Genomic DNA, 246,911 nt, shown 5'->3' with positions numbered 1-246,911 from the left:
CTCGGATGCAATAGGGAGCGGGAACGACACGTTCTTCCTTCCCCAGATCCTCGTCTGGGCACCGCAGGGGCTCGTGCGGAGCAGGGCACTCTGCTGCCATGGGTCAGCTGCTGACCTTGGAAGTTTTCTGACTTCTCTCTATGAATTAACTTGCATACGTATGTATTAAGGTGGCTTTCAGAAGGCAAAAGACTTAAAAAGAGTTAAGAGGGATTCTGTAAAGTTCAGGTTGGCTCCAAAAAGTTACAGCTCCACGTGTGAGAAAGGAAAACTTCCTTTCGTTTTTCCTTAGGGTCTGAGCGTTTTATGTAGGTGAGTGACACATTTTCTCTGATGTTGGACTCCAAAAGCCCTGGGCTTCCTTTTATTTAATATTAGAGCTACGTGTAAAAAAAAAATCATGAAGGCTGCAGTATTTCTGTAAGGTCCACAAAAATGACCATCGCGTTTGTCTCTGTGCCTAAGTCCTATTGTGAGGACATACACTGACGAGATACACAGACGAGGCAGCAAATGCCAAGTCTCTCCCAGGCTAGCGTTCCAGCGCCCTTCGGGCCGCCCGCGTCAGCTGTCGGGGTGCAAGCTCGTTGCTCACCTCTGTGTCCATTTCTGTGGTGGTGGCCATGTCTAAGAGAGCAGATGGTTCACGCCGGGTACAGAACTCGGTCTTAGTGCCATAAATGAAAAAAAAAAAAGAAAATGTAAGGTTAAGGCTGGGAGGGAAACCGACTTCGGTGCATGGAGACCGTGTTCAGGTTTCTGGCATCCCGCTTGGGGGGGCGGCTGGGGACCCACTGCTGGAAGGGGAGCCTTCGGAGTCGGGGAAGGTCGGGCAGAAGTTCTCAGCTGCTTAACCTTGGCTCTCTTGCCCTAGACTTGTTTCCTAGGGTAAATACGTACTTCCAGTGATTTTAGTACACAGAACAGTAAAAGCCCTGAGAAGATGGCTTCATCCTTTATCATCCTCCCCGTCAGTGCGTCCCCTGAGAGCCGTCTGGGCGTCACCTGGGCTTTCGCCCTGGCCTGGTCATTTTCGCGTGTTCCTGTATTTAAAGCACTAGACGTGTCGTAAGGTAAGTGGTCCGCCGGCCTCTGTGTCTGTCATCCTCTGGCGCCACGGACGCCGAGGTCCCAGGTTTCGGCCGCCCACAGCGGGAAGTGGTAAAGAGCCCGGATGTCCTCGCGTCACGAGTGTGTGGGGTAACGGTCACCCTGACTCGGGGAGCCCAAGGTATTTGTCATTGTTTTTCCCATTTTTTTTTTTTTTACCTTAAATCTTCCTCAAAGACAAAGTTCTCCAATGAAGACCCTATGGTTTAGACACGCAGATACCTGGCATCCCACAGGTCTCCGCTCACAGCTGCTTTCCCTGGAAACAGCCGTGTTCCAAGCGCCCCATCTTGAGGGTGGTTTGCCGCCAAGCCGGAGGGGTGGGGTGCGCGTGTGCTCGGTGCCCGGCTCCGGTTCGGCATCGGGAGCTCCCCGCCAAGGGCAGGGGGCCGTGGGGCGGCGCTCCAGAGCGGGGAGGGCACACCGAGCCTCGGCCGGCTTCCCGTCCTGTCGCCGGATGCCACGGCCCAGCCTCCGCGGGGCTCCGGGGAGCAGGGGGTTGGGAGAGGAGCTGGTTGATGAATGCAGTGTTAAAGGCGAGGCGGGGAAGACGGTGAAGGCTGGAGAAAGTGGCGGGTGTCGGTCGGCAGTGGCGTCGTGGGCACAGCTGACTGCGAGTTCTCAGGTCCAGAAAGATCCTTGAGAGATTTTTCGGTTGCAACACGTGGAAAGAACCAGGTGTCACATGATCTTTGTCTGTTTGAAGGACCATATTGTTTGGTTGTCTCTCCAATTGTGGAAATTGTTACTTTGGGGATTTTTAGGGTTTTTATTGCTGAAATTTTTGCTCCCAGTGTATTTACTCACTAATCACTGTGATTGCCCTGAGTTCTTTAGCTGAAACCGCAATAAAAGGGGAAGATTCAGAACTAAGGGGAAAATACAGAGGCGCCCTTGGGTGGTGGCGATTCTTCCCCCGGAGGGCCCAGGGGCTGGAGTGTTGCCACCCAGGTGGGAGGTGACTGTGCCGTGGCTGTGGGAGACCTGCCAGAGGGGACAGCTCGCGCTAGTCGGAAGTGCTGAGCGGGTTCACGTAGACCCAGGGGGACGAACTGGCGAGTCACGTGACCACGGCCGCATAGAGATGCTGCGCGGAGGTGCCCGGAGGTGCCCGGAGGTGCGCTGGTGGGGCGGCGAGGCCGGGCTCCTCGGCTCCCTTGGAAGCCAGAACGACTTCCGGGGTGTCGGAGTGGTACTTCAGTGTGGTACAGTAAGCGACAGTGACCCCAAACACAGAAAGTCCGCTTTCACGCACGTCGCAGACCAGCCCGGTCAGCGGAAGGTGACGTGCAGAGCGAGGACATCCTGAGAGGGCTGGCGACCTCAGGCAGTTCTCGCGCAGCCGTCGCTCGTAAGCAAGATCTAGAAGAACGACAGTGGTTTCGGTGAACTCTAGGTGATCCTTCCAAACTGTCGAGTCATTCCTCATTCCTCGGCAGTTAAAGACAGGCGTGCCCGACCCGGCTGTGTGCATCAGACTCGCCCGGAGAAAGTGTAATCACAGGTGTGGCACCGATCACACGCCCAGAGCTTCTGGGTCAGGGTAGTGAGCGGGGTGTGGGCATCTGTGTTCACGAAGAGGATTCACAGGCGGGTCTGACCCGGAGCCGGGCGCGACTCAGAAGGAGGGGGCGGGGGGGGGGGTGGCGTGTGGCTACTCAGAGGAAGCAGTGCGATGAGCATTTTAAAATGCGGTTTTATTATTGAAGCTGTGTGTGTGTGTGTGTGTGTGTGTGTGTGTGTGTAACTTAAAATCTACAACTCATACTGCACTATAAATTACAAGACAATATTCCCGGAAGGGCGGAAAGTACCAGGCGTAAGATGTAGAACAATTTGCTGGGCCGATGGGACCTCCTGTCATTAGCCCTCAGCTGTCCCGTGAGGGCGGCGTGTGTTACGATGGCTCGGGGTGTCGGTGAGACTAGCGGAGGGGTCCCCGGGGGCCCTGGCCGCCTGGTCCGAGCGCACGGACGTGGGGGAAGGGCCCGCCGTGCGGCGCCCGCGGTTTGCAGCTCTAGACGGGTTCGGATCTCTGCCCTCACCCCGGGCAAGTGGCCGCGTCTCCGAGCTCACTTTCCTTGCTGAAGGGGAGGAACCGCAGTGCCCGCTGTGGGGTTTTGACTTCCGATGAAGTCATGCACCTGAGGGTCTTAGCACGACATAGGAAGTGCTCAGTAAGTGGAATTTGTAAACAGACACCCAGCGGGAGTCCACAGCACGAATCAATCTGCCTTTTCCTACGTGCGTATGATGAGCACTGTGGGGAAACTGGGGGAGTGCCTTCTCACGAGCGATTAGACTGGCTTGTTTCCCAGTTCACCTTCATTTCTGGAGTCCGACCGGATGTTAAACATCCCTTTACTCCTTGATTTTGTTGCTGTACAGTACCTTCATCTGTTTTAGAATTTTGAGGTGCTGTGTTTTGTAGTTTACTTTGCTTCAATATAATTAATATATGTTTAAATGTTTTATAAAGGATGGGTTTTCAGTAGAATTTTTCTCCACGGCTTCCTGGAGGCTGTTAGGAGGAATAACGATGAAAAGGGTGTCTTTTCTGACACGCGCCGTCATTAGAGGTGGTCATCCTGTGTCCAGTGGCGCCTCTCCCCACCGCGAGGCTGATCTGTTGGCGTTTCTTTTTTTTCACCTTAAGAGATTTGACTTCACATCAGGGAAGAAAGAGGTAAGTGAAAACCAGTTCCTAAGTTCATGAACTTGGGAATATTTGGGAAGCTTTCAGAACTCAATAGTTACAACTCACATTTTCAAAGCAGTTAAGGGGCGAGCTGCTGGCTTTTGTTTCTGTTTTTACTTCGTTGATATGTCGCTACGAGCTGCGCATCCATCAGCCGGGGGTCCCTCAGTGTGATCCCCATTCTCTTCAGTCCTTCCTTACAGCAAACGGAAGGACAGAAGTTTTGTGGGACCGAAAATCTGATTGAGTGCACATGGCTGATGATGCCTTGCTCTGGTACTGCGGTGGCCCGGGGCTTTGGCTGGATAAGAGGACAGCGGTGGCTCGGATGGGGTTTTAAGTGTCCCCCTGAGGAGGTAGAATGCGCCACGCTCCTAAAATTCCAACGACATAGACAAGCTTCTACTTGTCAGCCACCCCGGGCTGCCTGCCTTCTGTGCGGAGCCTCTTCCCAGCCCCTGGCCTCCCTGCCCTGTTCGCACGTATCGGCTCTCTGGACGTGCCTTCGGCAGGTCGGCCTGGCCAGTGGGAGCCCCAGCGCTGGCTGTACACCCCAGGGTCAGAGTGGGGGTTAGCGGAGGCTCCCAGGGCCCTGGCTTAACGACTAACAGCACCTGCAGACGTGAGCGACGCTTTGCTGCTCACACCGCGTTCACCGAATTCCCGCCACCCTCTGACTCAGGCACGGCTCCCCCGGGCTGGCTCCCCAGGCAGGAATGTCGGCACCGGGGTGGGGGGCGGTGGTTGACCTCCTTCCTGCAGACACCTTCCTAAAGGTATCTGCCCTTCAAGCATGTCTCGGGGGTGGGGCAGACAGATGGCAGGTAACCCCAAGTGAGCATTCGAGAGTCGGGGTGTGAACAAGGATGCTGTTCTGGTCCAAAGCTTAGGGAGATTTCCCCGAGGAATTGAGGTTCATACTGATATTTGATGGGCAGAGGGGAGTTACGCAGGCGGTGGGGGGATGATCTAGAATCTAGGAGAAGGAAACGGGGTGTGCAGGTCCCGGTGTGATGGGCAGTGGAAGGGCCTTGTCCGTGTCAGTCTGTGGGTGGGGCGAGGCTGAGGGCGGGGAGGTGGCATCCTCGGGGCGGCTGTGGAGCGTGAGGCCGGGGAGAGGCGCTGGAGTCGGGCTTCCTTCGGCGTTTGGGCTCGAGCACGTTGGTGGGGGGCAGGGCCGTTAGCCAGGCTTGGGAACTCTTGGGGGAGAGCAGTTTTGCCAGAGAATCGTGTGTTCGGTGTTAGGACGTGGAGTGTGAAGAGCTGGTAAGACATCTAAGCACAGATGCTGTGTAGGGGATTTGATATAAATGAATGGATTGATGGTGGGGAAATGGGGTGGTAGGCTTTTGGTCCTCATGTAGGCAAACGATGGTGAGTGAGATGATGTTTTAGATCTGTCAAGGGGATAGAGGTCATTTTGTCCCTCGCCCGCCACTCACCAGCATCAGCTGGGGAGCCTGTTAGAAACGCAGGCTCTCAGGCCCGGCTGGACCTGCTCAGAGTCTGCATTTGAACAGGGCCCTCGGGTAACTCACACGGACAGACAGACAGTTCAGTCCGGGAGTCGCTGGCCTACACCTCACTTTGCATTTGAAGAAACCTGAGTTTAAGCAGCCTGTTCAGGATGACGCAGCTGCCCAGTGACAGTCCCGGTTGCTGGCCCAGACCGCTTCCCAGTGCCCCATGCTGACCTTGACCGTTGAGGTCCCGCACCGCCGTCTGCGGCTGGGTGATTTCTCCGGCCGCTGCGCCCCAAGAAGCAGAGTCGTGGGGGAGACGAATTTGACATCCGTTCGTGGGGACTGTCCGCCTGTGGGCGAGGCGAGCGTTGAGGACCGTGCTGTCCTCATGAACCACAGCGGTGCCCAGAAGGGTTTTATTTGGCAAGGCTTGCGTGAATTTTGAAGTGTCGAACAGGCTCATCTCTGATCTTCTTTTCATTTAAGTAACTCAGTAGCTTCCAGGAGGCTCTGAAGAATCAGGACGGAGATTCCGCCGATTTGTCTCCCTGCTCCTCCTCCTCCGCCCCCTTCCCGTCTCCCTGGGTCATTTTTGCCCCTTTACTTTCCGGGGTCCAGCATTCCTGTCCCAACTTCAGCTTCTCCCCACTGATGCCGTGACCGAGGTTCGGGTGACCCTTCACAGTGCCCGCTTCTCCCCCGTCGTGTCTCCCACCTTCCCCCAGCTCCAGCACCCGGTACAGACGCTTCATCCCGATGAACCGTAACTCAGGCGCCCGGGCGTTGCCTCTGGGTTGAGAGCTAGCGGGGGCTCTCTAGGACTGCGAGCAAAGGCGGAAAGGGGGGTGAAAGGCCAGAAACAAAGGAGACCGCCCCAGCGACCATCCGGGAAGCCTTGCTTCGTCTCCCCGAAGCATCCTCATTGCTGTTCCCCTGTGTGCGGCTGGCGGCCAGCCCTCCGCACAAATGGCGGGCCCTGGAAAGCACGGATGACCTTGGCCTCTGCTTCCCGTCCACTGGCTCTGCCACAGAGTCGGTGCTGACCAGTTACATGGCCCCGCCTGCTTTCGCATGGCCCACCCAGCTAAGCATGCTTTTTTTTGTTTTACATTTGAAATGTTTGAAAAAACATCAAACAAATAACATTTCATGCCATGAAAGTCATGAAATTAAAATTTCAGTAGCATGTACTGGGAACAAAGAATTGGAAATCGCTATTATATAGTGTTAGGCTGTGAATTTCATGAAGATTCTGAAATACTTAGAGACAAATTGAAGAAAATATATGAAGACTTTCCGTTGAAATGAAAATACCTTCATGAGAGACGTAAAGAAGACTTAAATACATGGAGAGGTATGAAGAAAAGAGAATTAACACTGTCCTTTAAGGAACGTGTGCGTTAATAAGTGGGGAGGTATCCATGTGTATGGATTAAAATATTTACATCTCTTCTTAATTGGTCAGTGTATTCAACACAATCCCAATCAAAATTCCAGCAGTTTTATCTGTAGAATTTGACAAGGCGATTATAAAATGTTTATAGCAATGTCCTGGAATATCCAAAACAATTTTCAAAAAGAAGAATAAAGTTGGAGAAATTATACTACTTAATTTCAGGACTTACTGTAAATATATAGTAATTGCGACTGCGTGTATGGACAGAGGTAGGCTACTGGGTCGTTGGAATCAGAGTCAGAGCCCAGAAACAGGTCCACACTCATGGTCACTCAATTCTCAACAACGGTGCCACAGTAACTCAGTGAGGGAATGGAGTCGCTCCAACGAGTGATACCGAGACAACTGGATTTCCCATAGAACAAACGAACGAACCTCAGTCCTTGTCTCACACCAGGTCAGGACGTGACCTTGAAGTAGATCCTTTGACCCGAACGTAAGGGCCAAGACTCTCAAATATATAGAAGAAAACATAGAAGAAAAGACTTACAGAAAAAGAACCTTTACAACTCAATAATAAGACGCACAACCCAATTAAAAAAGGGGCAAGATATTTAAACATACGCTTCACAGAGCAAGCAGTAGTAGTAGCTGATAATCTCATGAGGAAGTGTTGCTGTGCGCATAACGAGACACTCTCGTGCCCGGGAGACTGGCAGGAATGAAAGATCGCAGCACCAAATGACGCCGAGGCTCAGAGCCATCCCGGCTCTCCTGCGTCGTCGTCGGAGCGGACAAGCCTCGACCGCTGCGGAAAACGTTTGGCAGTTTCTTCCCAAGTCAGGGTCCACCTTCCTGTGACCATGCCTCTCCCACACTTTCACCAAGAGAAATGAAAACATGTCCACGAACACAGCGTGCGAGGGTCTTCGTGACAGCTTTATTCCCGTTAGCTAAAATCCGAAAACCACCCGTTGCCGTCCACAAGGGAGCGGGCGCGGGAACTGTGACGAATTCACAGGGCGGGACACGACTCGGCTACAGAGAAGAAATTCCCGACGGAGGCGCCACGTGCGTCTTCAGGGCAGCGTGTGGAGGGACAGGCCGGACGCCGAGGAGCTCGCGCTGTTTGTTCCGCGTGTGACGTTCTAGACCTCACAAACCAGCGTGCGCTCAGGCAGAAACCTCAGCGGTGGTTTTCTCTGGGGCGAAAAGATAAACAGGAAGGACACAGGCTAACCTTCCTTGGTGATGGAAACGTCCTGTGTCCCACGGGGGCGTGACTCACACAGGTGCGCCCAGGTGTCCCGACTCCCGGAACGCTGTAAGACAGACCTGTTCATCCCACTTTGTTTATTTTGCCTAAAATAAAAGGCAAAGGAAAGATCTAACGCATTAAAAAAAAGAAAAAAAGACGGATTAAGTCTCAACCCTTTAATCCCGGGCGAGGCCACATTCCGGACGGAAGGGGCACCAGAAATGCTTCTCAAAAAGCGACACCGCTGAGTCACACGGGACTGGGCGGAAGCACGTTAATCTGAAAGAAGACGGGGCCGTGGGTGGTTCCTGAGCCGCCCCGAGCAGGGGGGAGGCTGTGGGGGCCACAGTTGTCCCCTCTGCGGACTTGGACACGTGAGGAGACGGGGTCGGGGGGGCGTCCTCACATTGTCCCCGCGTGTCACAGAATCCCCTGTCAAACGTAAGGCGGACCTACCCGAACCCACCCTTTTCTACTGCACACGCTTTTCCTTGAGGTAGGGGCGGGCGTACCGCTCCGGTGGAGGGTGCCATCGGTGCCCTCTCTCCCAGGTGGCCGTGCCAGGCTGGGTGCCGTGGCGGGTCCTGGCCAAGGAGCCTCCCCAGAGGGAACCGGAGCCCCCAGACAGGGACGCGGCTGGGAGCTGGCGCTGCTGCTTGGCGCCCGTCCACCCCGGTCCCCCGGTCTCAGATACGACTGGTGCGTATCCTGGCCCCGCCGTCCCTGCCCCTCTGGTAGCAGCTTTGAGTCGCGTCCCTCGGGGCTCGGCCTGCAGACGTGGCCGCCTCCCCCGGAAGCAGGCCCCTCTCACGGGTGGGCGCCCGCGGGGTGCCGCGGCCCGAGCTCAGACGTAGTCCGGGTCACACTCACACAGGGCACACCGATGGCGCTCACGGCGTGACTGCCTCGCAGGATGGACCTGAGCAAAGAAACCACAGCCCCGAAGACAGCAACGCATACACCCAAGGGGGAGCCCTGGGCCGTCCCCGTCGGGGAGGAAACGGACGTGAATGGGAAACCCGTGCCTTCGGGCCGCGAGGGCCCCTGCACCCCGCGGGAGGGGGCCGAGGAAGCCGGGCCCCCGCCCCCGTGCTGGGGGTCCCCACGGTCTCCTGTGCGGTGTGTCCTGGCTTTCCTGAGAGACAGGACAAGAGCAAGTGGCAGGGCCCCCATTCACCCGTCAGGATGCTGGGGCTCCTGTGAAAGCAGCACGTCGAGTCGCATAGGTAGGAGCTGGAGGGAGGACCAGAAAGGAGAGGCTTCCAGAGGCTTCCAGGGGCTTCCAGAGGCTTCCAGGGGCTTCCAGCGGCTTCTAGTGCAGTTAGCGCAAGAACAGGAGATTCGGGGTGGGGCGGGGGGAAGCCTGAGCTGCGTTCCTGGATGTACTATTGTTATTACCTATTTTAAATATCACCTGGCTACACACATTAGGTCATTCACCTTCTAACAATCCAGGGAGGTACGGAGGGCACTCCACTTCACAGACGAAGGTCCCAGGGCGAGCGAGCGGCTGCCCTCGGTCACAGCCCCAGAGCGGGAGGGCCGAGGCGTGTGCCCCGCAGCCCCCGTGTCCTCCCTGAGCTTGGGGGGTGCCGTCGTGACGAGGCCATTGATCTTTCAGAAGCATCCCGAGCTGCTCCGGGGTGAAAACCTTCCAGGGTTCGCCACAGGCCAACGAGGCAAGAGATTTACGGCGCGGCCCGATTAACAGGCCAGGCCGTTGAGAGTTCTCTCCAGGCTCCGAGCATAATTTAAAGGCACCAGGTGGCAGAAGAGCCCATAACTCATGTCCCGAGGGGCCCTCGGAGCCGGAGACATGTTGGCTCATGAGGACATCTCCGCTCCCCGTGCCAAACGGACTGGACCGGCGTGTGTGTGGGCGTTTCTGTCAAGGAACAAGGATCCTGGATGAGTATACATGGCCGGAAAGAGTGAGGAGAAGACTTGCAGGTGGTAAATTTCTGGCCGGTGTTTCCTCTGTTGTTTGCTAACGGGCTTGGGATTTATCTAACCTCCTTCTCTCTCTCCGTGCCTCTCCGCCCACCTTGTGAAGCCATCCAGTCACCGGAGACACCTTCCCCATCACACAGAATAGAAGCGCTGCAGGGAAAGCGGCCTCTAGGATGGGGGAAGGTGCTCAGGAGGCGGAGCCGAGGGGCGTCCCCGCGTGGGAGAAGGTGGCGTTCCAGGCGGGGCCCTGTCACTGCCAGCTGTGGGACTCCACCGATGGCTCTTTCCAGGCCTCATTTTCCTCCTTGTAAAGAAAGAGTTTGGATTCCTCGTCCTCTTGGGTTTGAAAGTTCTGTGAATTTCTTGCATTCGTGACAACCACAATATTATTGTTATCCAGCATCTGGAAGTAACGCTCCCTCTGCCAAACCCACAGAGCATCTTATCTCTGTGCTAGGGAATGACAGTGATCACTTTTTATCTCAACTTTCAGGCATTTATGAACATCGCTTGCTTTCTTTCTTTTTTTTTCATCCCCAAATGGACTCCAGCATTTTTGGCAGGGAGCATTTCTCATCCTTGTATCCCCCACGGCCCCAGCACCTGGCACACGGCTGTCACCCAGTCCCACTCTAGTGTGAACGCAAGATGAGTGAGTGAGTGAGTGAGTGATGTCCTCTGTTCACGTGTCCTTAGGTAAGATGACTCGATTTAGAGTTCTGTGGGGGTTTTTTTCTTTTTGCTAAATGTACGTTCTTTCTGTTTGAAATAATTTAATAAATGTGTTTCAAAATGCAGGGTTTAAAATAAATTTCATTCTCCCCAGATGCTATTATTTTAGAAGAATCTTATTAAAAGGGGACTGCAGGGTCTCTTCCGTACGAGACTTTACAACGAAGCGACATGGTTTTTAAGTTCTCTGGAAGATGCTGCCCCACGAATTTCATCGCAGCTGCTCCCGCCCCCTTGCCCCACACTGACCACGGGCATTACCGCTGGGCGGTGCCCACGTCGTGCGGCGGGTTGTCGTGCGGCGGGTTGACGGGGCGGGCTGGCCGGCTTTGGCCAGTGGGACGAGCGTTGGCTAACGCATGCGAGCAGAGGCTTGAAAGGTGCCTGCGTGGTTTGCCTGGAGTCTCGTGCTCCTGCTGTTTATCACGAAGAGAACGAGGGGACGAGACCGGAACCCAGCGCGCGGCCTCCGTCAGCCAGAGCTCCGTGACCAGAGCCGCCGGAAAGGCACGGAGCGTCGGGGCCGCGCGCCAGGCGGGGATAGCGGACCGGCACTCCCGAATTCTCACGTACGTTTGCTCCCCCCAACGGGTCTTCGTCACGTATGTCTTCGTGCTCTACTCGGACACCTGCTTTTTTCCTGTAAATTTATTAATTTTTTCTTTCAATTACCGTCGACGTAGAAAACTGTTAGTTTCAGGTGCATGACGTGGTGACGAGACATTTGTATACTGACGACGGGCTCGCCCCGCTCAGCCGAGTGCCTGCCCGCCACTACACGTCGTTACTGCAATGTCACCGACTCCCCTCTATGCCGTACGCCACATCCCGGTGACTGCTCTTAGGACCGGCGATCCGTGCCTCTCAGCCCCTTCTCCTTTCCCACCTGCCCTTCCACCCCCCTACTCCCTGGCACCTGTCAGTTTGTTCTTTGCATCCATGAGTTTGTTTCCGGTTTGTTGTTGATGATGTTTTTTTCCAGTTCCACATGTAAGTGAAACCATGTAGTATTTGTCTTTCTCTGGCTTAGTTCGCCTAGTGTAACACCCTCTAGGTCCATCCACGTTGTCTCAAATGGCAAGATTTCACACGGCCGAGTAACATTCCATCGTGTATATGAGCCCCATCTTCCTTATCCGCTCTTCTATGGGGGGACACTTAGGTTGCTTTCATGTCTTGGCTATTGCAAGTAATGCTGCAGTGAACATAGGGGCGCATGGATCTTTTCAAATTACCGTTTTGGATTTCTTCGGAATTTCTGGGGCGTAGGGTAGTTCTGTTTTCGATTTTTTAGGAAACCTCCATACTGTTCTTGGGCACCTGTTTTTTTGTAGCCACAGGTCTGGCAAGTAGGTGGCTTCCGGAGACACAAATTAAGAACTGAGTCGGGTGTCTCTGATTCTCTCTGGTTGTGTCTGTACAAAATCTTTGTTCTCGATGTTTTAAAATAATAGGGAGCATACCCCTGGGAACTTCACAGGCTTTGCTAACACATCTTTAAAAATTAACATATATCATGCATCGCATTTTATGGAATCAGAAGTTCCAGATTGCTCTACCTTATTAAATCAACGGGCGAAACAAACACTCGATGTAAGATGTAAAAAACGAAAACAATCTGACTTAAAATAAGGGCATTATTATTTTTCACATGAGATGCAGTTCACATAAGATGAAATCCACCGCTGTGAAGAGGACAGTAGTCTCAATCTAGCAAGCGATTTCTTTCATGTTAAGTGTTTTGGTAGCCCCGATTCTGGGTCGGGGGGAAGGGGAAGGCATAAAAAGCCAAGGGCAGCTAGACACCGGGGAGAGGAGAGACGTCCGGAAAACAAAAGCAGCTCCCGCAGGGACCGTGCGGGCCGCCTTCTGCTCGGGGCCGGGTGCACCTGTTGGGGACTCCGTTCTGCGTGTTGGGGACTCCGTTCTGCGTGTTGGGGACTCCGTTCTGCGTGTTGGGGACTCCGTTCTGCGTGTTGGGGACTCCGTTCTGCGTGTTGGGGACTCCGTTCTGCGTGTTGGGGTGCTCGTGCTCCCCAGCATCCATAAGTTAAAGCAGGAATCAGTTTCTAATTGCATATCATCTTGGAACTAGTGGAGGAGAAATGGAAGTAATGAGCGATGAGAGGTCATGTGTTCATTTCTGCTCTTTGAATCTTAAGGTGGGAGGTGAGACGTCGAAAGTCGTGGACTTTGACCCACGTCTGAAACGTCTTACCTCTTTGCTCAGGCCTGGGGCACTTTCTTAACTTGTGAGACTTGAGTCTATTTGGGGTGGTTTGTAACCCGCCCCCCACCCCACACACATCCCAGAGCACCCTTCTGCCTCGTGCCCCAGACCCGCTTCCTGCCCACACACGTAATCAGGAATCTATGGCAGTGGTCTGAGGACTTGGGGTCTCTGAGACACTCCGGAGGGCCTTCAAGGTCAAAACTGTCTTCTGTGATAATTGTGCACGATCAGCATTAGTTCGCACTCGTGAGTGTAGCGTGGGGTTTTCCGGAGGCTCTGTGAGGTGTGATATCTTGACAGATTGAACACAGAGGCAGACACAAGATGCCGGCGGCTTCTGTCAGCCAGAAGAGGAGGACTCGAGAGATTTAAAAGATTTTAAGATAACCCCACTCTCGCAATTGTTTCTTTTGGAAAATAACATTTTTTTTTCATAAAAATATGTTATTTCAATGAACATGCAATGCATTTAATATCTTTTCAATGTTTCCGTTTTAATGTGGAAAATATTGACAGCTGTCGCCCACAGAAACAAAAGCTTTCCGGAGTCCTCGAAGGGGTGCCCAGACCAAAAAGCTCAGACCGGCCGCCCTGGGCTCAGTCCGTGCGTACACACGTTCCCGCCGCATGCCCGCACTCGGGCCCGCAGACACGGGGAGAGAGGATGCGCAAGGGGCTCCGAGTGGCTCTGGCCTCTCTCGGGGCGCGGGTCCCAGCGGATCTGTGCCGTGGCGTGAGGCCCTTGCAGGGCCGGGCCTTGCAGACTCGGCCCCAGACTCTCTTCCCAGGTCCTTCCAGGCCAGCAGCCCCAGAGCACCCTGAGCCCCACTGGGGCTGGCGTTTGCACAGAGACTGAACAGACATACAGAGGGACAACGGAGAGACCACGTATGTAAAAATAGAAGTGTGACGCACACGCCCTGCAGCCGCTGACCCCAGACAGCCATGACTTGGTCTGGCCGCCGGCTTCCCTGATTTTTGCCCCTACTTCCACCTTGGACCAACCACAGAAGGTTCAATCTGCATTCGCAGCCGGTGTCAGCGGGCGCCTGAGCTGCTTGCAGGACCCCCGGCCAGGGCCCCCCGAGCCTCCCCACCCCCGCTCGCCTGGCAGTCTCTGCCAGAGGCGTGTTGGGCCATCTGTCGAAGGCCCAACCCTTAGGGCCTCTGAATGTGACCTTACTTGGAAACCGAGTCACTACAGCGTCCCGAGTTAACACGGGGCCACACTCGAGTTGGGGGACCCCCAATCCGACGGGACACGTGCTTGTGAAGGGGAACGTGGGACCCAGACCTGCACACGGGGAGCGCGAACGTGAGGGCGGGGATCCGGATGCGTTCGCGAGGCGAGGAGCGTCAGGGGCCGCCGGCCCGGCGCCCGCGCGGAGGGACAGCCCGGGCACTGCGGGCACTCGGCACCTGCAGAGGGGCAGGCTCTGCCCGCAGCACGGGCTCGGGCTTCCGGCCTCCGGAACCGCCGGAGGCCGCCTCCGAGCCTCGCATTCCGTGGTGCTTTGGTGCCATGGCCCGAACCAGCAGATGTGACCGGTGACAGTGGCCGACGCCCTGGCCGTAGCGAGCTCTGAACGCAGAGGAGCCGTTCATTGCTGGTGCTCGCGGGGTGCTCCCATCTGTCTCCAGCGCGCCCCAGCCCTGCTTGTGGGGAGGTCGGGCCTCCGGCCGGCGTTGGCGGGACCCAGGCTTGCTGAGGGGCAGGCGGCCAGGCTTCGGTCAGGAGCGCAGACAGTGCCTCTCCTCAGGCTGCTGGTGTTCGTCCTTGACACACAGCCCGTGAGATGGCGCAACCCAGACTGCTCGGCTCTGGGCTGAGCCTCCGGTCGGCCTCACTGCTCCTCGGCCGTCGCTCTGTGGTCTGATACGCAGGGAGGGGCCTGGGCCCGGCTCAGGGAGGTGGTGGGCAGACGGGGCCGGCCGTCCCCCCACCCATGCTCACAAAGTGGCAGTGGCCCTGGGAGCCTGGCTGCTGCTCATTCCTGTTGCGTGTAGTGTTTGGGGCCCCGTCAGAGGTCTGCTTGGCCTTCCATCCAGCTCCGGGGGTCAGAGGGGGACGGGGAACGGCCTTGCCGCACTCGGCGGGCGGGGGGACTGGAAACAGCCATCGTGAGATCTGCACAGGCCGCGCGGGTAACAGTGACGGTGTTTTACTGCTGAAGTAGCGTGAGAAATGTTGGGGGGCCGGAGAGAGGAAGGCAGACGAGTGTAAAAATAGAAAGCCGTAATTAGCCGAGGATGGATTTGTTCTAGAAGGCGTCAGTCACTACGGCAACCACACATCCAGGTTTTCAAGGACAGTCTCGGTTCCGAGGGATCCCATTCTCTGCGGCAAAGGTGGCCGTCGAACACCTTACGTGCACGTTAACGTTATGGAGTTACACGGCTTTGCACGCAGATTAACACGAATCCCAACAAAGGCTTTGGCATGTCACGATTCTCTCTCTCTCTCTCTCTTTTTAACGAGGATGCGGTTGTGTGGCCGCGGCCTTTTCCAAGAGGTTGAGGACGTGTCACGAAGACGAGCGTTCAGGAGGCGTGTGTCGGAAGCGGGGCCGCTGAGAGCGTGGAAGGCTTAGCCCTGAACGTCGCAGTCGGCGAGCCGGGCGTGTTCACTCGTTGGACCGCGGCGCGGGGGCCCAGTTTGCGCTGCGTTCGGCGTGTCGTGTGTCTCGGACGTGCGTGGGAGCTGCCACGCGTGTGCCCCGTTTCGGCATGGATGTCGTCCCTGCACGCGAAGCGAGGGCTGTGTGAGGAACGCATCCCTGACGCGTCCCTGCGGGGCCCAGCACGGGTGGGGGCGCCCCGCGGGCAGGGAGGCGCGCCTGGGGCTGAGAAGCCCTGTTTCCCGCCCCGGTGTTTGCAGGAGGCGATGGTCGTCTGGGCCGGTACGTGGACGTGGGTGCAGGCCGGCGGGAGTCCCGGCGGTGGGGACGCTGCGGCGGGGGTGGGGGCACCCCCTCACCGCCAGCCCCAGAAACCCGCGTTCTTGTTATTTGTATCTTCAATAAGGATTCCCCTTGGTTTTCTGCACTGTTAGTTTTATTGACATTCTTTTGCAAATATCAGCTCATTCTGGTTATACTCAGGGGATAGGAGGAAAGAGACTTGGATCGAGGATTGGAATTTTGATGGGTGTAATAGAAATCAGAGAGGGGAAAAAAAAAAAAAACTCCAAGGGAAAGCTGAATTTTGGAGGGAAGAATCTGGAAACGCTGGAGGTGAGTTGAAAAACACACCCCTTTCCCCAGCAGCGCCCCTGGCCCTCTGCTCTGCTTACCCTCGGGGGGAGTCTTTGCGTTGGGTCTGGGGGGAAGCCAGTCTGTGTTCTCGGGTCTGGGGGTGAAGCCGGTCTGGGTTCTTCGCAGCTGTCTGCGCGCTGCCCCAGGAGGTGGCGTCTGGAAACACCTGCCTCGGGCGCTCCCAGGGCAGCAGTTTCTCCGCACACACGTTCTTGGTGTTCGGCCCGCGTGCGAGGCCCCGGGGCTCGTCAGGTGCAGAATCCCAGCTTCGTCTTCGGACCGACTGCCTGAACCTGCCTGTCTGGGTCTCGGGCCGACACGCACCGAGCCGACTTTGAAGCACACGGCAGTGTAGGGGCCGATGCTGCACAGCCTCAGAGAGCGGAGCTGAGCCCGGCACGTCTCAGCCCCGCAGCCTGCAGCAGGGGGGGGGGGGTGCATCAGCCATCGCCCAGGTCAGATGTCTGCATTCCTTCCCCCTGAGTGGCGTGGGCATGTGTGTGCCTTTATAAGGCTGACGCCCGGCCAAAAGATAACCACAGGTGGCCGTGCCCCCAGCGGGGCCCCGAAGACGTGCCCTGTTTCCAAAGATAGCGGCGCCGGGCCCGTGACTGTCCGTCCGTCTGTCTGCGTGGAGGCGGCACAGCCTTATACGGGGAGCGGGCGCCCCGGGGAGAAGGTGCGGGAGAACGGCGTGTCCCGCGAGCTCGGGGACGTGCCTTGTCCTCAGGGCCCCGAGAGGCCGCGGCCACGTGTGTGGTCTGCCTCGGAGGTGGCCCAGGCCAGCGTGGCGAGCAGCGGATGCCCGCCGTGGCCAGCAGGGCCGGGCGGCCGAGCTGTCCCCTCTGCCCCCGGGGGCGAACATCTGGAGCGGTCGCCCGCGGCGGCAGTGGGGCGGCTGTCGGCATTGTCCGCGGATGCACAGGGAAACCCGCGGAACCGCGCCTGGTTCTGGCGAAAATCTAGCAGCGGCGCCCAGACGGGTCGGTCGAGGGAAGTCACGCCATCTCAGGCGTTCCCCGGTTCCCCCACCTAAAACGGCCCCCCCCCCCGCTTCGCCGTCCCCCAGAGCGCGCGTCACCCTCTGGCAGAAATGCCCGTGTCCATCGCCGGTCCCCCTGTGGAGCGCGAGCCCGAGGCAGGGCTCCCAGGGCCCACACGGTCCCCGACGGTAGACCAGGTGTCTCAGAGGAAGAGCCTCGGCTGCTCCCTGCCCCGGCCGAGTGGGGCGTGCCCGCCGGGGCAGGAAGTCCCCAAGTCCATGCTGTGCCTAAGCCGGCGTGACAACCGAGTGCCCGCTCACCTCATGGGGTGCCGCCGGCATGCACGTCTGCGGTGTGGATCGTGCACCTCGGCCCCTCGTCCTCGGGGTGAACCCCATCCGCGCGGTCTCGCGGTGCGCCCAGCACCCCGGTTCTCACTCTCCTCTCAAGGCTTTCGCCCTCTCGTCCCTCCCGGTCATCAAAAGTCCTCCAGTCACTCAAAGCCAGCCCAGCCCAGCCGTCCCGGACACACAGCACCCTCCGCCGTGACACCCACCGCTGCGTCCTGCGGGACCCGCGCCGCCCAGGGCCGCTCTGTCAGGTTCTGAGTCCTGTGAAAGGAAGGCCAGTGAGCGCAGCCACCGGGCATCCTTCGGGTTCCCTCCTGACACCGTGTGTGTGTGCGTGTGTGTGTGTGTGTGTGTGTGTGGCACACAGTAGGTGTGCACGGACCGTCTGCCGATGGTTCGATTGTTCAGGCGCCATCTCTGTGGGTACCACAGTCGGTTTTCTCACACATTCCCCTCGTTAGGTTACCAGTACGCGAGGGGCCTCGTGCTGAATTCTCGCCTTTTTATCTAAAGCGCCAGACGCGCACAGCTGAAGGACGACACAGGACTCAAAGGCCCAGAACCGCGAGGACTCGGCTCTCCCCGCTCTCCTGCGCCCGCAGCCGCGCTTCCCAGAAGGCCCTTGCAGCCAGCCGTTCCCGCTGTGCTAATTTCCTAGGGTTCTTTTAAAAATGATCACAAACGTGGTGGCTTCAAACAACACAGGTTTTTTATTTCACAGCGCCGCGGGTCTGAAACCCAGACCGGGTCTCGCTGGGCTGTCACGGGGACGTTGGCAGGGCTGGTTCCTCCTGGGGGCTCTGGCGGAGGGTGTTTCCCGGCCATTTCCAGCTTCTCCAGGCGCCTGCCTCCCTCGGCTCCCGACCCTTCCTGTCTCCGCGGCCGGCGGTGACGTCCCTGACCTCTGTGTCCGCGGTCTCGTCTCCCTCTCTGACCCTCCCGCCTCCCTCTTCCGTCTTTGAAGGACCCTTATGATGACCCCGGGGATGCGGGGATGATCCGGGCTCATCTCCCATCTCAAGGGCCTTCGCTTCATCACACCTGCAAAGTCCCCTTGTCCTGTGAGGTGGCAGAGTCCCAGGTTCCAGGGACTAGGACCTGGACGTCTTTGGGGACCGTGATTCTGCTGCGCACACCCGCACGCGAGTTCGTGCGCCATCTTTTCCACATCGCCTCGGTCGCGACGTCGATTCTCTACGTGTCGTGGATCTTCTCGTACGAGAGGCGAGGATCTCAGCCTCATGCGGCCGCCTCTCCTCACACCCGAGCGCCGTTCGCGCCGTGCCGCTGCGCCCTGCAGAGCCAGCGCGGGCGCCGCCCTTTCGTGTCCTCTCGAGAGCATCTTCCGCCCTGGACCTCCGGGCGCTGCGCTCCCCGGCCTGACCCATAGGGCCAGGCTGTCTTCCATCACCTTGCGGCATGATGGTTGGGTTCAGGGATGAGCACGGGGTGGCAGAGAGAGGGAGACAGAGGTGTGAGTGGAGACAGGGACACTGGGGCCACCGAGTGGCACCCCGACAGCCTTTACGACCCGGCCGGGGGCGTCGGCAGCGTCAGATTCTGCTCGCAAAGGGCCTCTGAGTTCAAGGGGAGGGAGCAGTGGACGCCGCCCCTTGCGGGGGGTGCGGCAACGTCCGGGAAGAACACGTGGCTGGAAGAACCGCCGTGCCTGGCTTTGGAAAACACTCATCTACCGTGCAGGCGTGACGCAGTTTTCGTCCTCGAATGAGAAACCTGTTCTCTTACCTTTCACCCCCCTCCGCGCGCCCTCCTCTGCGAACCCCGGCGCGGCTCGTGGTCTCAGGCGCACGAGGCCATCGCAGGCCCGGGGACCTTTCTCTCGTGTTGGCCCCACCCCCATTACGTTCCCATTGTGCGACCTTGTAATTTTTCTTTGCTTACTGTTAGAAAAATCGCTCTTGAAATAAATAATCTTTTTCCTTCAAAGGCACTTCCAGAATCAGTCGCACTTCCTGGAAGTCCTTTAATGATCTCTTTTAGCCATCCGAGAAAGCGTAAGGAGTTTTCACAGACTCTTGTTTAACGAGAGGCTGACGTGTGGACGATGGCCGTACGAACCGCGACCGCCCGCTGTCACCCTCCCTGGCTTGTTGCTCTCGGTTTAGAAACTGGTCTTTTGAAAATAATCTTAGGTAACCTAATTACGATATGACGTATAACATCTGGACCAGTTGGCTCAAATCAACATGAAATGAAAACCTCAGCTTATTTGGGTAAAAAGGAAGCAATAAGTTACGTGTAGGTTTCCAAGTACTTGCCGTGTTAAAAGCATCGTGTGAGAGCCAGCAGGGGCCGCCTGCCCGCCAGGGTGCACGTGGCTCTGCTGCCATCACGAAGGACGCGTCGAGCCCTGCGGGGCAGCGGCGGCCGGGCCGCCTGTGGAACCTCGCTGGCTCCCCTTGGCTTGATCCCGATCGCGGACGAGAGCACGTTGGCTGCCTGGGGCCCCGCGGCCTGCTCCGGCCGTGTGACCCCCTGCCATGGAGGGGGTCACGTGCCATGGAGGGTGTCCACGTGCGCTTTCCTCTCTAGGCCACCCTGCATGAGAGCCGATGAATGGGGGTGTGACAGCCTCTCCTGCTCCCTGGCTGCGTGACGACCCTCTGGGTGTTGGCCAGCTCAGGCTGTCACGTGAGCTGCCACCGGCGGGGGACTCAACAACAGAACTCTGTTTTCTCACAGTCCTGGGGGCCGGAGGTCCGAGATGCAGGTGTCGGCCGGGTTGGTGTCCTCCAAGGCCTCCCTCCGTGGCGGGCGGCCGGTCATCTTCTCCAAACGCTCCCCTGGTCTTTCCTCCGTGTGTGTCTGTGTCTTAATCTCTCCTGATGAAGACACAGTCACATTGCATTGGGGCCACCCTACTGACCTTGTTTGACTTTAATGAGCTCTTCACAGTCCCCATCTCCAAATAGGGTCAGTTCTGAGGTGTTGGGGGTCAAGACTGCATATGAGTTCTGTGGGGACAGTGTGGCCCATAGCACTCTGCCTCAGAGGCCCAATCTCTAACCTGCGAGTTTTAATGACAACCGTCCTAGAAGAAGTTATGCGAGAGTGTTTGTAGACTGTCAAGTGATGTGCACACAGTGTTGTCACTCTTTGCCCTGATGACTTGTGACTGCTTCGATCTGGCAGAAATACCAATCAGAGTCTGTCCCCTAGAACAGTGGTCCCCAACCTTTGTGGCACCAGGGACCGGTGCTCCTATGAGAATCTAATGCCTGATGGTCTGAGGTGGAGCTGAGGCGGTGGTGCTGGCGCTGGGGGGCAGCTGCAGATACAGATGAAGCTTCGCTCACTCACCCGCTGCTCCCTTCCTGCTCTGCGGGCCGGTTTCCTCCAGGCTGCGGATGGGCGCCGGTTCACAGCCCAGGGGTTGGGGACCCCTGCCCTAGACGGTGGGAAGAGCCAATAAGAGGTGGTGGGGTTGGGGCAGCCTGATGCAGTGGCTCGCTCCCTCTGCATCAGGGATTTCCCTTCCCGGCCACCCCAGCTGCGGATGCCGATACTTGCTCAGTGGAGGTTTGGTGGGTACCCACCGTGCCATGCCTCTGGGGACAAGGTTTTGAGGAGGAGGGAAGGGGAGGGATGACCCATACCAAGATGAAGAAGAGAGTTCTGAGTGTCTTGGTTCTCCATGTGGTTAGAAGTGACGGCATCATTATTGGGGGACCGACGGGGTTACTGGCTATCGGGAGAGGGTGATTTGCAACGTCTTCACTGAATCACATCCGGTTGGTTCTGATCAGATAGCTAAGTACTGCTACTCCCTGAACGTTTGCTGGCAGTGGGGGGGGGGGGCAGGGGGCAATAAACTTGGATTTAATTTCCTTTGGGCCATATGCTTTATTTTGAAGATAACATTTCTCAAAATTTATGGAGGTGCTCCTGCTCTCTAAATATACCCTTCATTTCTAGAAGGGTGAGGGAGGGGGGTGTCAAATCTCTTTCTCAGATGATAAATGACCAGCACCCCTTCTGCAATGCCCACACTCCCAACCTGGGGTTTTTCTCCAAAATCAGCAGGAGTGTGAGCAGATGAAGAGATATGAATCAAGAGATGTTCAAACATAAGTTTTCCCATATTAATAATGATGTTTAACTCTTAGGTCCCATTAGGGTTCTTGACCTCGTCTGTAGAGCCATATATGGTTGATTTATCGACTTGTTTTCCTTTTTCCTTTAATGTAATAGCTCTTTCTCATTATTTTCTGAATATGGCGTTGCTCTCCTTGTGGAATGGGAAACAGAAGTGGTTCCGAAGATCGTGGGAGAGGCTGATTTTGAAATCTTACTCCCTGACAACATGGTTGCTCAGAGAGCCCTGGGATTCCTGGATGTGGCCGTGAGCTTTCAGTGAGTTCACATGGTCTCGGAACCCCACAAAGGGCAGGAATGCATGCTTCTATGACTCAGGGAGGATTAGGTGAGTTAGACAGACCAAGTCTTGCAATCTCCTGAGTGATCTGCACTGAGTGCAGAGATCCTCTTAGAGTCACTCCAGAGCCCCTCCCCCTGGCTGTGGCCTCTTCCCTCTCCCCAAGGACCAGCAATTTACCTCCTCTCCTATCAGAAATTTCATCTATTAATGCATCTAGAGACGATGATTCTTAATCTCAGAGAATCACTAATGGTGGAATTTCAGGCATTTCCATGGGTTGTTTTAAATGGGGGTGGGGTGGGGTGCCCTGACTCACTGTAGGTGGCTGAAGTATACTGGTTTGGCTCTCCCAAGGTGTCATGTTGGGCCTGAGTTATATGTTCTCCTGGACGTGGATGAACAGATGTTGGGACAGTTCTAACATCCCCTTAGAAGTTCCCTCAGAGAGTATCTCTGGGAGCCCCTTTTTCACTGCTGTGGGGCTCCCTGGTTAAGAAGTGGCCCCTTCTTAGCCAGAGCATTCTTATCACAGCTGGAGCAAGGCAAGGGGCGGTGTGTGTGTGTGTGTGTGTGTGTGCATGTGTGTGTGTGTGAGGCTCTGAGCCTGAGTCCGGGGGCGGCAGCACCATGGCCAGAGGCATGCGAGGGTTCCTCGTGGGTACTGGTGAGAGCAGGTTGGGTCCAGCAGCTGGCACTTCGGGGAGGGGACCAGGAGCACGGGTGCCTTTCCCCTCAGACCTCAAGTGCCGGCCAATGGCTGGTCCCTCAGAAGCAGCGCATGGGGGGTTCTGGTTGGAGATGCCATCTGGCTGAGATGCAAAACCTGCCATTGTGCCACCTTGGGCAAGTTCCTCAAACCCTGTCTGTGCCTCAGTTTCTGCATCTCTAAGCCAGCACTGCAAGGTGCTTACAGGGTAGGTCAGACAATCTGGGGAGAAGCTGGAGCCTTCTGGGAAACACAAAAGCTTCTCTGGTGAGGTCGACCCCGGATTTGCAGCTGGGGCATTCTCTCCTGCAAGATTTTTCAGTGGTCGGAGTGGTGAGTGATGCAAGCGATGTTGAAAACCAGGAAATCAAGGGATCCAGAGACCTCACTGATGCCCGTTAACCTAACCAGGGAAGAACACGTAGGGGTCCGGGGGTCCCCTGAGCCGCCTGGATGGAACAAGGGCAGCGCGCAGGCCCCGGAGCCGGCTGTCCCGGAGGGGAGGGGCCGGCCGGCCGCAGGACCCTCTGACGTCCTTGACCTTGCTCCAGCGGTGCCTCGTGCGCTCTGCGTCGGAGACACGCACTTCGCAGCGCCTCCTCCAGGACGCGGCTCCCTGCAGGGTCGGACCAAGAAGGGGACACGCCGCCTGAGCTGCTCCCCCGAAACCTTCGCGAGGAGGAGCCCCAGCCTTTCGCCGCGTTGGGCGGAGCTGCGGAGCGGAGGACGGACAAGCAGGGCCGCGGGCGGTGGTCACGTGACCGGCGCCCGCGCCTCCGATTGGCTGGGTGCTCCCGGGCCACGCCCCGAGGGCCGGGCCTCGCTCCCAGGCTGCGACGCGGCTGGCCCGGGGGACGCGTCCTCAGGCGCCCTTGGGTGCGGTCACTTTGGGCGTCTTGCCATCCAGGCCGCGGTCGCGGTAGGTGCTTTGTGGGTGTCAGGAGGCTGGATACTTTACTTGCACTGAGCCTAATGTCCTGCGGGACTCTGTCCGTTGTTCCCCGTCAACGTGCAGAGCAACTTTAAGGAATAGGACTTCGCAGAGAATGCTCCAGAGCCCCGGAGGCGCCAGGCCAGGAGGGGTCGCATCCTCGCGGAGTCCCCTGTCGTGGGGCCTGAGGCAGGCTCTTGCCGCCCTGAGGGCACCCTTCCAGGAAAATCCCCGCAGAGGGCGCCTTCCTCTGCCCGCAGTGCCCAAGCTCAGCCGGTCCCACGGTGCTTTTCACTCTCGTTCAGGACGCCCCTCCCCCGCCTCCCCCCCCCCGCCACCCCCGGGTTCCCCAAGGCGGATCTGCAGTGAGTCCTCTGCAGTGATTCACAGTGGCAGACATGGTTTCTCGTCTTCCTGGCAGAAGGCGGAAGGCTGCTGCTGGCCGCATTCCTGTTCTGTGACTCGTGAGTGAATTCACGGCTGAGCCGGCTCAGGGTTCCCGCCCGTGACTCCCCTCCCCCACGGCCTCCTCCGGCTCCCCGCGGCGCCGAGCCCACGTGAGCGCCGGAGACCTGCGGAAAGCGGGGAACCTTCCCCGGGGGCTCACAGTGGACAATCACAGCGCAGCGTGCCACAGCTTCCGCCACCAAGTGGCTCCCGGCGGGCATTGTTCGGTAGAATGCAATGACCTCGGGTGTTGGGTGTTTTCTCCATTTCACCCAGGAGGACGCTGGGCCTGACGTGGTTGTGAATTACCCAGTGTCGCACCGCTGTTAAGTGTCAGAGTGGGGATTCCAATCGGGATCATCTGACTCCAGGATTCAGGATCTTTCCGTCTGGCCTTTCCACTCACCCCCAGTTAGCACAGGGTGATGCTAGGAGCCGAAGCTATTGCTTTTGTCTCCAGGACTGTGTTTATGGTTCCATTCGAACTGGTCTTTTAAGCAAAGCAAACTTGACAGATGTGGAGGAGAGGGAAAATGTTTCAGGCGAAGGGCATAGCATGTGCCAAGGCACTCGGCGCAAAAGAAACAGGCTTAGTCCATGGGGCTTCGAACCCCACATGTCACGTTCCAGTGTCCTCGTGCTTTACTCCTACACTCTCAGCCACTACGTGGCATCGCCTGGCTGTCCTGTGTACCTGAGCCCAGAATCGCCCAGGCTTCCCCTTCCTTGGCACATCTGGCCTACCCGGAGTGGATCCCTGTGGGAACGCAGGCCCTGAAGACCAGGTCGCCACCGAAGCTCCTTCTCACAGCCATTGGTTCGCCCCGCTCTAGTGACTTCCTTTTCCATTGCCTCGTGACACTTTTCCTGGCTCTGCTCTGTTCTCACCTGCTTGTGTACCAGGAGCAACGTTTAGACCTCCCGAGACTGCCTGTCGGGTCTTCCTCCCCTGCAGCCAGTTTCTAAGGTATTTTCTGTTACTGGTTTTAGATGGTTGAAGTCCTTTGGGGTCCCCTTCACTTTCTCATCAATACTGATGTTTCCTCAAAACCAACAGGGGTTCCCAACCACTTCGGGACCCTTTTCTTCACTGGCTTTTTACCGATGCAATATAAATTTAGGACTTCTGGTTGTAATCTAAGGATAAAATGGTGGATACTTCATTCCATAGAACTCCAGGTCCCCAGCGTGAGAGACAAGCAGAAGGGGATGGAGACTGGACTACATTTCCCAGCCGGCTGCTGGTGGGGGGGCGGGTCCCTGGACCAGGGGGCAGGGTGTAGGCAGCCCTGCTGTGGGGCAGAGGTGGAAAGGTGAGGGCTAGAAGAGAGCTCCATGGAGGAAAAGAGAAAGAGAGACAGACAGACAGACAGACAGACAGACAGAGACAGAGAGAGAGGGAGAGAAACGTAGAGTCTTTGAAATGTAAAGTACTGTGTTGCATCTTCAGAAATTCCTATGGAATAGTCTACATTCTTCTTCAAGACTTTTGGGGTCGATTTATGTTTTATTTTTTTATATTTTATTTTATCCTATTCATATTATGTTTTATTTCTTTTTGCTTCAACCCTCAGAGGAAGACTTCCAGGCACTGTAGCTATATTCTAGCTACTCAGATTTATCAGAATACAGCTGTTACCGGTGGATGGAAATCAATCTCAGAATGTTCGAGTAAAGTCGGTTTTCTTCCCAAAGTGAAGTTCAGTTGAGGAGCCCTGGAAGGAAACTGAGCAGTGAGTCTGTCCTCTAGACATGGTCCAGGCCCCACCTGCATCAGAAACATGGTCCCTGGGCCCCAGGAGGACCTACTGACTTGGACTCTTTAGAGACAGAAATCTGCGGTTTTCGCGAGGTCCCAGCAGCGGCAGGAGCACTGTGACACTGGGGAACCGCTTCTCTAGGCCACTGCTTTCACGGTGTGGTTTAGGACGGAGAAGGCGGAGGGAAGGCTGTGACGATCATGTTCAAGGTCAGGAGCTTCTGGCTGGCCGGTAAAGGTCCACCTTTGTCAAGGAAGCTGCAGGCCCGGGATGTGAATACCCACCACGACCCGCTTTGAGTCAGGACTTTTTGTGTTCGGGCCATGCTGTGTGGTGACTTCTGGTCTCTGAGTTTGTAGGGCCCACCAGGCTGGTCTTCCCTGAGCTTGTCAGCTTTAGTACGCGGTCCCTTTACTGTCCGCAGCACGAAGAGTGACTGGATTTCCCTCAGGAACACTGGCCACGTGGGCAGAGTGTCCAGTGTCCTCCAGTTTCCTCAGTTGCCCCCACTGGTCCTGTCCACCTCGCTTCACACCTCGGCACGTGGCAGGCGCCTCTGCCTTTCCGTTGTCAGGAACAGCTGATGGTAATACAGCGTGTCCCATTCACAGACAAATATTTTATCTTTGAGATTAACAGATCATTAAAAGAAACTTGTATCCCTCTAAGCTGGACACCACATCACTGTCACACACAGAAACCTAAAAGTCGAGGGAGAGAAGTTCAGAATGGGGACCTTCGCACTGTAGAGCCAGACCTTGCTGTCACGCGTCCTAGTGTCTGGGCAGGGTGGCTTCTCCTCCTCACTGCTGTCCTCGCCTTGTCTCCATGCCTGCCCCAGGGGTGGAGGTGTGGCTGGCAACCGGCAGAGGTTTCTGCCCCCTGAGGCGGTGGTTCTCAAGGTGCAGGGGAGGGGGACTCTTTATTTGGCAATGTCCGGAGGCGTTTTTGGTTGTAATATTGGCATGGGGTGTGTTACTGGCATCGAGAGGGTAGAGGCCAGGGATGCCGCTCAACACCCTACAACACACAAGACAGCCCACGACAGCGGATTCCCAGGCCCCAGACGTCAGGGAGCCATGGGTGGAAACTCTCCCCTGAGGCAGCGAATCAAGCACTGTGGGTAATCAGAGTCCCTAAGTTCATGCAGTTTCACATGTGGTACCTTACCTCCTTTTGTCCTCTTGGTGGCATGGACCCTCATTTACAGTCTATCAGCACCGAGCTGAAATGCTCTGCCTGGAATAGCATGGCCTGAAAGAGGCCAAGTCAGGCCCAACCCAAGTCTTCAACCCCCTGCCGCAGGCTGTCATGGGGGCCTGGGCCTGCCCCCTGGGACGGGGGTGCTGGAGAAGCCTGCCCTGCATTCACTGGAGCTAAGCAGGCCCTTCACCCTTGGCCTGGGGCGCAGACTCGACCTGCAGCAGGGGAGTTGGGCCCCACACCGGGGCCAGGGTTCGCGCCCTCACAGGTAGATGCTAAGCTGAATCCTGCCACGATGCAGCTTCGGGCACCCTTTCAAGCACAGCGTCTCCTGCTCTCCCAGAAGGACAGACGGCTGGCATTTCACGGCACGTACGCATGAGGTCGTGGGACCGCTCGCACCTGCGTGCTGGTAGTTGGCTGCGTGAGAGGCAGGCCTCGTCTGAGACTTGCTTCCATCGCACTCGGGAAGGGAGGTTTGCCGGCATGTGCGAGGGGGGCCCACCCACAGGTAGACGCGGGTGCTGCAAAACCAGCCCCCAAGGGTCTCGCGAGACCCGCACGGCCTGTCTGGCTTGAGATCAGCCACAGCTCGCGGTGTCTGGTCTCCGACGAGTCTGATGTGGCTTTTTAGGAAGTAACCACGCTGTCGGTGTCCCCGCCGGGGGCTCGCCCCGGAGAACCTTTGAAACAGTGTGCGGAAGGCCGAGGCCGCGGGGTTCCAGTCGCGGGGCAGAGAACGGGAAAGGAGGCAAGGCTCGCGCAGAAGAGGGAGTCCCCCAGTGAAGTCGTGAGGCAGACAAACGGAGGCCGTCCCCGAGTTTACTTCCTGGGTGTCATACCTTTGGGTTTGGTGAGAGGACGCAGAAGATGTTATCGGACCGTTTTCTTCATTGGATGTCAAAAAACCGTGGTTGCGTGATCCTCTTTTATCTCTGTCAGTAGGCGGAGTGCAGGCAGCAGCCCAGAGGAGCTCCGGGGTGGGAAGGGCATGAACGAGGCCTTTGGCCCTGGCGGTCGGTGTAGGTAGGTCGTGTAGGCCGTGGGGCAGGCCGATAGAGTTCATTCATTCAAAAAATGTGGAGCATCCGTCGGGGTGCCAGGACTGGGCCGGGAGCTGGCGGGGTGACGGCGATCGAAGCAGCAAAGTCTCTGCTTTTCTGGAAGCTACCTCCAGCGGAGGGGGAAGAGCAGAACCAGACAGACCAGGAGGTACACAGAATACCAGCCAGACGCCCCGCGGAGGCGAACGGCCGCGCGGGCAGACTCGCAGTGCTGTGGGCGGGCGGGGAGGAGGGAGGGCAGAAGGCCTCAGGGTGGAGGCCACTGAGCAGAGGCCCGGAAGAGGAGAGCGAGTGGGCCGTGCCGATGGGTGCTGGTCACTGTTTCGTTGCAGTTACTGTACTTTTCAGCTCCAGAATTTATATCTATATATTCTTTAGAATAATCTGTGCCTCTTTATTGATACTCTCTATTTGATACGGCATAGTTCTCACACCTTCCTTCAGACGTGGCCTCTGAATTGGTTCGCCGAGCATGTGCATCACGGCCTAGAGGGTGTGGCTTGCTGGGCAGGGCGGTCTGTCCTGCTTCTCCCCGTGGGCCACATTTCCTGTCCCTTTACACGTCTGGCGGCGTTCTCTGTTGAAGACTGGAACCTCTGTTCTTCATCATGCGTAGCCACTGGGATTTCTAGGGAACTTCCAGACAGATCAAATCATGACTGTGTCTGGGGGATGGGGTTTGGGGGAGCCCTGCGCCCCTCCTTCCCCAGTGGGAAGAGGACAGTAGGCCCAGGGCGAGTTAAATGACTGCAGAGCTCACAGTTCTTACTGAGATTCAGTCACTCACCTCGAATTAATCTCTTCAAGTTGTTGCAAAGCTGTGGGCTAGCTTCCAGAGTTTTGAAGAATTTGATTTTGACAATATTCTGTCATTCGCGGCCAGACCTAATTTCAGCATTTGCTTTGCTCGAAACGTTTAGTTTGCTTTTGTCCAGATGCAACACTGCTCTTTTTTCAGAGCCCATCTTTAACCCCACTCACCCTTCAAAGCCATTGCCTCTGCGGTCACTTGCCTGGCCAGGACACTGGCCTTTGTCCCAAGTCTTTGTCACTTCCGGGCATTTTACTTTCTGCTTTTGGCTGAGGCATGAGGACAGGAAGTGACTGGTTTCTGATGATATAATCATCATCTCACCATGGCTAACTGATTAGGAATTCGACTGGACTCTACATCTCGACCTCCGGGGCAGTTTTCTTTATACTTTTTAAAATTGAGCGCATATTATGAGCTAATCCTCTATTGGGGGGTGTGTGTGTATGTGTCTGGAAATTCCAGAGAATCCAGCGGGAGGGAGAAAGGGGTGGCGTGGGGAAGGAGGGAAGGCAGAGAAGTCGTCTGTCACTCACCTGTCCCGGCTTCCCCAGAAGGGGCAGCGGGCGGCTGGCCGGTGGGCTGTCCCCAGGCAGGCACTGTGGACATGTGGCTTCTCGGAACCGACCTTCGGCGGGGGCGGGGAGAATGTATCCACTGGGCCCCCTGTTCCGTCTCCCATGGCGCGGTTCACGTCACAGAGCATCAACTTCCCACACTTCCGGGTCCTGCCACCGTTCAGGCGGCCCCGGGTGCTGGCACCTCTTCTGGGTGCTGTCACCCCTTCCCTGGTCGGCGGGACTTATTTCTCTTAGGGAACATGTGATTCTTCGATCTTTCCATGGGTGTTTTCTGGTGGGTGGTGGACCAGCTGTTCCCTTCTGCTCCGGAAGTGGCCTCGGTGGGTGAAATGGTCCCCAGGATGCTTCTCGCTCAGGGATGCTGTCCCTTCTGTGAACACGGCCGACAGCCTCCGTCCTGGGCGGGGAAGAGTCAAGGATGGTGCGGCTCGCACTGAGAGAGGTCCGGCGGAGGGGAGGGGCGAGAGCAGCCAGGTTTCACCTGTGGCTGGGTCCTCGCATGGTCGGCAGTCGTGTCCCGGCCCCTCCTGCTTGTCCGAGGGACCCCCGCTGGCCGCTTTCCTTGGAGCAGAACGGGCCCCCAGTGACGGACATCCGCTTGTCCACGAAGGAGCGTGTTCCCACGGCCTCTCTTTCTCCCTTGGCTCATCCGTGGTAGCGCCTGCTTCTCTGTGCCTCTGGCTCCTTCTCCCTCCTTCAGCGCAGTCCCAGAGAGAACCCTGGCGATCATTTAGAACGGGGGTTCTCAGTTACCCAGATGTCCGGCTAGGCACAGCGCCCTGGCTTTCGGATGCAGTGGTCTGTGGCGGGGCCCGAGGACTCACGTTTCCAACGGGCTCTGTGCTTTGGGAAGCGCTGATGTGGACCCCATCCTCGGGGGCCTGGCGGCTGTACTGCAGGTGCGCGAGGCACTTGTGCAGCGCCTGGGAGTGAAGACTCGGGAGCCAGGCCGCCCGGGCGCGAATCCTGGCCACCGGCACGGTGCCTCAGTTTCCCCACCTGTGAAGCGGGCCAATGACAGGGTTGTGAGGGTTCAGTAAGTTGACACGTATAAGCATTCGGAGCGGCACCCGCCTCACTCTTGGGTCTGTATAAACACAGCCCGTGGAAGTCCTCGTCTGCTCGTGGAGAGCGGGCAGCCGAGGGCGTGAGAATCGGGGCCAAGTGGGCAAGCCGCACGTTTCTAGAAGCCTCCGACGCTTGCCCTCTCTGGCCCGTTGCCTGCGCACTCTCCCAGCCCCCTCCGTTTGGTCTTTTGATCATGGCTGCTTGAAATCAGCCCCTGAGGAAGGATGTTACTCAGCCTGCAAGGACGGTCAGGACATTCGCAGAAGCTGCCAAAGTGCAGCTCACCCCGCGCTTGGCTGGGAGAAGGGGTGCGAGCACTCGCTCCGGCAGCAGGAGGAATGGGTAGGGGCGAGCTAGGGTGGGGCTGGGGTGTGGTTGGGTGGGGTCGGAGTGGGGTCGGGGTGGGTAGGGGTGGGTAGGGGTGGTTTTGGGTTGGGTAGGATGGGGTTGGGGTGAGTTGGGGTGGGGTCGGGGTGGATTGGGGTGGAGTAGGATTGGTTTTGGGTTGGGTAGGTTGAGGTTGGGGTGGGTTGGTTGGGGTCGGGTGGGGGTGGGGTGGTTTTGGGTTGGGTAGGGTGGGGTTGGGGTGGGCTGGAGTTGGAGGTGGGGAGGGGGGCTGGTGTGGGGCGTGTTAGTGGGCTGGGGCCGGGGTGGACCCTCCCAGTTCTCGCACCTTCATCCGCATTCCTCCAGGCCCGCTTCCTTGCCTCCCTCCGAGGCTTGTGCAAGGGTCAGCGCTGAACGCGGTGATCGAACACCGAGCGCGGTGTCGGCGCCGAGGGCCCGCGCCTTCGCTCCTCGCTGCCGGGAGCGTTGGCGCGCTGAGATCGGGCGCCGTGCCTCCGCGTGGCCGCCGCAGGGCTCCTCTGCGCTCGCTGTCTAGCGGGGCCAGAACGGGGTCTCCCTCCCTCCTCAGGCGGTCTTCCGATGTGCGGGCCCGGCTGTCCAAACGGGGGTTTTTGCTGCTGCATCATAAAATTATTCATGGTAAATGGTCGCCGTGGTACCTCATGTTAGGGCGGCCACCGAGGTTTTGCGAGGGGGTGGGCGGCCCCCACATGCCCCTCCGATCTCTTTGTACACAGGACAACTCACATTTTCTCTGTCGTTTCATGTGACGTCTGGTAGTTTCAGCTCCTGCCCTCACATTGGTATTTGCAGATCTTCCTGGTCCTCGGGGACGTGGTTTCACCCGAAGTCCTGCCCTCTGCAATTACTGAACAGCGAAGCCAGATTGACAAACTGGAGAAAACGAAATATCCGCCCCCCTCTTCGAGTCACTCTTTTAGAGGAAAAAAGATCAGTCATAAAAACGAAACCAGCAAACAAAAAAATAGGAGACATTGGTGATTTATTTAAAGCATCTTGGAGGGTATGTCCTTGCCTCCCCCCCCCATCCCGACTGCCATCACTGGGACATGACTGATGCCTACGGGGACCCGGGAAGACGCTAGGTTTTGTGAGGCCCAAAGTTCGTATTATTTGGGGAGAGACATTTTAATAAATACTATGAAATTATGAATATGGACTTAGGTATGAGGTGAACATTTAGGAGAGGAAAAAATCACTACCAGTTATAAATTTTTTAATAACATACATGTTGAGAAATTCAGAAAAGTAGCATAATATATTATTAACTGCCTGAACTACCTCTTTCCCCTCTATGTTTTCTGGCTGCATATTCTTCGTTCTCATTATATGACAATGTTTAAATATATTTGAACAGAGAGGACAGAGTGATAATTCGGTCATTAGCACCTGTGATCAACATTTATTTATTATTGCCAGTGTAGAGAGATTAATTAATTAATTGGTTTTAGCCTCACCGCTCATTATTAATAATGCCATGTAAGGTTTTAGGATTGTTAAAATTGGGACAATCACTACTGAGTTTCTTTCACACATGAGCTTTAAGATTTAAAGGCGTTTCAAGTTTCTTTTGTGAGTGACTGTTCTTAAATATTCTTTGAACTCCCATTAACCAGGTGGTTGTCAGTGTTCTCATATTGGCATGTTAGGGGTTCTCTCTATATATTTTTTTTTATCAGTGTCAGTATTAAGAGTCACATAAATAAGAATTTAAAATATTATTTTAATGTGTTCCTCTGATTCACTTCTCATTAATAATGGATATCAAATCATTCCAAAATCTATTTATTATTTCTATTAGAAATTTATTTCTTTGTCTTAATGATTTATTACTTTTTGTAGATTCTAAACTTTTTGTTATTAAAATTCTCTTTTCAGTATTGGAATAATTTCTGTTGTTCATTTCTCATCTTTATAGCTTTTAAAATATTCTATTAATTTTTATGCATATTTTCTCTCAGTGCTTTGACATATTTCAAAGTGTCAAGAAAAGGAACTTTTTCACATATCCATTTAAGGGGTCTATATTTCCTCACTTGTATTATTGAAACATTCCAAAATATCTTTTCAAATTGCAGTTAAACTGGCATATTCAAACATTGACTTCGAATAATTTGTTTGCATTCCTATTGTGTTTGAGTTTCTCTCTTGAACCTTTAAAAACATATATGAGTTCTTATAATATTGTTATATCCAAATTTTAGGCTTGGATAGACTTATGGTGGCATCTCTCTATAATTGGGCTCTTCCAAAGAAAAATCCAGTTGCTACGTATGCTTAAAACACTCCATCGATGAAGCTGAAAAGAAAACATGTAACTATGGCAAACCATGGTGGATGTTAACAGCTTGAGGTGTTGTGCAGGCGCTGTTTACTCCCGTGAGATTAAAGAAATGAGATGCGCAAGGCAAATGCATTGTGATACCGGTGTGACTGTGACCGAGCCAGGGAGCCAGGCGAGTTAGGACAATGGGTGGGAGGAGTATTCCTGCACCTCGTTTCCCTAGGCCAGCATGACCGGCACATGTAAGTGATCGTGAACCACCCATGTTTGTCCTATTCGACCCAAACCGAAACTGAACTGAACCTCCCCTTAGCCAGATCCGCGAAGCTGCCGCGGCCACTCCAGTTCTTCCAGTGAAGGCAAGAGGGACAGGGGGACAGCTGAGGTGGGCAGAGCTGGGGAACCTAATTCTTAGATCCACGTGCTCATGTCCTCCATCGGTTCTGGGGAAAAATTCCAGTCTCTATCGCTCCAAATGTTTATATTTATTCTGGCTCATTCTCCTTCTCCTTTTCTCCCGGACTCCAGTTACAGGTATGTTAGACTGTTTGATATCGTCTTACATTTCTCTCACTTCCCACTATTTTTTTTTTGTTGTTGTTCTGTTAAGACCACTTACTGGAATTCTACGGTATTGTATTTTTTTGATTCTATAATTCCCATTGATTCTTTTTCAGGGTTTTCATTTCTCTGCTGAAATTCTTTTACATTTTCATCCATTTTATCCATATTTCCCTCTAAAAATATTAATGCATATTTTAGTACATTTAAAGTCTTTGGTTGCTGATGCATTTTCTGGGTCATCTGTGGGCCTGTTTCTAGTGACTGTTTTTTCCTCTTAATTATGGTTCCTATTTTCTGGCCTAGTCCCATGTCTTGTAGGCTTTTTCTAAATCAAATGCTGCAGTTGATGTATAACAGAACAGGAGAGATTGAAAGAAATAGTGATCCCCCCCCCCCGCCCCGGGAAGTGCTTGCCCTTTTGTGAGTCAGGTATCTTAGAGCAGGACTTGATCTCTTCAATCCGATCACTAGTTGAGCTGAATTGGGCCTCTAGTTAATTTGGTTCACCTCTGGTTTCCCAAAATTACCAGTGAGGGTATGTCCAGATGTGAGCAGTGCAGTATGTTTTGTCAAAATATCAGATGATGTGATTTGGTAGAATAAACCAGTCTATCACAGACGGAAGGAAGCACCAAATTATTACCATAACGCAACTGCGGAAGTGATTACGGGAGTTCCCGTGGCTGCCGCAGTCACCTGAACCGCAAACCGTGAACGTCTTAGTCTTTCTCTTCCTCCCACCCACCCATCTATCCATTCATCCGCCCACTTCCTACCCAACTATTCACCCATCCACTCATTCATCTACCCGCCCATCTGTCTATCCATCCACCCACCCAGCCACCTACTGATGCCCTTCCTTCCTCCTTCCTTCCTTCCTTCCTTCCTTCCTTCCTTCCTTCCTTCCTTCCTTCCTTCCTTCCTTCTATCCATCCACTCATCCATCCATCCATCCATCCATCCATCCATCCATCCATCCATCCTATAAGCATTGAGCTCTAAATAGATGCCAAGCATCATGGAAGGTGCTGAGGAGAAGGGCGAGTGAGACCGTCTTTGGCTGGATGGAGTTTGTTGTCAGCTGGGGAGGACAGACGGCAGCTGTTCATGGCCACGCGGTGTTAGTTTGTGAGATCTGAGGACCTAGGTTCGGAAGCCTGCTAGGGTCAGGGGGAGTTAGGGAAGGATGTCCGACTCCTGGGATGGCTTCAGATTTACATTTTAGGAAGACTGAATAATGTTTGCCAGGTCTAGGTGGCCGGGAGGGCGTGCCCTGTTGAAGGAATGTAGACATTTGATAAGGAGGGCTGGTGGGGCAGAGTGTTGGCCTGGAGAGGGAACCGGGCCCGGAACCTGCAATCCTATGGGCTCAGCTGAGGGCTTTGGACATAATTTGCACAGCGGTGATTATTAATTTGCACTCCAGGGTCAGGGCCCCAGGACACTTGGGTTTGAGGGACAGGGCTCTGAGCCTCCACCCCAGAGCCACAGGGCAACTCCACTTATGTCCGATTTAAATACTGGGAGTCTGCTTGAGTTCCTTCAGAGAACAGTTTCTGCAGCTTGGTTTGACGTCCACCAGAGGAGATGACAGGGAGAGAGAGACACAAAGAGAGGGAGAGAGATGAGAAGAGAAGATATGTAGAGAGAGATGGAGAGACAGACAGAGAGACTGATTAAGAGGCAGCTGGAGAGAGAAGGAGAGAGGGAGAGAGAGAGAGGGAGAGAGAGAGAGAGAGAGAGAGAGAGATGGAAGGAGACCACTTCAAACACATGATACTCTCCTTGAGTTACGGTGGGAGGTCTGACATCCTCAGGGGTCCCGTGGCAGGATGTGGCACTTTGAAAACAATTCAAGTTCCCACCTGTAGAAAAGGCTGACTGCTCTGGACACATGCACACACACAAAAACTAAGACCATGTCAAATTTATCTCTTTTTTTAATTGTTCCAGTCCAAAAAAAAAAAAAAAAAAAAGAAAGAAAGAAAGAAGAAGAGGAACACCTCAATATGTAAACAATTTCCCTAATACAGCGAGTTCTTAAAGATATATTTTCCATTCTAAAAAAATTTGGCATCGTCGTGATTTCTCAATACATAGTTTGTGCTTTCGCGGTCAGCATGCTTTCTGCTCACTGTCCGTGCACAGACGTACTCGGAGGCAGGTGAAGGGAATTACAGAAGGACCGAGAGGCGGGTTGGGAGCCAAACCAGCGCTGAGCCCTCGCTGGCTCGTCCTTTGCAAAAGGCGTGGTGGGGAGCTGAGCGACACTGACTTTGGGGGTGAATCTTAGTCACTGATGAAGAAAAGGCAGAAGCCTTGGTAGGATTTTCTGAAATACATTATTTTCTTATTTCCTTTCTGCTCCTCTCTAAAGGATCATCGCTTTTGCTCCAATGACTCTGTGTTTTGTGCATCGCACTGGTTAGTAGCTCTACGCCGCTCCTGAAACAACGCTTTCACGACTGCTCTCGAAATCCCACCAACGACCGATTCTGTTTTTCACCGATTCACTGAATCACTTCAACATGTTTGACAGTTCTGTCAAGGAGATCTTGCTTTTTTCCCTACTGAAAATCAGTCTTTTTTTAAAAAAAAATTCACTCCTAATGATCTAAGAGCATTTTAAGCCCTGGGGTGGGTTGTTGGGTGGCGTTAATAAACGCTGCCACGCTACCCTTTCCTTGGTCTGTGTTCCTGAGCCTGAGATCGCAAGTCTTCTACAATTTAGCACCAGTTTTCAAAATGCACATGTTATCAAATGTTACGAGAAGCCATCCCACCCCACTGAGGCTGCCGTTGGCGCCACCCCCCGGTCTTGCTCTGTGCATGTCTGTCTGTCTGTCTTTGGACGCTCTCCTGTGCTGACCCCTCAAACGGAAAGGGAGGCCCTCCTCCTCGGATCCTCATCTTCCAAATCCCACCCAGTCTCCGGGAACGTCAGGACAAACGCCCTTTCCTTCTCCAGGAGACCCTTCCTGCCGCTTCCATGGAAACTGATCTGCTTTCTTTAAATATCAGAACCCTTGCTGGACCCTCTTGATGAGGGCGTCTCACTTCTGGAGCGGGAGCGAGTTAACCCCCTCTTTATGTCCCAGTTCCTTCATTCGTAAAGTGGGAGTCAGTAGTTGCTCACCGGGCTTTTGTGTGGTTCCGTGCCCTCGGCACAGTGTTGTCACGGGGTCAGAGCCAGTAGCCACAGCTGGCAAGGTTGTTGAGGGCGGAGGAGGCTGTCACTGCTTCTTAGAGTCCTCGGAGCGACCTGCCGAGGACGTTGCCGCCTGCATGTAAGTGTCTGTGGCCCATACTCGGTTAAGGAGCTGGAGCTTGAGAACAGTGACACGTGTGGCATCAGCCAGCTTCCAGAACACTTCGGGTGGCGTTCTGTCCTTGTCTAGTTTTAGTTGGCTGCTCGGGTCCCTGAGAAAGGAAATACAAGTGTGTGCCTGCTCCCAGCACTGGTGAACTTCATGCACCTTGAAAACGAAACATTGAACTTCTCTGTAGGGCACGAGCATTGTATCAAAAACTCAAGTTCTTGAATATCTGGGAACGGTGCTGCAGATCGGGTATGTCTGTGCCTCGTCTCTTTTTAGGAGACTCGTGTTCTCTAGGAATTGATGCCGGAACCAGAACACTGACATACACCCCAAAGACACCCCAGCTCGATAGTCCGGTCCTGAGAGGGGCTGGGCTTCGTTTTGTGTAAGAAGCTCCAGACAGTTGTGTACATTGGTCAGAATGGAACTTCCCAGCCCGCGGAAACCTGAATATCTACAAACGTGCAACCCTCAAACTAAGTTAAGACTTATCTTCAGTTTCATAGACTCAGGATTAAAAAGACAAAGTTCAGGCACTCCTGTGGACATTCGAACTGGCGAAATTTTTTAGAGTAATTTTCTTTCTATTTTAGGAAAGGGCGCACAGAACAGCCTTGTATTTTATTGGGCCATAATGACTATTTTGGGCCTTGGTATTGTGCTATTTTATTAGGAAAGGCAAATGCAATGACGAATCTTTCACTTAATAGTAGAAAAGAGCGATATGAAGCAGTTGAATTAAACCGTTATTATGGTTTATGTTTTTGGCCTCCCTAGTTATGTTCTGCTTGGTTTAGAATTACGTTTTTTTTTCCTTTTTTTTTTTGCCTGGGGTTCTAGATGCACGCTTCAGGGAAGGTAGAGCTGGATTCAGGTGAGAAGCGAGTTGCCAGTGGTCAGTGGGAGCCGACCGGACTGTTTGTGGATGAGCTGGCGACAGGCAGCCATGCACTTGTTTTCTGTCAAAGGTGTCAGCTTTTCTCGGGGCTTTTTCTACTACAGAGGACACTATAGTGCGCGTCTGGTAGCATCTTATTTGTCCGCAAGGCATCTAACTCACGACTTGTCTATTCGCTGCGGGGTTGACGGCGGCAGAAGAGAAGAGAGGAAGAGGTGGCTGGCGAGGGGTGCTGGAGACCAGCGTATGGATGGCAGTGAAATGTCGGTGAAACCGTGAAAAACGGCTAAGACTGAAAGGTGAGTCATCTGGGCCATTGAGTGTAGGGGTGGTGTAGGCTGGAACCAATAGCGGTACAGACCGGAACCGGTATTCGAATCATAGAAGCAGAGACTGTGGGATTCAAATCCTTGCTGGAAAAAAATGAGGAAACTAACACCTGATGTATTTTTCTCAAACTCATGTGGAACATTCACCAAGATAGACAACGTTCTGGGCCATAAAACACACCTTAACAAACTTCAAAGAACAGAAATTATACAATGTTCGCTGTCAGACCACAATGAGATTAAACTAGAAAGACAGACGAAAAATCCTCCAGACTTGGAGATTCGATATCGTGCTTCCAAATAAGATATAGGTCAAAGAAGAAATCACAAGAGAATTGAAAATATATTTTGAACTAAATTAAAATGAAAACGCAACCTATCAAAATCCGTGGGATGCGGTGAAAACAGCATTTAAATAGAACGAGAAGAAAACTGTCACTGTTTACAGGTGATATGATTGTCTATGTAGAAAATCTGAAAGAATCAACACAAAAGTCCTAGAATAAGCCATTATAGCAAGGTTGCAGAATATAGGTTAATAAACAAAAAATCACTCTCCTATATACCAGCAATAAAAAAGTGGAATGTGAAATTAAAAACACAATGCCATTTATATTAGCACTCCCCAGAATGAAATACATAGATATAAATCTAAAAAAAATATGTACAAGATTTATATGAAAAAAAACCTACAATACTCTGATGAAAGAGAACAAATATAACTAAATAAATGGAGAGATAGTCCATGTTCATGGATAAGAAGACTCCATATTGTCAAGATGTCAGTTCTTAACAAATTGATGTATAGATTCAACGCAATTCCATTCCAAATCCCAGCAAGTTGTTTTCTGAATATCGACAAACCAGTTCTAAAGTTTACATGGAGAGGCAGCGAGACCCAGGATAGCCCACTCAGTACTGAAGGAGGACAAAGCTGGAGGCCTGGCACTACCCAACCTCACGACTTACTGTAGAGCTGCAGTGATCAACACAGTGTGGCACTGTTGAAAGAACAGGCAAACGGATCAATGAAGCAGGACAGGGAGCCCAGAAGTAGATTCATATACATACGGCCAACTGATCTTTGACAAGGGAGCAAAGGTAATATGATGGAGCAAAGATAGCTCTTAAATAAATGGTGCTGGAAAAACTATATTAACATACAAAAAGTAGAGGCACAGACCTTACACATTCACAAAAATTAACTCAAAATGGATCATAGATTTAGATGTAAAATGCAGAACTATAAAACTAGAAGATAACATTTGAGAAAACCTAGATGACCTTGGGTAAGGTGATGACTTTTTAAATACAACACCAAAGGTATGCTCCATGAAGAATTGGTAAGCTGATAGTCACTAAAATTAAGAATTTCTGCTCTTCAAAAGAGACTGTCAACAGAATGAGAAGATAAACCACAAACTGGGTGAAAATATTTGCAAAAGACACATCTGATAAAGGACTGTTATCCAACATATACAAAGAACTCTTAAAACTCAACAATAAGAAACAAACTGACTCGAAAATGGGTAGAACCCTGAACAGAATCCTCACTGAAGAAATTATGAGGATGGAAAACGAGCATATGAAAAGATGCTCCACATCATGTCGTCATGGAAATGCCAATTAAAACAGCAATGAGGTACCACTTCACACCCATGAGAGTGGCCAAAGTCCAAAACACTGGCGGCACCCAGTGCTGGCGAGGATGCGGAGCGATGGGAGCTCCCGGTCACTGCCGGTGGGAACGCAACACGGTGCACACTCCGAAAGGCCGTTCGGCAGTTTCCGACAAAACCAAACGTACGTTTTATCCAACAATCGTGCTCCTTGGTATTTACCCAAATGAACTGAAAATTTCGTCTACACAAAACCTGCGCGTGAATGTTTATAGCAGCTTTGTTCATAATCGCCCAAACTTGGAAGCAACCAAGGTGTCCTTCAGGAGGTGAATGGATAAAGAAACCGTGGTCCATTCAGACAATGGAATATGATTCAGCACTGAAAAGAGATGAGGTGTCGAGCCAAGAAAAGACATGGAGGAAGCTTAAATATATATTACCGAGTGGAAGAAGCTAATCCGAGAAGGCTTTCTGCTGCCTGATTCTAACTGAAAGACGATGCGTAAAAGGCAGGACTAACTACAGAGACGTTAAAATCAGCGGTTGCCGAAGGTTGGGGGGAGGGGCAGAGGAATGTGCAGGGCACATTCGTCGTCGTATTCTGTCATGGTGGATACACGCCATCACACACTGGTGAAAACTCAGAGTACGCAGCAGCAAGAGCGGACCCTAGTGCGAGCTGTGGGCTTTGGGTGATGGTGGCGAGGTCGGTGTAGCTTCATCGATGGCCAGAGACGGACCACGCCGGTGGGGATGCTGATGGCAGGGGCGGCTCTGCACGAGAGGGGACGGGGGTGCGTGGGAACCCTGTGCTTCCTGCGCGGTGTTGCTGTGAGCCTAAAACTGCTCCCACAATAAAGTTTACGAGTGAGAAACCTAAGAAAACTGTTTCAGAGCAGTCCAGTGTCTTATCCAAGATCACACAGGTCCTCTGGGGATGGATGGAACCGGGACCAGAAAGATGGTCTTCTCAGACTGAATCCAGGTTTCCTACAAAACAAGGAAAGAAGAAGGCCACTTTATGACCCATCGCCTGTGGGGTCGGGGAGGCTCAGGATACATTTTACTTATTTTTTTTTTGGAATAATATTTTTTTTATTTTTCCATATACTTGACAGACACTAGTATATTAGTTTCAGGTGTGCATGTGGCCCCTTTTAGAAAGTATTCCACAGTGATGGTGGAGAAGTGCTTCTTATTCTTAAGGCTTTGGTTTTCTGAAAACTCACTCACGTGGACCAGCTCCTACCTGATTGGGAAGGATAAGTGTGTGTGTATTTGCATGCGCATGTATGTGCATGTGCGTGTGTGCGTGTGTGTGTGTGGAAGGGGTTGTTGCTCTTGCTAGTAATTGCGTTAGTTACAAAGAGCTGGGAATACTGCATCTGCATCGCATAACGTTTGGAGGCGTCTTCTTTCTTTCAGAAAAGGCGAGAAAGAGACTATCTGACAATACAAATAGGAACCACGTGACGGCAGGCCCCGGGTTTCATTGATGCCCGCTGTAACGGAATTAGAAGGTAAGAGGGGCGCAAGCGTTCAGGGGCGTCCTTGCTGATTCCCTGACGTCCCCTGCGGACACGGCCAGCTGGCTGGGTGAGCCGCAGCCTGTGGGGTCTCCGCTGGCCTGACCCGCACAGTGGGGTGGGTCACGACTCAGAGGTCCGAACACGAGCACCCCGTCGCTGAAAGCGGGCATCATCTTGAGCTCCACCACGTCCAGAATCGCCCCGAGTTCCGTGCCCGGGGCCGTAGCCGCAGAGCGCATTGCCGCCTGGTCCTGCCGCCTGGTCCGCGGGCCAGACCGAACCTCACTCTGACAGTTCCGTGCTGAGTTCCGCTTCCCCTTTCACGCCAACGTAAAGGAGTCTGTTCTCAGGTTCAAAGCCACACGAAAAATGGCGAGTTCACAGAGAAACTGTGTTCTGGAGGCTTTGCATCCTGCGAGCAAACACGAATGCCTCTGATTCGAAATCGCTGTTTAAAAAAGAATTTCTAGGTAGAATTTTAAATCGTTTTTGTTTGTACTTAGGCGTACTATGGAAACACTATTTAACTGTTTGCTTTAGACCAATCTTAATCTTTTACGCAGAGTTTACTTAACGATGAATCAAATGGCAGCTCGTCGGACATGCGGTCCATCAGGTGTGGGAATTTAGCTTTGGGATCTTTCTAATGAAAGGTAAATATGATTTGAGCGTGGTATGCGGATGATGGCTTAAAAAACAGCTTTTCAGAAGAGCACTTGGCCACCGAAGTACATGCTATCCTAGGAAGGAAGGGTAGGAACGCCCTACACCTGGCATGCCGAACAGCACCTGTTTGCCTGGGCGCTGCCTCCTGCCTCCGCCGCCTCGGTCTTTCCCAAGGCTGTCTGCAGGTGGAGCAGTGCTCAGCAACTTTAGCCCCTGGGGCCTCGGCCAGTTCTCCGTGGAGACTCCACGGAGAGGTCCAGGCTGAGAGGCTGCAGGTTGCCATGGGTAACCAAGCACACATGGGTGGTAGGTGTCTCTCCCAGAGCACAATCTGCAGATGGCGGGGGAGGAGAGACCGCTTTGCCAACGCAGGCAGGTATTCAGGTCTTCACTTCGGGATCCTGTGCTGGTGTGAGCGTTCCCTGTCCCTGTGTGGCCCTCGCTTTAGATGAAGACAGCAGTTCAGGGCCATCTGTGGCGAGCTGGCTAGCCTAATCGCACGCTGCAATGGACAGGAAGATTCCTCTGGAGAATCCGGCTGCCCTTTTGGCACAAGACCTCGCCTGCCCTCTGCCGAGTTACGGGCCGATGTCATAATGCCCAGCCATCACTTGTGGGCTCTCCAGGTGTCTAGGGGGCAGGAATAAACGATTTTACGTTTTCGATCTCAGGTAGTCAGGCTATGAACTTATTACACGCCCGATTAAAACTATGGCGGACACCTAGGTGGTAAGGGAGAGGACCCGCTCTAGGACTAGGTTCTTGCCTGCTGCTCGAGGCGACGGACACTCAGAAGGATGAGCCGGCAACGATAACTTTTGGCGGTGCGCCGAGGGAGGAAATTTAGGAGGAGGAGCGGGGCGGAGTGCCGGCGACGCGGAAGCCCTTGGCAGCTGGGGACGGCGTGAGGCGCGTCTCCCAGTGCCGCGATCCGGAGATCCTTGCGAATCGAGAGAAGACTGTCGGCATCGCTGCCCTCATTCAGGGGCTCCCCCAGAGCGAAGGGAGGGGGCGCGAGCATTTCTCGACCAGGGCGGCATTCGTATTGGTCTCAGGGTGGGTTTGAGCAGATCCAGCCCCGTGACTCATAAAGAGGGAATGGGGTCTGACCGTCTAGGGAGGCGGCCTGGACTGCGGGACGAGCCGGCCCAGTTCAGGCGCACAGCATCACGATACCGAAAGTGAAAATTCATGGAGGGCGAAGAATGAGAAATGCAGAGGGAACAAAGCACTGAAATAATGGCCAGGGGAACGGGGAACTGCTTTGGACTGCCTGCCTTACACCTACTGCGTGTGTGCGTTAGTCGTTCCGATTGTCGCTGACGTAGGAGAGGGGCTCCCCTGTGCACAGGGGACTCACGGGTCTGCTTCAGTTCTTCCAGGGGGCCTTGTCGTCCCTGACCCAGGCAGGTGCTCTGTGGGCTCGAGATAAGCTCTGGGTCCATATGTGGTTCCTCTGGGACCTTAAGTGCTGGCCCAAGACAACCTTGAAAGACACAGGGTTCCCGGAAGACACTTCTGGGGGGTCATTGTCTAGATGGGGAGGAGCCAGTCCTGGACGGAGAGGCTCACCCAGAAGGGTTGGCATGGCCGCGGCTTCCAGACCACCGAAGGCTGAGCCGAGGGTCGGCATTGCTCATCAGTGCCGAGTGTTGACGCGGTGCCGGTACCGGCTGCGGCTGGATCCGAGGACACTGCTCCCTCTTCTCTAAGACGCTGGCCGAGGACCCAGAGGTTCTCATCACGGCCGACGGGGTCCCAGCTCTCGCCGCTCCAGGCCTGCCTGTCGTGGGTCGCAGTCGACCCAGCCCCGATCTTTTCCACCGGACTTTCAGCCTGGACTGAGGTTTCGGCTGTCAGTTAGGTCTGACCTCAGGCTCCTGGGATAGCTTGCTCCTTTGGATGGATGTTTTCTGATTTCTACCAGGGTTTTAGAAATGACGATAAGTTACATGTTTGTTTCACTAGTGCCTGTGGGTAGCAGGTATTTACATTGCCTGAGAAAAGCAGCCCTTCATCTGCTTATAAAGCTTGGCTGGTTGGTATCACAGTGTTCCCGATCGGCGTTAACACACAGTGAGCACAGAGCCTTCTTCTTGAAATGGTCCCCAGCGCTGTGTCAGAAGGGGTGTCTCGTCCTCTGAAACTGAGATCTGCTGGCCTGCGTGGTCACAATTCTCTGCTGACCACGGACACATTAGGATTCACACCCGTGGGGAGAGGAGTGTAAAAGTAAGTTTGTAAATACCATTTTTTAGCAGTGGCAAGCCTGCGTCACTTAGTCACATGGACCACCTCCAGGAACTATTCTGGTGCGTCTTAAATATTTTGCTTCTTTCCCCAGGACTCCCCTACTTGAATAAGGTGGATGTGTGAAGCTTCCTTTTTCCAAGGCAATGAGGCCAAGGAAATCTCTGACTCCTCTTATATTTATTTAAGTTTTGTGGTGTTGAACTTTGGGATTTTCTCCCCCTTCCCACTCAGTCATCATGCCGCCCCATGCTGTCGTGAGGTGGCAAGCTCTTTTGTGATCTCTATTGCAGGTATCATTACCCGCTCAGTTTCAGACACAGGACCAAATCCATCTCAGTTTCCATCAGTTATGTGTTGGCAACACCACCTCACCATGATCTGTCACGAAATGTTTTCTTTTGTACGTAATTTCTAGGAAAGCCCTCATAAGAAAACGACGTTATTTTTCAATTGAACTAAGGAGATAAAAAACCTAGCTTGGCTGGCCGACGTCCGGCTTGGCAGTGCTTTCTTAGAACACGAGTGAGTTCAGCTCGGCGGCACCCAAGAACGCTGTTCAGTATCGACCTATCTCAGAACCCCGCTGCCTGGATTTCCCCCGCCCGTTATCTCCATAACTGCCGATCTCTATCCTCTGATTCGGAACGCAGCAAACGGCCCAAGAACCCTTCACGACGCTCTCTCGTTTCTCCTCGAGCTCTTTTCAGAGAACCCGCTGGTTTTCCAGGTGTCAACTCCTTGCACTGGTGCACTGGTGCGACAGAGACGGCTCGGGGCTCCGGGGCCCCGGAGCTCCCAGGCAGTGGCGGGAGGAGGCGTGTGCAGGAGCGGGGGCCGGGTGGACCTGCAGCGACCCCTGCAAGCCCAGTTCGCCCCACTGGACAGAGTGTTGCAGCCCCACTATGTGCACATTTAAGTGCCAGTGGGGCCAGCGAAGCCCTGCTCAGTCTCTGCACTGGGAGTTTCCTTTTTTTTTTTTTTTTACTGTTCATTAATGGCTACTTTCATCACAGAACTTTTGAGTCGGCCGCTGAATTCTGGCTGGCTATTAATTTTATTCACCACTCCAGAGGGATAGTTATAAAAAGGAGGGAGTCTTTCTTTGAGACCTGACTATATGGCTGGGCTCTCGAAGTCCCTCTTCCCAAAATCTGGGTTATTTTCCCTTGAACAGACCAATGAGTGGCTGCAATAGATTTATGCTGGAAACGAACGTCATTATTCTAAGTTGTCCAGGAATCTCTTAAGACTACAGTATAATACTTAATAATTTATAGTACTTAATGGTACTAATAGCATTTAATAGCGCAGTGCAGGCTCAGCAAACTTTTCCTGTCAAGGGCCAGAGAGTAAATATCCGAGTCTCCCGGCCACGCGGTCTCGCTTTAATTTCTCAGCTCTGCCGGTGTGATGTGAAAGCGGCCATCAGCGATGCATAGTGAATAGGTGTTCCTGTGCTCCGATACTTTATTTATGGACCCCGAAATTGGAATCTCATATAATTTCCACTTCACAAAATATTCTTCTTTTTTGTTTCTTCCCCCCGCACCCCCCGCCCCGCCAACCGTTTAAAAATGTAAAATCATTCCTAGCTAGCAGAGGTCCACAAAACAGACGGGTAGGCCAGATTCTGTGAGCGGATTTGGTTTGCCAACACTTTTTTGTAGTAAAAATTGCCCATGGCTTAAGCCCGGGCACCTGGATTTGAGAGCAGTGTCCATAGCTTGCTGGCCTTAGAATCGTGGGGAAATAGCCCGCATTTGCCCAAACCCTATACTTTTCCGTCTATAAAATGTAAATTGTAATACTCGAGCTCTCATTGGTGGATTGGATTTAGATGAAATGATTTGTGCAAGTTCTCCGAGTGCCCCCAACAGCACACAGTAGGGCAGCATCATTGCTGTCATTGCACGTACTTTGTCCAGGTCTCTTAGTAACCTGATGGAGTTTGGACCTCGAGATGACACTCTGCCTTAGAAACTCCCTAAGACTCTAAGGGCACAAGTGTTAGGAGCAGGTGTGTTTCATTCCGTTTTAAATTAAAAGATAACATTTTCTTAAACACCACTTGACCATAAAGCCTAGAAACATGATAATATTGAATTAACTATAATATATTGTAATGCAGCTTCAATGAATTACCTATCATGTATATGTTGCCTATGTTTTTTGACTTTATGGCCATCCATTGAGAGCAAATGGTAGAAGATGATCACTGGTTACATTTCATTTTCAGCTTCCTTTTTGACTCTTCTGAATCACATAGAGCATCACATCACCCAAGGTGAGGAGAGAAAGATCGAAAACTACTCACACTGTTGACGAACTGTCCGGGAAGCGACTATGAATATTTTAGTTTTTAAAAATCTCGAATCGCTCAGCTAATCAAATGATTTCACCGTCTTTCTTTTGGTGAGTTCAAGTAGTTTTCAGACAACATTTTTATAGCCTCCTGCTCTGTCCATCAGCTGCCACCTTTATAAACAGTTTCTGAACATCCCCAAGACACCTGCTTAAATCCAAATAAAAAGGCAAAGGAGAAGAAGCAAGAAACTCGAAAGGTAGGAAAATGTGGGGATGGAAAGCAAACAGTGTTGCTTTGGAGACTTCAAAATTTCGGCTTTTAAATTAAGTCACAAATAATTTTTTAATTAGACTATAATGAAAAATAGACATTTTAGAGCCCTAGTTTGGTTCAGCCTGGAAGAGAAACTTGTGCTTAAGAAATCGACTGACATTTTTAGAGACAGCGGCCGGGTTTCTGTTAGGGAGCATAAGATACTGAACTCCATCGACAGGTCTGGAACGGAAGGAGGGACGAGGGAAAGAGAAAAAAAGGGACCGACGGAGGGCGGGAGCGGGGCAGAGAGGCTTTCTCCTGACGGACACGGGCGGCTGTTACTTGGGCCAACCAGGCTGCAATGCTCTGTTTCTAAGGACTGGAAGAACGATGACCTGCCGACGTGCTAATTGCCCAGGAGACAGCCGAAAACGTGAACGGTCATGTTGGTTACGGAGAATGGGCTGTGAGCGGGCCGGTTCTCTTCCAGCTGGAAAGCATGGTGGTGTAGGTAGGGGTGAGAGTCTGAGGGCCTCGGCAGCCCGTGGGGTCGCACCGCCCGCTGAATCCGCTCTTCTCTCCAGGGCGGGGTCAGCTGCAGCAGCTGTCACCCGTTAGTCCGAAGCGCTTATCCGCCGACGGGCCCCGTACGCATCTTTGAGACTCAGGCGCGCGAGCCAAACAGACCAAAACGTCAAGTTGAGAGTGAGTCTCATTCGTCACGGGTCCGCTGCAGTGAAAGAGGCATATTTATTATCATAGCACTCGCTCTGCTAATAAGGGGACTGAGTGATTGGGGTCCGGATATGGAGTATGGGGGCTGGAAATCAGGGTGGGGGGAGCGTCCGTGTTGAACTGTCTTCATGAAAAACACCATTCCATGCTTGCAGCTTAGAGAATTCAGTCTTAATTAGCTTCTTCCAGTTCCCAATTTTAACGGCGGACACAAAATACACTGTTAAACTGTGTTATCGATAACCGTAGAAAAATAGACGTGTCTGATAGGGACATTCTAGTAAAAGCTTCTTCGGAGCATCCTCGCGTAAAGAGTCAGAGGCTCGCATTACAAAAACGAGATTTGGTTCATGTTCTGTCTCCGGCTACATCGACACCAAAAACAGTGAGGAACAGGGAAAGGCCTCGCGGCCGGCGCCCTGTCACAGGTACAGAACTGATGAGCGTGTGTGTGTGTGTGTGTGTGTGTGTGCGCACGTGTGAGACCAGAGGGTTGTCAAGGCTCTTTGTTCTGTTGTGCTCGAAGGCCCGAGCTGCTTTTCCAACCAGGCAACAGGGTGCATGTTGCCCTTTAAGCCTCAGTCTGGGGTTTAAAAAAGGCCCAAGGCGTCTGCGTCTTCGAGAGCTGAGTTAGCAGCCTCTTCGCAGCCCCTGCTCCGCCTTGCCCGTGCTGCCACGCCATGCCCTGCAATGTGGTCGCTAGCTCTGTTCGTGAGGCCACAGCATGTCCCCGGAGCCTGGCGGGAAGTGCCCGGGGCTCCCCCTTTCCTCAGGTGCGACCTCCTCCTGAGAAAGTGTGGTGTGAATAAGTGATTCAGCAGATATTCGGTGCAAAAAGTTGGCAGACAGGAAAGGGCTGCAGCCAACAGCTTTGTTTTCCATCAAGTCAGTGCCAAGAAGCCATCGTCCCGATGCGAAGTCTCGGAGGCAGGAGAAGAGAGACCCCATGTTAGAGTGGGGGGGCCACTTTCCTTCTCTCTGGAACATGCTTTTTGGCAGACAAAGTCGTCCAAGTGCAGCGCAGGCCCGTGCGATCCAGTCGGCCCAGTCCGGGAACGCTGGGGCAACTGGGAGGGGCGGCTGGTGTGAGCTCCTCCCCCTCCTGGTGCAAAGCCTCAAAGTCAGCACAGCTGTAGGAGCCGCCAATGAACTGGAATCCAGCCCACGGATGTTTATGATGGGCGACTGCGTGAGGGGACAAACAGTTTACAATTGCACAACTAAGGTGAAAAGTCCGTTACAGTGCAAAATCTCCACCTGCCCTTGAGGGTCTAAGATTCTCTTCCTCTTCCTTTTTTTCATTTGAATTTTTTTCTGAGATTTAGATTTTCAGAATCCTTTCCTCCTTTCTTCCCTCTCCCTGCCTTCTTTCCTTCCTTCTCTCTCTCTCTTCCTATCTTTATCTTTGCAGATTACAACAAAATAAAGCTGCAGAGTTTTTTGTTTGTTTTCTTTTGATCGAGAGACAGACACTTTGGATTTGATTTCTAACTTGTGGCACACTCTCGGGGGATCTCTTAGCTGTCACCAAGATGGTTCATCTAATCTTTGAACCTCGAACTCTGGCCATTTTGTAATAATAAAAGAATAAGGATAAGAGTAAATGATGATGCAAGAATTGCCGATGGATAAGCCCCAGGGACAGGAAGAGCAGCGGAGGAAGTCGGAGTGCGCGAGGGCAGCGGTCACGGCGTGCGCGCCCACTGCGCGTCACGACTTTCGTGGCCGTAGAGCCAAACCGTCTTCTGCGAACTTCCCACGTCTCACTTTTTAATGGTCTGCAGTTTCTCCCGATTACAGAGTGGAACGGCTGGAGAATCGACGGTGGTTTTGGTGGTCTCCCAAACTATGGTACCACGGAGGGTGAGGATTCGTGTGGAAGGCGTGACCACGTCACCGGCGACGTGCTGGAGGACGTCTTCCTCCCGGGATTCCCCCCCGGGCTAGCCGGGGAGGCTCTCGTTCTCTCAACAGAGAGACCTCGGTTTTGTAAACATTTCACAGGACGTCAGCATATTGGTGGTGGGCTTTACCATCTCCTGGACCTCCCAACTTCCCCGGGACCTATGGCTTATTAGATTCGGTAGAAGGATCAGCGAGGAATCGGTGAGGTCCCCGAACGGGGCACAGAGCAAAGGCCGTGCACGGAAGGGCCAGCGGTCGACAGGGCCGAAGGAATTCGGAAAACGAAGCCATCAGAACAGAAATGCCTACTGGACTTGCAAATCTTTTTTCTTTTTCTTTTTTTTTTAAATCTTATTTCTAAAGTTATAGATCTAAACCTAGATTAATTATACATGTATGTACATTATTTAGAAGCTGTGTTCTACAGTGCTTTGTACATGCCGGGTTCTATTACTGACTGCAAAAATAAATAAATAAATAAATAACTACATAAGGCAGTGTACGCCTCGTGCCCCGTCTTTACCTCACCTGGTCCTACGGCTGCGCTGCCCGCGCGGGGCGAGCACCTGGCTCTGGACTCGAAATGTGTTGGGATCTACAAAATGGACGGCCGGACTCCACGTCTCGCATCCCAGGTCAAACCTCTGGCCCCCTCGGAGTGATCTGCTCTTGTCCGACCCACGCGGGGAGTAGCTCAGAGCCCTAGGAGCTGGGTGTGTGGGGAGGAGACCGGGATCGGGCCACCGGCGAGGGCGTATTGCCCCCTTAACCACAACCGCGTCCGCCTCACCAATCTGAGTAACTGAGGGAGGGCGGGTAGATATTTTACACCTTGAAGATTCGTTTTCGGGTAATGCCAAAATTAAATAGAAAGGAAGAACGAAGTAAGAAAGAGAGAGGGAGACGAATGCGAGCGGGAGAGGCCGCGTGGGGCGGGGAGGGACGGCCCGGCCGGGGGACTAGACTTTCGACTCGTTCTCTAGGTTTGCCACATCACCATTCCTTTCCGTCTGCTCCTCCGGGTTCTTCTCGTCCTCCGCGGTCTCCAGTTCTGCGTGTTGGTTGAGTTTGCTAGACACCGACCAGCTCAGGGGCAGCTCCGCCCTGCCCGCCAGCTCGGCCAGCTCTTTGGCGCTCAGAGCCGGAGTGCTGGTCTCGTAGGTCTCGTGGAAGCTGTTGTAGTCGACCTCGTAGAACCCGTCCTCCAGGGTGAGCACGGGGGTGAAGCGGTACCCCCACAGGATCTCACTGGTGATGTAGGAGCTTCGGGCCTGGCACGTCATGCCTGCGGAGAGAAAAACGGGGCTTAGGTGAGTGTGGGGCTCACGTGGCCGCGGGGCTGGGCGGGGCGCCCGGGCTGTGACCTGGGTGGGGCAGGGCGCCCGGGCTGGGACCTGGGTGCTTCACGTCATAGGCACTGGGCCTGTGCTGGGGAGTCCAGGCCCCGGGTGGAGTGCGGGGGGTGAGGGCGACATGAGCATTCTGGCCATGCACAAACACACGGGGAAGTGTGTGTGTGTGCGCACACACGCAGGTGCACACTCAGGTGGCTCGTGTCATCCACGTTTGGCTGTGGGGGAGCCCTGAGGTCACACGTCTGACCTCCCGCCGGTTTGCCCAAGTCCCGCTGGGGCCTGCGTGATGCGGCCACAGGCGGAACGGAGAGTTTGGCTTCTGGAACTGCACCCGAAATGCCCTCAGGCTGGAGGCCGCGGGTCACTGTCACCCGCCCAGGGCCGTGCCATGCGGCCGAAAGGGATGCCGACCTGAGCTGTCGCCTTCCCCAGCCCACCCGGGATAGTTGTTCAGACTGTGCCGGTAAGGTAAGACTTCAAAGCCACCGCCCCCCTCCTTAAATGTAAGACCCTTTTGTAATTTACACGAACACCCCACACGGGCCCTTGACAGCCTGGGAAACACAGGTAGCTTTCTTTTAAATGCGAAATGACAGAATGAGAAAAACTCCACCCACCTCCTTGGAAAAGAGAGCTAGGTAACAGAGTCGGCATAAAACACCAGAATGAGAATGAGAATGCCGTTGGTGCATTTGTTTCCTGAGGTTAACGGTTCTGTTGGGACCCCTCGGAGGACGTGAGGGCTTCTCTCTCTCTTCCCTCGGGTCACTTCTCCTTCAGCCGGGTGGGTCCAGTGCCCCCAGTGCCCTCAGGGACCCATGAAAAATGTTAACTTCTTTTAAAATCAGAAGAAAACAATAAACTTTTGGGTAGAACAAAATGCTCATGCATTCATCCTTATACTAATTCAGTTATAAAATATAATTTAAAAGTTTTCTTAATGGAACAGGCAGCCCACGAAGGTACCAGCACCTAGGACTCGGGAACGTCCTCCCGCGCCCCTGTGTTCATCAGGAAAGCGGCCAGGCGGGCGGGACGTCCCTCACTGGGGACAGCCAACTCAACGTATCAGGCGACTGCTGTGTTGAGTTTGGGGGACAGAATTATTTTCCTCTCTGGACAACTGAGCTTCACTCTTTCAGCATCTTCTCCTAACTGCGTTGCCCACAGGTGCACCTTTAAAATGCCTCCTCGTGGAACAGGGGGTCTCGAGCTCACGCCACGGCTCCCAGGACCACAGACGTCCTGGACCTCGGTCAGCCTGACAAAATGATGACGACCAGCCTCCTCCCCGTCGCCCGCCAGTTCCCCGGGTTGGTGATGTCTAGAGTCGCATCACACGGGATTCATTACTTTAGGTCTTGAAATTCTTTCTAAAGAACTGGAAATATTGAAGTCAGGTCATCTAGGAAAGGGAGTTCCTAAATCACTGCTCCTCTTTTCCCTCCCCTCGATGTACCTGTCATAGGAGCAGGGGTGGGGTGGGGTGCTGACCATGACCTGGAAACGTTTAGGTTCGGGGAGGAGGACGTGATGCCTCTTCCCCTCTGGCCTCCATCTCTGGTTTCCACTCACTTTTCGATATGATTCCACAGACTCGAAATTCATCATAATTACATACTCCTCGATGGAAAGTTATTAAGGAATGTAGAACGAGAAATTGATGGCGACGGAGAGAGGAATTTTTCTTTTGGAAGTCGCGCAAGCCCTCCGCAACAATGCCGCGATGACGTCGCTGTGAAGAACACTCTGGTGTGGGAGGGACGGCCGTTCCGGAGAAAGACGGCATTTATCCACCGTGTCTCAGGGATGGCCGTCCTGGGGCGCAGGACTTGCATCGCGAAAACCGGAGCAGGATGCAGAAGGTGGGTCACCTGAGTTTCTGCAGAAGGCGAGAGGGGGCGAGGCCCACCGCAGAGGGCAGGAGCAGACTCCTGCAGGAGGGTGGAGGGTGGGGGGCGGGCAGAGGGGGGAGGGTGCGTGAGCTTGTTTGGGGGGGGGGGTGGAGGGGCGCCCATCCAGTGTGTTCCATTTCCTTTATGAAGGCAGAGAGAATAAGGTCATTTGCTGAGGGAGGACGAGGGAGATAGTTCGAAATGCATCCCGTGGAGCCGGGGCCAGCAAGGCGTCTGGAGAAACGGAGCGGAGCTGCTGGGCCGTGTCTCCGGGATCGCCTGGGCAGCTGGCGAAGGGCAGGGTGGGGACCGCTGGGGGCAGTGCCCGCTCGCCCCAGTCTGTCCAGCTGGCTAGTGGCAGATCTTGGGGGCTCATCTGGACTCTCAGAATTCCCAGGCTGATCTTCTTCTTTCCACTCTGCTCCCCCGTCCCCCGCCCCCAAACATTAAAAACCTGTTTAGAAATGTTGGCTCCCACTTTTCAAAAACACAGACTCCCGTTTGTGTTCCCCAAATGAGTAATTCATTTGCAGTGTCTCCATTATCAGGACAGCGAGTTGGGAATGCCCTGGACTCGTTTGCAAACTAGAGATGCGTTCTTTACCAAGTTCCCCGGCCGCAAACGCTCCACCGCTTTGTGAGGGCTGACCTCGGTGAGAATGCAGGGCGCGCGGTTCCCAGAGCCCCTGCGGGAGCTCAGGGCAGAGATCCAGGCAGCGCCTGGGTTTTGTTTCATTCCAGCTCTCCTGGAAGTTGTAGCACCATCCGGGTCGCACTGTTCAACAAGCAGAGTCTGTCACTGTGAGGTCGCATTCCTGACGGCGAACTTGGCACCAGCGGAGTCCTGGACGTGAACCAAAAAGGTTGACCAAGACGGGCAGAGAAGCCTCAGAGAGTGAGCCCAGCTCTCGGGATGCCCTTACCGGCAACGAAACCGTTGTTCTAAGTGGGGCGGGGGACAGCGGCCACCCCCTCACACATGGGGCAGGTCCTTTGCGACCCCCAGCGCTGGTGATGCTCTATGCACTTTTGAGGATGAACGGGTAGGTCTGAGATGTGGCTGAGAAGATGGGACTGGAAAAGGGGAAACGAAGTCACCCAGAGGGGCAGGACAGCCCGAGCTAGTCAACCCGGTGCCCGGACACACGCGCTCGGCACATGGGGACTGTCACGGGTCTGGTGGAAGGGAGGGGAGGCCCGAGGGACAGGAAGAGGGAGGGGGAACGGAGGCCCAGTGTGCTGCGGAAACCGAGGTGAGGGGGGCTGGGGCAGGCCACGACCTCCGGCCTCCAGCAGCTGCTGTGGCCCCTGGGCATGTCATTTATCCCGGGGGGGGGGGCGGTTGGCACGGCGTGACCTGCAGAGCCTCGCCATCAGGTAGCCTCCCCCAAGCACGCCCGCCTGGGCGCACACCCGCAGCCTCTTCTTTCACGACGGGTCCCCTTGCCCTTGACATTTCACCAGCATCGATGCCCCAGAAGGCAAGAGCCGCTGAGGCTGCGGACAAAGGGGCCGTGAGGAGGGTCAGCGCCACGAGATCCTTGTGACCGGGGAGCCACGCGCCCCCGGCGGCCTTCCGGGCACCCGCTGTCTTCATCCCCTGCCTGGAGCGGGAAGCGCCAGAACATTCCGGACTGGGAGCCGGCATCGGGACCGCCCGCCGGTGCCCTCTCCGCTCGTGCGCGGCCTCGGGGACGCACAGGGCCGTGAGCAGACGGCATGCCGGGCTCAGGCCCCTTCGCCTCGCTTCATCCCGCTAACCTGGGCGCGCCCTGTCTTTCCCTGCTGTCCTCAGGCTGGTCCTTTCGCATGATTTTAAGGACGGAATGGTGAAAATGTCCACATCTAGCAGATCATTATTATCTTTTTTTTTTTTTTTTTTTTGCCAAGAAGCGACATACCTAAGAAGTAAGTTATTATTTTAGAGTTTTGTCGACATTTTAGCAGGCTCATAGGGTAACGTTTTTATTATCTTTTGCTAAAATGTTATTAAATACCCTATTTAACTTCTCCCCATTCAATATCTCCTTGGCAAAGGTCTATTGAAATTGATAATATTTCTATTTTTCAAAAAAAAAAAGGAAATAACATGCTAAAAGAGATGCTTTCAACTAGAATAACTGATTTAATTAATAGCTATTTGAAATGTCTTGACAAAGCCCCCTTTTGTATAATTCCTTGAAATTGAGCATGTGATTAGCTATATTGACTAGAGGCAAATTTTTTGGTTAGTTGGTTCTTGACGATTTGTTTTCAACAAAACTGCAGTAGGACCTAAATCATTTATTGGCTTATAGATTGTTTAAAATAATATTTGATAATTAATCAACGTGTGATTTTTAAAACTACTCCAAAGAAGATCAAGGAACTGAGTGACATGCTCTATCAATACTTATTCTCTTTTGTATATTTATAAGAACAATTTTCATTATTTACGGCTAAACTGATAAGATTTAGAATAGAAATAGTGCTGAACCCTGTCTCAGGCTACCAGTATTTAATATTAACCTATGGCTACCTGTAAAAACTAAAACTCTACTTGTGACCTTAAGAGATGTATTTCTCATAAAAATTTGCTGTTTTTACTTAATAATTACCAAAATTTGATCATTCGTGTTCTATTTATGTCATAATTATAACTATTTAGAAAAAAAACGATTTAGTCCTTACAGCCTTATGGTCATAGGAATATGTTTAAAATGTAAGTTTACATATACATTCCTGTTGCAAAGAAATCTGGTAGTGTGATCAAAAAAAGGTTTTGACACATAACAATGTAATGCATTAGGATAAAATTCTGTGAGGGAGATGAAATCAAAATATAAGTTCAAGAAAAAAAGGGACACTAAAAATTCAGAATTTCAAGGTAAAGCTTGTTTTGTGTTTTTTAAATGGGTGATGATGAGTACTGAATTTCAAGGTATTTATATTCCATGGGATATATTTAAATGAATTATGTGATCATTAAAGACTTAATGTAAATGTTTACAATGTCAAAAAGCCATTTGCAGTTAAACTCATGATAATTTTAGATGTCAAATTAAAAAGATGAGAAGCCTAATAGTTTGACAAACATTTCAAGGAGTATGTGAGCAAAAAAGCTGGAAGACCACTGTCCTGAAGCTCTCGACAAACTAGGCAAAAGACGAGGAGGGTCATACCAAGTTCTGGAAATACCCAGCTACAGCCTGTTTGTAAGAGGCATTCCTAAAGCAGGAGGACATGGAAGTTCTGAAGAAGCATAATAGGAAGAGATCTATCGGGTCCTGGTCACCCAAAGGACACCTGTGTAGCTGTATCGATCTGGGACAAAGTGGATTAAGGTGAGAGGTATTGCAGGCGATGAAAGGGTCACCACGTCAGGAGAAAAGGTTCGCCCTGTCGGAAGGCATAAACGTGCTGGTGGTTTCGTGCATGCGGGCACCCGCCTGTGCGTGCGAGCACCCACCCGCGGTCAGGAGGGGTGTCACGATGGCCGCGCCCTGCTCCTCCTTCAGGGAACGGCTCCTGAGCTCATCCGTCCTCCCTCCCGGGGCCACGGCCCTCACTTCCCAGGCACAGGATCCGTCTTCCAGCCTCAGAAGTGAGGGTGCTCATCAGCACGCGTCCTGGTCCGGTGGCGGGGATCCCCTGTTCCTGCGGGGGTGGGGGGCTGGGTTCCCCTCGCTGACCACCCACCCGTCAGGGGCTGGGTGCTGTGCTGGGCTTTGAGGGGTGGATAGGAGTTCACCAGGCGGATCGGTGGCGGCTAGAAGGGGCAGAGACCCCGCTGCGCCTTGGGGACACCGTGAGGCGGCCTGGAAGAGCGGGGTTGACCGGCCCGCATCCTCTGGGCGGCGTCAGCCCCGTGGTCTCGCTTCAGCGATTACGGCTTATCCGCCCACGCGAAGGCCACCACCTCCCCTCTAGCCAGTGGCCCTGGGGACAGTGAGAACAGGCTGTTCTGGAGTGTGGGGTCAGGGGAGGCACTGCGAGTCGCTGCCTCTCCCCCACCTTCAACCCAGCCTGCCCGACACCGCCTGTCACCTGAGTTATTGCAGCGGACCCTCTGCCGCCTGTGACCCACACGTGGGGTGGCCAGCTCCCCCAGGCTTGCCGTGACACTCCCAGACTGAGCACCGAATGCCAGGAGAAACCCCTCGTTCCCACACAAACCTGGACATTGGTCATCCCCGCCCACGCGACAGCCAGATGACCTTAAAATGCACGTCGTGTGGTGGCCCACCTTGTCCCACCTCCCGCCCCCGTCGAGGCCCCCTCCTCTCAGAGCAAAAGCCGCAGTCCTCGCAGTGGCTCAGGTGGGCCTGCACGCGCTCCTGTCCCCGCCCCGGGGACCCCTGCTCCAGGGACCCCTTCTCCGGGTCTCCCTCGGGCTGAGCCCTGGTGCCGTGAACTGTCCCGTCTGCGCTGTTGTCCTGCCTGGCGATGGCACGTGCTCCACGCGTGAACCAAGGGTCAGCGCAAACCCCGGCCCTTTCCCTCGGTTGTCTGGACTTTCAGAGACGATGGCGACACCCCGGAGAGATCAACGCCACACAGAACAAACCTCGGAAGGGACTGCATCAAGGTCGGGGCGTTTCTCAGCGAGCGACCGCCCCGGCTTCTTCGGAAACCGTGAGGCCGGGCCGGCTGTGCGGCCGCTGCACCACGCGGTGGCGCTCGCGCGCGCGTCTGTCGGGGACCGCGACCCGCCGCGCGCGCTGCCGGCGCTGGGGACCGGGCAGCGGCTGTCACGGCCGCGCGCCACCGCGCACGCGCGCAGCGAAGGCGCCACCGCCGGGCCACCCCGAGCGGCCTCGCGGGCCCCGGCATCCTGGGGCGGCGCTGCGCCCGCGCTTCCCTGGGACCCCAGCTCTGGGACGGGCGGCTGCGGTGGCCACGTTAGCGCCAGGGGTGCACCGTAGCCCGTGGGAGATGGGGGTGGGGGGCCTGCCTGGCCGGCCTCTGGGTGCCGCCCCCGTCGCCGGGGCCCTTCACGCCCCCCGCCAGCAGTTTCAAACCCGCACGCAGACGCCCCGGATGCGGGAAGAAGAATTTCGCCGTCCGCCTCCCTGACTAGTCTGTGGCTGCACCGTCCCGTTTCCCAGCTTTCTGTGGCTCAGTCATGCGTAGCGCGGGTGCCTGGTCACCCGTCCGTGGGAGGCGGTGTGCCCGCTGCCGCGCATCGGTCAGGGTTTCCCTGTGGAGCGAGGCCCTCCCCCCTCGTGGGGTCCGGGGCCAGCGGCAGCAGCAGACCCGGGAGCTGGCTGGAGCCACGCAGACCCCTGAAATCGGGGCCTGCGTTGCACACCACGCCCAGGCGATGCGTGGGCGCCTGAAAACTTGGCAAGCTGTGGCAGACGTCGCATGGGAGGGCCTCTGCCACCTCGGGGCGGTGAGCAGGGCGGTGAGCAGGGCCGTGGGGTCCACGGCCTGGGGAACTGACCGCTGGGCCTGGCGGGGAGGGAGCAATGGGGCCTTCCTCCAGGAGAGGGGCCTGCGACCTCAGGGAGCACCTGGCCAGGTAGGCGGGGTCGGTGGGGGCTCAGTCCCTGAAGCCAGGCCCTGCCCATCACTCACCTTCGCGCCCCAAAACCAGCCCGGACGGAGCCCCCGGGGCATCACTGTGGATGGAAGCGCGACCGCGGACAGATGAACCCCTGTGGGTGGGCCGCAGAGCGGGGTGCTGGGGGCTGTGGATGGGTGTTCCTGGGGCTGGGCCAGGGCTGGCCTGGCCTGGGGGCGTCAAGTGAATGAGGAAAACAAGGAGAGCCTCCCCAGAACAGAGGGGCTCAGCCAAGCAGCTTTGCCCATGTGGGGACATCGGCCATGTCTGGGGACACCCGATCGTCACGACAGGGGCAGGGGTGCTACGGGCATCTAGAGAGCAGAGGCCAGGGGTGCTGGAAAACACATGCAATGCGCAGGGGTCCCCCCACACAGGAGCCCTGGCCTCCGCGGTCCTGGGTGGAAGACCAGGGAGGAGCAGAGGGCTCCACCCGAATCGTTGGGGATGTCTGGTCTCCCCGCGGCTCCGCACCCCTCATGGCCCTGCCATCCTCCGTGCTGGGGCCTGAGACATTAGCCGTCGTGACCACAGCTCTGGTCAGCTGACTCTAGGGACAGTGCTCCCAGCCAGGCCGATGCCGTGCATGGGCGTCTGACTGTCCAGTGTCAGGAATCCCTGCTTGGTTTGACTCCCTGTCCTCAGGTGCCAGGGTGCCACCAGTGCCCACTGCCTCGCTGGCCAGGGTGCCCCCAGTGTCCACTGGGCAGTTGCCTGGGACCGCAGGCCCCACCCCTCCCGCTGAGATGCGGCAGCCCAGGGAGGGGCGGGGAGGGCCGGTACACATGGCTCCAGTGACAATGGCTTTCCCATGGCAACCGCTCTGTGCTCGGAGGCCAGCTCCTGCCCACCCTGGCCCTGCAGCCTCCCGTGACCCACCCAGAGGGCGAGTCGGCCAGGAGAGTGTGTCTGCAGTGCTCCACGGGGACAATGATACGGAGCAGCCTCAAACAGCCCAGCTTCGCTCGAGAGGACCGAATCCTCGGGTTTGCAAAATACCGCTGCCCTGGCCTCCCTCCTCACGTCCCTTCCTTTTCCCCTCCTCCCCTTTTGTTGTTGTTGGCACTAAAAATCTATGCTTTGTCTTTCACATGGTTTTATCTCGACCAGGCTGTTCTCCATGACATTTTTTCCTTAGTCAGTTTCTCCAGAATTTATTTTCATTTGCCTATTGTAAGCTCCATGAGATCGGAAACTGTCTCTCCATCCGCCCATCCATCCATCCACTTATCTGTCTACCCACCCACTCGCCCACCTAGCCATCAATCTATTTACCTATTCACCCATCCCTTAATTCATCTAGCCATCCAACAATCCATCCATTTATTTATCTGTTCAAACATCTACTCATCAGCAAGGATTTGGGGTGCCTGCTTTCAGCCCAGCCCGTAGGCCTTACTCTCACAGAGATATTCTTCTAGCGGAGGCTAGAAATTCACAATGCAGAGCATTAAATGCAATTTGAATGGTATGTACAAAGTCCTATGCGATGGGACCACAGGGAAGCTGCTGGTTAACTTGGGGTGTAGACAGGAAGATCGCAAAGAGAAGGGGGCTTATCACCGCCGCCCCTGTTGAAGACCAGGGGGGCGGTGAATGGTGTGGTCAGCGCTGTGTTTTGGATAAATGCCTCTGAGAGCGGGAAGAGAAGGCTGAGCACTCTGTCCTCTCCACGGCGAAGTGGGGTGCTCCCCTCCATGTTTTATGACTCTCTAGGAGGTTTAGAAACCCTTGTTTTGAGATCATGGGCTTGTCGCACAGTTCCCGGTGACACTCGGAACGTCTCCTCACTGGCGACGGTGCCCAGCCGTGGCCCTGCTAACTGAGCCAGCGACGTGAGCAGCCACGATGGGGAATTTGTAGGGGCACCGGTGGGCAGGGCAGATGGCATGCTCGGTGGCACCGTCTGCGCCAGCTTCCCAAACAGTCGGCGGCTGTCAGGGGCACGGCCACGTCCGTCCTTGTGTTGGGCTGTTTCCCGTTCGCTTCCACGGCCCTCCCCCTCCCGGTATGCTTCACTGACAGCCCCGCCCCCTGCCGCCCCAAACGCCAGATTTCTGAGACCGCCAACATTCAAGGTGCTCACTGCCTGAGCCGCAGAACAGCTGGCCGGCCCGCTCGGGGACGCACGTGGCTGCCACCGGAACCGCACTGCGATGGTTAATTGTATGTGTTGACCTCGGGGTGCCATGTGGGTGCCCAGATGTTCAGTTAAACATTATCCTGGGCGTGCCTGTGAGGGTGCTTCTGGATGAGGTTACTGTCTGGCCTGGCGGGCTGAGTACACACAGCAGGTCGCCCTGCCCGTGCGGCCGGAAGAGAACGGAAAGGCGTAAGAGAGAATTTGCTCGCCTGCCTCACTGTCCTTGACGTGGGGTTTTCTGCCTTGGGATTGAACTGACTGGACCTTAACACCAGCTCTCCTGGGTCTCTACGTGCCAACGGCAGACCTGGGGCTTCTTGGCCCCATAACTGTATGAGCCGATCCTTAGACTAAATCTCCAACTCCCTCTCCATCCGCCGCCTCTGTGGGTCTCTGCCTCTCTCTCTGCCTCTCTCATCTCTCTGCTTAATTCTCTTTCTCTTAGGAGCACATGTGGCTTAGAACCCTGCGGCCACCGTCTTCACGACCCTTCGTGAAGCGTCTTCTGTGGGACCTCACTGCTCACCGGAGGGTCCATTCTCCTGGGAAGCCACGCTCACTGCCACCAGCGGATCCGTGTGTCTGCGGAGGGTACTCTCAAGGGCACGGGGCCGACAATCATGCTGGGTGCGGAGGAAGCTACGACCCTTGGAGCTGACCACGCGATCGCTAACTAATCCAGAGCCACCTGTGACTTAGATATCGAGGAGTGAATAGCTCAGGTCCCCACGGGCCCCGTCAGAAAAAACAATGCCACGGGCCAAATTTCCTCTTGTCTCTAGAGGTTGAGGGTTCTTAATCCTTACTTTTCCAGGCTTTCTTCATTTGTTGCCAGAAACTTGAAAGTCTCATATTAGAGGAGGGAACCCCCAAAGGTGTCGGCGGTCTAATGAAGGATGATCTAGATGTCGCCGGATGGCTGCTCGAGAGCTCGCCAAGCTTCTCTGCTTGGGCCCATCTCCTCCTCTTCCGTGGGTCATTCTTGTGTTGGTTTCGGTCTGACCGGAGAATGACAGGCGCCCACTGCCGGCTTCAGCACAGGATCCCGCGTGTCCGGAGCCACGCAGAGCCCCGCGACTTGCTGAGGCGCTCCCGACGGGTGTGCGCACGCTCCGGTCGGCTCCGCCGTGGTCCGCGCCCGGCGGCCCCGCGGCCCCACGTCCTCAGCGGCGTGCGCACGGAGCTGGCGTGGTCCCCGCCTTGTTCTCCCACCTCGCTGTTCGTGAAACTTTCTCTCTGTGAATGTGGACGCGGCCAGTGACTCACGCTAGTGACGTCAGTCGGTGAGAACGAGGGGAGAAGAGAAAGAGGACGTGACCGAGACGGAGTGTTCTGGAAGGTCAAGGCTCTGGGCGGCCACCACGGCCTGCTGAGGACACCGGCCATGGAGCTCCCGCAGCATCGGAGGCCAAGGCGTGCGCCGGGCTCGGCTGGCCGCTGGGGGGACGGCCAGCCGCTGCTCGCTCTTCACCGGGTCCAAGCCCCGGGCACTGGCCTTGGTGGCCACGGCTCTGCCCACCGCTCGCTCATCTCACGAGTGTTGTTTGCTTTGATGGTCTCTGAGCGGCGGGTTGGAGAGACCGCGTATTTGTCTCCTGTGGCCGCCACAAACGGGGTGGCTCCTAGCAACATAAAGCGATTCCGTCGCCCATCTGGGAGTCGGAGTCTGAACGAAGGTGTCGCAGGGCCCCGCTCCCCACCACAGCCCCAGGGGAGGAGCCCTTCTGCCTCTTCCAGCTCCCGGTGGCTCCAGATGCTCCTTGGCTCCCCTTCGCGCCTTCTCCTCCTCCATCTCTCATAAGGACACTTGTCACAGGGGCCATCTGGGTCATCCAGGATGATCTCATCTCGAAACTCTTAATGACCTCTACGAAGATCCTTTTCTCAATAAGGTCACACTCAGAGGTACTGGATGTGAAGGTATCTTTTGGGGGCCACCAGTTAACCCCCTACAGGTGGCTTAGTGTCCAAGCAGTGAACAGAATGGTCCACTGAAGAGTGCGCCATGTCCAGTCCGTGCAGCCTGCGGGGAAGGCGGTGTGAGCCTGTCGTCTCCGCGAGCTCTGGAGTGATGGGGGCCAAGGGCCGGGCTGCTTCTGGGAGCTGCGGGAAGGGTGCTCAGGCCACCCCTCCACCTCCCCAGCACCGTGGCTTCCCCGCCCTTGCTTCCCAAGTCTCCCCTGTCCACCGAGGGAAGCTATTCCTGGAAAAGCACGTCCTCCGAGTCACGTCGCCCTCCTGATTTACATCATAATTTCTTCAGCTGTGCAGACCCAGGCGGCGGCGATCGGCTACAAAATATCCCCCCAAAATTCCTACGTTTTGCACAAAGGGAGCCTGAAAGAAACATCGTCTCTGCAGAGGACGATGGGGCGGGGAGATGATGGGGGTGGGGGGTGGGGAGCCGACCAGGGTGCGGGGGTGGCGGGGGTGGCGGGGACCGCAGACGCGGGGAGATGATGGGGGTGGGGGGGTGGGGAGCCGACCAGGGTGCGGGGGTGGCGGGGGTGGGGGGGACCGCAGACGCGGGGAGCCGACCGGGGTGGTGGGGGGACCGCAGACGCGGGGAGCCGACCGGGGTGGTGGGGGGACCGCAAACGTGGGGTCCCCACAACGGAACCAGCTGTGGGCGCCCATGATGCCGTGGTCCAGGAGCACCCCCTCTCAGAGGGATGCTCGAGATCCTCGCTTTCTAAAACACAGCGTTTGAAGAGAGCGGCCGTGAGTAGACCCTCCTCCGGGTTCCCCGAAACGACCGCCTTTCCCTCGCTGCCGCCCGCCTTCTCTCCGCGGGTCCATTGCACGTTAGCAGGTGCAGGCGGCGCTTCCGGGGAGGAGCCTCGGCGCACCGTCTCCGTAAGGGCGGGAAGATCCAGTTGCCGGACTCGGGTGTTTTCCAGAAAAGGACGATAAAGCGCCAAGCCTTGGGACCGCCGGAGGCGAGGCGGGCCGCGCTCTGGCGCTGGGCCGAGAGGGGCCGGGGCGGGGAGGCTGGTGGCCCGGCCCTGGGGACAGGCCTGCAGCGCGACCCCCCGCGGCGGCTGGAGGCTGGAGGCTGGAGGCCCGCGCGCCCCTCGCCCATGGCCTGGGCCGCAGGGTGACCGCGACCGCAGGGCCACAGGAAGACGAGCAGCCGCGCGCCCTCCCCCGCAGCAAACAAACGGCCCTTCGGTCGTGGGTGGCCCGGGGCCGCCCGCACCAGGCTCCGCAGACGGGGCGCCTTCAACGGTGGAAAAGCACCGTCCCAGTCTGGAGGCCGGAGGTTGGAGATCAAGGTGGTGGCGGTCGGCTTCTCTCCTGGCTTCTGGCTGGAGGTTCTCTGGCGACTTCGAGTTCCCTGGCTGGTGCGGCGAGCCCCCGACCTCTGCCCCGAGCCTGCTTCCGTGTCCAGATGTCCCCTTTGTACAAAGGCAGCAGTCACGTAGGACTAAGGGCCCACCCCGCTCCAGCTCGACCTCGTCGTAACTAGTGACATCTGCAGGGACCCTATTCTCAAATCAGGCCACGTTCTTAGGTACCAGGGGTCAGGGCTTCACCATATGAACTTTGGGGGCCACAATTCAACAATCACAACTGTGAGAAGTCTTGTTGGCAAAGGCGGCTTGGGGGAGCTTAGGCTGATAACGGTTACGGCGGCCTGAAGATCAGGAGCATTTACTGACTCTTGTGGATAGTATTAGAATAATCGGCTCGTGGCTCAGAGCTCGTCGCTCAGTGCTCGTCACTCAGAGCACAGAGCTGGCTGGCACCCTGGCTGAGTCCAGCTGCACCAAAGGTCTCAGTCAGAGAGTTGAGCTGTTGAAAGGACTATAAGACAGGACGATTCTGCAGGCAAGAGATGAAAAAAACTAAATCGACAAAGCCACGAGACTAAGGACAGACTGTGAAAGATATCTGTAAAGCACACGATGGATGGAGGACTAATTTCCTTTATGTAAGACATAGTTTTCCAATGAGGAAAAGCTAAAAACCCATTAGGAAAGTGGGCAAAGGGCAGAAAAAGAAACAGGGATAAAAGTTTTAAAAGATGCGCAACTCCACTCTGACAGATGGAAGTGATGCCTGCTTTTCACTTAACCCCGCCGGCAAAGCTCAGCGAGTTATTTATCCCCGGTGCGGGTGGCCGTATGTGCGCACAGGCACAGTCCCCTCTGGGCGCGGGGGCACTGTGAACCGACATGACCCCAGGTAGGACGCTTTTGCTGTGTCTTTAAAAGCAAAATATGCACATACTCCTTTATCGCATTAGTCGCACGTCTAAGAATCTGCCCTAAGGAAACCAAAGAGGTTCCTCGCAGTGCTGTTCGTATTGGAAGAACGGCAGGAAGCCATCCGAATGCTCGTCGGCAGGGCGCTGGTCGTGTAAGCGAGCGTGCGGCCGTGCCATAGAATGTTATTTTGCCGTTTAATGTGCTGCTAAAGATTTGCAGTGTCCGTTGCGTCTAGCGAAAGCATTGACCGTGGGCGAATGTGTGCTCCCATGTGCGTGACAAAGACAAATGAGTCTTAACGCGTGTGGACGTGAGCTTGAAGAATCTCGGGCACTTCTGGGAGGCGCGCGAGTGAGCGGTGGTTACGTCCTGGGGGGAGACTGGAGAGCAGAGGGTGGAGGGGGTGTGTTTTCATGACACGCTCTTTTATACCATCTGAATTTCTTCACGTTAGCGAGCGTTGCTTTCAATGTGAAAACATCGAAATCGAAATTAAAGACATAAGGAGCGAGACATTGGTTCTTCTCTGGCCATCGAGAGGTTATGCTTGGGGCTGCTCCGAGGTGCTTTCCCTTAATACACAGTCGAGGTCAGTGGCAGGCAAAATGTAGTGGGTTTCGGCGGAAGCAAATACAGGGAGGTTCGTCACCCAAGTCGAACGGGCTGCGTAGGAGGGAGGTCGGGTGGCCGCCATCAGGGAAGGAAAGAACCACTACGATTTCAGGGATCTGCCCTGGATCTGGTGCTTCTCATCCGTGACCTGCCCGCGGGCCCACTCCCGTTAGATGCTAACCGGGACACACGCGTGGACGCGGACCTATGCCTGTGACACGGACCTCAAGCTCCTGCGCACCGCGGAGCCAGGACCCTGACTCGATGGGCTGGGGAGGGGAGAAGCGCGGAGATGAGTGACGGGGCGGGCGGGGTGGCCTGGGCGCAGCCAGTGCGCACGCCATTCCTGGAGGCTGCAAGCTCCGGCTCCTAAGAAACACTGCGCCAAATACAGGTCCCTTCTGAGGAAAGTCAGGGCGCTGTGACTCACGTGTGTGTCACAGCTGGCCACCGCAGGAGGTCTGACCTCCAGTCCGTTCAGTCCTCTGCCTGCATGGACCCCTGGCCTGTGGGAGCCGGAAATCATGGCGGCCAGTAGAGCTGGTGCCTGCACCCAAGGGTCCCCGGAGGGCAGGGTGCCGGGAGCTTCCCAGGGCACAGGGAGGCCCCTTGGGGCTGAGGGCGCCAGTCACGCACACCAGTTAAAACGATGGCCCGGGGCCCTCAGTGTGCTTCAGTGCTGGCTTTGATTAAGGCAGCTTGACAGGAGTGTCCTATCTTGGGACACCCTGGGCTGGGAGAACTGGCTGCCGGAAGCCAGGAAGGCTAGTTGGGCCCCAGGCAAGATCTCAGCAACGGGGGATTATATGCCACGGGGTGAATTTTCCAGATGACCAGGGTCCCCCGCCCCCCATTGAAATTGCAATATAAATAAACCACCACTTCTCGGTTGCGGCCAGGATCTTTCTAAACTGGCGAACGCTCGCCTGTCATTGCAAGCAGACCACGCTGAGTATGACCGAGATGTGTTTTTCTTGTCTCCCTGCCTCCTTGCCGAATCCGCAAATACTATTCTGTCCTTGATGCAGACCTGACCCTAGGAGATCAAAGGGTGGGTAAGATCATTAACTTTCCTCAGTAACGGTTCCAGACAGCTATGCGTGTCCCGCCCTGCCCCCGCCCCCCTTACGTTATAGCTCTGGGCCTTTCCCGCTCACTGCCTCGCAGAGAGCAGAGACTTTAATGAGCCAGCATTAAGCAAACCCGCCTCCTCCCTTCATCTGCCGCTCCTGCCCTTCTCTGGCCTGAGAATCCAGTCAACCGGCTGCCTTAGGATTTCTCATTAGAAAAGAAAGAAAAGGCTTCTCTTATCTTCGAATGAATCTTAGTTCCTGGGCTGAAATGTGTGACGTTTAATGAATGGACATGTCTCTTTGGGGGTCGCACGCCTCCCCTCCTTTCTGGGTTCTTAGTCATATTCTGGAATCTAGATGGATCGAGTTGCCGGGTAAACAAGTGCCCGATGATTAAAAAGTTTCTTTGTTCTGCTTATAGCATTTTCAGTGACTCTGGAGGATCTAAAATGTTTTCGTTCATTGAGTCCCACCACACAAGGTGAAAGGCGTCCCTCCCGTCTGACCTGTTTCAGGTATAAAACACCTGGAAGGAAGAGAGACTTCTCCAATCTTAAGTTTAGCTGATTTTTTTGGTAAGCTTTGGTAGATAGGCATTTTCGTCCCTCGTAAAGCTAAATTGAGAGCCAAAGCTTACCAACATATCTGAAATCTATGTATGGGATTCCCAGCTCATCTGGTTGAGAGTCAGCCTAAGACGGAACCGCCAGCTAATAAGGAGGATGAGTGCTTTTCCTAACTTGACATTTTAGAAGTTTAAAGCACCTGTCCCTTTACCGGTGAGGAGAACCTCGAAGCACTACAGATACACCAGCATTTTAGAAGCAACCCCTTTCCCAGCCCCTCGACTGTCTGCTGCGTTTCGGATTCTTTGCTAGGCTCATTTATGTTGCATCATTTCATTTAATAATCATCAAAACCAAGCTGGACAGGTTCCGCACCCCTCCTCCTCAGTTAAAGGAACTGGGGCCCGGGTGAGCCAGACGTCTCGGTCAAGGACACGGCTAGTGAGCAGTGGGGGTCAAGGTGTGCGAGCATCTTCTGACTGCAAGTCCAGGCTTTCCCTGGTGGACCGCACACTCCTTTCTCAGCCTAATGGGTGTTGTGGCATCACCCGTGGCTGGTGACGAAGGCTCTCTTTGACCCAGTTTTAGTAATTCTGCTCCAAACCCTCCTCCCAACTAGTTCTTGACCTTCTCCTTTTGTCTTTACACCCCAATTTTATCACGAGTCCTGCTAAGTCAGTTTAACCAGAACCCCCGACTCTCTCAACACCGGATCGCCATCCGTATCCGATTGGGTCCCTCGTCCGCTACCATCCCCAGGTGATGTCTGGTCACCGCAGCCCACCTGCAGCAGGGAGGGTTAGCCGGCATCCCCCGATCCTTGATGCTTCCTCTCAGTATTTTTTTATTTGCCGACTCCCTTCCCCACTTGGCTGTCAGTCCTGCCTGTCCAGGCTGTATTTGTACAGGAGCCCAGCTCTACACGGAGGTCTCTTTCCTCCTATTGCAATGGTTTACATACACCTTTACTGGTTTACCTACTGTCGGGCCCTGCTTTCTCTTTAACGCCGGCAAGGCTTGTTCTACGGTATCGAATTCTAACAGCCGAGGAGGGAGGGACGAGGGATGTGGCTGTCAGGTTGTGACACCTGAGATTATACTTTGATGAGACCTGCCTGTGCAGACACGTGGCTGGAAACCAGGCTTGGATGCTGAGTAAGTATTTTCTCTTAGTCAGACTGGCTTAAAAAAGGTAAAGGTATCTAATAGTCACCGTGACATTACGGGTGTCAGCGTTGGCTAAAATATCAGATCCAAAGGGAGCATCATAGAGGTCAAATGGAGAAATTTCTACGAATACACTGAACTAACATACTTCAATTGTAATGACGATATCCTTACATACGTGTATTATAAATACACATGGACGTGTATATTTGCATCGCATGTATATTACATCCCTATATGTATGTACATGTGCAATATATAATGCACGTGTCTGTATATAGATTCTTGAAAGTTCAATGAAATTGCAGGAGGGAGTGAGGAGTCCCATTTGCGGAAATTTCGGGATCTATAGCTTTTAAAAATGATCCCTTTCTGGTGGACAGAGTCCTGGTAATGAAGAAACGGTGCTCACCGCCCTGAGTGACAGGCGGTCTTGATGGATTTTCAGAATCACGGGTGTTAAAAGGTCTGCAGGCTCATCGAGGAGAAGGACCGCAAGGGAGATCGGTGGGCAAAGCGCGTCCTCCGTTTCTCCACGCTTTCCCTTCAGACGGGGTTTGCTTTGTCTTTCTCTTTCCTTTTCGGGGTGCCAGTGTTCTCATGCTGTTTTTTGTTTTGTTTTGTTTTGTTTTCATATCTTCTCAAGAGGCCGTTGACAGCCAGCTTGGATTTCTCAGCATGCGACTTACATCCGTGTATCCAACCACGGTCCCGAGTTCTTGGTACACCGTAGGCACTTAATAGATGTGCCTCGCCCTCTCCCTCTCTTCCTCCCTCTCAAAAGTTAACGATCTATTCGTGATACAGAGAAAACAGTTGCCACCGAGAGTCAGAACTCATGACGCGTCAGCCCCGACTGCTCGAACCTCGTGTCTGACGGTGGAAGACGAGGCACAGCCTCTTACGCGTCGGAGGCTGGGCGGGGGCTGGGCCGGAGGACGGCGCTGTGTGGGCCGAGGCCCCTCTCCCCACCCCGTTCACTTCCGTCCCAGAGGCAGCTCCAACCCCTGTCGCCTCAAATCTGGATGCGTGCTTGGCTTGTGACTGAAAAGTAACCTGATGGTCTCACGTGGCCAAGACACCAGCTTAGGCTCCACCGATGGCCCATGCTCTATATTCTTAGAAAACTTAATTTTGGATCGACACCTTGGGAAGAGGAAAGACACCCACCGCAGCCAAGAGACTGTCCTTACGAATGGTTTATAAGGACAGTCTCTAGAAGGGACACCGTATTTCTTCTCAACATAGTGTTACTCAGCTAGAATGACCTTAATCAAGATGTTGTAAGTCACTTTAAAAATCCTCATAGGTGAAAAAATTACCCATGACTGTAATTTTTATGTCATCGTTATTAACTGTTTATCTATGTTCAGAAGTTCGTTCTTTTCCATTTAAGTTTTTTGATAGTCGAGGCTTTCTCCTCGCGACATGAAACCTCGAACCCTGTTTAAATTTGTAAAAGTTCCAGGACCCTCTGCCAGAGGACTTTTAACAAAGTGTCTTTCTGCGTTGCGATAACGAGGCGCCCTGTGGGGTGAGTGTCTGACCTCAGCAGCTGCCCACAGTGGACGCGCATCTTTGCCTTTGTGACCGGCATCGGTGGGACGAGAGGCCCTCGCTGCGGGACTCTCAGGAAACCTCAAGGCTTTTGAATTTGCCAGAGGCCTCAGAGTATTTTCCTGAATTCTGAGGACAGCGCCGTGGTTACCCAGAATGGCATCTGGCCCAGTTAACGGCCCGTGGCTGCGGTGCGCAAACATGAGTTTTTAAAAAATCCCAGAATCCCTTCCTTTTCCAAAGCAAAATGGATCACAGGCATGCACGGATCAGAGCAACGTGTTCACGGGCAAAGCCTCAGGTGGCTTTTCAGCTCCAAGCCAGGCACACTTCCACCTTTGAGGAAGGAGGATGGAGACGGAGAATTGTGTAATGGTTGGAAGCGAGGCTTACTGGCCCGTGACGCCACTGCGGGGCGGCCGGGAGGGCGCGAATCACGCTCTCTAATGTTACCTTTCCGGCTCTTTGTCTCCAACCTGGGTGACGAGTTGGGTCACCAAACTGGGCTCCAATCGCTTGCTTTGCTCAGCCTACGTGGAGCCCGGTGGGTCTTCTCGGAAGCTGGAAGGAGGCGACAGCTATCGGATGGGGCGCCTGCTGAGCCCGACTTCTGAAGAGTCCGGGAGGATGTCCTGATCCACGCCCGAGCCACAATATCGCCTCTGGCTGGAGCCACCTTGACGAACAGCCTCGGCCCACCGCGCTTTGCTTTTTTGGCACGAAGTTGAAACCTCAGTGGGGTGTCCTGAGGCTTGGCTGGAGGCCGCTTGGCAGAGGCGAGGTCTGTGTTGGTACGAGCACACCTGTGCTCACCTGGGAGGCACCACTGTTAGAACCCAAGGACCTCGCAGGACCCGGTAAACTAACGGTGGCCGTGACGTGAACGCACTCGCTGAATGAGTTTTGGTACCACCTCCCTCTGGGGATCAAACACCTCTTTTGGGATGTTTCGCTGTATGGTTAAGACAAGATTCCTCTAACCTCAGTTGATTCCGCATTTATTTCAAGCTGTTTTTGATGGGGCTGAATTCTAGCATGCTTCGATCGTCCGCTCGGCACCCCGGCAAGGGAGTCCGACGTGCGTCCGCCTCTGGAGGTTAAAAGGTGACCAGTGGCACCTGCCTCCATTTAAGTTCTGCGTTTCCATAGGCCTCTACCTCTGCTTCTAAGAGACACGTGCGATGCATTGTCCCCCTCTGCACACAGGGTTTGGACTGTGTTGAAACCTCGTTGATTTGAAGGGCACAGAAGTGCTGATATAACATCCTCGGCCGCACCGACTCCAAGTCCCACGCTTACCGGCTGTCAGAATAATGCCTCTGTCCCCGAGTCCAATTACAGTAGAAGGATCTGGAAAACGCTGGCAATGCGGGGTCCAACAGGAAACGTCTCGATCGGACATACCGCATCCTCCCGGCTCCGGCAGGACTCTGGGCCCAGTGGGTGAGTCCTGCCCTCTCTCTGAAATACGGAGTTTGGACCTCGGCTTCAAAGTGAGACAGGAAGGCAGGCGAGCACTTTGAGTTCGCTTTCAAAGAGGACCGACAAGGTGACTTTCTCTAAGAAACGGGTCTCCCGCTGAGACCCAAGGACTGTCTATTCGGTCCAAATTTCTAAAGTCCCTTCGCGCAAACGTAGTTACTTAGTTCAAGTTAGAATAAGAGGGCTGGGTTAGATATGTTAAGTTTCGCTCTTAATAGACATACCCAGAGGGGTGGTTCCTACAGGCGTCTTTGTGTGCTGCCAATAACCGGGACGGGCTGAGCCTGGAAGTGACCCTGGAACACGGTCCGAGGACGGGCGGGCCGCGCCTCGCTCACGTTCCGGCTTGTCTTCCAGCAAAGGGCTGATGGGCAGAGAGACACGCGCTTGCGACTCTTTCTGTTTCGACGACGGGAAGTTGATGACGTGAATCCAGTTTGAAAATCCACCGGCTCGACGATTTAAATGCCGTAATTTTTCCTTCTAAACCGGATGGTGCCCGGTGCTGTGCGGTAGGTGTTTTCTTGTGTCTTGAAGACAGAATCGATGTTTCAGGCGGTACTCCAGCAGTGAGTAGTCCGAAGACACCTGAGCAGGGGTACCGATACATCGTTTCTTGATTAACGTCACTGATTGGGGGGCGGCGTCTCAACTTCCTTGTGGACAAGGCGGGAGCCTGGGATGTGCCTGAGCTGGAGCACATAGGTGTGAGCTGTGATGGGCAAGTCCACCAGACAGAGTCCTGGGTGGGGGCTTGGGAGTGACAGCCACTGTATAAATGACCAAACCCCCTGGGCAAGAAGCAGGCGCGAGAGGGGGCCAGGCGAGGCAGGCCGTGTGGCTCTGGGCAGGACAGAAGCCGGGCGGGATGGCTGGGCGCAGGAGGCAGGAGCTTCGCATGGGGCCCGCGGGCCTCTCCACGAGGCGGCCACACTTGCTCTGAGCACCCGGAGGCCCTCCGACCGCAGGAGACAGGAGGGATTGTGGAGCGTAGGTGCCACAGCAAGGCCGGTAATGCAAAGCGAATCGACGGGGATTTTGGCATAGAAGCAAAAGCGGACCCCGAGATTCAAAGGGCACACGGCACCTTTCCTGCCAGAAAGGCCCGGAAAGTGAGTGTGGGGAAGTTTCCAGAAGGACAAAGGTCCGAGCTGGAGGACAGGTGGGGCATGCCCTGGACTCCGGCCTCGGGTCACGTGTGCCCTTCGGCCTTTCCCAAAGGCACACTCCGCGAAGAAGCTGCCGGGCCTGCCGCGCCCTTTCGCGGGTTTGTCAGTGGCTCTGGTGGGATCGGCACCTTCACTCAGACCCCGGGCCCTCCCCGCTCACCCTGCCGGATGGCAATTCTAGCAACGCCAAGCTCGGATGGTCCCGCGAAGAGAGAAGGGCTGTGGACAGCTTTGGGGAAGGGACAGTAAGTGTGTTGGGACCTTCTCATACTGCCCGATGATGGAGTAATGAGCCGAGTTCCAGCGCATTTTGCTTCCCATAACTTAATCAAGTCTCGGGTGTGGTCCTCACTCCCAGTCGGCCTGCAGAATGGCAGGTCCGGCATTCAGGGTGTCCATGGAGTGTCCCCGCAGCATGGGAATGTCTGCGAAGGTTGCGCGTTTCTAGTGAGGATGCAAACACCGTGTCAGTTGTGATGACTCTGGCTCGGTGCCTAGAACAAAGGCAGTTTACATAGTGTGTGGGCTTAATCGTGTCCCTCCAAACCCAAGTGTTGACTCTCTAAACCCCAGCGTGACTCTTCCTGGAGATCGGGCCTATTTGGAAGTAACAAAGGTGACGTAAAGTCAAAAGAGGCGAGGCCTCAACGCGACAGAAATGGTGTCCTTCTGCTCAGAGGAAGAGAGCCCCCTCTCCAAGCGCCCCAAGAAGAAAGGCACGTGAAGACGTGGGGGGTGGGGGGGGGGAAGGTGGCCATCTGCAAACCAGGAAGGGAGCCCTCGCCAGAGACTGAGTCTGCTGTCACCGCCGTCGGGGACGTCCAGCCCCCAGAAACTGTGAGAAAACACATGTCTATTGTTTAAGCCTCCCGGCCCGTGGTATTTTATACAGCAGCCCTCGACGGCTAATACGCACGCATGCACATAGCAACCATCGTGATGATGCTACGGGGAGGCAAGCGCCTGGGGGTTGGAGGCGTCCTAAAAAGCATGAGGGACGAGACGTTATGAAAACGCACCCCACAACGACGTGCGCAAGGCGCTGCAAACGCGGTTCGTTATCGCAACCTGGCGGGTCACAGAGTTCACAGCATCCGTCACTCAAAAGGAAATCAAGGGCTGAGCAAAAGTCCGAGTACTCTTTAGTGCTGCGACATGCAGTTTCTTCCGAGGGTTTGGAATTAGCTGGAGGGGCCGCGAATGGCAGTCGGCGCCCCCTTGCACAGACGCAGGGGCCGTGTCGAGGGGTCGGTTTTGCACTACGGAGCTCACCCCAAACCTGCGGAGAGCTTCTAAGTACAGGGCCTTTCTCTGCTCCTCTGGTGGGTGCAAAGTCTGGGTTTTAGACCTTGCGGAAGAAGGCAGGGACCGTGGGGTTGCATGCAGGCCTCCCCGTATTACTAATTCTGCAATAAACGTTAGAAGTGGTTGGCATGGGATTTCTCCCTGAGAAGTTTCCAGAGTGCTGTGGTTTTGAGCTGCTGGTTCAGTTCAGATACAAACACTTAGCAGCCAGCGGGAGAGAGAGTGGGGGGTTGGGGCCGGAGAGAGAGAGACAGAGAGAGAGAGAGAGCGAGTTTCTATTATTCAAGAATTTGTTACAAGTATTTTGATCCCAGATCCTGCGATGAGATAGAAATACAACCAAAGCACGTCGCAGGTCTTTGTGAAGTCTTCCCCCTTACCGTATTTCGTTGGGGCAGTGACCGGAAGGGCTAGACAATGTCACTTCGGGGGCTATGTCTACGGCGAGCTGTTCTGTGTTGCTGGAGGCATTTCTGACGCGCGTGTACGGACACCGCTGTGTGTGGACCGCGTCCCAGAGTTGCCCGATGGAACGCAGGGTTGCGTTGCGTGGCTGTGTGATTGATAGCAAAGGCTCAGTGTCTTCACTGCTGGCCGATTCCTGCATGTTCCCCTCAGCCTCCTGAGAATACTGGGTCGGAGTGGCACGGGGAAGTCGGGCCACAGAAAGGCCCTTTAGGACTGGAATGGACTTGGGGACTTTCAAGCTCCAAACGAATTGATTTCAGAAGAAACCCTGGTGTGAGAGGAGTCAGGGCTCTCTAAGCCGTGGGAAGACTTTTCCCTCCAAAAGATCGACAGAGCAAGAGAGAAGGAAACGGGAGAGCCAGCGAAACAAAACGCTTACACCTTCTACTCTTTTCCTTTAAAGCGCGATGTTGATCAGAATACTGGCTACTGATGAGTCCCCGCTTTCTCTCTTAAAGGTCGGGAAACCTCTCTCCCTGTTTCCTTCTCATTCTGGGGAAATGCAAACGCGGAGTGCTGAGGCGAGTGATCTCACCTCTTTGCGGACCGTGGTTGCTGCTTCTCAGGGAAGTGTCACGCGGGCCGCCGTCACCGGCAGTGATTATGGATTCGCCTCTGAGGTGAGTGCTGCTGGCTCGCGCACCTGCTGGCCCGCCCCCCCTGCGCAGAACGCCCCCTTTGAGAAACCTAACCGCGGGCGGCGGTCGCACAAGGCGCTGTACTTACATCTTACACCTGGAACTTCACTGGATTTCGTTAACCAGTGCCGGCATAATAAAAATAAATAAATAAAAGTACAACGTCCCTTTTGCGTACACGATGCCATGTTGTATTGTCCAGTGGTTTGTTTTAGGTCAGTTCCGATGGCCAGAGCAGGGGAGAGGTAAAAGTAGTTTTGACATTTTTAAATGTCTGGAACAAAAACACGCCAAAGGAGAATAATATTTTATGACACGTGAAAATTCTCCGTGTCCATAAATAAAATTTTACTGGGGCCCGCGCGTTTTTGAGCAATTTGCCGATGGCCACTTTCACGCAGCGTCGGCAAAGTCGAGCCGTTGTGACAGGGACTTCACAGAGTTGAAAATATTTATCACCTGGCCCTTTACAGAAAGCATTTTGCCAGCACGCTGCTCGGAAACGTGAGTTCCTTAAGGGCAGGGCTGTGTGCTTCTGACTTCACACACTGCCTGGCACACGAGAGTTCCTGCAGACTGAGTACGCCTCCAGTGTGGAGTTTTGACCTTCAGAAAGGCTGGTGAGGGGGCTTTGGAGGCGTGGTCCTGTGTCCTGATTTTTATGGGTTAGTCGCTCAGGTAAAGCAGTCACTCTTTCCCATTCCCATTCTCTGCTCTGAGAGACTTGCTTGTCCCCTTGGCAGAGAAGGAAAATCTGTGCGTGGAGCCAGACATCAGGAGGAATGAAAGCCATGAGGGGCACTTGCTCTGGGGGTCCGGTCTCCTGGCCCTGGCGAGTCTCCAGTGGACTAGGCCCACTTTAAAAATGGACACGGGTCATTCCTACAGGTGCGAGGTGGTATCCCATTGTGGTTTTGATTTGCATTTCCCTAATAGCTAGTGAACTTGAGCATCTTTTCATACGTCTGTTGACCATGCAATGAAATATTATTCGGCCACGAGAAAAGACGAAATACTGCCATTTGTGACTACATGGCTGGATCTTGAGATCATCACGCTAAGCAAAATAAGTCAGACGGAAAGGGTCGAGAGCCATGTGATATCATTCATATCACATGGAAGATAAAAACTGAAAGCAACAAATGAACAAGACAAACAAACCAAAGCTCACGGACACAGACAACAGTTTAGTGCTTACCAGACAGAAAGGGGGCGGGGGGAGGCGGGTGAGGGTCCAGGGCGTCACATATGTGGTGGCAGAGGAGATTCGACTTCGGGTGATGAACACGCAATGCCATGTACCGATGATGTGTTACCGTACTGCACACTCGAAAGCTATATAATTTTATTAACCAATGTCATCCCAGTAAATTTAATTAAAAAACAATAAACATTTACAAAGAGGGACACAGGGACATTTCTAATTGGCACGGCTTCTTGCGTGATTTGAGGCCAAACTCTAGGACAAGTTTGCCTTTCGGATCTCTTCTTTAAATGATCGGTATTTCTGTCGGATGGAGTTTATAAAAGGCATGCCGATGTGCAGATGTGTACATTTATGGCACAAATTCCCGGGAGATGGCAAGAGCCGTCTTGAGGAGGGATGTCTTTTCCTCACCAAAGAGCCCTCTGGGCTAGCAGCAGCCCAGGGCTCAGGGACATGGTTGGGAGTGAGGAGTCTGCGGTACCCAAGGGAGGCGAGAGCATCAGGTGACAGCCAAGTTTCCGACCTGGGCCACTGGGAGACTAGCAGTTCCTCCTGGGAGGAGGAGCAGATCTGAGGTTAGGACCAGTTAGGTTTGTGGGACCTGAGAGCCACTTCTCTGGTGACGTCCAAGAAGGGAGGTGGCTGTCCGAACCTGAAGCTCAGAAGACGCGTGTTACAGGCGGTCCCCGTGAGAACCACCTGCACATCTACAGGTCGATTCCGAGAGGCGGGCATGGTTTGCTTTGGGAGAATGCGCTGGAGGAAGCGGTGGGGGCCCAGGACCGAGTGGGGGAGAGCCGCCAAAACTCTCAACGTCGGGGAGGAAGAGGGAGCCTGGAAGGAGACGGCTCAGGACTGGACTGAGCGGGGTGGTTGGTACCAGTTCCTGAGTGATTCCCAGCGTCGGGAGGGAGAGGCTTTGGGCTGACCAAGATGAGGTTGATTTTCTGTCCACAATTTTAAATAGCTCTAGATTTTCTCTAGTGCTTAAAGGGCCAACCTGGTTAGTGATCACATAAGACATTTCACCCATTCATTCCTCCAATTCTTTATTCTGCATCTACCTATTTATCCAGTGCCTACTATGGTCCAAGGACGGCTCCAGGTGCTGGGAGTGTAGCCGGGAGCAGGGCAAGGCGCTCCTCTCACAGAGCTTACATTCGAATTGTTAAAAAAACAAGTCAACAAAATAACATCCGCTCACGCTAAGTTGGACGCAGCATTATGGATGCCCAGGGATGGGAGCTGGTTTCTCTTGGGCAATTCTGGCAGGCCTCGCCGTGTAAGAGCTCTGTGCTCAGGATGGAGGGGCCCCAGTGGCTGCGGCAGGGCGAGTCAGGCGGATGAGCGGGCAGAGGTGAGAGGCAACGAGCAGAGGCACGTGCAGGCCGTGGCGAGGAATCTGGGGTTTCCAAGGGCAGTGGGAATCCACCGGAGGGTTTTCACCGTGAGCATGACTCGCCCTGACTTACACCTTATTAAGAGCGCTCTGGCTGCTGTGTGCAACACGGACTTTTGTAGGGTGGTCAAAGTGAAGACCCGGTTGAATGCCATTGCCTCCACATCACGACGACTGAGTCTGGAGTGGTTGCCATAGAGATGGATGTTTCTTGGAAGCCTTATCTATAGAGCTTCTGCACGGCAAGGGAAAGAGGTGACTTAATGGTGCTGCTGCGGTTTTTGACGTGTTATTATTACACGGTTGACGAGGACATTTACGAATGGGGGCAGATGGAGAGGGGAACACATTCTAGAGGATTCTAGAATCTCTAGTTTCTGCTTCGGCTACATTAGTGGTACAGGCTTGTCAGGCATCTAAATAGGCATATGAAGGATGCAGCTGGGTCTCTGAGCACCAGAGACAGAAATTTGATGTGTTACATGCAAAAAAAAAAAAAAAAAAAGAAAAAGAAAGAAAAAGAAAAAGAAAAACGATGGTAGTTAAAGCCAAGGCTTTGGCTGAAATCACTGAGAGGAAAAATGGAGACTAGGAGTCTGGATGGAATTGGGTCTGAGGTTCTGAGAAAGTGAGAAATAACTTGCAGAGGGAGATGGAAAGAAGATTTCATTGAAAAAGGAGGAAAAACAGAAAGTAGCGAGGAACGCTGGGGAGAAAAGTTTGGGGAAGGAGGCGGAGCAGGGCAAAGGGCGGCCTCGGGAGTTGTCAGGATGGGCGGCGTTGGTGAGCCTCAGTGTCGTGCTAGGACTGGGGGCCCGTGTGGGGTGGGGAGTAAAAACGTGGCAGTGGAGACGACAGGCAATTCCTTCTGGAGGAACCGTGAGAAGGAGCGTTGAGAAATGAGACATCGCTGGGATGTGGTACTAAGAGAAGTATAGTTCTGTTTTCCCTTTGTTCTTGAAAATGGTAGATATTAGGGACTGTTTTTGTGTTGATGGAAATAAACTATTAAGGAAAAGAGGGATGATGGAGGAAAGAAAGGAGGAAAGAAAGCAGCCTAAATGTCTTTGAGCAGGCGGAGGAATGACCTTGGATTGAACAAGCGTTGACCTTGGATTGAACAAGGCTCTACAGGAACAAGAGGGAAGACAGTGGTTAAAGGCCCGGGTGGTAGATATGGCCTTGTGAGGATGCCAATGCTCCAGTCTGATTTTTTTTTTAATTTCTATTTTCTCAACTAATTGTGAAGCCAGGTTGTTATCTAAGAGAGAATGGTGTTGGAAGATTGAAGAGAAAGGAGGATGGGAAAACAAATGAACAAACAGACGAAGCATTTAAATGTAAACGTACGCCCCTTGGATCCACCCACGGATTTGGTTTACTCGTTTAGAGAGACCCGAGGGCAGGATGTATGAGAAGAACTGAAGACAATCGCATATGTCTCTGCAACTCTTAAGCAGAAAATGGTAAATTCGGAGGAAATGGCTCGCCAGTTGAGGGATTAGCAGCAGCAACTTACCGAAAGGAGAAGACAAGACTTGAAAAACGGAACGGCTACGAAATGTTATCACTAGAAACGGCATAAGAGCACTGTAACGCTGACCTGAGAAATGCCACCTTTCCAAACCCTTTAAACTCCGCGATCGCATGTTTTCCCCTATTACAGAGAAGCGGCGTTTCGGCGACAGCAAAGGGAAACAGCGCTCGACAGTCGGAGGGGACGCACAGCCTGCTTTCCAGGGACGTCTGTGTAGACAATGTTTACCTAATTTCGACTTCAGAACTCTTTCGCGGTCCATCTCTTCTTTTAACATGCGATGGTTAAAAATCCGTATAAACGCATAAAGAATTTTAAAATGAATTGAGACCCACGGAGAAACCTTAGAGAAAAAGAAGAACCAACGGTGGAAGGAAAGAGAAGAGAGTCTGCCGGCACCTTGGAGACCAGCTGTCTCTTTTGAATGTGTTTCTCTATGGAACCTTCCTGAACCAACAGCGCTGAGGAGGCAAAGCACACTTAGAGGCCAAACGACACCGTCCGTGGTCTTAGGTTCAAGTCCTCGCTCTGCCGGGAGCTCCTGGGCCTTAGCCGGTCTCGCTGGACCTCCATTTCCTCATCTGTGAGGTCAGAGTCGGGAAAGAAACCTTCCAACTCTAAAATGCTGCGACTTACGTGGCTAAACTCTTTAGGTAAATAACGTTACTCCAGCCGTGGGACCCAGCTGACCTGTGGTGAGGGGCGGTTTGCCTTCACCCACTTCTGGCCCGCCTTCTCCGATGCAGCCTCCCCCCCTTCTCCACGGCAACCCTCACACGCCGGCCTGGGCGGCGGGTCCTGATACCCCGTCCGCAAAGTGTTACCTAGTCCATCCTCACGGAACTGGCTTCCTCTTGCCCACCACTTTCCCCACTTTTCTATGCAGTATTTAAATCTCCCGAAAGTTCTCTTCTTTGAGGAAAACTTAAAAGGAAAGAAAAGGACCCGCAGAGAGGGAAGGGGAGCTCAAAGAGTAAGAGGTTTAAAGGAGATCTCAAGCCATCGTATTGCGTTAACCTCATTTCGATCCCGGTTCAAACAAGCAAATGATTAAAGTAAAAAAAATCACATTTATGAGACAACTGGATATTGAAATACTTAGTGGATATTATATCTGAGGATCATTAATTAATTTAGGTGTCGTAATGGTGTTACACTTCCATTTTAAAAAAGTCCTTACCTTTTGGAGACGCACACTGAAATTGTTGCAGATGTGACGATTCGATGCTGGCGGGGGTGGGGACAGTTAGTGCGCAGGGAACGGGTTTGGGCCACGAATTGGCAGTTATAGAAATTAAATGATGGGAACGTGGGAATTAATTATTCTATTTGGCCTATTCTTGTCTAAGTTTTACAGTTTCCATAATAAAAAGCGTGGAAAAAATAAGCTTAGTGGGGATCCATCCCGACCGGGCACATTTGCTGAGGTGCTGGAAAGGGCTGCTTGTCACGGTTGCATAATCGTCGGGGGGTAAATCTGGACGTTCATCAATCAGAAAGGCTATAGCGAGGCTCTGGCTGGCGCCAGGCCCAGCTCTGTGTGGCTGTCATCTAGCCTCCAGGCCAATTTGCCCTCTATAAATAACAGCCCATGTGAATGCTCTACTATTTTCATACACATTCGCCGCAGCTGGTGAGCGCGTTTGTTTACGTAGCTCCGAACACTTCTGTAAACATCACTATCTCAAAATCGCCCACGTGTCGGGAGCATAAAGGGCCCCCTTTAAAAATATATTTGTGGGATGAGACATGGCCAGTTCCCAGATGTCTGGGTGGCTGGTGTCAGAATTTTCCAGGGTTTGATTCAATTTCAAAAATAGAATCACATGACTGGAAGGTTCTCGAGAGGTCACGGGATACGTCCCTCTGCCTCTGGGCAGGACCAGACCGAAGCCGCCCTCCAAGGATGTGAGTCTGTGTTCTGCGGGCGTGAGTCTGCCTTGCATAAGGTCGGAGAACTCATCGAGCGTAGGCCTGGGGCCAAGACCTTGCAGGGCATCGAATGCGGGCAAGACACGCATGGCCTGTCTTCAAGGATCTTCCTTTCATTTTCTCACGATGAGCCTGACTCTGAGTGCTGGAGCACAGCTGGCATCGCGACATCGTGAGCCAGCGGAGAACCGAGTGACCCGTGCCAAGCCTGAGGCGCAGCGGACGGAGGGACCCGGGCGGCCAGCCTCGTGCGGGACAGAGCGGATCTCCGAGGATCCGCGTCGTGATCACCGCGTGCCCACGACGGGCGCGACGCGGTGTCGAGGCTGCAGCGTGGGGCTCGCCCTCGAGAGAAGCCCGCTAACTGAGATCACTGATAATAGTTTAAAGCCAGCTCAGCTGTTTCTGACAGAAGAAACGGGGAAAGCGGAAGCCGTTTTGTGTCGGCTTGCTGTTTGCATGGCCTCTGCCTTCCCATTAGCGCTACGATGAATAATTAGATCCTTGTGAATTTGCTTTTCGCACTGAGCCTCCGGTCCACGTTTATTTTTTTTTCCTGTGGCTTCGACGCACTGAAGCGTTTCTCCCCGCTAAGGGCCCGTTTAATGCCCGTAAATACCCACTGTGCTTTTCGTTCATGAATAAAGAGTATCTCTCTGAAGCTGAAGCGATCAGACGGGCTGGAAGGACTGAACTGTGTGAATCCCATCAGGACAGGATCAAGACGTGTCCAGCTTCCAGATGAACCCAGAACTTTCTAGAACACTCTTCCCCTTCTACTTCCCAGAAGCCGAAAAACGATTTTTTAAAAAAATAATAATGATTGCTTTTTCCCAGGCACAGGGATAAGGGGTTTGATTTTTTTTTTTTTTCTGCCGGTACTTACCTATTTTTCTCTAAGAAAGCAGTAGAAAGGCCGCCAGGTGCTCAGAGGCAAATATCACTGTTAATTACCGAGAAGACGTTGTTCCCAGCTTTGGAAAGGCTCACTCATTCCAAGCTGTCATCAGAAAGACGGGACCTGCCTGGGGAGAACGCCGACTCGGGGACGCAGCAAGGATTTACTTATTTGCCTAGATCGAGCTTTGGTTTGAGAAAACACGAGCTCAGCTCCTGCTGTGCGGAGCTCGCGGTACGACCGGGACCCGGAGGGTACATTATTTCCAGTGGCTTTTGCTTCTGGAGCTCAGAGACAAGTATCAAGTACCAGTGACGACAAGGCTTGTCCACTGCCCTCCCTCATGCCCTATTTGGAGAATGTATAGTGAGAAATCTAATGTTAAAACTGCATCCATCGCGAGCGGTCGGGTTACACTGCCGGAGGCTGCATCTCAGCGGCCACCACTAGGGGGAGCCAGAGCCCCTGTGCTCCGCTGAGTGGGAGAAGTTTCTGGTCCGTGAGAAACGCAGAGCTCCCCGTTGAAATTGCTCCCTCCCCCTCTGTTCCCCTCCCTCTTCTCCCCGCCGCTCCCCAACCCAACAACTAGTGCTTTCCGAATACACCCGAAGCCAGGCTTAAGGTGCAGGTAAGCCCTGTCCACACCCGCAGCGCTTACGGGAATTACTTTGTCATTCTTTAAGCCATTGCGGTTAGGGCCACGTTCCTGTGTCTGTGGAAGGGAGCACAGTCCTGTCACCGAGCTCCACACAGAGCCTTTTACCCACATTGTCGTTACTAGTGGCGTTTTAAAAACAAACGATCACAAAGGTTTCCAGCACCTCAAGAGAATCTGGCCAGAGGTTATGACCTTGGCCGCCGTGTACCAGGAGACAGAGACATGGGACCAACAACTTTGCTGTGAAGGGATGACTGAGGTCAGGGTGACGAAGAATCTGGAGCCAGGCTGCTGGCCATGCGTTTGCAGATTCTGTAAACCAAACCTGAGCTTCCAGCCGAAGACTTCGAAAGCACAGAAGGGCAGGTTGCATAACTACGCAGGATCCCAAGGCTGATAGCGACACTCAGAAGAAGAGGAAAGAAACGGATAAATCTGGGTTCTCGTTTATACTTTCCCCGTGGGGCGCCAGTCGGAGTGTATGGCTTTGTCTCGTGGAATGTTGCCGGTAGACACGGGCAGACCCTGCTCTGCGGCTGGGATGTGTAAACGCGTGTGAAGTTTGAGATGAGTGAGGACTCCGATAAAAACGGGCTGCTCTTCTATTTTGAGAACAGATCACCTTCTCTAAAACACACCAGTGATTAGCCATTACCAGCAGAAGCATCAATAAGCCCATGACGAATGGATCTTTAATTTTTGTTTCTTTCCCTGCTAGTATTACTGACCGGGTCTACTGGGGATCCGGCAAATAAAACACAGGGAAAGACACCAAGCAGCCACTTGATATAGAAGAAAAAGCAAGGCTACGGGTCTTGCAAATGGCTCCTAAAGAAGAGGTGAAATCGCATTTTTATTAAAGCAATTTGTCAGGCTTCCTTTGAAAAGCCTAACTTCTTCCGGCTGGCTCGGCAATAAATAATGTCAAGTATTTAAATTAAGCAATGTTTTAGAGCCATTTAAAAAGCGTGTTCCAGACAAATTTTAATTTAAGTAAATATTTGGAAATTTAACATATATTAAGCAGCATTTTTTTAATAAAAAAAAATCACTAATTTATTTTTTGAAGGGCTTTTTAAAGCCAGATGGTTAGAATTCTTGGTGGATATACTTAAGGACACACGGGAACACTCTTTCATGAAGCGAGAGGACGGCATCACTAGTGAGAGAGGTTCGGGGCTCTGAATTTCGCCGTGAATAAGAACAGCGAATCCAGATCAACACGAGCATCGACCCCACAGGTATCCCAGGACGCAGCACGCCTTACCTGTCGCTTCCACCATCCCTTCTAAGATGACTACAATTTCCAGTTCCTCCTTGGGCAGCTGGGCTTTGGAGATCTCCCAGAAGGGGCTCTGTTGGTTGATCTCGTGGCTGATGATGAGCGGGGACACCAGGAACAGACGGTCGTCGCCGGTGTAATACCCTACGTTGATATCCGTCTGGTTCAGAGGGATGAACTCGCCCTCCGAGGTCTGTTTGGATTTGATCAGCTTGGCTCGAATGGAAGCCTCCACGATGTGGGAATTTCTGAGGTCCCCCACTCGGAACATTAGGCACAGCTTCCCGTCCCGCATGGAGATCACCGCGTGGGTGGAAAAAACCAGGGTCTCTGCCCTCTTCTTGGGTTGTGAGATTTTTACAAACATGCATCCCACCATGAACGCATTGACGATGGACCCCAACACGGATTGGATTAAGAGGAGGATAATTCCCTCCGGGCACTTGTCCGTGATGACCCGGTAGCCATAACCGATAGTGGTCTCCGTCTCTATCGAGAATAAAAAGGCGGAGACGAACCCATTGAGGTTGGTGACGCAGGGAGTCCACGAGGGGTCCTCTATGTGGTCCATATCTCCTCGGATGTATGCGATCAGCCACCAGATCATCCCGAAAAAGAGCCACGTCACCGTGTAAACCATGACAAAAATCAGCAGGTTGAACCTCCACTTGAGGTCCACCAAGGTGGTGAAGATGTCGGTCAGGTAGCGGTAAGTCTCTCTCACGTTGCCGTGGTGCACGTTGCACTTCCCGTCTTTCCGCACATACCTCTGGATCTTCCTCTTGGTCCGGTCTCGGCTGATGTGGCGTGGCAGGTCGTCCCTGGCCTGCTTAGGCAACTTCGGCTGGTGAATGGCCACCGGGCTCTCGACGTCCTGATCCATGGAGTCGCCCTCCAGGACGTTAGCTGGCGGTTTGGAGAGAAGAAAAGAAAAACCAGATGAAATGCTGGCTCCCTGGGCATCGTGGAGACAATGCCGCGCATGGTGCACGGCAATGACACCCAACACTACCTGCATGGCTGTTAGCAGAGTGGACGAAGCCACTTGTGTTTGGTGTCATCTGGACGGGCTTCTGGTTGCCGTGGCCCCCCGTGCCCTGCAGTCTAGCTTGTATCTGTACTTCACCACCCTTCCCACTGGCACGGAGCTTCCTGCTGTGAAATCGTCTCCTTGCCGGCCAGTTCAAAGAGATGGCGCTTAAAGCAGGATGTCTCCCTGCTCTATCTGGGGTGCTGAGGCATGGGAGAGGCAGCGCACTTCGGACAAAGAAAACGTTTGGGCTCAGACAGTCTCGGTCCTACCACTCGGCAGTGCGGGCCCTTGGACATGTCCGCTACGGACTGAACCGTGGCCTCCCCCAGATCCACGCGGTGAGGCCCTACCCGCCACTGTGACTGTATCTGGAGGTAATTAAGATTAATAAGTCACGAGGGTGGGGTGCCGATCCAGTAGGACTGGTGTGCTTCTAAGAGACAGCCAGGGGTGCTTCTAAGTGAACACACAGAGGAAAGGACCCGAGAGGGCAGTGAGAAGGTGGCCGTCTGCGGGCCAGACCAACCAAAGTCACCAGAAACCGACCCTACTGGCACCTTGACCTTGAACTTCCAGACCCTAGAACTGTCAGAAAAGAACTTTTTGTTATTTAAGCCTCCCAGTCTGTGATAGTCTGTCATGGCAGCCCATCTAGACAAACACATCGTCCAAGTTTAGCAAGCCTCCGTTCCCACGGTTACGAGATGACCACGATACCCAATTCATGGGGTTGTCGTAAAGTCGAATGAAACCACGCAATTATATACACCTGCAAGGAACAGACAGGTAATAAACATTCCTTTGTAACAAGTTGTTGCTTTGCTACTTTCTTCATATTTAGGGTAAGAATTTTGAGCAAGCTCTTTAATAAATCGTCAGGCAAACTTCAGAGTTAAAAAAAAATTCTGGTTTTGCTGGTTAATTCAACGCCGAGGTTAAAAAAAAAAAAGGTGGGGAAATCTCTCCCTTTTTACGTGTTTACACATTTGATTTAGTTTCTGCCTCAACATTTAGCATCTGCAGTTTCAGCTGGTGGTCATTTGTTGTCCCTTATGGCTTTCGTGATAAGTGCCTCGGTATAATCGTTAGTTAGTGATGCGTCAGGACAGCTCTCCTGGAATCTGAGCGCGAAGGGAAATTTGGAGCTGACGCCGCTAGGAAGCTCATATAAACCACTCTATGAAATTACTTGTTAAGCCAATAATTTTAGTATATGTACTGTCGAAGCAGGCACAGTCAGCCAATAATTTTAAAGCTTCCTAAAAGTCTCATGAGCAGTTTCTTCTCCCAAGCTTTCCTTCTGCATCCTTCGACTTTGCCATGCATTTCTCTGTGGCTGCTACATTTTATTTATTAATTTATTGATATTTTTATTTATTAATTATTTATTAATCCCCCCCCCCCCCCCCCCGGTTAAAAGAGAAATGCAGTCTGGCAAGAAAACATTTGCCTGAAGAAGAAAATAGGTTGGGATGGGATTTGAGTGTTACCAACTTAACTTATGGACGAACCTCACTCAGGGTTGGTTCGCTTCCTTGAAAAAATCGATCCCGTAGATCTGTTTTTATCTTTCCGCACGAGGGAGAGGCCGTGTGCGGTCTGCAGAGCCTGCCGACAACTTTGGGTTCTAGATCGCTGCCCTCAGCAGCCCGTCATTCATAAAGGAGAAATTTTGCTTCTCCCTTCTTCTTCTTAGAACAGATTCTAGCACAGGCGTCAAAGGGAAGCAAGCTGGAGGTGGGATAGAGTATGTGGACGGAGGCAAAAGTGACATTTTAAAGGATGAAATATCCCTGAGGACTATTAAAAAGCAGCTAATCTGACAAACTCTCTTCTTCCATCGAGGGAGAAGGTGAGTGTGTCTTGCCAGGCACAGTTGGCAGCCCAGCGTGGTCACGGCTGAGACCTCCACGTTAATTTCCCCCTGAATGGGAGTCTCTAAACATGACCCGATGTAGGACAAACCCTGCCCGGCTGCGTGTGGCCCTGGTGTGCGGTCTCGCTCTGACCCACGTGGTAAGCTCCGGACTGTGCAAAGCTGCACGAGGCCTTGTCTTCCGGAGTCCTTTGGTGGAAGAAGAGAGTTTGTCAGATTAGCTGCTTTCTAACAGTCCTCTGTGATATTTCGTACTTTAAAATGTCACGGAGGAAATCTACGGCCACCCCCGCAGCCCACGCCGAAGCGGCCGCCCCCCTTTTCCGGCTCGGCTGCAGGCTTCGCGTTCGTCCTGAGCTGGAGGATCCCGCTGGATCGGCTAATGAGGGAGTGGAGTGGGGTACTCTGGACCGTCCTGGGAGCTGGCCAGTTGACCCTCCAAATCTGTTTGCTCCCTTTTTCTCGTTCGGTCCTGGGCCCCATTTCCTGGTCTCCTTTGCGTTGAGGGGTGGCCACGTGCTGAGTCTGGCACAGGTGTGCCCCTCCAGCCTTAGGTAACGGACGACGTGCTGAGAAAGGGTGGGAAGGAGGTGAGAGGAGTGGGCGGGGCCAAGCAGGGAGCCGGGCGGGGTGTTCTTGGGACAAAGGGGGGGGGGTTATTTGGCACACGCTGTGGGGACAACTGGTTGCCCTCTTGGGAGAAAAATGGTGTGCTCCTTCCTTATTTCTTATATCAGAATAAATTCCAAGTGATTTAAGGATTTAAACACAAAGAAAACCCGCAGAAGGAGCAGAAGATGTATTTTTATAACTCTGAAAGTTGGGAAAACCTTTCTAACCATGCTAGGAATCCAGAGACTATTTTAAAGGCTGGTATTTTTGTCAATATGAAAAATTTTTTAAGTGTTTGTAAGAAAAGTAAGAAGACAACCTGGGAAAAATATTTGCAACACATAGCACATATATTTCTGATTTACAAAAGCAACGAATGCCCCATAGAAAAAAAAATGTTCAAAGGAATCGAATAAGAAGCTTATAAGAGGAAAAAATACACAAACATAAAAAGCACATGGAAAATCTGTTCAACTGTGGCGAAGTAAAAGCAACGCAAATATAATAACATTTTAACCTACCGTTAGCAACATTAAAAGTAAGTGATAAATGCAGCATTGGGAGCGTGTGTTCTGGGGAAGGCGGCGGGGTCGAAAACGCATGTGTTACGGGAGGTGTCGGCCGGCAGTCTCGGCAGAGGGCAGGTCGAGAGTGGGCGTCACGATTTAGAAATGGTTAGACGTCTTGGATTAGGGCGTAGACCTCTATCCGAAGGGAATGGTATCACGATGTTCATTAATTGTCTGTCGGGGATACACTGCAGCCTCTTTTATGACAGCGAAAATTAGAAACACCCAAAATCTGTCAACGGAGCGCTGGTTAAACATACTATTGCAGACATGATTAGCGGCATGCCGTGTGGTCACTGCAAATGATTTTCCAACGTTTTGAGGTCTTCACCTCTTCAGGCAAAGACCACCTTCTTGGGGCGGCCTTCACTGACCCCCGCTTTCTCGCTGCTACCCAGCCCTCATGTCTGCCGCCCCCCACCCCCCCCACCCCTGCCTCGAGCTACCGTTTAATTCTTCGTAATGCTTTCCGGCTTCCAGCATGACAGAAGTTATTTATTCTTTTAATTTTCTATTGTCTGTTTGCTCCTGTGGGAAGAAAAGTCCCCCAAAGCAGGGGTCTGTGTGTGTTTTAGTCACCAATGGATCTCAAGGCCCAGAAGTGCCTGGCATGCAGCATCTATGTATTGAATAAATGGGTACCTGCTTATTGCCCGGGCAGGTTGCCCAGGCCATAGATTAAAGGGAAAAAGCAGAATGAGACACACAGAGTCCACTTGGCATATGTGGCCTTCCTGCAATGATGTGTGTGTGTTTGTCAATGTGCATGCATGTGTGTGTGCGTGTGCGTGCATGTGTGTGTAGCAGAATGTCTTCCAGAATGTTAATTTTGATCCATCTCTGAGTCGTGGGTGTTTTTGCTTTCTCTTCGATTTTTCTATATTTAAATTTTCCCTTACCATGCTTCTATCATCTAAATAATCAGTGGGAAACAGGCAGCTATTTCTGTTTCGAGTAACTCAAAAAAAAAAAAAAACGCCGGAGAGGGCTACCGTGTCCGCTGGGCCTGGCAAGCGGAATTTGCTGGTGTGGCGGGTGGAGTAGCGTCTCCCCCGAATTCGTGTCCATCTCAAACCGCAGAACGTGAGCTTATTTGGAAACAGGGTCTTTGCAGGTGTGATTAAGGTGGGGGTCGAGATGAGACACGGAATTAGGGTGGGCCCTGAATCCAATTAGAGCCACCTCATAAGGGACAGAAAAGGGCATACAGAGACACAGAGGAGGCCGTGTGACCAGAGAAGCAGGGTTTGGGGCGATGCGCTCCCAAGCCGAGGAAGCCGAGAAACCAGGAGGGCTCTCCCCTGGAGCTCTCACGGGGGTACAGCTTCGCTGACACCTCGATTTCGGACTCCGACCTCTAGACTGTGAGAAAATAGCTTCCTGTTGTTTTAAGTCGCCCAGTTTGTGGGACCTACTAGAGACTATATACAGGTGGTGGCTTCGGTGGGGGTGGTGTCGTTGAGTGATGGGGTCTACGGCCAGACCCAGCGGGGCGAGGAGTGACTGGTCTGGGCGGAAGTGAGTGAGAGGAAGTGTCCACCGTGTGTTTGGTGACAGGGAGAGCTGGAGGCAGCGGATGGAGCGGGGCTCTGGGAGTGTGCGCGCACGCGTGGACGTGTGTGTGTGTGTGTGTGCGCGTGTGTGTGCGTGTGTGTGTGTGTGCGTGTGTGTGCGTGTGTGTGTGTGCGTGTGTGTGTGTGTGTGCGTGATGGGTATTTATGTGAACCGAGGGAGTTTTGAACACATTTGCACGCTGAGGAGAAGCCGCAGGGAAGACGTCGGCCTTATAAAGAAGGGGTAGTGGTGGAGCGAGGTGTTGGCTGGGGTGGAAGTCAATGCCAACGCTGCCGGGACAGGATACGGAGGGAAGGGACTGTTCGAGACCCCTCTCCTAGGCTTCGTGTCATGGAGGCGCTGCAAAGTGGCTTATTTTCCAGTGTGAATTTCAAGAAAACCATATTACGGCAGGCTCATTGAATCAAGCCCGTAACTAGCAATGCAAATAATGGAACTCGGTATAATTACCGATCAGACAGAGAGCTTTGCCCACCTTTGCTGGTCAAGAAAAGCACAGTTAGACAGATGTTCGTACACCCATGCTCACGGCAGCACTATTCACAGTGGCCAAAAGGAGGAAGCGACCCAAGTGCCCACGGACTGATGAACAGATAAGCAAAATGTGGTCTGTCCCTACAGGGGGGACATTATTCAGCCTTACAAAGGAACGACATTCTCATGCATTACACAGGATGGATGCGCCTGAGGACATTCTGCCGTATGACAGAAGCCAGATACGAAAGGAAAAAATACTGTACGATTGTGCAAATATGAATTATCTAAAGGAGAAAGAAATCCGTGGACCCAGAAGGTGGGCCGGTCATTGTCAGGAGCTGGAGGGACAGGCGAATGGGGAGCCCGTGTGTAATGGGTGTGGAGTTTCCGTCTGAGAAGACAGAAGAGTTCTCGGGGCGGGTGGTGGTGATGGCTGCACAACTCCGTGGATGTACTAAACGTGACAGGACTATACACTTAAAAGCGGTTGACATGGTAAATTCTGTGTTACGTATATTTTACCACAGTAAAAAATAACTTGTCTTATAAAAAGAAAAGCCTATGCATTCTCTAAACGAGAGAAGATGAGCTTCTAAAATGCATTCCCGTCTTACTTCAGGAGAAGGTTTGCAAGCAGCAGTGGATTGCTGGCTGCCCTGCTCCGGGGTCAGGATGGGGTTGTCCTGTTATGGTCCTTCTTGCATGTTTCCACACGTGCCCGCGTTTCACGCCCGAGGCACATTCGAAAGACAACTCAGAGCTGTAGTTACAAGCGGTGACTGAAGTTTAAAATCGGTAGCTTCTTTTCGGCTCTCCGCCCCAATGCTTGTCTCCCCGAGTAGCTCTTATCTGAGGATTTTCCCCTGTCTGGGACTCATGATGATGCCTGTCATTGATGTCTGATGAATCCTGGGAACGTGAGCTGGTTCGTGATGTACTTCGAGCTGCTGGGACTATGGGAGGCTATTAGAACCAGGAACCCAGACAGACTGGGAGGTTTAAGGTCGGAGAGGGGCGTGGAAGAACAGAGCCTGCAATCCATGGGCACATGTGACAGCTACTGAAAGGCAAAGAACCCTATTAAAATTTTAGCTTGGGGGCCTCACCGTTGAACCTAAATTTAGAACGTCGAATACCAGGGCAAGGTCAGAGGACCAACGCCGCCTGCCGTAGGTGGGGTACCGCTTGGTGAAATGTGCCATTTCGTCGCTTAAAGGAGAGAAACGACAGGTCGCTTTGGCGCCGGATGAAGGAGACTGGCATTCAATACCCTGATTTCCCCGTTAATGGTGACTTCGAGAACCAGGACCTTGAGCAGCCGGAGGCCCCGGAAACCTTTCGGGACCCCTGCACGCAGCCGTGGGGGCCGAATGCTGCACGAGGCGCTCGGACGAGGGAGCCGAGGGGGCCGAAACGCGGTCTGAGCTTCGCCGGCCAAAGCGCGTGGCCCTTGGCAGGCCCGGGTCTGCTCGGAGGACAGGACGCCCGCTGTAACTTGCTCGAAGGCATGGGATGGGCTGGCGCCAGTCCCGGAGCTGTGGGCAGCCTCCGGTTCCTTCTCCTCCATGTTTTTATCACACATGAAGCACATGAGGCCCAAGGAAGCCAACTAACTTGGCAGGAGCCCAGGCCGGAGCTTTCCCGTCCCTCAGGAAACTTGGACTTGGCGGTTTCCCATTGGAGCAAGAATCCCGCCATGGCTCCTTATTACCGGGGAGTGGAGCTTGGAGTCAGCCAGATGGGGGACCCTGCTCTCCTCCCCGTGAGCGGGGGGTGGTGGGGGGACCTGGAGCCACAGGGTCTTCATCGGCAAACGACGAGAGACGCTGCCTGCGGGGCCGGTGGGAGCGTTGGAGGCAGTGAAGCCCGTTGGGCAGTGTAGCCTGGTGACGGGGAGACGGTGTGGGCGGCAGGTGGGCCCGGGGGGGAGCCCGCTCCTCCTCCTCCTCCTCCGGTCCGTGTGCCCTTCTGTCTCTGAGTCTCAGTTTCCTCAATGGTAAAGCGAGGCTAGTGAGACCTACCCTGCAGGGTTACCGAGAGGAAGAAATAAATCACGCGAGCGTCGCAGCTTGGACAAACGGCAGTGACTGTGATGGTGTCCGGGTCAAAGGGCGCGCGGTCTGTAGCTATCGCTGTTTTTATAAGTGCAGCGTTGTCCTGGGAACTGCGGGACATTCGGAAGCCATCCGAGACGCAGGTGGGTAGACCCGTCTGGAAGCCGGGGGCCGCTCGGTGACGTGAGACCCACACGCCATTCCCCATCTACGTGCAGTTGCGTTTGATGCTGTGGACAAGAGACTAAGAACGTTCTAGCATCTCAGAGACAGAGGTCAGCAGTGGCCGGACTGATGAGCAAAGGCTGATTATGAAGGAGGTGGAAGGGAGCGAGCAAGGTCTCCAGGGGGTTGGGGAGGAACGTAACGCAAGGCCAAGGGTCGCCCTCGGTGAGAAGACCAGCCCCTTCCCGTCTGCCCACAGCACTGTGCAAGGGCCAGAAGGGGTGACCAGACCGTGCCCGGCTCAGAACGGCGAGGACCGTTCCTGGCCTTTCTCCTTCCCGTCGATGGACTGTGGTCACCCGTCCTTGAGAGTCCACAGAGTGGACCTGACTTTTCAGAGGAGGGATGCGCTGGGGCAGGGGGAGGTGAGGATGTGGGTCTGAGACAGACACAAGACCCCTTCTCGCAGCTTCTAGAATTGTGCAGTGCCGAATCTTCTCCAAGGGGCTTGCTGAGCTCCAGCTGAGCGAAGAGGAAGCCCTTTCAGAATAACCTGTCCCTCCCCGCCTGAGGTTGGGGGGACGCGGAGACGCTTCCTGGGACATTTTCCGGGGCAGGACGGGTTGCGACTCGCTCAGACCACACCCTGGGTTTTCGCAGTGGACGGAAGAACGGTCGGTCCAGCCCTCGCGGGAGCCGCGCCCCGGTTTTAGACAAAGGTTTCCGCGCCCTTCCCACCAGCTCCTTTCTGCCGAGAACTCGAGCAAGCGGCAAATTGAACTTCGTTTCCTCCACTGTCCTCCCCTGGGGCGATGGAAACTGGGTGTCCGGAGGGGAAGAGCCCTCTGAGCAGTGACCACGTAATTGAGGGTTTGGGAAAACCGCCCCCCATGACAATACACTTGACGGGCCGCAGTTCCTGCCACCGGGGGGGCGGGGGCGGCTGCAGGACGGGCACTCAGGGTATTTGCTCTGCTCTAACGGACGTTTAATTTCACAAGAAAATGGGTATTTCCCTGCATCTCTCGGCTGCCCCACCCGCCTTCAATGCGCAGTCTATAGTCTTCGCGTTGTCTAACTTCGCACTTGAAGTGCGGTCAGCATTTTAAACAGGTTCACGCCGACTTCCTCTTTTCCGAGGAAGGTTCGTGTCCTCCAGATGTATTTCCGCGGCTACACTGAGGCCTGCATTAATAACACAGAATTGCTTTCACCGAGATGAGGTTTAGATTTTCAGAGAAACTCGACCGGAATGCAAAAGGCTTAAACCTTGCACCACATTGAATCTGTGTTGTTCTGGAGAAATCTGCAGTTGGCATTTCAGGGCCTTTTGAAGAGAAGTCCGCTTCCCTCGGTTACCGTCTTAGCCCCCACAGAGGGGTGTCTCTCTTGCCGGGGTGTCATGGAGGGAAGTGCACTGAGTTTGGGGTCCGAAGACCCGAGTCTTCAGATATCCGCTCGGTCCCTTATCTTGGGCCTAAGCTCCCCACATGTCGGGGTCTTTGCTCTGAGACCGGTGGCAGCCAATCCGCCCTGCCAGCTCTCGCCCTGATAAATAGTCACCCCCTATGATTTGTTTTTGGATGAAATAAGACATTTTTTTTTAAAAAAAAAAGTTTGAGGTATTTTCGAATGGCCTGTGCCCAGGGAAGTAAATTCCACATCACGTCTTCTGGGAAGCAGGCGAAGTGTCATGTTAGCCACACGTCCTCCTGAGGGTCTAGCAGCTTTCGGTGGATGCGATGAGTGTCTCACTCTCTACTCACACGCGGGATTATGTCCCGCGAGGCTTCTGCCTCCCCGGGTTTGGGAGAAGAAGGCGCCCCTCCTGCTGCGTGTGTAGGCGTGGGCCCTCCTCTCGAGGCCGCCTTCGTCGTCCGGATTTCTCGGTTTTCTGGGAGCGCGTTCCGTCTCGCGGGCTTTGTGCCCAGCCGTCCCTCGGGCTTTACACGTCTCCTCATTCGTGTGGAGCATGGTGTGCTGCCCGCCCAGCGCCCCGAGGGGCCGACGTGCAGCGGTCTGAGCTGCAGGATTCAGAGGTGCGGGTTTCTGGTTCTCTATTTGGCCAGGTTTCTGGAATATCACTTTTCTTCTCAAAATTATTTCGCCGGCTGCGGGTACTTCGTAAACACTGTGTGGTGGGGTTCCTTCCCGCCGGGGGAGGGCCGAGAGAGGGGAGACGTTTGGAGGTGTCCGCTGGGGAGGAGCTGCGTGACGTGTGGCTCCGTGAGTGCAGGTCCCCTCCTCCGGTCTGTGTGAAGGGGACATGGCGGAGGCCTCACCAGGCTCTACAAATGGGAGCCCAGCCCAAGGGCTCCTTGGAGGAGGGAGCAAGACGCAAGGACCCCTCAGACTCCTCGACACCCCCTCCGAGTCCGGGAGACTCTACACTTTGGGCTCAGCCCAGTGGCGCGCTGTTAGAGCATCTCCATAGAAAAATTAAAAAAACGAAAAGCCCCCATCTGAGTTTCTTCTAATTCCTGAGGTATAAACACTTCCACCATGGCCGATTTCAAACGATCAACTGTTGACCAGCTCTGAAAATTCCCGACTCTTCAGCCTCCGCCTCTCATGACCCGCACTGGCTTCCCTCAGCACCCTCCCCCATCGCATCCCTCATCCTAGCAGTGGGAAGGAGGGATCTTGTCTGGCTGGGGGTGGTGAGCAGTGAGGGTGGAGCCGAAGAGAAATAGAGAGTTGGTTGGTTTAGAAATTGTTGCCTGCTCTGTCTGCCTCTTGGAGAGTTCTAGAACGAGTTAGCATGCTAAGGCTTCCGATATCTATATAATTGCTTGATTTGTTTCCCTCAGAATCAGACAACCTATGCACGTCGGGGGTCTGCAGAACATGCGTTTGAGATAGACCGCAGCCCGGTTACCTGCGGTCGACAGTGGTCTGAAAATACTGAACGGAAATCTCCGGAAACAAACACTTCACGAGTGTTAAGTTGTGTGCCGTTCTGAGCAGCACGATGAAATCTCACACCTTCCTGCCCCGCCCCACCTGGGATGTCGATCATCCCTTCCTCCAGCCGACGACTCACCAGGTACGCTCCACCTGCCCGGCGGCCTCTGAGCCGTCTTAGTTAGAGAGAGAGAGAGAGAGAGAGAGTCCACGTTCGCATAACTTTTACGGCAGGATATTGTTATACTTGCTCTGTTTTATGCGTAGCAATCGTGACTCGTTGCTTATTGTCCCTAACGTGAGGATTGACCTTTACCGTAGGTGTGCATGCACAGGAGCAGCAGCAGACGTAGGCTTCGGTACTCTCCCCGGTCTCAGGCATCCGTCCACTGTGGGTCCTGGGACGGCCGATCCCCCGTGGTTGGGGTGGGGGGGCGGCACGACCGTGCTTGGTTCGATGGCCCCCGGAACGAAGATGGGAACTGGAGACGGTCGGGCGCACGCTCTGCCGTCCTCCCCGTCTGCCCGGGGCGGCCGCAGCGCTGTGCTCCCCTCTGACGGAGCCGCAGCTGCCGCCCGGCCCGGCCCGGCCCGGCCCGGCCCGCCTGCCGGCCTCGGCGCCCGCAGCGCCATTGTTCTCGGTGCGCACCCACACGCCGCCCTCCTCCCGCGCCTCGCTTAGTAAAGAGAGACGTGACTCACTCGACCGGCGGCCAGCACGGATGAGAGTGACATATTATCCAAATAGAGGAAGATTCTCTGACACAAATGGGAGGTTAGCTTAGACTCTGCCGCTAGACTCGGAGGGTAGAATGGAAGTAGAGATTCTAAAATAGCATCGCATCCAGAAAATGAGGACAGCCCGAGGCTGGGGATTACCTACAGGCTGCTCACGGCGCCTTTTCATTTGCACCTCGTCCACCCTTCCTCTGGGCTTGAGAAAGGAGTCATTCTGTCTTCAAGTGTGGTGCTGCCCCTCCAGTGGACAGGGAGCCCCCAGCCCGGGGAGCCCAGGCCCTGGACTTTTTTGTGAGCTTATCCTGCTCTGACCCTTCTCCCCGAGACTCTCGGCTTGGTGAACTACGACGAGGCCCCCAGGGAGACTGGTGCCAGGGCCAGCGCCGTATCCGGCCCCGGCCCCACGCCAAAGGCTCGCTGCGAGCCCCCCACCTCTCCAGAGAGCCAAGAGCGGGGGCCGTGGGGAGCAAGGGGTGCCTGAGGTCTGCAGTGACGTGCTTGGTGGGAACCCACAGCTGGGGGCGGAAGGCAGAGGGACGCCTGCCCTGAACGAGACCCGTGGCAGCCTGGCTGGCGGAGGCGGCTGCGGGCGAAGCCCCCACTTCGAGAGAGGCCACAGCTGCTGCCGTGGGAGCCAGACAGGATCCTCAGGGGAAAGCAAACACAGCCGGGCGCGTTTCCCTGAAAAGTGCTCGCTACCCCTCTGCGATGTCATGGCCAGCCGTCGCGACGCCCCGCGGACCACCCGTGCCTGGGTTTCCTGAGAGGCCCGGGACCCGCGTCCTGGCCCTCGCCCGGGGGTGCACATTCGGGGGCCCCCCTGGGGGCTGGCAGTGGGTGGAGGAAGGCGGCTTCTCTCCTCCTGGCTCTCACTGGCTTGCAGGGTAGCTCGGGAGGTGGGCGAGCTCCACGCTGACCCCGGGCTCTTCTGCTGCGGTCATCTCCTTGGGCCGGTTACTTCGGGGGGCCTTTCCCTTTTAATCCTCCACGTTCCCTTCCCGTGCTGGCCTTGGCGTGTCCTGAGGGAGTCACAGCGTTTCCTTAGAGTTCCCTCCCCCGGGCCTCGCTCTCTGTCGGGGCCGATGCTGAGAGATGTTGCCTGTTTCATCCGGCCTCTCTCTGGGCGGGTTTGCCGGAGGAGAGAGTCTCGTTTGGGGCCAGGACGGCCGGAAGCCGGTGGATTGTGCCTGGCGTCCATTCATTCGCTCTCTGAGGCGCGTCCCGTGGTGCTTGGTGGGCTTCCACGAGGCTTCGGCAGGCGCTGCGGCTTCCTCCCCTCCCGGCTCGGGCGGCGAGCGTCTCTGGCCAAACTCAGTGCTTTTGGAACGTGGAGCACACAGAGTCGAGAGGGCAGTCTCTCTCCACGGTTCTTCGCCAGTCATTTTGGTTTGTTTGTTTCTGGTGTCGCCTTGCGTAAAGGAAGAACTGGTTTCCCCAGCGATACCTTGCTCGTTGGACTCACAGAGAGTCCTCCGTGCTGGAGTGGGCTCCGGGGACGGGGTTCGAGTGCCAGCAAAGGCTCCGGGCTGGTTCTCGGTCCACCAAGCCACACGCCCTGGACTGCTTCTGTGCAGAAAGGGATAAATGACCCTGTAACGAACCTGTCTAGCCCTATGGTGTCCCTGTCTGGGGACTCACGGCCGTTCGGGTCCCGGGTTTTTCAACTTGAACGAGCTCGGGCTGAGAGAGAAGGATCTGTGGCTGGGAGGCGCTTCTCACGGGAGACGCCTGTGGCAGGAAGGGAGAGACAGCCCTCCCCTCCGATGTGAGGGGCTCCTGTCTGGGCTCTGCCCCTGGGCAGCTCCTGGGGCCGCCTGGGTGGAGAGGTGGCTCCAGGACGGTGGCTCCTGGGTTTGCTAACATCGTATTTGTTCGATGTTCATATCATGCTTTTTTTTTTTTTTTCTTTTTTAACAGCAGGACCGTGAGCTCACTGACATTGGCACGCGCCTCGGCGACAGGCGGCCCCGGGGTTTCCTCCGATGGCCCATTTGGTGGTCTCCGGGGGCTGCACCTCCTCCGGGGGCTGACGTATGACTAGCCCAGGGATCGCAGACGGCCTGCGTCCCCTGCCACTGTGGTCCGGCTGCCGCAGGGCTTCCGGGCGGTGCGCGCTGGGGATGTGGTCCTTTCAAAACGGCATCTTCTCCTGCTTCTGCGCCCCACTCCGGGGGCCTGTGGTGCTGCGTGCACCCTGCCTGGCCTCAGCATCTCCCCCTTTGGCTTCTCCAGCAAAGAGGTTTATTTGATTTCTTTAAAGTCACCAGAGTGAATTCTCGATACAAGTACAGACACTGAAGTAACTACATTCGCTCTTTTTTTTTCTTTTTTTTTCAGAGGAAAAATAGACCTCTCTGCTCTCCTCTCGACTTTGATTTGCCTGTGGAGCTCAATGTTTGCAAGTGACGTGTCCTCAAAAAGTCACGTTTCTTCGGGTTTCCCATCGTGGGGTTGTGGAAGTAGACGAAGAGCCATTGAATGAGAAAAGCAACGACGTCTGTTTGCTCAGAGCTTGCGGTGGGAAGGGAGTCAGCCACGTCGCTTGAGTTTTGGCCGAGACTCAGGGGCAGGCAGAGGGGTGGGGAAGCTTCAAGGTGGGCAACGGGGAAGGCTTCAGGTGCGCCCTGGTTGGTGCTGTGAGCCTGGGGAGGCCGTAGGGTGATAGCCAGACGCAGGGTGTTTTATGTGATTGCTTAGGGTGCATACTTAGCCTTCTCTGGTCCTAAGTCGCAAGTGGAGACAAAAATTAGGAAAGCTGTCAATTATTAATCAGGTCCTGGCTGTTTGGGGCCAATCGTTACAGGAGTTGCTGACTAGCTTCCCGTACTGTTCCTGCAGGCGGTGGGCTGGCTTCCCCGCTGGCTCCTGTGGGTCGCGGGTCGGAGTCCTGCCTGTCGTTCGGCCGTTGTCCGTTTCCATGTCCATTCTCTTACAATCATTGCCGGGTCTTTTAATAATCAAAAACGAAGTTTTTCAGGTTCTTGATGATCAAGCTAAAATATCTTCCTGTAGAAAATTCGATGCAACCCAGAAAAGCGTGAGAAGAAGTAAAAGAAGAAAGAAAGCAAAAGACAAAACCTCGCCGCACCCCGTGCCGGCAGAGGTGAGCCCTGTTGCGGCTTCCGTGAGCATCCTCCAGGTGTCTCTGAGCGCCAGGGCGTCCCCGACCACGTGACGGGCCTGCCCTGCCCGTCGCGGCCCTCCGGTCAGTGTCCGTCCAGGTCACGGGGTCGAAGCCATGCCTCTGCGCCCCCCCACGCCTCTGCGCCCCCCCCACGCCTCTGCGCCCCGCACGCCTCTGCGCCCCCCCCACGCCTCTGCGCCCCCCCCCCACGCCTCTGCGCCCCCCCCCACGCCTCTGCGCCCCCCACGTCCTCGATCACGGAGTTTCAGAACTCGCTCTCCGCGGGTCAGGTCCGACCGTGTTCCCGCCGTTCAGAGACCCCACTGGTGAAGTCCGGCTCCTTACCGGGGGTCCCCATGCCATCGGCGACGTGACCTTGGCTTCCCTCTCTCGAGCCTTCCGCCGTGAAGAACTCAGGCTTCTCGAAGGCACCGTGTCCTCTCAGGCGTGTGTCCCTTCGCATGGCACTTCCGTTGTCCTCCATGCTCTTCCTAACCCCCCACACCTACCTAGGTCCTCGAAACTCAGCTTAAACTCCGCGTCCCCAGGGGGCCCCCAAGACGGTCGGTTTTTGTCCTCATTCCCCAGTGGCCGGCCGAGGACCACGCTCAGCCCATCACAGGACAGTGGCCGGCTCCCAGGTCGCTCTGCCCTGATAGACCCCAAACTGTCAAGGGTAAGAGGCTCATTTCCCCACAGCCCTGTGTCTGTGACGCTGTCGGGAGGCTCAGCAAACGTCGCCTGAATGAATAAGTTGGTGCACGAATAAAGGTGCACGAATTCACGTGTGTTTCCACACACGCATCTGTAGGCGGATACTGGTTATATGTGAGGCTGATTTTGTGTCCTGAACAGAAAATGCAACACCTACTTTCTATGGGGTGGCTACTTAAATTATTAAAAAAAAAAAAACAAAAAAAACCCCGAGAACTCAATTATTACCTTTAAACGTGGTAAAAACAACTTCTATATGCTTTGTCTCCATTCTTAGTTCTCCTGCCTATAATCCCACAAAGATTTTATGGGGAGTAAAATATTATATATTCATGACAATGCTTTGAACTTAATGCAGGCAAATTCCCCTTTCCGCAAATCAATACGGGAGCACACTGCCCTATCAATAATGGATGGCGGTCACCTGTCTTCCCAGATGAAAGGACTTGGGGGGGGGGGTGGTGACTGGGAAGCAAAGCGGGTGACCTGTGAGTCACGGGAAGCAGAAAGGGCCAATGAGCTAAAATGTCAGGTCAGGGCTGGAGCTCGTCCCGGGTTTCCCACTCACCAAGCCACGTCTCCCTGGGAAGGCGGAGGGGCAGGCAAAGTGGCAGAACCCCCATTCCCAAGCCCTTCCCCGCTACGGGAATAACCGAAGCGAGAGAAATGCCGACTAAGGGCCAGCAGGAAAGGGCTCAAGCGTCGGCCTGGTAGTTTATCTCCCGTGCAGCGTTTTTCAGAAGACGTCCCTGCGATGTTCAAGCCGAGAGACCAGGCCACCTGGGGGGACATGTCGCATACGGGATGGCAGCAGGAAGAGGGTGTTAGGGTTTCACTGAGTTCCTGGCACCGCACACTAGAACAGAGTCTTTTTAAATTAAAACCTCTTTGAGGGAAAAATAATGGCCCCGGCGACGTTCACACACCACCCCCCGGAGCCTGTCACTACGTATGTTACATGGGGAGGGGTCCTTAACATAGGGAGACTACCCTGGATTATCCAGGGGGCACAATGTCACCACGAGGGCCCTTGTAAGTGGAGGAGGGAGCTAGACAAGGGACCGGAAACCAGAAATGGAAGCACAGGAAGAATTTGCAGCGGGAGAGACGGGGCCACGAGTTGCGTGGCGTCTCCCCTGGAACCTACAGGAGCGACGCGGTCCTGCCGAAAGCTTGCTGCTCGCCCGGCCGAGGCCCGCCTCCGACTTCCAGCCCACGGAGTTGTCCGATGACGCGTTTGCGTCATTTCGGTCACCCGGCCTGTCGTCGTTTGGTGCGGAGCAATGGAACATCACCACGAGGAGACGCGGGAGTGCCTTAGCCACGGTGCTGGGACCGTGAGAGACACAGCGAAGGTGCTGGGGGACTCTACAGGCGGCTCTGGGCGGCTTTACTGGTGTCAAGCAAGAGGGGTGGATCTCTGTGCTTACGAAGTCCTGTGCCGTCGAATGGATTGTGAAGACAGTCATAAAGCAGCCCGGCCCGAGAGCAGAATCCCCTCCGCACACCTGGTAGACTGGGTAAGACTCTGGGGCCATCTGCGAACCCCAGGGAGAGCTGGTACCCCTCAACAACAACAGATACAGGACAACTCCCCAAACCTGGGCAGCAGGCACTCAGAGCCAGTTTATGTCAATATTGGGGGAGGGCCATGATGTGTCTTGCACCCCAGGTTGTAATGGGTTCACAGCTGCGATGCTAATCGAGATTTTTCTAAGAGATCATGTTGCTCGTTGGGGAATTGCGCTTGTCAGAGCCGGCTCGTGGAAGAGATGCGTTTTCGGTTGTGTTATGGGCAGAGTGGGCACGGTGGAACCAAGGTCGCTGAACCGAGGTCAGCGGCTTCAAGGGTAAGAGGACAGAAGACAGAGATGGATGTCAGGGGTCCAGCTCTAGAATTCTCGGGAGTGTTTTAAGGTTTCTCGGGGTGAAACTGTGACAAAAGTGGTGTGCTGGTGGGAGGAAGTGGAAGAGGTCATCCCAGGGGCTGGTCTCAGCGGGAAGTTCCAAAGATCCAGGTTCCCTCGGTGTTAAACAGGGTCTTTGACTCAGTCCCCCACCAGCTTTTAAGTCCCAACCAGCTTTGCCGAGGTTCGATAGTGGCTCTAGGAACTTGCAGTTAATTTTCTGTTCGCTTTACTCAAATTCATACTTGACTTTGAAGAACAAAGGACAAGCTAGTGGGTCTGAGTGCTACTCCCCCCCTGGGGCTCTGTGGACCTGAAACTTGGGAGGCCACGAAGCTGCGGTGACAAGGGGCAGGTCCGAGGACAGCACTGTGGGAGAGACCTGAATGTTACATATTTTAAGGCGATCTTCGCATCGTGCTGTTTTACTAGGTGAAGATCAGTTAATCCTGAGTATGCGATGGATGTTTAACTCTCAAATTTCATACATATAAAGACAGATATCATACATATGCACCTATAGACACATTTTTGAAAGGAAGCACTCATTTTAGAAAAGTATAGATTAACTTCTATAACGTTGAGTTTCTGAGCTGCAGCATGGGTAGTTTAGGTGATAGGCAGGAGGTGGGCTGGGACACAGAGCAGCCGGTATGGCAACTTCAACTAGCTGGTCACAGGGTGTCCTTGCCCAGGGAGAGATGGGCGGAGTGGGCCTTGGCATCGCTTTGAGGAGGCCGGGGTGTACCAGGAGCCACTGTGCTTAGCAAACAGTTGGTCAGAGAAGGAGCCTGTGTGGCTAAGCCCGGGCAAACACCAAGAAACCCAAAGAAACATCCTCTTACCAGCGGCCGGAACGTGGCACCAAGCCAGGGACCCTGCAGGAGCTGCTTAATAAATGCGCATGGAACGGATCTGTCGCCCGGCCGTGGGAAATGGAACTTTTAGAGCAGCCATGCCTGGAACCCGGCTGTCACTCTCCATGCTGTGGAGAAAAAGCTGGTCACTTTCCAAGAGGACTGGGGACTCCAGCATAAAGGCCAGCGTCACGTTGCAGCTCATCACGCTGCAAGGAACTCGGGAAGGGATGCTCGCGGGGCATGATCTTAATGACTTCTACTCTCTGAGCTTAAGGATTGAAGCTAAAAGATGTTGGAGGATGAAAAACGGCCTTAAGCAAGTCCCCTAGCTTGCTGAAAATCTATAATCTGTTGGGGCAGCGCAGGAAGCCGGGCAGACAATTGCCTCTGGAGCCAAAGTGCCAGAGAGTGCATGTCATTTGGCAAAGGCCAATAAGCCCACCGGCCCGGTCTCTTGCCAAGAGGGCTCCACACCAGTGCGAACTGGTTATCAGTAGGACATCATTTTAGGAGAAGAAAGGGCTGGGCCAGAAAGCCCCAGATCTGAACCTTTATGTGGGGACAAAACATTTGGATTTGTATGTTTAAAAAGTTTGCTGTTTTCCCGGTAGCAGAGCACAGACGCCTATTTTAAGGCGATCTTCGCATGGTGCTGTTTTACTAGGTGAAGATCAGTTAATCTTGAGTATGCGATGGATGTTTAACTCTCAAATTTCATACATATAAAGACAGATATCACACATATGCACCTACAGACACATTTTTGACGCCTACATTGATTAGAAACGAAAGCTTGGTAAGAACCGGGAGGCCGCCTGAAGCTGTGATCTCGTTACGCGCTCCAAAACGCCCTCGTTGTGGGTTCAGGGTTAATAAAGTTAACGGGACTAAATACAGGGTCTCTCTGGAGTTTGGGTTTCAGGATGTCCTTTTGAGGGTGCCACTAAACATTTAAGGAGAGAACGTCTTTGAGAGCTATGAGGAACGGTCTTTTTTTGGAACGAGCTGCTTAACCAAGTCCAAGAAAAAGCAAGACAGAGCCGTACACGCAGAGAGACTGCAGTAACATTCGCCTTCGAGCTCATGAAAATCTGCGAATTGTCCAGTCTCTCACTGGAATTCTTCACGCCTGAAATAATTCGTGGGCTGGGTGTGCCACGAGGCCGCGTGAGACGGAGCTCACAGGTGTGACCGTCGTGTGAGCTGACCTGGACCGCTGGGCATTTTACCAGCCAAATCTGGCAGGTGCTGCCTGCTGAACTGCTAAGGAGCTCAGGTGCGTTTCCATCTCTCCTGTGGCGATGCCGGACCCAGGGAGAGAGGGGGGGTGTGAAGCTGTCACGGCGAGAGCCCGGTTCCGTACGGACACGAGGTCGGATGCTCCGGGGCGGAGTGAGTCGGCCCTCGCTGAGCGCGGCCTCTGCCCCACGCTTCGCTTCCCTGGGCCCGGGTTCCACACGGCAAGCCGGGCTGGTCTAGAAGGTGCAGCTCTACATCTGGGATTTTAGGGGTCTGCGCGCTGTGGGGGAACGGAGGGGACCCTCGGAAGCCACGAGGCTTTGCCCTGCTCGGGAAGGAATTGACACTCGAGTTGGGAATGCAAGAGAGACCCAAGGCGGAGTTGGGGGGGCGGGGGGCCAGCCTCTGAGAAGGCGGCCCCCGAGCTGGGGCCGAGTGTCGCGTGCGGCAGAAACGGCGACACCGGGAGCCCCGGCAGACCCGTGGCCAGCGCCCAACCCTCAGCCTGGAGTGGCTGCCGCTCCTTGCCCTCTAGGTCGGCCCGGGTCTCTGCAAGTCTGCGGGACCCCCCTGTGCCCCGAGGTGAAAGCAAGGCCCTGTGAACTCTGGACGCAACCGGAGTGAACCGCCAAGGCCCCAGATGGCTTTTGCCAGCTCGGGGGACAGCTGTGACCTCGGGCGTTCCCTGGTGCCCTGTTGGGGGCACGTGTCTGTTTCCTCCTGGGCTTCACGGATTTCTGATGGAACGTAGGCGCAGATGTGAGATGCCTCAGCCAGGCGTAAATTGCAAAGGGCCGCACAGTGTGCTGTTCACACGGCGAGGCTATGTCCTGGCCTCATAAACAAAGAAAGGGACATCTGGGGAGAGGGCGGGCGCAGACCTACTTGGTAAAGACCAGTGGACAATGGGAAGGAAGAGTGTGTTCCTCTGGTTTCTTCTCATTGTTCGAAGTAACTGCCACCTGCACAACAAGGGAGCAGTGTCACCGTGATGCGTTTCACAGGTGAACCTTTGCGGAGTGAGACTACGCTCAGACGGGTCACGGGGACCCCCTGACTGTCGAGGCGGGGGCTGGTCTCTGCGCTCACCCTCCTCGGCCGCCGGGGCCTCTGACCCCACTGCGCTCAGTCCTGTGGGATGCCCTCGTCTCCCTCGGGTGCTTTCTCTCCGGTGGGAACAGGGCCGGCCCCTCGAGCGCGTGCTAAATGACTCCGGAGCGTAGGGCTGCTTCCTCGTAGGGTCTGGGCTCCAAGGTGGCGTGCCTGTCGACGGTTGTCACGGATGTTCGAGAGCTTCTGGGGCCAGGTGATGCGCACGCTGCTGCCACCGACAGAGACGTCGGCGTGGAAGTCACCTGCAAGCTCGTCCTCTAGGTTTTGCATACGGAACAGACATAAGTAGAGGAGAGTCTGTAGGGTGAGGATGTGTTCCTGGTTGTTTGTTTGTTTGTTTAGTAAGATAGTCAAAAGAGGGCTCCGGGGACCCTAACGAAGCAACTCTCCAGTGCCGCCTGCTTGAGCAAAGCACAACCGGCCTTTTAAGAAACCGCGAGGTTGCCGAATAAGTGGGAAGGCTTTTATGTTTTTTTTTTTTTTCCCCCAACTCTGTACTTTGTTAGCAGAAGGCAGAGCTGGTGATGGCCGCTTGAAGCCTGCTGTATGGCCGGGTCTGTCTTTTAAGCGCTTGGCATTTAACAGGCACCCGATAAATGTCACGCTGTCGCATAAATAAACTAAGGTTTGAAAGGAAAGAAGAAGCACGCTCTGTTTTTACCTCTCATGGTTCTCGCCTGTGTTTGCCGACTGCGCTGTGGCAGACAGGACTTGGGCGGAATGTGCCGAGCGCCTCACCTCACCCACCCACCCACACAGCGGGCCGTGCGGCTTCCAGAGGGAACGCGCCTGGAAGGACCTGGAAGGACCTGGAAGGACCGTACGCGTCAGGAAGAGCGGCGCCCGTCCACGCCCTGGCTGGTTGGCCGCGCCCCTAATTTTGGTACGTTTTCTGCCTACGAGGTTTGCGACGGTGGCTTTCTTCCTTCTGGGCTGGGAGTGGCTGGCTTCCCGTCTGGCGGCTGTCCCTGGGACTCGGCCTCGGTCTCAGCGCTCAGGGTGACAGCACCGCTGGCCACGTGGCTGGCATGCGTGAGCACACCTGGGCGACGGCGCCAGGGACGGGACGGGAGCAGGTGAGCTACCTGAGGGCTTCCCAAGTTCCCGAAGGACGGAGGCTTCTCAGCTCGTGGCGACGTGACGAACTTTGGCCAGCTCTAAGCTGTTTTCGACAATAGCACACCTAGACCGCGCGTCTCCCTGAGAAGCAAGGCTGAGCTCCCCAAAGACCCGCGGGAGACCCACGCGAACTCTAGGAAAGAAAGTTTGTAACGGGCTTACTTGGTTGAAAGTCAAGATAAATAGAAGTTTCTAATGCCATGGAAGGAACAGAAATTACCACAAAGAAGGAATAGAATCAAAAGGAACTTGGCTGACTTTCATCGTGCCTGGTTCTCTATTTCTGGGATATCTGTGTTCAGTGGCATGATGAAAATAAAAAACACACCGACATGCACACGCGAAGTCTCTCAAAGAAGGCGAGAAACGCCGCGCCCCAGGGAAAGAAGCCGCTTTTCCGAGACTTTTTTCTTTGTTATCTAAGTTGCAAATCTTCAAATGCTACCTGAGGGCTCTTCATCTGTAGCTGTTGGAAAGGCTTTTCTATTTTGCCAAAGCGAAACCCAAAAGCAAACCAAACCAAAACAAAAACGAAACAAAACAGAGAAAAACAAACAAGGCAGCGAGGGGCGAGGCCGGGCTTTCTTGCAAACGCACACCCTGTCTTTACAAATGCAGATCCGTGCGCCCTGGAAGGACGGCCTGGGCCAGCCGTGCTTTGGGTGCTCATCACCGTGGGAACTGCAAAGCCCGCCTCTGCGGCCTTCGGCCAGAAAGGGGACACAGCCGCCGGAGTCCCTGGTCATCTCATAAGAAGCCGTGTCAGGGTAAGGTGGGGTCCACCAAGAGGCCGATCTCCAGGGCGTGGGATGGGGAAGGAGACGGGGCGCAGGCTCCAGGAACCGGGGTTTAGCCTGTGGAGGCTGATGCCTCCCTAGGGGACTTGCAACACTCCACCTGTCGGCCTGTGGTGGAGCCGTCACTTACGGAGTCCCCCGTGTCGGGCAAATGCTCCATGTAGAACGCACGGAGGGTCTGAAGTCTTCACTCGGGGCTCTGCACGGTCACCCAGTAGAGACGCAGAAGGAGATAAATACACTGGAGTTAGCTTCGTTGAGGCGCTTTGCGGACAGATGGATGGCGCCCCCCCACGCTCCAGCTTGGAAATGGGGATGGTGGCACCCTTCTGGGGGCCGTGCAAGGACTTAGAGGGGTACGCTTGGCAGGGTCCCAGCTCTCGGCTCCGTGCCGCTGGTCTCCGTTATGACCAGGCAGAACTGTCGTTGCGAATGAACACACGTCGAAAATACTGACTCGAAGAAAATGGTATCGCGCGGTTTTTTTGGTTCCATGTCAGAAACGAAAGGCCGGACGTTGTTGTAGGATGAACGCGGGGAGCATGGGACCGTCTCTTGAAGGGCTGTGTGGGCCATAGACCCCGCTCGCAGAGGGTGTGTCCTGGGCGGGGTGTGGGGCGGGCTGGGGGCCACGGAGGGCCGAAGGTCACGAAGGATGAGTCAGACGGAACGTGGCAGTAGTGGTGACGTTAGGCTCAGGCTGGATCATAAGACAAACGGCTGCCGCCCCTCCCTCCACCCCCTCCCCCGGCCGTCTCCCGGGGCAGCCAGGCCACGTTGGGAGGATGCTCCAGCCCGCAGCGGGACGGATGCGTGCTGCCTCCCACGACGCCAAGCTCCGACTCGCCAGCTATGCCAGCGACCCCCTCGGAAGCAGCCCCTGCAGCCAGCTTGAGCCCGAAGTGGACTCCAACCCCGGCCAACATCGAGTGGAACCTACCATAATCCTGAGCCTGACATGCCTGGCCCAGCGGGTCCCGAATGCACTGTTCACAGAAACTGCCAGAGATCACGTCTCTTGCTCTTTCGGGCCACTCAGTTTTGGGGTGTTTGTTATGCAACGATAGAGGATTCATATATACATTAAAGTGCTATCATTGTCCTCTTAGCATGAGTAAGGAAACCGAGGCACGGAGAAGTTAAACGACTCACCTGCAGTCACACACACAGAGTCAGTGGTTGGGCCCCATAGCCCGTGCCCCTGACTGCTACGCTCGCCTACCCCGCCTCGGGCGAGGTGCCGTCCTCAAACCCTTTTTACTGGTGGACAATGCGTCGCAAGTGAGGGACCGACTGGGGGGCGGGCGGCACCGGCCCGTCCCCTCCGCAGCAGGACGGAGGCCGCCGACAGGGTGCAGGGGCGGGAGTCCCGCCTCCTGACACCGCCTGCTGTCACGAGCCCGGTGCCGTGTCTGCTTCGAGACTGTCTTTGTCTTCTATCGGCCCTGTCTGCAGCCCGATGCCAGGGCACCCCGTGCCTCAGGGCTGGCGGCGCCCCCCTCCCCCCCCCCCCGGGTCATCCAGACGGGGAGGCCTGAATGGGCAGGGTTCGGACGCCTTTCCTTCCTCACCTGCGCTGGGGGTGGAGCGCCCCCTTCCACACACATTGTTGGAGCTGGGTGGGGGCCCCGCGTGAGGCCTGAGCTGAGGAGGGAGTGGCCAGGTGGCCCCGGGCGGACTGCCTGGGCTCAGGGGGCACGGCCGGAGGGCAGACACAGCCCGTAAGCCCTGGGGGTCTGGGTTTCAGGCTCAGGAAGCTGGGCTGGCGAGTGTTGCCACGGCATGCTCCTCAGAGGGAGGGCAGGCAGTGGTGTGCGTGCGCATGTGCGTGTGGTGTGTGTGCGTGCGTGTGTGATGTGTGTGCGTGTGCATGGAGCATGCACGGTGAGTGTGCGTGTGTGGTGTGTGTGTGTGTGCGTGCGTGCAGCATGCACGGATGTGTGCATGTGTGTGTGGTGTGTGCGTGTGCGTGGAGCATGCACGGTGAGTGTGCGTGTGTGATGTGCGTGCAGTATGTGTGATGTGTGATGTGTGGTTGTGCACGCACGCACATGCTCAGCGTGCTAACCTGCTTTCCGCCTTTTACCCCGGGTCTGATAAAGTCCAACAGGGAAGGCAGGGTGTTGGTGGTGGTGCTGTTGGCACCTAGTGGGTGGGGTCCAGCAATGCTGGTGAGCATCCCACACACACAGGACGCGCCCACCGCGGCGTAGACAGAGTCTCCGGGTGGAAATGTTAACAGCAAGGCTGAGAAATTCTCCTCTAGATCTAAGGAAGTCACGGGAACTTATTAATAATGGAGATCAAATCTAAGCGTGTCTCATGCCGTACCTGTCACATTGTGAACACCGCGGAAAAACTGAAGAAGTAACCTTCTAGTCCTCGAAAATCATTATTTGATTCGGTAAAGAAGTTTGAGTCATTAATGGGCGAGTTCTGACATGTAGCTTCCTTTTCTTCATTTCACTAAATGAGACCTCAACCAGAATTCACGCCGGAGCCATACTCATTTGTCGATCGCGACCGTATTTTGGTTTTAGAAACAAATATTCAGCAAAATTCGACAAAAACGTTCTGTAAGAATTATTTTGCTATGTGAAATCTGCAGTGGAAATTTTCATGTGTATTATTCGTAGATTGTGTGTCATACATCCTTTAAAATTTATTCTAAGTGTGCGTGTGTGTGTGTGTGTGCGCACGCGCACGTTAATTTTCCTGGAGCGCCCGTCGATAAACATTTACCGGCATGCCACTGTTCAGAAGCTGCAAAGTTATCCGATGTTGCGTGTGGTGCTCTCACTCTGTGTCCTACACAATATGGTCATGAATTTTACATCTCGAGAAAGTGCAGTGTGGTTCTGGGCAGCTATTTTCTGGGGAGGTTTGGGTAGGGATGAATGCAAATGTGTGCATGGGCTGGTTTCGGGGTGAGTGGAACAGGACGCCTTTCTTGCAATGGCATTTGGGCACACTAAAAGTTTACCCTTCGCTCCTTAAATGTCCACTCTGGGGGCCTGTGTCCAGGGTTTCACATGAGCCCTTTTGGAGACAGGTGGGTTGTCCCTAGGCTAGGGCAGGATGGGGGTGGGTAACGTAGTACTTGCCTGGAGTTTTGGCAAGATTTCGATCGTGCATTGAATCTATGAGATCCCGTTATAGCCCACGTGGAGCAGAAGCCAGAGGAAATGGCAAATGGGCCCTGTGACCTTTGATAGCAGGAATGGGATGGGAAGCCCTAGGCGTGAGAGGTCGATGTGGGGTTCTCCGACGAGACCCCAGACCATGGACGCCATCGTAAGGGCACGTGGCACTGAGGGAACGTGGGGAGGGCTCGCAAGGAGGGGCAGAGGCGCTCTTCACCTGCTTGCCAGTTCCAGTGAAGGACGCGAAGACTGGATCCAGCCCAAAGGGGTGCAACTCCCACGAAGCCAACCTTGACATTCTGAGGGTCTCCTCAGCCCCGATGTACCCCATCTGTGTGCTAGGCACCCTGCGTAAGGGACCAGCACCATTCCGAACCTCATATCTGATCACATTAAGACTTGCGGGGCGCACGCTTTGGTCCAGATGAGAAAGAAGGGACAGGGAGGGAGTCGAGTTGCCCTGTTCTCGCCCTGGAGGAACCCCAGGCGTGCGTCACCCTCTGTGTTCCCAGACTGGCTTCCAGCTCTACGAACGGCAACACCAGGGTCAGACGGAGAGCAGCGTTGTGGCAGGCGAGACCTGCGAGGGAACTTTGGACCTTCCAGCTCAAATACTGCTCTCACAGAGAAGGAAGCGGAGGCGTCAGCCACCTGTCCAGGGGGCGGCGGGGGCGGGGGGAGGAGGCAGGGCCACCCACCCTCTCATCGCTTCCCAGTCATGACGAGAGGAATGGGGAGGGCGGGACCACCCGAGACCCAGATGGAAGAGACAGTGGTCAAAAGGCTTGTTTTCCCTCTCCCTCCAAAAGTCCCGAAGTTGCCTTTTGTGAGATTCTGAGACGAGAATTTAAATTCAATTTCCATGTTTCCACTAAAAGAGTGAATTGATTAGATTTCAGCTTAAATCAGTGTTTGTATTTTATACACCAAAGCTTGGAAAATGCTCTGTTCTGAGAGGGAGACACAGAAGTCTGGAGGTCTGGGAAATCATATGCGAGAACTGAAAACCTTTTTAGAAATGTGGGCTTTCATGCAAATTATATTTGCAAAGGACTCGGGTAAAGAATTTTAAATTAAAATACTGTAGGTGGCTGTATGTGGATTTTTTTTTATTTTCAAGTGTCTGTGTGAGTCATCGTGAGTTGTCTGACTTTTCCCTCTCGGCCATATGTCAGCCTATTTGTCCTTTGCAAGCTGGTCGGTTAGTAGAGTGAGTTCTCCGAGGCCATCCCATAGCGTTCACTGCGACCTACCAGTTAGGACAACTACCGTACGGCATGTCGATCATGGACATGTACCGTGTGGCCCGGCAGTCAGGGACATCTCTGGCGACATGACACTCAGGGCCATCTACTATATGACGTGGTGGTCAGGGACATTTGAGGGTATTCGGGGAACTCTCCGAGGGACTATGTGCTTTTATTTTGGCTTCCGAACGTACGCATTAATAACAGCACAATAGGAAGGCATCTGAGCCAGTTTAGGAGTTACGACCCTTCTACCTCTAAATCTCTGGCAGTCTCTTATGTTCGCCAAATTACCGAGCTGGAGGAAAAAGTAAGGAAGAAGAAAAATGAAAAAAACCGAGCAACCAAAATGGAATAAGTTGCCTCTACAAGATGGGAGTGGCATTGGGGTTACCCGATGCACAGAGCCACGGGCCCTCACGCTTCCTGCCGTTGGGGAAAAGGCGGGAGCAAATCTTCACGATGTGCCACAGGCACTGTGTGATGAGTCGGTCACACTGGATTAATTGAATACGTAGATGCCGTTCGGGATAGGTATCATCTCTGACAGGCGGGGCGAGATGACGGGCTCGGGGTGGAGCTTCCGGCGCGCAGCTGGCCTGGAAGACGTCACAGGTCTTTTCTCTACACTCCGTCGTTCCACCTCCTGTTAGTACCAGGCGGGTGACACGGGAAACGGCAACGCCCGGCTGACGGGGAAGGGGGCGCTTATCTCTCGAGTCGGCGCGGGAGCATGCGTGCGGGACGCCCGGCTGCGTGAAGGCGGATGCGCAGCCCAGGTGGACGTTTACCTGTGGGCAGGTGTAGCCCTGAGGGGGAGCTGTCGGCGGTGACGAATCGGCCTGAGGAACCCCAGGCCAGGAAGTGGCCGTGAGCGCCGCGTGGGAGGGGACGGACCGAACCGCCTTCTGGTTAGAGGTGGCGGTCAGTCCTTCATGTCTGACCTCTGGTCTCCCTAGCGCAGCGAACGTGGTTTCCTCCTCTGCGGGGGCCGTGGGGTCACCGGGCCCCGTCACGGCGTACGGTGGTTCGCTTGCCCCCAGGGCAGACCAGTGCTGACCAGCTGACTGACAGGTGGGTGACGTCCCGAGGGGCTCGGGCCAACGTGGGTGGGGTGAGGGTGTAAGGCTGAGGGTAAGCTGCGCTGATGCTGCGTCAGTTCGGACAGCCCGCCACGTAAAGGTCACTCCCCGTCAGAGCTCGCGCGAGGTCACAGATGGAGCCTGACCGCTGCTCCCCCTGGAAACGTGTGGTCACGGGCACACGCGCTCCCGCCTCCGCCGGCCTCCGGCCATCGGGCACTCGCTCGGGCCTGCCATTCTGCCTCGTTTCAGTGTCATGCAATTGTAGGCTTTAATTTTTTAATTTTTATTTTTTTGGGCGAGGCAACCCTTGGTTGACCTCACAGACTGCAAGGACCTTGTCATCTTACAATCCCTTATTTTTTAAAATCTCTTACGCCTACAGCACCTGGTCTTCCTAAGTGGTCTCCCATCCAAGGACTAACCAGGCCCAACCCTGCTTAGCTTCTGCGATCAGACGGGATTGGGCTTGTTCAGGCTGGCATGGCCGTACACCAATCACAAACTTTTTAAGTCGAGAAACCCTTGAGAGCTGATTTGGTCTTGTTTTCATTTTTTTTTTTTAGTAGCAGAACATTTTTTTTTTTTCCCAAATACAATTTCACATAGAAACTCAGTGCTTGAAATAGATAAAAGCCCAGCACCTCTGGGCGCAATGGTAGCTGGAACACCAAACCTGACCCCTTGCCTGCCCTTCACCCCTGAGAAATTTCAGTGCCCCAGAGAACAGACCTTGGAAATTGCTGCAAAGCAGGGAATATGGGAAGGATCTGGATCCTGAAAATTAGAATGGGGACGTGTGAGGGGAGCCTTATGAAACGGGGGTGTCGAATTCCTGCATTCTGCCCAGTCTCCTCTGCCCGCAGAAGTGGTGCTCCCAGGCCTGCTCGCCTCGCCCCGCCTGAGGATGCTGTCAGGGCCACCCCAGGACGCTGGCCTTGCAGGACACTGCCGATGCCCTTCCTGACTTCTGCCGTTGACGCAGGCTTGCCGGGCAGGAATTCTGGGTGCACTATTTTATCTCGAGGCTTAGAAAGGGGCTCTGCAGGTTTGTTTACTGGTTTGGCTCAAAACAGAGACTCAAAAGTGGCCTGAACGAAATGGAGTTGAGACGTCGGCACTGCCTCGGCGCGCTCTGGGGGAAGGTAAGGCACGTTGAGAGATCCTTTTTAAGGTGAAGGATGAATTGTCGAATCTGACCCCTCCCCCCCCCCCCCCCACCTACAACCCAAAGGGAAGCACGAAGCCTAGGGGCCTGTTTAGATTTCGGGGGCAATATATTTCTTGCTTGGGGCTGCTGTTCAGTCCCGTTTATTGAGTGGCTCGGAAAGCCGCTGGTTTTGAGTGGGGCCCAGGACAAGAGACGGCTCAGCAACAGGTCCAGGCTGCCGCGCAAGCTGTTCTGCCGCTCGGGCCATATGATCCATCATAACTGAAGCCACATGCCTGAGGCACCCGTGGCGGATAGAGACGCTGTTGGGAGCTGCAGGCTTCTGCAGCCGAATCACGGTGCAGATCCTCGCTGTTTTGTAGCAAAGCCCTGCCGCCCCGCTTTTGAAAAAAAAAAATCTTTGGCCTATTATTTAGTAAAGATGCAACACTTAACCACGGGCCACCAAGTTACTATGTGAACTCAGCCGTCTGTCACGAATGGGTTGTTGTCTGATCCACCCAGCCATGAGTGGAAGGGACACACTCAGGAGATGGGTGTCATACGGGAACAGTGTAAACTTTGGTCGGCGCATCTGGTCGTTCGTTTTATCTGGAAGGAGAAATGGTTGCGGGGTGTGAGGCTTTACAGATTCATGGGCCGTGGGCAGTGGCCGGATAGAAACAGACTTGGAAAGAAGGTGATCAGAAAATTGGTGACAATAAGTCTGGGAAGAAGTAAGTGATAGATCTCTCTGAATGGGTAAAGAACGTGAAAATATTTAGGTCCCAAAGAAACGCTCATCAAAGGGCGACCTCAGCAGAGGACGATTTTAATAACTAGGCGGACAGGATGATCTGCTCATGGGCACCAGTTGGTTTCTTTCCTTTCCCTAGCCACGCCAGTCATGGCACAAGGGGCTTGTGGACAAGGTGGCCGCGGTGGCAGAGGTGGAGGTTCTGCCTGACTCAGAATCGGGAGGCCACCTGCCTACAGTCACTGACAGACGTCTAGTCTATGAAAAGCAGATGGGGTCGACGTGGGTTCCCCAACATGGCACCGTCCCTCGGCAGTGGTCAGCCCACTCCCTGGTGGCAGACACATCACGCCAGACACTCCCACTGCGGAAGCGACAGCCCTTTGTTTTTACTTGGATAGACGCTCGGCCTGGGCTCGCCTTCCCTGCGTGCTGTGCTTCCGACCAAACTGCAACCTGTGGGTTGAGAGGACGGCACATCGCCGTCACGGTACCCTCTGCAGGGCATCGCTTCTGACCGCGGAATTCACTTCCCAGCCAATGATGCGTGGCCACGGCCCCGCGCCCACGGAACTCACCAGTTTCACCATTTTCCCCATCACCCCGAAGCGACAGGCCTGACAGGATGGTGGAACGGCCTTTGCAAGACTCCGGTGCAGCCCTGGCTGGGTGGGAACGCATGGGCAGTGTCCTCCGGGCTGTAACACACGCTCTGCGTCAGCCTCCGACAGAGGGTGCATGGCCAGGACACACGGATCACTCACTGCCACCCCGAGTTCCCCACTAGCCACGCATTTGCTCCCCACCCCCTCATCCTGAGGCTCTGCTGGTCTGGAGGTCTCAGTCCTAAAGGAAGTAATACATCCCCTGGGAGGCACAGCGATTCCGCTGAGCTGGAGGCTGTGACTGCCCCCGGCATCTTCACACACCTCGGGCCTCTGAATCAACAGGCGGAGTAGGGGGTTAATGTCCTGACGGGAGTGACCGATCCCAACCCCCAAAGGGAAACGGGATTGCTACCACAATGAAGAGACTGTCCGGGAGACAGGCGATGCTCGAAAGCATCTCTTAGCACTACCGCACCCTGTAATTAAAGTCAACGGAAAATTACAAAGCCCAGTGCTTGCAGGACTGATAATGGTCCAGACTCTTCAAGAGCGAGGATTCGACTCACCCCGCTAGGCGAGGATGGTTGTCCTTCAGATCCATCAACATGGCTAAGCTACGGTCCCCGGTTATTTCACTCAAACACTAATCTCCAAGTTGCTGTGAAGGTATTTTACAGATGTGATTCAATTTTATGATCAGTCCTAACTAAAGACGCTGTCCTAGATAATCTGGATGGGTCCGATTCAATCAGTTGTAAGCCCTTAAAAGCAGGGCCGATGCTTCTCTTAAAGAAGGAATTTTGCCTGTGGACAGAAGCTTCAGCTGGTGCCCAAGAATGCTAGCTTGCTCTTCCTGAAATGCTCTGTGCTTTCCAGGCTCGCCTCCACCATTATTTACGGTAACCAGCTCTCTGCAGTAAATGTCTCAATACATGTCTCATACTGGTTCTGCTTTGCTGGTTAGCCTTGACCGATATGCTTGATCCCGCCTTCTAGTGGGTGTGCAGAGAGTATCTCCTCATCGATCTTACACGCGGGGCTCGAAGCACTGCTGGATGCAGGAGACTTTCCAGATGGTCGATTCTGATGTACAGTAAATAATGTCGTGGCGTCTCCTTAGGTTATAATTAACGGTGTTTTAGTCGAGGTTGATAGAGTTCTATGTACATCGCTTTGAACTTCTAAAAGTATGCTTTTGGGGAAAAAAGAAGCAGGGCATTCTCTAGCCAAATACACTTGAGAAATGACGTTGAAGAGGTTTGTTTATTTTAGGAGTTCTCACAGCCTTTACAATGCTATTGGGCATGAAAGGCCCAAAAGTGAACATAATACGGAGTGTCTCCCAATCTTATTTGAATATGAAACTATCCGCCTCCCACTCACCAACCCTATAGGTATCGCAACGCTAGAACCGTATGTGAGATACTTTAGAAAGATCTTATCCACACATCCATGGTCCATAAACAAAACTCTGAATGGGAAGTATCTTATCTCATTATTTTGCCTCTAATTTCACCCATTGGTAAATTATCGTTAGGCCATGATCCCACTTTCTTACTTTTAAAGACATTTTATAATAAAAACAAAGAATCGGAAACTAAAGAGGGCTCCAAAATTATATTTGAAAAAAGAATCTTCATATCCCAATCTAAAAACCAAAAAAAACCCCAAACCCCAGTGGAAAGAGAGCATGCTGAGAATTTATTATTAGTCGCACATATTATGTTTATACCCAGTTGGTGAAGTGGAAATCTAGTTTGTACATTTGGAATTCCCTGATAGAAACACACACACACACACACACACACACACACAGACACACACACACTTGCATGAACGTTTGCCTACCATTTTTCACAGCAGAAATTCAAGCAATTTACAGTTACAGAAGATGGAAATTACTTTTTTTTTAAAATTCAGGCACTTAGTATTTATTTTAGAATGATCATACCCTTAAATCTACTCTATGACCTTCCCAATAGTGAAAAAAATAAATAAAGTAAAGAAATGAGCAATGCTGCGGACTCGAATATTCTAAATGAGCTTAATTTTAAAAGGCTAAGTTACAAAGCCCGGGAGGTTTGGGTAGAACGCCTCGCGATTATGCTGCCACCTGAGTATTTTCCAGTTTCTGTCTGTGTAGCATATGTTTCTCTTGCTCGGTAGGAGCTTTCAGCCAAAAAATTTGGGGAGTTTGCTTGGCTGCCTTTTCATCTTTACTTTTATGCTTTTCCTGTTTTACATCTTTTACTTTCCATTCTAAAAATTTTTAAATCTTCACCGAATCTGATCATCAGGTACATTTAAAACACCGTACACAGATGATTTCCGTGCTTTAGTAATATAACGGCACCGGCCGCCAGTTCTTAAGCTCACACTGCGTTTATGCTATTCCACAGCCTTAACTCGACGAGGAGACCATGAAATGATTGCATCTTCTTAGGAAAAATTGCGAGTTCATGTGAAAGGTCTTTTTCATCCATGATACGCTAGCAAAATCATAATTAGTAAAACAAACAAACAAACAAACAAACAAAACCACATCTTTTTCCACGCTCACCCACTGCTCTACCACGCTACTTAGCAGCCCCAGGAAGTCTCAGGGCTGCCTGGGTCTCTGCGCTGCTGGGGTGTGGTTATATGGAGCACTGTATACAGTAGGCGTTAAGTAACTCCTTGTGGACGGGGGGATCTCTGCTTGCTCTTTCCTTCATCCCGTGTTGCCTGGGAGAGTCGCTTTTGTGGGGTGGGAGGTGGCAGGTGGGTCCGAGGCTCCCAGGCTCAGTGGAGGCAGCATGCTGGGGTCCCCTGGGCGAGCCGGCTTTTCTTCATTACCGAGGGCGGGGGGCGTGTCCTACTTCTCCTGATCCCCTAGTACCAGGAAGTTCCTGGTAAGGACAATGTGGCTGCTGTTTCCTCTTCCTGTGAGGCAGGAGTTGAGGTACCGTGGCTTAATAACATGATCTAAGCTTCAGGTGTACAACACTATAGATTGATGTTTGTATATTTTGCCTCATGCTTCCCACCAAAAGTCTTGAGTCCATCTGTCTGACTCGGCAGTGATCCAGAGCTTGCATTTGACTCTCAGAACCAGTCCCTGGCTGTGTTACTTTATATTTGTTATATTTGTATTACTTTATGTATCGTTACATTGGCTGCTTGCATTTTCTCTTCTCGCAGACATTTGACCCCTTTACCCATTGCACCCTCGTTCCCCGCTTCTCCTCAGGTAGCCACTGGTCTGTGTCTGTTTTGGCTTCGTTTTATTTGTTTGCTGGGTTTTTTTTTTTCCATTTTATATTCCATATGTGAGTGAACTTACATGGTTTTTGTCTGTTTCTGTCTGACTTATTCCACTTAGCTTTATACCCTCAGGGTCCACTCGTGTTGTCACAAACAACACTGTTTCATCTTTTTCACGGCAGACGAACCCCCTGTGTTCACTGTGGCATCATCTGCAACAGCAAGACGTGGGAACCCCGCGCGACCGGACGGAGAAAGACGTGGTTTTCGTGCGCACGGCGGAGCTGGGCTCCTCGGAGGGGAGGGTGGGCGGGTGGCTGCCGTCCTCGGAAATCGTTTTCCTGACGCGGAGACTGGGATTTAACACGTCGCACACCTCGTCGTCGTCCCGTTCTCTCCGGCCGCCCCGCGTGGGCACCGGCGCCTGCTTCGGGGCTAACGGCACACACTCTTGTCCCCTCGTCATCCTGGGCGACTGCGGCTGCGTCCCTCCTGAGTCCCCCGCCTGGTCATGGATTCCTGGGGATGCTCCCTGTGGCTCCGGGTAGAAGGTCCCCTCCAGGAGGCTCACCTTCCCCGGGGCCACGCCTCTGTATTCTGCACGGGGCTCCCTAGTTTTCCTTCCCCTCTGGCCCCTGAGGGGTCATCCTGGTCTGTGATTTTCCTGAACACTTGTTTTTCCCACATCCTTCCCTGTTTCTCAAACCAAGTCTCACCTCAGGACATGGAAGATCCCGATTACCCGTGTCTTGCCATGACCTGCCCTGTGGAGGTTAAAAGCAAGGATTCTGGAGTCAGAAGGTGGGTTTGAGACCTGGCTCTGCCCCTTGGTTGTTGTGTGGCCTCAGGCACGTTTCTGAATCCTTCTGGGCCTCATTTTCCTCACCTACAAACTGGCCAGATATCATTTACTTTATAGGATCGTTTAGGATGCTGGGTCGTGGTTTGTGGTGAGGTTTCGGGAGATGACAGCAGTTCACACTCATGCGAGGTCGTGGTCATCTTCTTCGACCGAAGGTCACGGCTCCCCGCCCCTCCCCCACCTGCTGGGTCCCACCCCCCCCTTCCCAAGCCTCTTCACGTCCAGTCCCGCGTTCTCGCCGATTGGCCTGACTCGGCAGTGACCCGGAGCTTGCATTTGACCCTTAGCACCAGTCCCTGGCTGCGTTACTTTCTCCGTGGATCATTATATTTGCTGCTTGCATTTTCTCTTCTCACAGACATGGTCAGCACTTAGAATACAGTTGAGCTCCTGGGTAGCATTTCTTATTAAAAGCTAAATACTAAGTATTATGCTTAATTAAGGGGAAGATCTGGCATTTCTTTCTGTTAAGTCGAACTGCATTTTTAAAGATTAGTATGAAGTGTCCTCAACAACCACATCTCAGTTGTCGCTTTTCGGAAGCACGTAACACAAATCTTGCCTATTCGCTCAGAGGAAAGGCAGCATCTGGTGCCGACTTCTCAGTCTGGCTCTTCTACCAGTGTTCTAGGGACTTGTCGATAGATAGAGACGCTTCATGGGGCGGAATCTTAACTTTTACAGAAGAGAGCAAAGCAATGGATCCCCACAGGCGGACCCGGGGTCGCCACCCTTGCCTGTAGCCTGTGGCATCGGGAGCCAGAGGCATCGTGACTCCCCGCGGGTCAGACGCCCAGGAATGAATGATGCCTGTCTTAGAAGAATGGGAAAACGCTGATATTTTTAACCATCACGCTGGTAGCAGGCATTTGGAAAAAGAAGAGAAAACATGACCCAATGTACTGTGGCCAGTTCGCTTTTCCTCTTTTGTATTTTCTCGATTTTGTATAATTAGCCTGTATTCTTTCTGTAACGGGAAAATAAGTCTCTCTACAAAAGGCAGCGACGGTATTGCTTCCGTTCATTAGTTTTTGTTCCCGAATGGACATTAGAGATGTCCGTACTGGAGACGCCGTCTGGGCTGTCGGATCCATCCCGAACTCTGGCGAAACTCTTAGGTTCTCCAGACCCTGGCCCCTTCTCGCCATATTGCTTTTTATGTTTCCAGATCCATCTTCGGTTTGAATCAAGACCACATCTCCCCACCTCTGGTACCCCCCCCCGTGTGAGTGTCCCTTTCTCTACCCTCGCCTGTCCCTGGCCCTCCCCTATCTCCTAGGTCCTACCTCCGCCCTGACCGGGAGCACCCCATCCACTCTCCTACCCCTATAATCCTGACCCGCCTGTCGAAGCTCATCTCTGACACGTGACACTGTCTTGGACCACCTGGGTCCATCCAGACACAGCTGTCTCTTCTCCGAATTATTGCTGCCCTTCTTACCTCCGAGAATGATATACTCAGAGTAGCAGCGCCTTGCTTTTGAACAGCTCTTGGTTTTCAGAGCATGTCCACACCTCTTATGCCGTCTTGGGGGCTGGGGTTAGGGTGAGGAGAGTGAGCCATTCACGCTCAGGGCGATGCCAGTGCTGGGTTGCATCTTGCCTTTGTTTAAAATGTTGATATTTTGTTCACCATAAAAAAAATTTTATTTTTGCATTCATTTTAATTTTCAGATCTAGTGCATTAAAATAGTATTTGTCTCGATTCCTGAGTTTTTCGGTGCCAATGCCTCACTCGCCTCGTCCTGCTCCCAAACCCTCTCCGCTCAGTCCCTAACAGCACCGGGCGGAGCATGTGGGGGTCATGGGTCAGTTTCACACGGGATGGAACTCTTTTCCCACTTGGTTCCAAGCTTCGTAGGGCAGCCCTGTCTGTAGCTGATGCCCCTCCCCCCCTAAACTTCCCAGGGCAGCGGGCAGAGGTACCTGTTGACAACTGGACTTCAAGGTGTCGCGATGTCGTTGGGGGAAGCTGATTTTCAGCTACATGGGGACCACGAGTTGTTAGAAACCCAGCGATTGCCCCTGCCTGTCTGCCTGGGGACCCCGTTGCATATCCAGGGAGGAAATTTTCTCTGCTTCAGTGATTTAGCATCTATTTGGTGAGAGGGTCATGGGGGCTGCCTGGGAGAGGAGGATTTGACTGATAAAGCCCACTCAGGGACCTGGGGAAGCTCAAGATCGGTTGGGACCCATGAGCTTCTGTTTCAGGCAGGAACAAGCTCCTTCAGAAGAGCACGATGCTTCTATTCGAGAGCATAAGCTATTGCTTCTGGGCGGCTGCAGCCTTCGGAGGTTTGCCTGCACAGCCACGGGGCACCGAGATGGGCATTTTGGAGTCGCAAATGAAATCGTGCATGCTTACTGGGTTTTGCTCTTGAAATAAAAACGTAACAGTGTATGCCTTTGAGTGCGGTTCTGTTGGACTCGGTGTGATTCAGGCCAACTCACAGCTGGTTCTTATCCTACCAGGTTGTAGAGGCTCCTGGTGTCATCCCATTGCACAGGTGTGTGTGTGTGTGTGTGTGTGTGTGTGTGTGTGTGTGTGTGTTGTGGGTTAGGGGGTGATGCGGGGTCCTGGACCGCCTGCTAGTCCTCTGTTGGTCTGTGGTCATTCATTTAGAGATAGAGTGTGGATCAGAATGATTACTTTGAAAAAATAAGATAAAGAAAAGGATGCGCGTATTATTCAGCACTAAAAAGGAATGAGCTCTCAAGCCTTGAAAAGATGTGGGGGAATCTTAGACTCCTGTCACTCAGTGAAAGAAGCCAATCTGAGACGACTATAGACTATATGATTCCAACTCTATGATGCTCTGGGAGACAGTGAAAAGTCCAGTGGTTGCTGGGAACTCGCGGGAGGGAGCGACGGATAGATGGAGCACGGAGATGACCAGGGCACTGAAAACACTCTGCATGATACTGTTACAGCGGACGCGTGTCACTGTACAGGTGTCAGAACCCGTAGAATGCACACCACCAAGAGAGAACTCTAAAGGAAGTTGTGAACTTCATTGATAATAATGTATCAGTATTGGTTCGCCAACATTGTTACACTTGTAACTAATGTGCTGCACTCGCGCAAGATGTTAACGCTAGAGAGACTTTATGCTCGATGCTTTTGTAGATCTAAAACTATTTTCGGAAAATGAAGTCAATTCGAAAGAAAGAAGGAGAGAAAGGAAGAAAGAGAGAAGAGAAGAAAGAAGCCCGTTCGTCCCATCCTCCCACGAAGGGCCTCGGCTCTGAGTGCTGGGGCGAGAGGCTCCATGGGGTTGGGGCGAGGCGCGGCTCCCGCACGTGGGGAGACCGTCACGCGGCACGCTCTGCTCCCGCCAACCGGGCTCGGAGCAGCCCCCTTTCCCTCTCCAACCTGCCGCCCATCCTGCACTTCATCGAACGGCGTCTTCGCCGCTGCGGGTCGTGACGGAAGCTTCTCCGCACGACACGTGTTTCCCCGAGGATGTCAGGTTTAAGCTCTCTCTTTTACAGAGTATCTGAGCCGCCTCGATTGTGTGACAAATATCTTCGCACGCGAGCATAATCCAAACCTTGGCAGAGGCTGGGGCGAGGAGGCAGACGGGGAGGTGTTTCCAGAGTCTTGCGGCGTTCGATTTAGAAAGACGTGTCTACAGCCTTGACACGGTGGTGCTGGGAGGTCGCAGAGCCCGGATTTGCTGCTGACGACGGAGGGACAGCTCGCGCTCCCGGGGCCCACAGGGCGTCCGTCATGCGGAACGCGATGACGGTGACATCCGCCAACGTTTCCCTGGCGCCAGGCCCTGGTCGAGGCACTTCATTAACCTACGCTTGTTTAACCGTGACAGCACCAGAAGTATCGAGCATCATCCCATGCTGAGAGGAGGAAACCGAGACGAGAAGGATCCAGTCGCTGGGGAAACGTCGCCTGCCCAGCGAGGAGCAGGACGGAATCCACACCTGGTCCTCCGGCTCGAGAGTCTCCGACCGGAGGTTATGCACCAGAACGTCCGTGCGGCCCGCCAGGCCCCATCCCAGACGCATGGAGTTCTGCGGTCTCTCGACTGAAGGTGTCGGCGACCTTTGCTAGTGACGTGGACTGAACCGTTGGTGTGCCCACCAAACCCACAGGCTGAAGCCCTCACCCCCAGGATGACTCTTGGAGATGGAGACTCTGAGGACAGAACAAAGGTTCCATAAGGTCCCCGATCCCGTAGGGTCAGGGTCCCTATAAAAAGAGACACCAGATTGCTCCCGCTCTCTGTCTCTACACTTCCTCCCTGAGGAAAGGCCACGCGAGGGCCGGTGACAAGGCTGCACGCCGGGAGAGAGGTCTCATCAGGGGCGGAACCGGCCGGCACCTCGATCTTGGACGTCTGGCCCCAGAACGCTGAGAAACAAGTGGCCAACGTTTAAGCCGCCTGCAGGGGGCTTTCGTGGCCGCAGCGTGAGGTGACCGACGCAGCTGTCCTCCCTGGAGCGACCTCGGCCGGGCGCGTAAGACCCCCGGCGTGTGCCCCCTTTCTGTCCAGTTTCTCTCCCCCTCCCCCTCACAGCTCTGCTTCCAAACATAAACTGTCCGCCACCGATGAAAAGGACGCCGACACGTCCAAGCTGCGGCCTGGCCTGCCCTTGCCTTGCCGACCGTCAGGGGTCTCCCATCCCAGAGCCCGTCCTCCCCGTATGAACCTCCTTCCCGGTCTCAGCCAGACCCAGCCCCCTGCCCCTGATGCTACGGGAAGTTTGAACTGCACACGTGTAGGGGGATGAAGAGTGGCCCCCAAATTCGTGTCTGCCCAGAACTTCAGAATGTGGCCTTACGAGAGTGGGGTCTTTGCAGGTGTAATTAAGTTAAGGATCTTGAGATGAGACCAACCTGGATTTCGAGTGGTTCCTGAATTGTCCTGAGGATGAGATGAAGGAACAGAGACAGAGGGAAGAAGCCATGTGAGGTCAGAGGCAGAGATTGCAGTGACTCGGCCGCAAGCCAAGCAATGCCAGGAGCCACCAGAGGCCGGAAGGGGCGGGAAGGGCCCTTCTTTACAGAGTACGGGGGTAGTACAACCCTTTCGCCAACTTGGTTTTAGCGCTCTGGCTTCCCGAACTGTGAGAGAATAAATTTCTGCCGTTTCCAGCCACCAACTTTGCGCCATTTGTTATGGCGGTCCCCAAGACGAACACCCCGCATAGCACAGGTATTTGATTTCACACCTGGCCTTCAGGACAGGTGGCTCGTCCTAGTTAGCACGGGGCCTCCCCAGCATCTTGACACCCAGTGAGCCTGCAAATGACGACACGGTGCTGAGTCACAGTGGATGTCCCCAGCCTGCTCCCTGTTGCGCGTCCTGCTGTTCGGAGGTCCAGGGCTTGGTCTGCATTTCTCAGAACAGAATGTGCGCCTGCCAGGCGCCAGGGATGTGCGAACTCCTGGCAGAGATGGATGTTAACATTCCCAACGGCACCCCAGTTTCTCCATCTGCTTGTTATGACTTGTGTCTTAGAAATGCTCTCAGGAATCTCACGAAATGGTTCTTCTAGGCAACTTTAATATCTTCCTCCAGAAACTCACTATGTTTGTTAGGTCTTCTACGTCTCAACCCTTCAAGGGGCTGTGTGATTCTGAGCACAGTTTGGGACTGTCTTACGGCTAGATCGTCTAAGAACCCACTGACCCATACGCACCTCCTCTTAGAGCGGGCGTTTTAGTGGAAACAGCGGAGGAACACCCTGAGACCACGGAGCCCCCCGCCCCAGGGCCAGAAATTTTCCATCACTATCGTTTGTCTCCGGGAGAGCCTGAGGGGACCCTGAGGCAGGCCGCGCTCCAGCATGGGGACCGGCGTGAGCAGTGCATTCAGGCCACCTTTGTCAACACGACTCTAATTGCACCCAAGAGTGAGAAGGACCAGGAAAACTCGGCTTCCCAGCGAGTTCTGCCCATTATCGAAACGCTCGAAACTCACTTGAAAGGAGATTTTGGACCAGCACGGTGTGAGCCAAGGGAAACGGACCCTGTTGGTAAGTAAACCACACGGCACTTTCTAAAGAGCCACGTCGTGTTCCCGGAAGGAACGGGCATCTGTGTCTTGACCTCCGGGAATGACGGCGCGTGGAGATGGCATCCTTAGTGCATGTTTTGTTTTGTTTTGTTTTGTTTTGTTTGTTTTTGTTTTTTGTTTGTTTGATTGTTTGTTTGCCGTTGCTACGTTTCGCGCGTGTGTCGTTCAGCCTGGCGCATGCGCGCACTAGCCAGGGTGCCCGACGGACACACACCACCACCACCTGCCGTCGTCGAGTGCTGACAGGGGGAGTCCGAAGGCGAGTACCGGAGGATGTCAGGAAACTTCATTTTCTCTTGAAAGAAGGGGGTGGTGACCGACGGCCTTTGCCACTCGGACCGCACCCACGAATCCCCCGCGAGGCGCGGGTCCGCCGGTCCGGCTCGGAACCCCGCACTCGTGGGCTCGGTTCCGGTGGCACTTGCAGAGAACGCGACTGGATCCAGCAGCTGGGGATAGAACAGAAGCGGCGGTGCCTCCCGCCAGGAGAACCCGATGCCGACGGTTTCCGAGAGCGCGAGGGACTTGGCCTGCGAACAGTCGGCGTGGGACCCTCTGAAACGCAGCCGGGAAAAGCCGGCCGAAGAAGTACGAGGAGTCTCCACTGGAGTTACAAGGTTGAGCCTCGTCGCGGGAAAGGTCAGAAATGCTTTCTTCAAGGTCGCGAGTCCATCGGCAGTGCCTTCGATTAAGAATCCCGGGGTCGGATCACCGCTCCCCTCACGCCTACGCCTTTACCACCCCATGTGCAGAGACCCCTTCTTTCAGGTCAGGGACAAAAGGCTGACGTGATTACGGCCTGGCTTTCACGTCTGTCCGGTGCCAGTCACATGTGGACTCGAGAAGGTGGGAAGAAAGGTCTGTTACGCGCCAGGGTTCTCGCCGCTGCCCTTTTAATGCCGCTCAGTGCTTCTCGGTCCCCGACGAGGCTGCCCGTGGAGCGCCTGGTTCCTCCAGACTCCTGCATGACTTTTAGACAAACGACATTCATCAAAGTGCTTGTCATTTTTACTTTGACGAAAGGGGAATACGCAAAGATCTAACAGAGTCGGGACCTAGTCCCCATAGCTAGTCATGGCAAACAGAACTCCTTTTTGACCTTTTTGATAGAGTGTAGGATGTTCACTTTAATTTGCTATGGAGAATCCCTTAAAGGAAAAAAAAATGACCCTCATCACAGAGTCATCATCGAAAAGATTAATGCTTCTTCTGGAAGGTTTATCATTTCCCTGCTCTCCAGAAACTCATAGTGAACAGTTACAGCAACCTTGGCAGCGCACGCAGCGCCAGGCCCAGCCTCCTCCTCCCCAGCCACCCTCCTCTCACTTCTGGAACGGCCATGGGACCTACGTGAATGCCAGTCGAGGACGCACTTCCTGAGAAAATGACGTATATTTTTCGCGTTTCCTTTTTCCTTCTTCCCACCAGGAATGCGACGCTTGAGTTATGGCGGCCACTTTTACTCCCTGCTGTGGCCTGAATTGTGTCCCCCCGTGACTCATACGTCAAAGTTCTGACCCTGAATGTGACTGTATTTGGAGATAAGGCTCTTAGGATGTAACTAAGGTTCCAGGAGTCACAAGGGTAGACGCCTAATCTGATAGGCTTAGTGGCCTTACGAGAAGAGGAGGAGAAAGATTCCTCTCTCCGTGCTGCGTGCTCACGGAGGAAAGGCCACCTGTACACAGGTGAGAAGGTGGCTGCCCGCAGGCCAGGAAGAGAGCCCGTCCCCGAAGCCAGCCGTGCAGACACCGCACTCAGCTTCCGGCTTCCAGAAACGCTGGGCAATGAACTTCTGTTGTTTCAGCCGCCTGGTCTCCGGTATTCCGTTACGGCAGCCGATGCAGACTCAGACACCCCCAGAGCGGACCGGCTTGCGGATGACAGGTCGGCTGCTAAGACTGGCAGAGATGAAGGGAGGAGCCTCCATCTCTGGATGGCACCTTCGATGACCGAATCAACACGGGTCACTCCGACCACCGATTTCACATTCTGTGGGAAAAGCTCCCCATGGTTTAGTCCACCAGCCATAAGCTCCTCTGTTACTTACAGCCCCGAGAGTTCCTAAGTGATGCCAGTAAACATGACTCTCCTCGGCCTCAGGACTGTGGCGTCTTGGACCCCTTTGGACACACACCTATTGGTTTGTGGTCTGAGTGGACAACTGATGACTCTGAAACTCGTGAGCTCCAAGGCTGTGTGAACCCAGGTGTGCGAGTAACGGGTCGGGGGAAGGCTGGGGGCCCATGAAGGGTGGGGGACGGCCACCCCGGGGTTCTCGTGAGTTTGGCATGGACTTCCGTCTCGTCTCCACTCTGACCAGGCCAGTCTTTCCATCTCCGGTTACTGCATTCGAGACCGGCGTCCCTCTTCGTGGCTTCTGGGGGACACGAGGTTGCAACGCCTTAAATTGTGACTGGCAGGCATGTGTCCTTCTGCTTGGACGGCCTCGCAGGGAGGGTGTCGATTCCTGAGGAGCTCTTACCACAGGGAAATGATGAAGGGAAATGGGAAGCGGCAAGGCAGGCGCGGCGATGGGCCGCACCGACCCGGAAATCAGTAACCAGCGTTGACTTTTGTCTTCTGTTGTTTTTTTTTTGCCAGACGGCATCACTAAATATAGCCAAGGCTGTGAGGGACGGGGTGGCAGAGTCGGGGTTAAAACGCCTGGCAGGCTTCACGCTGCACGGTCTGTAGGACGAAACCAAATGAGTCAGAACCAGTGTGGATCCCTGACCCACACACATGAGGAAGCGGTCGGCGGCTTTCATGTCTCCGAAATGCAAGAGCGCCGTTTGGCCGGATGACTTCTTCGTCTCCTTCCACTCCCTTTTTACAAGCATTTGGAGAGAACTTTGTAACCAGGACTGAAAGATGAGGCTAATCGCACCGAAATCAGCCCTCCCGCCCCAAAGGACCACACTGGCGTTTGCGACTGCGAATCCTTTGTGTTCGTAGCTTAACGGCTCACGCAAGGCCCACAACTGCATCTCCATCACTTCCCGCTGTTCATCGCGGTTGGGTTGCAAAAGCCGATTTAAGTTGTGATTTCTCCTTTGCTAGATCTTTACCGTCTATTTTTAGATTTGTCTCACAATCCAATTGGGTGCCTCGTCACAAAGTGTTGGCTTCATGGTGCTGTTGGAACACTCTGAGGGGACCTTGTCCTCAGCCGCATAGTGTCCTCTAGACAGGCAGTGAAGTCACGGGAGGACTTTGTCCTTGAATAACACCTCCAGCCCTTTCTCACTCCTCCTGGGGAGTCTGATGAACTTTACATTAAAAAAAAAGAAGAAAAAAGAAGATATTTCTTTGTGTATTCTAAAATGAACAAGCATGATAGTGTCATTCGCTGATGCGTCTGATCTGCGGTTTGTGAACTCAGACTCGAGCGCCGTCACCACCTGAATGTCACGGTTCATACCGGAGTGACCTGGCCTTTGGATTGGAGGTCAGCTTCGCGAGGGCCCTGGGTGTGGGGGAGGCACACACAGTGTTGTTTGACGAGAAGTAAAAAAAGTTTTCGAGAATACCTTTTGAATCTGGCTGGCAGCCTGGGCCAATATTTGTACTGGCATAAATTTCTAATAAAAAGAAAAAACCAAGGTACATAAAAGAAAATACAATTCTGGAATGGCTTGGAACAAAGCTGTGTACTCTTTGAAAAGGTTTTTCTTGGTGGAGGATCTCACAACACACCTTTCTTTGTTATTTATAGTTCTCCAAGGTGACGGGCCAACAAAACAGCTCCATCAGCATGACCCTTCTAATCTGTTGGCCAATACCGAAGATTTTTTTTTTTTTTAGCCTGCTTTAAAAATGTCTTTATTTCCTCCCGCCTTATTTTCTGCGTACGAGTCGGGCAGGGGCTTTTTACTGATATTGGGAAGATCTGACCTAATCCCCTGGCGGTCGAGTTGTAACGAGGTCCGTTTACCTGCCAGCGACTACGCAGACGCAGGATCTTCCGGGCCAGCAGGCTCATCCGAAGGTGAAATCAAAGAAACCAGGTGAAGAAACACCTCCGTCCATGAGCCGTGAACGCGGGGGCACTGGCTTCCGCCCCCCGTTGGCTGCTGCGAGCTTAGTCATCTTCGGCACAGACCCCTGGCCTCAGCAAACGCAGCCTGCCGCCAGGGGGCGCTGCAGCTCTGGGGCCTCGGCGCGGTCCCTGGCGGAGCCACCAGCTGCCCAGCTCAACCTCCGAGCTAATTATTTTTGTTTCCTTTGAGCTCAATTCCTCCCTCTGGATTTATCCCCGTGGACGACTGTGAAAAGCACAATCATGCTTCTCTCTGCCCATCTTTTCGAAGAACGTAACGTCAAACATTTGCAAGCAGTTAAGCGAAGCTTGATGCAATATCGCGAGAAGGGCACAGGTGCCCGAGCCCCGTCGTGTAGGGAGAGGAAACGAGAGGGGACACGTGGCCGTGATTTACTGAGCGTCTACTCTACGCCGGGGGTTGCAGGCTTGTTATCCCATTGAATCCTCACCACAGGGTTAGCTATCATCCAGATAAAAAAAATGTGGGTCCCAGCAAGGGTAAGTCACTGCGCGCAAATCGCACGCCCTCCTTACTTCTGCTGCGTCCTTCATCTTCCTGACCATGAGAATGTCTGTCCACTTTAACCGAGGGGCATGTTCCGGCCAAGGTTAACAGGAGGCAGTACGCAGGCAAGCGTGTTTGTAAACGTCAGCGTACTCGACTGAAGCCAGCTGCTGTTACTTTGTGCACGTAAATCCTCTTGGTTCCTAATGGCTCAGCCACTTCTACGATGTAGCCGCCCGAGGTTTTGTGATGTGTGAGTGCTGGCCAGAAGGTAAGGCCGCGAAGCCATGAGCCCCTTCCCTGAGGATACCGCCTGTCGCCCAAAGAAAGGGTCTTCTCTGGGGGGCCTTGTTTATTCCTGTCAGGTCGTGGGGAGCCTTATTATGATAGGCTTGTCCACTCCATGTTGGCACCCCATTAGAATCTGGAAAAAGTCATCCTTTCCGTTTATCAGGACGGATGCCTTAACCCCGAGGAAGCTGGAAGTGACTTCGGGTTGGAAAATCTTCCCGTTGAAGTGTTATTTCCCCAATCTCCCCAATCACCCTTTCTTTTTGAGAGGCTGGTTTCTCACGGCTTGTCAAACAACGTTATTTTCTTTACGCAGGAAGGAAAGGTGTTTGGCTGTGAATGGCTGTCAACGGACGTCACATCTGTGACAACGTGAGTCACCTCCCTCTCCCTATGTCCCCCGGCTGTGGGCTGAGCCGTCTTGGGCTTCACAGGCAGACACCCCAGAATTCAAAGCCGCTACTTTCTGACACGTGGGCTTTGGAGTGAAGACTGTGATTGAAGGAGGAGGAGCTGCCACCCCTCTAAGGCTTCCCAAATCCCAGACGCGCCATGCAACGCGGGAAGCGCACCACCTCGTCGGCTCCCGACGAGCAAGTCCTGATCGAGGATGCTCCTTGGCTGTTCGACCTGGGGAAAAGGCCTTCGCCCCTCGTGCCTCAGTTTCCTCATCTATCCAGTGGACATAATGAAACCACGGCCACCTCAAAAAGAGCTGTCACAGCGATTAGGTGAAACAATACAGACAAAGTGCCTGTGCCAAAGACTGGCGAAAATGAAAACCGAATTAACGTTCGTTATCACTTCCTAATTATGACAAATGACTTCTTAACCATATATTTATTTTTCCATGTGAAGCATCCAAGTCTGTCATTTAATAACCTTTTAAAAAATTAAGGCGGTAGGTATCTATGGGAGGGATATAATTCTGTCTATGAGCGAGAGGTCTGGGTAACGATCGTGTAAAACTTTTGTAGTGCTTAGCGGTGGGTATGGCTGATATGAGGTTGGAGACAGCAAAACTAAAATTCGGACATAAATCCATGTCTTCCAGAATGTGCATAACACAGACACGAAGTCATCGAGAGGTTAAACCACCCTTAGTCTAGACTCTGTGTGAAAAAGGTGGGAAAACGCATAACCCATCTTAGACACATTTCCATCGAGATAATACAATGAAACCCCAGGGCCGACATGCGCAGGAGTAAATTCTGTCTTCTGGGGGGCTGGTCCACATGGAGACTTTCTCCATGATGCCTGTGGGAAGTAGAAAAGTCGCTTTATGGAATGTTTCTGATCCGGGGTTCACGGTTTATGTGGCACCTGATACTGGGGTGAAGGGAGTCAGCACCAGGAAAAGCTCCAGGGGCTCTCAGGGCAGAATGAGGGGGTTTTCTTGGGTTAGGTCCCGGAGAAAGTGACGTTGCTACGTGAAATGCAACCAGATTTTCCTGGGGTTTAAAAAAAAGAAAGAAAAGGAGGAAAAATGAAATAATTTCTTTGGGCCTTGAATAACCTCTCGGAGTGGGTGTTATTGTATTATGCTCATTTTATAGATGAGGAAACCGAGGCGTGAGAGGTTAAAGAATTTTCCAGAGGCGTTAAGGTGCGTCTTAGCCGTTAAAGTGCTGGGATGTCTCCTGTTTTGATGTACTCTGATATAGTCTCTTCCCGTTCCCTGCGTTTAAGATGTAGGTTCTGTGATGGGCTGAGGGGGAGGGAGGCCCTTTAAAAAACAACGTGCGGGAGAGCAGGAGCCCGCTGAGACAGAGCAGAACTCTGGCTGCCCGCCATTGACGCTTTGGAGACAGAAAGTGGGTTTGTTTCCCTTAACCCGAGGCCGGATCTAGAACTTTCTCTGTGTCTCTCTCTCTCTCTCTCTCTCTCTTTTTTTTTAAATGGACGTAGCATGGAGGTGGAAAGTCTGAGCCTGCTGCCAAGACAAATGAACAAACCTGATGTCATTTGTTCTCAGCTTGATCGATGGCCTGCGTCTTGCCTTTCCTTTTTAAGAGCTTGGTGTGTTGGAAACGAAGCGAAATTAAAGTGATGTTATAATAGATTCATCTATTAAAATGGATCGAGCCTGTAAACCCCAGGGAAGACTGACCTTGGTGTCAAGGCGCAGGGCAGCCGGCTATTTTAGAAGTCTGGGGTGGCGAGTTCAAGGCCAGTAGCCTGACCTGAGTAGCCACAGACAGGACCTGGCTTCATGGCAGTTGGAAGAATCTGGGTCTAATGCGCTTTCTAGCTTCCGGTCTCTCCTTTACAAAGTGAAGCGCTCGGCTGAGATGGCCTTCGAGATCCCTCCCGGTTCTAATTCTGAGATTTACAGTTGTTGAAATAGGACCCTCCCCGTGTCCCACCCTACCCCGCTGCCCTGAGCCAGGTCTCCTCAGTGACCACCTGCCCACTTGACTTCCACTGCCACATCCCAAGTCCCTGTATTATTCATAGGATTGCAGTGGGCGGTGGTCTTTCTGGATTCTCCTCTGTGCCTTTTCTGGTAGCTACAATGCTGCCGTACACTTTAAATGGATGAATCGCATGGTACGTGAATTGTATCTCCCTAAAACTGTTAGAAAAATCATAAATCAAGACCTTTAGCCAGTCATCCAATATAGGGAGGCTCAGGCTCCAGCAGCTTTGAGGAGGGGAATCGGAGAGGAGGAAAGGGGGGGTGGTTAGAAGAAGCTGGAAGCAGGGAGACATGTCAGCCCAGGGTGACAGGAGTCTTGGCAGCGGCAAAGATTCTCCCCTTGACCAAATTCCTTTCACACACTGAGCATATCAGGAAGGTCATCAGAAGGGTCAGTTCTACGAAGACATGCAGGGGATTCTTTCTCCCAAGGCCTCCGATAACCTCCCGACGCTCGAGTCATGCTCCTCGAAGGCGTGCCCTAGGGGCCCTCTCCCCCGTCTCTTCCTCCTCTTCGCTTGTGGAGACCCATCTCTGCCAAGACGTCCTCCATCAGCGACTTCCCCTGAGACAGAGGAGGTCCCCAACTTGGTGGGTGTCCATCGACTGCATGAGACCCTGCCTCTACTGCAAGCTTTCACGGTTCACTTCGCAGGCTCCTCGCGATGGATCGCCAGGCGACGTGTATGACACGGAGGGAGACCAACCTGTAAAGGATCAAATGCCTTGGCTGGGGGCGAGGAGGAGTGGGGAGGAGAGGTGTTGGTGGTAAAGGTGGCAAAGCTGTGTTTGAGGGAGAACGGATCGTGAAAAGTAGCCGGTCCTTCGCAGAGTAGTCTTGATGACAACAACTTCTACTTCCTTCCTAACTTCTTAGACTCAGATAACCAGGATCCTTCTATATAACTGGAATATTTGAACCCAACCATTGGGTCTCGGTCTTCCGGATATTTTGGCTTGAAGTACATTCCCCTTTTGCTTGAGTACTCTTCCACACAGTCCAGTTTCCTGTTCATGTATCGTCTGCAGCTTGATACCAAATGAATGCTGCTTGAGCATCCACTGCATATGAAAGCCTAAGAAGACAATTGAGATTCTGCAGGAGCCCTGCCCGCTTGCTTTCTCTTAGACGCCTTCTGGAGAACGCCACCCTAGTCGTATCCAAAGCAGCACTCGCAGAAGCTTGGTCGTTGGTCGTCCTGCCTCCAGCACTTTCTGCAGTTCCTTCAGGCAACTGCAGTGTTTTCTATTGCGCAAATGTCTCTCCAACCCACCGCAAAGGCAGAGCCCCTGCAGGGCTGTCTCCGCCTGGGTTCTCGAACTCTGTGCCTCTCTCCACGCCTGAAGTGGAGCCCCGCCCCCTCTCCCTAGCTCACAGGGGTGCGGTCAAGACAAAGGCGATAACCTTGAACAACCTACATTCATTCCGCATTTTATGTCTAACACCTTCACTGATTTCAAAATTATTCCGCCCAGTCACCTTTTGTGGTAGGTATAAGAGATACGGTCCCTTCCCCCTCAAAATGGATTAATAAAATAGAGGCTATAGTGACAATGCTCAGAGAAGGTGCGATTTGCCCCAAATCAGACTACACCCCCATTTTGCTTGAGGGATCTTGCTCGCAAAATTATGCAGCGTGTGAGAGGCGAGGCTGGAGTGGACGCCATATTCTAGGTTCTTTTCGCAGGCACAGGGCACGTTTATGGCTTTGATATCACGCCTGTGGCAGGCTGAGTAAGGACCCCTCAAACGATGCTCTAATCTCCAGAACATGTGACTATGCTACCTTACGTGGCAAAAGGCACTCTGCAGATGGGATTAGGTCAAGGATCTCAAAAGGGGGAGATTATCCTGGATTATCTGGATGGGCTCAGTACCATGGAAGGGTCCTCGTGAAGGGGGAGGCAAGATGATCAGAAAAGGAAAAGGTGATGTAAGGGCAGAAACAGAGAGATTGGAGGATGTAGGCTGATGGTTTTAAGGATGAGGAATGGGGCCACGAGCTAAGGAGTACGGGGGCCTCTAGAAGCTAGAAAAGGCAAGAGAATGGACTCCTCCTTGAGCCTCCACAAGGAACTCAGCCAGACCAACCCACTGTAGATTTCTAACCACAGGAGCTGGAAAAGAACACGTCTTTATTAGCTTCGTGTTGCTGCTCTAACAAATTATCACCAAGTAGGTGGCTGGGATCGATACAGGTTTAGATGTCTTGTAGCTATTCCTCTGGAAAAGAATGTTTGCATCATTTAGAGGTTCATCAGAGACCCAGAAACAAACACACAGGGAGGTGAGAAGAGGTGTTGGCCGCGATTAAAGAAGCAATTCAACGCTGCAGTAAGACACTGCATGTTCAGACACTAGAATCGTTGCCCAAAGGCCAGCGGGACCCTTTGCCCCGAGCACACTTCTCAGACCCTTCACTCCTGCCTTGTTCTGCCCAAGAGTCTCCGCGAGGCTTTCGACTCTATCAGACTCAGTAAGAATTTTGAAAGCCCTTGAATGTGGTGAGTTTCAAGTAGCTGACTTTCTGGGTTCATTGCTGTCATCGTATAGGAACTGAGTGAAGCTTCAAGCCCTCAACGAGGACATTGAAAACTATCTTTTTCTCTTTCCAGGGCCAGTTGGAAGAGCAGGAAAGTGATGAGAAGCAAAAAAACATGGACTCTGTCCTTCCACTCCGGTGGCCGCAGGATGCTGAGTTGACTGTGGCGCTTAATTTCCTGCTATAGTGGTTTTCTTCCGGCAGCGGCCCTGGCTGGGAACCCACGACCGCAGACCCACCCTGCCCGTCACCCAGCATACGAGCGATCGCGAAAGGTACTTAACAGCACGCGACCTCATTCCACCAGAGAAATATGTCTGTGGGACGCCGGGACGGAGCGGGAGGGAAGATTCATGGGTTGTAGTCCGTCTGCCCGGCTCACAATTACAGCATTTGTCATCATTCCTGCCCCTCTGATTGGCTTAAGCGTCTCTTCCCAGGGCAGTGTTGGACAGTGTGCCGTCGTGAGGACTGGCTTTCCGAGGTGGTTTCGCAGCTGCAGATTGCTCCCTCGGCTCGGCGGGGAAGCCCGGCCGCCCGCCCCTGGTGATTTCTGAGCTTCCACACGTTAGACAACGGATCAGCGGCAGAGGGACAAGAGAGTGGTCCCCATTTGCTTCAAATTAAAACGAACAGAGGACGCTCCTTTCCACTTGAAGAAATGGCCGTATTCTACTCCATCTGTTTCTCTCATAGCGTTTGTGCCGGGCTCACCTTTCACCTGTGTCTTTTCCATCGACTCCTGACTTCACGGTGACCAGGGCACGGGGAAAGCAAGCGAGGCCTCGGCGAGTGGGGATCTTTGCGGGGAGGGGGCTACTCTTGCTAATGCTGTCTGCCTTTCGGTTCTTTCTAAACCTCCCTTTTTTGATTTATTTTTTCCCTGGGCTCCAAATCCATGTGAACAAAAATGCTCTGCACCCAGTTAAAAAGTAGGCAAGGATTTGGATTGTGATTTCTCCAACGGAGCTGTAAAAATTTCCCATAAGCACAGGAAAAGATGCTCCACACCAACAGTCACTAGAGAAATGCAAACCAAGACCTCAGTGAGATGCCACCTTATACCCACCAAGATGCCTGTCATCAAAGAGACAGACAAGGACCTAATATCCAAAATATACGAAGAACTCATACAACTCAATATCAACAACAAAAAAACCCAAACAACCCAATTTAAAATGGTCAGAGGACCTGAACAGACACTTCTCCCAAGAAGACATACAAATGGCCAAAAAACATACGAAAAGATGCTCAACATCAACAGTCACTAGAGAAATGCAAACCCAAACCTCAGCGAGATGCCACCTTCCACCCACCGGGATGCCTGTCATCAAAGAGACAGGCACTAACAAGGGTCGGTGAGGACGTGGGGACATCGGAACCCTCATTCATCGTTTGTGAGATTGCAAAATGGGGCTGCGGCTTCGGAAAACATTTTGGCGGTTCCTCAAAAAGTTAGACATGGAGTTTACAGTATGACCCAACAGTGCCACTCCTAGGTGCCTATCCAAGGACATCGAAAACACGTGTCCACACAAAGATCGCTGCACGGAGTGTCCGTGGATGCGTTATTCATCGCAACCAAAAGTCAGAACAACCACATGTCCATCAGCTGATAAATGCATAAATGTAATGAGTTATAAGCAACAATGGAATGTTAATTCAGCTATAAAAAGGAACGAACGCAGGGGAACATTGTGCTAAGCCAAAGAAGCCAGACTTCCTTCGAAGTTGCCAACATATCTGCGCAGTTGGGGACAGTGTTTACCTTCTAGTGACCTACGCTTACTGCATGTGTCAGGAGCATCGAGTGTCGTTCAACTAATGCTTTACAGCCTTTGGAAATGTTACCTGCATTACAGCAACTGCTGACGTCGTTGTGGCCCTGAGAAAAATGAGCAGAAAACTGCGTGCCACAGTTAAATTAAACCAGTAAAAGGGAACGCAGCAGTCTAGCCCTGGACTGAGCTTCTCAAGCGTAAGCATCAGAAATGTGTGACCCTGAGTGAAGGTCAAGCATTGTGGAAAATTTGATGGCAGCGGTCACGGGAGAGAATGCACTCAGATGGCCCAGCTTTGGCGGTGAGGACACGGGGCCCCTTGGTGGGAACTAGATGCGTCTCGGTGCCTTCCTTCTGGCTGGCATGGGCGCTAAGGCCCCAACCCCATGGGGCCTCGAGACACCCGGCTAGGTGAAAACCACGCCCACGTCGGCAGCTGCCCGCTGCTCCCAGGTCACGGCGAGTCTGGGGACCATCCAGACGTCCCGGGGTGACGTGTGAGGCAAGCGGGTGGGGGCCGTTTATGGAAACGTGTGACTTCTCTTTCCACGCAAACCTTTCTCTGTACAATTCAAAGAGGTCACGCATTTGCTGTATAATAGGATTAGCGTGGATTCTGCTATGAATTAAGTACTTACAACCTGGCAGTGGGGTGACCTCAGAATACGTTTTAGCGGCTCCTCTACTGAGACCCGTGGCTCTCGCTCTGCTGTCGGGCGTGGGAGCATCGTGTGTCAAGTGTTCCCCGTGATACTGCGCGGGACCTCCAACGAGCTGCTTGTTTCTGTCAAGCTAGCTTCGCCATGCTATTCTGAAGGTGGAGCTAAAAGACCGCCATTTGCCTGAAACAAAAGTCACGAGCAAGAGTCACACGGCAAAGATGGACCGTCGAAACGTGAATGGAACTCTTAGCGAGCTTTCCCCGCGCTCCACCCCACGAGACCCCGAATTGCTCATTCACGAGACGACGCCTGGCCTCGTGTGCTCGTTTAAATCGATGGCAGCTCATCCCTTAATGGTGCCCTTGACTTTTCCTTGTGTCGAAAACCAAACTCAATGATGTCACCCTACATCGTGCCCTAGAGATCCAAGATGTTGGAACCGAGAGATGAGTTTTCAGGCGCTAAGATCATTCCACTTCTCACACTCTGGCTGGCTGATGTTGGCCGTGGGAGCACCCAGGGAGAGGGGGCACCTGGCCTGGGGGATGAGGAAGCCAGGTGCACAGCTGCACAGCTCCGCCCACTTAGAGTCCCTCGGCCTCCTGGGCTAGCTCCCTCTCTAAACTCTCTCGAATCTCTTTCTCCCCCTCTCACCTTTGGGATCTCTCTCTTTTTAAAGATACTGTCATTCTTTAAAAGAAAATCTGCTGTAGTTTTTTTTTTATGACTATAAAGATACTAGCTAAAGTTTCATTTGGAAACTTCGAGCAATCCAAAAAAATATAAAAAGTGAAAAGCTTGGTATATCTAAGATTTGGGATTTCCATTCCACTCCTTTCCTTTTCCCCGCGGAGACGCAGCTACACCGACAGCCCAGCCCCCTCGGAGCGGGGTGAGCCAGGGGGAGGGGACAGGTGCCACTTCTGGGCCTGACTCGCTGAAGCCTTCCTATGACATGGCACAGCCTTTCTTCCTTCCCCCCTCAGACCAGGATTGAGAAGGCTCCCGAAGTGACCTTGGGGTCTACACGCTGCAGATGGCAAAGCAGAGAATGTCAGGAGCCTGAAATTCCCTCCACAGCCAGCCGCCCCTATTACGTGGCCTGTACATGAATGTGAAATAAAATTTCCCCGTACGGGATCGTGACATGCCTGGGTTTACTTCTTAATGCCACATAGCCTGTCCTGCCCTGACTAGTGCGGTATCTTACCGTCAGAGGTAATGATGTTAACATTTTCGTAAATGTAACTCCAGATATCTCTTTATGAGTAACACCTGTGTGGGTGAGCCCGCGTGCACACGCATGGCCGCAAACACATTTTTTTCCTGGTAGGATCAGACTACACACGAGTTCTGGTTCACGCAACCATCCCCAGGGCAGATACCTCCCCATGCCGTCTCCTTTAATAGGTATCGGCCTTATAAAGGCTTCGTGCTAGTCCATCAACTGATCGCATCACAATTACATTCATCTTTCATTGACGGAAATGAATGATGGAAATGAATTTGGTCTGTTTGCAATTTTTCATCATCATAAGTAACTCTGAGATGAACAACCACGCTTATAACCTCTTCGGGCTCCTGTCCAATTGTAGCTTCAAGACGAAGGGTTGGGAGCAGAATCACAAGACAGGTTTGAGGCGCACGGCCAACCCCGCCCCCCAAAATTTACGATAATCCACTTGGCAACGAACCGGCAGTGAAAAGCACCTGCTTCCCTCACTCTCGTCCACCTGGTACGGTCACACTTTAGAACCCTGGCCCACATAATAGGCAAAGAGGGGTGGTCACGTTGGTGATCTCATTTGCATTTCTTTTCTTCTTTTTGACGTTGACCTTCTTTTCACATGTCTATTGACCCTTGACCATTTGTGTTGCCTCTTTTGTGAATGACTCGCTTGTATCTTTGGACAATTTTTCTACTGGGGAGTCTCTATTTTTCCTACTCATTAGCAAGAGCCTGTCCTTTGCTTTTCATATTTGTGGGTTGTTTTTTTTTTTTATGTGCATGTATTCGTCAGTGAAATGTGCTTTGAAACTGACATAATGACCAAGCACTGGATTTAAGTGATCTTTGGGGGGTTTATTAGAGCTTCCTCTCAACCTCACACTTGTCAGGAAGCGACAAATTCATAGCGGTTTCATGCTCGACAGAGCGGTGTTCCTCTAGGGAGGGCTGAGAGGCAATTACTCAGTGAAAGGGGAGACGGGGGGAAACTGGCCAAGAGACAACATTGGTAAAACATTTTGCAAATAGAAAGAGATCCCAAAGGATAAATCACAACACTGCCAACTTGGAGAGACGATTAAATGGCAAGGCTATTTATACTGCTCAGGTGGAGAGATGAGCTCATTGGAAGAGCTGAGGTACTGAAGGAACATGGCCAATTTAGGAGTCCCTGTGAAATTGGAAAAAGTGGAGAATTACCTCCCGAAGGAAGAATAAAAATGCTTTGGCCATACAAAACTGATACAATCATATCTGGGCTCGTCACTCCGGCATGTGAGGAACCCTTCTGGTGAAAATGGGTCCCACGGCCCCATCACCACCTTCGGCCACTCCGGGGACACACGCCCTGGTGCTCCTCTGGCAGCTCGGTGGTGAGCAGAGTAAGGCGTCCTTCATCTCAGTGTCCGATTAACTCGGTTCACCTGGCATTAGAGCTGGGCATTTAGCCCAAGGGTCACCTCACCCGGCCATTTGGGAAATGGATGTGGCAGTCGAGGAGATGCTGGCCCCGTGCGATGTGACAATGGCACTCGCCTTGCCAACCCCACGAGCCGTACAGAGCAGGTATCAGGGCTGGGTCTCCAGAACAGGGGTCTGGCATGTTGGGCCTCCAGGGGAGGTCACAAAAAGCTGGTCCTCCAGGGACAGCATCTAATCCAGTCGGCTTTGCCCTGGACAAAGCAGGTCCTTAAATTAGCCCCGAGGTTAGGAAACACAACTAGGACCCATAACTTTGGGTCCTGGACAGATGACCAGGGCTTTGGGGTCCAAATGAGCAAATGGCTTAGGTGAGCCCGGGTGAAGGTGGGGGTCTCTGGTGGAGCAGAGACCCCTTTCACAATGTCAGGTGACTTCTCAGAAGTGTGCTCAGAGCCCAGACTTTGGGGAGCAGGGATCTTAGTTTCCTGGGACTGTTCCTCTTTGGGGTTCTGGGAAATCTCTGAGCCCTTGGCTTTAACTCCCATCATGTAAAAAAAAAAAAAACAAACCCAAAAATAAAAACTAAAACCCCCCCCAAAACATGAGCACACACGATGCTTCAGGGGTTTCACAGAGGCCAGGTGAACCCCCACCTGTGGCGTAGGGGGCAGTGACGGCACCCCGGCAGGAGCAAAGGCAGAGAGCGCAGGGCTGGGCATCCCGGTGGCCATGGGCTCTGCTCTCTGCATGCCGGCCTCCAGCCCCTTTCCAGTTTCGTCCTCTGAAGCAGCCACAGGACAATGTGGTGGCCATGGTGACCTCTGAAGAGGACAAAGCCAGGCCAAGCTGAGTACCCTGGCCTGGGGTCCCAGTGCCTGCTCCCCTCCCCAAACATCTTCACCGACCCTTTGCTCTGTGCCAGGCACTGTGCTGGATGCTGAGGGGACCAGGGACAGAGAAGGGTCCCTGTGTTTCAGGAGGGCAGGCTGAGATGTGTGACTGTCACCTCTAACGTCCCCCGCAGGGACTGGAGGAGCAGTTACGGTGAGGCCTGGAGAGTTTCCATTCACTAAGCAAGCGCCCTCTGCAGATGGAACAATTCCCCAGTTCAAATCGGTGTTGGCATTGTCCCACGTGAGTATATGCTGTTGTGATGGCAGATTACATGTTTAAGGCTCGAGTTGGTTTTCATTTACTGTCATTATGTGTGTTCTCATCCCTCCCATTCTGTTGTGGGAATCGTGAACTGTCTGAGGGCCCAACGTTGTCCTGACACTGGGAAAGGTTAGGGAGCGGCCTAGACCGTGATGGGCAGGGCCACGGCGGTGATGGGCGGGGCCACTGTGGTGATAGGCGGGGCCACGGCGGCGATGGGCGGGGCCACGGGGCGCTGGGCGGAGAGGCACCCATGCGGCCCCAGCAGTTAAACCTACTGGTAGTGGAGGTCGCAGCCAGGGAGGAAGAAAAGCAAAGGACGCTGACTCTGCTGGGCGTGGATGGTGGGAGGAGCACGGCTGGTCTGCGTTCTAGTTCCAAGGAAAGCCAGACCCCGCCACCGCCATCTAACCCAGCACCTGCTCTGAGCCCAGGACACCCACGCGGTCTGGCCCCGGCCACGCAGCCGCTACAGGCTGCCGCCCTCTGGTGGTGTCTCTGGCCATCCTTTCAGGGTCCTGGTCCTGATTTCTCTGCAGTCAGAGCATGAGTTCGAATCCCAGACCCCTCATAGTCTAGTGCCGTGGCTCTGGGAAGGTTATTTCACCTCCCCGTGCCTCACTCAGTTTCCTCGTCTGAACGTCTATTAGCGCCACCTTCTTAGAATTAGTAAGACTAAGCACATAACTACATGAAAAGCACTTAGGATGAAAACGATTCTGTAACCCGCAGTGTGATAGCAAGGTGTCGCAGCGGGGAGGCTAAGCAGATGGCTTTAGGGCAAGGTGGCCCAGGGTTTGAATCCTGACCGTTTCTTCCTAGCTGTGTAATCTTGAGCAACTCTTTTAACTTTTCTGGGTCTTAATGTCCTCACCAGCAGCATGAGGATAATAACTGCATTCATCCAAGAGGGCTGTTGTGACAAATTAATGAGAAAATAAATAGCTCGGCAAAGCCCCCCAGACATATATTAAGTGCTATATCAACAGTAACTTATTAATTTTGTTTTACAGATGAGGGAACAGAGAGGTCAAGCAACTTTCCTGAAGTCACACAGCTAATCAAAGGTGCTAAGACTATGAGGAGACCAGCTCCCTAAATAAGGGAGAAACATTCCCTTGTTTCTCCAAAGTATTTTCCTTACTGTAACGAGAGTGAGGGGGAGTTTCTTACTCAGCCGGGATGTTCCCATGAGGCCGTGGCAGCCCTTTCTCAATCAGTGGACCCTGGAACCCATCCCGGTTCAGGGAGAGGCTGATGCTGGTGGTGTTTTGGTTCCGCATGGATTTGCCGATGCACCCTGGGGAGCGGTTCTGTCTCGCCCGGGCTCACTGGGGAGGGGTGGCCCTAGCGCCAGGCCAGGCCCTCCCGCCCTCAGGAAGCGTCTGGCCAGCTCAGGCACAGGGGTTGTGTCCGGAGGCCCATCTGTCTGTGCCGAGAACACAGACGCAACCGCGCGCTCTTTCCACGCTTCCTAAACACATCATTCAGACGTTACGGAGGCTTAAAAAAGGTGTCTGCCCCGCCGGCATCCCGCCTGGTCCTTATTCCTCAACCCCCATTAGCCCCTTTCAGTTATCTTACATTCTCGCTGTATATAGTGTTTATAACCAGTTCGTCTAGCTGTGAAGTGTGTGTGCGTGTGTATGTGCTTTTGTGTATGTATGTACGCACGTGCACACATGTGTGCATGCATGTGTGCAAGTATGTGAATGTGTCCACGTGCGCACATGTGTACATGTGCATGTATGCATGTGTGCAGGTGTGTACATGCAGCTGTGTGCATGTGTGCATGTGCATGCATGTGCATGTGTGCATGCATGTACCTGCAGCTGTGTGCGTGTGCGTACACACGCTGAGCACTGGGCAGTTTCTCTCCCTTCTGTAGGGAATACCAGCAAAGCTGTGACACATCTCCATGGAAACCAGCCTCTCTGTCCCCAGGCTTCTGCAATGCGGAACACGTCATCAGCAAGGGAGGCGAGGTCTAACGAGGCACCTTAATGAGACATACCACATGCAGGTGTGTAGTGCCACGCCCATCCTCCCACCCCTAACTAGCTAGGGGCATCCCCATGAGGACAGAATCCCGTGTTTTACCCCATGAAAATGAAAGCTTAAGTGTGCGCAGGCTCTGATTGCCAAACCACTTTTGGTGGGTTCACCACTCCCCATCCTCCCAAGAAATGTAGGGCTCTATAGTAACCTACAATACAGTCCATTTAAGAAGGATCGTCTCTCATCATCAGAAGACGCCCCTCCCCCAACCAGGTGTCCTTCATGTCTCTCATGTGGTCATCATGTTTTTTCTCTTGTTCTTTTGTCACAATGAATGATATTTTTCAATCTGTCGAGAAATAAATGTGATTTCAAGAAGAAAAGTCTGATTTTATCTTTAAGCTGTCCCTCACTCTCTTCCACCTGTTCTTCATTAGAAGATGGGAACTAAGGCTTTCGACAATACATGCTCCATCTTTTTTTGCATTTCTGACAGGGATCAAAATAGTTATGAATCTCGTCAAAAAGAGGGATAAACTAATGGATATTAGACGTCAAGTTTTGCTAGAAACTTAGAAGTATTAACAAATGGGCTAAAACATATTTCATGAATTAAAAACATTGAATCCACTGGTATATCACTCTACCTCTCCATTACTTTGCGAGCTCTTTTGGTATCATCATCATTGTCAGAGTCTTTGAACAGTTTTCCAGAGTGTCTGGTGTTGCCCACATGGGACCATCTGGGTATTTACCTTCAGTGATTCTTGTTTTGCTTTTTGTTTATAGTCTCTTTTGTTGTCATTCCGGGTTTTACTGGTAGCAAACAGTGTAATATTCCAAATTTCTTTCAATTTGATTGACCACTTTGCCTGGGAAACTCTAGAAAAAACATGTACCATCAGGTCATTTGAGAAGAAAACTGTGCTAAGTCGTCTGCGATTTTGGAATTGAAATCAGAGTGTCGTTCCTTCGAAAGGTGGTTCTTCTGTTTGCTTCTCAGATGTCTTAACTCTGAGCATTTGAAAACCATCATTATTTATTATTAGAGTGATTATGGCAAGGGATTACAGCTTGAGAATGTTTGGGAATTGAAATTCCATTTGACAAATCTGAAAGGAAATTACATATTTAAAGAAAAAAGTCTGAAACCATACTCCCCCTCAAATAATATACTACTTATAAAATTATGTGGTTGTTCTTTTTAGTTAATTTGTCAGTCTTCTTAAAACATGGCCTTTTCTTGTATTTTTATGTTACTGGTTCTGATGAAAGTAAAGACTCCTACAAGAATGCAAGTACACCTTTAAAAATCGCCAAAAAGTCAGTTCATTTATCTTTTTATATTTGGCCGTCAAGAAAGCCAGGTCACCCAGAAGTCATTAATTAAATTCTAAGTAATATTCTCACGAGAAAAACCTGGAATCCACGATGACAAGAAATTAGATTGAAAACCCACCTGCGTTTCTAATTTCACATGAATGGAAGCAATATTTCCTCTGCTTGGGAAAAAAGAGCCAAAGACAGCTTTAGGAATGTATCAGAATTCATAATTATGAATGAAAACAAATTACCTAGTTAAGTTCTGAAGGAGGTTTTCCTGTTTTGGTTTTGAAAGTTAAATTGTCAGAATTTTAACTGTTTAAGGCTGTTATTCGCCGTTCGGTGAGGGAGAAGCTGAAATATTTTACATATATCCTTAAAATCTGTTCCCACCACAACCGAATGGGCTGCAATTCAATTCTGACACTGACCACCTAGCAATGGCATCGGATGCCACCAGTTCAGGGCTCAGGTCTCCACAGCACTGTCCTTACTTTAGACTCTAGATGCATGTTGGGGTCCTTAGGCCACCCACACTTCTGATCTATATTTCTGACGCTACTTCTGGCTATAAATCTGAGGTTCCCATGACCCCCTGAGGTTCAGGTATTGCCAGAATGAGTCGCAGAACTCAAAGTGCCACACTTGCTATTATGGTTTTATTATAACGGGCGCACTTAGGTGATCCCTGTAACCATCTCCTTGCCTTTCCAATACGGACAGACAGGGAGGTGAATTACTGCATGGTCTTGAGATTCTGCTGAGAAACGAGTTGTTGCGAATTGAACTTCATCTAATTTTGTGCCTTGGTTAAAAAACAAAACAAAACAGGAAAGGTGAGGGCTGCAGGTGCACCCCGCTCATCTGGAATTTTATCATCTACTTCCTATGACATGGCAAGAACTCTGCCTCGTCGTCCAAAGTTGAACTTTTTATGTCAGCCTTGAGGCATGGCTCTTCTAACTCGCCTTCCCTCCCTTACACACTCATAGTGACAGCTGGTAAGTACTTATGATTACTTGGTTAATTATTTGGGATGGACTCACCCTTGATTCAGAAAAAAGTCAGATTAATTTCTAGGAAGATACAGGGAAGAATCATGTAAACTAATTTTGATGAACACAACTCTAGGTTTACTCAGAAAATATCTCTTCCTTCCATGATCATCCCGGAGTAACGTGTACAAGTCTGATGAGAGAAAACGGTAAGAAAATCTTCTCTGTGGAGAGTCTCAGGGATGCGTCTGGCACCTTTTAACAGAACCATGGAAAGAGAATATGACTCGGACTCAGGAGGAGAGTGATCTGGATTTACAAGCTACCCAGACTTGTTTCTTCCTATCTTACCGAGAGTGTTCTCATAGAGAATGTGTGTTAGAAAAAGGACCGTAAAGGCCCATCCCCATAGGTTAGAGACTCAGCAATTTGGAGGAGAAAATAAGTTGGGGAAGTGGATTACTTAGGCATCAGCTCACACTGGCCGTTGGGTTCTTTCCTTTGATTTCATTGGAAAACTATTCTTAGGTGAGAGCTAGAGCCACGCTCTGAATTAAATAGACACCCCCTAAGAAAAAAATCCTAGCAACCAAGAAAGGAGTGATGTTGGTTTGAGTCTGACTTCAGGAGGTCAAAAACGAGGCCGATCTCTCTTAATTCTGTGAGCTGGACTGTGTGTATCCAGGAGGCGAATGTCATCAATATTACATCTCTTCCGGAGGAGAAGGTGTGGTACTGGGAGAGGAGCATTTGCGTACTGAGTTGAAGGGATTACTGATATTTAGCCATAAAATCCGTGAGTCCACTCTAGCAACCATGAAAGTTCAAGTGTAAGGTGCAGTATTCCTGCTCAGAACAAAGGTGCTGCAGGTAGCAGACGCCTCATATTAAAATTCCCAAAGTAGCAGAAATCGGTCAACAAGAGTTTTTTGGTACCTAAGGTCAACTTGTAAAATCATACAGCCATGCCGTAACCTTTGGATTTTTAAAAGAGTTGAAGAGAATACAAGGTAACAAAACTCGACAACGTGAATATTCTCACAATGGCCTTGAAAATAGTAAGTATGGTGAGGTATAGGAATAAAGAGTTTGATTTTTTGTTTTTGTTTTTGAGTACCTGGGATGGGACAATTCCTATTCTAAATGCTTTATATGCATTTAAACAAACAAACAAACAAACAAACAAATAAATAAAAAATGGAGTCACTTTAAAATGCAGCTGAGTTACCGTACCAGAGAACTACCTTGCCGTCTTATACCTCAAACATTCCGCGTGTTGAAACAGGGCAAAGCAACCTTTGGACTGGGCCTAAAGCAACACAGTATCCCAAAAAAGTTTTCAAGGATAACAAGAAAGCCGCGATTGTGGTTATCAGACTAATGACTACGGACCGAAAATTAAAAACATTGTTTAGCATCACGGTGTTAGCTTATGGGCGCCGATCGCCATGCCTTCCCTTCTCTTGATGTAATTGTCCACAGTCCCTTTCTCATAAACACCCCCGGCCTTCGTCTCCTCGTGGGAACACTATTTGGGCTTCTGCCCGAATCAGCGCCTCCCGAATAGCTATTCTTAGCCATCTCAGATAAATGTCTGTTGCCTCTCGCTTTGAAAGGCCTTTCATTTTTAGGTTATCATGCATTATATATTAGCTTTCAAGGTATGAATGTGTACTCAATGTACACACACTAGCTTTCGATGTACCTATCAGCTTATACATGTACGTGTGGATTTAAACGCGATTCTTCACACCCGTTTATGTGCGTAAATACACCTATTAGCTCGTACATACATACACGTCGGCTTTCTGCACGTTACTGAAACATTACTGCTTGGCTGTTACGCTCCGACGCAGAAACCCGGAGAAGAAGGGGGAAGTCATTTGCGGGCGGGTTCGCGGCCGGGGCGGCTGCGTGGCAGGCAGATCGGGCTCGGTGCTTCGGCAGATCTCGGCGGCTGGCACGTAGACTCCCCGCGCACGTCAGGGACGTTTTGCTAATTGCGTAGAAACCTTTACGAATGCAGCTGTGGGCTGCGGAGCGACGCTCTGAGTCAATATTTAAACATCAAGATGCCGCCCCACCTCGGCGCCTCGGAGCCTGAAATTTCCTGTCTTGCGAAGGAGATTAAATCAAAGCAGAAACGCACACGCGAAATGCAGGCAGCGACGCCCGCGCCGTGAACATCCTCCCCGCCCCGCCCCAGCTCCCTTCCCTTGGCGAAGTCTGGGAGCGACTCTCCCACTGGGTGACAGAAGCCAGGTGCTTCCCCAGCCTGTCCCCCTCTTCCCGACAAATTCAGGGCAGGACAGGGAGCTGCTGTCACAGCTCACACACCTGTCACCCAGGAGGCGGAGCGGAGCTGGGAGGGGGAGCCAGGGGAGAGTGGGCGACAGAGCTCTGACAATAATTCCCTGAAGGGATCTGTTCTCCTTCGCTGGGTATGTAAATGAGGCAGGCGAAGGGTTGCACCAGGTAAAGAGCAAATTTCTCCACGCAGGGGTTTGCGTCAGTGCGGTCCTGAGACTCCGCTCCTGCGCTGGCTCTCGGCGTGGGAGGGTCGCTACCCCAGCCCCGTGGCTGAGCTCTGCGGGGCTCAGGCCTTTAGCATCCAGCATTCGCCGCTGCTCCCTCCAGCTGCCCACCCCTCACATCTGCCCACCCCTCACATCTGCAGCGTGCTGCGTTAGACTCAGCTCTTCCTAGACATGCACATGGTCATGTCTGCTCGGGGCTGGCCACGCGGGCTTGCTTGTCCTCTGTTCCCCTCTGTCTGACCTCTCTCACTGCCACGCCTCTGGGCAGGGGACGCTTCTCTCTGCAACCAGAAGGACGCTTGAGAGCCCAGGTACCAGCCCCCCAGTCCGCACCGGGCATTCCCCGGCCCGGTCGGCACATCACCCCGTCTTCCTCCATGAGCCCTGTCGCCCTCAGCGGCAGGAGGCGGGGCTGGCCGTGGGCGTGAGGGGGGAGGAGGGAGGGGACGGATCCTGAGGAGGGAGGCAGGTGGTGGGAGGGTGCGGCGGGCTCTCGGAGCCAGGTGGCAGCATGTGGGACGAGGGAGGGGAAGGACAGCGAGATGGGCGGCAGGTGGTGGGAGGCGGGGCGGCAGGCAGAGTGTGTGTGGGGCGGAGAGTTTCAGTGTGTTTGTGTACTTCTCTGGCTTTGGACCCGAGCAAAGGCGAGTGGGGGTGGGCCTGTTTCCCGTTCCCTGTGGGGGCGGGGCCCCCGGCTCAGAGAGGTGGCCCTGCACTTGGGTCTTGAGAGGGAGCTGTGGCTCCTCCATAGCCTTGGCTGTCACCTGAGCACCCCGCTGGCTTGGCGAAGTGGCCTGAAGAACTGGCCTACTGCTGGGGTGCGTGTGGCGTTGGGGGAATGACAGAGTCAGGGATACAGAGGGTTAGGGAGCTCGTGGCCCCGGTGGATGGCGGCGGCAGCCTGGCTCAGCGTTCTGGGTTGCCGGCCAGGCTGGTAGCGCCGTGACTCGTGCCGTCTGTAAAGGCGAAGAAAACGAGGAAGGACCCAAGTCCTGGTGATCCGGAAGGGAGAGGAAGACACCCCAGAGACACGGATCACACCGAGATCGGGACAAACGGAAATCGGTGCAGAGGGCCCGAGAGGACACGGCTGGTCCCCAGCTGGGATCCACACATCAACGGCGCGAAAAGGCAAAGTGAGCGGGAGACGTCGCTGTTGAGAGAGCCAGAGTCCAGGTCCTAAAAACCACTGTTTCGCAAAGAATGGCATTCCTGCTGGCTTCTGGGAGAACCGGGGTCTCCGCCGCCTCACCCCACCCACTCCCCACCTTCGCCGGGTCTGCCGGCCCCAGGGACTGTCCCGGTATTTCCAACTCTCCCCCTGAACATCATCATGTTGTAAAAATCACTTCATCGTTTTGGGCTTCGGTCACGTCATCGCTACAATAGAAATCCCAATGGTTTGGCCATCCCGAAAGTCAGGCGGCCAAGGCAGACGGACTGTCTTGGCGGCCTCCGGGAGCGACTCGGGTTGGCCGTCCTGCAGTCGACGAGCAGAGGTGGTGCTGTAGGGTCGACCGCTGTAGAGACCCGAGCCCGGGCGCGGGGCTGCGACCCACTGGGGGTCCCGCTGGTGCCGTGGACGAGCGGGCCTCTGCTCTGCCTCCCTTCTCCTGCCTGGTTTTATTTGAGCAGTGAGTGATTCCCAACCTCTCGACAGGCCGTGGCTTTGCCCCAGGGCAGACTTCGTAAATCCGAGACCTTTGGTTGTTACGACAGCCATCTAGGGAGTCGAGATCAAGGGCACCGTACACTTCCCGCACTGCACAAAACTTGCGACGACGGAGAGTTACCCAGCTCCCCACGTCCATGGCGGCCAAGTGGAGAAGCCCCGCTTCGGTCTTCCCCGTGCCGGACCGAAGGGGCGGGTGTCAGAGCTGAGCCTCTCACTGACCGAGCCAGGGACACTCATTGGAAGGTGGGGGGTCAAAGTGGTCGCCCAGGTGTCGGAAAACAGACCTCGTGCCATCCCCACGGGCCCGAAGACCGAGCAACAGCTCGCACCATGTCGGGCTCCCGAAGATGAAGTGAATCCCTTATTTTGCTGTTCTGAACGTTGCCGCCTGTTTCCAGCGCTAAAATCCTTTGAACTGCATGCTAGTCCCTGGGGGCAGGGTGGGGGGCAAGCGGGGAGTTTGCATTCTTCCTTAGAGCCGGCCGTTAGGGTGAGGGGCCTGGGCAGTGAGCGCAGGGGGCCGCAGGTACAAAGGACAGAAGCAAGGAAGTCCCCGCCTGGAGGGGCATGGAGGGCGGGGAGGGGTAATGCTCATGTCCACGGGCATGTGGCTCAGGCCATTTAGCCGCATGAGGACCACCGTCCACTCCAAGCCCTAGTCTCTGATTTCAGCGGAGCACCCCGTAACCTCGGCCAGGAAGCAGCGACCTTGGATTTGAAATACGTCCTCCAGTAAGAACCAGCGTGTGCCTCCGTGAACAAACGACAGCTGCCCCGAGGAGCACAGATAAGGGCCGGCTCCCTTCCGTTTGGGATCAAAGGGCGCTGGTGTGCCTCACGGTGGGACGAAGGGACTCATCGCGTGGGGACCGAAGCGCAGTCAGACCTCGGCATCGCGCTGCCTCCCACGCTCCTGCCAGCTGCCCGCCCCCACCCCACCCTCCGGCATCCACTCCGGCTCCGCCCTCCCCTTAGGTTACCCCGAATATGGATAACCCAGGAATGAACGCAGGAGAGCGGAGCCTGCATTGGCTGAGTCGGGAGCCAGCCCGGCGAGTGGGGCGTGGTGATGGAGAGATGCCTCTCCCAGGTCATGCGAGGACGAGGACCGGCTTCTAGGTCGGGCTTCCGGAAGCCATTCCAGAAGCACATGGCCGGACTGCTGGGCGAGGGGAAGGCCTCGTCTGCGGGCACCCAGCCCCGCAGCTCACCTGCAGCAGCTCTCTGGCAGGCGCTCACCTGCAGCAGCTCACCTGCAGCAGCTCACCTGCAGGAGCGGCTCACCTTTCCAGGCTTGCACCCCATCCGCAAAGGAGCTTGGGAGATGGGAAAAGAGGGGAGGTGAAAAGTATCAAAAGAGATCGTGAAGAGGACCTCATGGCCACGGGGACATGTGCCCTCTGTGGACAAGGGGCGCAAACAAGAAGGGAGGCTTTGGAGAGAGGACGCGGCCGAGAAAGGCGGAAGGCACAGCAGGGGCAGCTGGCAGTGACGGGGTCCTGGGGGCGGGGGCGCCTCAAGAAGACCTGAAACCTCCCGTTCAGAGGGACCTTCTGCCCCCGGTCTGAGATGCGGCAACACTCCCCTGTCACCGAGGAGCTGGCTCAGGCGATAATCAGAAGTAACGAAGCATGATTAGAACTGGGTGGCTGAGGCGATGAACTTGACTTTAAGGTGCGTTCCTTTCGCGATGACGCTGCAGCCACCCGTGTGAGTGTGAGCCCGAGTGACGTCCGTATTTAACGTGTCTGAGTTTGATTGGTAGAGAGAAGGTACCTTGTTTAAGAAGCACCATCTGGTGGGCCTGGCGCGGCTCTGGTTCCTGGGGATAGAGTGTCATTTAGCGCCCTAACGGCTTGGTGCAAAGAACAGCCGGCCCTGCCCTGCTGGGAACGTCCTCTGTGGCCCTTAACTACAGGTCCAGCCGCGGGGTCGGTCGCCTGCCATGGACGGGGGCCAAAGCCTGGGTGCCCCATGTGCTTGGACCCGAGACGCGCTCCCTCGCACGGGAGAAGGAGCTGCGTGGTGTGAACATCCCACAGCCGGCCCACGGGGGCCTGGGGTGGGGCGTGGCGATGGTGTTTGAGAGGGCGGGCGGGCATTTTCCCGCGGGGATAAGCGGCTCACAGCATCGCAGCGGGCGAGCAGGACAGGCCCGTGGGTCTAACGCAGAGCGGGGATGCTTCCGCCCGCCGCTGTCAGGAGCCCTAACTCATGGGCCCGCCTGCTCTCCCAGGCTCCAGCCTGAGCTCCCTCTTCTTGGGGGGTGAGGGGTAGCTGGGAGCCACAGTGGCGGCCATTTGCACTCTTGTGGGCTATTCTGGTCCCCCCTGGACCCATCCCCGCCCCGTTTGTCCTCAGGTCCCTGCCTGCTCTTCCCCTCTCAGCCGTCAGTCCCAGGGGCCCCTGCTGGCTGTTCCTGGCTCCTGTCAGCTGACTTCCAGATGGGCTTAGCCAAGGGCTCCTCTGGGGAGCCCGAGGCTGCAGCGGGGGGAGAAGCCAAGGTATTTCTCTCCCTCTTCTCGGCTTCGGGAGGCCTCGCCGGCAGCAGTCACATCTCCAGGGCGGCTCCAAGTGGTCATCTCCCCGCTCCCCCTGCCCGAGGGCTGGCGGGGATCCCTGCCCCTGTGAACACGTGGGTGGCCTCCCTGCACCCCGGCCTGGCTTTTCGGCATTTCCAGGGCACAGTTCAGGGCTCCGCCCTCTGGCTGGCGCTGGCCCGACGCCCTCCTTCCAAACCCAGGATGGAATCGCGCCCCCTTCCGCTTGCGGGCTGGACATCGCTATTGACTCTGGCCGATGTGACGAAAACAGAAGTGACCTGTGACTTCCGGGTGACATCTTAAGGTGCAGTGTCAATACGGCATGCTCTCTGTACCCCACGGCAGTGACCGTGCAAACACAGGTGGAGACGGAGCCTCTGACCACCAGGGCCCTGGGTGACCCCAAAGTGCCCAGTGCACGGCTGACCAGTGTGGACGAGAAACATGGAAGAGAAGTAAACATGCATGTGCACGCGTACATGTGTGTGCATGTGTGCAAGTGCGTGCATGTGTGTGCATGCATGCACGCACGTGTACAGGTGTGTGCATGCATGCACACGTGTGCATGTGTGTGCTAGGCCAGAGAGATCCACTGCAGCATAACCTGGCTTCTCCTTCAGATGTACCCACACCTGCCCCATTAGAGCCCTCAGGATTGGGGGATCCTTCCCCGAGGCACGCGGGTGCTGCACTAACAGCGCCTCCAAACGGGTGAGGCCTGCACCCTACAATCGCGCCCCCCCTCAGCGCCACCCCCCATCAGAACCTGGGAGCCAGCTGCTCGCATGGTTCCTTCTGCGTTCCCCGCCGTGGGGGCTCACGGCAGCTTCAGCCCGGCCCCTGCCCTGAGCCCACAGCCCGGACGGTGTCCCCGCGTCCTTCCTTCTTTCCTCCCCACCACACGCACGGGTCCGCGCTCACCTGGCCGTCGCGCCCCTCGGCGCCCGCGGCCTTGCCTCCTGGCTGCTTCCGCGGGTTTCCACCCGGACCCGAGGTCCACCCCGTGAGGCCTTCCTGCCACTGTTCTAAAGTGCCGTCCGTCACCCACAGGAAGGAACCGCGTGCCGCGCTAGTCCTCGGGTGATCCGACTGCGGCCCGTGTGCCCGCCTCCTGCCGCCCCGCTGCCCGGCCGCCCGCTGCTGCCACGCCAACGCCGCGGTCTGTCCCGGGTGGGCCGCGTCCCGCACCTCTCGGCCGCGTCCCGCACCTGCGTCCGCCCCCTTGCCGCGTCCCGGGTCCTGGCACGGCCTCCCGCCGGCGGCCTGCGGGAGCCTGCGTCCTCCGTGAGCCTTCGCGATGCTCGCGCCTGGCCTGCGGGAAGGAGGGCCTCGCCGGGCCCCTCCCCGGGTGGCCCCTGCAGGCCGCACTTCTCGGCGCTGCAGCCGGCGGCCTCCGGCCTCGGTGCCCCCCACATGCTGTCCTTTCCTGTCCCGGCCGTCACACGCTGCCAGAGTCCTAAGAGCTGCTCCACAACGAGGAAATAAATGATTTTAAAAAATAACCCCCCCCCCCGCCCCGTACTTTACTTGAGGTGATTTAGCGTGTGATGATGGTCTTGGCTCTCACCCTTGATTTCATTCGACACTAGAAAATTTCAAATCTGAGCTACATATGGAGCCATTTCTTTAATTGTAGGGGGAGGAATTCCCTCGACATCAAAGCCGAGACCTCTGAGCGCCTTGTGACGCAGGCGCCGGGCTCCGGGCGGTGCGGGGAGCCGTGGCCGGCCCCCTCTGTCCTGGCCGGGGAGGGACCATCAGCCCCGGAGCCACTGCTGACTATCTGAGAACGATGGCGAGCAACTCTTCTCTTTCTCGTGCAGATAGATGTGTTAGTTACGCTATCCAGGGGGACTTTGCAGGAGGGGACAGCCTGGGTAGTGACCCGTGAGGGAGACCAGAAGGGACACTCTGGCTGGCATAGAAAACACTGGGGGCGCGCGTGCCTGAGAGAGGCCGGGCGGGTGGCGGCAGAAAGCAGCGGGAAGTCCGCCCCTCTGGCCAAGAGGCCGCGAGCTGCGCCGGCCCCTTCCCCGGCTGGCGGCCACCGTCTGCTACGGCAGTGACGCAGGGAAGATGCGTGGCTGATGAGGACAGGAGGTGGAGGGGGGGCCCCAAGTGACCCGTGGAACGCGGGGGCCCCCGCCAGGGGCCTGCAGCCTGCGGAAGGCGTCGGAGCCGAGCCCCCCAGCCCGCGCACCCCTGAGTCTGTCGCCGTGCACGAGACCGGATGTTCGATTCTAGTGAACGGCCCCCGGGGCGAGGCTTCCTTCCTTGGCCCTGTGTGACCCGGGCCAGGTGCTCAGGGTGTGTGGGAGAGGCCCTCCGTCAGCCGGCCATCGCCGCGACCCGAAGGACCACAGACAGTGACGTGAGAGGAGCCAACGAGGCCGCTCGGCGCAGGGCGCCTCCGCGGCCTCCGGGCTGAGGGCGACGGCACGGCTCCCGACCCCTCTCACACGCCGCTGCCTGACTTCGATTCCAGCGGCCGCGACAGAGCCTGCCCAGCCCCCGGTCACCTCTAAGGACAGCGCGGGGGCGGGAGCCGCTGCTCGGCCGCTTGGGCAGGGCTTCCGCGCAGCCGCGGGTAGTGCGCGGGTGACCACGGTCCCCGGCGGGCGAGCACGCGGTGATTTCCTCCAGGCCGGGTTCCCGGCTGCGCCTGGTGGTCTACGTATGGCCATATCCCTCCCCAAGATGCAAACAGAGATTAAGGGGACCGAGGGCACTGGCGAGAAGTCGATAGCCTTTGGGGAGTCGGAAGGCCACAGCTGGTTAATGTGAGTGCGCAGCCGACTAATTGTATTTTGTTTTATGTTTTTTATTACTCTTTCTGGAGCCGACTAATTTTAGACGCTACCGAGCCTCTCGCCATCCACCCTCCTCCTCGCCTCCTTCCCTTTTTGCGGGTTTGGTCGCTCTTTGCGCCTTGCGATTTTTGTCTCTTTCCTCCTCAACGCCTCCTTTTTAGGTCTTTCTCATATATATAAAATATATTTTTTCCTTTGTATTTTTCTCATGTGTAATTTTTCTGTCTCTTTCTTCCTATTTTTTCCCCCTTTATCATGCTCCCTCCTCATTATTTTGAAATATTACCTTGTGTTCATTCAAGAAGTTGCTTTAAATGAACCAGGTAAAGGCCCTTTTAAAACATGATTAGAGCTGATTAACGGCACGTGACGGAAACACCCCTCGTGCCTGCTGCAGAGGCCGGAGAGGCCACCGCGTCCCCGTCTGGTACTCGCACAGCCATCGGTGGCCGTCGGGCCCCTATGATGACAGGGGAGGACTCGAGCTCCCGTTCTAGCTAAGCGCAGACATGTTCGGGGAGCCAGGTGGCTTTTTCTTGGCCCTTTAAAAAGCAAAGGGTTTACCGTCTCTGGAAAACCATTTGGCGCGTGGCGTCGTGATCCCATTTACGTCCCTTTCCTCCGGTGGCCATGGACTTGATGTCCCCATCACACTGATTTTGTAGTAATTAGGTGTTAATCCTTTGCTTAGCCTACTGATAGAATCTCCTTACGTAATTACGCATTTACTTCCTTTCAGATTTCCCATGCAGAGTAAAGGTATAGTTAGTTGTACATAACATTACTCATGAGTCTAGCCTCGCTAAATGAATCTAACTAACGATGAAATACGTATTAGTATCGACCACACGATTAACTTTCACGGCAAACACCTGGAAGAGTCATAGCTTGTGTCATACATTTTATAGTGTTCTTTATCTCTGTAACGATCAGTGGATTGGAATGTCGGGTACGATTCCAAGGTCTGTTCTCAAATTTTAAGTTTCCTCGTGCATCAAACATACGTATGTGATCTTTTTCATAAAGACAAAGCCAGCGAAAAGAATGACAGCGCCCTTTCATCTACCCGAGGGTTTGGAATTCCATTTTGGCAGAATTCTTTGAAGCCAGTGGATTTCACAGATCAAAGTCATTAGGGTTATTGCAGAGGTGAACCTGAAACCTAAGACCAGCAAGTCAGGAGCCCGGTCCCCACTCCTTCTGCTCTAAGAGCATCTGCATCCAATAGAGACAAAAGTAAAAATACCTTTGTAGGAAATATTGACCAGCAAGTTTCCTACAGCACTCTTAAAGTTTTATTATTCAGTCATACAAGTTGAAAAAAAAAATAACCCTCATGGAACTAGAATATCGCTCTGACGAGGGGCTCATCTTGGGAACAGTTACCGCCGTAACTAACGCGCAGTGCTGCCTCATTTAATTTGCTCGTACCCTCATGCCCGCGTTTACTGACAGCGGGGCCAGAGTCTAAGCTATCAGTCTTTCTAGCATTCAGAGAACCTGCGAGTCTCGTGCTGGTGACCTTGGACTTACGAGACCTTGGACTTAAGAGATTAGGGCCGTATCTGCTAGCGTGCTGTGGGTCGTGAATAATCAGGTGGTGCTGTCCACGGTGCCGCTTCATCTTTTGACGACGCGGCTCGTCACTTTTGCGATGGGACTGGTAACCTCACTACGTAGTTCATTCAGGTCTGGGGAAAGCCACATCCCGTGACTTTACGATCCTTTCCCGTACAGAGAACCCTGTCTGGGGACCCTCAAACCACAGTGGCAAGTCCTCCGAACACTTTTCAGTCTGCTAGGCTAGCGACAGAAAGAAGGAGAGAGGGCAGGTATGGCGGGCAGCGATCCTCACCTAGTCCCTCTGAGTCATCACTTACATGGTGAAACCAGGCAGGGGTTTTGGGCCAGGAATTAAAGAAATGCAGCGTGAAGAACTTTTTAACGTTATCTCTTCTGGGGGCGGAGGGTGGACCTTTGAGGATGAGCGTTCACTGACGGAGGCGCGAAAGAACACTGAGGTTTCAGTGGTTTCACGACGGAGGAATGGTGGAAGGAGGAAGTAGGGGCCCCCTCAAGTGCGAGCAAGATTAATTTAATTAGGCGTTCATGGCTTAATGATAATGAGTAAGTGTGTGCCCGCTTCCCTTGTGACTTTCGATATGAAATCTATCACCAGGAACAAGGTATATTTTCAAAGGGGAAAAAAACTACATTGTCTATTTATTTCATATGCACGTGGCCTTTAATATTTAAACATCAACATACAAAGTTGCATTTCTGAGTTTGTGGGAGGCTTTATTTTAATTGAGTCTCCTCTCTTCTTAAAAACGTAAATACTGTTTACTTAGCTTAAGAGCTTAGAGCATTAGACCACTAATCTACCCCAAACCTAAATGAATACGAACTAACTACACCACAGGCACTCCAGTTTTTAATAGTTCTGTCTGAAAGTTCTGAACTACACCTGGAAGTTTTAAGGGTCACAGACCATTCTCTCCTCTCAGCCTGTGCAATATCTGCACATAAAACAGCTCACCTGGATTCAACCTAAAAGTCAAGTTGAAATGGTTGTGGGTCTGGCCCTCCAGAGCCCTGCTGCACATAAAATCCATTTTGATTGTTCAGTAACAATTTCATCACAGAATTTGACCTCGCACAAGATGGATTTTGAACGACACACAATGTAACATCAACACAATGTGATATGTGTCAAATAGACCTCGGCTAGCGCAAGAGTAAAAAAGAAAGACAAATCGTGTGATTTTCCCATTCAAAACCAAAAAGAAAGAATAAGTTTCAAGTTACTCACTCATGGATTCTGTCAACTTGGCCATTGTTGTAGTGTCTTCTTTGTGCTTTTCCTGGAGATGGGAAGAAAAGATGATTTTTTTTTGTAAAAAATACATCTTAGACACGAATTAATACAATGGGTCTGTCACAGCTCTCTCCTTTCTCTTTCCTGTGTTAAAATTTGGTCACCAATGATGAAATGAATTTAAAAATCTCACATTACAGCTATGTGATCAGATAGTCACCGAAAGGAGGGGTTTTTTTTTTTTTTTAGGACATTAAAAAAACTCGCCACCGCTCTTGGAAGTGAGCGCCTGCCACACTGATCTTGGATATATATAATTGGTGACGCACGGCCAGTTCCCCGAACCTCTCTGACACTGGTGTTCTGACAGTCATATGCCAATCCCCAGCTCTCTATTTTCTCCTGTTGAAGCTTTGCTGGTATTTTTGGAGCTGGTATTTTTGTAGTCATTTGATTTTTTTTTTCCCTAAAAGCTAAATAGGTTTTATACACTTTTCTTTGTCTTACTTTTTTGAATTCTTGGAGTCTTTTTTAAAGTCGTCACTTTTGATGGGGTTATAATCTTATCTATTTGGGGCTGAAAACATTTTGTTTCAATTGGGATATAGGTTACAACCCCCTGAGTTTGAAAGCCAGAAGGATACGTAAGAAACTTGAATCCGTCCTAATTAAAAAATTACTTTGATGGCATTAAGAACAACGGTCATTGCTACTGAAACGTTCTCTTCAATTTCCTTGTGTTTCTTTATTTGCCTTGGGTTCTAAACGTGTATAGTAACTGAAACATCGGCCATTAGTCTTTTACTTTTTTGCAGCTTTATTCTGCTCCTATCATGAAACTAATGCAGGCTCGTTACTTAAAAACTCAGAAAATATTGAAAAATTATAAATCAGAAAAATGTTGTCCCCTCCCAATACCAACCACAGAGGAAACGACTATTATATTTTGGTGAACGCCTTTTTACTTCTATTTCTATACCCGTGAATATCTACAGATAGGAGAGTACGATCCCAAGTCTATAAAGATAAACGTCTACACGCTACCTACAATACTGTAAGTGGCTCTTTCCCTTAACATCATGCCATCCATCTTCCCACGTCGATAAAGTCGGAGTACATCATCTTTTTTGAATGATCGCATGACGATTTTCATGGGTTCTAGACCGTGATTCCCTTGACCAGATTTCATTTAATTTGCTTACGATGTTTCGCGATTTTACAACATGCTGGGATTCTTGAGCATTCTTGGACCCGCACTTTGCGTGTTTATCCTTTTAGCTCCTGAAGATGAACCTCAGGTTTCGGTACGGCTTGGTCAAAGAGTTTGGCTGCTAGGACTTCCGACAGCTGTCCCCCGCGAAGGCTGGCCCTGACTATCAAAGCTCGCATGCCCTCGCGTTCTTGCCGTCTTTCCGACGGCGTCCGCGCATGCCCCCGCCTCGATCTTCGCCAAGCCGACAGGCGAAAAACGGCAGCTCGTTATTTTATACCGTCATTTTTCCTTTCCCGGGACTTATTTTTACGGGCGATCAGCACATTGCTCACGCGTGATCAGCATGTCGTCGATTCTTACTTAGTTCCCCGTCTCCGCGTTCCGTCTCCGCTGCCATCGGCGGTTTTAACCCTTAGAAGCCAAAGGTGGCGTTTATGTTCCCCAGGGACGTAGCACAGTGCCGAGCACGTCCCGGCTGCTAGGCTAGCCCTGAAGTTGGTGCGTCGTGACGTGGGTGCTGAAGCCCAGTTAATAAAATCATCATCGACCCTTCCAGTGCCATTCTTCCCAGACTAAAAGTCTACTATGAGCGTCAACGAAACGACCGGGTACCTCACAGGTAGATGCCCGGCTTTCGCAAGCCCTGTGTGTGTAGCGATGACATCGGGGCACTGCCTTTTACTGACACGAATCCGCCCTCGAGAACAGAAGGGGCTAAGGAACCATGATCTGCCATTCCGCCGGTGGTGACACTCAACCCACGATGCTTAGCCTGCCACGTGGTCTAGACAGAGATGCAGAGAAATAGCCAGGCTAACGGAGAGGCTCCGAGTGCCGTGTAGAAGAGAGGAAGCTGTTGCAGCGACGCCGGCCCACGGGGCCGTGCGCCGGAGGCTGCTTTAAAGACGGGTCGACCCCAGCCCTTCGTGACGGTTCACGCAGAGAAGCAACTCTGCGGTGAGAACGCAGGGCAGCTCAGCCTTGGCCTGCAGGCACGCTGTCCTGTCTCTGCTCGTTCCGGGGCTGGTTCTCCACTGCACCTCTCCGCCTCAGCCGATGCGGGTTCAGCCCCTCGAGTTACACGGTCCCTCCTGCACCCTGGTCTGTGGCTCGTTCCCCCTCATTCTCCGGCCCCATGCCTGTCGGTGGGGCCTCGCGCGGGATCGCTGACCTCTTCGCCTTGGCCCTCCCCTGATGGCCCCAGGGGCGAGACTCCCCGAACCACAGGCTTCCAGACTCCAGGCGTCATATCCGTACGAAGCCCTGCCATCCTCTCGTGCCTCACAACTTTACCTCTTCCGACTGAGGCCCCTGCCGCCTTTTCCGCCCCAGTCCTGCGGCTGGGTGGTCCTCACAGCTATGCTTCAGCAGATGTGCTGGGCACCTCGGTCCTGCAGAATCCAAATGCCGCCCATGTCGGCACTCTGCCCTTCCTTGTAGTGAAACAGAAACCTGACATCAAGGGCGTGGGGGCCCTTAAAAACCCTAAATTTAGCTCTCTCAGTTTGACTCATCTGTATCATAACTTATGCTGGAAACCATGACATATGTTTTTCTGTGTGAGTGCTTTAGTCATTCCATGGGGTGTCTTTAAACCCCTTATGTCCCCCCTCATTATCGGAAAGTCGAGGTCTGCAGGAGCATGGCACGTACCCCCCGCCAGGCACTGACCTCCCGTTCTGCATCCCAAGCTAAGGCTCCTCCTTTTTTCCTAAAGCCAAGAGTCTCCTCCAAAGGAAATTCGCGGGTTCTAGGATTCACAGCGCTGGGAAGCGATTTAGAAGTGTAGCATGTTAAACCTGGAAGAGATTCTTTTAGAGACTGTCGCGTTCAATCCCGTAGTGATGCAGTTGGCAAAACCGATATGAGAAAGGGATTTACACCAGGCTGGGCGCTCCCCGTGTCAACAAACTCGACTGCCCCAGGGACCTTCAGGTCAACCACACACGGACATACGGACGCGTGATCCTCGTACAGCCACCCTGGCATTGCCTTCTCTGTGTTCTTCACTCCGGCAGCCTCGTCCTGGACGACATCCCTCAGTTCCGCAAATGGCCGATGACTGACCACATCCCCGAGGACGCTAGCTCGGCACCGGACGGCCCACCCAGATGACCGATGGGTGTTCCAGCCCAGCCTGGTCAAAGCTACTCGCTACCCCCTGACATGTCCCACCTGCCCCCCAACCCCCACCTCCCGTTCCCTCACACCTGGGCTTTTCCCCTCCCCACCTCTGTCTTTCATTTGTGGGATCGCCGCAACACCCCGCGCCTTCTTCATTGCTTACGCCTGCCTGGTGGTTTGCACATTGAACCTGACCCCCCTTAGCGACTCTCTCTTAAAGAGATTGTGCATGTCGCTTCCGCCTGCCTCCGGTCTCACCTACGACACCGAGGGCTGGTGGTGAAACAGCCCCTGAGGGTCTGTCTAAGACGTAGACTTGACCCAGGCACCCCCTGCTCTAAGTCTCTCGGTCCTTCTCCGGCAGGCACGGGTGTGACCCTCGCCTCCTTGCCGGGGCCGGCTGTCTGGATGACTCTGTCCTTTCCGCTCTCGCTCTGGTTACAGGTTCCTTCCCGCCTTGGCATCACTGCTTCCTCTGCCTAGACACCTCCACCTCTGTCTCCTCCGGGGTGCCCCCAGTTCGCCTGCAAGAACCTCGCCGGAGGCCGCTGGCCTCCAGTTTCCGCTGCTCTTCCTGGCCGTCTCTCTGACTTTCGTTTCTAAGACTGTCGATGCTCAAATGTGCCCTTGTATCACATTGCACGGTTTCTTGTGGAGACAGGAGACCCCAGGGCCTTTGGGGAAGCCAGCTCTCGCTCCCCCTGACAGCCTCATCGGAGGCCGGCATGGGCGCGACCGTCGTGGCTGGGAGGCAGTGCACGGTGGACCGGGAGCCCCTGCCACTGAGCGGCTGCCTGCCCCCCAGAGGACCGCTCATCACGAGAGTCAACGGCTGGTGACCACACACCCGCACTCCCATTCCAACACCCTCTCTCGGAATAGAAGGTTCCAGAACCTTGGCATGCCTCTCAAAGGAACTGGGTTCTTTTGCTTCTCCCCTTGCCACTGTGTTGCCATACATTTAATGGAAAAAACCAGAAACATTTAAAGTTCAGGGGCATCATGATGAGATGTCTGAGCAACACATGCCCACGGATGCCGGAAAAAACATCCTGAGTGTCTTGTTAAAATCATATCAAACTGCTCAGGTAGAGGGTCGACCCTCGGGCGATGGGGATCTAATTTCTTTTTGTCTGATTGTATTCACCACACATGGGAATGTAAGTAAAAGATCAGTGCTTTGCTTGCTTGGTGTGTGTGTGTGTGTGTGTGTGTGTGTGTGTGTGAGTGAGAGAGAGAGAGAGGGGTGGGGGAGGGGGGAGAGAGTGGGAGAGAGGCTCACGAGGCCGCGCTGCTGCGTGAGGCCGTCGCGCCCGGAGACCCGGCGCTGGCCGACCCGAGTGATGTTTGCGCGCTTGGCACCGCTCACGCCTTGCCTTCTGCGCTCCAGAAGTGGGTTTTTCAGAGTAAAGGGGAAACGCATCAAAGTTGATGTATTTCAAACCAGTCATATTTGCATCTCGGATATTTTTATCTCTCCGAAATGTGTGCTTATAGTCATCGGAAAACTGCGACTTTTTTGTCAAGTTACAATCATGTAAAGAAACGCTTATATAAAGTGGGAAATAGAATGCTGTTTTATGACCTGTTGTCGTCAACTGGACCTCGCCCGCACGTTAGAACAGGGCCCCTCGAGTCTGCCGCCGTTCTCAGGGCTCTCTGCCAACGTGCCAGCTGCGGCCCGCTGCCCTTTCCTGACATGATGCCGTCGCGGGTCACCTGAAGGCCGATCGAAAAGGAAAAAGTCCCACCCTTATCCAATCAACTAAGTGTTCTCATACTACAGTACTGCGTATATTGCCTTGAGTTGCTGTAGACGAGAGGATTTAAGAACCACAACTTAGCTTTTTGCCTAATGGAAAACTAATGGAAACAAGTGGTCAGCGTGCGAGTATGGTTTTGGACAATGGAAACAGCGATCCTTAACGTTTCCTTCACATTTATCACAGCCTGGCGCTATGTTATGTGCATTTATTAGATGAGCTCATGTAATTCCCCTGATAACTCAATGAAATAGGTACGGTCATGGCCACTTTGCAGGTGGAGAAACTGAGGCACAGAGAGGCTGAGCAAAGCGCCCCAGGTCACACAGCTGGTGAGGAGTCGAGCTGGGTGTCGAAAGTGTGAGAGTCGTTAATCACGGAACCCTGGCAGGCTTCACGGAGGAAGCGCGTCCACACGTCGAGAAGGGAGGAAGCGCGAGCTGGGTGGGGGGGATCGAGGCAGAATATCCCAGGTCGAGGGCAGCGCGAGCAGAGGTGGGAAGCCGCGGTGTCCGAGGGACGGTGGGTGGCAGGTGAACGGGAGGCCGAGCGTGAGAGGAGGAGCAGGGACGCGCTCAGCAGGATTACGGCATAAACCGTGGCGGGCTACGGCACCAGGCCGAGTCGCTCAGGAGGGAGACCCGAGCTGGAGGGGGAGAGGGGGTGGGGGTGTCTGCAGCTGTTGGAGGAGGAAGGCGGCCACGACCTGCACCTGGTCAGCTCCCTGGGGAGCCCCAGAGAGCACACTCTCTCCCGGAAGCTAAGGGACGTGGCAGTTTGAAGAATGAAGAACTTGGCCATCAGAATGTGATACGATTTTACAGAGGAGAGTTAGTTTTTATCCTGGATTCACTCCGTAAAAGGCTCCTAAGGTGATTTAAAGTTTTCATGATTTCGGGTAAAAAAAGAATTCTGAAGGGGAGTGTTTGAAGGAGAAGATAAAATCCTTACTGGGCAGGCCATGAAGGGTGCTCTTGGCGATATAGCCTTGTTTGCAAAAGGCTGAGAGCCCTGCCTCACCCAGACACACGTGCTAAAGTCTCTCCATACACGTCCCCCCGCTGGGTCCCTGCGGAGCCACTGCTGGGGCCAGGCCTACCAGACGAGGGAGGGCATTAGGGCGTCTGCCTTACGACAGGAAATCAGATCCGATTCGAGGTCGTGCTTGCAGTGGCATCGCCTCAATTCACCTGCGCTTCAGGGTGAGTCTCAGGTGGGAAGAAAGGGGTTGGAGCGTCGCCCTGGGTGCTCTCTCAGCAGCGTGTTGAGAGCACGAACTCTCACCCAGAGCAACAGGTCTCTGGGCTGAGAGAATCGTGCTGGGCCACGTGGCGGCAGAATCTCTCCCAACCCCGCGTCTGCATGTGCCCCGCCTGCTTGCTGTCGCGGAGGCCGCAGTCTACGCTCAGGTGATGTTTCCTGCGTGCCCGGGGTGGTTGCTTTCTTGGAATATTGATGAGTGAGTCATTTCTCCTTTCCTAGAGCTCCTGGAAATATCATAGGATTTAGGACAAGCGCTATCACCCAAGTTACATCAAGAAGTTTCCTTTGAAGAAAATACTGAGCTACACTGCAGAGAGGCGCCGAGGATATCTGGGCAACTGCGGGGCTCAGAGTCCGTCCCCACTGCCGCCGGCCGTCGGTGGACCTCCTCCCAGGCCAGCCCTCCTGCTCCCAGGATGCACCTGTGCCAGGTCCCAGCTGGGCTCCCCAGGACCCCACTGCAAAGTGCTGGTTCTTAGACGCTGCACGAACCCTTCTCTCGGTCTCGTTCCACTCAGCATATCGCCTCTCTTCTGGCCCGGCTGCTCTGCGAGGCTCTCGTTTGGCCTCCAGGGCTAGCGTCCAGGCATCGGAAACCTTGCCGCCTCCCCCGCCTGCCTTCATCTGGGGCACAAGCTTTGCTCGACCCTCTCTGCTCACAAGAGGAAACGGAGCGGAGGCCACGTTGTTTTCTTTCCTTTCCTTTTATGTTTCCGGCTTGCCCGCGACCCAGGTTCTGAGCACACCGAGTCGTCCAACAGCAGCCGCTCTGCCCCATGCCAGAGCCATGACTCTTCCATCAAGACCCGGCTTCCAGCCGCCTCCGCGGGCCCATTTCCCATCGCTCCTTGGCTCTCACTGTGGTTCTGCCACACGACCCCCTGAGTACATCGGCCCTTGCTTCGTCCCCCTTCTTGCAAAGTTAACCCCTACTCGTGTTCTAAGATTCGGTTCAGATTCGCCTTCTTGGCTGACGTTGCCCCTGGCCGCCCTCTCCCTTGCGACCATTCTCTCTGCACTCCGGCCTCCGGGCATACTACCCGCAGGACTTCCCGCCTCTGGAGCCATGGCTTCCCAAGTAACAGAGCAAGCCAGAGGCGATCGTCACGACAACTCAGCGACAACTGGAGAACTAAACAACGTCTTCCTTTCCAAAGAAGACACAAGACCCCTAGACAGCAATGAAGAATGAGTAGAATGAACAGGATTTCCCAGAGCAGTCACGAGTTTCCCGACGTGGAATGCTGACCGGTTATGTGTTCAGAATGTTCCGGAAGGATTTCTGCTCCAGGAAGTGGTGCAATAAAATGACCTGTAAAAATCCTTTAGAATTGTTTCAGGGATGTGGTCGTAGCTCAAGGGGAAAAAATAATTCCTTTGTTTTTATTTATATGGAGTTGTTTCCCTTATTTAACGTGGGTGCTGGCGGAGAAATGGGCATGACAGGGACAGTCTGGCAAACAACTAGTAACTCGTTAGTTACTTCGACATGTAAGGGGTGCTTAGAAAATAAGTCACGTGACCCGGCAGGTCGACCCTGTTTGAAGGAGCCGCTCAAGTCCAGCGGTGAGATGGATTGGACCACAACGATGCCTTACGTTTGTCTAATAACGCAGTATTGCATCAGGGAGCCCCGTGCAATGGCATGGTGGGGCAGGCTTGTGGCAGGCCAGAGAAAGCGACTGCTCAACCCTCAGGAATTTCCTGTCTTTTAACTTCTGCCCACAGTTTCCATTGGAGCTGCTTTCTCTCCCAGGGCTGCACCGTGCCGTGTGAGACAATTTGCCATGTTCTCCCTCACGAACTGGCCAGGTTGTAGTGAGGAGCCAAGGATTCACTCATTCATTCATTCGTGGCTCTGCCTTGTGAGGCTATGACAATGCGCACAGCCTTCAGGAGGGCCATGATCAATTTTTTTTTTTTTTTTGGACAAAAGTAATCTAATCCTGAAATGTAAGCCTAAGCTGCCCAGTATTGGACAATCCATATGGAAATTTCTTCATCAGACAGGGAACTCAGCGGAGCATAATACCAGTTCCTTCCCAAGCCGGGCCACTCTTGGGCGCTGTCAGCATCCGGGGAAGTGATGTGAATGCTTGTTTTCAAGACTGAACACCATCCCTGCTAAACGGGGTCACAGGGGAGCCGAAAGGGCAACGGAGAGCCCCGGTTACCGCAATCACCCAGGAAGTCGGCCTGTTATTACTTATGCATGCAAGAAAGGGTATGGGGGGCAAGGAGATGCAAGTCCTCTGTGTCAATAGTTATAAAAGACACCAAGTCAGAGGAATATTTTAAAAAATGTTATTTTGCAATATTCAGTTTCATAACCAAATGTGACATTTACTGGGCTGGAGAACGAGGAACATTTATTGATAGAAACTGCATCATTTTCTTGTGCTTCCTGCCATGTGTTTTCAGCTTGAACTTCTGTTTGGGCAGAGGAGAGGAAAGAGAGAAGGTCACCCCTTCTTTAGGTACCTCACCATGAGTCCTCAGCAGCACAGCCCTCCGAGAAGAAAGGAAAACAAGAAAATGTCATTCTAATCTCCCTTTCTTGTTGTTTTGTTGTTTTTTTTTTTTTTGGTCCCTTCTTTCTACTTGTAATTAATTTCCTGATTTCGGCTTCTGGGAAGATGGAGTAGATATACTTTTCCTTATTCCTCCCACTAAGTGCAATTAAAAATCTCTGGACATTATGTATAAAACAAACATGGACAGTGGAGAGAAGAAGGCTGGCTAGCCAGGGATCTCGGGCCCTGAAAAACACCACAGTGGTAAGTTCCACTCCACCCACCTCCTCATATTCCAGACTGGATACTGGAGAAACCAACAAGTTGGAAATTCCAATGGGTATGGACAAAAATGCCCCAAGAAAACACTGCCCTCTCTAACCAGCAGGCCAGGAAAGAGGCTGTCTGGAGAGATGAAATTTTGTAGACAAGAACCACTCTACTCCAGCCAAATACCACAGAAAAAACTGTAGCCCTACCCGAAGAGAAGAGGATGAATGAGGATCCTAGACTATTGCCATCGCCACGCTGTAATGGAGCACCCCAAACCTCCTGCCAGGGTGGTGCCAGAGAAGACAGAGTGGGAGCCAGATTTTTGTTCTTGTTGAAGGGCTCTGGGTGTCTCTTCCCCATCCCCTGAGACGATAAGGAGGGCCTGGACTTCTCTCCAGTAACGAGGCAGCTCTCCCCACCCCACTGAGGTCGCCCCGGAAGAACCCCGGTGTAGATTCAGGACTTCCGCTACCACTGAGCAGTAACAATGCCACTCCCCGAAGTCTAGGGGAGACCACGTGGGAAGTATTAATGAGGTGCCCTTCTTGTTCCAGCCAGGGTTGTGTCTCTAGTGGCCCAGTGGGGAGCCTGAACTCTCATTCTACCCAGCAGATGCAGGGATCCCACTCGATCTGGCGTCCATAGAGACCGACATCACACTAGGCGGTCATGAAAAGGCACCCCCTCACTCCCCAGGGTGGTGTCAGAGGAGGCCTGCCGTAATACGAGATTTGAATAAGATCCAATCTTATAACATAACCCTCCAGAACATCTAGGTTCACTTGTCACAACGAGAATCTGAGCGAGATCAAATCGAATGAGAGAGACAAACACCGATACTGACTTGGCACAGATTTTAGAATTATCTGAAGACTTCAAAGCAGATGTCGTAAAGAGGCTTCGACAAGTAATCACAAACGCGATTGAAACAAATTTTTCAAAGAGCCTCGGCAAAGAAGGAATAAGCCTCAGCAAAGAATTTTAGCAGGCATAGAGATGAACCAAATGGAAATTTTAGAACTAAAAATTACACTAACTGAAATAAAAAAATGTAATGAGTGGGCTCAGTAGCAGAGTAGAATGGACAGAGGAAAGAAGCTGTGAATTTGAAGATAGAATAACGGACATTATTCAGTTTAAACAATAGTGGACAAATAGACAAAAAAAGAAGAAGAAGGAGAAGGAGGAGAAGGAGAAGAAGGAGAAGGAGAAGGAGGAGGAGGAGGAGGAGGAGGAGGAGGAGGAGAAGGAGAAGAACGGCCCTTAGGAACATGTGGGGCTGTAAGAAAAGACTTAACATTCTCGTCATAGCGTAGCAGGAGGCGAGGAGGAGCAGGGCGAGACGGAAAAGCTATTCAGAAGAATAAGGGCTGCAAACGCCTCGTATTTTATGGAAAAAGTTAATCTACGGATACAAGAATTCTGTACAGAATAAATCTAAAGAAATCCACACAAAGACACATTGTAATCAAACTCCGGAAAACTAGGAAAAGACCTTGAAAAGATCCAGAGAAGTGACATGTTACCAATAGGGTAAATACAATTCGAATGACAGTGGGTTTTTCATCAGACATCATGGAGGCTGGAGAGGGGTAGCACAGTATTTTTCAATTACTGAAAGAAAAAGAACCCATCAAATCAGAATTCTATAGAAGCAAAAATGTCCTTTATGAATTAAGGGGGGAACCAAGGCGTTCTCAGATGAAAGAAAATAAAGGGAATTTGTCAGTAGCAGAATCACACCAAAAGCATGGTGAAATGAAGCTATTAAACAAAGAGAAAATGCTAAGATATTTTTCGGAGCATTGTAAAGGCAGGAAGGACATGGAAAGAGCAAATATGCAGGTAAATACAGCAGATTTTACATTTCCTGTAATGCGGTAGGTAGGTTGAAAGCAAAACATGGAAAAAAGATGTAGCACACAAACCGGGATCGAAAGAAGGCAGGTGTGTTGCTACCTGGAGCAGACTTCAGAGCAAAGAAAATACCAGCGATGGAGAGAAACATTACATAACGCTCAAGGGCTGACCGACCAAGAACACGCAGCGATCCTGAAGGCACATACGCCAGGCGAAACATGGGAAACCAAAACCGATAGGGTTAAAAGGAGAGATACACAAACCCACAAGCACAGGTGAAAGCTTCAGCTGTCCTCTCTTAACAATTGCCAGGACAACGAGAGAGAAAATCGGCAAGGGTAGAAGGACTCGATGACGGCGTCGACCGGTGGGATCTAATCAACATTCAGAGAGGGCTTCGCCCCAACCGCGGCGGATCACATTATTTTTAGGTATCCACAGATCTATATCGAGATAGACCATGTCCTAGGGCATAAAACATGCCTCAACAAACTTAAAAGGACCGAAATCACACCGATTATATTCTCTGATGACAATGCAATAAAACTAAAAAACAAAAAAAAAGTCCTATTTTTCTCTCCCCCCCGCCCCGCACTCTATCCATTTTTCCTTTTTCTTTTTCTCCCTGATTTGTGCTACCCTCTACTCCCCACCCTCTGGGCTGCCGTCACTTATGCTGCAGTGAGAATGCAGTTCTCGGGGACGTTTGGGAGCCGGATGTGGCTCTCACGCCCCAGTGCGTTAAAGGAAAGAGAGAAACGGACCTTTCGTTCTCGTAAGCCTTTCTTTTGGGACCTGCTCTCTCCTCTTGGAGAATAACCGTGACCCTCACCTTGCCCTATTCTGACTCTCCCTGGGACCTTTCTCTATAAAACCAGTGGAGAGAGAAGGATGCTCGAGATTCTGAGTCTGTCACTGAAAATGGGTTTGCATCATTTGTATAATTTAAGCAGTTTTGTGACAAAAAAAAAAAATTAAGTGGAGCAGAAAAAATAGCTTCCCTTATGCTTTAGGAGACCGAAAAATTCAACCATAAACTTCCAATTCAAAAGGCAGAAGTCAAGAGTGATGGCATCTTCGGGGGACCCTCTCCCCGTGGGCCAGCCACTGCGGGACCGGGCATATTTTCATATGGCCCTCCGGGCACTGCTGAGATGTAAAACTCTCCCTGCTGGCATGCGGTGAATCTCTCTCAGAGACATGCATTCCCAAGAATGAGCTGCTCGCTGACATGTCAGTGGTCCCCAGTTGCTTGATCTTTATCAGTAGGAAAGGAAAAACGACTTTGGCCACCATTAGTTATAAGGCGGGCTATTGGCCAGGCATGGCTGGGAGCCCATCTCTGGCAGGCGGCGGCTGCTCGTTTCTCGTCCCAGAGGACAGCAGAAGGCAAGGGGGAGGGATGGGGGCAGGACTCGGGGACCTCAAGGCAAAAATCCTCTCCCAAGGCTTGATCCTCCCGGAGACCGGGTGCTGGGGCAGATGGCGCCTGCTTTCTCCGTCAGTCGAGGAGCTGTGGACAGAAGCATGGGAGTGGGGGTGTCCAAGCGTTTTCTTTTGAATCTCTTCCGGCTCCCTGAATTTTAAAATCTCATAATTCAACTTTCTAAATATCACGGAGGCAGTTCTGCGCAACGGTTTGAGATTCGCCGGACCGTGTTCCCCGGTACGGGCATGGGGATGGGGTGACCGTGCCTAGAGCGGCAACCAGCTTAAACACTTCCATTTCCTTCCCGTGGTCTGCACCCTCTCCCCTTGGCGCCATGCTACACCACCATCTCTCTTGCTCTCTCACCACTCCTCGCTTTCCCTTCCTGAGCTCAGGGTAACTCTGCGCTTCTGGCCGCCACGTGGGAAGCAGTTTAGGCACAGCGGCCTCTGTGTTCCCGGCTCTCTAGCTCAACCTAGATAAGCAAGTCAGCCTGTGGACCAGGGGGACTTCAAGTCAGTGTGGAGAAAGTCCTGTTCTTAGGACATTCACGCTCAGATACCTAGGGGTGAAGTATCCTGACAACTAGTTTTCAAATGGAGAGAGAGAGAGAGAGAGAGAGAGAGAGAGAGAGAGAGAGAGACCATATGCAGCAGAAATTGGTCATCCAGTGAGAAAGCATCCGGTGAGAAAGGATGATTGACACTGGAGGGCCACAGCAGCACCGGAGAGCATGGCCTTCTCCATCCTGGGGGCGCATTCAAGACATGACTAATGTTTAGAACACAGACGAAGGCACAGAACCGGCGGTGTGAGTATCCCTGCATGGTGTGTGACAGCAGAGAGGGGCCAGAGGAAACAGAAGGAAATGAGACAAAGCTCAGATGGTAAGAAGCAGTCTCTCCGTGGGGCTGAGTGAAAGAGAAACCGGCGATTAGTGTTTCTGGGGCTGCCAATCTTCGGGACCGATGTAAGGACCAAACCCTTGACAAAACCCAGCAGTAGAGCTTCACCTCGATTCAGGGAAAATCCTGGTAATTTTCAGTGCTTTCTTGGCCCCTCTCAAGACTGTCCTTTTACAAATAGTTGATCCAGGAAGAACTCCCCTCATTCATGAGGGACGATCAGAGGATTTATCAAAATCATTGTCGAGAAAAGAGAGACAGGCTCGGGGCTGTCTTGGAAATGTACAAGAACACATTTTGTAACAGAAGAGATGAAAAATACAATAAAATGATTTTTCATAAACTCAAAGAACTAGTGAAAACTCTAACATCAATATTTTAAGAACTAGAAGCAGATACTCAGAGCTGGAGGAAAAAAATGATAAAATAACAGAATGAAATTAAAAATGATCTAATAAATTGAACTAAATGTAATAATAGAAGCCACATTGGATTTGGCCAAAGAAGAAGACACTGATGAAAATACAATCAGGAACAAAGAGTATAGATTCGAGAAAATAGACCAAAATAAGAACACTACCAAAAAAGGTTTTAAAATGGATTGAATAGTACATAACTAACATGAAAGACAGACAAAGGTAATTTAGCATAATCTGTGACCTTGGAGAAAAAAACAGAATAAATAGGTAGAAAAATATTTGAACACGTCATTTAAGAAAAATTTCAGATAAGGCTCAATTCTTAACACTTGTAGAGTATACTGTGTCCCGGAGGAGGAAGGAGATTCACAGACAATGATACATATCTCATTATAGACTGGATTTCAGAGAAAAAGAAGCATTTCTACAGGCTTCAAAGCACGAAGAACACGCACAAAAGCGGGAAAACCAGACTGATTTTAGACTTGTCTTTGGAAACATTCAATGGTAGAAGACCACGAAACATGGTCTAAAATCCTTAGGAAAAGAAAGTTAGACAAAGCAATTTTATACTCAGCTATAGCAGCATTCAGGTGAAAAGATACCGGAGAAAGACCTTTAAAATATACAAGCATTTAAGAAATGCAGTGTTTCATGAACGTTTTTTGAAGACATCATGAAAATGTCAAACCCCGGCTGCCTAAGAAAATGGGGAAACAGCGTCAAAAGCTGGCGGCAAGTGACGCATCCGTGTACATAGAGAGAGAATGACAAAACAGTCATGAAAATTCTGATTACAGTCAAGAACAGAGAAGTGAAAACCATGACAGTGTTAAAATAATAATATATCTGATGAAATGTAGGTGGTAGGGAAGAAGATGAAGGTAGTGAAAGAAGCTAAGTTCCTTGTTTTATAGTGCAAGAGGGTCAGATATGTTCGAAGCTAAAATATCAAGTAGGGAACTGTGAGAATGCTGTTTAAGGGAATAAAGGTAAATATTAAATGAACTAGGAATAAGGGCAGCACCCATCAAAATCAGGTAGTGAAAAAGAAAGAGGAAAGGTGGATGAAAATCAGAACCTGAATTCGAATATTATTTAGAGTGGGGAGGCAATAGATTTTGTCTAAATGATAGAGATACAAGTATGATATCGATTGTGGAGGAGTAAAATGAGACTATTGGTCTACCAAATCTGCAAAATTATGAAAATGCAAAAAACATACATGACAGAGCAAACATGGAACATAAAATGGAAGATAGCAATAAAGATATTTTTGAGATTTGAAGTCTTGATGTAAATAACAACAATGGAAAAATCTCCAAAATACATTGTTAAGTGAAAAAGCTGTTTATACAAGAAAGCCTATGGGTAGACATCCACTTGTGTTTGAGAAAGCACATCAATATTCTGTAAGTTTTATGGGCCGTCTAACTAAGCGCATGTAAACAAACATACGCACACGTGTGAGCACACAGAGTATTTCCAGAAAGAGGCACAGAAAGCCGTAACCGGGTAGCGAGCGCCTCTGGGAGCTGGAGTCTCAGGAAGATTTTCACTGTCTGCGATTTTGTACTTTTTATTTTAACTGTGGGCTTTTTGTTACTTTCTTCAAAAGACATAAAATGCTTCCAAAGCTCCACAGGTAGTTCCGATCTGTGTCGGAGGCCGAGCAGGCCTGGTGTTTCGTTTCAGGGCTTCCGACAACCGAACGGCTCATCTCTCGTCTCTCGGTGGTGGGGATAAAGGTAACGATTGCTGCCTCTCTTTGTCATGTGGGTTTTTGGTAGACCAGCAGAGGGTCTCATTGATTTACTCGTGTCTGAAGTTTCCTGGTTTCACTAGCTTATGGTCAACTGAAAAAGGGTAAAAACGAAATCTCAATTATGATGTCGTAAAGCCTGGGGGCTTTGGCCTCTCTCTGTTACCATGTCTATTTTTCTCTTAATGTTATGAGTGTCTCCATTTCAATAACCCTGAATTAAAAGAATGCCTCTTAGCTTATCTCCTGGACTCTGGACGCTTTGTCCTTTAATTCTCACTCTCCCCCCATTTTCCACCCTGCCGATCCATGGCTCCCTGCAGGCACTCCGCCAAACGCGCTCTGCCCTCTGGCTCTCACAGCCCCGGTTAGCACAGACCCCATCTATCCATTACAATGTCCAGGTGGGCTATTGGCCACATGCATGAGCCTTATTTCCGTCTTTGCTCCTGTTGCTTCCCTGGTTGGAAGTAATCCCAAACCCACCTGCCATTCGGTCTTACATTGTTGATTCCTTTCTCTCCTGAGTCCTATTTTACTCACAGTTAATATCTCATGAGTTAGCCTTTACTTGTTCTCCAGGTGCCTCATCTGTGATAATCTCTCTCCAACTTGAGTTTAACCCTTTCCGGGGGTGGAGGGGAGGCCATGGGGCTGCAAGTTCTAAGCAAGTGCCGGATCTGACTCTTGCCCACCATCTTCAGAGCTATTACCTTGGTTCCGGGCACCATCCCCCTTCGCCTGGTCCACCTGACTGGTCTCCTTGCTGTCCTTCTTGGGCCTCCTATAGTTTGTTCTCTACATGGAAGCCGGAGCCATTGTCGGCTTTGAACATACGTCATGATTTTACTCCCAGGCTTAAAACCCTTCGAGCGCTGTCCAGCACACTTGTGATAGAATCTAAGGTTCGGGTGACCTACGAGTTCCTGCAGATACCCAGGCACACTCGCCATGACTTATTACCTCATTCTCTGGTTCTCTTGTTCCCCTTTTCCACAAGCCAAGCTCATTCCCTTCAGGGGCCGTTGCCCTTGCCGGGGAAGCTCTTCCTCCATGTCCTTGCATGCCTCTGTCACATTATTCATGCCCCCTCCTCCCGGGTCCTCCCTGACACCCTGCCTCGTGCAGAGTTCTTCTCTACCTCTGTCACTTACTAACCCTTTCCCTGCTTAATTTACCTTTGAAACGTTCGTCTTTAAGTATGAGAATCGAATATGCCACCTGGGGTCCAGCTGCCTGGGTTTAAACCTCAGCTCCACTACTTAAGCTATGTGACTTGGGGCCAGTCCTTAACTTCCTTCTGCCTCTCTTTCTTCATCTGCAAAATGGAGGCAGCATGATGCTCAGGTTATGTGACCGTCATGAGGAATGAAGAGCAGTCAGAGGGGTGGAAGGCAGGTTACATAAGTGTTGGCTATTATTATACAATTGGTATTTATTGAGTCATTGTTGCTAAACTGTTGGCCGCTGGTGGATTGGTTTTCAAGGTTGTAGTAACAGAGCACCATGGACTGGATCACCTTAAATAGCAGAAATCTATTTTCTCACAATTCTGGAAGCTAGAAGTACAAGATCGGGTGTCGGCAGGGTTGGTTTCTTCTGAGATCTCCTTATCTAGTAGATGGGTGACTTCTCCCTATGCCCTTACATGGTCTTTCCTTTATACCCATCTGTATTCTAATCTCTTCTTATAAGGACACCAGTCATATTGGATTAGGACCCACCTTAAATATCATGTTTTAACTTAATTATCTCTTTTAATACCCAATCTCCAAATATGGTCACCTTCTGAGATATGGCAGGATTAGGACTTCAGCATGTGAATCGGGATGGGGCGGGGCTGGACATGGGGCAGCTCACGATGTTTGCAGAGCAAAGACTACACCCGGAGAAATCGACATCTCAGCTGCTAGAAATGTGTTTAGCACATTTCGGTTTCTCAATAATTATCGCTTGAAAAATAGGAGTATCTCCCCCCTCCTCTCTCCGAAGGCTTTCTATATATTCCGTTTCTCCAGCATCATCTCTGGAGAATGTGACAGTGTCTCCTACCCACGGCTCTTGTGCTGCCCGGTGTCTGTGGAGCACCGGGTGGCTGAACGCTGAACGGAGGAGGCATTGGAGGGAGGAGCCAATCGCTTGAGAAGCACTGCGCTGGGGCTTACTGACCCCTTCACAGTCCAGGGGCAAGCGGGGTCCACCGTCCTCTCTGAGGCGCTGATGCTGGGCTTTGGGCGAGGCAAGGACTGGAAAAGAAAGCGAGGAGGCACAGGGCACTCCAGCCTTCGGCAGCTGGGCTGCGGCCAGCACACAGTGAGGTGGGCGGTCGAGCCCCACAGCAGGGCAGGTCTCTATTCTAGTGACACAAGCCAGTGTCCAGTCCTGGGCGCAGCTCCTCAACACTTTGACCATGGCTTGGAAGACGGCCCTTCTTGGAACAGGCTTCCAGTCACACATGAGGCGTCAGGATTCCAATGGTCGGGATATCTCTTACGATACTATAGAGAGTGACTATCTATTACTTGCTATATTTTACTTAGCTACAGTCATGTAAATCTCACTCTCTACTACAGTTAAATCCCACTAAGGCTGTTGGTGAATTTTGAATAGAAGTCTACCTTAAATGCTCAATGGACAGGGGAGGGGTGGGATCCCTATTTAAAGTAAATATCAGTGTGCCTCTTTTGGCAAAAAAGACTTCTAATTTATCTTTTCTGTTTTGTAAATGTGACCTTTACACATGTGGGTACGTGTGTGACACACACATGCATGATTTTTGCTTTGACCTCTGTGAGGACCTGGTATCTAACTCAGATCTAAAAGGGGAAAACTTTATTAAGTAGCTCAGAGTGTGTAGAAAATTACAGTCCCTGTTTAAGCTAAAATATCTTGAAAAGCCCAGAGACAGCATCTGTCAGCTTTGGGGATCTTGCTTTACTGAGGGCATTTACCTGGTGAATTCTGACTTTGCAACAGAAGTTATAGAAACTGTGATTACTAGGCATGGATTGTCAGGGGAATGCAAAGAAATTGGGGTTCTTCCTCTTATATTGGTATTGTCTGGCATGCTGCATTAGTTAAACATATATTGGTGGTTTTATGAGAGAGTATTATGCCCTAAAGATGTGAGTTGCTGAGTCATTCCCCTGGACAGCCTGGGATTTAATCGGAATGAGCCAGGGTGGACATCTTGACTGGCATGTGACATCATTTGTTGTCACTATTGGTAAAAAAAAGACTTGAAGCAAAGATGAAGGGGTCAGATTTACACGAGAATAACCACAGCTGGAAGATTTTCCAGGAGGTAGAACAGAGACTCCTAAAAAGGCAAAAAGAATTTTGACAAGGCGGTTTCGAGACAGCTCCTAGCAGAACGGTACACACAAGGGACTTGAACGCTTGACATAAACAGTTGGGAAGGAAACTGTTGCTGAAGGTCAATCCAGCAAAACTGAAGGGTGAGGCAAACACGTTTTGCATTCTTTTTTTTCCTTTTCTTTATTTTGTATTATTTAATTCATTAATATTTTAGAGGCGTAATGCCTGATTTGTCAGCTTGCTTTTGTTTAAATTAGTAAGAACATGAACGAATGCCCAGACCGTGCCTTCAAAAAGTAATCAAGACGGTGGTCGTGATGATGGGAAACCCACACAGCTCTCTGGCCATGCACTGTGCCCTCAACTTCTTCGTTCTGATGGACGTATCCCAAGTATCCACTTAGATTTATTGAAGATCTGGCTGATAGTGGGTGCGGAGACTTGAAAAGGCTGTCTGTTTTATGATCGTGTCCTTGAGAATTTATTCTTTAGAAAGTACATTTGGCGCTAGACATTTATATTTTTAATGTTTGAGGTTTGCTTTATTCACAGCGCGTGGGCGACATTTAAAATCGATTTTTGTGCATAAGGAAATAACATACTAAAATATTATTAAAGTAGGTTTTCACAGGCACTTTTCTTCACATGACATTATGCATAATTAGCAGGAATTAAGAGGTAATGGGTTCATAAACCCATTATTCACAAAAGTTCCACTTCTAACATAATGTTCAGCTGATATTTTATGTGCATTGCTGTGACTTGTGTAAGAAACAAATTATTCTATGGTTTTCAAAACTTCACTTGCCTTGTATTATCTTTTTAAGCAATTTGGAAATATGGAGCTTGTTACTTTATTTATTTATTTCTGGCAGGGAGGTGGAATGGGAGAAGCTTCTATTATACTGCAGTTTGGAGGTTGAGCTTGAACTGCTTGAAATGACTGGAGCGTGGGAGAGACCCTTTGAAAACGTGAGCTTTTCACAGCCAGTGTGTCAGCCGGCAGCGTGAGCTGTGTTGGGGGGCTGAGGCAGGTGGGAAATCAGCCAGCGTCACAGGGGTCCATCCTGGCGTCCAACAGAGACGCAGGAAAGAAATGTCCAATTTTTAAATAGTTTTTCCTTTAAAAATGCCAGCATTCAAATAAAATATTTGTTTGCCACTGTTTACGACATTTCAGGCAAGTCAGGGACGAGTCGAAACTGCATGGACATAAACAACAACTCGCCCGGGCTCGCGAGCTTCGTTTGTGGTCAGCTAGCGTGAAATACAAAGATCTGAAAATATGACTGGGGTTCGGAGGTGGGAGCGAGCCAGTGTCTGCTGCTGAGGTCACGTGATTGAATCACCTTAATCCGAGCTGTCACAGGAGTGGTCTCTCCAAAGGCACCTGCTCCCAGCAAACATACACCTGGCCAACACCACCTCTCCGAGTGGAGAGGGTGATTCTTTGTTTTATTCTTATTGAAGTGAAGGCACTGAGGAGTGCGTTGGGGGTCTTCGGCACCCCATGAGTCCATCAGCCTCCACTCTGTCCCAAACCAACCAACCGACAAACCAAAAAGTAAACGAGATGCTCTCTATGCCCGTGAGGCTTCACGGATGCTGGCGTCTGCTTTCACTGCTTCGAACTAGACCCTGCGTCTCCCGGATAGAGCCCTAGTCCAAGCCCCAAAGCTAACTTGTGCGCGGAAAATCTCTGTTAGAAAAGCTGGAGTCACCACAGACCAGGTGATTTACACATAGTTTGAATATTTGCATTCGCGTGTACACTCCAGCTGTTGCAAAGTGTGTGTTAGGCGGGAGAGTGCTGAGTCTTCGAAGCGATGGCGAGAGAGTAAAGACCTAGTCCACTTCAGTCGACACGAAAGACAGAGGTGACCCCTGCACGGCAGGAGAGTGGAAGAGGCGTTGTGCAAACACTCTCAGGTGACCGCGGGTAGTCTACCCATGCCTACTCCAGTTCTTACCATCATGCAGGGGCAAGAAAGAGGGAAGAGAAGGGTGCAGGATGGGGAGGGGTAACGTGTCTGGTCTTTTGAACTCGCCTGGCTCCTTCTGTAGAAAACGGGTCCCAGCTCTTTTGTTGGAAAACCAGAGGGAGAACCATTTATAGGATGATGATTGAATTAATCATCCTATAAATGGCAGAGCCAGCTGAGAAAGAACCGGTACACATGCTCTTATAGAGAGTTCGATGGGCTTTAATGAGCAATGCTCTTGTGGACACTCTAACATTATAACGCAGAATCCTGACCGATTTACTGTCTCTTTGGTTTTTATGGGGCGTCTTAAAATTTTGGGCATCTAAGTAAAAACTGAGGGTCTATGTCAAAGACAGTGATGCTTTTTATGTTGAGGGTAAGTGAATTTTATCAAACTGGGGCTTATTTCGTCAATGGATTCTCTCAGTACCTTAGAGGTTGATGAGTGAATATTCTCCAGTTCGATCAAACTCCAGTCCCTCCTCATTGCAGCCTGATGAGGTTAGTAGAACTGTATGGTGGAAATGTTAGCTGTAATTTTTCGTGACTAAAGAAATGGAAGGGGAAAAAAGCCCTCTTCATCTTAATGGTGTGAAAACCAAATCTTGCAGCTTGCGAGTTCTCCAAATTAAGGTCTGGTATTTTCCTGTCTGAGGGAGCATATCCTCACTCTCCCTGAGCTTCAGAATAGAGACCGCGGGGAATCAGCTTCTCTCTCTGTTTGGCTGGTATTTGCACGTCAGGGAATTGAAGCAAGCTTCCATAATCATGGGTTTAGTTTTCTTCCTAACCCCACGTAGCTCTGTTCTCACCCTAAACGTGTCAAAGGACAAAGGAATAAAATGCATCTATTGTTGGACTTCCTAATGCTGCTCTCCCGCCAGATCGGAGAGCGATGTCTTCTCCGCTAGTCCACTCCCACTATGAGACAGGTCACGTTAAGGCAATTTGTTAAAACCTGAGGATGTTTCGTTAAGGATACGCTTGAAGGCACACACCCTGTTTCCAGTTAGTTGCCAATATGCCCTTACAAATATAAAACCCCTTACAAATATAAAACATTTCTCCCTGACCAGCCTGGTAGACCAGGAACCCTACCCAGACCAGCTATGCCCACGTTACAAATGAAGGACGGGACACACGTGGAGGTGAACGGCTCCAGCGAGAGCCAGGTCTAGAATCGAGGGTTTGCGACTGCTCTGAATCAAGTTTTTCTTCTTCACCACAGAACAACTGGATCTGTGTCATGAGCTCGGTTGTTCATTTCCCAAGTGGTGCGTCGGCGTGGCCAGGCTGCAGTCCCCAGTTATTCATTCACTTGCACGCTAATCTCGATGGCGCCGTGAAAGGATTTTGTAAATGAGCTTAAAGCTCATCAAAGCTAACTTTAACCTTGATAACCTGGGTGGGCCTGGCTAAGTCAGTTGAAGGGCCCTACACTGCTGATGTTTCCCTGGGAGACGGAGTCCTGCCTGTGGGTGGCAGCGTCAGCCTCCCCTTATTGACGGCCTGCCTTATGGGCTTGCGATGTGCCCAGCCAGCCCCTCCATCGTGGAAGCCAATGCCTTCCAAAAAGTCTCTTAATATGTATCTCCTAGTGGTTCTGCTTCTCTGCTCAGACCTTGACTGATGCACCAAGGGAACAATTGTAATTAAAAAGTGATTAAAAAGTGCATACGACACACTGGGAATTATTCTGTGGTTTCCATATGTGGATGGAAAGAGAAAGTAAGGCTTTTGAAGGTTGCAGACCACAAATTCGTACTTGTTGGGACCAGAAGCCTGATCTGTTGTACACTTTTGTGCAGCTCTTGTTGAAGAAGTGGACCTGGCCCCAGCCGACACTGAGGCCAGGGGTGTATTCTAATGTCATGACTGGCTGGACATTGTCCCACTGCCCGACAGCCCCTGGGTGGAAGAGGGCGAGTGGGCAGGAGACACGTAGATCAGACACTCAGTACAAAGAAGGGGAGAAACGATCAACTCCTGAGAAACCAGAGGTTCAGCAGGTGTACCCGCCACCAGTTCCAGGTCAAGACAGACGTTCACGGGATGAGCTGGAGACAGCCGGTGCCTTCCCGAAAGACAACAGAGGGCACCGAACAGAAAGCCAGACTCTGTGTGTGGAAATTTAGGAATAAGCAATGAAAATTACTGGACGTTTTCAGTGGAAAACTACACATTATTTAGAGCACACCCTTCTAGGTCTTCTTATTCTAGCTGTTCCTTGCCATGGAGCTATTTTTGTAATTTGTAAATTGTAGACAACCGATGAGAGAGCAGTTATAATTACCGATGCGGAATGATTCTTGTGTACAGACCAGCAAATAAACGCTGACAGGTAGAGGTTTGATGGCGCTCCCTCTCCCAAGAAAACACCATTTTAACATTCCTCTACTTCATATAAACGTGTGATTCTTTGACTTCTTTGAACCCGTGTGACATTCATATGATTTCCTTATTTAATTAACGAGTTAAATAAAATCTTTGGTACATGTTTATTTTATGTTTGTATGAAAGTCACAATTTTACCTATTTTTTTAAAATTTATTTATCCTCTAACAACACCTGTCTTGGATACACACAGAGAGAAATGCCATAGGCTGCATAGTCTTCAGAGGCAAGGGACAAATTCTGCCCAGTGAGGACGCTGAGGGGCCGCTAGCCCCATGCAGCCATGCTCACTGCAGGGACAACGTGAAAAAGAGTAAGCTTTTTTATTTTTATTTTTTAATTAGTGTAAAACGCAGAGCCTTTATGTTGCCCTTTGAGATTGATATCAAGAGATGTTTTTACAGTTTTTTAAAGAAGAGTTAAATACACTCTCAGACCCTCCTGTTTATACAAACATTCATTTGTGTGTGTGTGTGATTTATATCTTACTTGCTTCCAAAAAACCACATTTGAAATGGATCAAGTTATAAAAAGAGAGAGCATGATAGATTGCGTAGCAGGTCAGACCTTGCAAAGAGCAATGTCATGTGCCGAACTACAGAACAGATGGCGAAAAACTATATGATAAAAATAACAGAAGGCTACATGGTAAATATATTTAACAACAAGCAGGCAGCTAATGAGATGAACAGAAAGCAAGCGTGGGGGAGGGGCACCGTCCAAGGTCACACGACCTCCGAGGTACTCACACCACGTGCACTTTGGGTTAAGTGTCGAGGGTCTCCAGAGAGCCCAGGGTGGCTTTGCCTCCGCTATCGCTTGGCCTTGCGATCGGAGGTGGGTGGGAACAGGAGAGCGCGGGCTCGTTCCTGTGCGTGGCGGAAACACCGGGGTACGCATGGGGACCCCGCCTTCCCTGAGATGCCATGACCACCGGGGACAAGGCAGAGTGACGCCCAGGTCTCCTGCTTCTAAGGTGTCCCTTCTACTTGGCCATCTTGTCTCCAGAGCCACGGTGACGGTGGGGACGGCCATGTCACTTTGTAAACAATGTAATCAATGGAGCAGAGGGAGGCACATTCTCCTGTTTTCTTAATATGTGTGACCGCGCCTAGAGAGATGAGTACCACCAAGTTCAGGGTGAGATGAATGAGATCTGTGATTACAGAGATTTATACTGTCCGGCATGTAATGTAAAATATTTTCTTGAAGACCTTTTCAAGGAAAATATCACAGAACTCTACTGAACGTGTATCCTCTATAAAAAAAAATAGTATGCCTTCAGGAAGTAAATCCTGTACCTTTGTCGGGAAACTGAGATGAAATATTAACTCGCTTACCATTTAGGGACTGTCGTTAAGGATCCAGATTAAAGGCGAGCTCCTGAAAAAGGAGGAAGGACAGCCACTTGGGACTTGTGGGGAAAATACAAATGGAACTTGAAAAGGCCTCAGGCAGCAGCGATCATGTGTTTAGACAAAGGGAAGAAGGAGTTGGGAAATTCAGAGGACCAGCCCACGAGCCCTGGGAGTGACCCCAGTGCACCCTCGCCGCTCAAGACCTGTGCCAAGTCCTGAGCAGAAGGCAACGGGCTCTCCCAGTAGGCCAAGATGGGTGGGCAGGGAAGAGGAGCTGGCAGTTTTCAGATAAAATAAAAATGTTCTTCAGAACTCACAGTACAGAAAATTCTTGGAAGTTGTTTATGTGGGTGACAGTTTTAAAACATGGTCCTCAAGCTGTGTGTTTGGTGTCTCACTCACATATGAGAAGAGGGGAAAAATGTAAGTAGGGAGCGATGATACAGCCTGTGCAGGAATCCACAGCCGCCCTGGGCTGCGTGGAGGGGAGAGACCGGGTTTATGGACCCAGGCGCTGAGTGAGCACTAGGCACGGAGTTGCTTCCGGGGATTGTCAAACCAGCCCAAGTCAATTGCCTGGAGGGTTTGGGAGTAAATAACGGATCGCACGCCGTGGGGACACGGAAGGGCACACAGAAGGAACTGGAGATACTATTGATGAGCTGCTATTGATACAGGGTGGCTATCAGCATCTCCACGGATGCTGAGGCGCATTCCTCATGTGGGTGACCAACCTTAATAACGGCTCATATTTAAGGAGCCCCTACTATATGCCAGGCATCGCTCCCCATGCTTTCTGTGTATTAATTCACAGAAATAATCCAAGAGGTGTTTTTATAGACCTGAGTGGAGAAACGCACCAGGTAAGTTAGCTTGAGCCTGTATTATACAAGTATAACAATTTTCTCAAGTTGTTAGTTTCAGCAATTCTTGGATCTGCTTAAACTGGATTCTGATAGGAACATTTGCCTCGGGCCTTCACACATTTGTGTGATTGAGGTTTAGCTCCGTCTGCTCATTTCAAAACCCGTCAAGAGTGAAACAGTTTATACATATGACGTAGGTGGTTAACGACCTGCAGTGATCTGAGGGAAGTAAATAGGTTTTATCTACCTTTTGTGGTAGCTCCTCCCACCCTTCGGGGAACATGGCATCTTCATCCTTCTATATGTTTTAAATCTACTGTCTCACTCTTATTTCCAAATAAGGCAGCAAAGTCCTATTTAGGATCTTTTTAAGGGGTGAGCCTGGAAAATCTGTTCATCCTCACTCATGAGCATGTTGGTTGACCAGATGGCTGTGGCCCCTTTAGTAGACACTAAGTAGAAAAACTGAGCTTCAGGATGCTACGGATTAAACGAGGGACTTTATTCTCCTGAGGGGCAGGCTTGAGGGGTGAGGTACTATGGATAGGAGGAATTGAAAAGCAAAGCCCCGGCACAGGTAAGCCAAGACGGAGAACGGCAAGGTTCCTGGGAGAACGTAGACAAGAAAAAAAATAAGGCCACAGTTCTCCAAAGTGGGCATCTCACAGAGCAACTTTTTATATCCAGAAAGTGTGAGAGGCAAGAGCTTTCGCTAGATGCTGGGTTATCCTTTTTCTGTTGCTCATGCATGTGTTGAAGTAACTAGGAAGCTAGAGAATTGATGGCTTTTCCCCGACCCACTGAAACACAGATGGACACGCAGCGTTATGAGTCTGGTTGGATAAATTCAAGATTTGAGAGCAATAATGTCAGCAATAGCCACCATTAAACAGAGATCTCAGGAGTGGAACAGACCTTTTAAGCATCTGTTTTAATTGGAGCCCGGGATTTATCTCTTTGGCACAGGCCCAAGTACCTAGCTGGAAAGAACCCAAACCCATCCCCCAGAGTTGCTTCTTGGGATCTTAAAAGCCCAGCTGGCCGGAATTGGAAGCTGTCTCTCCGGGTTTCTGAGCTCTGTTTGAAGGATTCTGAGATATTCTATATAGCATGTTAAAAAAAAATGAAACAATTCAATAATTCTTTATTTTGGTTTGCTTTCAAAATCGGCTCGTAGGAAGGGATTTAAATGAGTTTTAAATCATTTTGGAGAGAATGTGCCCACAGTATGCCCGATGCGTTGGTTTCTTTATCATCAGAGCTTTATGTTGATGAAGACGTTTATGAATGTTGACGTGACTCTTCAAGGGTGGTTTGATGAGGCCATTGTCCATCATGGTCTTTCTGTCCTGCAGCCGTCACCCCTGATGCTCTGTTGAGTTCTGCTTGTGGCACTGTAGCTTGGTCTGGACCCTCGAGAGAGCCCCGTGGTTGACCGGGGGCGATCCCCTCTCGCAGACCCAAGTCTTAGGAGGTGCACCATTATCTCCCTCTCCCCAGATTTCTTTGTCACACTCAGGGTGCCTTCCTACTTTGCCAGATCGTCTTCTCCAGGCACAACCTTCCATTTCCTATGGTCGTCTTTCCTTCTGACCTTGAGGGCTCCACCGACGGCCACTGGCTATCCACTGACACATGAGTTCTGTGGCAAGGGAGGGGACAGTCTTGCGTTGGTGAGAACTAACATGGGGAATGACAGGATGGGTGAAGTCAGGCAAGGTGTGGGTTCTGGCCTGAAGACATGGCTTGGGGGACAGCACACCGTGGTCGTCATCGGACGTGAGATTTTTCTGCTGCTCTGATCCTGGCGTTCTGCTCTGCCTTGCACCACAGCCTCAGACTAATGACAGAGCTCAACCCCAAATGTGGGGCTGAGTGTTCTGGGTGGATGGGAATCGTGACGTGACATGCAAGGCTAAAGTGGGCCCAGTGCACTGCCTGCCTGCCCACTGTCCTAGTAGAATGTCCATGTGGAGGGCCAGGGGAGAGCCAGGAGGGCCAGGAGCCAACCTGACCGTTGACAAGGGGAGAAGAGTCTGGGCACAATCACACCCTTGGCTCTGAGGCTTTTTCTTGAAAAACAGCAGAACCTGTACTCTTGGGTAGTCTTCAGACATGAGTCATGGCTCTCTCCTCGAATCAGGAAGAAGTCAGTCAAAGAACAATGTGCTTTTGCAACAGATGAGTAAACTGGCAGATGGATAGGGGCACTGCCAGGTAAACAGTGATGGAGAGAGGTGAGTCTGTAGCATGAAATGTGTCCAAAGCAACAGAAGTCTGGCATTTGGCTGTATTTCTCATTCATAAAGCATAACCACCTGTTTCTTCTTTTAGTTTTTAAGGAAAAGCTTTTTTAAAACCTACTAAGATACATCAAAATGATCCTTGGGCATTAGCCAGCTGTTAAAATGTGTTGATGGATTTAGAATAAATAAGTTGGAAATGTACGGATTTTATTTCTCTTAAATTAAATGTGTGGATTTTTATTTTTATTTTTTTGTGTGTGGATTTTTAAATAAAATGCAAATTCCCCATGAAAATATAGTTTAGCCTTTTTAAGGGGGGGAGAGGGGACTTTAATTATTAAACAAACAAATATTTATGTGCAAATCAAAACACATATGTACAAGGCATGGATGCCCTAAGGAGGCAGTTCTCAACCATTTTGGCCCCAGGGGCTGGTGCTCCTATGAGAATCTAATGCCCGATGATCTGAGTTGGAGCTGAGCCAGTGATGCTAGTGCTGGGGAGCGGCTCCAAACACAGATGAAGCTTTGGTCGCTCGTCCGCCACTCACCTCCTGCTGTGTAGTCCAGTTCCTAACAGGCCACGGACCTGTCCATAGCCTGGGGGCTGGGGACCCTTGCCCTAAGGACTACTTTGATTAACCAGCAGACAGTAAGACAGAGATCTGAGGCCGCCCTTGGAGAACTAACCTGGTTAATTCATTACCTAACATGTGAAACATCATTTGCAGGAGTCATCAAGAAAGAATTTATCTTCCGGGACGGAACAGCATAGCCCAGGCCTAGAAGTCTAATCAAGGCTGCTGGGATGCTCGGGGGGCCATAACTAATAACGTTTCTAGAGAGGCTATTTGGCCTCCTGGAGTCTGGACCTGCAACGGTCAAAGGACAAGTCTTCCCTTGTGTCGCTGGCATCAGTCAGAGAGTTGGGCACCCGGTATTGGTTCACACAAGAGACACATTTTGTGGAGGCGCAAGAGAAAAGCATGATCATCGCAGCCTGATACCATTTCATTGTTCACTCCGCTCAACTAGAATCTTTGAACGGCCTTCTGAGTGGAGCTCGGCTCCCTTTGCAGATTCTCCTCCTGGGCGGTGATGTTTCCTACGTGGGCTTTCTGGTTTGCGCATCAGTCTGCTGCGAGCTACGTTCATGCGAGCATTAGCTCCTTGAGTGCCACCATCTCTACAGGCCCTGACAAAAGCCAGTTGCTGCTCCTGGTGCCTCAGGTCCAGATCCGGAAACTCTGATCATCACTCACCAGGTTCATCCAGGACAACATCACGGACCCACCCGCGTGTGCACAGCAGTCATTTCTTACTAATATAATGATACCAGGAGTGACGATGAGGCCTACCATTCGTTCCTGGCTTATCACGTGCCAAGCACTTCACACGAATCCTTCCAGTAAATCCTCACAGTGACTCTGGGACAGACACCATTATCAGTCTTAGTTTACAGATGAGAAAACCGAGACGAAAGCAGGTTTAATGACCTTTTCAGAAATCATATTGCTTGGCGGTCAGTGGGGATATTTGGATTGCGGTCAGCCAGGGTGGTGCAGAGTCAATGTGCCAAACCATACACTGACCCAGCCTCCGAAACTAGTTCAGGAAACATACCAGCCCTATGCAGGACAGCACCGTTAAGGGAGGGAGACTTGTCTAGACTTTGTGTTGTTTCATTTGTTTTTTATAACTTCGATTTATAGGTTTTTGATTTTTGCATTCAAGAACCTTTATTAAGGAGCCTGTGTAAGAACTAGAGATAGAAATATGAGCAAATTATCTATTTTCCCACTCTCTTTCTCTTTTCTCCTCAGGTACTTCTAGTACCTTTTCTCCATCCTCATTCTCAGCCGAAGACCCAATTTCCTCTTTCACTGAGGAAGCTGATACCCTGATAAAGAAATGCCCACAGGTCACCAGATGACATCCTCCCACCTGCCTGCATCCTTGCCTGTTTCTGCCTTCAGTCTGGCTAGGAACCACGGCCCTCATCCCAGGTAGCCCATCCCCACCCCGGACCTTAGATCCCACCCTTGTTGCTTTCCAAAGGACGCTATGGCACGACATTCCTTAGCATTTTCTACCTTCTTGCTATCCACTGTCATTACTCCATCCTTAGAAGAAAATCTTTCCTCCATCCCCCCGTTAGCTTCCACCTTCATTTCTCAGCTCATTTTACAGCAAAACTCCTCAGAAGACTGAGCCCTCCATTCTTGCCTCTCCAGTTTCCTCATCCTCCATCCTCTTAAATTCATATTAGCCAGAGATTGCCCTCTCCCTGCCTTGTGAGTTGCTCCTGACCAGGCCCTCGATGTCTCCTGCCCAGGGGAGGTCCCCACCGGTAAAAGAGTCCTATTCTTGCTGACCTATCAATGGCAGGCAACACGCCTGGTCATGCCCTCTTCCCTGACACATCGTCTTTACTTGGCATTTTACTGCTGCACCCTTCCCCCCACCCTTCCCCCCACCCCTAGTTCCTCACTGTCTGCTCAGCCCCCCACCTCTTTTCCTCTCTATGCTCGCTCTTGGTTAAATACACAACTATGTGCTGATGGTGGCCAAATTTATAACATGTCTCCACCCCGGACCTCCCTTGAACCCCAGACTCCTGTATCTGATAGCCATGACTCTTGCCTTCACCTCCACCTCCCTTCTGATCCAAGCCACCACCTCTGCCACAGCCTCCTGACCAGCCTCTTTGCATCCCTCATTGTCCCTGAACATCCTTTGTCAGCACAGCAGCCACGTTGGTCCTTTCAAAATGTGTCAGGTCTTCGCAGTCCTCTGCCCCAAACCCTCCTTCTGTTCTCCTTCTCCAACAATGCCAAAGTCACAACAGTCCCCTTCCTGTGAGCCCTAAGGTCCCCGAGAGCAGAGACTGCCTGGTGGGAGAGGCGTTCTTCTCCCACTGCCCTCAGCCCAGCACGGGCCCAGGAGGTCTGTTTCATCTCCATCGCTGATTCTAGAAATGGGCATGCCAGGTTTAGGGAACTCTCTCAACACTGTCACCCCCTCCAAAGTGAAGCACAACTCTTTCCAAAAACAAGCATTACATTTACAAAAGAAAAAAGAACTTAAAAGCAGAAGCCTACCTTCCCAGGGCTGGAAATGTAGCCTGTCTCATTCTGTTTCCCCAAGGCCAGCTCTGGATGGGGAGTCTCCTCCTTTCCTATGAATTGCAAATTCTGAGCCTCCCACCCTCAATTTTGTTTCCTCCTCTTCCTCCAGCCCAGTTCTTTTATCCCCCACCCAAGCAGGAGAGCCTGTGGCGCAAGGTGGGTGGTAGAGGAAAGACGGGGCAGGCCACTCCGGGGCCCCACCTTCTGCTCTGGGTTTCCGTGCTTTAACCGCCAGCGCTTGCACGCTCCTGAGGTTGCTGCCATATGCAGCAGTTAACATTTGATTGTTTTAATCAAAACAATTCCCTTGTCATCAGCCTCAGACGTCGACGCTTATGTGAAAGTTAAAGCTGAGTCATTTTTCTCTATGACCAGGCTCAAAAGGTTGAAGGATAACCTTGGCTTTTCCCATAGTAGCTGCCAAAGGGCCAGGGTCTGTCAGTAGCTCATGCCACATGTTCCCCAAAACAGAGCCCCCCAAATGTTTGCTCACAGATGCTTCTATGTAATGCTTCTGTGTAATGGGTGCGCCCATGGACTTCTCAGCCCCTAAGGTATTTTTTATTATTACTAAATGATTCAGAGCCCTAATGGCATTGCTGGGTGGTTTTTATAGCTAAATGAGTACTAATCCCTAAGTTTTGACTGTGTGCTGAGCTTGGAGATAATAAAGTACCAATGGGGATGATTGATATGAACTAATATTTTCTGGGCTCAGGACTGGTTACACAATTTGTGGGGCTCAGTGCAAAATGAAAGCGCGAGTCTCCAGGGATAATACGAGATGGCGGGCTGGGTAGAGGCAGGCTCCCCTCCTTCCAGGAAAGCATTACAATTACAACCAAATCATAAAACAGTCAACATGGAGAACCACCTGAAGTCTAGCTGATTATAACCCATACATCTGAGGCTATAAAGAAAAAGCCACCTCGAGACCAGTAGGAGGGGCGGAGAAGTGAAACAGGCTGGTCCCAATGTGTACCTGGAGGTTGAACGCCGGGAGGGAGAGAGCTGCTGCAGAGGCCTCCCCAAAAGAGCCAGGGGTCCGAACCCACTCAGGAGCTCCTAAGCCCAAGCCTCCAGTCCCACAAAACCTGACTGTAAGAATCAGTGGGGACTCCGGCCATCTGGAGGAGATAGAAAAAACCTGAAAACCCAGACATCCTTGAGAGGGCCCGTGCACAAACTCATTCACTCGCAGACACTCGTCCTGGGCTCTGGTGTAAGGTAAGGAGCTCAGGAGGCGAAAGAGGCTTAAAGAGAGGCGCCAGAGCAAGGGCTGGAGGGACAGCTGCCATTGGCCCTTTCTCAGGCCCACCTCCGAGGCAGGCCACAGGTGGGCACCACCTTGACTGGGTTAACCCTCCCCCTTCACGGCCAATTCTGAATCCTCATTGGTCAGTGAGATCAGCCCGCCCCACCTCATGTCTCCCTGGGACCCTGCCCCTCCCAACCCATAAATTCCCACATTGGGCTCATTGCCAGGCAGCCAGCCCCGCCCTGCGACTTCCCTGGGTTGCTTGTTCGTGGGCAGGCAGCAGCCCTCAACTTGGGTCACCTGCACGCTCTCCACACATTTCAGGGGAGACCTTTGGTGGCGGGCCCCCGGTGCCAGCCTGAACTGTGGTGTCTTTTGCGGGGGATCACTGGGGTCTGCGGGCCTGAGGTGGATGGTGCTGGCCTCGCTGCTGATCTGTGACTTTCGTGGGAGCCCACGGGCTCAGCACTGGCAGCAATTCTCAATCTGCATTGGCCTGATGGGATTAGCCTGTGTCTCCCTGAAATCCAGCCCCACCCAACTCACAAATTGCCCATGTGGGGCCCATTGCTGGGCAGCTGGCCCCATCCTCTGCTTTCCCTGGTCCTCAGATTCAACAGCAAACAACAGCCTTCAGTTTATGAGTCCCACGTGCTGCCCATCAATCCTGGGAGAAACTTTCGGTGACGGGCCACAAGCCACAGCCCGAGCTATAGTATTTTATGAACAGATATCCGAGGTCTATGGGTCCAAGGTGGGCAGCAGCTGACCTTGCTGTGGTCTGAGACCACCAGGAAGCCACAGACTCAGCATTGGAACTAAACCATGTTCTGTGTTGGCCAAGTGAAATCTGCATGCTTTACTTGGGTGAATCCCTGGATCCCCACCCTGACCAACTCCCATACCACCAAAAGGCTCTTACGGTTGTGTAGTCTTACGGGCAGCTGGCAGGTGTCCTCAGCTCGAGGTGCACTGGTCCTTTTGCTGAGCTGCCCCAGGCCCTGTACTGGGGGTAACTGACCTCGACTTGCTCTGTGGTCTCTCCCTGGGGCCTCTAGATCCAGCACAGGCAGTAATCATTTGCTGATTGCTTCTAGCTCCTACCAGGCGGCCCTGAACAATCAAAGGCTGCAGCTGACATTGGCCTCTTACTTGGGAGCCCCTTGCAAGGGGCCACAGAACCAACACACCCGGAGGCTGGTGTCAGACCTGACTAGCCCCATAAGAGGAAAACCCAAAGGGTGGTTTCAACAGGTACAGGAGCTTGCTGGGGCAAATCCTACTCTGCGAGAATGGCTAATCCCCACCGCCAGTCGGCCTGAGAGTCAATCCCATCCACTGACGTGCTGACAGCGATCAAAGCTTAGCTGCAAAGGAGAACACACACACAACAACACAAGGAACATGCCAGAGGCCTCAGCACAGGTGCTCAGGGAGACTGGACGACCAGGCCACAAAGGGCACCTACTACATGAGGCCTTCTGGCCGAGGCTGGGAGACATAACACATCATTCTAATACACAGACACTAATACAGGGACGGAACTAAAGTGAGAAAACAAAAACACTTGCTGCAGATGAAATAACAGGAGAAATTCCAGAAAAAAGAAAAAAAAACTAAACAAATATGAAGGCAAGCAACCTTCCAGAGGGAGAGTTCAAAACACTGGGCATAAGGATGCTCAGTCAACTTACGGGGAGAATAGACGAGCTCAGTGAGGACTTCAACGGAGAGATAGTCGGCATAAAAAAAGAACACAGACATCATAAAAAAATAACCAATCAGAAATGAAGAATACAATAACAGAAACAAATAATACCCTAGAAGGAATCAGTACCTTAGATGAAGGAATCAGTACAGAAGATCGAATCAACTAGTTGGAAGACAAGGTAGCAGAAAACACCCAATCAGAAGACAAAAAGAATAAAAAAAAGAGAGAGAGAGAGAGACAGAGAGAAACGTTTGAGAGACCTCTGGGACAACGTCGAGCATACCAACATTCCCATTATGGGGGTACCAGAAGGAGAGGAGAGAGAGCAAGACATTGAGAACCTATCTGAAGAAATAAGGACAGAAAACTTCCCTAACCTGGCAAAGGAAATAAACATACAAGTCCAGGAAGCACAAAGAGTCCCAAACAAGAGGAACCTAAGCAGACACCACCAAGACACATCGTCATTAAAATGCCAGAGGTTAGAGACAAAGAGAGAATCTTAAAAGCAGCAAGAGGAAGGCAGCTAGTGACTTCCAAGGAAACTCCCATAAAATTTTCAGCTGATTTCTCAACAGAAACTTTGCAGGCCAGAAGGGACTGGCATAACATATTCAAAGTGATAAAACCCAAGAACCTATAACCAAGACTATTCTACCCAGCAATGCTATCAATTGAAATTGAAGGTGAAATAAAGAGCTTCCCAGACAGAAAACAACTGAAAGAATTTATCACCAACAAGACAGTATTACAAGAAATATTAAGGGGACTTCTGAAAAAAGAAGAAAAGAGAAAATAAAAACCCATAAATATTAATAATAAATGAGCAATAACTTTATACCTATCAACAATCACTTTAAATGTAAATGGATTAAATGCTTCAATAGAAGGACATAGGGTAGTTGAATGGATAAGAAAACAAGACCTATACCTATGCAGTCTACAAGAGACCCACTTCAGATAGAAAGAAACACACAGTCTGAAAATAAAGGTATAGAAAAAGATATTTCATGCAAATGGAAATTGTAAAAGGCTGCAGTAGCAATACGTATATTAGACAATATGAACTTTAAAACAAAGGCTATTATAAGAGACAAAGAAGGGCATTACATAATGATAAAGGGATAAATACAACAAGAAGACCTAACTAGTATATATACACGCATTTAACAGAGGAGCATCTACATATACAGAGCAATTATTGACCAACATAAAGGGAGAGAGTGGCAGTCACACACCCATAGTAGGAGACCTTAACATCCCATTGACACCAATGGACGCATCATTTCCAGACAGAAAATCAACAAGGAAACAGTAGCCGTAAGTGACAAACTAGACCAGATGGAGTTAATTGATATTTTCAGAGCATTTCACCGCAAAACAGCAGAATACACATTGTTCTCAAGTGTACATGGAACATTTTTCAGGATAGACCACATGTTAGGCCACAAAATAAGTCTCAGTAAATTTTGGAAGACTGAAATCATACCAAATGTCTTCTCTGACCACAATGGTATGAAACTAGAAATCAAATGCAGGAAAAAACACTGGAAAGCACACAAACACATGAAGGCTAAACAACATGGTACTAAACAAAAAATGGGTTAACAATGAGATCAAAGTAGAAATAAAAAGATATCCAGAGATAGACGAAAATGAAAACACAACAATACAAAATCTGTGAAACACAGCAAAAGCACTCCTAAAAAAAACTCATAGCAATACTGGCCTGCCTCAAAAACACAAGAAAAATCTCCAATGAATAATCTAATCTTACACGTAAAAGAACTGGAAAAAGAACAGCAAACAAAACTCAAAATGAGGAAATAATAAAGATCAGAGTGGAAAAAAAAAACAAGATAGAGTTTAGCAAAGCAATACAAAGGATCGATGAAGCCAAGAGTTGGTTCTTCGAAAGGGTAAACAAAATTGATAAACCTTTAATTAGACTTATCAAGAAACAAAGGGTGAGGACCCAAATAAACAAAATCAGAAAGAGAAGAAGTATTTACAGACTACACAAAAACACAAAGGATTATAAGAAAACACTGAGCAATTATATGCCAACAAGCAGGAAAATCTGGACCAAATAAATATATCCTTAGAAACATACTACCTCCCATGACTGAGTCAAGTAGAAACAGAAACCTGGACCAATTGATTACCAGCAATGAAATCGAATCAATAATAAAAAAAACTTCCATAAAACAAAAGTCCTGGACCGGATGGCTTCATAGGTGAATTTTACCAAACATTCACAGAATTAACGCCTTTTTTTCTCAAACTATTCCAAAAAATTCAAGAGGAGGGAAGGCCTCCTAACTCCTTTTACAAGCCCACCATTACCCTGAGTCCAAAAGCAGACAAAGACATTACAAAAAATAGAAAGAAAACTATAGGCCTGTATCCCTGACGAACACCGATGGAAAAATCTTCAACAAAATATTTGCGAACCAAACTCAGCAGTTCATTGAAAATATCATACCCCATGATCAAGTTGGTTTTATTACTGAGATGCAAGGTTGGTTTAATGTCTGTAAACCAATTAATGTGATACACCACATTAACAAATTGAAAGATTTAAAAATTCTATAATCATATCAATAGATGCAGAAAAATCATTGAACAAAATCTAACATCCATGTATGATAACAACTGTCAGCATATACGACAAACCTACAGCTAATATTACACTCAATAGGGTACAGTCACTATGGAAAACAATTTGGAGGTTCCTCAAAAAATTAAAAATAGAACTGCTTTATGACCCAGCAATTGCACCTCGGCAATTGCAAAGATTGTTTGCACCTCTGCAAAGAAAGCCAAAACACTAGTTCAGAAAGCTCTATGTACACCTATGTTCAAGGCAGTGCTACTCACAATAGCCAAGATAAGTGCCCGTCAATAGACAATTGGATAAAGAAGTATGGTACATATATACGATGGAATATTACTCAGCCATAAAAAATGAAATCTTACCATTTGAAATGACATAGGTGGACCTAGAAGGTATTATGCTGAGTGGAATAAGTCAGACAGAGAGATAAATACCATATGATTTCACTATGTGTAGAATCCAAGGAATGCAAGGAACAAACGAAACAAAAACCGACTTACAGTTACAGAGAACAAACCTAATTGCCAGAGGGGAGGGAATTTGGGGGACTGGATAAAAAATGTGAAGGGATAAAGAAGTACAAATTAGTAGCTACAAACAATCACAGGATGTAGAGCACAGCTCAGGGAACGCTGTCGATATTATTGTGATGGCTGCGCATAGAGACAGATGGGTTCTAGAGGAAAAAATTACATAAATGTCTGACCATTGTACTGTATACTTGAAACTAATACCAAGTAAAAAAGACGCTGGTCCCTTGTTCAAACACTGTTAAGAATTTCAAGATGATGTCAGCAGAGTGTTAAACCAGCCGTGGCACCCTGTGTAAATCACGAGATGGGGGCTCTTATGGGGTACTGACCACGTGAGGCTCTAAAGTTCGTGCGTTAGCCGTGTGGTGTCATTTCAATTTCACCAAAACCCTTTGAGATAGAAACTCTTCTTATTCACAGTCTAAAGACAAGCAAACTGAGGCTTTCGGAGATTGCTTCACTTGCCCGAGGTCGCCCAACAAATGTGATCAGGAGAACCAGGGTTTAAACCCAGGCAGTGACCACAGAGCAACAAGCCTCAAAAAGATGTCTACTTAGAAACGTGTGAAAACTCAACACCCCGTCACAAGTTTATAGTGTTACATCCCTGGGTTCATAATTGAACAAACGCGACTCTGAGATGGACACAGGTAGACCCAGCAGCAAATGGGCAAGCTGGCCAAGCCCAAGTTCAGAGCAGCTTTTTCGATAACTTAATCCGTGAAATCACATAGTTGGGAATGACCACACAAGAGTCCAAACGTATCGGGTCCTAGGCAATCTCGGCTCAACTCAACATCAAATGCACGTGCTCAAAGCTTGACCAGTCTACCTGTAAAAACCAACAGCTTCCTCGTTTTGTTCATTTTGTGTGGTCTAGGTCCAAGGGAACTTAACATTTTATTCTTACGAGTCATATCTCAAAGTGCTCAGCCCTTGAATTGATGTGGAATGGTTTTTACAGAAACCGTTTTGCACCCGGGTGCCATATAAACGAGATTTGCCCGGGTTATATCTTACAAGAGCGAATCCACAGAGGCAGGATTACATAGAAAGAAAACTGGACCGATCCAATTGTGATGAATTAACCACGAGCCCCCCCCACTCCCCTTCCCAGGTTGCTCCCACGACTCTGAAAGTCTAAAGTGGGACTAATGTTCTTTTTTGTCAATCTGCAGTTTCTACACCTGTCAACGTCCGATAGGAGAACCAGCTGCATGAGGACGTTCTGTGATTTGTATCTAATGGCTCAAACGGCTCTCTGCAGGCAAAAAACATCGCTGGTCTGCAGGAGACTTCTTGCCCCAAAGTGTACAAGTCTATGAAGAATTCACTTTCCAAATGAAAGGGGGAAAAGCTGGAATATTTTGCCAGCTCATTCACCCTAATGTGGAGTGAGCGACATTAAATTCTGATTGGGCTAAAGGTAAGCGTTCCTTTCTCACAGAGGCGCTACAGAAGTGTTTCTGGACCTCACCACATACCCACCCACCCATCCCCAGCGGGACCGGCCAGAGGCGTACTCCTGGGCGGCTTGTCTCCCTGCTCTCCCTCCCCCAGAGGCCTTGTTTCCTAGGACTGTGGATTCGGACACTCTGTTGGTTTCGTGTGAACTTCACAGAACACCTGGTGGCAGAGTCAAAGTGGGTGTCGATCGTCTGTCCCTTTCTCTGGGACACACCGGGAGTGCATACACCTGATTCGTCTGACGCTTTGCAAGATAAAACACAAGTTGGAGAAGAGAAAATTAAAGAGAAAGAAAAGGGATCGTGAGATTTTCCTCAAGAAAGGGTAAGCCAAAAAAAAAAAAAAGTGACTTAATTCTGAAAATATCCTCGATAGAAATGGATTGGCTGGCTGGTTCCCTCGAGGGGCTGAGCTCTTCCTGTGGCTCCCTGTCCGCCGTCGGTCTGCACCGTGACAGCCGTAAGCATCCGCCTTTGATAGTTGAGGCTCGAGGGAGAGAACGCAGCAAAAATGCTGGTTTCGAACTAAGTAAACGCGGAGGATAATTGAATTATTTTGGGGCATGCAATCGTGTTGTCACGTCCCAGGGTGACTATCGTTGTGCTTATTTATTTGTTTGTTTGTTTGTTTGTTTATGTAAAAAAAGAGGCTTTCTCTAGAAAGGAACAGATCTACCATTTCTTACACATATGCTCATATTCTACCTCTACCCTTCAACCACGACTGGAAATTCCAAGCAAATGGTTTTGCAAGGTTGCAGCGATTTCCCGAGCGGCACTCTGAGTTGGGCGAGTGGCAAGGCAGGTTCCACCCACAACTCTCTAGATGTCCCTGAATGGGCCCGGCCGCCCTCTGGTGGGCTCTCCGGTCAGCCAGCCTCCTCCTCACTAAGCACAGTTCAAGACGCCCGGACAGGCAAGGATGACGGCGGGCGTCATCCTTGCCTGGGGCTGTGCCCGACATCAGAAATCGATTTGTTCCAATCACATAGTTGTTTGTTTGTTTGTTTATATTTGTGCTTAGTTGAAATCCTATCAGGAGACCGAGTGTGTGTGTGGTAGACGATGCCTACCACCGAATCACGGCACGGGAAACAAAGGGGGGCAGGAGGGGGGTTTCAGAGAGAGAAGAAGAGGTGGTCGCAGTGGCTGGCCCATCGGAAGGTCTGGGGGATGTGAGGGACCCGCGCTGTCCCCCTTGGGAGGGCTGTCTGCGTTCTCGCACGCCCCCTCTGATGACAGTGGTCTTCCGTAACGTCTGGAGAGGCCAGCTGGCTTCGCCATTGGTCACAGACCTGCCTGCATCCCGTTCTAGGCCGTGACCTCCCGGAGAGCAAGCGCTGTGTGTTCATCAGACCTTGCTCTTCATTAAGGTCTGTAGAAAGGATGATTAGGGAAGTCAAACAGGAAAATCTGATCTTCAACAGCAAGTCCGTTCAACGCTCGTGGATGACAGCCTGCTAGGGACCAAGTACAGATGATTTGCCGTCCCTGCCCTCAAACTCCTCACAGTTTCGGCATGGCCACCGCGGGTTTACGACCAGCTCTATAGAAAATTCGCTCAAGTTAGGGCGTTAGCTGCAGTTGACTCCAAGGGCAGGGGAGCATGTTATGTCTTCAGAATAAAGTTGGGGTGCATTGTTGGCCTGCAATAGCCTCACTGTGGTGCTCTGTTAATACTAAGCTCTTAATTATCAGACTTCCTGAACAAAATGAGCTTGGTGGGCAGCAGTGAGAAGGGACAGCTCCCACAAGCACTGGCTGCTCCCGAACCCACCCCGGGTCGGTTAGATACAGGACAGCTTTAAGCCGGTCGTGCCGCGGTTCACCTGAGGTCGTTTCCAGGTACAGGGAAAGGCCTGTGACTCAAAGCAACAGCTCCCCTTCCCTTTGCTAAAGTCTTTGTTCTTCAGCATGACGAAGCGAAATCATAGAGCTTGAAGCAGATGCTCAGCTGCTGGGGAAAAAATCAATGCCTGCCTTATAAAGAATGTGCGTGTGTGTGTGCGTGTGTGAGTGTGTGCCGCGTGTGTGTGTGTGTGTGCGTGTGTATGCTAGGTTGAGAGGGGAGGCAAGAAGCAGTACCAGGGTAGAAAAGACCACATTAAAACAGAAGCAGAACTCTTGCAAGCTTGGGTTCGAGGGCGGCCTGGTATTCTTAGTACGGCCCAAAGCAGCCGCGGAATAACCTTGTGACCGGTCCAAGGTTTCTTGGGATCCTGAAACTCACACCTCATTTCTTATTTCCGATGGACAGATTATAGGAAGGACTCACACCAACTTTTGTCGAATACGTTGCACACCACCTCCCACTTCTGCGAAAACTCAGTCTTGTGCAGCAAGGGCTTGGACCACTGCAGGGCTCTGAACCAAGGTCATTATCTTCTTCCTGATCAAGGGTGGGGAGGCGGCAGGGAGGACGGTCCTCTGGACTTTATATCTCCGGTGGTCCCCTCTCATCTACAGGGGGACACGGTCCAAGACCCCCACTGGATGCCTGACACTGTGGATAGCCCCGAACCCTATCCATACTAGGATTCTCCCCGTGTGTACAGACCTAAGATAAAGTTTAACTTATCAATTAGGCACAGTGAGAGACTAGCAACAGTAACTGATAATAAAACAGAGCGATTATCAGTAACTGTGATACAAGTTGTGTGAGTGTCATGTCTCTCACTGTGATAACTGAGATGGCTACTAAGTGACTCATGGGCGGGGAGTGTATCTATCGTGGAGACGCTGAACAAAGGAACGATTTATATCCGGGGTGGGACAGAGTTGGACGGTAAAACAGTTCATTACACTACTCAGGATGGTGCACAATTTAAAACCTATGAATTGTTTTATTTATGGCATTTTCCATCTAATATTTTCGGACTGAGGTTCACGGCGAGTAACTGAGACATCCCTGCATTCCTTCGTTTTGGTTAAGCTCCTCATGGAGTGCAGCAAACAGCAAGGGGCAAGGCTCACGAGGCCAGACGGGCGCCTGCTCACGAGGACTCTGTCGTGGGGGGCGGGGAGGAGGCGCGGCAGGCGGCAGCCACCGGGGCACTTTCGGCATGTCGTCTATCTATGGCCCGTGCTCCATGGGACCACGCTGCTGAAGCTGGGCCGTCACAAAACAGTCTCTGCCTCGAGGGAATGTTCTCTGCCTTTATGTATAAGATGCTTCCCAGGCCAGGAAGGAAAGGCAATGTCATCATTTCATGATCGCGGGTCCCGATGTGAGTATTCCTAGAAACGTACAATCATCCACGACGGAGTCAAGTGGAAACAGAAAATCTGGACCGATCGATTACCAGTGACGAAGCTGAATCAGTAATAAAAAAAAAACTTGCAAAAATGAAGAGTCCTGGTCCGGGTGGCCTCATAGGTGACTTCACGGGGCCTATGTGTGCACGTGTGTGGTTGTGTGCACGCACGTTTATGTATTCGTGAGCACTCACGTGCAACTGTGTGCATGTGTGTGCAAGTGTGTGTGTTGATATGCTTTTAAGCCCGTGTAGGCCCTCACTCTGTTTAGTAGAAATGAGAGACATGGGTCCTAGTTTCCAGCTCTGTCTCCCAATAGCTGGGTAATCTTCTCGGGGTCTCTCCACCTCCCTTGGCCTTTGGTGGTTCTTTGAAAATGCGAGCTCGCCCTGGATTCTAGGGCTTGGCCAGCTCTTTCTGTAAAGGGCCAGCTATGGAATGTTTGTTTTTACAAGTTGCATGTAATCTCTGAGTCACTTGTCATCAGAGTACATGTTTCACCATACTGGGGGGTTGCCGTTCGGTGATCCTGCTTGACCAAGCGGTCAACACAGAGGCGGCAGGGACATGGCTCTGGTTCGAGGCCAGGAGCCCGGCACTGTCTTTGGGTCTGTTCCCTGAGGAAGGGTCTCGGTCCTCACGCTGCTGCTTCTTAGCTATGTGGCCTCAGGCAAGTCACCTCGCTTCTCTTGCTGCCTCAGTGATTACGCTCAAAACTGTTCAGATCTCTTTCAGATGTGAAATCATATGATGTTCCCTAGTGATGCTTCATGCAGGTAAACATCCAGCTCTTCCAGTCCCTCCGACTTTGCAGCCCACTGAGCCCCTGCTGGGGGTCCAGGCTTGTGACCTCAGGGCCCGGTTGCTGGAAGCCAAGCTGCAATCGACAGCGGTGTCAATGCTCTGGAAAGAGTCACAAGCGTTCACGTGCTATTGCCCCCATGTTCAGTGGCAGCTCAGCAGCTCAGCAGATTGAAGAGTTACAGGTCTCCATCACCTTCTCTCCGAGCAGCTCTCTGCTCTCGACTTCCTGCTTCCTTCCCATGGCCGTCACTGCTGTGCATCCTCCAGGGAACACCCGCTCTCTGCCCTCGTCTGCACCTTTTTCTCTAGTCCGTCGTCTACCTGTTGCTAGATTATCCGTCTGAAGGTGGCAATTTGCCCACCGATGTCATAAGAAAACTTTCAGGAGTCCCTGAAGCCAAAGGCAAAACTCAAACTTCGCTAAATCTCAGACTTCCGCACTCTCCCTGTCCCCAATCTACCTATCTTTTTTTTTTTTTTTTAAATCTCAAAATGCCATCATCAATACAGACATCTGGAATTACCCTCAGGGACTGGGGTTCAACTGGTCAGGATCGAACCCAGTTACTGCACTGAGAACCACAGCCTGCAGGAACCCTCTGCTCAAACCACGCTAGTCCATTGGTCCTTGAATTCGTAAATGAAAATGTGTGCCACTGCTAGAGTCAGAATAAAACAGTGAAGGTCATCCATTATAAATAACCCGAACTAGGCAACGCGCCCTCCTACCTCTCAGCCTTCTGCCGCACAGTTTCCTGCCCCCCCCCCTTTCCCTGTTATCCATCAAGGCTGGTCTAGAGTGTGTCGTCCTCAGAGGAATCTTCTTCCAATTCATCTCAGCACCTAGGGCCCTGGCTTTCTCTGCCACACTTCCTGAGCATAGTAGATGATACCACGCAGTGGATTCCATCTCTCTCTGCCCGTCCCATCTCCAAGTGGATGGCACCTGGCCGAGGGGCGGATTACGGTTAATTCTGAGCTAAGACCTGGTTTTTAGAAAAGGTCCCTTCCGCACACAGCAGGGCTCACTGGCTCCTCCATTCAGGGACTGGTGGGGAGCAGAGGGAAACTTTCAAAACACCCACCATTGTTCAATGTCCCCCCTGAAACCTAGAAGACAGGCTTGTGTCTTGTGGTCGACAGAATTGGTGACCCCCCAAATCCATACCCCTGGTGTACACACACCTTCTTCTCCCAGTTATCCACACAAATGCTTAACTAGATGCTTCCGTGAAGGGATTTTGCAGATATAAGTAAGGCTGGAAATCAGTTGACTTTGAGAGGGAGATGATCTTGGGCGGGCCTGACCTAATGCGGTGAGCGCTTAAAAGAGCACCTTCGGGAGAGATTTCAAGCAAGTGGGAGGATTCAAGTGCAACAGGCCACAGAGAGGGGCCACGTGGCAAGAAACTGGGCCACCTTTAGGAGCCGAGAGCAGTCCTGGGCCTGCGGCCACCAGAAGAATGGGAACCTCGGTCCTGAGATCTTGGGGAACGAATTCTGCCAACCGCCACATGGGTTTACGAGGGGACCCAGAAAGGGACGCAGCCTGGCTGACGGCTCGAGTGCAGCTTTGTGAAGCCCTGAGCGGAGAACCCGGCTAAGCCGCTCTCGGCCCGGACTCACGGAGCTAATAAGTGGGCGGTTCCGTACGGCTCACGGTTCGTGGTCATTTGCGACACGGTGTGAGACGATACTGAACTCTCGCTCCTCTCTCAGGATTGTTTTCCTCCGTGATGTGTTACCTCTCGGCCACCAGACTCGTGAATGGCACTAAGAAATCCTGGCAGGGCCGTCATCTCCTGGCGGATGCGATGCCATGGGGGCGCGTGGTTTGTTATGGACAAGACGTTCTCTCAGGACAGAGCGGGGCGGAGGGAAGCGGATCCTGGAAAACTCCTTTTGCAACCTGCCGTCAAGATTTCTACTGGCCACAGCTCTCCAAAACATTGAAAAAATATATATATATATATATATATATATACACACACACATATACATATAGTATGTATATATATACATACACACACAAAAGATAGTTTATATATACATCATATATGCACACGCACACATATATGATCTATATCTATATCTGTATCTGTATCTGTATGTGTATGTGTATGTGTATGTGTATGTGTATGTGTATCTGTATCTGTATCTGTGTCTATATCTGTATCTGTATCTGTATCCGTATCCGTATCCGTATCTGTATCTGTATCTGTATGTATATGTGTATGTGTATGTGTATCTGTATCTGTATCTGTGTCTATATCTGTATCTGTATCTGTATCTGTATCTGTATCTGTATCTGTATCTGTATCCGTATCTGTATGAGTATGTATATGTGTATGTGTATGTGTATGTGTATGTGTATCTGTATCTGTGTCTATATCTATATCTATCATCTATATCTATATCTATATCTACATCAGAGCCCTGGGATAAGCTAACTCTACGTCAGGGATGGGGGCATGTTTTTAGCCTCAGACCGGGGTGTGTGTTGCTCGCTCACTTAGCGGGAGGCCCTTGTCCCCCAGCCCTGCCGGGCGACACCCACGCTCTGGGGCACAGTCTCTAGCGGACACCCATGCTCCGGGGCACAGTCTCTAGCGTTTCTGCTCTGCTGCTGTCCTGCGGCTTTCGCCTGAGATCGAGGACAGAGGGTCAACGATAACCCGGGTTCGGGGGTAGATCATTGGCCTCCTTTCAAGCTCCTTAAAGAATCCCATGTAATTAGAGCTAACCTGTCCCCATTTCAAATCCAAAGGTCATAAGATTAATATCCTCTAAAAATAGTCGGCGAAAGGCCCTGGTGATAAGGCATCGCGGGTGAAGGCCGCCTTTAAATACAACCTGTGATTACGGCTGAGGGTGCTCACCGGAGGAAGCTGCTCTCAGAGGCCCCCCCAGTGGCGCAGAGCTGCCCACTGCCGCCCATCGTCCCCTGGGCCCACTGCAGCCCGGCCAAGTCCCGCTCTCCCTCTGGTGCTACCGCCATCGCGGGAGCCCGTGGCTTAGGTTCCTGAGAGCCGGAATCGTGCCTTTGGGCCAGCTCAGGCTCAGCCTCGGCCCCCGGTGCCGCACCGGCCCGGCCGGCAGACCGCGCTCAGAGCCCGGCGATGTCGTGCGCTAAACTCACTCATTTCCCCCGCATCTGACCCAACCTCGGGTTTCCGTTCTTTCCTAAACGCTACTCTCCTTCCGTCTGGCCTGACCACCCTCGCCCCGGAGCAGTTTCTTCCATCCTCAGCCTCTCGAGTGCCTCAGGGCTAGCTTGAGGGCGCAGATGTGGTCCTCTGGCGACGGTCCCCACCGCCAAGAGCCTTTGCGAAGTGCTGTGCCTGGGAGGCCTCCAAAGCGACAAAGCCCTGACGCCAGCTTTGTGGGGCTCAGGAAGGGTTGTCCCGTTTCCACTCACACCCTTCCCCAGAGTCGCCCCCCGCCCCCCGGCCCCCGGCCTGCCTTCACTAAGATGCTCCGCCCCCCAGGTATTGACCATTGTTGGCTTGTTGTAAATCCAGGCCCCATTCAAGATAAAAACTTCCAGAGGTCACGGTCACCGTTCATTTACCAAATCTTTATTAAGTGCCGACTTTATGCCAGTTACTGTTCCGGGTCCAAAGGCCACAGCAACGAATGACACGAAGTCCTTGTCCTCGTCAGGTTTACATTTCGGCGGGCGATAAAAACAGGAAACCATAGCTTCATATTATAAGATCCGATGTGAGTTTCAGGAAATGGTATAAGTAACAAGTCGAAGGAGGGTGAGAAGATGGCAAGTGATGGGGGTGGCAGCGATGTTAGGGTGCGATTGCCTCTCTGACCAGATGACATCTGTGAAGAAATAGAATGCACATTCCCTGGGGGAAGACATGAGGTAGGTCCTGCGGTTAGAAGTAGCTTCCTTCAACACGACAAACGCCTCGATGATTCGCAAACAACTTTTCACGTCTTTCCTCGTGGAAATGTAGAAGGAAAGTCGGGTGAGCTGGGATGAAAGAGGAGCAGGCGGAGCGTGAGGTGGGTTAGCATCTCCCAGCCGGGCAGTTTGGCCGGAAGTGGCCACCCCCGCTGGGCAGTCGGCGATCGGGAGCTGCGTGCGGTTGGCCGGGCTCATCGGACCAAGTGTTGGCCTTGCTGCGGCTGTGGCTGGATGTCAGGGGACCCTGTGAGCAAATCTGGGGAAGGGAGGGGGTGGGGTCCACGATAGCAGCTCCCAGTTCCGTGACAGGCCCGTGAGGGACAGGGCGGGCTCTTCGGAACTCAGCCGCACTTAGGGCCAGAGGGACCGTCTGTGACGGGATCGCAGGCAGCCTGTCTACAGGGTGCGATTTTTGAGGTGCTAGTGAATCTTTGCGACTCCCCCAGCAAACGCCTCCCTCCGCCCCAGCTCCCCGGGCGTCCACAGCATCGTCGGTCACTGCCTCGTACCTTCCGGGGAGGGTGACACAAGGGGACGCCGAAGGAACGAACGGCCGCACTCTTGGCTTTGACGTCCCAAACAGTCCTGGGGGCCGGGACTGGGATGCGAGAGCCAGACGGATCATTTTTTAAGGTCCCCAAAGTTTGGCTCAGACAGCAGGCGTGAAGCTCGGGGGTTCAGAGGAGCATCAGGCTCGTGAATTCTGCATTTGGAAAGAAGCTGGGATGACATAGCAGCCATTCGCTCCCCAAATGGGAGGTGAGGACCCTTCCTCAGGGGTGGGGAGAGGTGTGGGGATCACCCAGCCGGCTCCCGGAAGTTGGAAACCTGGGGGGTGGGGGGCAGGAAGTAAGTTTGAAGGTCGTGGTGTGGGGGAGATCTGTACCCGGTTTGCTCAAGTTTGGCCCAGGACCTTGCAGACCTGTCAGAGCGCCAGACACAAGCCCTGGCATGGCACTGGGAGTTGGAGGGCCAGGGGGGTGGGAGCCGGCAGAGGCCGCGAGGTGAGGAGGACGCAGCGCCAGCTCCTGCCGGGCACCGGGCGGCGGAACACACAGATCGTCGCCGGGTGGGTCTTCTCCAGCCCCACGTGCGTCTGCGCGGGAGAAGACGTTGCCGCGTGGGCAGCGAGTGCCCCGAGCACAGACGTCAACCGTAAGTGACCGGGTTGACTGTAAATCGGCAGGTGCTCCCGCTGTTCCCCAGAAATGGAGGCTCGTGTGGGGTTCAGGTCTGGGGAAGGGACGTGTCGCCTCTGGGTGCTGCAGGTTTTGTGGTTGTGAGATCCCCGTCTGTGATGCCTTACCAATGATCTCAACAGGCAGAAGAGCCTTCCATTTCACAGGGAGAAATAAGGCTCAGTGTGCGACAGGCTCGCTGGAACACCCGTGTTGGGGTCCTTGGAGACGACGGGCGCCGAGGGGAGAGGCAGGGCCGTGCAAACGGATGCCTCTGCTCCCCCACCACCCCCAATTTTGCTCAGGGCCGCCTGGCCCTGAGAGGAAGCTTCGCTGATAGCGTATCAATTTTCCCGGCAGCCTCAAACCACAGAAGTGTACTCTGTGACGGTTCTGGAGGCCAGAAGCCCCAGATCGAGGTGTGGGCAGGGCCAGCCGCAGGCTGCAGGGGAGAGTCTGCTCCTGCCTCTCAGCTTCCGCTGCTGCCGGCCGTCCTCGGAGCGCCTGGGGTTTTAGACACATCTCTCCAGCCTCCACTGCTGCCTTCATGTGGCCTCTTCCTGCCTGTCGGTATATCGTCTTCCCTCTGCTTATAAGGACACCTGTCGACCTGGATTAGGGCCCACGCCGATGACCTCATTTAAACTTGACTACATCTGCAAAAACTCTACTTTCAAATAAGGCCACATCCTTAAGTCCCTGGGTTGAGACTTCCATGTATCTTTTTTTGGTGGCAGGGGGAGCACACAATTCAACTCATAACGGTGAGCTAGCTTGCAGAAATCCGTTTGTCTTCTTTGCCTCCTGGTTTGAAAGCTGGGTTTAGGGAAATCAGATTGTAGCACGTACATGTTTCTTAACAGTGTTTTTTACCATCTATCCACATTTCTAAGGCAAAGAGCTCGAGACCTATAAATCCGTTTATGAACACTTCCAGGAAAGGCCCATTTCTTCCTGGGAGTGTTTAACCGATCGCATCTAATTCTTCTGCTTCCAGGCGCCTCGATCCCCCTACTCCCACCCCAGAACTCTGGAGACGCAGCTCCAAGGCCTGCGACCTGGGCCGAAGTGCCGGACCCAACAGCACGTCCCGCTAACGACCGGGCTTGGGCCTTTCACGTCTGAAACACACCTGAGGCTTTTGGTTTCTGGGAATTGAAAGAATCATGCAAATGGAAATCACACACACAAGGACAGGACGTGGCAGCGCTGGGTGTCAAAAGGCTTTCCCCTGCACGCCCCACAGACGTGGGAGGCGCAGCGCGGGGCACCACCCAGGGAGGTGCCAGTGATAATTCTACCCCCTCCCCTCCACCCCCCATCCACGCAAGCCACAAGCAGGACAGCAAACAAAGCCAGCCCACGGGAAGCTGTCACCTGCCGAGCTGTTCCCAAAAAGCTTTTCAAAATCGAACATAGCAAGATGGCATGTGGGGGCAACTCTATATAAAAATGTCTCCTATAAAATAATGTGTATTCAAAGTCTGTTAAATTCTAGAAATTTCTCCCCGGAGTTAAACACAAGGAATTCTGAGGGTTTACCCCCGATCTCTTGAATCTAAGTAAATGAGGTTCAATTATCCCAGAAAGGCGACTTGCAGAGCGGACAAGAGGAACAAAGGCCGAGGGCAGGAGGCTTTTCTCCTTTTTGTTTTTGTAGAATAGTTCACGGGCTGGCTCTCTCAGCGGTATATGCTGCATGGATTAAAAGGCGAACACCTGTTTTACAAAAGCAAGTTAGCAAGTGAGAAAACGCTCGCTCTCGCTCTCTCTCTCTCTCTCGCTCTCCTCGCTGTGAATTCAGTTGTAGCAAAAACACCTTTTATACTTGGGCCAAAATTTGGCCTCACACCTATCAAGGGTTTATACTAGCTGGACAACCAAGGAAATAACAAGCTTTAATACATATTTTAATTTTGGGCAAAAGGAGATTGATAGAATGACTAACTTGTAGGCTGTTTGGGTAATTCCAGGTTGTTGTTGTTGTTGTTGTTCTTTTTTAATACCAGATTAAACCTAGAATCACCCTTGGGGGTCCAGGTTGCAACCGTTTTAGCTCCCAGCTACCAATCTTGCATCTTCAAATACAAGATAAGTGCCTTAGCTCCGTATTTTACCCTTTTTCATTCGTGTTACTGTTGGTAGTGGTGGTGATGATTGTGTTGGTGATGATGGTGGCGATGATGATGGTGATGATGGTGGTGATGATGGTGGTGGTCGTGGTGATGAGGGTGATGATGGTGGTGATGATGATTGTGTTGGTGATGGTGGTGATGATGGTGATGATGGTGGTGATGATGGTGGTGATGATGGTGGTGGCGATGGTGGTGATGATGATTGTGTTGGTGATGATAGTGGTGATGATGGTGATGATGGTGAGGGTGGTGGTGATGGTGGTGATGATGCTGGTGGTGCTGGTGGTGCTGATGATTGTGTTGGTGATGATGGTGGTGATGATGGTGATGGTGGTGCTGATGGTGGTGCTGATGATTGTGTTGGTGATGATGGTGGTGATGATGGCGATGTTGGTGGTGATGAGGGTGGTGGTGGTGGTGGTGCTGATGGTGGTGATGATGGTGGTGGTCGTGGTGATGATGGTGATGATGGTGATGGTGGTGATGATGGTGATAATGATGGTGATGATGGTGAGGGTGGTGATGATGGTGGTGCTGATGATTGTGTTGGTGATGATGGTGGTGATGATGGCGATGTTGGTGGTGATGAGGGTGGTGGTGGTGGTGGCAGTGGTGGTGTGTGGGTTGAGGGTGGTCAGTATGGGATAAGGAGGGAATATAGAACGATGGGTGGGGATACATATCACGTGACTCAAGTAATTTGGGGTAGTAAGATAAAAATTTTCACATTGGGACCTTAAATGCTTCGGGCTTTGCAGGTACCTTTTAAAGCATCCTGAAGACTATTCTTTAAACCAATGGTTCTCAATCCTGGCTGCCCAGTAAAGCCACGTGAGGAGCTTTTAAAATATACTGATGCAGAGGCTGCTCCTTGCTGTGATTCTGATTTAATGAATTTGGGGCCGAGGAGCAGATGTGGATATATTTTAAAATCTCCCCAGGAGACACTAATGTGCAAGCAAGGTGTTGAGCCGCTGTAGGTCAGACAGAGCATCCCAGTTAACCACAGGTAATAGTAAGAGGGAGACTCCGAAGGAACAACCTTGCCATCAGTCTGGTCGATAATAATTCCACCCACTTCATTTCTTAATAGTTATTACAAAATATATACAAAGTTCAGGAAAGGACACAGGATACCCATGCTCTCACGCCCAGAGTTAATATCGGTATTCTGCCATATTTCTTCCATATCGGTTTTGAAAGTGTGGCTTTTATAAGTATTTGGTAGATATGAATGGATTGGGAAATTTAGAATATATTTGGGCAAATGTATTTAGAAGGCATGCTGCTCATGTAAGTCCCCTCTAGGTCATTTACACATTAGTCTAAGTGAGGGAACTGGGCAGAGGCAATGGTGGAGACCGAAGGCTGGGTGAAGGTGGGGAGACAAGTTGGGAAAGGGGGTGCAGAAAGGGTCTGAGGCTTCAAGTGTCTAAGGCAACTCCCACCTGCCTCGCCACCACTGGCAATGAGTTACAATATTTTTATTAAGGAGTTTTTAAGAAAAAAACCCACTATTCCAGAAAGTGAGCAAACCCAAGAATTTTAGCATTCTTTGTCACCCATCTGGTTTATTTTATAACCCATTAGGTTTCTGGGTGTTCCTTTTAATCTTGTCTGTTCCTTGTTCTCCTTTTTTGCAGAAAAATGTTGATGTCTTTGACCAGAACCTACGCCAGCTCATTCCGTGCAAATGGCAGATCATGTCACCTGTCACTGATGGCAGAGGGGGGTCTTTCTTTGTTTTGCTCTGCTGACCGCCCCCCTTTATTTGAAATTGCTGCTTTCCCCCCATTTTTGTCCAACAAGTACTACTACCTCAGGTTCCGGATTATATTCCTAGGACAGCAGCTGAATTTCCTTGTCCTTCCACTTGAGGATGTTTATTTTAAAAAGATTGTAAAAGGTAAATTTAATCCAAAAACTCTCTCGATAAATAACCTCGTCCAAGTTTCTGTAACTCCCTTTGGCAGGGAGCCGCTATATGCATAACCCAGAGCAACGGCAAAAAATAGACACCAACAAGCCACGCTCAGTGCCGGCCCTGTCATTTCTCCTTCCCCCAGATTCTCCCCAACATCACGCCCTCTGAAATCTTAACACGACCTGTTAAATTACAGCGTTAATAAACCCCCGTTGTCCTCTGTCACTTTGTAACTTCTGGAAGCCTTACAGTTCTTGCCCACCCACCCAGAGCAAAAATATAGAGGGGATGGCCGGGAAAGTTAAATTCTAGAAGCGTATTCATCCTCCCTTGAGGTCTCTCTGCACTCCTCAGAGGAACAAGGTACCTGGAAGTGGAAGTTGCTTGTAGACTTGCAGCCCCAGCATCGCTGGGGAAATGCAGAATCCCAGGCCCCGCCCTGGGCCTACAGAGCAGGATCTGCATTTTAGAAGAGTCGCAGATGGTTCCTGTGCACAACGTTTGAAAAACACTAACTTACAGCACGAAACCGACCCTTGTCCCCCGCACTTCGGTGTGACCCCGCATGTGGCACTAACATGCCTCACCGGAAATTTTGGGCTTTCAACTTTTGAGACCTCCCTGGGGTCCCCTATATGTAAAGTAGTTTTAGGGGGAAAAAGTACCAATATAACAACGTTTTCTCCAGATCTCTTTTGTTAACACGGGAGTTATGATTCCAATTTCATGTTTTTCAAAGGAACCTAGAGATTAGCGCTTTATTTTAAAATTGCATTCGCAGTGCCATATTTACTATTTTCTAACTGAAATTATATATGCTGAGTAAGGAGGAGAACTATGCGTGACTTTCACGCTATGCCAGATCAGCTTCATTCTACAGCCCAGATAAAAGTCCTGACGTTTAGAGATGAGCGAGAGAAAGACTTTTTGTAAGGGCTCACGAGATAACACGACGTTGTCTTCAAAGTCCCTAATGCTCAAACCCCACCGAGTTCAGCTTCTCCCAAATGAGAGGGGCCTAGAGTCAGCCAAGATGACGCGGGGAGCAGGTGGTCTTAACATCGCTCCATGAACAGCCCCTTTGGGGACGTCTGCTCCTGGCGGCGGAGCCTTACGACCCTTGAATCAACTGGGCTTTGTGTCCACTTGATGACAATATCCCGGTTTAGAAATTCCCCTCCCTGCGACCCAGCATCTCCGCCACCACCTCCCACCACCTCTGCCACCTCCGCCACCTCCGCTACCTCCCGCTGCTGCTGACCCTCCTCCTCTGGCGGTCATTCCTTGGAGGTGTCTTTATTTAAAAACACACAGCCCTCCACCTTTGTCAATCCTGCCTTGTGGAAGAGCTGGCCTTCCCAGCATGCCCTCGGGTCGCCTCAGTAAGGGCATCGAGGGTAGGGGGGCTGTGAGGCGCAGACGAGGGTCGTCGGGGACCTCGGCCCGCCGCCTCCCCCACACAGCGCTGCCCATGCCGGTTCCCTGTGTTGAAAGCTGGGCGAGGGGAGGGCGGTGGGGCTCGGCACAGAACCCTGCAGCCCCCGGGGAGCTTCTGGGGTGGAATCTCGGCCGGAGTAGGGACTGTGTCTGACAAAAGTGTGCCGCGTGCCTGTTGGTGCGTAATCACCGCGGACGTTTAGGAAACGCGCTGCCATCGCCAGCGACCTCAGACGCTCGCTTTCGGTTGAAACAGTAAGGCCGATGTGGGGCTTGGGGCTCCCCCTGGCCTGACAGCGGGGTCCGGCTGTGCCTCAGCTCAGGGGCGCCTGGGGCGTTTGGCTGCGGGACGTGCATTTTTCCAGGCCGCGAGGGTGCAGAGGCGACCTTTCCCGGGTGGCTAGGAGCAGGCCCCTGCGCGCCCGCGGCCTGGGTGCGGCCCGAGCGCGGGGTGCACGACCTCGTCTGCAGACTCGCAGGAACATTCAGGACCCCTCTCCGGAGGGAGCTGGCATCTGTCAGGGCCACAGGCAAGCTGCCAGCCTTCAGAAGGACTGAAGCTGGGCCCAGAGGCGGTGGCGACACCTCCCTGCCCATCACGGAGGCGCCGGCGGCCGGTGCCCCGAGCCCGGGCTTTGCCTCGGAGCTTGAGGAAACGAAGACACTGGTGTCTGCTGCTCGGGCTGCTGGGGACCCACCTCGGGGCTGTGGCCGCTGCCTGGCGCTTTCCCAGGGGGGCCGGTGGATGGAGCCAGGAAGGAATTTGGGCCGCGTGGAAGCTGGGGGCTGGCCCGCAGGGCCCGACACCGCTGCGCCTTGCCCCGGGACTTAAACAGAACATCTGAATGCTGGGACTGACGGACATTTGGGGAGAATCGCGTTCTCGCCACGCGAGGGGGCTGCTTCGCTTTGCAAAGCCTTTTGAGGGCAGCTCTGCTGTTCCGTTGCTCAGCCCCGTTTGGCCCTATCCAAGGTGCTGCCCAGCAAGGAGGGTCAACAGGAGGGGAACTCTGGGTGAGGGCCGAAGCCCCGCCAGGTGAAGCCCCGGGGGGCCGGGGAGGGAGGAAGACGCCCCTGGCCACGCGGTCCCCAGGGCGCGCCCCGCCTCCAGCCACCAGCCTGTGCGGCTCACTCGCACACTTAAGCCCAGTAAGAAGCCCTCGGCTGTAGACAGCACAGAACCGCCTCCCGGGTGTGGCTCTGGCAGTGGTGGGGCTGGCTGGGGGCGCTGGGAACCGCAGTAGCTCTAAAAATAAACTCTCCCCGTCACAAATGTCTCTTACTGACAAAGTAAGTACTGCGACTGATATAGCCACTGGATAAACACGACGATCGTTTTTCTAGAAGCAAAGTTGTCTAGAAGCACAGCCTCGCCTACAATCTCGCCTTGGCTCCCTGCAGAGATGGAGTCTAACGTCCTGGTCCTAGAGCACCAGGTCGCGAGGTCGGCCGCTTGGTCCCCTCCTCACATCTGCTCCTGCCCCCTCACCCCTCCAAGCGTCTCTCCTCCACGGCTACCTCGAATGACCGTGTTCATTGGGGCGAGTCTCTGCTTCTAACTCTTGGTTCCACTGGAGGTCTGAGCAGATGTCACATCTGCATCGTACCCACTGGGGACAGCCACCCCAGGGACAGGCTCAGCACTACAGCCATTGTATTCTGTTCCTCCTGTCGGAAAGAAAAACCATTCTCATCTGCCTCCCAGGCTACCACAGCGCCGGGGACCCAGCAGGACCCAACCCCTGTTTGCCGAGGGAGTGAAGGTCAAAGCCGATTACAGAGGGGAAAGTACTTCCTGAGCTGGAGCCCGTGAGAAGGTAGAAGGCGAGAGTCCTGCTGCTGCCGTTTAAGCACACCTCGCACGCCGGGCTGCGTGCACGCGCAGTCACGGGTCGTCCACGCCGGCAGCCCTCTCAGATCTCCTGGGAAGCCCGGAAGGCATAGCAGTGTGTGTGTGTGCGCGCGCGTGTATGTGTGCGTGTGTGTGTGTGTATGTGTGGTGGCCGCAGACCTGTCAAAGCTGCATGGCAGGTGGCGGAGGTGAGGGTACCCGGGAGCTTTGTTTGTCTGAGTGTCTTCGGTGCCGACTCCAGCCCGGCATCTGTGGAATCGTTGTTTTTCATTTGACTGGTCATCGGATTGGCTCCGGAGTCTTTACCGGTCATGGAAAATTCCACTCCAGATGGGCCATTGCAAAGCATTGTTCCCAGGGGATATCGCTTCTTTTAAATTAAAAAAAAAAATAGTCAATAACGTGCTACTGTTTGTTTTTTTTTTTCCTCCTAGAAAGGCTCCAGTTGGTGGACAGAGTTATAGATTGCAATCCACAAACGTCATGCATTGCTGAGGGATGAGGGCTATTTCCTTCTGAGACTCAGTCTTCCCATCTGTCAAATGTGGGCAATGCCAAAGCACTAGACATCGGAGGTACTGGAGGAACTGACTTGTTATAATATCTACGCGACTGCACTTTTTAAAGAGGAAAGGCATAAAAAGTCAAGGAATGAGCTTTCTTTCCCTATCATTTTATGCAAAATCGCAGATGTTCGTGATTATTCCATCTTTTCATTATTTCTTTATTGACGTTTGAATGCAGACAAAACTTAAACATCCTGTTTTGACAAGAAAGTATTTTTCTTAAAAGAAGATATCTTAAAAGAAGATAGGTAAAAATCTCACATAGTAAAAAAAAAAAAAAATGATTTTTTTTCTCCCTCTTGCATTAAGAAGTGAAAACCTTCAACCTTCACATGCATGTACTTTCCTTGTGTTTTAAGGGGGAATCAGCTAACAAAGGGCGAAATGACCCCATCTACACTGAGATGCACCTGGAGATGAGTGGGATGGTCGTGGGAGAGGAAGGGGTTTTTATCTTTTGTGTATAATCTCAGCGGAAATCATGGCATCTTTTTAATGATATTCTTGCACATGTGGAACTAATAATAGTCGGTGAACTCAGAGGGAAAAACCGCTTTGGCCTTGAATTATGGCCAAGTAGACCGAAAAAGCTATTGTTAGGGAAACTGCCCTTAGCTGGATTGTTCCCGCTCGCTCTCCCTTCCTCCTCTCTTTCTCCTGACTGATTACAAGTCCTGGTCATCTTGCACGACCTACTGATGTGAACTTGGCCTTTGGTTTGCCATCTATGAAATGGGACAGCAGTGTGAGCCTTCCTCACTGGGTTCTTGTGAGAATTACTTGGCTTACTTAATGCCTTGGGCTTTATTTCTGAAAACTGGTATCATATGAGTTCCGCCATAGGAAAGATTTTGCCCAATGCCTGATATAAACGCCTTCTTTGTAAGTGGCCTGGTGTGTGTGGCTTAAGTGCACACAGGTTCTCCTAGCTGAGAAGGACTTGGTTCAGTCTCTTTAAACAGCTTTGCATCCAATTAGGTTGCAAATGTAGTCAGTGGATGGGTGGACTAGAGATGGCCCTTTTATTGGGCTCTGGTGGAAAGTAAATAGTGGTAGCCTTTCTGGAGGGCACTTTGGTGAGAGATTTTATAAAGTGCCTACCCTTTTACCCAGCAATTACATTTATAATCCTGTATGCCGAAGAGACATTCTGATGTGGCATATACAGAGATACAGAGAGATAACGGTGTGTGTGGGAGGCTTATAATAGCAGCGCTGAAAACAACAAAAAAGAAAAACGACCAAATATCCAAAGTAAAGGATGTCACGCATACACGGTAAACATGATTTAGAGTTGCTTACGATGCCGCCATCACAAGAATATTCTGTATTTGCTCAACAACAATGAGCACCTACTATGCGCCGGGCAATGTTTGCGATGCCAGGGGTACCCGAATGCTGATGGTTAATTTTGCCAGGCTGACATCCCGTGGGGTGCTCAGATTAAATATTTCTAGATGTGTCTATGGGGTGTTTATGGATGAAATTAGCATTTGAATTGGCGAATTCAGTAGAGAAGGTGACCCTCCCCAACGTGGAGGCATCATCCAAATCCACCCGGAGCCTGAAGCGAAAGGCAGGAAGGAGGTATTCGCCCTTTTGTTCCTGCCTCACTGCTTGGGCTGGGGCATCTCATCTCATCTTCTGTCCTCAGAGTAGGTTTTAACACCATCGGATGCCCTGGTTCTCAGGCTTACAGACCTGGACTGAATTATACCACCGGCTATCCTGGGTCCCTGGCTTGCAGATGGCAGATCATGGAACTTCTCAGCCTCCATCATTGCAGAAGCCAATACCTTATAGTAAGTGTCTCTCTCTGTCTCTCTGTCTCTGTCTCTCTCTGTCTGTCCGTCCGTCTGTCTGTCTGTCTCTCTCTCTCTCTCTCTCTCTCACACACACACACACACACACACACACACACACACACATTCTCTCTCTCTCTATTTCTAGCTCTAGCTCTCTCTCTGTTTATATATATTTAGATACAGATAGCTATCTCTTTTTGGTTCTGTTTCTCTACAGAACCCTGACAAATACAACCAGTGAACAAAACAGGCAAAAACTGTACCACTGGGAAGCTTACGTCCTATTGCGGGAGACAGAAAATAACCGAAATCAGCCTCCTAATTTATGCAGCAGGTTAAAAGGCAACAAACACTGTGAAGGAAATCAACTCAGGGAAGGAGGGTACGGCAGAGAGGGGTGGAGGGGTCTGTTTCATCGTGGATGTGCAGAGAGTGGTAATGGAAGCCCACTCTGAGCAGACGGCAGCTGGGTGAGGATTTGATGGAAGAAAGGGAAAGACAAAGGGAGATGGTCCCGGCAGAGAACACAGGCAACTGTGTTCTGGATGAGTCCTGAAATATGAGTTCTGGAAGAGTCCTGGATGCAGCGAGGACCTAGTATGTTAGAGGGACAGCCAGGGGCTATCGGCGAGGACCACGAACGAAAGAGACAAGGCCAGAGAAATCTAGAACCACACGTAGTCTCCGACTTGGATAGAAGCTGGTGATGCACTATCAGGTGTAAAACCCAGGCAGCAGAATAGTGTATATGAGGCAATCTGGTTTCAGTTAAAAAGCATAAATCCACCCAAACGTTTACTGTATATGCTGTTTCTGCCCCTCTTTCTCTCCCTCCTTCCCCCCCCCCCACCTTTTTTAAAAGCTTATTTGAATTTTCATACTTTTCTACTTGTATAACAAATAAGTGAGAAGTGCCCAGGTAAAATAGATCGACTATATTTTATTGTCTGTAGTCAAGCCGTATGTCTACAGGCTTCATTAATGTCAAAATTTCTTAACTTTTCTGAATTCGTTATACGCAACCCTTGCTTCGTTGAAATGTTAAAGCAGTTAAAACCGGCAAGTTACTTTAAAGGTAAGCGTTGTCTCAGACAAAGAGAAAACAGATTTCCAGGACTCAGGAGACACCCACAATGTGCTCTCTTGACATGCCCTTGGTGGACGCGTCACTAGGTTCGATCTGAAAGTGCCACTTTTATGGAGCCCACAGACACACCCCGCGGTTACATGGGCACACACGAGTGAGGAACGGCTCATCCCAGACACACACACACGAGCCCATCACACATTTGGAAACTCTGTCCTCACAGGATCGGTATTCACTTTGCTATTAACACTCCACTGATCGAAGCCGTTTCAGGAATGGGGGTGGTCTGTTTTAATTGTATGATTGTGATGATCTCTTCAACTCAGGAGTCAACAAAATGACAATCCAGAATTTCAAAGTCAGTTGCTAAAGGCCTTTCTAAACCATGAGCTCACTGCCCCGTGTTGGTCTGAGTGTGCCGAGCCGGGCATAGTTCGGTCTATGCTGACGCGGGTGTCCTTGGTGTAACCCGGTCATTATTCTACTCTTAAACTTATTTCTTTTTTTTAAAGCTTTACAAATCAAGCTGCGGGTAGGTAGCACCTGCCTCCTGAAGTAACATGTATGCTTGGTACTTTAAAAAAGTGTAAAATCATTCAATTGCTTCTTAGGATTTTCCATATCCTCTTAGAAACTAAGGATAGAGAAAATATCTTCCTACTTTATTGAGTTTATTTTCCAGATTATCCTTATTTTATAGCTGGACTACTTGATAGAGAGAGGAGTTCGCGAACTCATCCGATACAGCTCAGTGTCTGTCGAAGCTCATTCTACAGAATGGCTCGAATCGAAGTTAACTCCGACCTCTCAGGCTTCACGAAAGGAACCGTGGTTGCCACCAGTGGCACGAGGCTTAGGTTTTGAAGACCTTTAAAGCAACCGGAGGGAAATCCCAACACGGGCATGCCAGAAACCAACGACCTGGAAATGACGGGGCTCCGATTTCCACACGGCCCGAGGGAGTCACCGTTACCACCATGTCTCATCCGAAACACACGCTTCTGTTTTTTCTCCTCCTCATTCAAACACCGCGCTTGAGTGGCATCTAAAACGGATGCTCATTAGTATACGTTCGTAAGAGAATAAGAAAGCTCTTTCTTGCTCCTCCCTTCTGATCTCCATGTGCTGAATTTGTGTGTTTTATTTCTTGTTCGGCGGGTCCTTGCTGGACTTTTAGAGATGGCTCTAATTCGACTGCGTGGAATAATAGAGACTGCGCTTATTTTCCAAAGAAGGCTATTTTTAAATAATTTTCATAGTTTCCAATAGTTTTATGGAAGTCAGAACACATTAGGCATTACAGGAATATTAGTCACACAACACGTATTGAATGGCTCTTCTGTGAAACTCGGGGAGAAGCGCAGAGGGGGTGCAGTGCTGTCTAAGCCTGGCGGGTGAGGCCGAGGGGTCCGAGCCTGGCAGAGAGACACAGTGCGCAGGCGTGCACCGGCCATGCGTGGCTGCTCAGCGAGGCCCACGGAACAGCGGCCACGGAGCGAGAAAGCTCAACTGTGAGAACGCGACCTTGAATTTTTGTGAAATTTTCTCTAATTGACATCTCAAATGTAATGACTTGGGCATTTAACTCAAGGGGTCACCTAGTTTATTCTTTTGATCTTTCTGAGATGACGGCGAAGAAATGACCCTCCCTTCCTTTTTAAAGAGAGTCCGGGGTGTCAGAAGCTCTGATTTCAGCGAGGCGCCCTGGCATGCACCGTAGGCCCGCCCACTTTCTCTCTCTGCCTCTAAGAAACGTCTGTTTTTTCCCCTGCCCACTGACTGAGATGCTTCTCTCGTGCTAAGGGCTCCAAGGCTACACTCAACATTTTTCATTTCTTCGTCAACTCGATCGGATTTCTCTTTGTTATTGGTCATTTATGAAATGCTGGGGAGGCCGGGAGAGCACAGAGCGATTTGATCTGTTTCGCGTTTAGAATCTGAGGAACAAATGACTCGACCTGGTTCCCGGGGTCTGAACCAGGCACTGGAAGGAGCCGTGCTGGGTGGGGAGGGCTTGTCACTCAGGCGAGTGCTCTGTTTACAGCCCTCTATGGGTCCAGTGTTGGGTTCCAGCTCATCTGCACACTGAACGAGGAAAGACGTAACTTGGGTCCAGAGTCCTTAGGTGAAGAAAGGAAAGACCTAGAACAACTTCTGCATATTGCAAGAGCTTGAGTGGTTAAATGAGGATTATGATTTCTCATGAGGACACCCAGGGTCTGTCCTCAATGCTAACAGCCTCCTGACACTGCCCCCCCTGGCCAAAATAACCTACTTTGGATTGGTCGGAGATAACAAGAACGGGTCTAGTATACTTTAACAATTGCTTATTTTAAGAAAATCTTAATAACTCGGCGACAAAAATGTGAAAACGATTGGTGGATTTTAATTAAATTATTGTATTCCAGACTAGTTTTGTGTGTCACTACAACCACGATGTCATCTTTTCTATCGATTGTTCCAAAATCCAGGTTTTATACACTTTACTATGCGGTATTGTGGATGACTTTGGTACTGTTATTGTGATTATTTACAACCAAGGATGCTTTAGGTGATAGATATACTTTCTGGCCTGTAACTCCACATAATAGCCATTATTACCCAGTGCCCAGCACAACTTCTCTGTTCTTTCCGTGATAGCTGAGTCTCACGAAAGAGTCGGCATTGCTAATTTAAAATAAACTCCACTTACGCACACAACAGGAACAGAGAATCAAGACTCTCATCTCAATGGTGCATGCCCAGTAAACTATCTCCTTGAAAAATAAATTTCGGTGAGAGCAAAGTATATTAGCTCCTTGTTGTTATGATTTTGAGGTCTTGCAAAAATGAGCACTCACCTGGCCATGTGGGAAATGACCTGTGCCTCACATTGTGCTGAATGGTTCTTTTGGACTAAGGCAGGTCCATGTAATGTTGTATTTTCCCTTTGCTGGCAGCTCGGTGGGAACTCTGAGTTCGTGATGGGTCCTGGGAGGATTCACCTAAGACTCCGTGTTTCCTGCGGCCTCCATCCATGCTGTTTGGAGCAGGCGAACCCCCAGGGACCTCCGTAAACCTTAAGTGAGTATTCCTCCCCGGGCAGAACAAGGGCTGCCACTGAACCTACGTGAATGGGAATCGCTGTGCGATGAAGATCAGGTAACACTGTTCTTGCAAATGAGAAAGCAGTCCTCTCTCCTCTCCTCTGCATGCCACAGAACAAAATGGTCCCATCATCTTCGAAGTTAACAAATATCCCATGCGTAGCCCTGGGCATACTTGTCCCCACAGTGCCTGGGAGGGACAAATGCTTAGCCCATTGTTTACAATGCAGAGGTGACAACAAGCCCCTCCCCTCACCTCAGCTCCAACTTGCTGCTGCAGGGCTGACTCAGCCTTCTTCCCACAGTGTTACTTATTCACCGGAACCACCTTAGTGCTCCACACCTGGACTGTGGCCCTGCGCGACCCTTCTTGCTCATGGGGTGCTATGTTAGAGCTTTCTTAGGGCTGAATCTGTCATCACCCTGGCCTCTCAGCTCACGAGTGATCTTCTGAGTTCAACGCCACCGGGGGCACCAAAGGGTGACCCTTTTTATGTAGCATGCTTACTACTCCGAGCATCCTTCGGCGTTCTTCCCTTCCACTCAGCATCCAGTTGTCTCCTGACCCCACTGTTTCAAGTCTGCCTTGCCCACGGCTGCCACATTAAAAGCTCTGTATATGTCCCCTCTTGCCCCTAATCAAGCAAGTACTTCTCAAAGATCTACGACCTCGAGCTTCCTCCATGCCCTGGCCTGATCGACCTTCATCGACATACTCCCTGGATGCAGGCACATTCCTCATTTGGAAAGCCCTCCCTTCCCCCTTTCCCCCCCAAAACCCTACTCTTCCTCCAAGACTCCTTAACCTTCCACCGTTTCCTCAGATGCTTCCTACTGGCACCAGCCCTTATCGACACGCCTCTCCCTCACTTACAGTCTAGTACGCTCCCGCTTAACGCTGTGCTTCTTTGTGTTGTACATTGTTATTTCATCGATGCTCTTATTTCCTTAAAGTCTAATTCCCAGAGGACTGGAATCGGGACACTTTCTCTGTTTCCGCTTCTGCCTCGCACAGTGGATCCGCTTAAAGATTGGTTGACCGATTAGTCCGAGGAGCCTTGATAACGCAGGGTGTAGCTGCTAAAGGGCAAGTTTTGGAACTACACAGACGGTCAAGAGATGTATCAAAAGTCAACATTATATAGCTGTCACTATTCTTCACTTGACTGCACGAAGATGTGCCATGACAAGCCCTCTATTCGATTTTGTAACGTGGCTTTTCTCCAGGGTACACCATTCTTATTTCACTGATAGTGTCTTTTATTTAAAGGATAATAAATGAGACTATTAAATTAAAATAAGAACCTAAAAATTCTGGATGAATGAACAGGAATTCTAAAAGACTAAGCAGTTGATTTATACAATGAGGGCAACAGTGAAGCCCTGGCTTTGTGTTCATAATCTTTGCTGCTTAGTGTGATTGTGCATATTTTATCTGTTGGGGAAAAAAAAAAAGCCTTTTTGTTTCTGTCCTTTGCCCTAGGCACTGAGTCCAGGCTAGATCTGCCTCTGCAGTGGAAGCTGAGGATAGACATTCCGTCTCCGGCTTGGCTTTGCATGGCTCTCAAGAGTGCACACACTTGGAAGTCTAACTATGAGAAGAAACGTGCAAGACTGGCAGCTGCTTCAGAGTTTCCCCTCAAAGCAGGTTTGAGGAGAAAACTCAAGCTAGTGGTTCTTGAACTTCAGTGTGCATTGAAACCCTTGGAGGTGGATGGTTGGCCCATCCCCAGAGTTTCCGATTCTCAGGGTCTGAGAATTTGCATCTGTAACCAATTTCCCTGGCGATACTGTTGCTGCTGGTTTGGTGACCTAAGCTGACTCCTCTCAGCTCTGTTTTCTTCTGCATAACAGAGACCCACCTATGGCCAGGAAGAAGACATGACAGGTGCTGCCTTAGGGCTTAACACTCCTTAGCTGCTGATAAGAAAGGAGGCCACTTAGTTCAGCCTCCTTGTCAGTGAAGAAACCCCTTTCGAGACAGCACATCTGCAATGAGTTCTTTATTTCCCTTCCTCCTGCGCCTTCTCTCTCCCTATGCTCCACTGCGGTGGCCCTGGTCACCCCAGGAGGGTTGATGAAAGTTCAAGAGCGCGAACATTTATTTCAAGTAGTCGCTGGTTGAGACTCTCTTCATTAAACAGAAGTTCCGCTATAGAACATTATTCACTTTAGAATGGCAAGGCATTTAAAGTGTTCAAGCGTCTCTAACCCAGGATAACTGCCCCATGGAAAGATCAACCCACAGCAGTGGTGGGTGTTCGTTACCTCGTGTTAGTGACCTCGGGCCCTGCATCAGCGGACCATGACTTTGGCTCCCCGTTTGAGGAGCGGGAATGACAAAAGAGGGGTAAAAACATCGTGGACCAACCCCATATTTCTTCTGGCTCTTTCTCTCGTAGCTTTCCCACATATTTCCCCCTGACATTCCTGTTTTCTGGAGCGTAAGTTTGTCATTAAAACTGGTCTCTCTCCTCTCGTGAAAAGATACAGATTTTCATTTCCAAGGGTACCTATTCTTGAGGCAGGCAGGAGTTCTCGAAGATGACTTGGTCTGTTTGCAGAACACGGACTATTGTTAGATTAATTCGCCCTTAACTTAGAGCATGTGTCTAACCCTTAGATGTTTGTGTGATCCAAAACAGAACACAAATTGCTAGCCAACGGCAAGTCCTAAATGTTGGGAGACAGCACCTAACTCCTCAGCATGCTCAGACACAGTGTGGGTGTAATTGTCAAGATTAGACATTTGCTCTTGAGGATGGATTGTGAAGTCAGGTCTTCTTTGTGTCTAATGGTTCAGCGGCCGGAAGTCTAACAATATGGATTCGTATCGCTTTTGTAAGAGTCAAATACACCCACTCTGAAAGTCAAAAGATCCCAACTAATGTATTTAAAAAAAAAATACACCACTGAAGAATGATCCAAGGGCTCAACAATATACTGATTCAACCGAGGATCTTGTCACCGCTGGGACAAATCAACCACTCCGCCCTACTTTATTTACAAACTGCATTTTCTTTGGTGCCAGACACTTGTACTAAGGAAGTCAAATGGGAATGTCTAGCTTTGGGGATACATGCCAAAGCCTCGAATGTCTTCATCCTGCTGGTTCCCGTCGTCCGGGGCGCAGAGCTAAACTCCATTTTCCAGTGCCCCGTGTGGTTAGGTATGACCATAGAATATGGGCAGAGGAGATATAATTACTTTTGGGCCTGGCTCGTCAAAAAACCTGCATAATCATTTACTCCTTATTTTTCCATATCTGTCCATTCGATATCAATGCTCAGGAGATCATGGAAACCAAGTGTTAAAGATGATAAAATGTCCATTAGCCTGGGTCCCTGTATGGAATCAGCCAATTAGATTTACAGGAATGAGAAATAATCTTCTATTTTGCTAAGCTGCTGAGATGTAGGGATTTTCAGTTGTAGCAATAGTCTAATACAGTCTGCATATCCCCGTTGAGGTTGAAACTTAATGATGCATTATAACGAATGAATAATAGCATCTACCATTTATAAAGTGGCTTCTTCGCACTGGCCATTGTGCTAAGAGCCTTACATTATCATGTTAAACTCTATAACATCTCTGGGGTAGTTGTCATTACTATTATTTTTTTTTATTTTATAAATAAGCAAACCAAGAATTTAAGGTTGTTCAAGGTCACACGATTAGGGTAGTGGATTATATAACTGTCTCCAATTATTCACTGCCCTCTCTGGAAGAAGATTATATGTCTCTACCTGTTGCTGTGTGACTTGCAGTGCCTCACTGTGGGAGGAATATACATCACCATTTCATTGACCATTGGCACTACTATGACACGTGACTTATTTTTGGTCAATGGAATATGAAACGATAACCTGTGCCACATCTCAGCAGGACCGTTAAGAGCCATTGCTTAATTTGGCATTCTTCTTTCTCTCTGACACTGGAATGAAGTGTCTCAGATTAGACTGGTCCTTCAGCCTGGATCCTGAAATGCAAAGGCTTGTAGCGTGAGAGAGAAATCACCCTTTGTTTTGTAAGGCCTGGAGATGTCGGGATGGCCGTGAACTGCACCAAACCCTGTATAAGCTGACGGGTATATCAAGAGCTTGATGCAAACGCAGTTCCTTAGACCCTAGAGCTTCTCTTAACCACCGAACAGCACTTCCCAACACATGGTTCCCCCGCACAAATTTCTGTTAAGTGATATGAGGAAAATATAAGCATCATTTAAGAATACCAGTTCTCGTTCTGAGCAGGAAAAAAGTGGACACCTCTAACTTAAAGAGGAAACTGTTACAGCACCAGGATTCAAACCTAATCTATAGATTTGTCTCTCATATTGCATATAATATGTTCAGATTTAGTCCTACAAGACAACTGTTGGCAAGGACGTGGATCTTTTTTATCCATAGATTCGCTTACTGGTTCGTTTTGTAAGGTTTTCATACCAGGAACCACATCTTTAGGACTGGTGGTGAATATTAACCAAAATCTTATCACAAAAAAAAAAAAAAACATCCATACTGTATGGTCCCTGGCCTTAAGCACGGCCATAGAGAGGAAATGCGAAATGTGAGACTTAAGGGGTCATTGGGATTCATCTGATCTGGATTCATCTTTAAGAACGTAAATTAAATAACCATTTGGTTGAAATTTGGGATCAACTTCGGACATGGTAAGTAGGGGAGTCGAGTGATAGTTTTAATGCATCAAGACAAAATAGAGATTTGAATGGCCATGTCAACACTGTGCACTGAGCAAAACCATCCTTTGAGATTCTGTTTAAATAACTATTCAATTCAATAACAAATAAATGAACTAATATCTAGAATTGATAACAAGTGGAGTTAGATCAAGGTTACTGTTTAAGGAATACTGAATATTCTTTTTAAGATGACGTCCTTTATTTGAGGGAAATCACTTCATTATTAATTAGTGCTAATAAAATTATATTGTGTGTGTGTGCATATAGTAGTATTTTATCAAAGAAGAGTCAGAACACCATTTGAACACTGACTGCAATTATGATGATTATTTCTTTCTACAGGATCCTAATTATTTCTAGAACGAATTATTTAAAATGTATTTTGATCCCAAATGACTTCATTTTATTTTTCTATCTTCCTAAACACTTTAACTACAAATAAAAAAGAAAACCTTAATTCAACAAAAGTGTCTTGGTGATTTTCAACTTAACTACCAATTCCCCTTTTATTGATATTATCGAATTTAATAATTTTGTAAAAATCCAGATGAATCAATTCTCTTTTGGTACTTAAATAACAATTATTAAAAATAAAGGAAAGAAACAATTTCAATAAGCTATAAATTCAAATTTGTTGAATTCAAACATTTCAATTCCACCACGCTTAAAGTTCTGATATTATGAATTAAAAAGCTCCCTGCTTGGAAAAGCATCATCACTTTAAATATGGTAAAAATAAATAACCGCCCGTTTTCCTAGCTTCCTTCCTTCCCCTTATTCTAATTCTAGCTAGTCCATTTCCTTCATTAATCTACATACTGCCTACATATCATTTGATTAAGGAAGAGTTAGTGAAAAAGCGAAGAGCTTTGTCTTGCCTACCTGGTCTTTTTTTCTTTTTCTTTTTCTCCTCAAACAGTATCCTTTATATTCAGGTAAAAAAAGAAAAATTCTAACAATAACAAAAAGAAAGATCAAAGTCAGAGTATTTATTCTATATTGATGCAAATGGTTTTTAAAAACTTTTTAAAAGCATTTTATTTTATTATTAGTTTCATTAAGAGGATTTATCTCATTTTCATGAAGATTCAGGTGGTCAACATTCAACCCTTGAGGAAATTAACACTTTCTACCTGTGAAAATCAGTGAATGGGGTTAAGCTTCCATAAGGCTATATTTACTTATTTTTAATCTTGAATGACTTTTTTCTGTTGCCTATTAAACAGCTATTCTGATGTCTTATTCTCTTTTTATCCTGTAAAGTAGAGATAGTTTGTGAGCAGATAGGAAGGAATATGAGAGCAAATTAAAGCATTTTTTTTTTTGTATACTCAAAGAAAACAGCCTACAAAAGTCCCATGGCATAAATAAAGACATGGATCATGCAAGCGACTATGTCATTTACTAACATTTAGGAAGTACCAGGGTGAGGTATTTAATTTAAAAAATCACAAATTGGCTCCAAGTACACAGGGATACATTTTTAAGTTGCTCTCCTTAACAAATCTGACTTGAACTGGGTAAACCAATTATTCTGGAGTACGCTATTGTCATAAGGACATATAACACTTTGCTCAACCATTAACTACCGAGGAGGCAAGCAAGTCAAAGTTTGGCAAATTAGCACTGAATACGTGAGCACGGAATCTTCTAGACCTAAAGGTTATTGATTGAGCCATTTCCTATACTTAGATTATTTACATTCTCATCTTTATTCCTTACGCATGAGTGAAACCGGACCTGAGAACTCACGAACACCTTACTTTGTATGCCTATTAACCCATATTCTCGCAGGACTTTGTCTTCGTAGCTAATCTCTGCTTCCCTTCGGCTGATGGTATTGGATGGAGCGAAGCCAGGCTACAGCTGCTTTAAGCCCTGACACTATGCACCGCTTCTCCCTACTTCAGCTAACAGCCCTTCTATAAACCAGACCGCAGACAAGCTTGTCAACATCCACCAGGAACCGAAATGTAGGCGATAGTGTGCTATCTCACCCTTCGCCCAGGTTTGCAATAGATTGCTGCCGCTTTCATTAGCGATCATGGCAAAAAAAAAAATAAAGACTGAGAGGCATAAACACTCCGCTTTAATCAAGTCCTGAGCTCTCTGCAGACATCATCTTTGGAAAGTAATGGCACACCCAGCAAGGAAAACCAGAAATACGGCGTGTTTTCCTTCAAAAACAACAAACCAGAACCAGCTCAAGACCACACACACACATAAGTGCCTCCTCAAAAGAGAAAGCAGCGAGGGACGTTTTAGAGGCTCTATTAGCATTTCCAACCAGTTGCCAAACCTTAAGACCCGGCTCCGCAATTCAAACTGTGCCGTGTACCACCTGGATGCCCCTTTAAAAAAGCTTTCTCCTCAAAATGTGACTGTCACCTTCCTCTACTATTTTTCCTCACCAGTATCAGTCCATACGGTTGGGGACGGGGGGACGAGCACCTACTACCAAGACGAGGACAGAAGGGCAGAGGTGGGCCTTGCCCAAGGGGAAGGTAATACGAGAGAGGGACCTACCTGTGTTCCCTGCATGGGTGTTGAGATGGAACTCGAATGAAAATAAACCGACCTCTCGCACAGTTTCTTCCTTGTTTCTATTAAGAAAAGTGGCTCCTCCTCTCAGTTTTCTATGCCTGCAACCTTGTAAATTTAGCCGTTCTGCTCACGGGCTGGCTCGCAGAGCAAGTCCCTGGATCTCATCTGACAAACACACCTTCTTCCTTTTCCTGGAACTTGCCAGCTCTGCTTAGGTGTCTGTCAGGTCCAGACTAAGAGTAAATGATTTCTACTATCTCCGGGGGGTGGGGGTGGGGGTGGGTCTCAGGACCTCTAGACAGGGGTTGGTTGGCTGGTGTCTGGCTGTCCAGGGTGCTCCTATAGAGCCTTTCTGTCATCTACCCCTGACAAAAAGTTGGAGGAGACTGAGAGGGCGAAGAATAAATGGATGATGCTTTTAAAGCCAAAGGCTGAAACTAGAACAATTTCCTGAAGGACCGATCCGTGGTGGTGTGTGTGTGTGTGTGTGTGTGTGTGTGCGCGCCCGCGCGCGCGCGTCCCTTTTCTCCCCTGAGGACCTGCTCTTTCTTCATTCTCAGTTCATCCGAGATCTGCTTTTCCAGTGCTCTTGATTTTGAATAGCTGCTCTGATGCACCGCCATGCGTGAAGTGGATGATGTGCAAGCTTCTCTTTCCCACGCAATTCCGTGGATGAGCAGACACTCAGATTCTGCCCAAGCAAGGGCACCAGCCCTTTACAGAAAGTGATTGCCTTGCAGCGACGGAAGGAGCTGATCCGTGCAGCTCGCTGGGGCAGCGGACCAGAGGTGGGAACCCGGCGCTCGTGCTCTGGCCTTGGTGCTGAATCCGGAACCCGCCTCCCGAACCATCTCCGCGGTCCCCGGGCAACTTTGGGAGGCTTTCGGGGCACCGGCCGGTTTTAGGCGCCCCCTCGCGGGTCGCCGGCAGAAGTTGGGCAGAGTCGATGCCACTGGACCCTCCACAGGGCACGCGGCTGGCTTATTTTATTCTATTTTATTTTTTGCCTGAAGCTGGGAAAGTTCTGTCCAACTTTTTTTTTTGTAACTGGATCTGCCTTCTCCCCTCCCACCTGAGTCGCCATGGAGATTAGAGCTCTCTCTTTCTCTAGGCAAAATGGGCGAAGCTCAGCTCAGCCCTGACTGTAGCAATCCCTCTTTCTCTCTCTCAGCAGCTCCTGACATCCCCTTCCTCCGTCCGTCATTAAGCCGAAGAAAGGTTGGCGGGGAACAGTGCTGGCCGCGATGCGGCACCGCGCCCCGTTCAGTAGGGGCTCCCTTGGACCTTCAGACTTTGGGTAAAAGCAGGCAGGAGACACTCTAAACGTATAATGAATCTCCAACTCCCAAACACGAGTTTCCCCCCCCCCTTCCTTTTTTTAGGAGTGGAGGCGTGATTCTTTGGAAAATTCTGGTATTTTGTTTTTCCACGAACCTCACCCCATTTCTGTGGCTGTTCCTATTAAGATATGTTTGCTCCCTAAGAGTGTCTCCATATTGAACCTGGTACAAGAGCTATACCTGTGGCTCGACCCCAGGTTTTACTGGGTTTGGGGAATACTGATGTTATTTCTCCTAAAAATAATTCAAGCCTCATGTCTTGATGCAAATGAAAATACACCCAGGAGGAAGCAAGTCAGCGGATTCATCCAACCCCCTAAATGCCATAAACATCTCATTTTATCTGAAGGCTTCTCCTCCCCCCCCCCCCCAGTCCCTCCAATTACAAAATAATTCCGTTTACTTCCAGGGAGAGCTTCCTATTCACTGTTCATAGTCATCATATCACATCTCTGGTTATATGGACAGAGGACAGTTATTGTTTTCTATTCTCGCCTTGTTTCTCTCCCACCCCTCACTTCTCTCTCTCTCTCTCTCTCTCTCTCTCTCTCTCTCTCTCTCTCTCTCTCTCTCTCTCTCTCCCTCTCTCTCTCTCTCTCTCTCTCTCTCTCTCTCTCTCTCTCTCTCTCAAAAGAACAAGGATACAGCTTTTCGCAAAGACAATGGGCTTTTCCCAACTGTAAATGACTACACCTGAAGCCGCCCCTGGCAGTTAAATCAGTGCATTTCGTCTTGGCCAACGGGTGTTGACATGATGTCTGCAGCCACCGGGCTTCTCAGAGCCCAGGGCATGGAGACCCCTCTTCTCCCCTGGCCCCCCCACCTTGCGAGTTTGCCGTTGCTAATGAAAACGGTACGAAACAGATTCCCCTTCTGTTATGTAATCGGCTTCTCCCTTTCCCCTGACTTGGGCGTCTTGTTTCTCTTCGGAGTGGAGGTGCATGCAGCGGCAGCGGCGCCTGGGGAGCGGGGTGGGGACCCGAGGGCACGGACGGTCTTGCCCAGATTGATGCCAGCTTCTCGCCTTCGAGAAACTCAGCGCACCGCTTACCTTGCTGCGGACAGGGCGGCTTCACTCCATCATGATCTCCTCTCTTGCAATGGAGCGAGATTTAATCATTCACTACACGATGGATGGCGAGGGGAAGAAATAAAAAAAATTGAAAAAAAAAGGGAAAACAAAAACAAAAACGAAAATAAAACCCCCGCTGGAATCCGATGGTCAGCTTTCACAGCGGCCCGGGGAGGCTGTCGGGAGCCTCCATGCTCCGCGCGCCGCATCCAGCTCCGGGCTCGCCCCTCCGCCCGCCCGCCAGACCTCTCCGGCCAGGTGCGGCCGTCTTCACACCGGCTGCCTCCGGCCGCGAGCGCGGAGGACGGCTGGGCGCGGGGCCCCGAGGTGGGGCGGAGGGGCGTGCGTGTGGGCAGCGGCGGGGGAGGGGGGCCGCGCGCGGGCAAGCGGGCGAAGGCGAGAGTGGCTGGGGAAAAAACCCCGGCTGGGAGAAAAGTGCTGGGCCACGCAGGGAGACGTCATGAGAGCCGCAGCTCCGGCGAACGCCACTCAGTTGCAGCCGCCTGGCGGAGCCCGGCTGCCGGCGCGCGAGCCGCCGCGGCTCCGGGATGGGCGCGCGCGCAGCGCCGCGCGCTGGGCACCGGCGGCCGCGCCGCGCGCTGCGGGGCGCGGGGGGCGGGGGGGGGGGCGCAGCTGGGGACCCGCGGCGCCGCCCGCCCCGCCTTCGCCGTCGCGCGGAGGGGACCAGGCTGGGAGGGGCGCGCGCCACCCGCCCCTCCCCAAACCCGAGTCGGCACGGAAAACCCCAAGCCCCCCCCCCGCCCCCCCCCATGAGAAGCCGCAAACGCGAGGCGCTCGGTGCCGGGGGACGCCTGCGGGTTTAGCCTTCCGGGTCCCACGTGTACCCTCCTGTCCCTGAGTAATTTATTCCTGGAGGAAAGCCTGTTTGTCTGCTGGTCGGAGGGGCTCCTTCTTTAAGGTTTTGTGACACCAGGGGAAAGAGGGTCTTGTCACACCGTCTCCCTCTGGGCTGAAATGACGGCGAGCAGCCCGGGGCGCGGGAGCTGGCGCGCGCGCCCGTGCGCCCGGGAGGGGGCGCAGCGAGCCGGCGCGGGGAGCGGGGAGGACGGCGCCCCGAACCCTCCAGCGCCCCGCCCGCTGCCCCATGCCGTGCGTCCTGTCCGCGGCAACAGAACCCGGGTTCCCGCCGCTGCTGCACCCACCGCCACCCCGATGTCACTGTTTGGTGGCAGTGGAGACAGAGGAAAGGACCATGACCTTTTTCATGCAGAATCCAGGTTGCCTTCAAAGTCGGCTTGGTCTGGCCTCGGACAATCTCCTACTGTTCCCTTTGATTTTTAACTTGCTTCGCATTGTTATTCCAGGAAGCACCGCACAGGGCTCCCCTCTGCACCCCCTCTTTTTCTTACGGCCATCACAAACGATTTCCACATTTCCAAAGCCTTTCCACAACTTGCTCCCACCTCCGTACAGCCCACTTTTTTATGCCGCCCTTTCCCTAGGGATGAACGGGTTGACGACTGCATGGTAAGAGCAATACATGCGATTGGCTAATAATTTTGTGACGGCCTTTTCAATAATTGGCTACTCGCGTGCCACTTTGGAAAGTGACTTTCCTCCTCCAAGACACAGAATCTCTATATCCAAGAAGGTGACCACATTGCATATGAAAGGCTGATCTGTACTGCTTATTTCCAAGATTATTTTATTCTACGTTCATGCCTTCGAATTACACAGCAGTCAGCCCCTCAGGAACGCTGTGGGCTCTAGAGATGTCTCTGGTGTGGAGAGGTCTTTCCCTCAATTTGCATGGTCATTTCTGTACAAATTAACCACACACTCAGCCTAGAGATCGTCGTTGTTGGTTTTCCTTGAGATTGTAATCTCACTTGCTCTTACTTCTGAGTCACATATCACATGCACATAAGATATCAGTATGTGCGCTATGTGATTTCCATGCTCCGCGGTGCTTGCTGGATGTCATACTGTGTTGGAGATAAAGATAAAGAACAACTGGACTCAGTCTCCAAGAGCTCTCAGAGAAAGGATGCAGGATGCAGGATTTCGGTGGGAACAGCCCCTGAGCATTAAAAGAACAATTCCCAATGACTGCTTGTCTAAAGAGCTCTCTGTTTCATCTGGGAAGCTGCGAAGGATATGCCCACCAATTTTGATTATTCAAGTTTCTCCCGGTAGAACGACTTCACCAAGTCGTTCTTTCTTACAGACATCAGACTAAAGAAGTGAGGCAAGAGACTGATAACCTATTTGTCTTCTTTGAACGCTTTGAAAACTCTCCTAGCTAGACATGGCTGCCAGGGTGATGTGGCTGCCGCTCCTCCCGGGCGGTGTAGGAGCTTGAATTGAATGAGATGTATCACGTAAACATGGCATGAGATTTGAGCAGCATCAGAGACAAGAGCAACTGGCTTAACCGAGTTCATTTATTCCGGAGACAGTGATGGGCATGGGTGTGACTAGGACTTCCGAGCATCAGGCACGCCATGCTGCTGAGCTGCCCGCTGCAGCTCCTTGGTGTTCCCAAGAGCCCCGTCCCTCAGGCTACACTGTGCTCAGCATGTCTGGAATCTCGCTTACGTATCTATTTTATGATTTCAGATGAAGGCAAGGCCTGGGGATGGGTGGGCTCCCAGGCCTTTGGCTCTTTCATCTCTGGTTTAGGTCAGTGTTTCAAAGCTGACAAAGACGGCGGCTTCTAGGATCGATTGACTTTTATAGATGAGGCAAGATTTTCGCTCACATACCAAACTGTAATGAAGGCTGCTTAGAAGCAAATTTGGCAAACTGAATTATCACGACTGGGTATCGTTCGTTGAGGGCAGTCTGGTTTTTCTCCATGGGTGATTATGGCAATCTACAACCCCGTCTAGCCGAGGTCCTGCTCTAGAACTAAGGCAGGTGGCTGTTTCAGGCCTGTCTTGCCTTTTCTTCCGCCCGCTTGTTTCGTATTTAAGACCCTAGTCTGTCGTGTTTCTCTTCTGTTTCACTCCCACCGCAAAACAAAACCAACACACACAAAAGTCTTTAAAATGCAGAGATGGGTGTATAATTTTGCATGACTTATTTTAACCATGAAAGGACATCTTTAAGAGTATCAAGAAAGAGAAACTTGAAGATGATCCCATTCTACAGCTCTACTTCTGATAGACTAGACAGATTTCATCCATGTTTCTTATCAAGGGAATATCTATGAATAGCTATTATATTTGCTTTTGGGATTTTGATTATAAATTTGAACATACATTCTTAGTAAATGTCTCCAGGTATAAACAATTTCATACTTTTGCTAAGAAGGGGGTTTCGGATGGTTGTTAGCTCCCATGCCGGGCATTTTAATGCTGATCTTTAGCATTTTTATTCTCCAGTTCTTCAGCTGTTCCTTCCCTTTTTTTGATACATTTTCATCTTCTACACATTTTCATTGCTCTAGAATTCCGTTTACTATTCTCTACTAATCTTAAATTATATGCTTATAAACATTTCGAAATTACATGTTTTTATTTTTTTCTATGACTAGATAAATGAGCGCAATCCGAAGACTCATTTGATAAGTCTTTTCTTATAGAATGTTTTATTATTTTGTCATTTAATAGGTATCATCCTTTTGAATCACAGTGACCCCCAAGAGATTCTTTTAAAAAATTTTTTACATTTTTATTTTTTACAATTATAGTTTGACATAAATGTTATATTTGTTTCAGGTGTACAGCACAGCGATAAGGCATTTATATAACTTACAAAGTGATCACCCAGATAAATCCAGTACCCATCTGACACCATGCATAGTAATTACACTACTGACTATATTCCCCGTGCTATACTCTATATCCCCATGACTATTTTGTAACTTTCAATTTGTACCTCTTAACTCACTCCCCCACCCTCTAATCTGACAACCATCAATATGCTCTCGGTATCTATGAGCTTATTTCTGTTCTTTGTTTGTTTATCCTGTTTTCTAGATTTCACAAATAACATTTGTCTTCCTCTGTCTGACTTGCTCCACTCAGCACAATACATTCCAGGTTCATTCATGTCTTTGCAGATGACAAGATTTCATTCTTTTTTAATGGCTGAGTAATATTCCTCTTCTTTAACCGTTCATCCATTAATGGACACCCAGGTTGCCTCCACGTCTTGGCTGCTGTAAATAATGCTGCAATGAACGTATGGATTCACATGTCCCTTCAAAATAATGTTTTGGGTTTCTTCAGATAAATACTCAGAAGTGAGATAACTAGATCCTTCTTTGTCTCTCATTATAGCCTTTGTTTTAAAGTCTATTTTGTCTCATGTAAGTATTGCTACCTCAGCTTTCTTTCTTTTTCTGTTTTCATGAAACATCTTTTTTCATCTCTTTCAATCTGTGTGTGTCTTTTGACCTGAAATGAGTCTCTGGTAGGCAGCATATGTAAGGGTCTTGTTTTCTTTTCTATTCAGCCACCCTATCTTTTGATTGGGAGCATTTAATCTATATTTAAAGTAATTGTTGCTAGATATGTAGCTATTGCCATTTTATTATTCATATTTTTTATCTTCCTCTCATTTTTCTTCTCCTTCTTAAAAAGTCCCTTCAACATTTCCTGTAATACTGGTTTGGTGGTGATGAACTCCTTTAGCTTTTTCTTGTCTGGGAAGCTCTTTATCTGCCCTCTGATTCTGAATGATAGCTTTGCCAGGTAGAGTAATCTTGGTTGTAGGTCCTTGCTTTGCTTTTCTTTTCTTTTCTTTTCTTTTCTTTTCTTTTCTTTTCTTTTCTTTTCTTTTCTTTTCTTTTCTTTTCTTTTCTTTTCTTTTCTTTTCTGTCCTGCCAATCTCTCTGGCCTGCAAAGTTTCTGTTGAGAAATCAGCTGACAGTCTTATGGGAGCTCCCTTATAGGTAACTAACTGCTTTTCTCTTGCTGCTTTTAAGATTCTCTCTTTGTCTTTAACCTTTGACATTTTAATTATGATGCATCTTGGTGTAGACCTCTTTGGGTCCATCTTGTTTGGGACTCTTTGTGCTTCCTGGGCTTGTGTGTCTATTTCCTTCACTGGTTAGGGACGTTTTCCATCATTATTTCTTGAAATAGGTTTTCAATTCCTTGCTCTCTCTCCTCTCCTTCTGGTATCTCTATGATATAAATGTTGGTATGTTCAATGTCGTCCCAGAGGCCCCTTAAACTACCCTCATTTTGGGGGGATTCTTTTTTCTTTTTGCTGTTCTGATTGGATGTTTTCTGCTACCTTATCTTCTAAGTTGCTGAATTGATCCTCTGCTTCATCTAATCTACTGTTAATTCCTTCTAAGTTACAAGTCATTTCAGTTATTGTACTCTTCATTTCTGACTGGTTCTTTTTTTGTTTTCTATTTCTATTTTTATCTTTAAAAAAATCTCTTTATTAAAGTTCTCACTGAGTTCATCTACTCTGCTCCTAAGTTCATTGAGCATCCTTATAACCAGTGTTTTGAACTCTACATTTGGTAGATTGCTTGTCTCCATTTTGTTTAGTTATTTTTCTGGAACTTTGTCCTGTTCCTTCATTTAGGTCATGTTTCTTTGTGGGCTGCTATGTCTCCCTGTTTTCGTAGTGTGGTCTTATATAGTAGGTGTGTTGTGGGTCCCATTGGCACAGTCTTCCCTGGTCATTTGAGCTGGGTGCTCCAAGTGTGTTTGTTGTATGACTTATGTGTGCCCCTCTCATTGTAATTGAAACTTGATTGCTGTTGGCATGTCAATGGGCAGGATTGACCCTTGGATTGACTGGTTGTGATGACTGGCTGTGACCAGTGGAGGGGCTGACCCTACAGAGCAAGATTCACTTTAGCAGGGCTCTGGTGTCATCCTCAGATGTGACCCTAGGTGGTGCTCCAGCTCAGACTGAAGCTGTCCACTGGGTATGCAGGATGAGGCCTCCTGGAAGGGACCTGCCACAGGCCAACTTTGGCTGCAGCCTGCACCCTGCCTAGGGCCACCTGGCATGAGTCACCAAGCAATCTGCAGATGGCCAGCCCCCACACTGAGCTTGGAAGTGCTTTGAGAGGCCAAGTTACAAACCGAGGCCAGCTGCTGCTAGTGCTGGGCTCAGTGCTGCTCAGCAAGAGGTAAGGGGCATGCTGAGGCCAGATGCTACTTGTTTAGGTTTTTTGAACCTTTGAGAAATTTTAGGAAAGTCCTCAGCCTGAGCCGAGGCAGGCTGCAGGCTGTTTATATGGAAAAGCCACTGGAGGCTGCTTGGGCAGGCCCATGTTGGGAGGGGCAGGGTCTTGGAATCACCAGGGCAGGGCAATTAGTGTTAACTACTTTGATGGAGACTCAGATATGGCGCCTGCCTGAGTCTGCAAGCCTGATGGGGAAGGGCTCAACAAAGGAACAATGGATTCTGCCAGTACTTTTGTCTGGGAGAGAGCTGCCACTCCAGCCCTCGCCCTGAAGCCAGACACCTCAGTTCCTCTCTGTATGTCCCTGGTGCCATTCAAGCTGCTGCCCCAGCACCGGAGCTCAGAGAGAGTGAGTCCATCAGCGATAAGTCCCCGCAGGCCCTTAAGAGGAAAGTCTGTGACTCCTGCAGCCCTTTGTCTCACACAGCCACATTTTCCACTGGTTTTCACAGCCAGAGTTATGGGGACTTCTCTTCCTAGCACTGGAATCCTGGGCTGAGGAGCCTAGTGTGGGCTCTTCAGGGGATATTTCTCTCCATTCTCAGCTACCACAGGTAGGTATGGGACCAGCCTGTTTCTCATCCCTGCTCCTCCTACCAGTCTTGAGGTGGCCTCTTCTGTGTGTCCCTAGTTGTAGGACTCCTATTCAGCTAGACTTCAGGCAACTCCCAATGATGGCTATTCCGCAGTTTAGTTGTCATTTTTGATGTGGCTTTGATAGGAGGTGAGCATGGTGTTTACCTACTACTCCATCTTGATCAGAAGCCCCCAAGATATTCTTTAAAATGCAATTAAAAAAATCGTAATAGCTTCAAATATAATATTTCAGAAGACCACAGGAGGTGACGATTACAAACAATTGCATAAATTAGTCTTCCTGTACCTCTTACTGGAAATAATTTTAATTAACATGAAGACTGCACAACAGAAACACAGAAGGCCAAATTAAGGGAATTTAATTTGTAGGATGCTCCTTCTTCCGTTAGTCATTTGCTAAGATGCCTAGAATCTTTGTTCTTTACTGATATACTTAGCAGGGGCTTTAAGCTGGAGAGAATGAGATAACATTTCTTCTTGTATGCTACTGCGACTGTCTCTGGGTCATCTCCTACAGTTGCCAGCACAACAAGTAGTCTCTAATGGACTGGACCCTGTTTGCTTCTGTAGAGATGGAGCTCAGGCCTAGCATCGTCAGGCTTCCTCTAAGAGGTCTTAACGGCCTTCCTTCCTAGAGATACAGTCCAGAGTCCAGTTCCAATTCCAGATCAGCCTTGGTGGTTGTAAGCAAGATTTATATACTTAAGCACTCTCAGCCAAGTGATGAGTTTAACCAGGGTTTCCTGTTTTTTTTTTTTTTATTATTATTATTTCCTCTGTAAAATGGTGTTTCAGATGGGTTCTTTGGAAAGCAGAGCCTGAGATGAAGTTTAGTGTGAGGGAGGTTTATTAGGAATGTTTCTAAGGGATGCTATGTCCATGGAGTCTACATCTAGGGAAGGGAGGGAAAAGACGTGTGAATGGGCGGAGGGGTACGCAGGGCTGACCCCAGACTCAGCTGATCCCATGGGGAGCTCTGAAGCTAAAATGGATTATTAAAGTTGTTCTGTATTGAGTTCACATAGCCTGCATTTGATGGCTAAAGGCTGTCCACTTTGCTTTCTAGCAGCTAGAGCGACAAATTCTTTCTTGAAGGAGGATCTTGGTGACATATCGCCATGTCTACCACAAGAGGGAATGATAGCATTACCCACTGCATGCTACTTAAGAGATATAATTCATAGAAAAAGTGGAGTTCAGGGTCTTACATATAGTAACTGCTTAATAAATGTCAACTTCTTATTAATGGATGATGCTTGTGATTCTTATGATTAAGCAGACTCAGGATTATGTGTTTTCAAGTAGCTTCAGAATTTTTTCCACCCAGTTTCAAGTCCCTCTTCAAGCACCAGTAAAATGCTGAGGATGTTTCTTATTGTCTCTGATTAGTCAACGAGCTCTATCCCTGAATCAATTGCTGTAGGCAGGAGAAAGCTGTGTAGACATGATCTGTTGGTACCTGACATCTATTTCCACCCATGCCTGGTATCCTTACTCAAACAGGGTACATTAATTATGTTCAGAAATGGATTTAACACCAGAACAGAAGCCAGGACACCCCAATTGTACAGATTTCCAGAACCGGGGGGAACTCAAGACTCCAGCATCGATGGCTTCTCCTTCAGGCTGAAAGGGAAGGTGTCTAGAGACCAATAAATGTTCAGTAAGTGTTACATAACCCTCTCATTACAAACGAGGCAGTTTGTTCTCTCTCTCTCTTTGGTGAAAACACACAGTGGTGAGAATTATCTAGTTGAAGGCTCGTAGAGGACTGTGGTAACTATAGACAGCGGATCCACTTTGCTTTGCTGTAGTAATTGTCAACACTCCGTGATTTATGTAGGTACCTCTCTCCTCTTATGTTCTCTTTATTTAGAAGTCAAGTGGAAGACACGGAATACAGAGTCAGCAAAACTTACCAAGAGTGCACAAGGAAAATGAGCTTTCCTGCCTAGAAGGTTTTAGCGACGCTGCAATTTCATACTGGGATCCATGAAATCAATTGCTGGGGGAAGACAGAGAACAGGTTACATTTGCAGCCACAAATCCCCATGTCGTTGTGACTACTTATATTTATCTGCTGCCTCGAGACCCAGTCACCGGCAAGAAAGAGAACACTGGTTAAAAAAGAAAAAGACAACATAAAGATGACAGCGCCACCGACTACAGCATCTGGAAGTCACCTGAGAGGTTCGCTGCTCCCTTTTCGATTTCCACGAGACCTTCTTGGACCCCAGTGAAGACGCCACCAGGCTGCCCGTACCGCCTGAACAGGCTGATTCATTTCCATTTTCCAACTGCTGGGTCCCTAGCTCTTTTTTGACCAAGTCAAAGCCTTTGACACTAACTCTTAGATGTTTAGCTGATTTCTTACCTTTGACCTCCACCACCCTGAAATAATTTCTCCTTTTCTTGAAACTCTAAGTTTTCAGCTTTGACTGTGATCGACTCATTCCTTGTCGAAGTTTCTAGCTTCTCCATTCTTCTTCGTGCATTAAACGCATTATTTACAGAGCTATAAACATGAAAGTCACAAACTTAGTTATCTATGATCCTTTTCACACAAATATAACTCAGGAGAGAAAATGACACACTATAATAAGGTAATACTGGAATGGATTTTTGCCTGGATGTTTCACGGGGCAACAGGATAAAAAGGGCCTTTGGACATTTAAGCAATCTTGGGCAAATTGCTTAACTTTTTAAGCCATCTAAAATAGGTGCCGGTTAATGAAGAGGTGAATAGTAAGTAGTATCAACTATCATAGTAATCTTGGCCATTTGCTTGGGCAGATTTTTCATACTTTCCAGACCTGATTGGACCCATCTTACACGTACACATGGTACACTGTTACCGATAATCTCCAGAGAGTCACACCATGCGCTGTGATCCAGGTAAAACCAGCCGAAGAGCATAGCGATGAATAGCTGACCCAGTTATTGCCATGTCCATTTTATGACCGGATGCTGCTGTGGACATCAACTTCAGGTGGTTCAGTGGACCAGGTAATATGCAGTTAATGAGAAATGGTTTGAGTCACATGGTCACTTGGGGATCCACGGGGGGTAGGGGGCATTCCGTCTTTACCAGATCCCAAATCAAGCAAGGGGTTGCTTTTCAAGTGGAAGGTTGCTGTTCGTGGCAGAGTACATGGCTTTGCTCCTAGAGCCTGAGAGTCCATTCTGCGATTCTCCTACAGGAACTTCACAGAAGCTCTGGACACCTCCTTTTTTTTTGACATCTGTAGCCACATTGCAGGGTTCTTCCTCAGAGACCCTGACCTCCACCTCTTCTATTACGAGGCTCTGGGTCTAGAGCTGACTTAGGTCTGGGAACTGGACAAGAAGCCATGGATACCCATGAAGGTAACCTGAGTTAGGATTAGTTTTTCTGATTTTATAAGCAGAGCAGTTCCATGAGGAGGAAGCATCTGTTTCATTCCTAGGGATTTCATCTCCAGTCAGATCCCTGCAGGCCAAAATGTTGACCACCACTCTGCTCCTAAGGCTTATGATGAGACAGATATTCAGGTTACGGCTTTCAAAGCATTGTTATTTCAATGTATGACTTATTTGTTTTATTTGGGATTCTTTATTATTAATGGATTCTGAGAAATCTAGATAACCTGATTATCTCTGTAGGAACAGAGGAATTGTGGAAGAATCAATTCTTAATTATAAAATTACTAACTCAGTAGACAAAGAGAGTTACAAATATCAGTAGACACTAGGTAATGAATTCTGTTATAGCAATATTGGAGATGGTGAAGGTTTGAGAACATCGAAGTCACACAGAACAAAAGCAGCTAGACCTTTTCTCATAATAAGGCAGCCTTCGAAAGTGTGCATTGCTATTTGTTAGTTTGTTATTTATTTGCATTTGTTTATTCTTGCTCTGTTAGACTTTATGGCTAAAAATGGAGAGTAATGACATATATCTCCTTTTATTTAATTTGACCACAGTTCTTAACTCAGAGTGGGATGGGCCCCAAAGCGTATTCAAACTGTAATTATTAACAAATAAATTCAGATGAATGGGAATTTCTTATACTAATGGAAACAATTCTGAAGCATATTTATTTGAAGGAAAGTGGGAAAGAAAAAAAGAACTTCACTTTTTGAGGTAATTGTTTATAAACCAAAAAAATATGTAAAATAAATTGCTAGAGAGTGAAGTGCCCGCCTGACATAATTGAATGACTGGCTCATCACTGGCTTGCAAGGATCCAGGAGCTAGGATTAAGTCAAATGTGTGGCTTGCTGCATGGCACTATAGCTGAAGACCTCAGACTCCAGATTGTCACTGTCAGGGCGACACAGATCCTGACTGTCCAACTCCTGCAGGAAGCATAAAATTATCTTTCTACATTTTTAGTCATCTTCTGGTTTATGTCTTTTTTCTTCGCAGCCAGGTTGCATGATATGATTTGAAATGGTGTTAGCCATAAATCACTGGGTTCTCAGAAATGGGGAATTCTAGTATGTATTTCCTTTTCCTTGAAATTAAACGAATCATACATAATTCCTTTATTGCTGATAAAAAATTCTGTCAGAGCAGTGCAGGAGTTAGAATTTTTAATTGGTCTATTACAATATTCATGGTATTTTAGTATTTTAGGACGAAAAGGTATACGTGGAGGATGCAATTTTAAGCAGCTCTGTTTTCCAGGTAATTAGAAGAAACAACACAGTTACATACACACACACACACACACACACACACACACACACGACATGGCTATATAAGAAAATTCCCACCCCTCTCAACAGACTGACTGTAATCAATCAAGCAATATTTTTAGGTGGAATTTAGGTGCTGTTATAATGTTATATTTTTAACTGGAGTAATAGGTCATATCTCTTCCTTCCCTCCAATTATGACTATGGAAAATCAAGGCTCTTGCCAAAGAACTTAATCACACCATTATTAGGAAAATCATTTCAGAGCGTCTCCTGTGCACTGAAGGATTAGCTGTTTACCAAGGATGTGGAGCATTCTTACTTGGCAAAACCCCACCTGGAAACAACTTAATGACTTCAGCTACGGGAATTGTTTGAATTGCTAGACGGTTTCCTTCCTTACTGTGCAATTAGTGTTATCCTTGAGGATGAGTGTTTGCCTCAGAGAAAGAGCGTGTGTGTGTGTGTGTGTGTGTGTGTGTGTGTGTGTGTGTAGTATTGCCACAAAAGATTGATGTTAATGATAGAAGCAGGTATGTCTGCAACTGGAGCTGACAGCCCCCCAACAGACCCCATCCCGACACCTTTCCTTGGAGCCTGGGCCCCTTCCCTCAGACTATCCACAGAACCTGGAGGGCCGAGCTCCAGTACCACCATCTGGCTGGTGCTGAGCCCCAGGACGAACGAAGGACTCAAGTTCAGGAGATGTGTGGCTGGTGAGAGAGGAACTGATGCTCTGCGGGGCTTGGTACATTAGGTGGTTCCCTCGGAGTAGGGCTGATTTTCTCCCTAAGATGGGAGGAGATTCAAGAGGGGGAAGTTTGAGAAGAGGTTTAGGAGCGAGACGCTTTTGCAGTGGTGAATAGACCAGCTGGGACCCACCCATGCGGACACGGCTGTGAGCAAACTGTAGGTGCTTTCCCTGTGAATTCTGGGAAATCGCTTATTTAACATCTACCTCCGCCCTTTCCCCCTTCCCCGTCATGTGCAGATTTTCTTTTATAAATTGTCCCAGCCCTTCAGTAGAGATTCGTATGTGACGGCATAGGTAGCTCAGTTTTAGACGGATGAAAGGTCGGTTTGATCATGAAAACGGTCACATACTTTATCCTCTTTTGACATCTGTGGAGGAAGAAGGAAGGAGCAGTTTCCAACTGCAGACCATTCTCCTGGTCGTAGGATTCTACGTGGTAAAGGGAGCCCTGGCAAAGTGGCTTCGAGGAGCGAAACTGCAGGGCTGAGAGACAGCTTTCAAGTGAGCAGCTAGAGAAGGTTTAAGATGTTTACCCTTCTGCCTTACAGCCAGGGCATGTGAAGATGTGTGGAAGAAAAGATGTCTGAAAGGGGCTGAGAGGGGACAGTAGCCCGGCTGATGTCTGGGTTAGATTTAGGGTAATTACATCAGTCAGCTATTATTGCATAATGAGCTAATTGATGGTGAGAAATATGTGTGTGGATCAGAAAGACTTAATTGGACGAATTTACAAACGTGAAACTATGAGGTGGACTTCAACATTTTATGTCTATATTCTTATTACCAGTGCATAATCATCATGTCACAATGAGAAATAGAAAAATTGATTTTGAATGTGGATCTTTTGTTACTGAGTTAGATGTGGAAACATCATGTGTGTGCGTTTTACTGTAATGAATATAGCTGTGCCGAAAGAGTACGATATGTGTCAATATCGCCGGGTTAAGCACTCAGTTCAGTAAAATGTTACCCCCTTGAAGAAGAATTCCACTTTCATCATTAGTATATTCCAACTGTGGAAAAATCGTACTCAAGTATTAATATATTTTGAAATTTGTCAGCAAAATTTTTGTAGAAATTTGTTTTCTCTTTTGTGTAAGTGGGAACATAGTATCTTTGATTCTGCAGCTTAGCACTGAAAGCATACAATGTTTCTATCAGAAAATGTTTAGTGACCCCTGACTTAAAGATATGTAGATAAATATCATGCTTATGAATTGGAATATTCAATATTTTAATATGCCAACTCTCCTTAAATCGATCTATAGCTCCAATGCAGGCTCAAACAAAGTTGCAGCAGGAATTTCCATAGAAATTGACTAATTTACACGTTGAAACACCCATAACGATACTGAGAAAAAGAAAAAATGCGGAGTACATACACATGCTGATTTTAAGATTTACTCTAAGGCCGCAGTAATCACGGTAATCAAGATGATGTGGTTTTGCCAAAGAAATGACATATATACCAATGAAACAGGATACAGAATCCCGAAATAGATCACACACTTATGGTCAATTAATTTTGGACAAAGATGCAAAGGCAAGTCAATGAAGAAAACATCATATTGTCATCAAATGGTCATGGAATAACTGAATATTGTTGAGCAAAGTACCATGTGCTGGTTATCAGTCCCCGGAGAGTAAGGTACTGTGCACATGTTACTAGTCCCAGGGAAGATTCAAAACCCTTCTATCCCATTGCATCCTGGCATCTGAGTCACCAAGGAAACCATAAGGCAGCGGAGCACTGAGTGGGACCCTGTATTACTCACCTGTACAAGAGAATAAGCAAGACCAGCGTCAACAGTGGACGTCGGTTTCCCACAGCCAGCGAGTCTCACCCATTGCATGACGCGGGACATTCGGCATGAATGCACCGCCTTGTGCTTCAGCGGAAGGAACCTCGTCCCCTCCTGTCTAAGGACAGATCTACTAGTGGGATTGGCCGGGTCCCAGATGGCGCACACACTTCAAGCAGAGACCGAAGAGCGCTCAGGAACCTGAAACGAGGAATAATATCTCCACATGAGGCGATGACCCCAGTGCAGGCTGTGTGCGTTCTCTGACTCCGGGTGAGGCAGGGTTCTGGGACCAGGCCCATTCTTCCACAGCTGAGTTGTGGAGGGCTGTCCTCCTGGATGACTGCCTTTCCCAGCAAATATCCATCTATAAAACAAAAACAAAAAGCCTTGATCTAAAACTTGTACCATAAACAAAATGAACTCAAAATACATGATTGACTTGAGTGTAAAATCTAAAACTATAAAGCTTCTAGAAAAAAATGTTTATGACTTTGGATTAAGTAAAACAAATTTTAAATATGATGCCAAAGGCATGATCAATAAAAGAAAATACTGATAAATTTGAATTCGTTAAAATTAAAATTGTTTGCCTTTTGAAAGACACTGTTAACAAAATGGAAAGACAAGCCACAGACTGGGAAAAATTCTTGCAAAATGTATATACATGATAAAATCCTATATCTAAGATATATTAAAAACTCTCAAAACTCTCTATTAAGGAAACAAACAATCAGGTTTTTAAAAAAATGGGCAAAAGTTTAAATAAAAACTTTACCAAGAAAATAAATGGATGGTAAACTCACATAAAAGTTTCTCACATTATTAGCCATTTGGTAAATGCAAATTAAAACTACAATGAGATTCACCTACGTATCTATTCAAGCTGGAGAAAACCAAGCAGAGAAATTGTGTTTTTGTAGGAATGCAAAAGTTATAACCACTTTGGAAACCAGTTTAGACATTTCTATGTAGTTAAATATACTCTTACCATAAGATGCAGCAATCATACTAGTAGTATTTACTCAAAGGAGATGAAAACTTACGTTCATACAAGAATCTGCATGTGAATATTTAGAGCAGCTTTATTCATAATAGCCCAAAACTGGAAACAATCCAAATGTCCATCAATAGATGAATAGACGAGTTTTCACCCAAACCATAGAATACTACTTAGCAATAAAAAGAAACAACTTATTGTACATGCAGCCACATGGATGAATTTCAAATGTATTATGCTAAGTGAAAAAACAACTCTCATCTGGCTACATACTGTATAATTCCATTTATCTGAATTCTTGAAAGGTAGAATTATAGAAACAGAAAATGGATTAACAACTGCCAGTGCTTGGGGATGGGAAAAGAGATTTATGACGGAGACACCAGAGAAAATTAGGGGCGATACAACAGTTCTAGATATGGATTTTGGCAAATGTTACAGGACTGTTCGTGTCTGTCAAAACTCATAGAACTGCACAACCAAAACAAGATAATTTTAAAGGCATGTAAATTGTACCTCAGAGAACTAAAATAAATGAAGGCAAAATTAAGATGTTTCCAGATAAAGAAAACAATTAGAATAAATTATTGGTAACACACCTATTCTGCATTTGCTGAAGGAAGCGTTTCAGGCTGAAAGAAAATGGCACCAGATGGTACAAGATCTACAAGAAGGAATCGTTAGAACTGGAAATAGTAAATGTGTGTGTACCTATCTATTTTATTCTTTTAATTTATAAGATGCAAGTATATTTTGGCATGTATACTAGACATATGTATAATATATATGACTATAATAACATGGGGGCATTGTATGAGCTAATACAATTTTTCATTGGAAAAATTAAAATATATTTGGCTTTGGAGTCCTATGGTCTCAATTACTCAACTCTGTTGTTGTAGGGCCAAAAATAACCATAGAAAATACATAAATCAATGAGTGTGTCTGTGTTCTAATAAAACTTTATTTATAAAAGCAGGTGACCAACCCTTGCTCGCCCACCCTCCATAAAGTTCTGTTTATCTAGAGCAGTCGAGGAGTGTTGCATTAATGAATCTTCTGGTCACCATCTAAACTATCACAGACCAAGGTGTTAGAGTGTAATAAGATGAAGTTCTCACCATAATTACACTGAATGTGATGAATGTAATTTATCTGAGGGCTCACAAGTTCCTCTAACGTCTCCTCCTCCTACATAAAAATTCTCATCGCACAAGACAATGACTATAGATACAATAGATGCAAAGTGTAACGACTAACCTAAATCGATACCAAATCCAGGACAGTCTCTGCAACCTCGTTTTGTTTAATCAATATCTGAAATTTTATGATTTACGGGGTTTTGGTTTCTTTCTCCTAAAGACGTAGGCTTTAAGTCAGAGTTTTAACTTTCATAGTGAAAGTGTGACTTTAAAGAATCGCTTACTGCCTTAGTACTCAGTTTTGAGAAACACTGTATAAAAAGTATTTTTAATTATAAAATTCTAGGAGATTATTGTTGTTATATTCCCTATATTTTATTGATCTGATGGAAATATTCCTTCCACACATATCAGCTTTTTAGAACCTAACCCTAAATGTGCAAATAAAGGCCTTTAATATGGAAAATAATTTTTCCAAAGTATTTGGTGTTAAAATCATGCCTTTTTTTTTTTACTAGGTATTCCTTATTGACCTTCGCTTTACATATAATCTTAACAAACTGCAGGTATACTGCCAGCCCACAGCAAGTGAGAATAAGCGAGGTCTTGAGAGAATACCCACTAACAGCAGAAATATTGCTCACCAAAGAAACCCCCAAAACACCGTATGTATTTAATGTACTTTATTAAATAACCACGATTCATCGAGAAAATTTTAAATTACGTTCATTGTTCTCTTTTTAGAAAAAAGGAAACCACACTGTGTGTTTTAGGGTAATGTTCATTAAAATAGCTCGGTTATTTAAATTAGTTCTGCTGCTCGATGAGCGAGTTCTGATTATCTACAGATAACACACATGCAACAGCCGTGATAGCGCCAAATGACCGGATGTTGACGCGGGACGTGAACCTCTCTTTATCTTCCGCTCTGTAAGCATTTTCTTCATGCTGTTTAATTTCTTTGCGTCCCGTGTATCTGCCCTTAGAACCAGGAGTCTGGGAAGAATCTTTTTTTTTTTTTTTTTTTTTTTTGTAATCACAGTGCCTTTAAGTCTTCCGCAGAGAACTCCCTCAGACGATACACGGATTTCGAAAGGAAAGGGCGCATAGAACACATTGATTGCTGCTCCTGTTTACAAAATTCCAGCTGGAGGCAGGCTTCGGTTCAGGAGACAGAAGGGGCATCAGCAGTGCCAGCGAGAGTCACGCGCCTCGATGCGATCAGACACCCGCTCTGACAGTGTCGTGTGTCAGAGAGACAGCTTGTCCTCAGCTCTCGGTACTCGGTGTTATAGCTGCAGGCTGGGTTGTCAGTTTGTGGGGAGAGGCGGCCAGCCACACCTGTCCTGCCCTGAAACGGTGCCCTCAGTGCTGCTCCGGGAGCTCAGGGCCCTGGTTTTGGGCCAGATGCAAAAAAAAAAAAAAGGGGGGGGGGCAGAGAAGCTCACAGTGGAGGCTGGCTGCATGCATTCCCGCTGGGGACAAGCTGAAGGAAATGTGCAGGATACACCTCCAGGACGTGAAACCGCCCCGGGGGAGTTTTAGATCCAATTCTGCGACCGGGCCACGTGGGAAGTGAGTGCTCACCTGGCGGATGCCTTTCTAGTCTTTGAAGGCAGGCGACACCGACCTGCACAGGCATAAAAGATTTCAACCCTGTAAGACCGAAGAGGGAGGGAGGGGCCGGATCAGACAGGGTGTCCGCCGTGGTTGTCTGGTGGGTCATCACCTCCTTCCACTTCCTTCCACAGGTGAATAAAAACATAGACCTCTCATCCCCAAGCTCTGCCACTGCAGCCGGGTGACTCAGGCAAGGGCGCTCGATTCCCTGATTCCAGTACCACTCCGTTACGAAGTGTGGCTCACAGCGTAGGAGAGTTTTCTGGCGTGTTCAAGAACTTAGCGCAATGCGAGGCGCAGACTAAACGCGCGGTGCGTGGCGGGGGACGTCTGTTTATGCGTGAGTCTAATTCCGGGGTCTCTATTCTGTTCCGTTGCTTTACTTGTCTCTCCCTGTACCAGTAGCGCATTGGTTTTGGTTGCTAACGCTTTGTCGTAATTCTTGAATTCAGGTAGCGGTAGCCCAGTAGTGCTGTGCCTGGCTCGCTCCTCTAATTTTGTTTTTCTTTTTCCAAGTCGTTTTCGCTATTCTAGGTTCTTCGCATCCCCACGTGAATTTCAGATTGATTCCGTTTATCCATTTCTACAAAAAAGGCTTTCTGGGATTTTGATTGGGATCGCATCGACTCTGTTGATCAATTTAGAGGAAAATTTACACTTTAACGATACTGAATAAAATTGGCTTATCTGTCCATCTATTTATGTCTTTAATTTCAGTCAGCAATGTTTGACAGTTTTCAGTGTTATGTCCATCTTTCGTCATATTTATTCCTAAGTATGTCTCACAGTTCATTGC

At 51.3% G+C, this 246,911-nt stretch overlaps 2 protein-coding genes, 1 long non-coding RNA gene and 1 pseudogene across 4 annotated transcripts; 1 reads left to right on the top strand and 3 right to left on the bottom strand.

The window, feature by feature from the left end:
• The first annotated feature begins 23,796 nt into the window (after positions 1 to 23,796).
• On the top strand, positions 23,797 to 28,320 carry LOC118601587. The gene is made up of 2 exons (XR_004950346.1): positions 23,797 to 24,877; positions 25,485 to 28,320. It is a non-coding gene; the product is annotated as an uncharacterized LOC118601587 (long non-coding RNA).
• A 12,349-nt stretch (positions 28,321 to 40,669) lies between these two features.
• On the bottom strand, positions 40,670 to 228,615 carry KCNJ6 (potassium inwardly rectifying channel subfamily J member 6). 2 transcript variants are annotated; one of them, XM_016123341.2, is made up of 5 exons: positions 228,376 to 228,615; positions 157,281 to 157,332; positions 83,516 to 84,436; positions 50,429 to 50,716; positions 40,670 to 40,773 (listed from the first exon to the last, which is right to left on the bottom strand). In XM_016123341.2, exons 2-5 carry the CDS (start codon positions 157,303 to 157,305, stop codon positions 40,754 to 40,756), a joined length of 1,254 nt encoding a protein of 417 aa, XP_015978827.1. In that variant the 5' UTR covers positions 157,306 to 157,332; positions 228,376 to 228,615; the 3' UTR covers positions 40,670 to 40,753. The 2 variants fall into 2 exon arrangements, with proteins under 2 accessions (XP_015978827.1, XP_015978826.1); XM_016123340.2 differs by lacking the exon at positions 40,670 to 40,773 and having other exon boundaries at positions 50,226 to 50,716.
• Positions 112,255 to 112,373, bottom strand: LOC118601957 (annotated as a pseudogene).
• Positions 150,152 to 152,667, bottom strand: LOC118601586. Its single transcript, XM_036218834.1, has 2 exons — positions 150,369 to 152,667; positions 150,152 to 150,326 (listed from the first exon to the last, which is right to left on the bottom strand). The coding sequence occupies exon 1, from the start codon at positions 152,209 to 152,211 to the stop codon at positions 151,279 to 151,281; it is 933 nt and encodes a 310-aa protein (XP_036074727.1). The 5' UTR covers positions 152,212 to 152,667; the 3' UTR covers positions 150,152 to 150,326; positions 150,369 to 151,278.
• Positions 228,616 to 246,911: the final 18,296 nt, after the last annotated feature.

The sequence above is a fragment of the Rousettus aegyptiacus genome, unplaced genomic scaffold (assembly GCF_014176215.1).
Source record: "Rousettus aegyptiacus isolate mRouAeg1 unplaced genomic scaffold, mRouAeg1.p scaffold_m13_p_4, whole genome shotgun sequence".
NCBI classification, from domain to species: Eukaryota; Metazoa; Chordata; class Mammalia; order Chiroptera; family Pteropodidae; genus Rousettus; species Rousettus aegyptiacus.
The sequence above is the reverse complement of the archived record's forward strand: the minus strand, read 5'-3'. Positions and strand labels throughout refer to the sequence as shown.

What these genes read in the sequence shown, in the direction of transcription:
- LOC118601586 (XM_036218834.1), bottom strand. Translation starts at nt 152,211, where the DNA reads ATGCATGCACACACCTGTACACGTGCGTGCATGCATGCACACACATGC.
- KCNJ6 (XM_016123340.2), bottom strand. Translation starts at nt 157,305, where the DNA reads ATGGCCAAGTTGACAGAATCCATGA. An exon ending in CAAGTTGACAGAATCCATGA is followed by an intron (nt 84,437 to 157,280) that starts GTGAGTAACTTG and finishes CCAAACCGCCAG; the next exon opens with CTAACGTCCTGGAGGGCGAC. An exon ending in AGGGATGGTGGAAGCGACAG is followed by an intron (nt 50,717 to 83,515) that starts GTAAGGCGTGCT and finishes TTCTCTCCGCAG; the next exon opens with GCATGACGTGCCAGGCCCGA.